A 288,358-nucleotide genomic window follows, 5' to 3' on the forward strand; every position below is an offset into this window, starting at 1 on the left:
TGCTCATGAACCTCAACACACGGGACTGCAGCATTCCAAGCCTTCCTCAGCTGAAGTCAACTAGATCTACTGGCTTCTTTGTTGTGTGTTTCTGTGTGAGGCTGCCTCAGCTTTTTTGGCCATTTACCTAATGCCTCTGCTCTCGCTTGCTTTTCACTACCTCTGTGTGCTGTACAAATTGTGAGCACTTGTGCTCTTGTCCTTTCCTCAGGAGGACAGAAAGAAGGATCTACTGGAATCTTGCTGGGATTTAGCCACTCAGATTTTTTTAAATGTCAGCTTTGTGAAATGCATTTGGTGCGGGTAGTGGGACACACAACCCCAAGGGATGTAGCAGTCTGCATGAGGTATAGCAGCTCAGCAGAGCCTGTGGGCCAGCCAGCCAGTATGTAAAACTGGATGAGCACCAGTGATTCCAGTCTTGTAAGAGGTAATAAGCAACATCCGTGGAGTGTGCTGCTGCCTAATCATCCTGCCAAGGAAAACTGTTTCAGCCAAAAACATCAGTGAAGACATTTGGGACTGAAGGCACCATGGAACTCTCTGCACATCCGCTCAGCATATGCTAAATGCAGGCAGCAGAGAGAGCTGAATGAGGGACTTTGAAAGTACTGTATGCCTCAAACCTCTCTTACAAATTCATTTAATTCACTAAAGAAATTATACATCTTCATGTCATTTTACCTCAGGACTGTGAATTTGTTTAGAGGGATAAATGCTTTCTTGCCACCAAAGAGCAAGATTTCATTAAACTGTCTCTATTTTGGAAAAAGCAAGCAGTGACCCCAATCTCTGCAGTACCTGGCAGCCAGTAATAGCTGTATCATGATCAGTATCTGCCCTCTAGTAGCAATTTTTCACAGACTGATGTCGAACACATGCAGGAGTAAAAAAAGAAATAAATCTGCTGCTGAGCAATGCTGCCACTGAACTGACTCGTGCCTATGAGGCGGTGAGGACACTGGGTGTTCTGAGAGCACAACTCTGATCCCAGTGTTTTACTCCTTAAGCCCAAGGGTTGGGTAATTGATGGTGTTGCCAAAGAAGGTTAAGGTTTTATTTATCTTGTGGCAGGTAAAATGAGGTGAAATGAGCACATGTGCTGTTAAACAGGGGAACAAACATGTCTATTCTATACAAAGAGGGACCAAAAAAAAAAAAAAGGCTTCTAAGGATGACAGTTAAAACTATCCACTAGTTTCATGGTGATGCTAAGAGAACAAGAAGACTTCCCAGTCCGACAAGCAGGGCACCAACCCCTGCTTCTGCTGCTAGCTGTGGGATCCCACTGAGCACAGAAGTGAGCAGCACGTGGCAATCCACATTAGCATGACAGCAAAGCAATGGAGAGAATAGCTTTTTCCTAGCTCCTCCTAGAGTGGTAACAGTTTCTGCTTGGTTTTTGGAGTAGTCTGCTTGGTTTGGAATGCAGGACAGTTAGATAAGCAAACACCTGATTTATTTAGCCATTCACTTATTTAACAACATGGTAAACTATTAAGCAATAAGGAAATTTTCCTTAAAACAGGAAATCCATTCGTCTAGTTGAAGTAGATGTTTCTGTTAAATATAGAAAAAGACTTGCACTAATCTAAATTCAACTAAATGTAAATCTCCACAATGCAAAAAAGGAATAGGTGGGTACTAGTAACAATGAATAAAAAGGACAGGAAAATGGAGAAATCCAATGGCAGTTGGCATCAACAGATGTGCCAAAAGCTCCCTTATATGACAAAATGACTGTCTCATGAAATATTAGCAACTATCCAAAACCGGGAAAGTGTGAAAATCTTGTTGCTGTATAATTTATCTAAGACACTTCTGCCAATTATAGACTTGCTGTGAGGAAGAGAGACATTGGTAATCATGACAGCGACTGTTCGAGTGTCATGTGAATATTCTCGGGCGATTATTCAAATCAATCATTTCTCGTCCATGTAGGAAAGATTCATCACTCTTAGTACCTTGTGTCACTCAACAACTGAATTGATGGTGCTCTGCTATCTGTGGTGTTCTGTAGTCTGCTTGTTGAAGGTGACAGCACTGTCACGTATTTTAACTGCTGAGGTGAAGAACTGTCCAGCAGAAAGTAGGAGAGCATGGGCCCAGAATCCATGAGAAACATTACACAGGTTGTAAGAGACCAGTTCCCTTCTGCACTGAGCAACGTCCCACCCAGAGGCATTTTTGGAAGTGGCAGGAACAATGCTGGCTGTTGCCACTGTGGCAGGGCATGAGAGGGCTCTAGATGCAGGGGGAATGCAATCCATTTAATCACTTTTCTTCTACACAGGATGTTTATGAGACCTGTTAGACATGTCTTGTCATTACACATCCTCCAACTTCAGTGCCTGGCATCCCTGTTCATTGAGAATGACTCCCATATTTGATGATGTTCTTGCCTCTTTCTTTTCCAGCCCTGTGTGCTCTGACCTCCCCTCTCACACCTGCTGTTCTGCATAAAGAGAGCCTCCTGTCACCACAACTTATTTCATTTTCCCACCCTTCCTTGCAGGAATTCCTCAAACAGAGGGCTGTGTCCTGCTTCCATGAGAATTACTGTTGGTAAGAGACATGACTGAAAATGTGCAATGTCTCTGTGTATTCACTAAACTGTGACTACATAAATTTTGGTCTTTGACTTGGCTTGATACATCTAGTCTTACCTTACCTTTCGTATATCGTTAGTTATAATTTATCAATTCCCTTTTTTGTTTTTGATTAATATGCCCCATCTATTCCTTCTGCCTCTCCCTGTAAACTATGCATGTATAAAGGCTGATTCCAGCCCATTGTCACAAGGGGATGCATTAAAGCTGCAGATCTGCCTTTGCAAAGCTTTAAGCACCTGATTTTGTAAATTGAATAAAATACCATCTACATGTTACTGCTATAAGTACCTAGTATCAACTGGGTTTCAGTACCACAGGGCTCCCCTGCTTCTGTTTGAGAAACAAAACTAACACCAGCAAATGGTAACATGAAAAAGAATTTGTTCTTTAATAAAATAACAAAACAAAGTCTTCACAGAGGAATCGTTTCCTTTTTTTCTACATGTAAGTGTTTGTAACAAAATAAAAGAGCGTTTAACTCTTCAGGCTGGTGATAACAAATAAAGATGTGGTTCACCTCGACTTTCACACACTCTGTCTCTCTTTTCAAAGAGCTTCTTTCCTTTATTCATGAGCTCTTCGGGGACAGGATTTTTAACAGTTCTTTGTGTCAACTTGTGGTTAGCAGAATATTTGCTTTCCTTTTTTTTTTTAAGTGTGTGTTGTGGCTCCCAAGTATCCATCTGTAACTCTCTGAAAAATATCTGGTAGCTTGCGGCTAGAATATATTTTGGGATGCCTAGTTTATCACTGGTTAGCTTGGATGCTGAAGTTTAAACTGACACCTGAAATTCACCAAGATGAGCAGTCCTTTGGAGATCCTCTCTTCAGCCATGTCTTCCAAGTCACCTTGCTGAAATCCTGAGAGATTATTGTCATTACTACTGAGGGAGGGATTTTTTTTCTTTTTTTTTTTTTTTTAAGACTGCTTATGTCACAGGTCATCCTCACTCCCTGGATCCCTTCTGCACCTGTAATGAGATATGATGCCTTTCGTTCACATAAGGTTTTGGCAGTGCATATCCTGTTTTAGGAAGTGGTTTTACAGGAAAGGAATCAGTTTTATGTGTTACACCTCCAAAGGAAAAGTGTCAGGTCTGGACATAGAAGATAACTATCCCTGCTTCACTTGATGGTTGAACAGTCCACCCTCTTGCTCTCTAAAGTGTCTGCTTTTTGTAAGATGTGAGCTTTGCCCCAGTGTAGCATAGCCTAACTTTCGTCACCTTCATTTAATGACACACAGATATGAAACAAGGAGGCATTATACCTCCTCCCAAGACTGCAGCTTGAGAGCCGTGTCCATCCTGCAGAACAATGGGCAACATCAAGCCTAATGCTAAGAAATCCTTGCTTTGCACCCCAGTCTTCCTTCAGGACAATTGCTTTCATTTTCAGCAATTTGTTTTTGTATGCATGCACAACCATTGTAGTTTCAAATCTGAGTGGGGATGACATACAATGATTCCTCTACTCCATAAACCGCACTGCCCACTACCGGGGGAAGTGGTCGTCATTCCACCCTTCTCCCACTGCAGAGGAGCCTGGACTAGCTGGCTCCTGCCTGAAAAGGTTCAGATCTTTCTTCTCAGTGAGAGCAAATGCTCTCTTTATCTTTTCCTCTGAGGGCCAGACTGTGACAGAGAATGGAAACTGGTTGTCCTGCTTTTCAGGATGATCCTGTTCCAGGCCAGCCAGAAGGCAATGCCAACTACCAATCCTTGTGTGGCATTGTTTTCAAGTGGGAATGTTTGGTCTCAGTGAATTTTCTCACAACTTAACTAGAACCTTGCCCTCCTTGACAGCAGCCCTAGGTACCAGAGAAGTGAATTGGAAGAGCCAGGCCAGGTAATAAACCTGGCTCCTTTGCTGGATTCTGTCTGCCCCAGGAAGTATGTTCCTATGAGCTCAGTTTTTACCTAGCACAGCAAAATAAATGAAATCAAGGCAAAGAATAATGCTCCACTTGTCTGGGAACAAAGGGCCTCAAGGATGTAACATGAATTCAGCATCTGTCTATTTGCTGGAGAATTTATACATAGGATGGAAAAGAACTCTCCAGGGCGAGAGCAACACAGGTGGTCTTTTTTCCCCTTCCCTTTTCCTTTTCCTTTTCCTTTTCCTTTTCCTTTTCCTTTTTTCCTTTTCCTTTTCCTTTTTTTCTTTTCCTTTTCTTATAATGGAAAACATATAGCATTTGCCTGTGTATTTGAGCAGGGAGTTTGGCTCCTTCCATTCATATCACAGCAAGACAGAGCATCTCTCAGACAGGATCATTTCCTTGCTCTTTCAAAGCACCACTGTCTGTGAGCATGCCCCAGCTCTCCCCTCATGTGCCTTGTGCTGACAGAAAAATCATCTCCATCTGAAGCTGCTCCATCTCCCTGCAGCTACAGCCCCCTGTGAGCTGCGACTGCCTTCCCCCTGCTCCCTCACTTACAGATGACACATCCCATCTCATTTATATTATTAAAATTATTTCCACGGGGTCGCCTTCTGCTTCACGCCCAAAATGATAGAGAAAATTAAGCTCTTTCTCTTGTGACACTTGGATTTAAATTGTAGATTTTAAATCTGTCCTCGCTTCTCGATCCTTTAATTTTCCACAGGCAGCGCCACTGCAGCGGCAGCTCCTAGTGACTACATTAGACGTTGAAAAAAAAGAAATCACAGGCGCATCGACTCATATGATGTTATGATGAGTGAGGTGGATAATAACAAACATGCAATACTCCAGTCACCCACTGGGTCTCTCTCCATTTTCTTCACAGAAAACCTAAACAACCTGCTGTGTGGAGTATGAAAAAGGTCGTATCAAAAGAACATCTGCACGTTAGCGTAGTGATTAGCTTGTAGAGTAGCACCCAGTGGTGAAAGAGCTTTTACCTTCCTTTCCACACACAGAAATGTGTCAAATGAAGGGGTGCTTACACTGAAGTCAGACCCGATGTCTGTTGTGACTTCTCAAGCATTTAATCAAAAATATTTCCATGCAGGTGAATTTGGCAGAAGGCATTGGGCTGTTTAAGGTAAAGTGCTGGACTTTTTTAGGAAGTGTAATTACAAATACTGTTTCACAGGCAGAAATGCTGCCAGGAATGAGTAATTCTTGGTATGGGATGCAGACAATACAGTAAATATGCAAACCAATACTTTGGAAATTGTGTCTTTCACTTAAGCTTGATTTAAATGTGTGAATTCTTTGCAGCTTTCTGGTATTTACTAGTCTTTACCATTGTCTTTCTTTATTACAGGTCTGAAAGAAGCTGCTGCCATATGGAGAGCTGGAGCAGCCAAGAGTTATATTCACCAGCAATGCACTATTCAGAGCAATTAGAAGCTGCCAGTCCTCATGGTACCAGACCAAAGCTAACCTTTGTAGCAGCACTATTAGCTTTTCTTGCTTCTTTATCCAAGTCAGATGGTGTTGGCACTCTCTTGTGAAGAACACTGGGTCAGATGGTCTGAGGAGTTACTCCTGATGGCAGTTCCTGTGCTAACTCAGATGTACCTGCATCCACAATTACATTCAGTTTAGGGGACAGAATAATCCTCTGCATTTTTTCACTGTGTGCAGCACCCCTCTGATGGGTCTTACCTGAATACTGGAGCAGGGATGGAAGAATGGAGGAGCTTTTGCTTTTTCTTTGGGCAAATGACTCAGCTATTCCACAGAGAAGGCTACACAGTAAAAATTAATCCAACTCTTTCGTAGTGGCTAGTGACTAAATACACAACTGTTTAAAGAAGCACCAGGCTATCTGTTCAGCCTTCCTTGCAGCATATCCTTCTAGCCACAGCATACTCCAGAATGTGGCTGGGGAGTGAGATGGGTCAGAGACACTGGGAAGATGAAAGCTATTGGATTAGCATTTTTGTCTTAGGGCTGTAATAGAAATCATTAGTAAGCAAAGCCCAGGCGTGAAAATCACATTGTAGCTTGAAGATGACGTCCAATTTTGAGCTGAAATTCACTCCCTTTAGCGGTCTCAAGGCCAAAGTATGCACAGAGACTCTGTAAGTCCTATTTTCAGGGTGTTAGCAGCACATAGATCCCTCTGCTGGTTCTTCTGTACATGAATGAGTTGGATCCAGAGCACAAGCACAAGCTCAAGTCAGAGCACTGCTGTAGGCATGTTTGAAGACAACTTTACCAGTTCCAAAATCAAAGATTAAAAGAAAATCTGACCAAAGGAGTGCCGACACATTCTGAAAACTTAGAAATGAAAGGGATCTGGGGTCTTTTAATAAACTATTATAAAAGTAAAACGGCAAAATACTACTCTTCTGCATGGAAACCTCAAGGCATGTTCCCAACTTTGAATCTAACTTGTAGACTGTATTCCTCTTCTATTTCCTTTTACAAGACTCAGTGATATTCTGCCTCGTAAAGAAGGTCCATGCAAACTCCTCTGAGCTGTAAACATCTGATTCTGCTGATGGGGCTCTTATGGCAAATTTTTGCTACAGAACTTTTCTTCAAACAGAGAACAGATGTGATGTGTGATTGTGATAGTTATAGTCCAAGCCCTTCAGCTGTGACTTTGGTTCTGTGATCACTAACTCCTGTAGAATTACCCACCAAAGTGGCTTTAGTTCTCTAGTCATCACACAATCTACTCAAGAACAGTCTTCATGCAGAATAAGGAATGGAATAAGGAACGACAGGCAGCACTCAGACCAGGCAGCCTCAGACAATAATGCCCCCTGCTGATATTTGAGCAATTCCAGGGGAAAGAGATGGCTCAGAGAGCTGGCAATGGCATCAAGACTGATAAAAGCAGCAAGAACACGTGTGAGGAGTGCAGACAGGCAGCTTGGAAGCTGCAGGAGAACCAGGAGCACAGCTCGCAATGTGATGTTTGCAGACACACATCAATGTCAATATTACATACAGCCCATGGTCACCTCACTTGGGGGGAAACTGAGACAAGATGGCAGTGACATGACTGAAGGTGTAAGCATGTATGGGTAGGCAAATTACTTCCTTTCTAGTTAGGGTTTCTGTAATGCCTGAGTCCTCTTACCAGCCCAGCAGTTATAATCCTTTACAGCCAAGCGCTGACAGCAATTTCATTTCCTTCTATGAACCACTACTTGTAACAGCTTTACTGAAATTTGGTGTGGAAACTTGGGTTGCTCTGCGTTATGTTCCATTATTACATATTGAGCAGCTGTTTTCAGAGCTTCCAAGGGAAACCATTATATATTTTATACTGAGTATCCATAGCCTAGGAGTTACAAACTTGTATTTTTAAAATTAAAATAAAGCTCAGATATTTGAGCAAAAAGACTGCTGCTTAGTTTCTTCATCTTCCCAGGAACAAAGCCAGCCATTCTGTTACATCCACAGAGAGCCGGCCTTGGCTCGGAAGAGCACTCCTGTAAACTTCCTGTGAGGTGCCATGACTCTGTGGCTCAGTGGAAGTTGCTGTACTTCCACCCACATACCTTCAGCAAGCCTTAAATTGTCCTAGGAGCCACATCTGTGCAAAAATTACAAGGATGAGTATGTAATATGCTTGCCACGCGTATCCATGGTCTAGGGGGGAAGAACAGCCTCCTCAGCCACAGAAAAGCTGTTTGCTCTCTGGTGATCAGGGCGAGGCATTTCAGCCAATATAGTCCTGTGAACTGGGAGCCTCAGGGCAAGAGACAGGACCTGGCTCTGATGCTATCCTTAGGCGAGTTACTTCCTACTGTAAACACAGCCCAGGTTTCCAAACAGCTTCTTCCTGCCCATAGACTTTTTAGAGAGTCAAGGTAGCTTGCTGCTAAGTTTGCTGTGGCAGCCTGTCAGGATCAGACAAAGACAGCATTTGCAAAAATAACAAGACACCCTAAGAAATCTGAAAACTGAGGTTGGATTTTACTATTACCACTACCCAAAAACCACTGTGTATTAGTGTGCCCTTGGGAATACATTCAGATAGTGAAATCCAGTTTCCTTATCGTGTGCAGAAAACACTGTGAAGTTAAAACCCTCAGTGGCTTCTTAAGCTTTTATCACTGGATTTATGTCAGCAAAATAGCATGGAAAGTGTATTCACGTGGTTATTATGCACCACTCTGATCAGGCCACATGAAGTTGTATCTGGCACCTTGCATGCAAAGGAAATCTGCTTCTGATGGAAACTAATGCATGGTTAATTTGCTACATTAGCATGTGATAATTAGTACGCAGGGCTTATGATGTATTACAACTACATCTTAGTATGCATGCATGCAAATAGACACATAATACATCAGTGTGTTAAATGCAGGGATCTCTGGGACAGAAGGTGATATAAACAAATCTAAGCAGAAGTTTTGGACACAGTATGAGGGCTGCATAATGAGTGCCTCAATTTACAGACCAATAACATATTTTATATTCCTCTGCACACCCTGAACAGTGTGCATATATTAAATCTCTAATCTGTCTACTTTCATATTTGCAAATATATTAGGACTTTCTGTGGTTCTTTCTTTTTAAAATGCACAGTCCAGGGTCACTTAAATAGTTGCAGCTTGAAGATGAACACTGTGGCTGTGTCAGAGCAGGACATCTCATCACTCAGTTTTGTGCATCTGTAACCATGGTGACTTTGTGGCTGCAGCTTTCCCCAGACTTGGTGTAACCTGGGGTGGATAAAGGCATGCTTCTCCAACTGGTGCGGATGTCACGTACAGCATCTCTTAGGATACATTTTTAATTACCATGTTCTCTTAATTACTCTTTCTGATTTCCCTGGTGAATTGCCTTTCTCGAGTTTCAGTGACTCACTGTGAAACCAATTGATATCTTTGCTGTCTTCCGTCAGGAAAATTCATCCCAGACCTCTGCACCGTCTCAAGGACAACACTTGTCTGAAAAGCAATGCAACCTAGAGCTTTATGCTTGTGGCTACCAACCAAACGTGGTGTTTACAAACAGATTTCCTTCCCTCAGCTGCTAGCCTTGCCAAAGCTCACTGGAGAACGTGGCTGTCCTGTCCAAAGTGGCCTTTGAGGGCAGCCCTGCTTTGGCTGCAGGCTGGCTGAGATCAAGGTGGGCTCCACCGTAATGTCTCCTCTCAGAGAGGTGCAAGAACTGCAAGACAGTGACTCCAGGAGAAGTGCAAAGGCTCTCATCCCCCCCTCGTCCATTTGGTCCCCTCCACAGCTGTCATGCACTCTGGAGATAGACTCATAGGCCTGTGGGACATGGTGCCATAGAAAAGCTGTCTTGGTGTTCAGGGGGGAAATCTCTGGGCTGCCCAGAACATGTATCCGACTCACTGGGAGCTACAGGCAGGAGTCTGTAAGTCTGCAGTGTGTAAATCTCACTAGCCCATGCTGAGAGGGGGCTTAGCCAGCTGGAGGTGTCCACTGTCACCACAATCTTTTTAGATTGCTCTGCTACAGCACAGTGTGCTGGGACCAAACAACTCTGGATTTAGCCTTTTATTTGACAAGGTACATAGGTAAGAGCTGTAATTTATCCCTTTTGAGCAATCACTTGTCCTGGTGTGTTAAAGCCACCCCTGGGCAGAGGTCCAGGCAGCACAAGCCCTGCACCCCGGGCAGGTGACACAGACCATACACACATTTTACAGCCCCACAGCATGGGACCAAGCAGCTGGCGAGGGGCAATGCCACACTGTAGGGGTGTTTTTCTCCCAGTGTACCTGGGGGGCTTGTCTTCAACTTGGCCTTCATGAACTGCACCGTAGATTAATCAGCATTTAACAGAGCACCCGTGTATTCTTCCACCTAAACTGCACTAAACACAAGCAGGAGCTGCACTATTTCTTTTTTCTACCTGAGCACAGATCTTCTTTTCATGAAGTCATCCTTAGCTGAGCCATCTCTGTAAGTAGCTGAGCCGTTGAGGTGCATTATTTATCACCGTCAGATGTTTAGCACACGAACCCGAGCAGCAGGCGGCCATGGATCACCTTCTGGCTCGGATGGGATGGGGGGATTTATGGTGCAAAGCTGTGCCACGGGAAGAACACACAGTACTTGTTAATTAAGGACAAGCAGCTGAAGGCCAGTACTGCCGCATTTCTGACAGAGGGCAGCATTGAGTTTCTTATCATATAAAATAAAACCCCAACAAAACGCTTCTTGGCTCTCCAGTGATTGCGCAGTTCAGAAAGAAGAAAAGCTTCTCACTCACATTTTTCAAAAAAACTGTGCTATCAACTGGCTTTTAACTAAAATTTCCTTTTAAAGCTGGCTATTTTTTGAGACCGTTTTGGCAGAGGGAGGGCAGGGTTGGGGTTGTTTGCTCACAGCTTCATGGAACATGCTGCTTTCTGGTCTGCCCCTTGCCAGACCTTTTCTGCTTCTCCTCTACCCATGGCCATGAAAGTCACCAGAACTAGATACTACCTGGGCAGCCTTGTAAGGGAAACATGTCCTGGAACACCCAGCTACTGTTCGCCTGTTTGAGGGGCCTGTGGAAAGAAAGGAGCTAGGGGTAGTCAGAAATCATCTGGGAGCCACCAGCTCCTGCTGCAGACAGCAGTTTCATGAACCAGCTTTGGACTTGAATCCCTTTCTCACTAAAAGTCTCTGTTCCCTCCTGAGTTTTAATAAGACCAGAGAGCTGTGAGGGCATCCCCACAGCTGCAGCAGGAGGCGATGCTGCTGAATGACACCCTGGGCAAAGGGCTGGACTCAGAAAGATTTGAAGGGAGGATTCAGCTAGTGCAGTGTTTACAGACACTCTCTCTCTCTGTTTCCTGTTAGAAACACATCTTTTTTCCCTGCCAGCAAGGAATTAATTAATTTAATTCCAATGTAATTTATGATTAGAAGCAGTCATTGATGTGGGAATTTACAGAAAAGTCTGTATCTAACCTTCTACTGTTCCCAGCCTGTGACATCTCTGGGCTCTGTCTGCACCTCCGTTTGTAATTGAAAGGAGGCAATTCCTATATGAAATTGCTAGAAGAGTGGGTGCACCATGAACTTGGGCGGACAATTGGAAAGTTGCCCACTTAGGAGACATTTTCCAGTAAATGTGGATGTTTCCCAAAAACAGTGGGTGTGAGAGTGTGTGTGTTATCTGCTCCAATACTGCCTCCCTGTAGGCATTTTCATTATAAGTTTGGGAGAGAACTGCTGCATATTCCATCTTTGCCCTGTCTCATTGATATTCATTCATTCTCTAGTGGGCTTAATGTTGCTGTCTGCACAGGGGAAAAAATTAAAATAACAAGACAAGGAAATAATAGAAGAAGGAGGTGATTCTTTTTAAAACTTTTCTTGTGAGTGAAGACAAGGATTTATTCGTCCCGAGCCTTTGTTCTGGGAGCCCTCAGCACAGCAGTTGTCAGAGCAGGTTGCAGGAACAAGGTATTCAAATGCCTCAGAATACATCTATAAATCATGTCACCACTTTTCTCTGCAGGAGCCAAAGAGTAGGAGGGAAGAGAGATGAGAACAGCGAACAGATCAAACAAGCAACCTTTGGAGGAGACATCAGACCCACCATGATCCTTGGTGTGATGTGAGCATCTTTGAGGCTTCCTGTAGGTAGTTTTATTTGTCTAAAATAGGATGGACTCTAACCAAATATTTATGTGTCTCTCCAGTGGCTTTCAAAATATTGGAAGTTCTTTGCTCATGTGGACTGAAAGTCTTCAAAGGAGCTCAAGTCCTCTTTACTTGCAAGATGATATGAGAACCTATGTCACATGTCTGCTTTTAGAAATACTTCTTGCAGTACAGCCAAGGCAGGCTGCTGGATACTGTCCAGCTGTCCCGGCAGGCAGAAGTTGTGCAACCCCTCCAGGGCAAAGGATATTTGGACAATGAAAGGGAAATGAGGATATTCCTGCCTCGCTCAGCCCTGATTGCCTTAGGAAGGGTGCAAATGTCTGCACAGCTTTACCTGGAGGTCAAACAGGACCTGATCAGGCCAGGGTCTGCGGAGGGAAGCTCAGCTAAGTGGTCAGGTCTCACAGGCTGAGTATGAGGGTCCTGGGGCCACTCGGTGCTCCTCTGCCATAGGCTGGGGCCAGGCAGTGGGGTTGCTCCCCAGCCCTGGTACCCTTCATGCCACACAGCCAGACACCCCAACGTGGGCACTGCTGACTGTCTGTGGAGCTGGTGGCCAGTCACCATGGGGGGAGAGGCTGCTGTGCCCCCCTTCTGACTCCTTGTGCCCATTGTTCCCTTCCATCCCCTGCACATTGCCAGTTACTGTCTTTCTGCTGTAATCTCTGCCAGATCTCACTCCATGTCTGGTCACTCCTTGTGGCCTGAGCTGTGTCACTGCCTGCTATTGCTGTCCCTTTGATCACTGCCCACCCCAAGAGACCTTGGGCAATTGTGTGCTCAGAGCAGCATAACATTTTAGCTGTAGCTGCCAATATTTTGCCTATTCTTTAAGGGGTCTTTGGGTGAAATTATTGCAGGTCTGCTGCTTTCACCTATGGATGGCAGTATTTGTAAAGAGGGGTTCAGGACAGGCTTTATGGGTCTGGTTTTATGGGCTTTTAGGTTCTGTGCTTCATTTGTGCCTTCACCTCCCCTGTCTGTCTTTCTGCATGTCTGGGATGTGGAGTGACAAGTTGTTGAAGTTCACGTTAGCCACACCATCTCTTTATGTGCCTTAACTACTCCAGCTCAAGACTAATTTAGGACAGCTTAAATTTGAACCTGCTTATATTTGCACCTAGAAGGAGAGCAGATTACCCACATTTATCTCATGAGCTGTGCAGGAATGGAGAGATCAGAGGCACCAAGAGTTCAACCAAGTATAAAACTGTCCATGGCACTACCATGCTGCTGTCTGTCAGATGCATGAGGACCAAGCTTTGCAGAGACCAAACCCAGCAACTTTGTTTATCTTCTGTGCAAATCCAGAATACTACTGGTTATCTTAACCTTAACCTACTACATTTTAAACTTTGGGTGGAAAGAAACCTTCTAAAGGTGGCAAATGCTTGCAGTTTTGTTGGCAACATCCTTTAATGACCTGCAGCATTCCAGATGTAGGTCATGTTTACTACATCAAATGCTAGCAAACAGCAACAATACAATTTCGCAGAATAAATGACAAATTTTAAGCAGCAAAAATGCTGCCTTTTGAGCTTCTGTTGTAGATTAAGCATCTTTTAAGCCCCAAACAGACAAAAAATTAGGCTTTCCTTTTTCACACCTCACCTCAAGATGACTGAAGCATTTATTGAGTGCTTGTAACATACTGTGTGGTTGTAGTAGCAAGCAAAGCAAACTGGGCCACAGAAGAGCTGTAACGTCAGAGGAAAGCACAACAGCACCATTGAGCAGATGATTTCATGCCTGGAAGAACAACCCTCAAAATTCACACTTGGACAACATGGATGCTGTGCACAGTCCAGTCCAGTGCCAGGGTTAAGGGTAGGGTACAAACCTTTAGCAGACAGCAAATCACCATTTTGTATATGAGCTGCCTCCACACTAAGGTGGGGAAAGCCTTGAAAGTTCCTGCACTGGCTAGCCTGGGCATGTGGCTGTGTGTTTTATCCTGCCTGGCATCCTGGTAGGTGCCAGCAGGAAAATGCAGAAGGGCATTAAGCCAGTTTCCTGAGAACATGGCACTGCTTCACCCCGCACCCCAGGGCTGCTGTGCCACTGCTTCACCCTGCAGCCAACAACAGCGATCACCTTCAGTGCGACAATGCCAGCTTTGCTTCTGCAGATATGTCCCTCACATGCTCTGGGGTGCAGGACTTTGCCTCTGCAACCTGCTGGAATGGGTGTGCCAGCATAACTGGGAGATACAGGATGGCTTAATGCAGTGGAAATGATGGGAAAGAAGAAGGAAAAATCTTCTGAGGGGGAACATCTGTTCTCTTTGCCATTAGCTACAAGTGGTACTTTTTTAATTATTGAGATGCTGGAACTGGCAGAGGTTGTGAATTGACTAGGTAATTATTTAGAAGAGCCCCAATTGCTGGCAAGGATTCCCATGTAGTCATTTTCTAACTGGATAGAGGGAGAAATAAACTCTTCAAGTATTTATTATTATTACAGCCTGTCAATTATGAAGATTTATTCATTCCTGGTGAGCTACCTTGAGACTTGGCTTTATCACTTCACTGCTGCTGCCACAACACTATTATATATGTGAAAATGTGAAGGTGAGGCATGCTTTTTGAAGTTAGACACAATTCATCTTCCTGAGTTTTGACAGCTCCCCACCATGTACAAGATAACACTGTCTAACACACCAACCATGGCATTACAGCCTGCTTTTCTCAGGTTTGATTCAGCACAGCTTCTTAGCTCACACACTGTAGCATCTTTAAGCAAGTTGAAAGTGCAATGAGATCCAGTCTTAGTGTTTTCCACAGCTATCTAGACTGCTGTATAAAACACCCTGGTCCATTGGGCTCATGTGCTGCTGAGGTCATGTTTAAGCCCATTGAAATTGGGATTTCAGTTGGTAAATTCCCCATCTTTCAAGTCAGCCAGATCCCGAATTTAGGGCAGGTTGACCAAAATCTTTAGGAAATGTGGGGATATTGGTGTCTTATTCCGTGTAGCTCATTTAAGTCTGTTCATGGATGCAATAGAGGCTCAGCACAAAGCTATTGTTTTCTGGTCCAAGAAAGAAGTTGCTTATGATGTAATTTCCCTCAGGATTTGTGTCCTTTCCATTCCCCTTCATTTTCTGTCCTTTTCCTTTCCTTTCCCTCCTTTTCCCTTTCCTTTTCCCTTTCGCTTTCCCTTTGCCTTTTCCTTTGCTTTTTTTTTTTTTTTTTTTTTTTTTTTTTTTTTTTTTTTTTTTTTAATGAGAGCACCAGTCTTTTATGGTTTTGTTGAGTGAGGGGCAGGTTTATTGGGACAGAATTAAGGAGATAAGAGAATGGGAGCCCCCCTTGTTCAGATCTCAGCTGGAAAGGCTATGCCTTAGGAAAACCTTCCCCATCTCTTCCTTCCCGGCTCCCTGTCTGCCTGCACAGCTGCCTGTCACACTGCTTGCACTGCCCACCAGGGTGCACGTTCTCTGGCTGGTAGGTGACTCCAAAATTTGCTTTCACAGGCTTTATTTTGGGAGCCATCTGAAAAACATGGACTGTCTGTGAGGATTTGAAGCCCTGCTGCCATGTGTGCTGTAGCCAGGATACAGAGGGTGCCAGCAGTGAGCCTCGAATGGGTGAGATCCCTTCAGTCCCACCCCAAATCGAGGGTCAAGGTCCTGAGCAGGGGACTTGCCATAAAAATGCTCTTTGCAGTCTCATCCCAAGCAACTGTGACAATCTGGGGCCATCTGCATATTTGCCACCTCACTGCTCACCTCTTTTCCAGATCATTAAGGCATGCATTAAACACCACCGGCCTTCGGAACAAATTTGCCAGTCAGTCCCACAGCTAGCTGGGAAAATGATCCCAGCTCCTTATTTTCAGCTTCCATGTCTGTTTTTGCTATGCTTTCCCTCGCGCGATGGGGCAATTTCCCAGTCATGGTTATGCAAGGTGTGTTAGTCAGGATCCCTCACATCCTGTGCACAATCACGGCTGGAATTTCTACATGAGCCTTTGGGGAGGAGCAGGTGCTGCTGCTGTGCTTGCCAGCTTCCCAGTCGTGCTGCAAGGTCTTTGCTGTCTGTGTCAAGGTTGTGCCATGCAACTCTTCCAGAGGCATGGGAGAGGCATTTGGGGAAGTTTCTTCTATTGCTGCTGGTCTGGTCTGCTCTGCGGCTTTTTGCAGGAAGCTGGGCTACACCTGCAACCTGGGATAGGCAGAACCTGTAAAGAAAAAATATCAACAGCAGAACCAGAGTTACTGCCAGGCCGGGCAATTAGATTTATTTATACAAACATGCCTCCCCAATGTAGTATTTGATTCCCTGGCACATGTCCATTTTTCTTCCTCCTCTCTTCTCAGAACATTGTGGGGCCATGAGTTTCCCAGCCTTTTCCTCTGGCTGGTCACCAGCCCTGCTGCTGGGTCAATACAAGCACAATGCCTTCATGCAGCACCCCCAGGGGGGCAGATGTGCCATGGGGGTCTGCACTCTGCACACCATGCTTCCCCCTACCTGCCAGTTTTGGGGAGCTGCTCTTGAGCTCACTGTAAGGGACAGGTAGCTCATTAAACTGCTTGCTGTGCTCTGCAGCATTCCCACTTGGCAAGGTCATCACTGCCACCTCGAGCCTTTCCTCCCACCTGAGGGCGGGGTGGGGGGGAGCCTGTCAGGAGACCTTCATGTGTGCTAAACCATGCTTGCTGAAAATACACCATGGGATAGAGCCCTGAGAAGGCAAAACAGCCTGGAGCCAGCCTCAGAGTATAACTTCCCTGTCCACTAACCATTTTAAAGAGAGGCCCACAACCCCAGTCAGATGGTTGGTACCTGAGCACATGGGATGGATGGCAACCGCATCCTTTGCTGCCTTCCCTGGTTGCCACTGCAGAGACCTGTCAGCTCCGTGGTTGGCTGGGGCATCATCCCAGATCTCAGCCATGAGCCTGGACATGGGCAAAGCACAATCCTTTCTTTCCAGCATCCAGCCTCTCAGAAGAGACAGCATTAGAGGGGACAGGCAGCAAGAAAAACCATCACCAGCTCTGGGATCTCTTGGGGTGGTGGGGAGTGCAGAGCCCTGGCTGCAGATCTCTGCCGGACGGGGGATGTTTGCAGCCCCGGGGTGTCAAGGTTCGGAGGATTCTCCAGCCCAGCTGGGCTGCATTTTTTTGGATGCACCGAATGGAAAATATTAGCCTGTAGACAAAACAGACGCTGTGAGGAGGAGCACGGGGTGGTATGCCCGCTGCAGGAGCCAGGGCTGGAGCAGCAAGCTCCCCACATGGCCAAGCTATTTCAGCTATGGGCTGCTGGGGAGCAAGGCTGGAATATCGCCATCCTCAACCATCCTCAACCATCCCATGCTGGGAATAGCTTTCACTGCTGCAAGTCACCTGGGCACGCTCCATGGAAAAGTTTTTTTTCAAGCGGGTGAAAAGTCCTCTTTGCCTTCCCACCACCTGCTGAGGATGCTGGGGAAGGGTTCAGTGTTCATCTGCCTGTGTCCCCAGAGATAATGGAGAGCTATCCCAGCAGCTGGCCTCCGAGTCTAAAAATGGTTCTCTTCTATAACAAACATCCCACTTGTCTTTGGCAGGTAGTAACTATGAAGCAGGAGGTCTAACACACAAGCAGGAGAGGGCTCATCTCTCCATGTGATAAATATAGAGCTGGAACCTGCATCACACTGGAGGTGACCTAGAGTAGCCCCACAGACACACATAGGGGAAAATACCAACTCTGGACCTGCACCTCAGGTCAATTTTCCATAGTGCTTTTTGTCTCCTATTTTAAATAAATCCAGAATTCATTAATTCAGAGCCTCTCTTTTTCTGTACCATCTGCTTGTGGGCCAGCATTGCTGAGAGTACCTGGAGTCAGCTCTCCTGCCACCTGCTCCCGCTGGGTTTTCCTCCTCTAGCAAAGCTTTAACCTTTGGTTTGCAGCCTGCTCAAATGTGGTTCATTATTAATTGGCTGGAAAAGTGAGGCCACTGCAATGGAGACTTCTCCTCCCTTCCACCCGTCTCCTTGCATGACCCAGCCTGGTCAAGCAGGACAGGCAAAGCATGTCTCTGAGCTCAGCCAAGGAGGATTGCAAAGGAGGACCACACTGCATGGCATCCTGCAGCTCCTGTGTCCAATGTCCTCTGCAAATCCCCATCTGGATGCCAGAACTGGTGGAGGGTCCTCAGGAGGAGGTACTGAAGTAGGGACAGCCTTATTGCTACCTTGCAAGGCAGCACAGCCTTCCTAATGCTCTGGTTTTACCAAGCTAGGCTCTGTCTTGCTCCCTTGCTGGCCCGTCCATGTTCAGGCCAAAAGAGACCATCACCATAATCTGGTTTTATCTTCTCACAACTCAGCTGTAAATCTTCACCCAGTGATTTCTGCACTGAGATCACGAGCGCTGCCAGAGGTATCACCTGGCTTTTCAGAGGTCGAGACCTGATTCAAAGACTTTGAACATCATTACAAAATTTTTTGGAATCTCTTCAAAAGGCTATTAATACTCCCTGTGACTTGTTCAGATGGGAAACACAGCTTTCTGTCCACCCATCCTGACACAGGGCATGGCAGGCTGCGTGCATGGCCCTGGTGGATACACACCAGCCCCCATGAGAGGCTACACACCTCCAACACAGCACTAGTGTGCAACATAAAGAAAACGGCAACCCCCCCCAGAAGATGAGATCAGGATGTTTCCATCCTGGTCCTTTTGGGAAGGGGGAAAGCAGCAGCGCACCATGTGAAATCACAGCCCAGCTGGTGGGGCTGCCAGGTAGGTACTTGTGGTACAGTGCTCCAAGGGTCCCTCTCCTAACCTGGGGCCAAGTCCCCACAATGTGGTTTGCCTGCACAGCCAACACCCTGGCTGCTGGTGACACAGCCCTGCTGGGGGACCAGGGGCTGGGGCAAAATCTCCACAGCTCTCCAGGAAGCACTGGCCATCCAAAACAAACTTAAAACCCAAGCTTTCCAGCTGGCCTTCTTTTTGTAGTCCTGGAGAGAACTTTAGGGTACAAAAAAACAATCCCAAAGACCTAAAAATAACCCTGGACTTCTTCAAGAGGGCAGTAGTATTTTGAGATACGTAGAATGTTATCGAGCACTGAGACCTCCTGCTAAAAGTGCAGAGGAGATGAAAGCCCCTTAATTCCTTTTCTCTTGTCACCTGAGCTGACCTTCAGGCCTGGGAGTGCTTTTATTCGAGCACATTCCAGGACTCAGGCAGTGGCCTCGTGCTTCATGTCCTGCTTGACTGGGACAAGGACATGTATTTGTCATTGATGTTCTCTGCTCCTTCTGCGTCAGAGAGCTCTGCTTTGTTTCTCTTCCCAAGACTAGCCAGGGAATATACAAGCAATGTTTAAACAAGCAATGGAGATATTATTTTATTGAAATTATAAAAAAAATAAATTAAAGGACCCATTTGTTTTATAAACCTGAAGGTTCTGGCTTAGGCCCTCTGACAGCATCCTCTCAGCACAAAGCAAACCAAGAAGAAACATGACAACAAGATATATTAGCAGCTTGAACACTCTGCTCAGTTTAAATCTATGTGTTATTGCAGGTCTAAAATGTTATTTCTGTTGAATATACAAAACCTCTTCTTACAGATTTACTTCTTCACTCCTCGCAAGCTTGCCTTCAACAGCAGGTTTTTGTGCTTTGTCTCTGGAGTCCAGAGCTCACTCATCCCATTAGGGCTGATATTGCCATGCTTTGCTCAGCTGAGTGCACCCAATGTTTTTGCCAGTTGCCTGCTGCTGCTCCAACCCTATTTCAAATGCCCATTTCAGGAAGACAAACCTGCTTGCCTGGGCTGCAGCAAAAAGAATAGGCTCTTCTGAACTGGGGGAATGCATAACTATCCCTTCTTTTATGCTAGTAACTTTAAAAGGCATTAAAATAGAAGACTTTCAGGGCAGAAAAATCCCCATCACCAGGCTACAGATGCTGCAGAAGGTGTTTTCATTATAAGCAAAGGATGTCTGGAAACAGATATTCCTTTTAACAAATACTCCAGTCACTGTCTTGAGAAAAATTGGGTCTGTCATCTGCTCTGCTCACCTGTGAATGTTCATTGACTCCAAATTCAGAGTTTCTTAGATCATTATATTGTCTACAATGGGGTTGCTGCCTGCAGAGAGCTGTGGATCCCTGACCCCTGCACACACACACACACACACACACACACACACACACACAGAGACACACACAGACATGCGCACACACACACTCTCACTCTCTCATGACAACTATCTTTATGGCCACAAAATCCCATGAAAACAGATGGTGCTGTAGTAAAACTATGATAAACAGAGTGATTTACATACATAGGCAACTCCAGCTCTCATTAAGAATAAATTAAGTAAAGAGACCCAAGATGCAAGCAGCTTACCAGCTCCAGCTCCAGGCACTCCCAGCACTGTTAATGCCTGAGTCTGGGATGCTGCAGTCCCAGGTAATGATTAAGCCTGGGAACTCCAGACTTGCATTTCATATCTAATTTGAGATGGAGTGTGCATCCAGAGCTTCAATCTGAGCCCACCTTCAACAGAAAGGAAAAGATGCTTTACTTAGATGTTAAGATTTTAAAGTTGAAGCTGCCCCATGGTGCAGATGTTCCTCCCTTCAAGGCTGGAGCCCAGCACTTCTTGGCATGCTTCAAGCACAGCTGCCTTGCCAGGAGCCCCCAAGCCTCCCATGTGCTCAATGAAGTTGGTAAGGACAAATCTATCCCCTTTCACCTTCTCTTTGGCCATGGCCTCCATGCAGGACTAGCCCAATTATCCAGAATGGGTTGGCCAGTGATGAGCCCAGCATTCCCAGTCCCCTCCCAGGGGAGGTTCCGAGGGGTCTGAGTCAAGGACAAGCGTGACAGCAGGGATGGTGTGACCACACAGGAGCACACCCAAGCCCACCTCCCCTGTGGACTGGGGAGGGAGGAATAAGCAATCTTTGTGCCTCCTCTGCTTGCTAGGAGTGTGCATGGCCCCTCCAGCAGCTCCCACTGCCCTTGGCTCTGCCAGCCTGGACACGAGCCAACAGCTGGAGCAGACAGCCGAGCTCTGGGCAAGGGCTATGCAGGGCTGCACCTTTACCTCTGCAAAGGGATTTTGAGATGGTGGGCTCAGCCAGCCCTTGGCCAGACACAGCTGCTGTACCTGGAAAGGTAAAGGGCAAAGCCCAGAGATTCACTGGTCTGTCTCTGCTCCTCAGGGCTCCCCCAGGGCTTGCCAAGGCAGCATGCCTCTCCTTGTGACCCCTTACGTGTTCTGCGGGACTTGCTTTGTGAGAAAGAGGGGGAGGAAGGATGGAAATCCAAGATGAAGCACAATTAAAGCCACTGGGAACCTGAGGAGCCAGCTGGTCCCCAAGCAAGCACCCTCAGGGACCTCCCCCAGGGAGCAGGCTCCAGGGGTTCTTGCAGCAGACTCTCTGGGTAGCCTCTTCCCACACAGTACAGCCTGCCTTGCCTTGCCTTTCTTAACGCTTTAATTTTCAGGATTTTCACCTGTGTGGTTTAGTTTTTGTTCACAGTGTGTTCCCATATGGTTTAATTTGCACCTCCAAAATTAAAACAAGATTCCTTGCTGTTAGGGGGCAGCAGGTCTGAACACCAAACCACGAAATTTTCTATTTTTCTGTCCCAATGAGCTTAGTCAAGCTCAGGGCTCCTTGTAGCCCTGGTGTTCTTTAGCCCAGTGCTACAGGAATGGGGAGCTGTGGCAATGCCAGAAAATTTTCATGAAAGATTTTTTTATGTATCATCAAGCTGCACAATTAAATGGCATTGAAAGGTGCCAGATGAGGAACTCTGAAATTTGCATTTAATTTGGTGTGTGGTTGAGTTTTTTAAAATCCACCATTAATCACTGCTCATGATACTTACAAGGAGAAAAATACTTCTTTGCAAAACTGAAGCTATTGTACTCCTGAAGTGGGGAAAAAAGGGTGAGAGCAAGTCAGGAATCCTGTGACAAATGTGTGCAGCATATTCTGGAATATCACTGGAAGGCTGCAGCCTCCATGTGCAGCATGGATGGAGATACACTCAGAGCTCCCTGAAGCATGTGGCTCAGGGGAGACCTTTCCCACTGGGCTGGTGGGCTGGGTACTCTGGGTTCCTTCAGCTCCTGCCCTTTCGATGTCTGATTCCAAGAGGAAAAGCTGGCCGAGGTGATTCACTTGGCAGGAATGTCAATACAGCACATCAGGCTGCAGGGAGAGAAAGCAGACATCCTGGGCAGCCTGCCCCTGCCAGCTCCTGCCCAGCAGCCAGGATGTCCAGGGAGGGCATGAGGAAAGCACAAGCATGCAATGAATCCGTCCCATGGAAATTCCATCCAGTGGCTGACGAACATCACCTGCTTGAGATGACATCCTTGAGTTCAGTGGCCCTTGAAGGATTTTAGTTACTTAAATTTGTAAAGCTGCTTTCTGACCCTAAACAAATCTCCCAACACCTACACCATCCTGTGCCAACAACCTCAAATGGCAGTGAAGTGCTGAAACACTGTTTCCTCCCACTTCTTTTAAACATGTTACCTAATAAATTTACATTATGATTTCGAGTCTGGTGAGAAGGAATGGGAGTTTCTTTCTGCTTCCCTTTCTCTCATGGACCTCCCGCATGCTCACCCTTGCCCTGCAGCCATCTCACTTCCAGTCTATCCAGCCCATCCTCCCACAGAAACGGTTCCTTATTTCTGTCTGCCTTTTTTCCCCCAGCAGTGCAGCATTAGCCATGTTGATCTACCTGAGGCATCTCACAAAGAATCAGTGGAGGTACAGGTAGAAGAGGCACATCATTGGGATCATCTGTCTGAGGTCATCTTGTCAGTGTGGCATCATCAGTGTGGCAAGCACATTTCTCTCTCAGGATTTTTATAAAGGTGCACAGAGAGAAGTGAAAGAGAAAACAATTTCTATTTCTGCTCCTTGTTTTTCTCTTGTGGAATGTGTTTGGAGAATTGTTTACCTAGAGCGAATGCCTGGTTGGATCACGGTGGATTGTTTGGGCCTGATGGCCAATCAGATCTACCTGTGTCTGGACTCGAGAACAGGGTCACGAGTTGTGAGTTAGTTAGATATGATAGTTAGAGAGAGTAGCATGTAGTTTTTAGTATCCTCTTTTATATAGTATATTAATGTATCATAGCATAATTATAATAAAGAAATCATTTAGCCTTCTGAAATAAGTCAGACATCATCATTCTTCCCATTGGGTTCGCTGACATCTACAACACACAGCATTGCCTTTTACATGGAAAATTTCACCATTGTCCCTGGCAGCTCCAGACCATTTGATTTCAGCTCCTGGCATGATGGCAGGGATCACTTGGTCCATCTTGGAAAGTAGCACAAATGAAGAAGGTATGACATGACTGCCTCAGTTTCTCAGTCTTTGTCCCAGAGTACCCAGAAAGCAAACACAGAGCCCACGCTAGAGGAGGCTCAGGAACAACCACTGAGGAAATGTCTTCACATCCTGAGCAAAGAATGCCTCTCTCAGGCAGATAAAACCAGCTGGAGGGGGTGGATGAATCTCTTCCCTCTCAGGAAGAGCAGAGGGAGAACTCTCCTGCTGGGCAATCCCTTCCTCTTTTGCCTTGCTGTTCCTGAGCTCATGAGCATCTTACAATTTTCTTTAATTACTGCCTTTACCTCCTGCCTTATTAAACCAGGCAGGCTGGCAATATTCCATATGTTTTCATATTTGCCTGGTTTTAACTGTGGACCAGCTGTGAGGTTGCACTGAGGACCAAACCCAGTCACAATCTATCCAATATCCCTCTGTGTCTGCCAATGTTAGGGACCAACCTTGTTCAGTTTTCTCTGCTGCAGGTTGTGTTCCAGGCCTGACAACGTCCCACCTCTCATGATTTCATGCCCTTTCTGTCTGTTCAGTTGATGGGGAGCTGAACAAAACCAGTAAAAAGGAGGCTATGGCAAAATTTGCACTGACATTTGCTGGCATTATTCTTGTTTTCTGGCAACTTGAATGTGGAATGTGTCTGATATTTATCAGAGAAAAAAAAAGTCACATCCTTTCTCTTCCTCCTGATATATATTAAAAAAAATAGAAAGGGAGTCTGGAAGCTTTTAAAAGCCTATGTTCTTCCACCAAAGACAGTCACAGATGCCTAAATGCTTAAGCACAGATGCACAGCATGCACCCCAAGGAGATTACCCTTCAGGAGATCCTTCCTCATGCTGGATTACATCTAAATGATGCAATGTGATTCTAGTCTTTGCAGCCTCACGCTTGAAGTCCTGGCCATGTTTGTACCACCATGGGCCTTTTACACCCCCACAGTCCCCTGTGGGAAAATAACAAGAGTGGAGGGCTGCATGTTCCCCTGTCCTTGGTCAGTCCTGCCTGCTGGTGTTCTCCTGTAATGAAAAATATCACATCAGCAACATCTTTTTGGGTGGAAAAACCCGGCCTGAACACTTGCCCCTCTTTGTCTGTTAGGTGTCTTTTCCCCTTTTTATCTCAATTTGTGTCCTGTTGCATGGCACTTTGGTGGAAAGGTCTATGGACAAGACCAGTGTGAACCACAGCTATGGTTTCTGTTAATGCAGATACGTGGATGTAAAGCTGTGAGCCTGCATGCTTTCATGTGTAAATATGCATATATGCCAATCTGTGAGCTGATCAGAGTATTGCCCCTGTGTATTTATCATTTATTATAATGCATGGCATTAAAAAGGATAGCACAGTAGATGTAATATGTAATGCAAATGCCATATGCAAATAATTTACTTAGTGTCACAGCAAGAGCAACAGAAGACCAGGAATCCGACTCTCAGCAGGTCTGTGGGGTTTGCATTTCACATTACATCCTCACTCCATTTGCTAGGATGGCACGAGGAAAATAGCTGTCAGTAATACTTTGCGTGGCAGCGGATGCAACATGCAGAGCTGCGAGCAGCCTGATGCAGTACCTTTTATTACCCAGATTAAGGATGGCAGGCAATTTACTTGCTAAAGGCCAACAGCAAATAATCTTTTCCCTGTGAAATGAATTTAGGCAGCTTGAGGTGGGGCCAGAAAGCAATTAAGTATATTATTAAAGCAGGGCAGGAGATTGTAATCATACATATGTATATTACGTACTTACATATAGAGAGAGGCAAATAAGTCTGCAGCCACCTTTGGAACCAATATATTCAAGTTTGAAATGCAGTAAGGCTGGAAATTAAGTGCTTATCTTCTTCTGTTAATGTGTAATCTTCCCCTTTAATCAGCTGCATTAATTATTCCATCACACTGAGTTTTTACAATTCTGAAAAGCAGAAAAGTTAATTTTGTTGTGGTTCGTGGCTTTTGAGAATTACCTGGGGCAGAGCACAGCAGGGATGAAGCCAGGCTGGCTGCTGACTGCCTCCCTGCCCTTGCAGGCACCCTGCTAACAGGGTCCTCACCTCCCGCTCCAGGCTGAGCCCTCCTGCCCGCTGGGGCATCTGGTGACAGAGGGATACTCTGCTCTGGATGCTGTCTGTCGTCAAGGAGACAAAGTATCCAGATTAGCAGGCCGAGCGATAATGTGATGGACATTCAGTGAAATACATGCAGCTTTCAAGAAAAAGTAATCAGAAATCTTCCACGGGAAGACAGGGATTTTGTCTCCCTTACTTAAAAGGTCTCATTTATCCAGTACAAACAGAAAACAGGGTTTGCTTTTGGCTGTAACGAAGATGCAGACTGAGACATGCTACTTACATACAGAATGTTAATAAATACATGATGGGAGGATATTTTTCCTCTGTCATAAGGGCAGCAGCCACAAAAAAAGCCTGATTAAGTATGCTCCATTTATAACATCTGATTGCAAAAGGCAATCCCTGCTTGCTGAGGACGTGGCAGTCACGGGCACAAACCACAAGCTGAGCAAAAGGTCATCAGGACTTGGGGCAAGGGGTACCACATCTCCTCCAGGGGTGCACCTCAAAAATCTTCCAACTCCACTTCCACAGGGGCAGAGTGAGCACGTTACACTTTGGAAAAGGAGGGTAAAACAGGGATCTCCAAAGCATTATTTTCCCTCGTGGAATAGCTGAAGGCAGCTGATATCTGAAGGTAGACATTGCTCTGCTGAGATCTCTTCACTGCTCCGAGACGTCAGCACTTCCACTGAGCCCATATTGCTGCTGCTGTCGCAGGCAACGCAGCAGGGCTGAGCGTCCACTGCCAGACACATGTATAAAACTGCTGCAGCACTAATTAAAAAGTGGATTTCTTTCTTCTGGGGCTGTAAAAAATAGTGTTATAAACTGAGGTCAACACAGGAAAACCAAGTCTCTCTCTTTACCCACTTCCCCTTTAGACAGAAAGATTGATGTGTCCCTACACTGAGCACACACCCCACATACTGATTTTGATAAAATTACAATTTTCTTTGTTTAAGCAAAGTGTGCTGATATTATTAAAACATCCCAGATCCATTGTGTTATTGAAAACCTTTCAGTTAACCCAAAAGTCAGTTGAAAAGTGAATTTTAATTTCAGAACATATTTTCAAATTTGTCATTTACTTTGGGATTAGGAGTGTAATAAAATAAGGAAACTGCAGGAACAGAAATTATCCTGGTAATTTTTATATTTACTGACATGACTCTCACATTAACTGCTTCAGGGTTTTATTGCAGGACAGGGTTAAATTCAAACTAATGAAGTGAGGCCAATATACAGGCCAGATAATGCAACAGCTGGCACAGTGCTCTAAGAACTAAAGGAGGTCACTAAAAATGATGCCAGCTCACAGTGGTTTATATAAAATGTACTTTGTCAAACTAACCAGCCGCCTTTGATGAGATGATAAATTTTGCTGAAAGCGATAAAATGCTTTGGAACTTGGTACTGTGTGACATTGGCTTAGAAACCAGGATGGCATGAAATCCATGTGTCAATATTAAATGAAATTAAGCAACTACAAGCTGCTTAATGTCCATATCATAAAGTAAATTGTAAGTAAGAATCCCCTTGTGTGCATTGTGTGCAGGCCATTTTGGGGATCATGTATTTTGTGTCCATTACAGCTAATATTTTTGATAACTACTTAGAAGAAAACCACTACTGATGATGCTTGTGAGTGACACAGACCTTGGGGGATAATAGCAATACCACAGAAAGGACAGCACAGATCAGCATCACCTCAGCCTGAGCAAAAATCACTCAGCCGAGCAGAGCCAAACATAAACCCATGAATCTGAGGGCCAGAAGATGTTGATGAGGCAGGTGACCCATGCCCACATCCAGCTTGTGAGCTGAACTACTCCAGTAAGAGCCCTATTACGATTTAATATTGCAGAAGATCCTGGCAGAGCCCCACAGGCGTATGCATCAGCTAGCCTTGACCATCTCAACATTTGGATGCCTCCTGAGTTCCTCCTCCTGTTTGTTGATTTGCCTGTTACTCTGTTAAAGGCACCTCGTCGTTGCCAGGCTCTCTTCAGTCCTGGTTTTGAGGCACTGCACTCTCTGCAGAGGTAGGACTGCAATTACATTCCACCTCGACTCGTGGCCTCCCAGCAGGCTTCCTGCATTCAGCCTGCCCCTCGGGGACAAGGGACACTGTCCCTTGCTTGGCTCATCCCTGGGGACCTCTGGACTGCTGCTGACCTGGGATCTCTGGAGGACATTCTTACAGGCTCAAAACATCCTTCTTTCAAACATGACAAATAAATCTTTGCCTTAATAGCCTCACATTTTGTGCCATCTTTTGTGCCACATTTTGTGCCATGTCCTCTCAGGATGTTATATGCCACATAAAACGCGAGAGGTCATTAAAGTTGAAGTGAGAAACTAATTAGCCCATATTTACGCTGAGGGATGCAAATAAATTGTGTTATTCAAATATCAGGCATGCCTTTTTAAATATTGGCTAATATTCTAGCAGAATCCTCAGGTTATAGAGATCACAGAAGTTGCTTAATTTACAACAAGCACCCAAATACATGACTACATTGGGGTAACACCAACACCAGATGAGAGATGATCCTAATACCACCTGCAGAGCTGCACTGAAGGCATTGCTACAGGGACTCTTACAGCTGCTGCCTCTCACAGGGGAAACAAAGAGCTGTGGACCCTTCCCCATGAGCCCATCAGCTCTGGCCTCAGAAGCTACAAGGTGCTAACATATGTTGCAACCAAAATATATCCCCTATATCCTCAAGGCAACCAATTACCAAAGCAGAGGAAGGATATTTAATCTGTTGTCCAGTAAAAGCTGAGCGCCTGCTGCTTCCCTCTGTTTGCGGCTTTTATTGGGATCTCTGCTATGCTCAGCTCCTATTTTCATGAAACTTGTGGGAACTTAATATCTTTGTGCCTTTTGTTCCTCTGTCAGATTTGTCTGAGGGCAGCAGGGAATGCAAAAGGAGCAAGCAAGTGATTGCATAGCTGTATTTCCTTATGAAATAGGCTAAAAATAACAGTGACCTTTACAAGCTCTATTTTTCCATGGTTTGGAGCAGAGTTGTGAAATTTGGCAGGTGCAAGAGACCTTTGGGGTGTGCCTTCTGCTGTTCCTGTGAAAATCTTCTCAAAATTGGGCTAGGTATAAGCCTTTGGAAAACAAGACCATATGTTAAGAATACGGTTCAGAGGCATGTAAGAACTTGAGCAATTCAGAGGAATTCCCCCATAATTTCACCCTCCCCAAGTCTCATGCTACTTTCCTACTCTGTGCCACTGTCTGGCTCTGGGGTCTCCACCTGGATATCCCCAAGACTCAGAATGAATACTGGGGTGGAAAGCAGGGGCACAGTTTCTTCAGAACGCCATGTTCTCACCCTGCTAACAAACACAGGTTAAAAGGATGCTCAGAGCAACCATGGGGACAAGGAGGGAAGGGACAAGGACATGGAGCAGATGGTGGATCAAGGTGGTCCTGAGTCACCACATGCTGCAAAAGACAGAGCCAGTGGACAGCCTCTCAAACCCATTCCTGCTTGGAGAAGGAGAACTTGCCCCTGAGTGTGCTTTCTGACAAAAGCTGTGTAGAAGCTGCATGCATTAATCTCTGGCATGCACGTGTGTGAGTAAAGGATCCCAATTACGTGGTGGTGTGACACACACGGCCATGTGGAGGGAAGGTCTCAGTCTGAGATCTGACTGCGCAGCCACAACGAGGAAGAGAATGTTTGGCTTCATAATAGATTAGTCATTTGCTTGTAGTTTAAATAAGCCTCTGAGAAATTGTCTTGACGCTGTTTTCTGGCTGGACTGGTAAGAGTGGCTTTGAGCCGTGTCCGTGGAATATCTGCCTCACTGAGGCAGAACCGGAGGGGCGAGCAGTGACAGAAGGCGGTTTGATGACTCTTGCCTGAGTGAAGGACGCTTCCACAGACAGCAAACAAGAGCTTTTTTTACTCCTAATTTACACAAGCTTGCTTTAGGGGAAGGCGATTTTGAAGCAGAGGATGAGCTTTGAGGTCCTTCATCCCTACAGGATCCAGCCTGTTTTTCCCCTGGCACTGCATGGCCCTGTTCTGACCTGCACAGGCCACACTGGGAGGTGGGATGAGGCAGAGGAGTGCATGGAAGAAGAGTCACCAAGTGACCAAGTGTAGCCAGGCAGATCAGTCCATCTGGAACAGATTGATATGGGCACACCTGATCCCTAAGGGACCTAGGAAAGCTTGTCACAGCCACCAACACCAGGGGTGACTATGGAGGTTGCAGGTGGCAGGCACACAGTGATGGAAAGAAAATTAATGAGGAATTGAATGAGAATTGGGATTGCTTGGGCAGAAAAGAATAAAATTGAACTAAAACATAGGGGAGAGACAAGATGGGAAAATAGAAAATACTATATTCAGCAGTGGCTATCAAATAAGATTCCTGTCCTATGCACCCATGATGGCAAGAATCACTTAGAAAATATAGATTTTTAGTAACATGCACTCAATTACATTAGTAATTAAAGTCTGTGTATTGTAGGGACTGTTCAATTAAAATTGCACTACCTGTCCTTCTTAACAGCTCCTAATTTCTGAGGGGCTGACTTTGTGATGTTGCTCTGCCACTGCTATTTTCTTGACTGAATTCTAATCCTTCAAGAGCAGTGTGGTGCCAGTTGACACCTGTTGGAGACGTCTACACACAAACCAGTACAGAAATCACAAAGGGAGAGAGAGCTGGAGCAAGTGTTCAAAGGAGGCATTAGCAAAAGGGGCGGCTGTCCTTGTGCAATGCCTTCGCTGCATTCCCCATGCCCCTGTCCCAAAAATGCCCACTTGTGGGCAAAATGCTGCTTGAGCCTGGAGTGACTCTGGGGGGATGTCGTGAGCTGCATGTTTTGCCAACATTACTGGCAGTGGGTTAAGGACTTGCTTTTGCACATTGCCTGGTCAAGCTTGGGAGTACCCTGGCATGGGGAAGCAAGAGACTTGTGACACCCTCGGCCCCACTGCTGATGCCACCAGAGCCCATCTGTCAGAGCCCTGGCTGTTAGCAGGATATCAGAGCTGACTATCCTTAGTGAGCAGAGGGAGACTTTGCTTTTGAGATTAAGGCTGGCCCTGTGGTGCAGGCAGGTGCCTGCATTTGGGTGTTTGAGCCCTGGCTGTAATGTGGGCATGGGACAAGCCTGGCAGACCTGACACAGCAGCTCTCTTCATCACATGGTGTGTCCTGGTGCAGTGGTCCTGCTGAGCTGATGGCTTGGGCTGAGTGAGGACTCCATGCAGAGCCCCATGGGGACAAGTCCTTATCTCCTGGGTCCTGTGCTGAGGCCTTCACTGCTCAATGCATGGAGTCATGGCACTGTCATGTATCAGACACCCATCTCTCCATGCCCCATTTCAGATTGCAGATTGCATCCTAGTAAAAGGGCTGTTTGATAAAGGACTCTCCATCCTATTTGTGATAATCCAAAGTCCTTTTCCTCTTGTTCATGGCTGTGTAACAGCCCTAATGGCAAATGCATCAGCTGCTTATTCTGGAGAGAAGTCCTGGCAAGGCTGAATGCAAATTTACGTAAGCCACATGGCACACAAGTTTTCCAGAGAACACTGGCAGAGCCACACTGATTTTCAGAAATAACTATTCTTTTAATAGCTGATGGACAGGTTCATTAGGTACCTATTTTTAACAAGATGAAATAGATTCTGAATAACTGAAGTGACCAACATGTCAGTCCTGAGCAGACAAAACTCGGATGCAGTTGCTGGGGATTTTTCCCATATCAAAATGTGGCAAAGGCTGTAGTAATTGGCTCTTGTGGTGCTGAGGACCCCCAGTTAGATACTTTGTTTTCTTCCTGGTGATGAGTGAGGAATTGCCCACTGATCACAAAAAATATAAAACAATCACATTCTCCCCAGAATTTTCTTAGCTAAACTTCTTTATTACATACCCCCGTTAATTAAAAAAAAAAAAATGGAGTTGGCTCGGATGAGAGTTCTGCTGCCACCTTGGCACAGTTCAGCTCTCTTTTTTGAGAAAATGCTGTGAATATTTCATGGTTGATTGTCAGCAAAATTTACCTGGGCAGGTGTTAACACTGAGGACAATTTATTTTGTATATATGTATGGAATTGATTTTGGTTAGGAGTCTAATGAATTTTTAAGCAGATGGCAGACTGGGCAGTGTAACAGGAGGAAAAACCAGGCAGATACAACTCTAATCTTGTTATGCAGGTTATATCTACTGGAGACCACCTGTGTCTCTGGGTCTGCAATATCCCCTTGGATTCAGAATGGCAAGGGAAGAACCACCGAAGTCTGGTGCTCTGAAGCCAGGGGCTTATAGTCTTATAGTAGACACAGTTTTAGATGCTTGCCATATTACTGCCAGTATGAACTGGGCCCAGCAGATCTGGGGAGATGCTACATTGATTTTGCTGGGGTCTTCAGTGAGAATAAGGTTGGATCATCAATCACCATCCCCTCTGACCATGTGCTGTGCCAAACAAACCTTTTCTGATGCTTAATGACTTGCAGCCCAAAGAGCAGGCTAGTATTTTAACAGATGTAGACTTGCCTCTTTCACCAATCCCCTTATAGGAAGGGTTCATTGGAAGGTTAATAGGATGCTGAGAAGACAGACTGATTAAAATTAAATTAATCCAAATTAAATTAGGGGAAAGTCAAGTAACCCAGTCAATTCATAAGAATTCATAGGAAAAGTATTAAAAAGAAGCAGTTCAGACTGTAAGGAAACAAAGGATCTGGACCCGAGAGTGTTCTTGCCTAGGCATCACCCAGATGGATTAGGTTGAGGAGTTTGCACGGCTTGTAAGACCAGTCTCAGGAGCAGCCAGGAACACGCTGTGCTTGCTCATCATCCCTGCAGTACACCCAGCTGGCTCTGGGACAGCCTGCGGACTTCCCAGGGGACAGCGTGGCTGGGAGGACCTGGTGGTGGGACCTGTGACACACCCACGCAGGAGGTCACAGCCTCTGCCCTGCAGCGTCCCTCCCGTCCCCTCCCGTCCCTCCCGTCCCGTCCCGTCCCGTCCCGTCCCGTTCCCTCCCGTCCCGTCCCGTCCCGTCCCGTTCCGTCCCTCCCGTCCCGTCCCTCCCGTCCCGTCCCGTCCCGTCCCGCGGGCTGAGCGCACAGCAGGTGCGTGTCGGGAAGCAGGGCAGCACGGAGCCAGCAGGGATCCTCGCCTTCATCTGCGCTGCCCCAGCAGCGTGACCGCTTCCACACATAGCATCTGTGGCACAGGAGGTTTGCAAGGTCTGCAACGACCCGCGAGCAGTTTCGAGAAAGCACTTAGCACAGGGAAGGGTGTTTTAAAGTAATAGTAATAACCATCAAGTGGGCTACGCTCATCTCTAATGATATTAAAGCTATTTCATAAAAAAACAAAGCTCTCTACAGATATATCTATGTTATCCACTCTCCCAACACATCCTCCAGGAATTCAGATGGTTATCTGCTTTCACATGCAACAAGGCAAGCTTCTTTTTCCCATCATGTTAGGAGAGAAACTGTTTCAGAAACAAAGAATCACAAAATATTCACTATCCTAAAGAGCACAGAGCCACGGTTATCCTGCAGTTCAATATGTAACATCCCTAATATAACATGTGCCTAATTTTCTTTTAATTTCAAAGTATCTGTATAGCATTTGTCTTTGGATTTTTGCATTTTTTTTTTTTGTTTTGTTCTTACTCTATGAACTAAGAGAGGCTCTTTAAACTCCACAGTGTGCAATATCTCCTTCTAAGGAGGCAATCATCTCATCACAAGATGAAACAATGTGTATGTAAATGTACATTGATACATAAAAACTGAAATAAGGCATTAACATCTACATTTTGATGCACTAATTTGGGCCTAGTTATGTTGACACAGATGGAGTGAATTACTGGAGGAGAAAAAGCACATCTGTTAAATGTTATTGTTTAATTAAGCCATTAGCAACTGAAAGACAAGGGCCTTTAAATTATAGTATTTTATATTTATCCCAGCCCGTGGTAGATGTATGGCTCCTTTAGCACTTGGGGTGTGCTGTAATCTTTAAAGCAATCAGCATAACAACCTCTCTGTGAAAGGGACCAAGAAGGGTCCCTCTCTCTGCCTTGCAGATGGGGAGGTGAGCTGTTTGGCGCAGGGAATTCGGGCAAAGCACTGTGGGCTGGGGTTAACATTGTGACACTGACCTGCTTTGTTACCCTGCGTGGCAGAGCCTCACAGGGCCTCTAAGGAAACCATCATCTGGGGATGAGCATCCCTGAAACCTCTGGTCATTGCTCAGTGAGGGCTTTGCGCCCTGGCATTCATGTTCACCCAACTGTGGAGTTTTGGGCATAGGGAATTTTCTACCTGAGTGCCAAGCTCTGTGTTCACAGCCAAAGAAATCGGCAATAATCCTTTATTACAGCCACAGGCTCTCTCTGGAAATCTTATTCTCCTGTTCAATTTTACAGGGAATAAATTTCCTAGCTGGAGTGAAATTTCTACCTGTGAGAGGGAAGAAAATGTCTCTGTGAGACACCTTACCAGTGGACTTCCTATGATACAGAGGGGAAGAAGTCTCATCTTGTGTTTCAAAAAGCCTTCAAATTCACCTGGGAAGGATCCACTGCCACTCCAAGGATGCAGGGTCAGTCATGAGAACGTGTCCTGCAGACTGTCCCACTGAACACCTGCCCCCTTCTTTAACTCACATTTACTGTGGAAATAGAATATTACAGAGGTCTAGAGAGCTTAGAGATGTTAAGCATCTAGAAGCAGTGCAAAACCAGACATCCATAAAGAACAAAGGCACCCTTTTAGCAGTTTTAGGGTGGAAGAGGTGAGCACCATCATCCTTATCTTTGCCCAGGCACTGAAGCTCCCTAGGTTCTGCTGCTCAGCAATGCCTAGTAGCTGTCGTGATGGGAAAGCAATAGGGCCATGAGCAGTCCCCATAAATTGTTTATTTAATTTTTCTGTGCCATTTACACCATCACTGCTAGGAAAGTGACATGTGATAAATAGAAATAAGAAATGCTTTCAGCTTTAAAAATAGAAATGTTTTTCACTTTAGCTGCTGCAGGAGGAAGGCCTGAGTCTGCTATCACTTGTGCTGGCATAAAACAAAATTAGCTACACTGAAATGAATGGAATTACATCTATCAAAAACTGCACAAGGGGCAGCAGAACTGACCTCTTTTCTTTTAAACTCCTTCCTGCTCAATACTATATGAACATCTGTTATATTTGATGCAGTAATCTTTTAGAGCTGACTCCTGCCCCCCACATCAGAGCTGATGTCGTTCAGGAACTAACATGGATACAGCTCAGAGTGAAAAATCAGCCTTGGTGAAGGCCCACGCAATATGGGAAGCAATACTGGGCCAGCACAGAGCAGTGTAAGTGCCACCACAGAGGGCCAGCATTTGCTTTTCCTAAACTAGAAAATACCAAAGCACAGCACAGTCACTGGCATCAGGGAGGGTGCTCATGGGGCCCTCCAAGAAGAAACACTGAGGGACTCCTGATGGTGCCCATTCAGCTGTCCTTGTTCAGAGCCATTGACTTTGGCCAGGCATGACCAAGCCTCTGTGGGACCTAAGGAGGTTGGCAGAACACATGGAAACTTCCTGAGGGATGTGCCAGGGAAACGTGACAGCCTATCCCTCCTAATGAAAGCAGTGGCTCAAAGACAATGAATCCCTTCTCCCAGGGAGCTGGATCCCAGTGCTCTACTGTCTGAGGTGGCAGCAATTTGAAAACTAACCAGAAGCCTTGCTGCTATCCCAGAGTACTGTATTAAATAATTGAAAAATGAATAATTAAATTAAAAGAGGATTATTTCCTACAGGCAGGCAGAAAATTGCTGCCTGCAGGACAAAGGATGATGGCAACACTTTGTTTTCAGCAGTTCTCAGCAGTCAGGAGTGAGGTGATGTAAATAACATCCACAGTGGGCAGGAAGAGCCCCCCTGAGTCACATTGGGTTTTTGGCTCACAGTTTATCCCTAAATTGTCTATCACCAAGTGCAAGATTAGTGATTTCTAAAGAACAAGGAAGCAAATCAGGAAATACAAGACATTCCCTTTTCCAAGAATTTAAATAGATGTTGGGGCATCTATTTACGTAGAGGCACCTGAGGGATTTGCACAGATCAGTCCCGTTGACTCACAGTGAGCTGCTACACATATTTATAGGATACATTCCTATGTTTAGTCATCTACATTTATTTTATTGCTGGATATGAGGAGACGTGCATGTGTGCTTTGTTCTAGTACTTTATAAGAGCAGTATAATGGCACTATTATATTTTTCCCTTAGATGTATATATCTGTTTGAACAGACGACACATTGTAAGAGTCTGTATTTCTCATGAACTATAATTAAACATGAACAACACTCCACATAGGATAACAATACTGTAATATACTTGCTCTCCTCACAAAAATTTAAACAAGTCGACATGCTGAGTGAAAAATGATCCTACATTTATGCAGAATTATTTTCTCTGAGTAGCTACAAGCCCTTGGAACACTGATACCCTGACTGTAGGCACTACAGCAGGGTCTGAACATGACCTGGGGGGGAATAAGTTGTCCTCTTCAACCATCCACCTTCCCAGCACCTCAAGCTCTCCTCAACCAGCCCTTACATCCCTTCATGGTCCCACTTCATTCTTTGTGCCTTTTGCATCTGGAAGCCCTGTTTTTATCCTGTGTGTAAGGTTCCTTCGGACAGCCCTCCTAAACCCCTCCTTAAACTCATATTTGTCCAGTGAAGCAATTTCTTCACTCACCACAGCAGCATTGGCTATAAAAGGTCACGGTATTTTTCCAAGAGCTGTGACATTTTCCTTAAGCCCATCTTCTTGTCTCTATCTATCCAGAAACTTTATAGCCCCCAACATGGTGGTCATAGCTGTGACTGAGCTGTCACAAACCAGATGGCTGTGAAGGTGCCATGGGATTCAGAAACACACATGCAGCATCAGGAAGGATAAGGCTTCAACCCTGTTAGTTGCCCTTCCTCCCTCCCTAGCAGATCCATACTCATCACCACATCACGTGTATAGCTGGAAACTGTGACCCAGTGCAGGAGGCCCAGGGTTTCCACAGCAGATTTCTCATTCTCCACCCCCTGTGCCAAAGCAGATGGGCAGAGGAAGCTCAGCAAGTAAACAGCATGCTTGACACTATGGAGCGGTGCTGCAGCAGAACAATTTCTGAATGCCAACCCAGGGCCCCAGTCCCAAAACCAGCCCCTTCCTTCCTTCCTTCCTTCCTCTACAGAGACAATGTCTGCAGGCTGCATTGTACACCAAGACATCTTTTGTGAGAAGTGGCTTTTGAACATGGGATCAATGCTGGAGCCCAGAGCCAACGAGGCCAAAGCAGAGGAGAGGCAGGGATGAGGGCCCCTCTGGCCATGCAGACAGCGCCATTGCCCTCCTCTCACAAAGGTCCAGCAAAACAAGGCCAGCTCTCAGCACTGAAGGGGTGCAGAACACCACAGCAGCTTCTCCCTCCATCTCAAACCATGAATAGCAGCGCAGTGGAGGCTGGTGGAGGGGATATTTCAGTACATGCCTTTTCATTTGAACACCCTTGCCTTTGGTAAATGAATCTCCAGTCCCTTCAGAAATGGCTTTGTGGTGACACATTCCAGGGCCTGTCATTATCCATCCAAGACTAACATTCACACACACAGGAGTTGAAAGCTGGTATTCACACAGTACTCAGCATCAACACTCCTCTCTCTGCCTATGCAGCTATTCCCTTGTCTCAGCCTGTCTAATAGCCACAGGAACACAGTTGGGGATGTTCCCTTCTGTCCTGAAGCCCTCGCAGCTAAACCAGTGGAAAACATCTTTGTCCTGCTCAACTCCAGTCCCATGTCCCTCCACGACTCCAGCGGGGGCTAAAACTGCCGGAGGGATACTCTAATCCCAGCCATCTGGCAGGGGTCCCTGGGGGACAGTGCTCCAGCTCCAGACTGTCAACATGCTGCCAGATGAGTGCTCCCTGCTGCTGGAACAACTCCCAGCCAACCGGCTGCCTCCGGCCTCCAGCCTCCAGCCTCTCCTTCACACAAGTGCAGAAGAAAGAGCTGGTTTGGGGATGAGGGAGGAGGGAATTGATCTTGGACCCTCCAGAGAGGCAATAATTTTCTCTTGCTCATCAGGAGACACTAAAAAACAGTTTTTGTGAAGGCGTGTCAGCCCCTGTGGTTTAATGCCAGCACTGGCTCTTTGCATCTTCAAAGCTCTTTACCATCGGCTGGTTGTGGTCTCCTCTCAGGAACCACCAGGCAGATGTGCTGGGACCAGTGGCACCATGCAGGGCCTGTCCCCCTCCCAAATGACTCAGGCCCCGCAAGGTACCTTCACAAGGCAGGCAGAGTCAGTGTTACTCCCCCTGACAGATGGGAAAAATGAGAGGAGGTGCAATGGCAAGAGTTGCCCGGGGCCTTCCTGCGAACGTGTGCTGTGAATGCCTGAATTACTCAGCCCTGCACTCCAGACAGTCAGCTCAAACTGCCTCTGGTTGTCTCTGCTGCAAACCACTTATAAAAGCATCAGTGCCTCAGCTCTGGGTCAAGCCAAGGCCCCATCTACCCCTGTATCCCATCTCTGATGAAAGGCTTGGCTGGGCACTGACAGAAAGGCTTTGCCAACAAGACTGGTACAGAGCATCTCCCTCCCAGTGTGCATTGAAAAATGAGTGACTCCTTTCCATCCCCATCACCTCTCGTAATGATTAAAGCATTGAATCATGCTTTTGGCTTACAGAGCTTGCATTGTGCAGGTCTGTTTGAATTGAAGAAAAGAAACGCTTTGATGATCTTAATCAGAACTTCCCTCTAAACACACCTTTCCGTCCTCGCCATGGCAGGAGCAAACAGAGCACTCTGCTACCCAAGAGCTCACGTCCAAAACATGCTTCCAGCCCCAAAGGTCACCAGAAATGGAGGACAAAAAATGTAACCCTGCTCTCTGGTTGTTAGCCAGACCAAACAACAGATTCCTCTCCAGTACAGAGAGGAAGAAGGTTTCTAATAGACAGTGGGGCATCAGTGGGAGATCAGTGCATTTCAGCCTGGTTCCAAAGCAACTGAGGTGGAGAGGAGGTTTTTGGTGCGGTCCAGATGAGGTCCTTGGGAAGCACGTCAACAGCATGACTGGGTGTCTGGATCCAAGACCTAAACCATGTCATAAGAGCACACAGCAACACTTCAGGCAGGAGCTGAAGAAGAGAGAGTCATTCACCATATGCTTTTGATCCTCCCTTTTACCTTGTGAAGATGTTTTATATATTTTGCATCAGAAGTAAAATTTACCCAAGGAATGTAATAAACAGCGTTGCCTCGAAGACTGCGCACAAACTTTACACTACTGGCAGATTAAAAAGTCATCTGCTCCCTAGCGATTTCCTCCTGCACGTACCAAAGAAGTCCAAGTGTGGATAAATTTAACACAGATGATTCTCATTTTTTGCTTCTGGAAAATGTTGCCCTGGCAGATCATGGAGTCAAGCTATGCATCTGTCACTCCCTCCAGTCAAGTCCTTGGGAATCTATATTTATAGTCCTACGCTTTGTACAGTTACTGTCCATGCCAAAGCCTGCTGCAGTCAATGGAAATCTTGGGAGAAAAAGCACTAGAAATTTTTTATAAAAGCACAGTTTTAATGAGAGTATGTTAAAATGTTAGAAAATGTAAAAAATTTTCAAAAATATTTTTTAAACACTTCAAAGAAAAACCTATCCAGGCACTAGATCCTGAAATGAGCTGTGGATGTGTGCTTGTGAAAATGCTCAGGACAGGAAGACTACCTGAGCCCAGCATCTTGCTTGCCATGCACAGTACCTTGTGCTCCTTTGGCACATCAGCCTCTGAACTGGGTCAGAGGGAGTTTTGCATAGCTGACTCAGGTGAACTCCAATTCCACTTTAGTCTATCTTTCTGTTGAATAAATGCCATTCTACAACTTCATTATTTGTTGTTACCAATCATCAGCAGGTTTTTTCATCAATAAAAGTGGGGAGATTTTTCTCACTTTTGAAGTTTGCTGAGAAACAACACTGTTTCCTACAAGAATTTTTGGATGGGCACCATCTCCCTCTGGGACTCCACTGCAAAATATTGGCACTTTTTTGTGTGACTGCATCAGTGTCAATATATTTTCTGTCTTGGTCTCTTTCAGCTTTTACCAGGTTTTACAACCCCCTTGAAATCTGGTCTACAAGAGCCTAGAATGTCTGATCTATAGGTCAGAGATACAAAAGGCAACACACATACATGAAGGGGACACACATATAGAGCAACACATGACCAGAAAACTTCAGGGTGATAAATGGATGAGCAAAAAATATGCATCACAACTTCAAAATCCTGTAGCCACTGAAGTAAGTAATAAGAAGTCCTATAAGCAACTCCAAAATAACAGCTTTTCCAGCTTAGGCAACCAAGTCGCAAAGTAAAATAAAATGCTGACCAGAAGCATTTGTAGGTAGCACAAACACTCTAAGACTTCTCTGGTAAACTTGGCTTTTCAAGGTTGAAAAAGGCTTATACCAACCTTTTCTGAGCCTTGCACAGCTGGCAGAGGCCTCTCAGCTGAAAGGATCTGGCAAGGCTGAAGCCAGTTTTAGCATCTCTTGGCAACAGAGCATCATCAAGCCAAATGTTTTCCAGTGGTCTCACATTCACATGTATTATAGTGTCATCTACAGCAAATCCATGATTGAGGATATATAAAAGAAAACATTGATACAGTTGCCCATGGGTTCCCCATGCAGCATCTGTAGCACCAAATTTCCCGTGCAGATGCCCCACTTTCAATATTTAGGCACTTCTGTGCTGAAAGAGCAAAGTCAGAGGTGATCCAGGCCCCATTCCTGCCTGCATGCTGCCCACATGAGTATTGTTTGATTTAGCTTATCTACTGCCAGGGCATATTTTGGATGTGAAGACCCATAGGGCAGCATCCTTAGGGAAGACTGAGCTCGGCTGTAAAAATACTTATGGCTCAGCTTGTTCTTCTGCACGTTGCTTCTGCTCACCATAGACTTGTTTGGATTCTCAAAATCTTGCCTGGGGAGCTGCTGTGTGCAAAAGGCAGTGGGAAAAAAAGCTCCCAAGCATTTCCCAGACAGTGCTGTCAGGTGGTTATCTCTGTACAGTACAATTTTCATGGTGCTGCATAGCCAAGGACAGAAGGGCTTACAAGGTCCAAAATTAGGGGCTCCTTTGCCAAGGACATCCATTAAACCTCACCTAGGAAGTGTTCTCACCACACATGTAGCCAGTCCATTCTGCCCAAAATTGTGAAATAGGTAGAACAATTTACTTTTACTCTGCATCTTCTGGTTTTTACAGCAAGAATCTTCATCCACAATGTGGGAATCCCAGGCATAATTTCCTCCCCTAAGAAAGTAGGAATTTATGTGTCCTAGATACATGCTGTGACTACCGAATAAGAGGTTCTATCCTGGGGAGGTGCTCCATGCCCAAAATAAAACAGGGACACTTGGCAAGAAACAAGAAGATTTGGTGGGGAAACAGAAGCTGTCAAGGGAAATTCTGCTGCTGCAACAGAAGTGGAGAGGAAGAGGCTGTAGGACAACAGAGGCCATCGAGCAAGGTCACTGCTAACTTCAGCAGTCTGGGTCAGGGTCCAAATTCTTAGCTTCCCATCTCACCTGAATTCTGTATTTTTAGAAATTTCCTTATAACTTCATGTAACTTCTCTTCCTTTTCAGGAGGCTGATGGTCCTATTACCTGCTCCTTTTCTGTTCCATGCAACCATGAGAGCTATTTAATGTCTTTCACAGTGTCTGATGATAGTGAGTGGCTTTTTCATGCCTTGCGCAATTATCCTGCTACATGCTCAGGAAATGCATGTCTCAGGATTCCAGGAACGTCTGTTTCCAGGACTTACCTGTTGTTTTTATAATATGCAAATATCTGTTAGCTGGTTTTGTAACTTGGTGAAGTTACGAGCCAGTGAAATTAGAGAGTGGATGGCTTTACACTACGGAAACCCAAAGCAGAGCTCCAGCATGTGTAAATCAGTGTAGCTCCTCTGAGTCAGATGGAGCTGGGTCAATTTGTTCTAAGTGAGGAGCTCTTGTAACTGGAGACATAGCTCCCAAATGGCCTGTAATAAGACACCTTCCTGCTTTTTCTCTCTTCAAGTGTGCTAGCACTGCATCCTTGCAGACGATTGCATGTTATGCCACGTGCTGGCCCTTCGAATACAGCAACAGGCACTGATGTTTATCACATGCATTGCATGAGGTGAGAGGGAAACAACCACAGCAAGAACTTGGCACTGTTTTAGTCTCATCTGAGCCTTGCTTTGGATACTGGGAGTGTTCCAGAGGCTCTGTCTGCCCGCTTTGTGTGGGCATGAACGGCAGCCTTTGATTCCCGGGTGGCACCGGTTCCTGCCCTTTGCTGTGGCTTTAAGACACAAGGGCATTGTAAGTGCCTGGCTGCAGTTCTTAAGAATACCAGCACTTTGGGCTCTTGGAGCAGCTGCATCCTTATCCCCGGCATCTGAAAACCACTTGTATTATTAAAGTGGCAGATTTCAGAACTGGCATTTCCCCACAACCATAGGTATTTAAAAAATTTAGCAAAACGAAATGGCATGCTAGGATGGTTCTTATGGGTCCTGCGTAACACTTAGGCAGGAGACAAAAAAATCCCAGAGCTGGCTCTATGTAAGATGAGCTTTGGATGTGATTCTTCCTCTCTCTCTGGCAGGATACAGCCACTGTGCTAACAAAAACATGAAGACTTTTCCAGAAACATTGCTCTTGAAACTTTTCATGGCCTTGTACACAAAATGCTGCAAGACTCATAACCTATTTAAGGTTGGTGATGCAGGGTGCGAAATAGTTGTCCCCAGGAAGCGGCTGGCTGATGAAAGTTTCACTGGTGTGAATAACCAGCACAATTACAGGGAAAGACAGCTGTCTTGAACAAACTGTTAATGGGACACTGAGCCTTTAACTGCTAGATCAAAGCGCAAATGTGTCCCAGAGCAGCACTGACTCACGTTATTTGATGTCCTATGGGAAACACGCTGGTAAGGCTCATTCCAGCTCCTTAACTCATCAGAATCATTGAAACTGAAGTTGAAACCTCTGACAAACTGATACGCTTCTGTAGGTCCTATAATTGTATCCACACCTTTGGAAACCTAACGTTACTTGTCTCTGCCACAAGAGCCACCACTGCCACTCACACAGACTGTGTCAATTTTTGGCCAAGAACAGAAACAGCATTAAAATGAAAATCCCATTTTAGCACTCATGTCAATTATTTATTCATGAATGCTGATTTATTCATCAAGATGTCTGCCTTCAGCTGTGATTTAACAGCTTTGCTAAACATGGGTTTCATTTAAGTAACAAGGAACTTCACTCTGGTCCTTCATCTATCTAATAAGGGCCAGCAGGGGTCCTTATTTAATAAGGACTGCAAATGGACCGATCTGAATTCTGGCTTTAATAGACAAAATTAATAGCAAAGATTAATTTCCTCCACTGTAGGAATGAGCATTAGGATGAGCATTATGAGGAAGTCAAACTAAATGATTGTAATTTCTAAGCCGTAATATCTATTTAGGTAGTCATTTTGCAATAACAAACAATTACATCTATGCAAAAGGCAGATAATGAATTGGAAAAGGAAGTGTTCTGTGGACCTTTCTGTGCCATAAATGTCTATCACCTGGTCGCCCGAGACTGTGTGGAACCAGAGTCAAGGAGCCCAGTTGGCTCTCCCAGTTCTATATTTTTACTGAATATAAAGTAATTAATTTATTTATCAGAGAAGATAGATTACAGGTATCCTAAATTAAGATAAAAAGTAAAATATTTTCTACATTTACCCAACCATGAATTACCAGGAGTTTTTATTACATGGAGTGATAGCCACATGCTGCATGAAGGCTCTCTGTAATGCTGGATATGGTGCAGCAAGTCTGAATTGTGATATGAATTCTTAGTCTAAGAAAATTCACTCTGTGAAATGGAGAGTTCTGACACAGTGCTGTTCTTGCACACTTGAGCGGGCTCAGTAAGGGTATTTGACACAAATGGTACAGAGAGCAGTCAATGTACCTAGAAAGTTGATCACGACCTAATAGGAAACAAAAAGCAGTGAGGTTATCTGATTGTGATCAAGTCACCGTGAGCCTGAGCTCCAGTAAAAGTACAGCTTTAGCCCATGGTAATTACAACTCTCCAGTAATGTTCTGCTTCTCAGCTGCAGTGTTCTAGGGGCTGAGTGTGGCTCACATCACAAGCAAGACTGTGCCCATGCCACCTTTTACTAACACTGCTGAGCTGAAGGACAAAATGACCAGCTCCAGCTCTGACACAGCCTCCCTCCTGTCATCCACTGTTCCCTCACATCTCCTGGTGTGGTGTTGCCAGGCTCCCCCAATAAAGGCACAAGACTAATCAGTTTAAATGGTCCCAAAGGAGTTGTGAAGTGCCCAGAGAACCAACTGAGCATGCAGAGTAGCTGGGTAGAGAGGATCTGGGAGGTAACAAGAAACCACAGGCAGTGACCTCTTAAGCCAGCCAAAAGACCTGCACCCATCTAGCTTGTCAAAAAACCTGTAGCTCTGTCACATAGAAATGTGAAAATACCCAAAACCACATACTGCTCTACTTTCCCCTCTCTGAATGTTGTTTTTTAACAAATATTTCTACAAGCCTGGGGGAATGACATTGGGATGAAACAAAGTATGTACTGGCAGTGAATGTGCACCATGGTTTGCTATATGCTTGCCTGACTTTTTAAGTGCCAATGTTTTTCTTCTTAATTTTTTTTTCTTCAAAGCCTGGCATACTATCATGACAGCTTTACAGTGAGACTCTAGTCCAATATGCTGACATCAACTAACAAGGCATAGCAACAACCCAGCCCTTTCACATACTTTACGAGTACAATGTGTTAGTGTTAAGCAATATTTGAAGAAATACTAGGCAAAATAGTTCCCAGGAAGACCTGCATTCTGACTTTATGCAGGCAAAGAAATATATGACAGAAATGGTAAATCCTAATGACATTGCTGATGGCCCACCTAGTCAGGGAGGAGTTGTAAGACTCAAGTGCAAGCAACAATAAGCACCATAACAGGGCAAGAGGTTTGCTTATTTGGCCTCTAGTGAAGATAAAGAGGTTAAAAAAGAAAAGCCCTGCTAATAATAACAACAACTTCTATTACAAAGGGCTGAGGTGTACAGTATAGTCTTCTAGAACCACACTAAAGCCCAAAAGTGTGGCATGTTGACACTATCAAAAGTCTGCATGTTTCACAAAGAAAACAACATTTAATCTCTAAAAATGGACAGATAAAAGGTTCAGAAAAATCTCTACAGACATACAGTCCATCACTACTTTACAATGTTCAGGTCTTTTGCAATGCACTCAGCTTCCCCCACTCCCCTTTGCCTTATTCAAGGATGGAAATGTTCTGCTGGCTTGTGTGCTGTAGCAGCTGCTCCTCTTGACATTTCTGCTGCAGGCTTGGATACAGACCCTGAGAATTAGTTCTAATGAAATAGCTAATATAACCCTTCCTCTCATTTCCCAATATTTCATGTGAATCAGAAATTCTAATTTAGGCAATCATTTATCTGAGAACTCTTCCTAGGTTAGTGGAGATTCAAAAATAGTTTGAAACAGCAACAACAAAACCAAGGGCGTTTCAGGCTTTAATTTTTTTCCAACAACTTCTGTGGCTTATTAGAAGAAAGTAGATGCTATTTCTACCAAGTATCCTGTAAGGAAATTCAGTCTATTAGTTATTGGCACCCACTCTTTAGATGGGTGCTCAGGTGAATAGAATAAGATACAGAAAGCTAATAATAGAATCATAGAACATCCTGAGTGGTACAGGACCCATAAAAATCATTGAGTCCAACTGCTGGCCCTGCACGGGACACCCCAAGAGTCACCACGTGCCTGTCCAAATGCTTCTTGAGCTCTGTCAGGCTTGACCTGTGATCTGCTCATCTCTCGTGACCACTTCTGTGGGGAGCCTGTTCCAGTGCCCTACCACCCTCTGGGTGAAAAGGTTTTTTTTTAATATTCAACCTAAACCCTCCCCTGACGCAACTTCATGCCACTGGTCACAACAGAGGAGAGATCAGTGTCTGCCCCTCCTCTTCCCCTCACAAGGAAATTGCAACTGCAATGAGGTCTCCCCTCAGTCTCCTCTTCTCCAGGCTGAACAAACTAAGTGGCCTCATCCACCTCTCATACGTCTTCTCTAGGTCCATCACCATCTTTGTAGCTCTACTTTGGACACTCTGTAATAGCTTTATATCTTTTTTATATTGCAGTGCCCAAAACTTGCACACAATATTCGAGGTGAGACCACACCACTTCAGAGCAGAGCGGGCCAATCACCTCCCTCAACCAGCTAAGTTCTGGTGCTGAGAATATGTGGACATGACACAATAAGAGAGCATGATTTTGCCCCACAGGGTGCATTTGTAGCTCAAAAAGTACAAGGGTGAAAGTGTCTTTACAGAAATTATTAATGTTGCGTTTCAGTGACAGAACATCCAAGATACAATTCATGATAAAGGGGCTTTGTCTTGCCAGGCCATTTCTCCAATGGGGCTGCAGGAGCTGCTCATTAGGAGTGTTTCAATCACCACCAGTGATATGAAGACTGTAAAGAAAGCCTCCATTCGTTCCCATCACACTGCAAATACACAGCCCATGCAAACATTTGGTTTTTTTTCCAAGATCCACTGCAAATGCTGGCTAAAAAAATAATCAGCATCACACTGAGCAAATTTGAAAAAATAAGAAGAAAGCGGAGTGTCAGTCAATGAGACCTGGGAGCAGAGATATCTATCTTGAATTACCCTTTCTGTGCTTCTGTCCATTACTTGAAGAAATGTGGGACACCTGGGAAGCAGGAATTGCAAATGCAGTCAGTTACCCTCTCAGCTGTGACAGATTTAGTTTGAGTTCTGCTTGTATTGCTCAATAATTTCTTTAGGGAAAGGTGTATCGCAGGAACAATTCATTGAAAAAAATGGTAATTAATTTACATATGCACTCTATCTCAGCAGTAGAAAATGTTTGTTCTTGGCACTAGAAAGAGACAAGAGTCTCCTCATCCGAAGTCGCTTTACAGCTCCATTAATCAACTTGCGTTTGTTCCAACAGAGAATGTGCTTACTTCAAGTCCTTTGTCTCATGCCTGCATACATTTCCATGCCCTGACTCCTGCATAGTCTCCAGGAAACTCCTCAGAGCAGGCAAATTTCTTCATGCAGCTCACAGAGGCACTCAACCATGCTGCTTGGCCAGCTCCATCAATATCATTATGCAGCACACCGATACTGCTTTTTATGCATGTGTGTTTTTCGGATTCCAGGAACGGCTTTACCATCATTAACCAACTCAACAGAGTATGTAACCTATGGTGAATATATCTCAACAAATGCCACCCTGGTGGAAGCTTACTGCTGGAGTGCCATGCACCTGTTTCCAAGGTTACGTTTTTATCAGCCTGTTTCTGTATGCTGATGTCTTGTACCCACACATCAGAACAGGGCCTAGGAACATGCCTGCCCTGGAGATGCACTGGGTTAGTATAATTCAGGAGTCCCAGCAGTGAATTCCCACTGGGAATCCCCCAAATCTAAGTGAGGTACAACCTGTTGATCATACAGCCTCCCCTCCAAACACTCTCTCTGTCAGCTTCCTCCCTGAAACCTGCATTTCCCTCAAGATCTAGTATTGATTCCTCAGACTCAGCCCAGAGATTATAAATATCCTCAATCTCCCAAGTTCCAGTTAGCGTTTTGTGACAAAACCTGAGGAAATTCAGCAACACAGCTAACTTTTACACAGCATCCTAAAACAGCTCATTAAAAGCAAACAAGAGAGCTCCCCAAACCCTAAGCCCTTTCTGAAATGCAGCTTCCCTCCATCTAATTGTGCCCCACTTCAGAAGTCCTTGTGGCAAGAAAGGCAAACAAGCAGCTCAAGGGGCACACTCAAAGCTTTAGCTTTCTTTCTTGTGTATCTCCTTCAGACTTCACCCAGGAGACCTTTTAAACCCTCTTTTATCACCTCTTTAACATTGCAGAGTTGCTGGAAAGTTGCCAGTGCTCCTGAACGAAAGGGTACTAGTTTGTATTCAGAGAGAATGTAGTCAATGGAACAAAACCCATTATGCCATCCAGAAGCAGCACCAATCCAAAAAGTCTTCACATTTGGGAGTATCAGGAGACACCGCAGCTGAAAACCCTTCAGTATATGCATAAGGGCTTGCCTGTCATCTTAGATTTTAGGGATCAGCCTCCAAGTAGATACACAATTTCCTGTCCCTATTCCTGATCAGCAATCACTGATGAAATCTCTTCTGAATTTTGGCCAAGAGAAAAACAATAGGCTGCTTGAGAACTTCAGCTGAGGTGTGAGTTACTGTGCTTCCTCTGCTTAGCCAAATCCTGGGAGAGGGCTGGGGGAGTATAATCAGAATTCAGTGTATGTGCTGAAAATAAAGATGCATATCTTCTTTTTCCTTCATCCCAACTTACTTTTTTATCCCACTGGTGAGGATGGAGCTATGGAGATACCACTGCAACTATCAGCTGAAGTTAAGAGATCAGTTCTGACAGCAGCACAGAGTATGTCATGAATGAATGCATCTTATGAATGCATCGACCCTGAAGTCACTAACTCACTTTAAAAATTTTGTTGTTCTCTTTAAATGTCAAGTTTCACTCTGTTGGACACCAACAATTATATGATCCCACAAACTAGTCAGAGCTTGGGCTAGAAAACATGTGGCATGAAGGTGCACCTGCATTAGGAAAAGGTTCTTTACCCAGAGGGTGGTCTGTCACTGGAATAAACTTCCCAGTGAACCAAGCTTGCCAGAATTTGGGGAGGGTCTGAAAGATGCTCTCAGTCATACAGTTAGTTTTAGGTAGTACTATGAGGAACAGGGAGGTAGATTCTATGATCCCTATGGATCCCATCCATCTGGAGACATTCTATGGTTCTATGATACTGTATCAGACAATCAATAAACAGGGTCTCCCCAGCAGCTTCAGAAGTAGAAGAAACTTCAAAAATGGCAAGAGGGTAAATGAAGTAACGAAACATAACATCTGTTTCTCTAATATTAGCTTTGTTTTTTGTGAGACTTGCCACAAAAATAAAGGCATGAAGTAAAACAGGTAGATTACCTATAAGTAAAATCCTTTAAATTGAGAAAGATGGGTTTTTTGAGAAATAGAAAATAAAGATGCTTTGTGCTTTGAGAATCCTGAAAGATGATACTACTAAATAAACCAACTATAGACTATGAAGATAACTTGTTATTATATTGTTTCAGTAAATATGTTTGCCCATTCTCTTTCAAATCTAGCTGTAAAGGATTTTTTAAAAATGCAATCAACACATATTTCATTGTACTAATACGCTAGCAGAATGCCTCTCAGTTTTACCATTAATTTCCCATAGTTAGAACAAAAATCTGAATTTGTAACTGTCTGAAGTGACTGCCTATTTTTGACATATACGTCTTTCTTAGTCAGCTGGTGCAAACCAGTCATCATGGAAATCTGAAATTCATTGCAGAACAAGATATTGTACACTGCGGGGAATGTTCCATGACTAACAAGGGATAATTTCTTAAATCTGAATTTATTTTCAAAATGAAGTGGCTTTTGACTTCTTCTTTTAAGTTTGGGAATGAACACTGTATTGGAGTGTGTATCTCCTGTGTGTACCACTTGAAACTGCAGAGATGCAACAGCTTGCCTGTGGAGATCGAAACCAAAGGTCAGTTTGCCTAATGTTGGGATGTGGGCCAGGCCTTCTCTATGTTTTTCTCTCTCTCCCAATATCACTCTTGTATCAGTGCCAGGAATTAGGATATTAATCTTCTCTAGGTAAACATCAGTTTATAAAACAGAGAATATAACTGCACAGAAGCAGCTATGATACGCCTTGGGTTTAGTGAATACCTCCTAATTGAGCTTCAGTGAAAGCGGCAGTTCTGGCATTATTTTTATTCACCTTGTGGAAAATTATTGGAGCATATTTCATATAATTAGGATCAAGAATGGATTTGGCATCACTTCCAGCAAATGCCCCTGAACACTAATCTGGTTTATTTGGCACCACTGATGAAGCTTCTCTTGTGGGGAATACAATGACAACAATTAACCTGGCAATACAGAACAGAAATGGGAAGTGGGAAATTGTCTTGTCTTTTATCCACATACAGGGTGAAGTCTGGCCTCGTTCAGCAACAAAGCAGTGTCTTGAATTTATTTTCTTCTTTTGTTTTTTTTTTTCCTCCCATCTTGAGATGTCTTAAGGTATCTTCTATTTTTCCCCATCTATCTGAAAAAAATCTACGTTTTTCATTCTCTTCAAGAGGATCCCAAAAAACAGACCTATTGAAAGTGTTTGTAGCTCAATGTATTGGATAGAAATGGGTGTTGTTGAATGTCCAAAAGTATCTTTCTAGAATTAGTCCAATATTGACTTTCAACAGCTGCCAGTTCAGAGCAAGAAATCAATAGCAGGATTTGGGCAAGGTCTTTAGGTTACTGCACCAGGATGTACTTATGTACTTAAAAAAAAAAAAAAATTGCATATGATCCATACATACTCCAGTTTTTAGTGAGTTCTGTTGGTTCCTTCTCAGTGAGTGTTCTGGCCAACTCAAAAAAAACACTTTTTTTCTCTTCTTTATTCACTCGTTATGAATTCGGCGCTGAAAATACATTTTAAGATTTCCAGGTCAGGTAAAATGACAATTCATCCATCTGTAGCTTTCTTTTCCTTTGATCTAGTCTTCAGGCTAGAGGCCACAGTGAAGCTTGGGAAAACTAGTCCTCCAAAGTTTGTTTTCAGGGAGAATGTTTAGAAGAAGACACTTCACTAGAAGCAGGACAAAGAGATTAAGTATTAACCTGGGATCTTAAATACAGCAAAGCTTGAGAGACTAAGGGAGATTTACAGACACAGGGAAACATGACAAAAAAGAGGAAGAATAGAGTGATTTGGTTCAGCTGCTGAGCCAGCTGAGAAAGGGATGAGAAGAACTCTGAGGGCAGGAGTGAAAGAGGAGGATCTTGTGTACTCAGGGAACTTTAGACTTAACCCCAAAGAACACCATAAAGCAGTGACAAAATTTAAACAAAGAAATATATAGAGTTGCTTACTGGCATTATGCTGGGTTTGTTTTTTTCCCTGGAGCAGTATATTTCTTTTACCAGATATAAGACGTAAGAACACAATAAATTTCTTGCCCAGACTCATATTCTGTCCCTGATCATGGCATTAGGAAACACCATCCAGGCAAGCATGCTTATTTTATTTAGAAATAGTCAGAAAACCTGCCTGTTTTCCCTGGTGGCTGAAAAGGTGAGATGAGAACTCTCGAGCACTTGCGGCTCTGGGGCTTAGGGCAGGAGCTTGCTTAAGCTGCTGAACAGCACAAGAAGAGCAGCTGTGGGGCTGGGACATATGATTTCTACATAGAGTCCCAATTCTTTTACTGGAAAGACAGGAAGAGCCTATGGTCAAGCAGTGTGTGAGAGAGACTGAGGAACAGTCAAGTGCTGTGATGTGCTCCTGTGTAGAGCACCTGAGGAACCTCCTGTAAGCTCAGTGTAGTGGGGTCAAGGTGCAAAACCCTGGTGAGAGCCATACTAGTGTTTTTGGCAAGCAGCTGGAGATTGCAGGATTGCATTTCAGTCATATTTTAAAAAATCTTTACAAACACAAGAGATCTGGGGAATGCTGTCAGGTCTAGCCCCATCATTTCTGAAAGTCTCAAAAAACAGAGGAGACTCACAGCCTGTCCTGATCATTAACAGCCCCCTCCCCACAGCCCCCAAACAGCCTCAAGCAAATGTCAGAACTGAGAGCTCCTCACAGAAAGTGTCCTTCTATTATCCTGAACTGCAATCTGTGCTCTATCCTCTTCTTTGACAGCAGAAAGGGCGTGCAGTAAATCCTGTGCAAGCTGTTCACATCAAAACCAGCAGATGATCTTGTAAAATTGCTACTCCTGGTAAAATACCTTGCTTAGTAAGAGAGCAGCTGCATACAGCTCCTGTGTTGACTGCAGATGTAGCCCAAAGATGAGAGAGTTGCTGCAATTTAGCCATGAAGCAACAAGTAACTGACTTGCAATAGGCAAGGTCTAGTATGGGTAAAAAACAAAACGTAACAACATCCCAGGCAGACAAAAATGAGAAACTTCCTGGAAAATGCTGATTTGTGATGTGCAAGAGGAACACAGCTCCGTGCGCAAACCAAGGAATGGCAGGCACACATGTTCCATGAGAAGTGGAAATGACTATTTTTCCTAGGCAAATAATTCGCTTTTGCCAGGTAATTAATTTTTGCCAAGCCATTTCATCATGAACTTGGTCCTCCAGCAATAATCTGTGAGGTTTTCAACACCTCACCAGCCTTGTTGTCAGGTGAGCCAGAGAAAAGGGACTGGTTTACTGCCAACACAGCTGAACTACCACAGCCTATTTTCCCTATTCTGTCCCTCACAAAAAAATAATTTACAAAGCAGAGGGCAGGACAAATAACACTGTACACAGGTGATCTGATCCTTGCTCTGGAAATGCCTGGTATGGGAGGAGTGGCAAATCTCCCAGGCCAGACCTCCCAGCTGGCACCATCATCAGGGGACTGAGCAGTGCCCTGCAACTGTGGCTGGTCCCTGTCCCATGTTGTGTGTGTCCCCTGGTTTTATTCATGCTGCTGCTTTTGGAAAGTGATACACACTGTAGTGCTGCCCCAGACCTTACCCTGTGCATGAGATATTCTGGCTCACTTTTCAGCAGTTTTTGTTAAAAAAAAAATATTTTTATGCACATAGCATTGCATTCCATTTTTAAATTTAGAGGCTCTTAAATCCATCCTTAACTCAAAAGTCTTGGACAGCCACTGTCTGGCACCTCAGTCTAAAAGCTCTGGTCTGAATCTTTTGTGTCCTCTCTTGTGCCAGACATTGCACAGCCCCCTAAACAGTGATGGATAATGAACTAATTGCATGTACTTCAATATCAAATTTCATGAACAGAAAATGGGATGTCACCCTTGACAATGAATTTTCTTCTTTCCTCTTCTAAAAATCTGTGTAATAACAATTAGCACAGCTTAAATGTATACGGTACATTTTCACCGGGTTTGGACACAAATATATTTACTTCACACTACACCAGAATTAGCAAAATAGCAATGTTCCTTGTCAGCACAAGGAGAAGTGAAAGATAATAAATCATTGACTTGTAAACTGCATCCAAGAATCAATAAAATGTAAATGGCTACAACACAGAAGGTAGAAATACATTAAATATGAATGATAAGAAAGAGTAATAAGACTGGAAAAGGATAAGGCTGTGTATTTCTTTACATGGACAGAAGCAATGGAGAATATTTCTTGACTGGTAAAAGGAGAGAAGTTATTTTAAAACAAAATGGTATCTGACCATGTAACTCTGTCCACTACCCTTCTAATGGAGATAGAATATATCATACGAGTGTCAACAAACTTCTACAAACTTTACACATCACTGATTACAAATGAAAATGTAATGCTGCCTACACATGTTCTGGCTCTTATCTCTCCTCTAGGGGAAAGCATTAAATTCTCAGCCTGCCATGGAAAATGTAGCATTCAGACATCTGTGACCAGTATGTGTAAAGAAGAGAAGATAAGGTGCATATCAAGCCTACATCTGTGACAGGGGTCCCAGAGCCTCTAGAGACAGATGAATGAGCACATATGAAGACTGACTGAAAATCTCCTAATTAAACCTTTACTTTCCCCAGAAACATTTGCTCTCTGTGGAGTATTTTCTGTTTTGAAAGAAAAGCTCACTGAAAAGATTTTGGCCAGCATCAATATCCAGTGTTTATATACACACACACGCACACACTTTTCTTTTAAGAAATAAATAGCCTACTCTTGAGCAAAGATACTCTGTATGCTTTAAAGACTCCCCGGAGAAAGTTCAGCCTGCTCGCCTACTGTGCAAGGTAAGACGTAAGCTGTTAATGGTTGCAGGATGACACTAGACATATGGGCTGTGAGACAGATTTGGATCTTTGAAGAATAACTGGTTCTGAACAATAGGAGATAAATAAATGAGAACAAAGCCATGGGTAAGATACTTGGATGAACAGTAGCCTGCCAGTCAGAGCCAGTCATTAGCCCATATTGGCAGTGTAGGTGAGATGAATAAGGTAGAGCTTCAACTTCAAACTTCTAGACAAGGCTCTTGAGTTTTACAGCTGTAACTACAAGAGCTTTGTATGGTCAGCAATTAATCTATTGCTTTAGAAATTTAAGAATAAAAAATGCAAATGCACCTTTCATGTGTTGATTACTTAGGTATGTACAAAACCATGAACAGTGGCAGTAATTAAATATCTCCTGGGTGCCTTTGAACACCACAGGAGGGCACAGGCAAGGTTCTCTAGGAAACCAGAGATGCACTCCAAAGCATGTGCAAGTTTGGCCAGCTGACAGTCACCCAGTTGTGCTCTGAACATCACTGCTAGAAGGTATGTGATTCAACTCTGGAGTCTGGAAGGACTAATTGTGGAAAGCCTAGAGGAGGTTGGGATAGATTTATTCCTGGTTGCATAAATATTCAGACCTCTAAAAGAAAGAAAAGGCTGATTGCTAGCTATCCAAAATGAGGGGGAGAGAAGGGTGAATAACACCTTTAATTAATCTAAATATTGATCTTAGTCCCAGACTCTGCTGGCCTAAATTCTACCTAAATCCTTGTGCCTACTGTTTTTTATTGGCTGGGACCCCAAAGGCTTCAGAGTAATTATTCCAGAGATGTGAGTAAGGCTTAGACCCCAGAGCCGCCAGTGCTCAACACTTTAGTACTCAGATTTATGTGGAATCTGGTCCTGGCAAAAGTGGGATTCAATAGGGATCCAATGTACCTCCAAGGTGCTTATGAGGGAAGATGTCTGCAGACCCAATGCTTGATATCGTCTCTTCCAACTTCTAGACAAAACATCAATTTAGCATCTCTTGTGAAATACAGTATAGCACCACTCCTAAGCCTTGTTCTCTTTCTGCATCCCAGCACCTCCAATTTCTCATTGGGTTTGCTCAGAAGAGAGCTAAGGCCATAAGTACAGGTGACCCACAGGGAGAATGTGAAGAGAAGAAGCAAAAAACTTTTGCCCTCCTTGGCCAGACGATTCCTAATGCTTTGCAAATCCTTCATCTCTTACTACTAGAAGACCTTTATACAAGGGCAGAACAGTGGAATTTCTCATACTTCTATGGAAAACATGACATGACTGAATTTCTTTCCAGTTGCATTTCTCTGACTCCCTTAGAACAAGCCCCTGTATCTACCAAAGGCTGGATAGCAGTCACAGAGATTTCAAAATCAGCGAGTCCTTCCCAATGATCTGTGGATCAAATATCCTTAATATTAGATATTTGATGATTGGGATGTTTGGAGCGGAAAGGGTCTGACACACATGAACATTCTTACAAAGCTTTCCATGGATTGAAGGAGCAGTGCTGTTCCCCAGCTCCCCTGCCCTGGTGTGACATAGAGCAGACAGGTGTGGCTGTAACTCCAGCACAAGTAATAAATACATTTAGCAGCTAGATTAGCATAATTGCTTGCCTAGTCAGCTAGCATGCAAAGTGCACAAACAAGTATCATAACAGTTTTATTACATGTACCAGCTTGCATTTCCTTGAGACGTGATAAAACAAACAGATCAGTAGTTTTAGATCAAGCACCTAAAAAATGCAATGAGTAATTTAGAACAAATGTTAAGAAAATTGTGTCTTTAAGAAATTTTCTCCAAGCTCTGCCCCAGTTATACTGTATCAATGTGAATGATACAATGACAAAATGTATTGCCAGTCGCAAAAGCTTACATTTAGGTAGCTTTTTGTTCCATTATGAAATATGTTTTGTTTTGTTCCATTATGAAATATACTTCACTGCAGTCATTTATACTCTTCAGTGTGAAAGGTGTGCTTCGATCTGGAAAGATTTTGAATGGGTGATTGCTTGAGAAATGTCCCCACCCTTTTCTTCGTTCAAACAACAGATAAGGAATGTGCCTCTTATTTCTCAAGTAGAATATTTAGTTCTTGCTGATAATGCACAGTGCCTTTTGAAGACCTTGAATATCAGTGACTTAAAACTGTTCTAAATAAATTTCTAACAGCCCACTATAATTTCACAAGTATTACATGAGCTAGCTAACAAGTTTGTTAGTCAAAACAAATAAGCTAAAACATCTTTGGGGTTACACCAAGATGCACTCAGCTGTTAAATGAAGTAAAATCAGCTGTTGGAGTTTGTTCCTTTTACAAATGGCCCATTGTGTGTATTTCAGGGAACAGTGGGAGCTGTGAGCAAGACATGAATGAAGTAGTCTGTCAAATCCTCCGTTTGATCTATAATAATGGGGTTGTATTGACATGAGAATAAAATACAGCAAAGCATATGTTCACTGTGAGTAATACAGACTCATTTATACATTACAGGAGTATTAAATAAATAGTCTTTATCATTTTCTAAAATAGTCCTACAATGAATGTGGTTATAATGCCATGGGACAAATTCTGCTTCACAGGCAGTAATCAAACAGAAAAAATAATAACCCTGGCTTTTTTTTCTACTTCTGTTTCCAGTCCTTAGACCGGTGGAGGGACTTGAAACAGCATACATTCTCCTGTTGTGGGTCTAAAGAAAAGTTAATCATGGTCTTCCTCTGGAACAGAGTGCAAAAACAACAGTGGCTTCATGACATAACTTGCTCAGTTTCAGTCCTCAAAGAATCTGGTCCCTTAAATTATCAGTCAGATGTTGGTAGGAATGGGCTGGGTAAGGACTTCAAGAGAACATTGGACACAGTTTTAGAGATGTCAGCAACAAATCCAACTCAGCTGTAAAACAGTTATTGTGGGAACCCAGAGAAATACATGCATTTATCATGAAGACTGGCAATGCTTCCACATGAATGTTCTAATTAGGAATCATGACATCCTATTTCTTTTTTTAATACCCTAGTTGTAAATGGACAACAAATGTTATTTACCAGCGAATGAGCAAGAGAATGTCATTGTTTAAACATGGAAATGGAATTTCAAGTTCTGCATTTAATTATGTTTGGGGTTGCTTTTCATTTGGAGCTAGACCTGAAGATTTTAAAAAATGTGGTCCAATATTGTTTCTCTTTGTAAAATGGGAAGCATGTTAATGAACACATCCAAGCTGACTTTAACAGCATGAAAATTGTCTAAAACACAGTAAATCTCCTAGTTGTTCAAATAATCATGCATTGTATGAGCATGGTTATTTTGCGTTGTGGTTCTAAGCACTACATTATGTGACAGCTCTTACAAAGCAGAAGTTTCTGAAGTCTCATTTTTATTCCTTTTCTTTCCTTTTTTTTCAGTGAAAATGGCTCTCTATTTATCTCTCACAGAGACCTCAATTTGTGCACCTATTCAGTGTCAGAAGCAAAGTCATTATAAGAAAACTGTTTGTTTGGGTTTTTTTCTTCATTTCCAGCCTGAATTGAGAAATTCTAAACATTTGCCAGAAATTTTGTAAATCAGAAATCTGAGAAATTAAACACATAACATTCTTCTCAGACCACCTAGAGAAAAGGAAGGCTAAGAAGAGAAAGGAAGACTGATTGAAAGTAAAAAAAAAAAAAAAAAAATCAAAACCAGAAGGAAATAGAAGGACTGCTTACTGAGCTCTAAGGCATAGGCCACAGTGAAGCTGAGGTGTAGATGGATACAATTTTTCCAGCTCTGGTAGCAAAGCCCAGGCCAAGGCTGGAGCTGTGAATTCTTTGGGAATGTAGAGCTTCAGTCTGCTAAACCTGGAAAGCTGCTCTGTCCATCAGTCTTCATTCCAGGGTGTGACTTTAACCACACAGCTTTAACCATTGGCCTTTACTATATTGGCAAAGGTCATTTTGATGACATTTGTTGAGTGTTGAGAGCAGATGTGTAAGTATTTAGTACTGCATTCATCAGAATTAAAAAAATAAATCAAACAAAACTCCCTAACCCCAAACCCTTTGTTGACGTGAATTTTTGAAATGTTTCATTTCAAAATGAAAATGTTGTACTTGTGAAAATGGCAACACTATCCTTTTTAGATGAACGTCAGTTATTCCAAAGAAACACATTTTGCTGTGTAAAAAATTATTACTGCTGTTCCATGACTACAATTGCCCTCAAAGGTGCAATTCTCAAGCTTTCTATCCAAGAAATTGCTTATTTTTAAATCCATGGCATTATATGGTTGTACAGGTCTTCATCTATAAGTCTGCACATCGCATCTTGTTATTTCCTACAGTGCACTGGAAGCAATTAAGTTTAAATCAGGGGATGTACTACTAAGGATCCTTCTGCAGGTAACGTGTGTTTGAACATAGCTGTAAGTAAGCAACAATTATAATACTGCAAAAAGCTTTTAAATATTTGCTTTTTAGGACATGATGGTCCTGTTTCATCCATTAAAGAGGCAGGGTGGAATATAGGTCATATCCTAGCCATTAGCACTTACACTTCAGAAGTAAACAACCGGGGTTAAGTAATCTGTCACATGATCAGAATTCTAATTTTGATTTTAATGCAATAATTGTGTGCTTTTTCCCTGCAGCAGTGCACATATGGCTGCTTTTCTGCACTTTCTATCACATTTAGGGTATCCAAGCCCCTTATTTCATAGAGAATTTGAAAGAATTCTTTCTGCTATTCATACCTGTCCTTCCTCATCCCAGGTCAATGCTGCTTTCTTTATTATTCTATCCTGGCAAGGTAATAAGGGGTTTTGGTAATCCAGTGCAGACAAAGTCTTCCCCAGCCAGCGTGACACCTGCACAAGGAAACCTGGCACTTTGTCCCACACAAAGGCCTTTCAACCTTTCCCAGAACAGAGAAGGACAGGCAGTACTCCTGAGTTAGGCTCCTGACTAATATAAAGAAACATGTTGGCGCTAAGGGATTTTTTTTTCTACAACTGACTCACTTTTTCCTATCCTGGCTCTTCTAGAAGAGTTACTAGGAATCCCTAAATAACTTGGGCCGAGCCCAAAACCATAAGTGAAAAAGAATGCAAGGCACCAGCCCTAGAACCACTCCTAACTTTACTATGTTTAATTAGTTTATCACTTAGAACACTAATGGCATGTCCACAGACTTTGTGCCTCTACCTTTCCTTCCAGATGGACACATTTTTATCCTTTCAGAATAAGGCATTATGAATCCATGTCATACTTTACTTCATTCATCATTTCTATGCCTGATGTTCTTTTAATGTCCTGCTCCTTTCTGAGTGAAGCAGGAGCTTTTGAACTGTGTCACCAGCTCATCAGAACAAGATGTGGGACAAAGGTATCATAGGAAGGGCACAGTTTCTGCACTGTTTCTCTGCGAGTCAGGACCCACAGAGGTGGCATGCTGGGTCTCAGCCTGATATTTTTGTACTCCTTGCCTAAGTCAGCTTGGGCCACATCCCAATTTTCCTATCAGTACAAGGGTCCCCTGTATCACTGTCCCTGCTATTTGTGTCACCAGGAGGGATTAATTGCTTTGACTAAAAAGCAAATGAGGAGTTAGGGGATACAAAATGTGCTTTCTTCACAGCGGGCAGCAACTCTAATTGCCCTTGGCACCAGTAGGAAACACTTTTCTCCACCCATCGAAGGAAGCACACACCTTCTTCCTCTGCCGCACTAGAGCACCCATGGCCTTGCTCTGTGTTTCCTCCTCTATAGTACAGGCTGTGGGTGGGTGTTTGTGCCCCTTTTCCTTCCTAGGAGAAGGAGGGAGAGACCTTTTGGAAGGCCTGCAGTAGAGGCCTTGTAGAGCAACTATGTGGTGGTGGAAAAGCACAGTATTCCAGATGCAGTCTGAGTGCCAAATAGAGGATGGTAACTGCTTCCTCCCTCTCCTTGCTGTGCTCCTGCTGACACAGCTCAGGGTGCTGTTAACCTTCAAGGCTTGAGGTTACCCAGTTGTCCCCCAGGACTCCAGGCCCTTATCTGCAGAGCTGTACCCTGCACGGAGTTAGTCTGTCCCAGACACTGTTTGTCCTGGTTGAATTCCATGAGGTTCTTGTCATACCATTCCTTCAGCCTGAGTCCCTCTGAGTGGCAGCTCTACTCTTGACCATATTGGCTCTCCCACTAATTTGCCGTCATCCACAAACTTGCTGAAAGGGTACTCTGTCACCCCCTCTAGGCATTCCTACAGACATTAAACAGGTCAGGTCCCAGGACAGATACCTACAGTACTTGACTTCTTACTGGCCTCCAAAGAGAGTGCAGCCTCTGTGTCCTATCATCCAGTTTTTTTACCCATGTGGTTGTCCATCTATCTAGCCCACAATGTGTAAATTTCGATACAAGACAGCAGACAGTGTCAAAATCATTGAGAAAGTCAAGGTACATAACATCCTCTGCTCTTCCTCATCTACAAATCCAGTCATTTTACTATAGAAGGCTATCAGGTTGGTGAGGCACACTGGCTGTTCCCAGTCACCTCCTCCTTGCTGTGTTCAGAAAAGTGATCCAAGAGGACATGGATTTCCACCGCAGTGAGGCTGAGCAGCTAGCAGTCTGCCTTTGGGCTTTTTTCCAAGAGTCATTGGAGAACATTCCAGTGGCTGTGGAAACTCCAGTCTCCACTGTCCTTCAAAGATAAAAGCACAGTCTTGCAGTGAAACCAGACGGTTTGGATACAGCTCTGTTGATCCCATGAATGTTTATGGGTCAAATTCTCCCATGTAATCCCTGAATTGATCCTCACCCAGTTGCTGGCAATTCTCTTCCATGAATTCTAAGCACAGAGATCTTGGAGACCTTGATGATAAGCCTGAGGCAACAGTGGCTCTGGGTGCCACAATCTCATCTGTTTCCATTGCCAGATCATTTGTCCCATTCAGGAACAAGACCACGTTTCCTGTTTTCAGTCTTTGACTCTTGAAGTTGTGGCAGAAGCTCTTCTTGTTGCCCTTGGGATCATTTGCAAATCTTAAATACAGCTTTGACCTCAGAAAAGATTTGATTTCTATGCATATTTCCAGCAGTTTCTTAATCAGCCCAGAAACCTGAGTTACCTCCCCTGATCATGGAAATGTACAGATCTGAATGTCCTCCATGAGCTGCAGCATAAATTGTACTCTTCTATATCTGTCCAAAGGCAGCTGCTTTGTTCTGCTTTGTCATAGAAACTGTTAATAATTTAATAATGAAAGGGAACTAATGAGGCCTATGGATTTGAGCCTCATGCTCCGATTATCCAATATCTAATGAAGTGTGAATTTTGACTGAAGCTTTTTCCACCCTGAGGGGAAAAAGCCACTCTCATCCATGCGGATTCTCCCGTGACTAATGAAGGGTGAGCTCACACTGCAGCTTTTGCTATACAGGGAGTACAGGTAAGGTTACTGTTTGCTGCATAGGCCTAGTTTCATGACATTTATGAAAACATGTAATTCTGAAAATATCTACCCCTTTAATTCAGATTTGACCAGTGAGTTTGGGAATTACTAGGGAGAACGGACATACTCACAAAGGCTGGTCCAAAGTCATTATTTAAGCCTCAAGCATTTTGAAACATCCCAACATTTTCTTGCACTACTTTGCATTTCAAATACATCTCATTGGAAAGGTGCAAAATAATTTACATTAAATATTAGCCTAATTTTTGAAACAGGTGAACCATAATGATTAATCTTTTAAAGAACATATCCTTTCTCAAATCCTGTAGACTAACAATTTCACACAGTGTTTATACACTCCAGACTTTTGACAGACTTTCTGTATCTTATCAAAAACAAGATTATTTCCAATGTCAGCCAGTAGGTATTCTGTAAAAAACAATATAATCTACCATTTTCTTCCTGTAGTAGATTATGCTTGTATTTAGCAAGGAGGAATGTCATCTGGTCTGATTTGGATGCATGTATGCCATGAGCAATCCCTCAAACAGATGCATGAGGCTGTTGCTGTCACCTTCCCTAGACAAATACATTCAGGCTAATGACTGACAGGTGAGGTGTGTTTTGCTGTGGCACAGCTATCATATATTAGCTGTCCTGTTTTATAACTGACATGGGGACCGAGGCACAGTGCTTTTATTGCAGAGTAAACCAGGCGAGGCCAACCAAAAGCAGCAGCACAGGGCCAACCTCCCCCAGCAACCTCACTGAAGCTCGAGTGATTTTACAGGCATGTAGTTATCACATTCATTAAGTTTTCACTGTCAAAAAACCCTCACAAGATCAAAACAAGGCCGTGTGCCACTGAAGACAAAGCTCAGTGTAAGTGACTGTATAGGTGATAGGAGATTTACATTACCTTGTCGGGGGATGGTATTGGTCTCACCCCAGAAGTATGTGATGTGATCTAGTGTAAACAGTGATAAAGCTGCCTGAAAACAGGCAATTCCATCCCACCAGAGACTTTCAGACTCCTTCCAGTCCCTGTTGTCTCCACTTAAATGCAGCATGTATTCTTGACCTTCTTGGTCTCACACATACTCATCTACAAAGACTCATCCCATTAAATAAAAGAGCTGTTGTATTGCACAACCGATCCTAAATACAGTATCTCAAAATAGCTATGTTGCAGGTGAGAAATTTCTTTTTTTTCCCCAGTAAATGTATCCTTTCCCACCCACCTGTTCTCACACGTAAGCAAACATACAGAAAAGTTGAGTATGCCTGAGTGCAATATCCTGTGTGGCAGTGCAATAGATGATAATGTGATTTCTAGCTGATATAAAAAAGTCCTTTATGCCAAAATATTTTGCTAAGGAAGACTTAGTGGCACTGAACTGAATCATGATTTGGTCTTTGTGAGATGTGCCTTCTTCAACATGCCAATGAAAACCAAATAGAAATACGTAATTATTATTAACTAGAGACGGAATCTAGATTTAAGTTTTACAACACAATAAGCATGAGGCATCAGCTGACCACAGCAGGCTCAGAAATCCAAGTGGTGCGTATCACACACTTGTGCAAACTCAGATTTGAGAAATCAGTGATAATCAGGCAGACACAGGTGATGGGCTGGTTATTGCAATCTCCTACTTCAAATCCATCTTGTAAATTCAGCAATCAGTTGTGTTTTATTGGTGCCTGAATGGTGTAAGAGTGGAGAATCAAGCCTGATTGGAGAGTAGAGAATTTAGGCCATGGAATGGTCTAAATTATGAACAAATAATGAAATTCTCATTCTTGTAGGAGGCAGGGCTCAGACTAAACATAACATGAAACCTTCATGTATTTTCTACTTTATTTCCCTTTTGAAACCTTAAAAAATACAGAATCATTATGTGCTTTTTATTACGTATGATCACACTATTTCAGTTTAGTCATTCCTTGAACTGTATTTTCTGGCTTAGTGTATTCACAAAGACTGGTTTCAAGCTAAGAAATTCCAGGTTAATTCAATAGCCTCTGCTGTATATAAGCTATTAACAAAAGAATGATATCTAAATTTTGTAATAGCATGGGAAAAAATGAAAAGCAATTCTCAAAGATTTTCTTAAAATTAGGCTTAGCTATATAATGAGGTTTTGTATTCTCTCTCCATATATCTTGATTGGCCATTTCTATTTGAAAAAAAAAAAAAAAAAAAAAACACCAGGGCACTTTTCAAAGTGACACTTTCAAGTCTTTTAATTCCCTGGCTATTCAAAGATTTTCCTTCCTTGATCTTCAGAGGAAATTCTTACATTATTTCTGATGCTCCGAGCAACCGCTTTGCTCATCCCTTCAGCCGGGTACGTGTGCAGAGAAACTCTGCTCTGCCAGGTGTATGTGTGCCGGGAAACACTGAAGCCCCTGCCAGGCTCGTTCCTCACCCCGTTTTCTCCTACTAGCTTCCGTACCATCCTTTCCTTGCACTTTCCCTGCTTCCAGATGACCTCCACCATGCATCGCACTCCCACCCTTACCACCACAGGGGAATCCAACAGCAGCGTGACTCGCTGCCCTCACACCATCGCTTCCCAGGCCAGCTGCCCAGAGCACAAGGGGCACCGAGGCCTGCTCGGGAAGGTGGAGGAGTCACCGTTCCTGGAGGTGTTTAAGGAAAAACTGGACGTGGCTCTCAGCGGTTAACACGGTGGTGTTCGGTCACGGGCCGGACTCGATGATCTCAGAAGTCTATTCTAATCTAATTGATTCTGTGATCGTTGTAGTCTCATTTATACTCTATTATTTCTACCCAGGAATCACAGACGTGGCCCTTTCACGACTTTAAGCAGCCCTCCAGCCCAGCGTCCCCTCCAGAAGGACAGGGGGCCGCCAACTCACCGCCACGCAGGTGGCGGACGCGCGGGCTTCACCCTCTCCTCAGACCTTCAGCATATCGCCCGCCGTTCTTTTTCCCATGTCTGAGGGGAATTGCTCAGGACCTCCATGAAACCCAGGGCGGACGGGACGGGACGGGACGGGACGGAACCGGGCGGTCCCGCTGCCCTCCGCTCCCCTCAGGCGCCGCGGCCGCTGCCCGCAGCCTGTCCTGTCCCCCACCGCCGCCATTGGCCCCCGCCGCGACTGCGCTTGGCGCGCGGCCTCCCCGCCCCTCCCCTCCCCTCCCGCCGCGCGGCGCAGGCGCGGCTGCGCGCGGGCGAGCGTCGGCCCCGCCCCGCCCCTCGCGGCCCCGCGCGAGCCGCGGCCGTTGTTGTCAGTCGCGGCTCGGAGGCGCAGCCGGAGCCGCCGGGTCCCGTCCGAGCGCAGCGCGGGCGAGGGGCGCGACCCGCCGCAGCCCCGCCGACCTTCCCCGCTGGGCTCTCGGACCCTCTCCGTCTCCTCCTCTGTCCCTCGTTCCCTCCCCGCTGAGCTCCCCGCCGCCGCTCCCGAGGGCAGTCGCAGCGGACGCTGCCCATGCAGGGGGCGGCGCGGGGCGCGGCGCCCCGAGGAGACGCCGCCGCTGCCGCCGCTGCGGGCAGTAAGTTGCCGGCGGGGTTGGGCCTCGTTCGGCTCGGGCTGGGCCGGTGGGGTGTGGTGGGTTCCTTCCTCCCCCTCCCGGAGCCGGCGGAGCCCAATGGCGGCCTCGGCCCAGGGGGAGGAGGAGGCGGTGAGGGGACGTTTCCCGGCCGCCACCGAAGGTCGGTGTGTCGGTGCTGGCGGGGCTGGAGAGAAGGGCTTGGGGAAGGGAGGGGAGAAGCCGTCGTTCCTGCGGGCACGGCGGACTCCCGGGATGCGGGTGTTCATGCGGGGTCGGCGGCGTCCCAGAATGCGGGTGCTCCTGCGGGGACGATGGGCTCCCCGGACGCGGGTGTTCCTGCGGGGACAGCGGGCTCCCGGGATGCAGGTGTTCCTGCAGGGACGGCGGGCTGCGGGAACCTGCCGTGGCCCCGGCGCGGCGGAGTGTCCGTGCGGCACGGCCCCGTGTGCCCGCGGTGACACCCGGCCCCGCGCGTGTGACCGGAGTGACACCGGTCCCTCCGCCACTCCCCCGCTGCTGCTGCCCGCGCCGGCTGCGCCGCGTCTCTTCTGTTGCCGGGAAGGGAAAAAAAAAATAAACAAGTGAAGCTGGAGCCCCGCGGTCCGGCCGCGGGTGCGTTTTAGGGGAATGACGGTGCATCTCGCCCCTCGGAATCCGGTGCGTAGCCAACAGGTTTGCCTTCGTCTCCTTGTGCCCAGGGCTGGAGCGTGCCCCTCCTGACAGAGGCTGGAAGTATCCCTCGTTCTTTGTCAGTACGTGCCGTGCTGCTGTCAGCACACTTAGTACGTTGAATTCACTGCCTAGAGATTAGTATAGAAATTGGTAGAATAACCAGCAAGGTCCTGCATAGAGGTCTTTGTGCTTATTGTCAGGTGACTTTTGGCACCCAGGTGCTTAAATTAGTGGAAAATGACTTTTAAAGATAGTTGATGTGCAGTCCTGGTAATAGTTGAAGGGCAGATATGCGTGGTTGGTTTTATTTGTTTTATTTAGGTTGGTTTTTGTTTTTGTTTTGTTTTTTTTTTTTGTAAGTAGACTGAGTAAAGTGTTGGAGAATATCCACTAGGGCAAAACCCCCTATATTTAAAATCCCTATAACGAGAGGATGGTTGGTGACAAAAGTGACCTATTTTCAGACTGGATATTTTTATTGGTAGGAGATGCTAGTGTACCTGTGAAGGAGAAACCTTTATGTGGGATACATGCTTTGGGTTTTTGCTTATTCACAGATAGTTTCTTATTGATCATCTCACTTCCAAGAGCTTGTTATGAATAGATGAGGGCAAAGCAGTCATTTCTTTGGTGGTACCATTACAGTTACTGGAGCAGCTGAAGCGTACTGTATGATTTTCACCCATCTAGCATGAATGAAGTGCATGCAAATATGCTTACGCCTGCCCTCTGTAGTGCAGTCACTACTTAGTCATATCTGCTGCTTTTTTGGAGTTGTTTATTATGGATATATTTGGATCTTCAGGCTCTGGGGAAGGACCAGTTTATCGAATCTCTGCAAAGTGAAATCTGTATAGAAGTGTTTACTAGCAAATGTTTATTGTGTTACAGTTAAGCCTTTCTTTCAAGGCATGCACCATTAGGAACTGGGTTAAGGAAGCCTGGGACTTTTTTGGCAGATATATCACAGAAAGTGGGAAATTGGCTCGTGGTTGTTTTTGTACTATTGCTGATCCTTCGAAGGAAACTGAAACAAATACGAACTAACAATCATTGCCAAACAATGCAATCAAATTTTACCTTGTGAAACATGTCAAAATGTTTACTTAGACTAATGTCTGCCCCTTTGACTTCTAGTGCATACAACATCCAGATTAGAGGACTTAGTAATAAGAACTAAGGAGAAGAAAGTCCAGTCTTGTCTCTTAATTTTCCTGAATATCCTAAATGCCTTTTTTCAAGTGATTGGAAAGAGAAGCTTACCTGACTGCTGGAGCTTTGCCTGGTAGGCAAGGTGGCCTCTAACACAACACATTCATATAGCTCTTTTATGAGGATCTTTATGATCCACACTTGAGGCTTTCATGAAAAACAGGGAAAAGGGAGAATTGTATCTTATGTGTACTTACTGTGTTATGGTTTTTGTTTTCATTTTATGCAATTGAGAAGCAGGAAAATACAGTTTGAGTGCTGGACACCCTACAGGTTACTGCTGTTCCTTGAATCATTGTGCTATGAGAACTGATACTGCCATGTGGTGTAGGTGGCTGCACTGTAATAAATAGTCTACTTTCTGATTATTTTAAAGAAATAGCATGTTAAGGGTGTGCATGCTGATATGCTACTGCAGATATTCTTTACTTGCAGTAGTCATCTTGTGCACTGTTCTGACCAACTTGGTCTCTTCTAACTGCTTTTGAATCATACTTGAATGATTCTTTTGCCGTCTACACCTTCAGTGTATCATTGTCCCTTTTATCCCACTGGCAACTGTAATGCCTAAGTAGCACCTTTGTCTCGCTTGGCCTGCCTTGCTTTCAAGGGCACAGTATCCTGGTGCAGCTACTTTTTTTCCTCACAATGTATCTCTTGTGAAATAATGCACTTCCTTTTTTGGATTCTCCAAATTTCACTGAAATGCTGTAGCTGTAAAACTTATTGGTGAACTTCTGTCCATTCCTACTTAATAGTGTTTATGATTATGTCTTAAAATAAGAAACCAATGAGATGGGGTTCAGATCAAGGATATAGGGCTGAGCTGCAGTTTATGATGAATGTAGTAATATTAAATTGTATCAGCTCTTACCTTTAGTACCCTCTGAGGTTCTGCCCATCTTCTGTATCACATTATTTTCAAGCACTTAACTGAAATGCTGCAGCTGCTACAAGAATGTAAAGTACCTGTTGTTTTAATACACATAACAGTATTATGTAAGAGCTTAAGAGGATTTGAAAAAAATGTATATTCCCTTACAATTCTAGGATAACTCACCCTGGCAGAGTTCTAGTACACATAAGTTGATTGAGTCACCAATGTTAAGAACTTAATGAGAAATAATTATACTTGCAAAGTGCAAAACAGAGCATGTTCACTTTCTGAAAAGCTGAATCCCTCTGTTATAGTGATCTTCTACAACAGTGCTGGGACACAAATGTTACACTGTATTTGACAGACTATTTTCTTTCTTTATGTATCATTGTGGGTTTTTCTGCAGCAGTCTCCTGTCTGGTTACTGGCTGGTCTTTACTTGAGAGATGATAACCTAGGCTTCTTTATAATCTTAGTTCATGTTAAAGTGTGGCAAATTTCATGTGTCTGGCTGTTCCTGACTAATTTAGGATGCAGTGAATGAGAATAAGGTATTGGAACTGAATGACTATTGCTTCGAGTCAATCTATTTATCAGGATTTAAGCAGTTGGTATCTTAGATGGAAAACACCAGTCTCATAGTGGCAACTTAAGTCAATTCAGTACTAGAATTTTATGTTACCAGATTTATTGCTAAACAAACAAAACTACATGATATTTGACCTTAAAGATATTAAGAAATTTAATAGAAATTATTATTGTTTGTAATAGGTACAAAGAGTATGCACACATATTTGCATCTGAACACTTGTGTTTGAGATGGTGTGTGATGCTTTCATCTCCCTTGATATGGGAAGAAAATAATGTTTGTGGTTCTGAATTTGCGCAACAAAGATGTAGGTGTTAAAACAGGGCTAACATAGAAATGTTATGCCACACTGAAGTGTTCATTGATTCTTGGCAGAATGTTTAGAGCTCATCTTAATGGTCTTAGCTGCACTGCCTGGCATGACAAAATTATGTGGTAATGTTAATAAATAGAAATTTGAAAAAGGTGAAACAATTCTGAGACTTCATGAACATGGAATAAATAATGCAGCTTTTCTGAAGGAGTTTAGTTAGGTGGACAAATCTCAGTTATCTGCTTTCTGCAAAGTTTCTGCATTAAGTTTCCTGGCTCTAAAGATTTAGCGTGCTGTTTAAAAGATGGTGATACCATGATGAATCACCTGATATGCAAAATATTTCTTCATCAGTTCATGTTCCTAGTTATTTTGGGAGAAGAAAAAAGAAGAAAAAAAAAAAAGATGGGATTCAGAATATTAAAAGTCTTCAAAAATCTACTTGGATACTGTTTATCAGGCTTGGAAAAGTATAATTTTGGGCTAGGGAGTCCAACTACCATGAGTTATCTCTGTTGCTTATGCAATTGCTCTCTGAAATACCGGATCTGGATTGGTTAAATGTATGAATGTCTGTAACTAAGATATCTAAGCTAATTTTTTGTAGTTGGGGAAAAATTTTTCTGCTGATGGGAACTGCAAAACATGGCATTATCAGCTGAAATTAATTTTTCTATATATTATGACATCACAGGGTCTGAACAAAGTTTTACAACTGATTTACAGATACTGAAAGAAAGTGCTAGCAGATATCACAAAACTTGGAGCAAGTCCTTTTAAAAGACGTTATCACACACTGCTGTGCAGAAGATAATTTATGAGATGTGGCTATTTAGGAGGATCTGGGGTTTTTTAATGCAATAATACTGCAGGAACAGCTTCAGCGCTTAAGTGCTGTATTGATGAAGCCTCTGGTATGTAAACAGGGTAGTGTCTCTCTTGCTTTTTTTCATTAAAAATGAAAGGCCACATGCTGGCTTTCAAGAGAAGGCTTAAGAGGAGAACAGATAAAACATGAGATTATTGCTTTTGGAGCTGTGTCTGGTGTGAGGACTTTAAATAGTGTAAAGCTGTTGCTGAGTTCTTAAATCTGTAGGGCAGCTTGTATTTGTCTTGTGTAATACCTTCTCTTAGAAATGGAAAGTACCTTGTGAACTGCGGGGAATTATCAGCAAGGTTGTGAAAGTACTTTGAGCTTTTAACATATTTCACAATTGGAACCAGTGCCAGTAACTACCGATGATGGGTTTGTCAGTGGCTCATAGTTCCATCAGTCTTAGTGCATCTGTCCTCTTAATAGCTTTGGAGTCCAGTGTATAATCATAATCTTGCTGTTACTGCTACAGTCTTACTGTTGCTTTGGAGTCTGTACATCAGCGTAGTCTCTGTTTTTTCTCATTCACCTGCTTGGAAAGAAAAAGGAAATAGATATTCTTGAGTTTTAAAGTGGAGGCCTTGAAGGACTGATTCAGATCCAGTGGCTTCTTTAAGTTGTCTGTATTGAGGGTGATTTTCACAGATATCAACTATCAGGTGGAGTTTCTACAACACAGTTCTCAAATCTTAGTTTGCTCTTTGCCAGTCTCCTGCAGACCACTTAGCTTAGCTGTGTGAAAGAGGAAAGTTTAAATTGTCTATGCTTGATGGTACTGCACTAATCTTCAAGAAAATAGATGGTAGACAGCAATCTGTAGGCCTGAAAGTTTGAGAATTCCTTATCTAAGAAATAAATGTGGTTTTTTAATTGATGATATCCAGGTCATGCATTGTATCTTTCACATTTTCTTTTCCTCATGCATTGGATCTACCTCAAAGTGTCTTGCTCTTATAAGTCAGGTCATGCAGGCTCTCATAGTTTTCTGTTACAAAATGTTGTTAGTAACTTTTTTCTTCTCAAATCTATAATAGTACTGCCCTTCCCAGCCTCCAACATTTTGTTGGTCCAGGAGCAATGTTTTACCAAGTTTATTGACTTGCCAAATATTTCTGCTGCTGGCTGTTCACTGAATAATGGGCCTAAGAATTGAAGAATTCTTGTTGGCATTTTACTTTACTTCAATACTAAGAAGAGTGAAGTCTAGACATCAGTAGCTCTAATGCCTGTAATACATTCTAAAATGATGAAATGCATTTCATTAGAGATTTTCCAAATGTTTAGAATGGCAAAACTTCATCAGCAATTGGTACCTCTTGTATCTTTTCCGAGCAAAATTCTACAGACTGTTTAAAACTAGGGAGTATAGTTAAGTGTTGCAGGTTAATTCTTCTTTTTATGTTTGTAACACAGCATTACTTGATAACTCTTCATCAGGATCTTCATCATTTTAGAGGTATTCAGTGCTGAACAGTAGAGAGGTTTGCTGATATATCTTGTCATTTCAGTAACACAGTATGGACTGGATATGGACACTAATGCCTAACAGGAAAGAAGTGCATGTACACCTTGAAAAAAATTTCCTGTAGTGTTTTATTGTGGAACTCACTGGGAACAGGATAGGATTTGTCATCAGTGAAAGGGAAGATATGTGTGTATGCTATGGTGCAGTCACGTAAAGTGGAAAATAAAGCTTTAGAGGGCATTGCGTATATAAGGGCTGAGTTGTAACACACCTGTCTCTGAACTGTGTCTTCCTCTGCCCCCCCGAAATGCTGCATGTACAAAATGTTTGGCTGTAGGGTGAGTGTAGATTGCCATGATTTCTTTAAGTACCTTTGAATGGTATTGTGAAGGCCATAGAAAGGTGGAGGAGGAAGGGCTATGCTGGATCATGACACCTGTATGCAAACAGAAGAATACACTTTCCTGGGATCCTGACTCCCATATTGAGTCTTGAATACTCAAGAAATACTGGGTACTAGGAGCTTAAGAAGTTTGAAATATGCTGGAGGAGTTACGTAATGATAAGTTTTCAGGGCATGTGATATGCATTTAATGTATGTTGTTCTTCATGTGTCACTCTTGCAATGCCTTTTACCTGCTTCTAGTGCGTTGGTGCTCCCTTATACCAGAAGAAAGGTGATAAAAATTCTTCTGGGGAAGTGAAGGTGTAACAGTGCAAGTAGTGGGTCATACAGTAACAAGACAAACTGTTTTTAAAGGTTCATAGATTACCCTGTAAAGATACCTTACATCAGGATAGCAGATAAAAATAGTGAGGAAATATTGGAAAAAATATGAAAAATTATATTTGCAGTTTATTTACTGAGTTAATATGTTCTTCAGTTTGCTCTCAGATTCCGATGATTTGTACAAATTCTTTTCAGAGTGAAAAAAATTGCTTCTGAATCTCTCTATTCCGTGTATGTCAAATTTTGGATTTAGTGTTTCTAGGAACACAATCAACATAAGTCTTACCCTCAACATATAATTATGCAGTAAATAAATAATTGATAGAGATGCTGTTACTTATCTGAGACAAAAGAGAGCAAAAGGAGAAGAGGGGTAAAACTTCAGTGTGTCTGGTGGATGTGTATAATGTGTGCATCCTCTGAACTATTCATTCTAAACTCCTGTTACAGAAAATGTAAGTATGTGCTTTTACAAAATGATTCATCTGATCTCTTTGGCTATCTGCTTTAGGGCAGGATTTGTTTTATCACAGAGTCTTATCTGTGGTGACTGAATTTCCATTTATTGTGAAGGGAGACAGGAATGGTTAACTGTGGACGGACAAGTCCCAGTGAAGATTACTTCAGCTTTTATGTCTGTTAGACTGATGATGCAGGGAAGTCTCTGCATTGATAGTTTTTCAACATTTTGTTTAAATGGGACCATGAAGCTTCATTTTCTAAAGTAAGATGAACTAGGCTGGTCTTACATGCAGTGTGTAATCTAATGAAATTTTTTTAATAGGGTGAATTGCTTAAAGAAAAACTAGTGTCTCTGAAACATGCTTCCTTTTCTAAACAGATATATTCATCCATCTTTTAGAGATGGTTGAATCACAATACTGTTGCTAAGCTTCTTAATAGGATGCATGTGATATTACAAAACAGCTCCTACAGATCTCCATTAGGGGCTGTTTGCAGTGTTTTGTGGGATAGGTATATGAGCTGTGGAAAGAAGGATCTGTTCTGAATTTATTTACTGGTAAATGTCTACATTGCATAAAAAAAGTGTCAGAGGCGTAGCTGAGTTCTGGTATAATTAGGGAAAAATGCATTTTTAGAACCATAATTAGCTGCATGCATTAAACGCTGCTAATGGTTAGTTAACTCACAACTATAAAAACCAAACTAATGCTGAAAAGTAATGCTAAAAAATGAACTTAGCAGGACTTTAACATAATGTGAATGAAAAGACAGGTAAATATTTTCTGTGATATAACTGTCTCTTAAATGCTTTTTCGCAGGCTGTAATTTGGCTTGCTGCTAAAATGTGGCTGGTGGAAATTTTGCTTATTGTCTGCTTTAGTCTGTAGTTCCTTCACTTGGGAAAATGTTCAAGAGGTCACATTGTAAACTGGATCACCAAAATGATCCATCATTAAAAATAATTCTGTTTTGGAGGGTCATGGCAAAACTAGAGGCTTGTGTGGTTTCATCTATAGTCAACCCCAGACGTTTTACTGTTGTAACCAAGGAGACATCAACAAAGGGTCTTAAAGAGGCTCCAGCTTGAAATAGTGGATCCTTAAGTACTGTCAAAATTCTACTTTCTTACTCTTAAGAGAATCTGAGAAAAAGAAACTGCTCTGAAATGTACTGGTGTGACAACTGCTCTTCTTTAGATAGAATATTTAATTTTGTAATTAAGGCTTGTATCTCTATACACTATGACATTTTTGCATCCACTTCCTACTGCTGAACAATTCTAAACTTCTGTGTTTTCAAACCATGTGTTGCATATCTTCCATTTCTGTAAACTCATATCCTATTGATTATTCTCTGATATATTTCTCCATGGCTTATACATAACTGGTTTTTGCTGGAATTCTGTAGACAGGTTGATTTTTATGTGTTTTCTGTGATTTAGAGTTAAATCACTTGTTGAGCTTGTACAATGATGGTTGAGAATGTGCCAAGTGAACAAAGTAATCTTTCCTTACTGCTAAATGTTGCAGTTAAATTCAGACAAGCTGTCTTAATTTATGTGTTCCATTTTTCCTTTAATTTCTTTAATCTAGAAGCAGTTAGGGGTCAGATTAGGATGCTGTGGAGACAGCAGTACTATAAAGCATGTTTGTGTAGGAGTTTTGTTATTGTTATTGTTGTTGGGTTTTTTTAAATGCTGGCAATCCCTTCAGGAGTGAGACTCTGGAGTTGCACAGCCATATGGGGCACAGCTGATTAATATATCCCCTCCTGCTTCATGCAGGCTAAGATTAGGTGGTTTATGTGTATACATGGACTATTTTTCATTAGTTTTCATTTTGTGGTTAGGTCAGTATGATGGAACATTATGCAGCTATAAAGTAAAGTTTTGCTTGAAAACATTGTCAGTGTGCAGTAGTCCTCAAATTGGCCTAAGAAAGTAGAATAGAATAAACCAGAAAATGTGTAGAGGAGGATGAGAGGAATGCTAAAGCCTGTGGAATAACGTCTGCAAAAGGATTTATAGACTAGGGTTAGAACAAAAATGAGCTGAAGCTAGGAAGGGAGGAAACAAATTCTGTGAGTTGCTTCAGGCAAGGTAAATGGAGTATGATAGTTCTTGTTTTGGAACAGACGGTGAATGAGAAGATGCACAAATTGTCAAGAGATTAAAAACAAACAAGAGGAAGTGGTTCTTCTTACAGCACATAGTTAAATTATTCAGCTCCGCTGCAGTATGTTCTTGATGCTAAAAATTCACATGCGTTAATAAAGCACCTGCCCAGTTTCACAGGGAGGGGTGGGGTAGAATACATCAAGTGCTATTAAACACAAACCCACTGCTTTCAGATGTAAAGAAGTTTTTGAATCTCTGAAAGATAAGGAGAGTTTTATTGTTTATTGTTGTATTTGCCACTGTATTATGTTGTTCCCTATGCATTATGTAATAGTTTCTACCAGGTAGGAGAGTGGGCATTTAGTTTAACGTAGCACGCTTTAATTCAATTTTGTGCTTTTTTGAATAAGGATGGGATGGTGTTACATGGGAATGGTAGGGGAAGCTCTGTAAGATGAGCAGTTTATGGAGTGTTGGGAAGCAGATATGCCAACCATCTTCTAGTGGAGTGGCTTTTGAAAGAGCATGTGAAGCATAGTGCTTAGTTGCAGAATAAAAGGGTGCATACATCAACACAAAACCCAGTGAAGTTTGTTGAAGCTTGATGACTGTCTTTAAAGAAACATAAAACCTGAAACCTCAGTGTTTATATTGTTTGTTATTGTATTAATGCTTGTTGTACTTAACCCTGTTCCTTGTCTAGGTTACGAAGTTTTGGAAGCTAATTGATTTCATTAAAATTTTACAGGCGTGGAGGTCTCAAACTGAATTCTATGGGTTTTGTGGAAGCAGACAGCTGGATAGCGAAGAGGTTATACCATGGCTTCAACTAAGAGAAGCAGTAAGGTGAGCTTGATAACATCACAGAATCCTCATAGGACCCCCAACCTTGTAATTGAATTCATATGAAACCAGGTTCATTAGTTTCTCTGTCTGTGAAATAACTTGTTTAGCAGGGAGTGTTTTTAATCTAATGCTTACATTTCAACTTGAGAATAACTAATGTAAGGGGCTGTTTGGTTGCCAGCTTCCTTTTCAAAGATTTTCTTTTTGAAGTTCAGTTTTGAAACTGAAAATATATTCTAAAGAGCTGTTTTTTCTGTATTTTAGAGTTGGCAATGAGCCATCGAATTTTCATATTTCTACCGACTTAGCACTCAAAGTTGGAGAAATGGTTAGCTTTTTGATAGCTACAGTTTTTTATTGAAACCCCAATCGAAGTTAACAATGCAGGAAAATGTTGTGGGAGGTTTTGTATATGGAAAAAAAAAAAAAAACAAGACAGTGGGATGTAAGACCTTCAAAACCAGCTTTGAATATGAATATTTTATAAGTTCGGTCTGATTTGCTTAAATGGCAAATACCTGGTAAGCAGGAATTCACTACACAAAAGCTGAACTCCTGAATCTTCTCTGCTTCTTTCCCACTCTTCTTCTCCCTTTTCTTCACTCATTCCCAGGCCTGATGAACATATGCAGTCTACCTCCAAACTTTTTATCACCAGTTCGTATAACTTCAGTCAAAATATTTAACAAAACATGTTATTTGCCACTGAGTACATCCACAGTTTCATTTCAGCCTTCAAAGATTTGTTCACTTGCTGTAATTACAGTATTGATTGATAACGCTCAAGCTAATTAGAGTAACAAAATTAAGTATTTTATGTCACTCTGAGCTTTACTAAACAGTAAGCTGCTAAAAAGGAGGAGGTAAAAGTCATAAGTCATGCCATTAGAACTTTGTATTAGAGCTGTTTCATGCGCAATATGAAGGGATGTGCCAAAAAAAGATGTATTAGGTATGTTCCTCTTGATGATATTCTGTGCTGCCCAGCTGTTTTATAGTGTATCTGGAAAAGTTACAGATTTCAGCTTTGCCAATTTTAACAGTCTTTTATAACACCGATTTCTTCAAGTGCTGCTTGAAAGGTTTCTGACTCAAGTCAATGAAGGCCACTGAATTTGTGACAAATTTTTATTATTGCAATGCTGAAACTCATTTTCTTCAAGCATACTGATAATGTGATGTCAGAAATCTGCAAGTTAGCACAGCCTGCCTTATTAAATCCTTTGCAAAAATTTCTGAAGATTATTTCATAAATAATCTGTAGTAATGTGCTGATGTAACTTGAGGTAATTACAGGATAATAATGTTGCTTACTTTTATACAAGTATATAATCTTGTTTCTTTATTTTTAGGTATGCTTGGCAATGATTACGGACTATTTATTTGCATCAGATACACTTATATGAAAATACCACGTTTCCAAAGAGATTAAATATTATTTCGTCTTCTGAAACAGAATGGCAGGCTTCAAACGAGGATATGATGGAAAAATTGCAGGATTGTATGACTTGGATAAAACTTTGGGCAGAGGCCATTTTGCTGTGGTCAAACTTGCTCGGCATGTCTTTACAGGTGAAAAAGTAGCAGTAAAAGTCATTGACAAGACCAAACTGGACACTCTCGCCACTGGACATCTCTTTCAAGAAGTCAGGTGCATGAAATTAGTGCAGCATCCCAACATTGTGCGGCTGTACGAAGTAATTGACACCCAGACAAAGCTTTATCTCATCTTAGAGCTAGGGGATGGTGGAGATATGTTTGATTACATCATGAAACATGAAGAAGGTCTCAATGAGGATCTGGCAAAAAAATACTTTGCTCAAATAGTTCATGCTATATCCTACTGCCATAAACTGCATGTAGTTCATAGAGACTTAAAACCAGAGAATGTGGTTTTCTTTGAAAAACAAGGACTTGTGAAATTGACTGATTTTGGCTTCAGCAACAAATTTCAGCCTGGAAAGAAGCTCACTACAAGCTGTGGATCTCTTGCCTATTCTGCTCCTGAAATTTTACTTGGGGATGAATATGATGCACCAGCAGTGGGTAGGTATATCTGCTTTGAATTCAACCAGTAATCTGTAAACATAAATACCATGATCTTGTATCTCTCCATTCTGTTTCAAGATAATGCCAAATATGGAAGGCAGCTAATTGGCAAGAAATAATATAACCTAGATGAACTGTGGATGAGGTCCTGCTGGAGCAGCTCTGTTTGAAGGAGATACTCAAACATTCTCAAAAAGGCTTAGAAGTACTTCTTGTATGAAATGATGCAATTGTATACATTGTAATTATTTTAAAATTAACGATAATGTGGATGCAATAGGTATATTTATAAATACTCAGAACGCATCTTCAGGAAAAGTTGCCTGTTTCAAATTTATTTTTAACATGACCCCACACTCCCTTGCACCCAATCACAAGTGATTTTCTTTGCTCAATTTAGCCAGGTAAGAATAGCATTGTGGGGCCGGGCAGCTTATATGTTCTGCTGCAAGGTGGTAGGAAGCCATGTGTACCAAGTACTGACTCAGCTATCAAAGGAGGAGACAGGGAGTTAAGTTAAAGAAAGCTTCAACTCCCTCTATCCCACCTCTGCCCTTTCATTGTCTGAGAACCAAAAGGATGAGTTCCCAGTTGCTCCTGATTGTGTAAAAGGTAAAAGAATAGTAATGTGTAAATGAATCTTCATGTTTCTAGCTGCGAAGTGGAGTGTACAGGGTGGGCTGCTACATGTAATTCTCTTACTGTCTCTCTTAGGTCTGCTGCTTATTGTAGTAGAAGTAATTGAAAGTCTTTTTAGAATAGCTGTAAACATTGATGGGGTCACTGAATATTGTCACTGAATATTGTCACTGAAGCTGTAGTCAACAGATTGCTTAAATCTGTTAGTTGAGGTACAACTCACTTCCCCAACAGGTGTAGGTACATATAATTGCAAATAGTGCTTCAAAATTAGCTTTTGGTAGTCAACATGCCTCTTGTTCTTGCATGGGTGTTAATAGCACCCATTAGGACACTGTACATGGCTCTGTGTGTTTTGTTATGTTTTATAGTAGTGACTGTAGTGATGGTTTAAATTAAGACAGAGTTGTCCAGGTTTTTGCTAATTTAACTGAGGTGAACAATCAGCTAATTTTGTGTGCTGACAGGCACATTGTTGAACTACAATTCTTGCATTATTTTTAAGTCTAAATATTTTTAGCTATTAGGTAAAATATTAAGGTTCTTTGCCTAAACCTTTGAAAAACACTTTGTGGCTTCTATCTTTGAATAGGTATTGTACTCTGTGTTTTCCAGACTTGAAAGTACTTTCCCGAGTGTGCTATAATTAGGAATTTTGGATCTCTGTTATTTCTGGGTTTGCAAATCGATGTTGATGGTACAGTATTACTTTACAAATTGATTTCTATTTAGAGTCAGATGATTCAGATGAGTTGGTTCTGGTTTTATTAGTGCCAAACTAGAGCTCCTAACTTCTGCGTTTTTCTGTGTTCTCTTATCTCCTTTTGAGAATTTCCTGAAGCATGAGTGTAACTGATAGCAGTGGCTTTCAAAACTAGATGGAAAAGTGCATTTGTTAATTATTCTGTACAATGCCTTATGTGAATTACTTCTTGAAAAATTGAATAGCAGTCAAATTTTGGAGGATGAGCAAAAAATTATGTTTTTATATTGCTGCCCAGTTGAAGATGCTTGGGAAAAAGCAGTGTGTGGAGATTAATGGGGGAAGGGGAATTAGGAGTATTATGACCAAATGGTCCAAATTGAATTATATAGTTAACAAAGCATGCTTTGGACCTCTTAATGATGAATGTAATAATGTTTGTTAGAGGACTTTGTAAACAATTAGGGAGGTAAACTTCTGAATAGTGCTAAAAGAAAATTTTTGAATGGATTTATAGAGGGGAGGTCTGGTTAATATATTGATGTGAACAGTAGAAAAAATAGGAAAAAATAAAATTCTTTTAACTAGTGTCTCAAGATGCCAATTATCTTCTATTTCTGAGAATATTTAAATACACCTCAGTAGTTAGTTCTTGCTTACTTATTCCCTAGTATGCTGTCTCAACTACTGGATACTTAAAACTTCTATCCTAGTTGAGCAATTGCAGTGCTTGTATCCTAACAAGCACTGCAATGGCAAGTGGCATATTTTTCATCACTTTGTAATGCACTATGAAATCTCTCTGAAGTACTGTCAGTTACCAGAGTAAAAATACCAAAATTTGCTATAAGATTCCAATAAGATGAAGACCTTGAAGGGTCTGGATTTTCCTTTTCTAACTATGGGTAAAAAGGTAAGATATGCTACACAAATTTTCTAAATATGATTTATGTATTTTAAGTACAGACATCATGGGGGGAAAAAAATAGGGCCTTCTTTAAAGCCCTCTTTCCCCCAAAAGAAATCTTAAACATAAGTATAGGAAATCTATCACTAAAATTGTGATTATGTAACTGAGAAATGAGCTACTGCAAACCTTTCTTAAACTTGAAAGATAAACGTTCATGCTAGGATGAGGTTGTATTTGTAAACTAGGAGTATGTATAAATTCAGAAGTAGACATTTTCAAGAAAGAAATTTCATTAGTTACGTTGCAATGCGAGTAATGTGCAAGGTATGCACGCATGTATAGCTTGAAATAGTGGTGGAGTGCTGTGAACTCATTCAGCTGTCGGCTGAATGGGGCTATTAATATTGCAGTAATAGTGACTGACAATGACAAAGATTCTTCCACCAGTTTGGATGAAATTACATTACAGCTGAACCAATCTAAAAACTTACTCCTTAGTAAAAGGAGGTCATGCTTTCCCCAGTGCAATGACGTGGTCATGCCCCCTTGTGAGCATCTGACCACTTGAAATCCAGCTTAGTTTACTAAAATGACAAATTGAAATGGATTCCCCTGCTTAGACTCTGTGCATATTAAGGTACCTTTGCATTCATTGTGTTTATAAAACCCCACACCTGTTTTTATTTATGCAAAATTGTTGCAAAAATTATTGGAAGAAAAATTGATTAGGGTGTATGATGGGTTTTATTTTGTCCAAAGAGTTTGCCACAAATGTGGCTTTTTGGATCTCTTATGAATAATATTAGAATGAGTATATAAAGGAAGATAATTTACATTTTCTTTCAACAAACAACTGGAATATTTAGGGCAAGTCTTTATTAAGTTATATGCTTAATAATGATAATAGAAAAGCTTGCTTTTTGAAAACAACAGTTTCAGCTAGTTGAGGGATTAATCTGCCCTTTGTGATGTCACTTGAAAGTTTGCACACTTGAAAAGAGCCTAGTTAATTTGGGTCTCTCGTTTCCTTTTGTGTGTAAAGCTGTAGCTATAGTGATGCAAGAGGAATATTGGGCACTGATCATATGTTCCCAGGGCTTGTCAAAAAACTGATCAAGTTAGATAATGAGAAGTTCTGTTGCTTGTAATTTTCCATGGTGTTTTCATACTTAATTAAATTTTGTTCCAATCAGAGGAAAGTGAGAGGACTGTTGTTGGACATAAAGTTCATTTCCTAAGTCAGTGGACATGCTACTTTAGATCAGAGTTCTGTCTAGAGCAGTTGTGTGATACCATGACCTCCATCAGTATTTAAAAGTTGATAACTACAGATGAGAAAGAACAGTGTGCCTCTGGTGCTTTTGCTCTACCAGCATCAACAGAAATTGGATCATTAAATAAACAGGAATTGCCTCTTTCCTAGGTGATAAAATTTAGCTGGAGTTTTTCAGATTAGTTGATTCTTTCAGAGGAGGGCAGGTTCTATTTTAACTGCCTGCCATCTCTGCAAAGTGTGAAGTGCTGTGTAGGCTACGGTAACACTGGAAGACACAGACACTTGTGATAGGTTCATGTTATTGTAGATGGGTATTGTGCAAATGCATGGAAACATTTGCAGAGTAAATTCATTCTTCTGGGGATGAAAAATGGGCAAATTCAGATTGTAGCATTGGGATTTTGTATATTTAGCACAATTGAGCGCTGGCCTTGAGAAAAGTACTGTAATACACAAATAACATTTTAGTTACCATCACAGTTACTTATCATTGCAGTTTGTCATCACAGCAACACAAAGAGAATGGTGGCAAGATGTTCCTCATAAAAGACATGACTAACAAGAATATTGTGGTTACTGTAGCTTAGTGCTACTCAACTGGTACTATGTAGTCCAAATCCAACTTTCTGCTGCCCTGGAAGTTGCAGGTAACTTCTCCTGCTTTAGTAGTTAGATAGGGGCTTGCACAACTCAGACCTGGATATCTTCTGTCAATATGGTAAAACTATGTATTCATTACCTAGTCATATGTTTTTGATTACAGAAGGAAACAGAGGCCTTGTTATACATACACCCTGCTTTCCTGAGATGATGATACACTGCCTTTAGACCCACCTTGTGTCTGTTGGAATGAACCCAAATTATTTTCTTTTCTTTTTGCATCAAGACTTTGCAAGGGCTTTTTACTTTATTAAAGTGTTGTGGGAGTGTGCTTAGTGTTTCAAAGCTTCAGCCATGTTCACAGGGTGCTTGAGCATAGCCAGCTAGCCCCAGTGACCCTGTCTGGCCTGTGTTGAGCTAGTTTGGATATTCCTGGGTGTGTATAACACTTTATTCTCAAACTGAATGACTAATGTAAACCTGTGCCCAGTGGCTATGTACAGTAACCTTTTGCACTAAAAAAAACACTGAATATAAGATTTGACTGACTGGTATTAAAAAAACAAGGTTGTAAGATACTTGCAGATCATAAACAATATTGAATAACTGAGCATACCTGGCAGCATTTTAGAGTTTCAGTATGCTCAAAATCAGATTATAGCCAAGTTCTCAGAAATGAGAAGCATTTCTCTGCTTGTTTTGAAAATCTCCCTTTTTATTGTTGTATTTCAGGACTTCAGACCATTTATACTTAGATTATGGAATGAGCTTGAGGCTGGAAGGGTGCTGAAAGTGTGATACTTGGCTGCTTCCAGTATATGCCTCCCCTTTTGTTTTGCTTGCATCAGTGCAGAGCTACCCCTTCTCCTGTGCTGCACTCTGCTGTGTGGCAGGCCACTTGATGAACTGACTTTTATCAGCTAACTTGACAGAAAACTGTTAGAAAGTCAAAAACTGACAGGAAACCTGCTCTCTGCAGGCTTAACTTCTGCCAGGTTAGCAGAGCTGTTTGTTCCCTTAGGGTTAAGTGGAAGAGGTGGTGCACAGTAAATGAAGGGAAGGAATATGGAGCTTGGAGTAGAGCTCTGGAGGAGAGTAGTCGGACCTGTCTCTTGAGTTAGCACGTTTAGGTAATATCAGCTCTGCCTGGCTCACTTACTTTCCAACTTCTGTGTAAGAGAAACACTTTTTACTGAAATTCATCATTATTGCCAGTGTATTTTTAGGAGAATTGTACACTCTAATTCTTGGCTTCAAATGTTTTTGAAGCAAAACAGAAGGAATTGATGTGAGTACTATAGGTGTATTTTTCTCCTGCTGTCTTCTCTAGTGTACTGGTGTTAGTGGCTGTGCTTTTCTGCCTTCACCTTGCTTTGCTGTGTATCTCATGTTGCTGAAAAACCTGAGTCAAATCAGAAATTAACTTTTTATACTTTTTAGAAGGGGCAAATGGAAGGAATTGGTTGTAGAACACTTTCAGAAAGTCAGAGTCTTGAGGATAACGAAGTATTTATATTCTGTGGCAAATTGCATGCAAATAATGAAGTTTATTTTTAATGAAATGGGAGTTCAGTTTTCATGCAGTATGCTATCCTTTGGTTCTTTTTTTTTTCCCTCAATCTAATTATTGTACTGACTAGAAACTTATTTTTAGTGCTTAAAATTGAGGATGTTACATTGCAAGTATTGGAGCCATGCATTCAGAAGTGAAGCTTTGATGTGATGGGGCTGCAGTGAACAATGGGAATCTGTGATCCTGATAACTTCTCAGTAAATCTGAGCAAGCTTAATATTTTTGGAGTTTAATTTATGTTCTGTTCTGGATTACTTTATGCAGAAATTTCCATGCATTCACCAGTAAACTGCTGGGTGAAGCAAAGAATCATTTATCCAATGAAACTACAGAGAAGAAGCTGTCAGTTACTGCCATATCAGCTAAACTGTAAATTAAATACAGGGATACAGTCATGTTGCTGTGTTCATGGGAGAACTGTTTTCATAGCATTTCAAGCTGCTGTTGTGGAGCAAGGTTTCATTATGATGAATACATCTCCACAGCCAGGAAGCTTAATTTCATGTATCTTTCAAACAAGTACTCAGATTAATTATTTCCAGCCCATGGCTGACTAATTTGGCAACACAGATCTGGTGGGACCGAAATCAGTGGTGTACTGCCTAGTTATAAACCAGATACCCAAGTTTTGCATTCACGTGTAAAACTGTGTTCAGATGTTAATTTTTTCCAAATAAAGTAAAAATTATGTGTTATACAGCTAAAATGTGTAGGAAAAGATAGTCCTTCCAAAATCATGAAGAATTTTTTAAGATACCAGAAGCAAATTATCTTTATATACCAAAAAAACCCCCAAAGTCATTGCAGTGAAGGATGTGCAATAGCTGTATGTGCTATATTGACTTCGATTTGGGTTTTATTCTGGCTAATTATTTTCTGGAGTAGTAGTATTGGAATTCATGCAGAAAATGTTGGTTTAGTTTGTTTTTTTAAATATAGATTCAGTAACTTTTTGGGTCTAAAAAACATATCAAAGGAGATAGAATACATTTTTAAATGCAGAACTGATGATTTGGAGTAAAACAGGCAGTTTTGGAATAAAGGAGCAGCATGTGTTCAGTAAGACCTTTCAATGATTGTGTTTTCTGTTCAAATACCCTTACTAAAACTTGAGATGCATTAGTAACTAAAAAAAAAAAAAAAAAAAAAACCCACCTGTTTTTATTTTAGTGGTTTTACTCAACCAGCAAAACCCATGCTATGGACTTCAGGGAAAAATCATGAAGTCATAGAACAATTTGAGTTGAAAGGAACCTTAAAGACCTTGTATTCCCAACTCTCTGCTGTGGGCAGGGAACCTCTCACTAGACCAATTTGCTCAAAGCCCCATCCAGGCTGGCCTTGAACACTGACAGCAAATGGGGCATCCATAACTCCTCTGGACAGCCTGTCCCTCCCCACCTTGACAGTGAGGAATTTCTTCCAAATACCCAATGTAAACTTGTCCTCTCTGTTTAAAGCCATCAGCCTTTGTTCTGTCACTCCATGCCCATGTGAAAAGTCCCTCTCCAGCTCTCTTATCTCCCTAGAACCTTCTCTTTTCCAGGCTAAACTACTCCAACTCTCTCAGCCTGTCTCCACAGGAGTGGTGCTCCAGACCTCTGATCTTCCACTGCAGCAGCTCCATGTCCTCCTTATGTTGGGGCTTCCAGAGTACAAGTACTAATTGCCAGACTGAATGAAAATAGGAATCACTTCTGAAGAGAAGACTTAGTTACTGATGATTGTGTCTTAGTCAAGTGAAATAACGTAGAACAGACTGTTTCACCAAACAGATAAGCCAATTAGGGAAATAATTTGCGAAATGCCATTTGCCATTCTGTTTTTTGGAGGGATAGGAAAGGAAAAGATTTCCCTTAATTCTCTTGTCTGCTACGTGTACTAATAATAATACTGATGGGATTTTTAGTGCTTTAAAACAAAGAAGAAACCCCATTCTGTTAATTTAAAAAATGTTAGCCTTGATTGTGGATGTTTTCCTCAGCCTTCAGCTAGGGAAAAATAAATGCCATTTTACAAAGACAAAAAAAGTTGAGTTAACAGATGGTAGCATCTCTGAGAACTGTAGAGGTCAGTATATGAGTCTATTCAAAGCATTTTTCATTAAAAATTAAAGCATGAAAAAATGGTTAAATCAGCTAAAAACTGAGTATCTATGAAGAAGTAATCCTTATTCTTTAATCTTACACTTGAAATTTTACTGGTCCAGTTTGAGCATATTCCAGATTTGTCAGTAGTCTGCACATGGCAGTGTAAAAATACTTGTGATATACAGAAATGCTGAAATCTTTTTTCACAAGTATTCTCTACCTTCTTGCTACTGACCTGTTATGCAAGGGATGCAGCTTTTTAAGATTCTTAGCTTATACAGGAGTGGAAATACTTCTCTTACTCTCTTTTAGAAGCACAAGTATATCAAGCACCATTCAAATGATTCAGTGGTATAATACCAGCTTTTATCTTTTGTACTGTTGTATATAATGTTTTATCACTATTTTTAGTAGAAGTGTCATTTTCTACAGTATTTCACCTGTCATTTGAATTTTTACTCTTAAACTGTGTTTTGGTTCTTCAGACAATTATGTGAAGCTGTGCTATACTTTGAGTATTCATTCCGTTCCCTCAGCCTATTCTGTGAACAGGTTCTTGAATTCTAACTTGTAACAAGCATGCTTGCCACTATCCTCGTGAGCTACCAGCCTGTACCTGCTCCTGAACCCATCACAGTTCCACCCTTCAGTCCACATGAAGTAGTTCACAAGGGGTTTTTGTGTCTTGAGCTCAAAAGAGCAGTCTGCAGGTCTCCAGGTGCTCCCTAGCCCTGAACATGCCCAGAGTGCAGAGATACTGATGATTTTACACATATTTTTTCCTATTTAGCTTTGCATACAAGAACTAAGTATTGAAGTGCTGGTGTGTTGAATCTCTTCCAAGGCTTGTATTCAGCAGGTTTCTATGGATTGGGCTTTCTTCATGAAATCTGTTCTGAAGAGGTAGCAGCAGCAGCAGGGGGAACATTCTTCAGTGCCATAACACAGTGGTTAGAGTAACTGCCCATAATCCTGGAATTTGGGGTCCGTTTCCACCCTTCATTTATCCACAGTCTGTCTGTTGATACCGCTGTAGGGGCAAAATAAACATGTAAACACTTCTGTCATCTCCATAAAAGTGGGTTTGTTTCCTTTTACCTTAAGTGGCTCCTAGTAGAAAATAACTATAATATTCAGCTGTTACAGTAGATAATGTGAAATGTATAAAACCTGGCTAAATTTACTCAATATTACAAGTCACTTTTGAAGAAAGAGACTTTCTCTAGAAACATACATCTTATCAGCTGAGCAATGTACACTGTAAACTGTTGCGCAGTTCTAAATTTAAGTTAGGAGGAAAAACATCAACCCTTTTCCCATCAAGGTCTGAAATAAACAACTTCAGTAAGTAGACTCAAATTTACATTATGTATGTAAATGCAAATTTGTCTATTTCAAAATGAGTATGGATTTTTAATTGCTTAAAATCACAAGCTGATATAGCATATATAAAGTGTGACAAATGTCTGACTTCAGAGGAACAGTAGAAATTTGAGGGTAAATGATGGTGTCACTTAAGTTGTAACTTACTGAAATACTAAGTACTTGTTTTAGGAGTAAATCACAAACTTCAGAAAGCAGTAAGTGACTAATGAAATGGTGAAGCAGATGAATATGAATAGCCTTTGTGCAGTGTGCACACTTGAACGTGACAGATGTTTGACCACCCTGTGTTTGACAGGCGTAGCACAGACAGCTAATGTTGTAATTTGGTTTCTATGGCAGTGACTTCATATTATGTAAGGAAGTTGCATATACACAGCCCTGGTTGTCATGGTTCATGGTTCTTTTCTGATAATTTAATGACTTAGAAAACAAAAAAATATATTCTCTACTGCAGCTAGTTACTACTGCTTTTATTCTTATTTTATTCTTTGTCATTGCAATGACAGTTTCAAGTTAGCCAATTTAAAGGCTAAATTGTATCTTGAGATCTTCACAGGACTTTTTCTTGAAAGAGACCTTGATTTTGGCTAGTGCAGAATAGAACTGTTCCTTCCTTTACTATAATAACTTGAAGTTTTGCAGGTGATAAAGAATGCTAAATGCACGCAGCATGTTGGGCCTAATTTCTGCTTTTCCATCAGTTTTCTAAAGAGCAAATTAGATGACCCTTGAAGGACAGAAATAAGCAGTTTCCATGAAGCCTTCATCTGCTAATTGCTAGTTACTAAGAGCAGGAAAAGAACTTGAAATTGTGAAAAATAAATTATTGTTTGAATCTGCATTTTAAAGGTGGTCTCTGTAACCCTTCTCTTCCTTGTGTTGCTTCAGTTAAGGGTCTCAAATCTAGAAGTGGCACTGACGCTGATTATGACAGGACAAAGCTCTGGTAATGAACACTGTTGTGTATGGCTTTGTGTATTGCTTGGGGAAGTAATAAAATTTGGTAAATATACATTATAATAAAGTAACCTCTGATTATCCTTTACTAACTTCTCTGAGATAACCGTACTTAAAGATCCTGCATCTTTCAGCTAGATTACACTATTCTGGAATAGAAGAATTCTCCAAAATGAACTGTGATTATTACATTAAATGGGTTAAGAAAAATTGTATATTTACAGAACAAAGCCATATATTTAAGTGTTTTTGCAGCGTATTTTCAAATTTTTGAATTTGACTGAAAAATAAGCACCTGTGTTAACAAGAGACTCGTTAAAGTGGCATTGCATCAGTCATCTGGTTGGTTGGCTTTAGGTGCATGAGAATGTAGTCTGGTTAAGCTGTGGCACAGAAAAGGGACAAGGAATCAACCCCTTGTTTGGGGAGTTTGCATATGAAGGGGCAGGACAAAACTCTTGAATGTGTTCTCTTAGTATACCTGCAGATACCCAAATGCTTGGCTCTGCTTCCAGAAGTGAGAGGCTTCCTATAATATGGTGTTGCAGGGCTTGTGAAGATGTTGCTAAGATGACATCTGTCTTGTGACATAATAGGGTCTGCACTAAGGCTCCCAGTGATTTTTCAGTGTTCCATGTGGACTAGACTTTCTCAGGCACGCTCTCTTCTTGCTTCCTGGTTATGAGTAGACTTTTAAGTTTTGCTGAGGGTGCTCAGCTTTGTCCATGACACTGCAAGCTGAGTCATTTTAGTCACCTTGGCTGTAGGTGCAATGAAGTTGATCTTTTGACAGCTGCAGCTGTAAAAATAGACTGAGAATAAAACCCATGTAATTGTTTCTGTCCAGTGCTACTTCTTGGTCACATCAGAATAAACATCTGCTATGCTGGCAGGGTAACAAAATACACATTTGTCAAAGAAGTATAATAGGAAGCTTTGCTTGTAGTATATAAGAGTGAAGTAAAGTGTAGTAGTTGCTGCTCTAGTGCTCTTCACTGAGAGGTTAAGAATTTCTATGTAATATGCCAAGGTTAAATGGTATTTAGCACTATTTTTAGTTTCTAAAAAAACTTTTTTTCTGCATACACATTATGTTCTTTTAGGATATACTTTGTGCATTAAACAGAATTAGTGATATAATGAAATACAGTAGCAGTTCAGTGCCTGATTTGTATTTCATTATTACCCAGTTTTTATTCTATTTTCATACAGCTGTGTTAAAATTATTTCATTTTACTATTTGGAGCTCTTCTTATCTGGAGAGACCTATGGGTACAGAGTACAAAATACAGTAACTAGTGAAAGAAAAAATATACAAAATTCTCTGTTATGTGCTGGCTAATCAATAATTACTGCTTTATTTATCAGAACATAAAGGTTGATGTCTAATGGACATTGCATTAAGACAAGCAATAGTGGTTTGGGGGTTTACTTTGCATTTAGACAATCAGCTGGATTTTGCTTCTAAAAAGTGTTTTTTATTTTCTATTTTTATGAAATAAATGTGCATACATGTTTAAATAACTTTTGGAAAACTAAAACAGTACCTGTTATTACACATATCCTTTCAAATTAAAACACAGCAAAGTGTATGCATAGCCCAGAGAAGAAGCCACGTGTGTAAAATAGAAAATAAATTAGGAGTCTATGTTGTAATGGAAAATACTTAATAATACATTCAGTATCAGCTCAGTGCAGTTGAAACTTCAAGGTCTGGTAGAGTTTCCTGTATATGGCGATTTCAAGGAATTTTAATTCTTGTCTTTGATTGCTGTCCTTTTCTCAGGAATGTCTTACTGTTTTTAAGCTTGATTTCTTACACTGCTTTTTCTTTCTGTATAAACTTTTTATATGCTTATTTTAGCTAACATTTTAATTAGATTGCTCCCCTCCCCAACATTTTTTCTCTTGACTTAAATTTAGCCCATATATATTGTTTTATTATAGCAAATATAGTTTGTCTGTAATAATGACTACTATGTGGACTCTTGTAAAATACTTAATGGTAAATGGACACATGAAGCATTCTATTCTGTTGTGGGGAAGTATTGAACAGAATACTAAGATAGATCAAATCATAACACAGATCTTAGGCAAAGTTCAAAATCTAGGAAGGACATTGATTGCCAAAAGATGACTGGTCACAGAAATGTATAAATTCACCTGTCTTCTGTGTTTGCAAAAACTTCATGTAATCTGTTGTGTGATGGGAGATAGATAATACACCAAAACTTTTTGGCTGCATGGAAACTAAACAAGCAGAAAGACAACACTTAACTTTACAAAACTAAAGGTGGACCTTTTAGTGAAACTGCCTCCCTGTCTTTTGAGGGCTTTTAAAGTCCTGCATTCCTAAACATTGCCTTTCTGGGATCAAGCTGTCAAAGTACTGAAGTACTTATTAAATCTATAAACATGGTGATGGTTGTGCTGAATTTGCAGGTATGCATGATATGGTGTACCAGCCTCAAAATGCTGAGTACCTACAGGATTGAGGCTCTAGTGAGCATAGCAGAAATCCAATCATTGTCTGAGTTTAATAGTTAACACTTAGAACAAATTAGAGCTCTAAAGAAAATTACCATGTAGTGTTTCTATTCCCCTGTCAGCTAAACCATAGGAAGAATAGGTCATAACTAGCAGAATGAGTAACTGTTCTTGGGATGAATCTGTGTGATTTACTTTATTAAATAAAATTGTAGCCATCCTTCAGCATGAAATGCACATTGAGTATTTTGAATGGGCAAGATGCAGTTGAGTAGATAGCTTATGTGGATCCCTCTTGCAAGTCCTTCCAGGAAAAAGCTGGTGTGCTCTGTGTCCCAGATCACTGCCAGCTGCTCTCCCCTCTTTCCTTGGGAGGTGCCTGCCCGATCATTTCTTAGCTGTTTGGTTTTACTGGGTACAGATCCGTAACATGTTAAGGGTTTAAGACCCAAAATTGCTGCTGAAATTCCCCGAGCATGGAGTTGCAGATGAAGTTTAAGATCATGGAGATTTTATTAAGCATATATTGGAGCGAGTTATTTATTTTTCTGCAGTATGATGCCTTTCTTAATATTTATGTTTCCTTTACGGAATGCAGTGACACTCATGAAATATTTTCTTTTAGGCAGGCTCTTAATAAAGATTTGAACTAAATATTAACTATTGCACTAAGTAGAAACCAGCTACAGGGCTTCATGCCCCAAAGTACTTCTTTTTCATCTTTTGGTATGCCATTCCACTGGGAAGCAAGAGAGTTGTTAAATGTTTATTTTACACAAGCAGGAATTAGAAGGAAATAAGAAGACTCCCAGAATGCAGTAGAAATCACTGTTAATTGTTATGTTTGGATATGTAAAAAAAACCAACAAACCAGCACCCAAACCCACTACTCCACACTTTGTAGTATCATTGGTATAAGAAGCTGGTTTTATATAAACTAATTTAGTTACTATTGGAGGTGCCAAGTTTTAAAGCAACATAACACCACTGAATGAAAAACATAGCAAAATCAGTCTTATTGAAATAAGTGACTTTCTTTGTAATTTCTTACCTGATTGAGTCAGGTGGGGGTTGGCATCTTTCTCCAGGTAGCAGCTGAGAGAACAAGAGGACACAGTCTAAAGCTGCACCAAGGAAAATTTAAGTTGGATGTTTGGAAAAAGTTTTTTACTGAAGAAAGAGTGATAAAGTACAGGAATGGTCTGTCAGGGGAGGTGGTGGAGTGACCATCCCTGGATGTGTTTAAGAAAAGATCGGATGTGGCACTCAGTGCCATGGTTTAGTCAGGGCATGGGTTGGACTCGATGACCTTGAAGGTCTCTTCCAACCCAGTGATTCTGTGATTCTGAGAACCATGTAAACAATACAGAGAACAGTTTATGCAAGTCCTTGAGAAAGGAATGTGCTTTGAATCCAAATCTCTTGAATAACCTGTGCCTACTTGTTATCAAAAGGGTAATAAATTCTTGCCTTCTAAGTGACCAGATTATTTTCAGCTTTATCTAACGCTGCTGTCAAAAGTGTTAATGCATCTCAAGCTGTTATGCATCCTTGAAGTAATGAATTCTGGGATTTTTTCCCCTTCAAAAAACTGTAAAAGCTGTCAAGCAATGGAACTACTGTATTTTGTACTCAGTGGAATTGCAATTTCTGTAAGTAATGCTCATAATGAAGAGTGCAATAATCACCCCAATATGCATTTTAAGACTATTTCATTGGTTGGATGGTAATTATGTCTGTATCCTCAACAGTTTGGGTTTTTTAAATATGTACATTATATTTGCAGATATATGGAGTTTGGGGGTCATCCTCTTCATGTTAGTCTGTGGACAACCACCATTCCAAGAAGCAAATGACAGTGAAACTCTGACTATGATAATGGACTGCAAATACACGGTGCCACCTCATGTGTCCAAAGAATGTAAAGAGTAAGTAGAGTACTAAACAACTTGGAAGCATTCACAGAAGTGGATTTGCATTATTTTTGGGAGTTCCCCATACTGTATTATCAATGTGTAGAATATTCCTTGATACTCTTCCTTTTATGTGTCTCAATTGTCATGCATTTTATAAGAATTGAAGAAATTACTCAGTACCAATTGGCTTTGGCCAACTCTTTCGCTGGACAGATTACCATGTGGTGTTGAGATTATTCTGTCACATGGCTTAGGAATGTAGTGCTGCTTACCAATTTCTGTCCAAACAACAAGTTTCCAAAACCTGTCACACAGCAAGTTTTGCTCATCTCCTACTGAAACTACAAATCCAGATTATCATCCTAGGCTATCAGTGGAGAAAAATATTTGGTCTGGAAATACCATATCCACGTAGGAGTCATGATTCCTTTTGAGGTTTTTTTATGCAGTGGTCACTGGAGCCTTTTTATTGACATGTTCCAGTATTTCCCATGTTTCCCTATTGGTTAATGACCTTTGGGCCTTTAAATGTATCTCCCAGTTGCATCATTTAGACTATTTTAAAATGTTTGTCTGGGTTCTTGAATCTGCAGTAGAATATCTTTTAATTTTCAGTACAGAGAACCAGCTGCCTTTACAAATGCTTGAAAAATGCAATTGATTCAGTCAAAAAAAACTAGAGCAGCATCTAGAATTCTGTTACTTGCCAAAGAATAAAGTTTGTTATAGCTGTGGTCATGATGCCCATTCCTTTCTTTACCTGTCAACTGTGCAGTCCAGGAGTCTAACGCTTAAATGGTGAACAGCATCCGGCCTGCATCAGCAACAGTGTGGCCACAGGACCAGGACAGTGATCCCCTGTGCTCAGCACTGGTGAGGGCACATCCTGAGCCCTGTGTTCAGTTTTTGAGCTCTCAAGGAAGACATTGAGGTGATGGATTGTGTCCAGAGAAGGGCAGTGAAGCTGGGGAGCAGCTGAGGGAGATGGGGTTGTTTAGCCCCAGGGTTGTTAGAGGCTCAGGGGATACCTTACCGCTCTCTACAACCACCTGAAAAGATGTTGTAGCCAGGGTGGGTCAGTCTCTTCTCCTAGGTAATAAGCAATAGGATGAGGAAATGACCTCAAGGCTAAGATTGGATATTAGGAAAAATTTCTTGTCAAGCCTTAGAACAGGCTGCCCAGGGAAGTGGTAGAATCACCGTGCCTTGAGGTGATGATGATTCAAAATCAGTGTAGATGTGGCACTTAGATGGTTTAGTGGTGAGCATGGTAGTGCTATTTTAGTGGTTGGACCTGATGCTCTCAGTAGTCTTTTCCAACCTTAATGATTCTGTAATTCTGTGCCATAGCTGGTGTTCTTGTCTTGTCATTAGGACCCTCCAGTAACATGGAAAAGCTGCTCTGAGCTTAAAGAGCTTCACATACAGGAAGAGGTTTAAAGTACAATACAGGAAGAGGTTTAAGAGGAAGCTCTTATCAGTGAATTGTATCAAATCAATCTCTTGAGAGGCTGCATGGTGAGGCCAGGAAACTTTGCAGCCTTTTGCTTAATAGTCTTGCTAACACTGATTTGCTTACATGTCCAGATCTGCTTTCTTTATACAAAGCAGAACAGTTACCCAGTTACACAGCCAGTTACCCAGGTCCTCTATAGGTTAGGTTTTCTTGGGGAAAAGACTCTGGGAATATCTGCTTGAAGTGAAAGCATTTGTGAATTGAGATGCATAAACAAGCTTCAAGCAGGACACACATGTAATGAACTTGTGCTGTTTTACTACAGGCAGTATCATTTTTAAAAAAGTCAAATTAATATGGAGTTTGTTCTCTTTCTGTCAAAATATTAACAAAAGCAAAGAAACTCAAGGCTCCCGTGTCTCACCCTTGCCTTTCCTCTTGGTAAGGGTAGAGACCAAAGCTAATAAAAAGAAACGTGACTTTTTTTTTTTACTGTAGAATTTTTTAAGAAGTTTGGATTAACCTCCATTTCTTAAATCCATACATCATCTCACACAGGAAAAAAAAGGCAAACAACAAAGACAAAAAAACTTTAAAAAATTGTGTGATTAACTTTGTGCCTTGTGTGTGGCCTTGCAGTCATAAGTTGCATGGTGTAGTATAGTTAGTGGAAGAAAAAGCACTATATGGGAACTGGAGAACATGTTGGAGCAATAAAGTTTCTTTGTAACCTTGGCAACAAAACCATATATCCCTATTTGTTCAACAAAGCCAAAAATACCTCCCCCAAGAATCTTCCATGTATAGGAAGTGAACAGAGATGTGCTGTGCTAATGGAGTCTTCTTTCTCTCTTTACTTGGGGAATTCATGAACTCTTTCCAGCATTTGTAAAATCTCAGTATCAACTCATTAGTAGATTTGTCACTATATCATCCCAGAGAGTGTATTGGTCTGTTTAGGTTTTTTTATATGTGAGTAGAACAAATCACAGTTTTTTCAAGGATACTGAAGACTCAAATGTCTGATAGTTACTTCAGAATAAAATATTTCTGTTTATCTTGCCATTCCATATACTTGTTCATAGCAGCAATAATAAAAAGTTCACCTTTCTGTTACTTTACTGAATAGCTGATAGGCCACTTGTGACCTGTAAAACCTACTAAAATCAAATAAATTAGAAAAATCAGATGAATTAGATATCTAAGTGTGGTAAATGAAAACTGCAGTGTTTATGATATTTATCGTTTTAATAAACTGTTTAATAGTATTTGTAATGTCTTTGAGACTAAACAGTTTCCCATCACATTGTTTACTATGACACTTCAGAAGATCTGCGTGACCTGACAGCAGAAAATGTTTTCCTAATGTTGCTCTTACAACAACTGCTTCTTTAAACATGTGTGTGCATTTTTGTTTAGATTTATTTTTTATTCACAGTCTAATTACACGGATGTTGCAGAGAGACCCGAAGCGAAGGGCATCTTTGGAAGAGATTGAAAACCACGCATGGCTCCAAGGAGTTGATCCATCTCCTGCAACCAAGTATAATATTCCTCTTGTGTCATACAAAAATCTGTCTGAGGAGGAGCACAACAGTATAATACAGCGCATGGTTCTTGGGGACATCGCAGACAGAGACACCATAGTGGAGTAAGTTGGCACCGTTGTAGATGTAATTTGTTTTGTGCACCTCTTGTTTTTGATTCAAGAACATCATAAGAACCTTGGGCACTTTGGTGTTTAAATATCAGGGCATTCAGTTAATAAATTATTGCAGTCTTGCTCTGTGACAGGATATTGTGGGATCAGAAGTACTTAAGTATACTCAAATTTAGGAAAAACTTCAAGAAAATGTGTTGGAACAGTGTTTTGATTCCTGCAGTAGCTGTCTTGAGTAAACTTAAATGCTTTGGAATCCATGCTTGTTCTTCATCTCTCATGCATATTTGAAGGTGACAAATTCTAGAATTTTTCCCTTAGCACATTTCCAGTGTACCTAAATCTTTGTTAATTGAAATATTATTCCATTTACCTATGTAATTCCTAATAGTCATTGTCACTGAGGAAGCTTGCCAGAAAGCTACATAGATTCTTCTAATAGATTAAAACTGCCAAATTTCTAAAATATTCCCCAAATTAAAAGAGATCTTAAATACTTTTTCCTTTTTTTATGTGTTCAGCTGTTAAAAACTGTTGATAGGGAAGGGAAAGCAGCAGTCTCACTTCTTAAGCATTTAGCTGTGTAACAGGGTCAGCCTGTCTGTTACAATGTCTGAGTGACACTTACTGGTTTATGAACTTATTTTTACCATAAACTCAATGTGGCAGCCATAAAATAATGAAAGTTTTCTTCCATTTGTTGCATAACTGAATATTGGTACTTTGTGGTTGCATGTGCTAGTGGGAGAGCCCATCATTGGTGCAGAACATTAATAAAAAACAGTTATCATTTAAAGAATGTAAAATAAAAAATAATTTCTTACTTTTTTTGGGATGATATTCTAAGGATGTTTCCTTCCAACTATTGTTGAAATTTCTAGACTTGTTGGCTCTTTATTTTTAATAAAATTAAGGCATACTTGTCAAAAGATCAGAAATGGGCAGTCCTGCTTTCAAGCACTCTTCCTGTTATGGGAAGCACAGCAAGCTGCAAGATGCATGTCCAATTGTTAGAAACCACTGATGGATGGGTTATTTTATGTTTTGTACTTTCCTCAGGGCATTGGAGACTAACAAATACAATCACATCACTGCTACTTACTTCTTACTAGCTGAAAGGATCCTGCGAGAAAAACAAGAGAAGGAAATTCAGACCAGATCTGCAAGTCCCAGCAATATCAAAGCTCAGTTCAGGTGAGAATTTAGGAATCTTAAGTGGCTGGGTGGGGTTTGGTTGGTTTGTTTGTTTTTTAAATTGTCTTAATGAGAGTATTAAATTTCTCAAGTACTGCTTTCTTGAAAACAGTAAAATACTTACTCATTGCAAATTTTAAATGCCTTCAAAGGGCTGTGGACACTTCAGAAACCGTTCAGAAATCAGTTGCACATAATATTTTCAATTTTCCTACCCTTCTCAGGAAATGACAAGGCAATTAGAAGTCTGTACCTACAGAGGCAAGCTTTCACACCCCCTAGAAAAGGGCTTGTTCATTGACCTTCAGCTCCTCATACAAATGATGTTATGTAATATCCCTGGAGAAAAATTAGTTGCATAATCCATAAACCTGCTGATATGGGATTAGTTATAAATGAGAAATCACTCTAGATTTGACCTGTAGGTTATGTTCTTTTTCATGTCAGTTGCTGTGCCTGTTGTCTAAGAAAAATTATTTACCATTTCAATTAGTCACTTAAATATATTGCAGTAAATTGGTTTTGTTTGACAAAAGCACGAATTTAAAAAACCTAATAGTAAGGGTTCATGAGATTTTCCAGGCTTCAGCTTGTGACCCAGTAAAACTAAAAGGGGGGAATTGGGCTTCTGGCATCTAGTTGGTATTGCTGTGTTCAGCCAGTTCATTTACTCTGCAACCAGTTACCAAAGCATCCCACATATTCAGTTACAGCAGAATACACTTAAACCCACCAAAACCAACCAACCAGAACACCCAACCCAAAAGGCAAATAGTATAGTTTCCACTTGCACATAGATATTGGATGATTCAAGTTTTGAGCAGTTATTTTTCTTAAACATTGTGTTTTTTCTTTCCTGAATTAAGTGGTAAATTATCACTAGGGATCTGCTGGTATTGGATAAAATATTTGTTGGCCCATCTTGACAATTGTTCCAGTGAAGATGGAGGAGGTACTGAGGCATTTTCATTAACTTTCATCCTGTAACCTCCAGTCTTTTCAAAAGTTGCCTATTTAGATAAAATACTGGTAATTGTTACTAGCAATAATAATTGTTAGTATTTAATTTATTAATGAGAAAAGAATACTAAATGCTTGTGCTGATGTTTAGCACTGCTAACTCCAGCAACACCTTCAGTGTTGTTTATCTGTATGATTTAGAGAAAAAGACAAAATAACTTGTTCATTCCAAAAGTTTCTCTGTGCAATTTTCATGCAAGGTCATATGTGAAATCATTTAATAGGAGTAAGAGTTGGCATGTCTTTCTGGTGCATAGTCATAGTTTTCCTTGGCCCAGTTGATAAAAGTAAGGTACTACTACCTCAAGTTAAGTGTAAAAAAATGGACACTTGCTACAGATTAAGGACACACATTTGGGAAAATAGGTTAAAGTCTCCATTTGTTGTCATCTTGGATTTAGGCTTGAGATTTTAGAGGCATCTCTTCTGAATACTGTTCTGTCTCCCTGAATTGTGAGTTGATGCTCCATGAATGTTACAGTGTTTTCAGTGTCTTTGTCATCCCCAGGTGGGACTGCACCCTGCACTGTCTGCACCTAATCATCATTCACTCAGGGGTCATTGACGTAGGAAATAGATCTTAGGTGATTGCAGGTATTTCAGAAGGGTTACTGCTGCAGGCATCTAAGGGTTGCCTACAGAACCTCAATGGTCTGGAGCTTGGTGTTAGAGAGCTCACCTCTCTTCAAGGGTGATACTGCAACTTTGACTCAGCAGTTCTCTCATGATGGATCATCCCCTCATTTTTATGTCAGCTTCTTTGAAAAAAGAAATCCCATCAAATATTCCTAATACTAAGTATTACTTATAAAACAAATTACTCTAGAGGAAGACCTGGAGTTCACCTTTAAATGGAAATTCTAAAACTATAAAGTTGGCTTTTGAATTGTTTGGGGCTTTTTTATCAGTGTCACTCTTGAATTAAAGAGCAGCTCTACTTGTATAAGAAACTGGAACAAAAAGTTCAATGAATCTAAATTTTTAATATGAATTTGTAAAGTTGGAGTAGCTGTAGCCTGCCCTATGAATTTTCTTAACAAGGACATCTGCACAAACTTGGGAACCTTTGCTCTTATATTCCCAGTAGCTGTTCTTTGCCTCCATGATGGTTCTAAATTCCAAGTGTTTCTATAATATGACCTTATGGAAAAGACAACACAATAATGCATTACTTTGATTCTGAGACCTCAAAATATTTAAAAAAAATTAACTTATTTCCAACCTGGAGCTTCTTTTTTGTCCATCTCTCCCCTCAGGCCCACTGGGAATAAAGGGAGAGGCAGAAGGGAAGGGAGGCAAACATGGGCTGCTATGAGAGATAAACATACTGTAGTGAGGAGGTTTATTGCCTGGCAACTACAGTACTGTAAGATACTATATTTGCTCTTTATTGTGACAACTACAGAACTCTTCCTATTTTTGCTGACAAACCAGTCTGTTCTTTTAGCATGGCAAGTTCCTGAAAGATTGAGATCTTCATTTTCTGTCATGTCTGTAGTTACGTTTCTAGCATATTTAAGTCCTGTTTGTTAATTACAGGCAATTTTGTTTAAAATACACAGCAGAGCAAAAGTCATCAGCAAACTGGGTCAGTGTTTCCCAGCATTTCTGGAGACAGCTGGGGCCTGAGGCAGGGTGCCAGTATGAAACCAAGGAAGACCACAGCCCAGGCTTCACTTCTTGTCTGCGCAGCTTGACTCAGAGCTGCTGGTTTTGTTGCCTCGCTTCAGGTAGAGCTCCCCACTGGAGAGAGGCTGGTGAGGGCCACCAGCAGCTCCCAGTGAGACAGGCAGGAGCCTGCATGGCTCCATGCAGGGAATGCACCACACACAGGCTTAGGCGGTCTGTGAGCAGCCAGGCCCTACTGTTAGAAGGTCCTGGGTTAGAGGTCAGAAGTATCTGGCACTGTTGGTTGGGCAAAAGCGATGCAAGTGCTTCAAAGTAAAGTCTGCAGCAAGGCTGGGTGAGTTTATTGCTGGTTTCATTTCAGCTCAAAGTTTGTACAATTGTGGAGACAACCTGCCGTAGACCAGTATCTCACACTTCAGGGTCCTTTTCTGTGCAGCCTTCGGCAAATGCAGTCCTACCACAGCAAAGAGGTGTTTGAGCCTTCCCTCTTTCTTCAGCTTGACTTCCTGACATGGCAGAGAGCAGGAAACGGATGTAATTCTTGTGTTGTTGTATGCAGCCTGTCAGGCAGATACCTGGGGTCACAGTCTGTGTGAAATGTTCTCTGCTGTCCTCCTCCTCTTGCTTCTAAACTGGGCTGTGAGGCCACACAGCCCTTTCTTTTGGCACACACAAAATACGGTTAGGAATGTCTTGTAATATGCTGTCCATATGTGACCAGAGGTCTCTAGTACAGCTTTTCATGCAGTAGCAAGAGTATTTTTGTTATGTAAAGTTAAGAGATTGGCAAACATTTTAGAATGAAACACAAGAAATGTGGGGCTTACGCTGAGTGAAGAAGTCAAAGAATTGTTCAGTGTTAACATATTGGTCTGTAGATGTTGGTTTTTTGGATTAGGCTATTAAAATAGAGTAAAGACTGACAGTCTTTGTTCTTAAGTTTATTCTGTGTGCATTACTGGAATATTACAATACGTGTTAAGATTTAAAGTTAAATACAAACCATTAGAAAGTAACTTAAGGTACTGGAGATAAGACATCAGCTGCCTACTTGTAAAACTGATGGACACTCATGTTACTTTCATTTTGATTTGAGCTAATGCTATTACAGTCATACATTTTCAGCTTGGATTTACAGTTTATTCAAGTGTCATATTCATAAGCAGCTTGAGTTCTCAATTCATGTAGTTGTATCATTCCGGATTCCCAGCTAAGGACAAATAAATGTATGATCTCAGTTTGCATGTGTTTAAAATTGAAGGGAATTTTGCAGAATAGAGCTTGGTGAGAATGAGAGACTGTTTCATCTGACTCACCTTTTCAGTCTCACTCATGTTAATTCTAACCTAAATTTTATATTAAGACTATTGGGGAAAAAACCCCAGAAGCTTCAGATTACAAGTAGTTTGCAATACTGTCTTAAGTTGTGCTTGAATAGGCTTGTACCTTCCTCTAGGTACTGGTGATTCTGTACCAATCTCAGATTTTTTTTTAAGACATCATTATTTCAAGTTTTTTTTATTGCTTAATTCGTTTTCCGAGACCAGTGAAATCTTCAATTTTGATTTGACAGTAACCAAACAAACAACCAACTAATTTCTAAACTGTGTTCTTGTATAGATGGTGTTCCTTTCAAATAGCAGCATTTCTAATGGAATGCACATTCTCAGACAACACTTTGTGTTCAGCCACTCAGTACTGATACTTACGGACATGCCACTCAGCAGCCCAGTTTGTGTGTCAGTACTTGTGCGTCTCTGGTGCAGATGTTACACTTCCTTGTAAGTTCTGAAATGCTTGCTGTGATGTAACTTCCTGTTTATCTTTAATTTTTTATGCAGGCAGTCGTGGCCAACAAAAATTGATGTCCCCCAGGATCTGGAGGATGACCTTACAGCAACCCCTCTCTCCCACGCCACTGTTCCTCAGTCTTCACCAGCTCGCACAGCTGAGAACGTTCTCAACGGGCACCGGAGCAAGGCCCTTGGGGATTCCACAAAGAAGGAAGAGATCCCTGAACTGGCTGGGCCAGCACTTTCAGCAGTTCCGTCGGTGAGCTTAAAACCCACTACCAGTGGCCGGAAGTGCTTGTTCAGAGTAGAAGAAGATGAAGAGGAGGATGAGGAAGATAAAAAACCTATTTCTCTTTCTACTCAAGTTGTTCTGCGTCGTAAGCCTTCGGTTACAAATCGTCTTACTTCGAGAAAGAGTGCACCAGTCCTCAACCAGATCTTCGAGGAGGGCGAGTCAGATGATGAATTTGACATGGACGAGAACTTGCCCCCAAAGCTCAGCAGGTTAAAGATGAACATCGCCTCACCCAGCACTGTGCACAAACGCTACCACCGGAGGAAAAGCCAGGGACGGGGCTCCAGCTGCAGCAGCTCCGAAACCAGCGATGACGACTCGGAAAGTAGGAGGCGTCTGGACAAGGACAGCGGGTTTACTTACTCCTGGCACAGACGGGATAGTAGCGAAGGGCCACCTGGCAGCCAGGGAGATGGTGGTGGACAAAGCAAACCAAGCAACGGAAACGGAGGGGTGGACAAAACGAGCCCAGGTGATAACAACAAAGGTGGGGGAAGTCCCTCCGGTAGCTCTGGTGGGAGCACCAACACCACCTCGGGTTCCACTCGGAGATGTGCTGGACCTGGAAACTCGATGCAGCTGTCATCCAGAAGTGCAGGGGAACTGGTTGAAAGCCTGAAGCTAATGAGCCTTTGTCTAGGTTCACAGATTCACGGCAGCACGAAATACATTATTGATCCTCAAAATAATCTGTCCTTTTCCAGTGTAAAAGTACAGGAGAAATCAACGTGGAAAATGTGTATAAGCTCCAGCGGAAGTGCAAACCAGGCTTCATCACTGGGTAGCCTAAAATTTTTTTCTGACCAAATGTCAGACACAACAAATGAATTGGAACGGCTAAAGAACAGGAACTTGAAAAACAATGTGCTACAACTACCTCTCTGTGAAAAGATAACTGTGAATATTCAGCGGAACCCAAAGGAGGGGCTGCTGTGTACCTCCAGTCAAACCAGTTGCTGTCATGTCATTTGACAATGACCTGACTTGAACAGCTCGATTTGCTTGACAGAGTCATTCTTCCTGGTCAGAGCTGTGAACACCTTGTCACGGACCCCCTTTTGTTGTCTTAAGATTTTTAAGTGGGCCTAGAGCAGTTATTTATTATACTTTAATTTTGTGTTTGCTTGATGGTATGACAATGCATGGTCTTTGCATGCTGCTAGCAGATATGTTTTTCTTTTTCAACACAACAGAATATTTTATTGTGTAATTTTTACATTTATAATTTTACTATGGAAGATCTGGATTAAATTAAAATAAAGATCTGGATCCTAATGTAAATGAAGCACTTAGAAGTTTCATGTTCTGCACTTAAACTAGAAAGAGAAGCTTTTGTTTGCCTATGAAATGTTAATTCTTGTTCTGACCTTCTGTGAAAACTAAAATATGTGATATGTGGCATACTTCTATGTGTCTGAAACAGAACCAAAGCAATAATGTTTTGATGCTGAAAACTCTTGAGGGAGCTTTCAGATGTTCCAAGGCTTGTACAAAGCAAAGATGCACTGAAAATTAGTGATCTTGAAATATGATTTTAAACCCACACCTATTTGTCTTAAGCTATGATATAGATGAAGTTGTGGCTCAGAAATCAAACTGAAAAGATCTTGTTTTGCTAGAGGCAGTTTTCTTTAAAAAAAAAAAAAAAGGCAAGTAGATTTGTAAGGCAGCTTTCTCCCATAGAAATATGTTAATATTACAAGCAGACAATCTTTTTTAATATAACAAAGGTAAATTATTAAGTCTACTTCTGAGTTTTTACATGCTAACTGAAAATAAAGTATTTGTATGAATTACTTTTGTTAGAAGTATATCATGACACTTAGTATTTTAGGTTTCTACCTTGTAAACCCTCTCTGCTGTTCTCGCCTCCCCTCCCTGAGATTCCAGAAGGCAATAAGGGATGGAAAACCTTTAGGTAATTGGATTCACACTGAAATTGTCATTTACAGTTTTGTTATTATTACTCTTTTTAGTACTTAAAATACTACTGTTCCCCACATGTGCATCACTTATTTTCCCTCAGTAATACACCTGTTCATAAAGTTCATTTAAAGTAGCCTGTAGGAAAGTGTTTCTTTCACAGCTCTGAGCCTTCCTGTCAGGCTTCCCATTGCCATGGCAAGGTCTTGATTTAGAGTATATCTGTACAAAACGATACTTTTGACCAGATGAATTTAACTTTGTGGAATTTTATTATCTAGAATAAAATATATTGCAGATTCCTAGTTTTGGGAAGGGCAAGAATGTTTTATTTTTTCATGCTGTGCACTGGGTCTTCTAAGCAATGCTAGTGAAACTGGGGGTACTATGTAGCAGCGCCCTGGGCAGATCCTGGGTGTCCCAGAGGAGTTTGACACTGTTGAGCATCTTGTAATGCTTTCAGAATGGTCAATACAGCGTGTTTTGTGTCTGCTGTGGAGCCAGCAGAGCACCAAAGAACGGCTGGGTCAGCATGGCCACAGCTCACAACAGCTCTTGTGATTCCTGCAAGACTTCAGAGAGTCTGAGGTGCGTGGGGTGTCCTTCCTGGTGAGCTGAGCCGGGGGCTCTGCTTCTGGAACAAGGCAAAGGAGAAGTGTTCTGCTTCTTTCAGTTTTAATCTCTAGTTGCAGTTTAGTTAAAAGCTACAAACATAGATGTGTGGGTGAAGCCATAGAACATAATTGCTTGAATTTTTTGAGCAGGGATCTTACCAAGGGCCAGAAACGAGATGTGTGGTTCACAGACAGTGAGCGTAACATCCACGTAGGAGACAAGTTTATAAAGGGCATTGGCAATAAACTTTATTTGTTGCAGCTTTTTTCCAAGTATTGTAAATACTCTTTCCTGATATGTACAGCCTTGGAATGGCACCTTTTAACTAACCCTGGGTGTATTTTGTTTCCAATGTTTTTATATACAACTGTATATATGGTGCTCACTTTAGAACAGCAGTGTTGACCATTTATGCTGCATAGTTGTATTATAGCCTTATAGTTGTGTGTGGCTGGTTGGACCTCTGGGTGTACAGATGTGTACAGATGTGTTAGTCTGAGTGCTGTCCTCCCCACCTCTGTTGATAGGTGAATGATTGTGCATGTGGTGTATGTCGTGTTATGTCGTCATGTAAAAGGAAGGGCGAGAATAACCACTACATTAAGATAATATTGGACCAAACTATTTAGAGCAAGTAAACAGTTTCTTGTACCCCTTAACGTGTCTTTAAGAGTTGCATATAGTTACAGTAGTGTATAAAATAAATATTGTGGAAAAACAGTTAGTCTTGTATTTTTCTGTATGTGTGTATATAAAAATATATAAAAAATAATGTACCTCTAGCAATTTAATCTGTATTTAAGATGTGACAATCTTGACACAGAATTTTAAGAGTAGCAGTCTAAATAAGCAGAATTAATGAACAGAAGTATAAAAATTTCTCACCAAGAAAGAATCCATGTGTGTTAAGAGGGTACAGAAATATCAACTGATCTTATTGCTTCTGGCAATGTTTGGCTTTTTCATTGTACAAACATTCACGGTGTGCGACAGAAATGAAAATCCAGTTAATAAAAGTGATATCCTGATTGATGCATAACCGATGACTTGCATGTGGATGGGGTTTGTGTCTCCTGGTGTTTGGTGTGAGGGCAGCACAGGCTTCAGGCTGGTCCCTGTGCTGCAGCATCTGGGAACAGCAAGGGGCCTGGCCTTGCGAGAGCCTGGCTTGGTGTGTGGATGGGCGTCCATTTGTGAACTTCCAGTTACTCTCTTACAGTGATCAAATGCGTTCCTTTGGGCTTAACAGTTGTCACAGTCATCATCTGCTGAGTTTTTTTCTCTCAAGGCTGATGGAGCTGTTCCTCAGGCAGAACTCCAGACCATGGTTCTTTATAATGTGAAGTGGGGAATAGTAAAAACAGGGGAGGGCAGCAGCACTCTGCCCCACCAGCACATGCTGCAGTGAGGTGCACGGGGCTGTCTGGGAGTGGGCTGGCTTCTGGCATCTTGTCCCTCAGAGATGTCTGTGGCTGGAGCAGCTCAGCACAACACTGCAGTGATTTAACTGCTTCTGGAGCACAAACTGGTTAGCCAGGGCAAGAACAAGGGCACGGAACAGGTTCTGTGAATATGTGGCATTAAGTGACCATTGCTTTAGGCTGGGGCACTTGTGCAGAGCTGTACCTGTGGGCTTGTGCAGCTGGGACCTTGCCCTGTCTGAGGAGCTTCCCAGCTCTGGTCACTGCAGAGCGGGGTGGAGGTGGTAGCAGGAAAGGAGTGGCCGAGGAGTTTGCAGAGCTGTGACTGTGACTGAGACAGGAAAGGCGTAACACATTATGAAGTGCAAGGCCAAGCAGTAACATCTCAGTAGCTGAAAGGTGCAGGTCAGATATTTCTCATGTCAGATTTTTTAAAGGACTTTTTCATTAGCAAATAAAGGGAAATCCCAAAGCAGCTGTCTGGCAATAAACAGGGGCAAGCTGGAATGTCCCCAAACATCAGAGACAACCCAGCCACCCCATTAGCCTTTCCCATGGTTAAGCTTATGTGAATGAATTAGAACTGATTTGTTTGTCGTTAATTCCAAATTATGACTTCCTGTCAATAAAAGGTGTTTGAGCAGTAACACCTTGACATGATTGTACTTGGGAAAGTGTAGCAATGACTCACGTGTTGAGTTGCTGACTGCATGCAGGCAGCCAGGCCCCCTCACATCCATACAGTGTTTAGAGAGACTGCTGGATTGCCCTTCTCCAGAGCAGCGTCTCTGCAGTTGTCTTGGCCTGCTCGCTCCCTGAACCAGAGCCTCTGGCTATTTATTTCTTTTTTAAAATTGTAATTGTAAGATGACTCAGTTTGGCCTATCTGCTTGTATTACAAATGACATCAATTTCTGGAAGTCAAGAACCCTGTATTAGTGACAGAGTAAAGTCTTATTACATAGGGGTAAAGAATGAGATGCCCTCTATTTTCTGATGTGATGGAAGAATAATGTTGTAAGAAAAATGCAAGTATAGGGCCTGAGAAGCACGGAGAGGTAACACAGACTTCTTCAGGCTCTCGGATGATTCATGTCAGATCTCAGGAATTCATTTCAGCAAGCCCTTGTGTAACATCTTCCTCTTTCCTCCCTCTCACTGCTCTCTCTTGAGAAATACAGAGCAGGGGAGGCAGGATCTGGTTGTCTCTCTGGGCAGTTGTGTGCCACATGCCCTCAGCCTGGGACAGGCCCAGCGCTGTCCTCATGATGCCAGTGATGACAGAGGCCATCACCACAGTGCTTTGCATCAAGCACTGGGGTGCAGAGAGAGCCTCCCTCCTCTCTCAGCACCAGTCTCCAGGGCTGGCACTGGCACTCGCCCCTCCAGCTCCTGGGTGAGGCATGGCAGAGCTTTCCTGAAGAAAGCACATCACAGTGGTAGGCATTGTTCCCAGTGGCTTTGCTTACATGAATAAGGAAGTAAACTCAAATTTCTCTGAATGAGATTCAAGATCAATTCCCTCAGGCCCAGGTAGGCTAAAATATCCATAACTGCTTGCCTGCTTACAGAGGAACCTTTCCATGTAATGAATGTTTTCCTCTTCTCTTCTCCTCAGTAGGTATCCTGAGTCAGCAGATCCCTCTGGGCCACACAATTAGACCTGCACTCACAAGGTACCTGATGAGAGAACTCTTGGATCACCAGCAAGTGGTTTATGAGTGCCCTTCTTAAGAACAGCTTTCTTGGATTGTTATTGTTGCTGCTAAGGAGATTTGTAAAATCCAAGTCTTAACAGATACGGGCTACTCCCACACAGTCATCTTCCCAAACAGGATGCTCCAACCTCATCCTTGTTTTTGTTTCTTTTTTTTTCTATCCTGAAGCTTAAGACCAGAGATAAACTTATTTTATGGCTTAGATTCAGGCACTGGCAGAGCTGCCACACACCCCTGTCTGGTGGCCTGCACTCCTGCAGGGTCCAGAGCCAGGGCTGTCTAGAGGAGTGCGGCTCTCTCAGCTGGGTAAGGGACCCTGCCATGGACCTGGGAACAGACACTGAGATTCCATACCCTGTGAATGGCAGCTACTGATGAGTATCTTATTCTTTCTGATATTTTCACCTGACAACTGATTTTGGTCAGTGAGTTTCATCCCTGGCATCCCACAATTTTTACAAGTGCACCTATGGCAGAAATGAAACAACACATTCAGGAGCACAGACAGAAACAGTTTTTTCTCTCAAATGAGAAATGAAAATAGATGAATGTATAAAAAACCCAAAAGACAAAACCCAGTACACCAGACCGTATGAAATACAGGAACCCCTCCCCAGTGAAAGGACAAAGAGATGCCTACAGAGGAATAGGAGCTAAATTTCAGTTCAGTGACAAAATACTACTTGGCACTAAGAGGGAATATTTCTCAGCAGGTTAAAGTGTGTGTTTTAGGACAGAAACAGTCTCTCTCGTGACCATGTAGCATCTGTGATGCTAAAACAAGAGTTTTCCCAGTATGTGGAACAAACTTAAATCCCTATAAAACAAAGGAGTCCCATACTTCTCACTTACACCATGGAAGGTCAGAATTCCTCCATACCTCCTTACTTTAGGTGGAGAAGGTACCTAAGAACAGTATTATCCCTGTTTCTAGATAAGGAAACTAAGCAGAAGTGAAGGGATTTGCCCAAGGCGAAGGCAACAGTAACTGAAGTCACTGGGTACTTACACCTCACTAGAAATTTTCCTGTTAATCTACAGAAAACAAATGGATCCCACAAAGAAAACCACAAAGTCAGTTTTGCAGAAGGTGACTTACTTGTTTCACATGATCACAGTTGACAGATGACTTGATTCCTTTTCTAGCCCATCTTAGAAAGTTATTCCAGACACCTGATACAGCTGATCAGCAAAACACATCAACTTCATGATCCCAGACCACCATCAATTAGCAGACCAGCAAATCCCTTTAAAATGGCTGCAAGTATGTTCACAAGAACACACTCCAACAGAACTCATCCCATGCATTTTTCTTCTCTGGAACTGCTCACTCAAAAACACCGACCAGGCAGTTAAACTTGAAGAAACATAAACAACTTCAGATCAAAGTGGGCAGGAGACTGCAAAGATGGGGAGAACACACTGGAGAACACACTGGTCCCCTCCCAAAAAACATATGGTTTTGGGATCTCTACAGCACTACAGGAAGTAGTCTGCTTTCCTCAGAGATCCTCAGGGCAGAGCATGTGCAACCACAGCCCTGCCACTGCTTCAGAACAGGCTGTGAAAGCAGCAGCCTGTGAGATACCCCTGAAACAGCAGCAGTGTGGGGGACTAACAGTGGGAGAAGCAAGAACTGAGTAGCCATAGCACAGGTTTGCCTCTCTTCCCAGGGGAACAGTCATTTCTTACTGGGTCACACCTGCAGAGCCTGAGAAATCCTAATTTTTAGTTCCAGACAAAATATATTATTTTGGCTTAGTTATATTACTCTGCTGTGGGAGCCCTGTGGCAGAAATCTGAAATGTGCAAAGTAGGCAAGTACCTTAATTATGGCAGCAGCAGATTTTTGCGAACAAAATTCCAGCAAGTACCACATACAGTTACATCTACTGAAACTCAACATCACAGCAGCCAAAAATAAACTGTCTCAAGGTCACAGGAGCAAACACTGTAGATTTTGTCCTATTACTGTCAGAAAACAATGAAACATTAGGACACCTACCTTTTTGTGAAATGCAAGGAAAACTAAATCAGATATTCACTACAAACACAAGTACTGGTGTATCAAGTTTAATTGATCTGTTTACTGTTAGTTCATTTAACCAGAAGATCCATTCATACAATACTGCAGTTCAGAATCCAGGAGAGTGATACCAAAAGCCAATATAAATTAGAAAATAAATATGCTTCATAAGTCACTGATCAGCAATTTCTTTCCTACTAAGTTTTTTCTACCTAGCTTTTGAAAATATTTTAGCTGGGACCTGTTTAGAGAACTAGCAAACAGGAGTATATAAGACATACTCTATAAATATTTATGTTCAATTATTTCTCAGATCACATAATGAAATACATTGTTGTTCGCTATGAAACGTATAACATACTTAAATTAATTTGCTGTGGACAAGCAGTAACTAATAAGCAAATCTTTGAACTAACAGAGGATTGATTAGCTATTGTAATGAAGGAACAAAAGGGGCAGTAACCATAAAGGGAGAGTAAATTAAATAAAAGTCTGCTTTATTTTCCCCCTTTAGAAAGTTGCAGCTGAAAATTCTAGTTAGCTTCTGGATGCTTCCTCACAGGATCTGTTTTCAATCACTCAAAGCACAGGGAGTCTGGCAGGTTTTATCCAGACCTGGCATAAGCTGGAGTGCTTTATTTGGTGTTACCTTCATAAGCAATTGCACATGAGAAACAAAGAGAGCAGGAGAAAATACAGTTTTTTACAGTGTCAGGCAAAGATTATTTACCAAGTTTCATACAAGCAGGTGCCACCTACTCAGTAGATGGTGGAGGGTTCACTCCGAGCGCCACACACGACCACAGACGCTGGCTCCGCCTCACATGTGACCGCCTTAGTCACCCTCATTCCTCCGTGTTTACTCCTTCAGCGACTCCGCCGCCAGCTTCATTTGCTGCCAGAGGAGAGAAGAACGGAGAGAGACGCTGAGTCCAGCGGCAGCAGGAGGAATTAACAAACCAGCCGGAGCCCAACGCAGGACACTCCAGAATCCAACTGACTAATAAAACCACACCAAACAAAGAGCTTGAGCATTTAAAAACAAAAACCACCAGCCTGTCATGCCTGATTTTCACAAAATTCACGGTTTTAACAGAGGCATTGCTTTTGTCCACCAAAACACTCATCAAATGGCAATGCAATTAGTATGTTAATTAGTTATTTTTGTGATGGATAATGCCTTATGTGAAAGTCATTTAGCCCTAAATATTTAGGCTTTTAAGCTGATCTCAAAAGGTCAATGAACTGACAAGCTGCTGCCCCCACTACCCATTGCAACAATCTGTTAACTGTTATTCAGTATTTCTTTTGTTGTGGTTGAATTGAATAAAAAAATCCTGTGATACAGGAAGGAGGTAGCAGACTGCTATGGTGATACATGTTATTTCCAATCCTGTTGATAACCAGTTTTGTTTTCATTATCCTAGGATGTAACCAGAGACATGTCACCATGTGAAACCAGGATAACAATCCCAGGTGATGAAAATATCTGCTGAGTAAGAGAAAACAGAGCCACTCTCTGAAGCTTCTTGTTAAAGAGAATGTTTCATAACGCAGAACTTACAGAGGCAACAAGAAAGAGTTTAAACTGTGCTGAAGGCATCTCTCACACATCACCTGGGGGTTGTCAGCCAAGGGCCCAGCAATGGCTGGAAGGAAGAAACCACCCGGATATACCAAAAAATAGAGTGACTGAAGCCCTCCGAAGACAAAAGACAGAGACAACAGTCACAGGAAGGAGACAGAGGGAGACCAGCCCAAAGGACAGGCTGAGGAGCTGAGGCAAGGAGATGCACAGCACTGCTGGAATTCACTCATGCCCAGCATCACTGCCTCCTTGGAGGCAACTTGGCAGAGAAGGAAACGAAAAGACTGGAAATGAAAAAATGTGAGTGATCATACGAAGAAACAATTTATGCAGCTTTCAACTCCTAAGCCGCTGTGTGGGTACTGTGTCATTCCCCCAGTGGAGGATGGACGTGTGCTACTGAGCTGAAGTTCTTTAACATTTGTATTTGATCGCATAGAAATGGCCCATGACGTATGACCTATTAGAAAGAGAAGTATCTAATAATGCTGTAACAAAACTGGAAAAGATGAAGCTGCAAATAAAGTGTACACTATCATTCAATTTCTATCCCACAACATGAGATACAATGATGTCAGATGCTTCAACACAGCACCTTCTACCTTTTCTTTTCTGCTAGGCACTGCTAGTCTGGGCCTGAACCTATTCCAAAACACTACTCTGCATGCTAAAACACATCTACAACAACTTTTCTTTACCATTTTTATCTGTATTTCCATGCCATCTATAAGTGAAGTAAAATTAGTTTGTGATACAAATATTTAAATGCTTCTCCATAGCAACAGTGCAGGGAAAAAAGCCACAGCTAAAAGCTGGAATACAGATAGAGTCCCTCTTCTACATCCTGATTTACTTATTTAAATAAATGTCTGAATAAACTATAGCATCTTTAATTAAAGCAACTTTTCCTCCTATTGCAAAAACACAGACATGGAAGACAGCACCTTCATTCAGTTCCTGATCCATCAAATACAAACATTTTCTTATTTCAGAATGATTTTCTTAAATTCTGAGTGCTGGTGTAATTATATAGGGATCGATGAGGAATGCAGAAGACTGGAAAGGTATTTTTATTCTCTGATCTCTGCAGGGCTTGCCAAAGTCTGGAAAAAAACCAAGCACGAGTGCTAATGATGACTAAATGTAATCTGTCCAAAAACTCTGTACAAGCTGGACCACTCTCATTTATTTTTGAAGGCCCTCCTAATTTTAACTGAGCTAATCTTAAACGAGGATTGTCTTCTGCTGGCAATCTTATGCTATGATATTTAAAATACATGATATGAACAAACAAATATCCCAGCTTCTTGAGCAGGCCAGTGAGTAGAAAAACCTCTTAAAATAGCTTCACATGCTGCCGTGGCACACAAGGCCTGGGCAAAATCAGTCCAAATGCAGTCATACACATATTTCAGGAAATGGATCATAAGCCACGTGAGAACCCCAAGAGCTGTGTATTTAATTTCTTCTTTATAGTTTCTAATACCAAAATGTATTTGGCGGTACCTGGCAGCAGCAGGCTCCCCCAGGAGCTATCACTTGGGCAAGCAACATGTGGTGGCACCTTTAAACAAAGAAATTCTTTGCCCAGTTCAGGCTGAAGAATTAAAAAAATTTCTTTCTTTTTTACTGTGAAAGTAAATGTTCCTGCTCAATGGGAAAATATTTCTCTAAGACAATATATGGGATAGGGAGTGTATTTTTAAATTTTTATTGCTGAGAAAGGGAACTAATGAGGTACCTTTTAAGATCACTTTTCCCTTCACAGCCCCAACAGGTTCACTGGGAAACCTGTGGGGCTGAGTTAACTCTCTTCCCTCAAAAAGACATTTCTTTGTAAGCTTTAAGAAGTATTTTAAATATATGGAAAAGAGATATTAAAAAGGTCTTGATCTACTTGTTAAACCTACTAGATACATAATGACAAAAACCACTCATTTGAGGGGTATTAAAAGCCTCTGTGAACTAATCAGAGGCACAGCTCAGAAATGAGTTGGCTCAAAAAGCCATTCTTCATTTATTATCAGCTGAGAGTTACTAGTGAAAGGTTTATACTTAATGCTGTTTTATGCAGCACCCTTAGCAACAGCAGCCTATGCATGAAATACATGAGTGAAATGTGTTTAAACTAGTATTAATTTTAGTGGGGCTACAGTGTTGTTTATCCTAAAATTCTACTATTAGGAAATGCTCTAAATATTTATCTGCTGTAATTAAATAAATTTGCTATTTCCATTTTATTAAGTTTAAATTTCCTTGTAAAGCACATGTAATATAATTAGACAGTACTTCCAGGAGAAATAGCAAAAACCCTTTAATGTGGTTTACAAATAGGCTTTACCAATTACTTAGATTTGCCTAGATTTCAACATTAAATTTTCTGAAAGAACTTTATGAAAACAGAACAGATACTTTTACACCACAAACAGAGCTGCATACCCAGCATGGAAATCAGGCTACTTCCTTCGTGGGCTCACTCACAACCAGAAACACCAACTTCAGTGTACAGGGTATGGCTGTGGTAGTTCTCCAGTTAGAGGGGCTATGGAAGTCTAAACATGTGATTTAGTGCTGCCAACAATACCAAATTACAAAATTAAATAGCTAAAACCATGAAATAACAGAAATACACAGCAGCACCAGAGCTCTCAACTACAGCAAAACCCCAGGAGCTGCCAAGGGATTTACCAGAGCAATGCCAGGGCTCTGTTCAAGCCACAGGCTCGCTGGAAATGCAGGATGTTTCCATGTGGCACGAGGAGGACCATGGCCCACCTTGTCTTCCAAGCCCTGTGCCCAGGGCCGAGGAGTTGCTTTGCCCCTCTCTGCACAGCAGGGCTGCTTTGGGCCAGGTCCCAGCACGTGGCTTCCTTCTGGCCCTGGGCTGAGAGGCAGGAGCTGCCAATCCATCTGTGACCTTCCTTCTGCACCAGAGGAGGACAGAGGGAACCCAGCATTCCTGCTGCCCCAGTGCTGCTTCTGCACACACTCAGAACCTAATCAAACACTCTCACCTTTCCTTTATGGTTTCTGTGGGACAGCCAACATTTAACAGGCACTAACAGCCTTTGTCGGTTTAATGTTGATTTACTGCCCTTGCTGAGCTCTGTGTCAGATGCTTACAACACTGTTATTTTCCAGTTATGCCCAGACCTGGTAAGTCAGCCTCTAACTACTCTTAATTTTACCACTGTGTGTGTTAATGCCAACTGACAATTCAACCACAACCTGAGGAAAACAATTTAAAAATAGAAAGCATATAAAAGTGAAAGCCAAACAAACCAGCATCTATTGACTCACTGGTTTGGTGCTTTTCCACAGTTATACCCAATGTACACACAAGTTCATACATGTGAAGAACAGACTTCTAAACAGTTTATACTACATATAAGAATATATGAAAGCAGATGTTTTTTATCAGCATCCCCATCTTCTGGATTTCCTGTATACACCATGTGGAACAGTTCATAAGCAGTTAGAAAGAGCAGTGGTACATGGTATCTTTCCCACTTTCTAGCATTAATTATAATATGAAAACATGACAGATATATATTAAATTCTTATTTTGTAATGGTGTCCAATCACAACAATAGTAGTTTCTTGGCTCTTGAGCTGTCTCAAGAACTGTATCAGTTTAATCTGTAAGTATCAACCGGTTACAGAAGAGGCAAATTAACACCCACTTCAAAACTCAGTAAGCCTCTTCCACATGTAGTATTTTATTTGGTGTAAAGGTTTAAAAGCTTATTTAATGGAAATTTGTTCTCACCGATTATAATGGTGTAAGGTTATGGTAACTTCATGCCTAGAATCACAGATCTTCCCTCAAGGCTTTTTGTCTATGGCACTGAACACTCTGCAGGGAACAGTGCTTCAGGACTCCAGGCTTGGGGTTACTTCTAAGTTGCATTTCTGACTCTGACCACTTTTCCAGCAACATGTTTGTTTCCTTAGCTGGAGATGGTAACTGATGCTTCTTGACAGAAGTAATAATCAGTCCCTGTACTAGTACACTCCTGTTTATAAATCCCAGGACCACACAGCCACGATGTAACACTGAATGCTTATTTTCAGTTAAGTCATCCTGCACAACCCCTCATTCTTCTTGAAGGCTATTGATTTCCAGAATACAGTTTCTCCCCTACTTCAGTAGTATGATAAAAGACTTGTAGGAACAATTTCACAACTTCCTCATTTCCCAGAGTCAAGACCAATGGCCCTGTGATGCTGCAACCCAGTAGAAACAACCCTCTATAAAGGAAACCCACACATGAGCATTAAACAGTCAAAATGCAGATTTTTTTTATAAAAAAGAAAGAAGCATTTTATACTGAAGATAACAAACAAAAAAATCCTGAATTGTCACTCTCACAAGGACTGTGAGCAATTACAGTAATTTAAATTTTTGAGAAATATTTACTAATCTCCTTACTTCTAGGTTACACCTGAAAGACTGTACCTAGTTTTGGGCCCTCCAGTATAAGAAGGATACTGATCAACTCTGCCAAGCCTACCTGTGGAATCCAAGATGGGCAGGGAGGTGATGCACATGCCCTGAGACACCTGCCAATATTTACAAGGAGGTTAGCAAGAAGATGGAATCAGGGTATTGGCCAGGGTGCACAGCCAGGGAACAAAAAATGAAGTGGTCATTAAAAAATAAGACAAGAAAGACTCAACAGAAAACATTTCACTACAAGCATAACTAAGCACTGCAGCAGGGGCCCAGGGAGGTTTTGGAGTCCCTGTCTGTAAAGCACTTGACAGGAAACCCTAGCCTCCCCCAGCCCTGGGGTCTAAATTTGGTGCCAGTCCTATCCTGAGCAGGAAGTAGGACTACCTACCTTCCGAGGTCTCAAGATGAGAGATTTTTTACAGTTGTTTCTACAGGAATTGTGACAGGACATTTGCCTGGACTCCACAGACCCAGAGTGGGGATATGCTACAAGAAATAGAAAGTAATGGGAAAGAACAACAAAAAAAAAATCTCTTCTTTCCTTTCTTGTGTGCCTAATTCAAAATAAAATACCAAGTACAAAGCCAGTGTTAATGAAACAATAGGTTGGCAAAATTAGTAAGTGCAGAGTCAGGAAAACTTGCAGAATCACATAATTTGTGCCTTGGAGTACTGTACTTGATTAACAGCACTGTGAGGAATAGCAGTCAAAGCAACCCCATTTGTAGTACATTTTTTCCCAAGATTTTTTTCCTGATCTACTTCAGATTGTCTCTGATTTAAATTGCAAAGTATTAATTAATACTCATTACAATATTCTTACAGTATTAGTCACCCTTTGCTGAACCTTATTTTAGTTCAGTAGACAGTACAAAAATGAAGAATAGTGGAAGTCACACAAGACAGTCTAACAGTATTTTCTTCAGAATATAGCTTATGCATTCTGTCCCTCAAAATATTTACATTGTTTTTGTCCTCATGCAGCTCATATTTCATAACTTTTTTTTCACCATAACTGGCCAAATAGTTGCCAAGTGACAGATAAATACTATGTTAAACAGCATCTGAATGCCTGATGAGGAGCGTGTGCCGAAACCACCCTCACAGGATGGTAACCCAGCCCAAGGGATGCTCTCCCCTTTAGCTCATGCAATTACCTCTCCCCCAATCAGCAGCTGGTCAATAGATTTTGGAGTCAGAGACTATCGACTGGCTATGAAAGCAACGATGCAAAAACGTGCAATGTGACGTGACCGTGGTGACATCTCAAAGGGGAGGGATGGACTGTGCAGTCCCGCACACATTTTGTTAGTTCTGTGCCCTGGGTCATACAGACATCACAATGGTTTAAGGGTGCAGTTGGCCCCTAGGTTAACAGCACATCAACGATGCTTTAATGGTTTCAGGGTGAGCAATGATTCAATTCCTTTTCTCAGGGGTTTTGGAGGATGGTAATTACCTGCTTGCTCTTACTAGCTACCATCAGGAGAAAATGAGTAAAACAAACTATTCTGCCTCTCTGAAGTTTAACAAGCTTCTTCACTGAGCAGGGTGTCCCTAAGCAGGCACATACCCTTTGGAAGAGAAATACTCAGCACTTGGAGAGTTTAATGAGCCTTCTGGACACAAATTCCTAATATATGCATATGGCTGACACTGAAGCTTAACTGCAGACATAGCTGTGTTAGCTTTACACCAACTGTAATCTCCTTCCCTGGAGATACTCAAAAGCCATCTGGACAGAGTCCTAAGCAGCATGCTCTGGGGGTCTCTGCTTGAGCAGGGAAGTTGGACTAGCTGGTCTCCAGAGGTTTCTTCCAACTGACCCATTCTGTGGTTCTGTGACAGCAGGAAAAGCCTGGCTAACAAGCAGGCTGCTCAACATGCCCTAATTTACCACTTAAGCTCACATGCCTTGCACTCTCTCTGCTTCATGATCGAGGAGGCACAGCTGAAAGCAGTCAAACAGCCTCTGAGGGAACGCCGGCAGTGGTGGTGAAGGGCTTGAAGGCAGTCGGTGGCACTGCAGGGGGACAGCGAGAGTCCTTCCTCCTCACACTGTTTGAGTGGCCAAGTGCTTGGGTGATGGAAAAAATGCATAGCTCACTACAGCTTCTGCAGAAGATACGTTTCAGACAAAGCTGTGCTTCAATTTTTTCCAGCTTAAAGCTGGAAGGAACCTGCTGGGTTACAGACACAAACCTCCCTTGAGTGCATAAACCCATGTCGCAGAGCTTTAGCCAGGGGAGACCACACAGCTTTGATTCCGGTGTTGCACAGGCCAAAACCCACAGTTCTTGCCAACATCCTTTAGCAAATCTATTGTACAAAAGGCAAGAGACCAGTTTAAACTATTTAATGCCACAAAATGAGCAGAGGAAAAACTCAAAGAGCATGAACATGTCTCCTAGTAATCCATGCAACAGCAGGGAACAGACTGTGTGAAAAACAGAGACAGTCTCTCAAAATGAATTATGTTCAACTCTCAAAAGACAAAAAAAAAAAATATTCCACTACTTTCTAGACACAAAGCTAGTCATCCCTGGAACCCATGCACATAAACCCCAACATCTAAGCACTACTAAAGTCCTACCCACCCTCTGCTCTGCCAGTGGACACGAAGGCATGACTAGCCCCAGCCCAAGCCCAGCTGGTTTAAGTTTTACCCTGGGCTCACATTTCTCTCCAAATTTCCTAATTTGTGGAGTCATAAAGAGCCCAACTCAAATAAAACAAATAAGAAGAGAGGCAGTTTACTCCTCTATGTAGGACATTCCCTGGGTAATCCAGATCAGCCTCCAGATATGAAACTAAGAACCCAACTTCAGACACTATTTTTGGAAATTACCATCTGTGACATAAATCTGACATAAATAAGCAGAAAGATTTGCAGGGGGCATGGCTGTCCTCTGTCCTGCTACCACACAGCAGTCACAACACTGCAAGTACAAAATTTCCATTTCTTTGTGCAGGCAAGAAACTTCAGCCTCACAAATACAATAGAAAATGCCAGAGAAATCAAATGTCTGAAAAATATAATTAGAAAATTTTATAGTATATCTGAAGTAAAAACTACATGTTAAGAAATCAGACTTCAACGCTAGGCAGACACATAGGAAAAGAAACCATTCTTGTGAAGGGAGTTCTTTCCGAGAAGGAATTTGCCTCTTTATCTGTTGTATCAGAATGAAAAGTAAGTTTAATTCTAAAGTAACTGTTATCAGACTATTAAAAAAAATTTATATAGTAAAGTAGGAAAAACTAGTCAATGTTTAGATTATTTGGTATTAGGCAAGGAGTGTAAGGCCAGCAATGAAGGGACCTGCCAGGCAATCTTATTTGTTTTCCTCCCCTGCAGAAGCTCTCCTGACCCAAGCATGTGTTATTACAATATAATTTTGAGTAATATTTTCATTCTTGCTTTTCTCTTCAAAGACAAGTTCTCTTCTACTTCCTATGAGGGCTTTGCAATTGCCTAGTTACAGCCTAGTGAAAAATAATCAACACAGAGCCAGTAAACAATTTCTAGTTACAGTAATTTTATAAATATTCTGAAGCAATCAACTCTGTGAATGTTAAAGTGTGTCAAATAGGTCTTTAAATATTTACAAAATGTCAGTGGCACCACTGACAGAATTTCTTCCTTCACCAGAGATACCTGTGAAAAGGCAAATTCTCTCCTGCCACATTCCCAGTTCCTTGGGAAGACTATGCACCCGAAGAAAGAAATAAATTGTTTTCCCTTTAACACTGGGCCAAACATAACTATCAACTGATTACAGGCTATTGATTTGGTCTTAGATCAATATTTAAGTTGGTATGTGTCTGATCAGATAAAGTCAGTTACTCAAATTAGTTCCTGTGGATTTATGGTTTGGTCTGGATCAGGAAGTTCTTGAACAAAGCACAGGCAGAGGAAGGGGAGATAAATGTTATTCCTGCTTTTCATCGCATCCTAGACATCTGCATGTGGCCACTTTAGAGGTTTTGGAACCATTATGCAAATATACACAAAGGACACAAAACGTGTCCTTACTAAATGTGCCATTTTCATTGAAGGGGCACAACTGGACACAGAGCATTACTCTCACTGTACTACAAAAGACTGTCTAATAAGAAGGTAGGAGAGTAAAAGGTTGGTTTGGTAGTTTATAATTGCATTTCTTCAAAATGAGTAAAGTTGTGACAGCTGACATAGTCCTAAATTATAGGTATGGTAATATTTACAAATTTATAATCTTTATGAATTGCCCTGCTTAAGCCTGTTGCAATTTTGAACAACCTAGCAAAGGGTAAAGGTCTGGTTTTTATGAAAGCAATGGCAAAGTTATCTTTTACTTCAGTGAAACCAGACTTTCTCACTTTCTTTTTATATGCTTCCACTATTAGGAGTGAACAAAAATGCTTTTTCCCTTTTTCCAACACATTAGTGTGAAGAAAACCTCTTTGCTGTAGGCTGCTCACCAACTTTTATTTTGAAGCGACAAAGTGCTCTGCCTCCACAGACCCCTGTTCAGAGCTTCCTGCACTGTATCAGAGACCCTCACAAAATTCTGTGCCTTTCTGCCTCTAATACCTTCAGCAATTTCTTTGCAAAGATTTATGAAATTCTTTTGCAATAAAGAGCAAATTAAAGCTGTGTAAAAGCTACTGTTTTCAGTCTGAAGAGAGATGATATTTTAAGCAGCTCTGTAACAGAAAGACAAACAACGACCTGTAGATATGTTGAATATTAGCATTTATTCTCTTTCTGAGATCTCCTTTAGTGCCTTTGAACAGCCTATGCTGTGTAACTGAGAAACTACAGAAATAGATTTTGGGATAAGGTTTAAATTGAAAAAAAAATGGATGAATGATTTCTGACTATTTCATTCTATTATTTTCATGCCTTGCCAACCCTATAATCCCAGTTCCTTTCTGTTAATTTAAATTTTGTGCAATACAATACATAAAGGCAGAGTACATGTATTATATAAAATACAGCTACATTTGTAAGAATTTCTTTTAGTTAGATTGTGGTTTTTAAGTTTAGAACTTAGTGTTCAAATTTTTACCTTCTAAACAAAACCTGAATGATTACAAAAAAGGTCATGTATATGGCAATTATTCTTCTACTTTGTCAACATGAACCTTGTGTCTATGCAGGCCTTTCATGCACAGAGTAAGTCAATTTTCATATGCCTTGGTAACATTCCTCCGTATTTTTTCTGCTTTTTAATTTTCTTAAAGTATTTTTGCTTTATTAAAGCATTTTACTCCCTTTCCTTATTTATTCTTTGTGGATTCCCCACTGTTCTACTGTCCTGGCTGTACCCTCTCCCTTATATTTTCACTTTCAATTCCTTCAAAAAGAGAAATCTTTTCCTTCTGCCTGTAAATTCACAGGTAGGTAAGGGTCATATTTGCTGGCAGAAAAGACTGCCAAGAAGACTGGCCCTGTGTTGCATTCCAGAGGCTGTCAGCTTCCTGGTGGGAAGAGAGCCCCACTCCTCCTCCCTCTCCCATTATCCTGCTCTGCTTTTCAGGAGCAGTGGGAACCAAAGGAAGGACAAAGTACTGCCAGCACAGCCCTGCTTTGGGGCTCTGTTCTGAGGGGCTGGATAAAGCCAGACAATAAACTGAAGCCTAGAAATGAATGTGTGGAACAGATATATACAGCGCCAGTCCAGCTGCTGTTCTAGACTGACCTCCTTCTTTTGCTTCAATGGAAATCAGAGCTAATGGTGCCAGCTTCAGCATGCACCGGGGTATTAACTATTGTGATTCATGTTAAATTGCCACACTAATTTAATTCTATCAGACCTCAAGGCTTGGCTTTGGAATGTTTTTTATACATTGCAAAGTGCTTTTACTGGATATCCTGGGTCACCAGTACCATCACACTCCTATTCCTCAACTTTAATCTATCACAAAAAATGTATTATCTAGCATACAACACAAACATCTAAAGTAATTTCTCTTCAACATATTAGTGCTAGCACATCAAAACTGTCCAACTGCTAGAGAAACACCGTACAACATTACCATTTGTGGGAAAATATGTTGTCTTGTAAATTTTATAGTAGGACTTTTATAAAATAAGTTGTTACATCTGTCAAACCAACCATATTTTAAAAAACATGCCAGTAAGTGCTGTGAAAAGACTCTAAATAAAAGCTGAAAACATCATATGATTTTGCATCAGTAAAGTGAGTCAATATTATCCAGTGAGTCACCTAGCTAATTCACAGCAAATTTCTGTGATGGTATAAGATGGAACGTGAACACACATTTTCAGAGATCCTTCAGGGCAAATCAAATATACAAGCTCGGGCAGGACAAATAATTGCAAAATATTAACAAGCTGCAGAAATCCATTTTCTGCACTTTGCACTTGGTAATCTGTCAGTGCTCACATGCTCCTGCTTCATTCTTGGCACTGGAAACAATCAGAAAGACACACCATTACAGGACCAAGAGAACTGCAGGAACCATGGCCATTAGTTACACCCTTGTCTAAAACAGTAACATTACAAAACCACAGCAAAAGATTTCTCCAAAAAATTAAAGCAAATATCTCTTATGTATTAAAATGACAGCAACATAATTTCCCCTACTAATAGGAAATTACAATAATTATTAGTGGTGTAAGGAAATACAGCAAAGGCTGTGGTTTACAGTAAGCCAGTGTAAGAATGCATCTACCAAGGACCTGAATAGAATCACACACACTCATTCTCCTTCTCTGTACCTGCATACTGCATCTATTTATCTATCTAAAAAATAAAGAAAATGCATTCATAAAGAAGACTTTAACAGTTTGTATTTAAAATGGCATTATCCACAATATTAATGGGAGGCTGTTAGGTTTTGGTTTCCATGTGTTGGTTTTTGCTGCCCTGAAAATTCTCCTCCCAATGCCTTCCTTATTTGTAACTGTGAAATTTGGGAACTAGCCAATACTGCTACCATAATGTTATAGGGAATTCACACTTCACTCCAGAAAAGGAGTTTTTCAGCAGGCAGTACATACTAAACACTAATTAGCATTGAGCACTAATTAAAAATACGCATTATATTGTTACTCAGTATTACTCTGTATGAATCTCATATAACTAACCTTCAAGTAATTATATTAGAATTTTGCCTTCCTATTAACTTTTGATCAAAGAAACCTATCCCACTGAAATTGCCATCTGCTGAACCTGCTTCTTGACTTTGTTTCATCTTTCTGTGACATGGGAATAATCACCAATACTATTGGGAAAAGAATATATAAATAATACCTTAAATAAGTTTTCTCTCTTCTGAAATCTGCAGGGGTTTGACTAAAAAGAAGAAAAGAGGGTTTTGTCCTGTGTTAGTGAATGGCTGAATCTTCTTTCATGATTTCTGCTGATCAGTGAAAAAATAGAAAATACAGCTCAGAATCACTATCGTCCTTATAAATGCTCTTACATTAAATACTTATGTAACAAACTGGAAGATTCACAGTGGCATTAAAAAATAATCTTGTTTGTGAAGCAGCTATGAAAATCCTCCCTATTGATGAGATAAGCTTACTTACAGCAATTAAGGAACTGCTCCCATTAATTGTTGCTGCCAACACTTTCATATACTTCTCATGGAAACAGGACAGATCACTACCAGAGAAGAAGTTATTGGATAAACTAATTAATGATTTGGCCTGGTAATTTCAGCATCACCATGTTAAAAACAAGTAAGGGAAGCTCTGGGTGTGTCCCACCCGCAGGTGTCTTCTTGCCACATGTGAATCTAAATTAGGCACTTAAGAGTTTCTCAACTGGCAAACCAGTTAAATTCTGGGTTTACTCAACAGTACTGCCACCAACCCAAACGTCTTTCATTTAATTAGGAATTTACCTTACTACTGGTTACCAAATGTTAGCTACAATGTGTTAACAGCAGACCTTTCCATCTCCCCAAAGAGGAAAAAGACAGACCGATTAATTTGATAGAATTTCTCCAGTCAGAAAAAGGAAGGACCAAGAGTAACAAGAACCTTATCTACTCAGAAGATTTACTACTCTTTTATATATAAAAAGTAATCTTACCTTTTGAAAAAATCCACCAGCTCAAGAAGATGCTGGTAACAGCCCCCATCCCTTTCACAGAAACAGATCTCCTTAGTTATTCAATTTATTTCAAACTATTCAAACACAGAACTTCTCTTCAACAAATATCCAGCAATCCCTGCTGTGTTATGAGCAGTCCTGCTCTTCCAATAGCATGTCAAATTGTCCTCAAATATCTAAGGCTGTGTTGCTGCCTAAACTTTTTCAAGTCTTTTTTTTTCCTTCCTAGGTAACCAAAGCAACACACAAGGCAGAATTGTAGAAAGCGTCTGAAACTTGCATGGGCAAGCAGGTGGTGACCTGTACCTGCAGCACAGATACCCAAAAAGACCTCTGGGGCAGGAACTTAACACTTGTGCATTTTTATACAGAGCTAAGGCAACTGAAGTCTTAATGCGCTTAAGCCCTCTAAGTGCTACAACTACATAAACTCTGCAGAATAAACAGTTACCTAACACACAATTCTTTTGTCTCAGAGTCTGACCTGAATATTAAAAACCTGGGTTTGGTGATCCATTGTAGCAGATGCATCATACCCTACATGAAGATTAGCAAAATAATTACAAAAACTTTAAAAATTCTTTCACTTTTTCCTATTTATTTCCTATCAAAAGCTATGGAGTTGCTATGCCTGCACATATTTGCTAAACCTGCAAAATATTTTCTCTGCACTTAAATATAAACTTTTAACATGTCTTTGAAGAAACTCTAATTGGTCAGATCTCTGAAAGTTTGATTACCCAATCTGGATATGAGAACAATATTGCTCAAAATGGAAGGAGCCTTAAAGATCACCTAGTTCCAATCCACCTGCCATGGGCAGGGATACCTTTCATTAGACCAGGTTGCTCAGGGACTCATCCAACCTGGCCTTTACTTTCAGGGATGGGGTAACCACATTTTCTCTGGGCAATCTGTTCCAGGGCCTCATCATCCTCACAGTACAGAATTTCTTCCTAATACCTAATTTAAACCTACTCTCTCAGTTTGAAACTATTACCTCTTGTCCTATCACTACATGCCCATGTAAACATTCTCCCTCCATCTTTCCTTTAGGCTCCTTTCAGGTACTGGAAGGCCACAATTAGGTCATCCAGAGCCTTCTTTTTTCCAGCATGAAAACAGCACTTGCTCAGGTATCAAAAACTGGTTTTCATCTTTGAAAAGTCATTGCTTTATCGTATTTATCATATTTGCTGCTTTTTCCTGGGGTTTTAGAGTTGTTGGCTTTTTCCTTCCTTTTTTTTTTTCTCCTAGAAAGAGATTAATTACTCTCCTCACCTCTCCATCCTTTCTGCTAAGCTGCCCCATTAATTAATTCCAGAGTTTTATCTGGGAGATAGTCCTTTCTGGCTTGTATTTTTCTTTCATAATAAGCCAACACCCTACCCAAACATTCAGTGTCTGACAAGATAAAAATTTCTGGCCCAACAAGACACGTTTTAAATGTTGCTTCTTCTGCTCTGAGGGACCAAGGAGAGGTCACAGAAAGGCAGCAGACTCTTGAGTTGAGAAGTGCACTATTGCAGTATATATTGCTCTGGGACAGCTTTGCTCTGAGATAACAGAGTAGACAGACCAAGCTATGGCTCAATTCTCTACACACATTCCACATTCTTTTGACTTTTGGAAGTCTTGTAATTTATTCTACATGAAACAAAAACTGAGACAGTAGAGAAAAAAACCCTCTTGGAATATGAATAATACTATTATCATCAGAGGAAACAGATAAAAAAATATTCTCATATGAAAATAAGGTAATCAGACAAAAAAATCATAGATTGGCTCCTACACAGCCTTAACAAAGATTCAAGAACTAAAGCACTCTCACAAAAAAAAAAAAAAGGTCAGTGGTGCCGGTAAATGAGGAAGAAAAAGCAACCAACCACTCCAAAGCCAAACAAGGCAACTAAACTAATAAACTTCAGATTCTCCAAATGCTTCCCAGAAAAGTAAATCTTTCTGTTTTCAATCTATTTCAGAGGCTATATAGCCATAAGTAGTGCACATTGCTCCTATAATAGAGTGAATAACCTAGCAAATGACAGAGGCACAATTGCTCTGAAATGATAGCTGAAGTTTTACTTGTTGTCAATAGAAAATAAAGGAAAAAGAAAAATAGTATTACAGTACCTTAACTTCTAAAATGTTCTATTTGATTCAATTCTGCTTTTTCATTTAATTTTCATTTATTTTACTTAAACTTTAAAATATAATGTAGCTTTAAAAAGTATCTGTCTGAATTCAGTTCTTTTGGCAGATATTTTCCTTCTGGCTTCTCTAATCCGTTTTATATGAGCTGGCATCTTAAAAAGCATGCTTTAGTATGCAGAGCCTAACAGTACTGCTGAACCCTCCTGACAGCCTGCTTCTCAGAAGCAAAAAAGACATTATCTCCCCAAAAGACCTGCTCTAAACAGTGTTCTTTCCTGCACACGAGCTACCTGCCACCCCATGCCCTGTTACTTGTTATTCATAGAGCTGCACATCAAAGAGAACCAATCCTGAGAGCACAAACAGGAAAACTTACTGTTTTGGTTAAGCACACAGCTATTTATATCATAGTGTGTTGCTTTCCATGTACATAAATGAATTTGTTTTATATGTAAATTCCCTCAGAATATTGGAGAATTCAGTCTCTTATTAAATAAACACAAAGCAGCAATATAATATTGCTTCTATAAGAGAGCAACACTGAGACTGACACAGGCAATGATGTATAGATGCTTGTCTATAGAAAGCTGCAGTACGTGTCCCACGATTTCAGAAAGTTCTTAGCAGAATGTTATACTGAGCTGACAAAAATGTACAATGTCAGTCACCTCAATTTAATACTTATTTCAGGAAGAGAAGGTTAAAGGAACTCCATTCTTGTCTGCTTGCTAAATTACCCCGAATACATTTTAGTACTTTATAATCTGTTACATACAACATTCAGTATCCTACTCTCTGTATGAGTAATAAAAAATGTTATTTTCAGCTTGTCAAAAGAAGTATTTCAGTTTTTACAGCACAGTGTGTAATGAATTAATTACACACTAGGTAATTAGAGTCTAAAATATTCACCATGCTAACTTAAAAGGATGCTGAATACTACTTAAAGACTGACATGGTCTTTGACCCCAACCAGCTTTCTTTGAACACAAAACCTCTCAAATTTCTCAAATGTCAAGCCTTGCTGCTTTTCCACAGAAGTGTATGAGAATTCAAATGAAGCAGATATCCTGTCTTTATGATGCTCTGCAGAACAATGAAAGAAGAGGCAGTGCTTGTCTGTTGGCTGTTACAGACATTCAGATTAAAAACTCCCTACATTCTTCGTAAGCCCATCAGGCCTTATTTGCCCCACTTAACGTGCTCTCTATTTTGCTTGCATATTGAAAACCTCCTCATGTTGCTGTGACTAACTTTCTTATATTAATTTTTCTCTGTTTAATCACTTCATAATTCAACCATTTCACAGTTCAGCTGTTGTTTCAATGGGATGGTCTCTAACAGATTTGTTGGCAGTCTGAACTACATGTAGGTTCTGGCCAGAATGGCATTTTCCACAATCTTGTGCAAGAAACAAATTTGATTTAAGGAGAAAATGCAATAATAATGAATCAATTTCCAGTGTTCTAAGATGCATAATCCTACTCAGAGTTACTCAGTTCTGTAAATATCTGCCTTCTTGAGTTTTTGTGCACACACTAAATCTCCTCTCCCAGGAAGACTAACACATGCCATCCACACACAGTTTCCTACTGTGGGTGCATATTCATAACAAAGTGCAGAATGAATACGTTGTTGCTTATCCAGTACCTGAAGAGTTTATGTATGCTGTGTCCCCTTATGCTAAACTGAAAGGACTTGGAAGTAGGTAAATGATAGATTTGCATATCAACAAAACACTTCTGACAACTCCAGCTATTAATGGGTAGCTTCCCTTCCTCCCTTCAATGCCTGTCCACATGATCATGCACACTGTCTCTGATTCAAAGCACTATCCTCCCACATATTCACAGTTGATTAGGAGGTAGATTTGAGAGTCTTTCAGCTGCACAGCTGACACAGGACCGCCAAGAACAGCTTTGCTTCTGGATGTCTCTGGAAAAGGGCAGAGTTTGGTAATGGCAGCAAACAAGGGGGTTACTTTTTGGATGTCAAGTGTACAGAATTTCCCATGAGCTCAGCACTAATTCAAACACAGGTGTAGGTGGGTAAGTAAATGCAGGCAAGTATCTCATGGCAAACTCTGATGACTTGTTACCCTGTTAGTCTCCTTAGAGACAGGCTTATATTGAGTATAATTAGTCTGAATAACCAAAACATCAGAGTTAAATTAAAAAAAAAAAAATTCTGAAGCTGAAGTGTTCAAAGTACATGGTCATCCAAATTGTAATAGGACAAGCAACATAATCACATACCTTGAACTGACAGCATGCATTACTACAGAATAATTATTAAATAATAACTCTAAAATTCAAGTAAGTCACTGAATTTCAGTGGTGGCCAACTGCCTCTTAAAATCTGCAGTTTTCACAGTGACAGTATGTCTCTTAAAACCACCTGAGTCAGATGTCTAAAGGGCCAGGGCCATGTAGCACGAGATCACAAAGTAACTTTCCACCTTTCTAGTGAATTTGGCCACCAGCCAATTACAACAGAAGTCATAACTTTGCAGAGGTCTCAACGATGCCAAGTGTCTCTTCACCTTATGAAAATCAGTAGCTGTGAATGAAAGGAAATCCAAACCTAGAGCCTATCACTGAAAACAGAATTGTAGCTCAGAGTAACTGCCACTGGTTTAATGAGGACACGTGCACAGCTGCCTATAGGCTCAGGAAAGACACGACATAAATCCTGAGGAAATCAGGCTTCATTAGTTCTGCCGCCTACAAGGATGTTGCAACGGGAGAACATGCAAATGGAAAAGTTTATTGTACAAGAAATCAGTCCAATCTCCTTCACAGTATCTGTCCCTGTACAGTCTTGATAAAATACAGTCTTGATTTTCATTCCCTTCCCTGTTTACACCCTGCATTTATCAGAATTCTGCCATTTTCACTAGTCTCTCAGCATACAGGTACCAATTTTTTAAATTTCTTCTTACTTTTATCTACAAAAGACTGTAAAACTCTATGTCCAAAATACCTTTTAGCCTTTTTTTGTCTCTAAATCAAAGTTATTGTTCTATTTGAGAGACTAAGCAGGTGAAAAGAAATTTTATAATATTTTTAAAGAATCAAATTAATGCAAGCATGACAGAAGGAAACTGTCAACTGCAACAAATATCAGAATAACTACAACTTATTGCTTTGATAAACTTGAAAACACTCATAGTTTATAGAAATGTAGCTCTCAAAGGAGCCAGGAGAATAATATCTGCCATGGCAACCAAACAGAGCAGTCTTCTGGCACTTTCTGAATGAGCATTTAGGAGGAGATTAATTCAATACTCTGCATGATGAAAGGGCTCTTGAGATCCATAACTGTCTCCCACAAATTACCCTTATTGTACAACTGGATGTTTAGAACAGATTGCACATTATCTATATTGAACTAGAGCTTTCACAGCAAATTTATATGAAACAGATTAAGCCCACATGATGTGTCACACTATTTTTCACCCACTCATTTCAGGGCATTTATAAAAATGGGCATTTTATTAAATGGATCATTGCAGTTTTCCAGGATTTATTTTTAAGCTTATTTATATTTAGAAGTACTGTAAAGCCTTTTTACTATGAAACTTTGAAATTTCTGAAACACATAAAAGCATAAAAAATTACTACAGAATTTACAGGCTGGTATGTAAATGGATGGCAGAAAGTCTGCCACGTAACCGAGCATTATCGTCTTCGTTGTGCATTTCACACTGTTTTGAACTTACAGTAAATTCAAGTGATGACATACCTCAATAAATAATTATGTCTTCCTATTTTTACATATATGAAACCATATTTTTCAGCAAACACAGCACCTGATGAGCACCGGACAGCTCAATGAAAGCAAGTGTCTTATAGAACACATTTTAGAAGAGTGTGTTAAACCTCTACCTGCTTCATCAGAATCTAAATTACTATGGAATCTTTCATCCCAGGACAAAAGTGATTTGGTATTTTGTTTACTGATTTCCTTATATTGTATGCAATCATACTGTACAACATAAAAACCAGAAGAAACCTGGAGTAAAACAAGATCGAGAGTGCAAGCACATTTATAAAAGATTGTAGGAGAGAAGAGCCAGTCACTCTTAGGAAAGAGGAAATATGTATTTTCTCTTCTGAGGCTACTGAAAACTCTTCACTGTAGCCCAGCAATGCTCAAGATGAAGTATTTCACCTGCTGGATTAAATGAAGAGCTTCCAGTTGTTTGCAGTTATGAGTAACACCTGGATTGCACAAACTGTTCTGGAGGATGCACACCCAAAAAGTAATCTTAGCCAGTCTGATGAGAGCTACTTGAGATTGAAGATTATAAATAGCTTTGATTCAGTTTTGTATCTGGCAACTGCAATGAATGAAAGGTGAACTTTTCAAAAAATTTCTAAAGGCCACACATAATTTGTAGTGACAGACAGTGGAAATTAGATACTTAATCCATCAGCATTTCTGAAAATCTTACTTTGGCTTTGATTACATTATCATACATTATTTCTGAAAAACCCCTATTTCTTTACAAGGAGGAATACATTAGGCAGGCAACAAGAAAAACAAAAAAGTAGTGAGTATAATTACAATTTTGAAGATCCAAGACTTATGTAGAGCTACCATTTATTTGCAAATGAGACAATTCTGAATCTACATCACTTTGTACTCTGTACTGTATGTGAAGGAACTGAGTATCCTGAATAATAAACACCATGTAAATCAAGGAACAGCAGTTGGGTTCTAAGCAGAGAAAAACAAGTATTTACCTTGCTGTTAAACAGTGAAAGTAAAAATATATTTAGGTGAAGCAACCTCACTCACTGAACATCCTGTAACTTAAACTGAGCTAAGAACATTGGGTGGAATAAAGATCCAGGGCAGAAGGAGCAAAGCTGTGGTTTGCCAAGTTCCCTTCAATTTACTACTTCTCACTTCAGTCCCATTTTACAATCATTATATCATTGACAAACTTTCAGTCCTCACTTTTGTACTGATAATTAATGCTGTTATAAGTTTCAGAAGGTCTTTAAAAATATTAGGCATTTTAAGTAAGAGGCTCTCAAACCTAATGGAGTTGGGCTGATTATTCCAGATAAAGACTTTCACTTTTCTTGACTCTTTTAAAAATCAATGAAGTGAAACAGATTTGTACATTTCACCATTTAAACTCTACAGGAAAGCTACACAGGTTTTAATATACCCGTATTTTAAAAAACAGTTGATGTTTTGCAAACCAGTATAATGATACCGCTCCCAGAAGCATATCTGTTGATTAACAAACCTCCAAAACAAATCTTTCCCGCATAAATAGAATTAAATGTGTTACAGTTTCAAGTCAATGTATTTCCAAGGAATTAGAAACAGTAATTTGAAAATTGTCTCGACGGATTTGCAGAAGTACTTACATCATGGAGTAAATTTCTTCTCCCCAATACTACTGCCTCAAGATCATTATTTTCCAAAGCTCCTCTTCACAAACAAGCTAGACAAATCTACAAAATGTGGTAAGAATTTGAATTTGCAACTCATGAAAGAAAATATGTAACCAGAGCGCAAAGAATCATTCACAGATATGAACCTACCCCAAAACCAAATTTCTCTGTCTCCATGTCAGCTGAATCTGAGGCTTTATGCCTGCACTCTTCTCTCCCTCTCTTTCATAAAAAACCCCAACCACAAATGTCGCAGGTAAAATTATCTTTCTGATCTGTGCCTTTAAATTTTCACCATTCTCTTCAGCCTACTGTCCCTTCACATGAAACCAAATTCTTCTGACTTTTGGAAGCTTTGTCATCTATTCTGCATCCACTTGCTCCATTCTGACACAAAGAACTTAACTATTCTCATGGCTGTGCCAAAAAGTAATTTCTTGCTAGCATGCTTTTCCCTCAATATCATTGTTCATTCATGAGGCCACACAGGTATGGAAAAGCTCTGTATGAGCATTCAGAAAAAGTATCCTGAAAAAACACTTTTAATGTATAAAGAACATTTCAGAGAACTCTGATCAGGCACTTAGTAGTCATTTATCATGAACATGTTTTCCTGGGGGGACTAAGAGCTTTTTATTAGATCTGATTAGATCTGCCAAAATGCCTGATTGGGTTTTTTTTTTTACCATGTCCTCCAGAACCTATTTTTGCGATAGTTCTAATATTGTAGCTTAATGGAATAGAAAGTGTTACCTAATCTTAGCTATAGATATCACTACTTGTCTCCTGTAATTGTTACATGAGAAACTGGAAATGCAGCATGACCTGTAACATATTTAGAGTATAGTATTGGGAAGGGAATATATTTTGTAGGAGTGAGTTATATTCATGACTGAGTAAAGACATAATGAGAGCTGTACTTCACATTAGGAAAGTTTTATAGTTCCAGATATTCTGAATGAATGTAAATTTAAATTTAGTAAGATGTGTTCTAAAGGCAACCTTGTCATTTAAACACCTTTTGAGTCCTTATGAACAGGGCTGACTGTTGCCTTGGAAACAAACACTGCTCTAGTGTGTTCATTTCAAGGGATTCAGTCAATTTGAAGTCAAATTTCCAACTGCTAATTTTATAGACAGTGCAGGTGCAAAAGTTTTTAAGATCAGAACAGATACAGTTTGTGATGCTGTTCCCTGACAACAGGGTATATTTATTTATTTTGCACTGCCCTTGGGAAATGATGACATTCTTGCATAACACTCTCTAGGAAACTCAATTGTATACTGTCCCTCTGCATAAGAGGGTGATTATGATAATGGAGGAAACAAACCTGAAAGTAAAAATGCAAAAGCCTTCAGGCATAAACAAATGTATAATTTGGTCCTTGTGTTCTTTAAACTGATCTAGGATATTTATGAAAAAAAAAAAGAACAACAAGATAACAAGGAAAAAAACACCCAATGCTCTACTTCTATGGATACATTTTTTTTCTATGTATCTATGTTTAGAAAAAGTATTTGTAAAAATGAGGACTAACATTTAAAAAGACATCCCATTCATCATTTCAGTGAAGCCATTTTGTTTAAATGAAGCACAAAAAAAAGGACAGGAAGAGACATTACCAAGCAGGACCTTTGATAGGGAATGACACTTAAATTTTCTGAAGCTCAAATTCAGTCTTGTATAAATGGGCCCCATTATTCACCCTCAAGTAAATAATGACATACCTAATTTTGTCCCTTACTTGGTCAACATATAAACACTCAATTTTCAAACTGGATTTAAATTATGAGCCAAGTTCTTAGCTAGTTTCTACCCATGAAATTATCAACACTTCACCCTGAAGGAGACTTGTCCCATGATGCTCCATGTACAGTTAACAGAGAGGGGTAGGTTCCTTCATAGATTGCTCATAACTCAGAGTGAGATTCCTCTTCTGAGGAACCTCTTTCTCTATTTTCTTCAAGATATGGAGGAGACTGGCATTTATAAAGCAATTTTTCCTAGTATGTATAATATTCAGTGCAGGTAATTTAGTAATCCTAGTTATGACAGCAAAATGCCAGTACTACAGAAATACCTCCAGTCAGCTATAGGGGTTTAATGCTGTTAAAAATACTTTTTTTCCTCCATGCACAAGGCCCCTTAACTTCTATTATCTCCCACTGTCAGAAAGTTACAAAGCACATCCCCAGGACATTCATTCATCAATCCAGTTTGCAGAAACTATTGTTTCCACTCAGCTGTAAAAGAATCACTCATTTGCCCATCTTATATCTGCATTCTCCATTCCTGCTGGTGAAATTCAACCACACTCTTCTTCAGTATTCCAGGATTTAATATATCTAAAAATTTCTCATGTCTAGCCTTGCCTTTCTAATCAAACTGCAGAACCCCTATCTAAAAGGCTGATGAAAATGGAAGTCATTTTACAAGAGAAGAAACAGTTCATACAGAAAAAAAATTTATTTTCACATAAGCATATGCAGTATAGGAGCCACAGACAGCACATACACCCAAAGGGGAAAAAATCCCCAAACCTTAAAAAAACCCTGAAATAAGAAATAAAATTTAAATGAAGCAGCTACTGAATGATTCAGCATTTAAAAATTGCCTTGGACAAGTTGATTCAGTATTACCAAAAAACAGTTGTAAGGGTGTATGGTTAGGTACAGACTCAGAGGCCCATGACAGTGTATAAACATGTGCATATATGCACAGGACTTAATACACTGACGTGTATTAGGAAAATAAAAATCTACTTCTAATAGAATAAGAGAACTCACAGTTAACATACATTTCAACATGATAATGAAGGCAGGAATTGCTCATTGTTTTTTCTAATGTGGAGAGAACAAAATTGCTTGATTTTGGTATCAATGCAAAGCTAAAAAGCAAATGAAGGAACAAGATCTAAATGTGCCATGTGCAACTACCTTTCCTGTCACTCCTCCACCTTCCTCAACTTTCAATTTCAGGTTTCAGTATTCAAGTTTTTTTGCACCAGGCTTTCTTTGGAAACCATCACATTCTGTTACCACTGAAATGAAGGCCTTCAAGAACTGAGTATTTTGAGTGTTATAACAAAAATGTGTGCATAATGAGGGTAAATTAAATGCCATTTAATCTATTTGAGAGTCTGGGAGATACTGTTTAAATACTGAATATTGTGATGAGTGAACTGAACAATTCAGAATAGATTCTTTTCTTCCATAGTTCTTTGTTTGTGTCCTTATAAAATTAATGTAAACAAACTGCCTAGCAGAGCAAAGCTGCCATGGGTACTTAAATGACTTTTTCCAGCTTGTTTCTTTCCCTGGATTAATTCCATTGTCACTTTGTGTAGAGCTGTGGAACACTCATAGTGGCAAATAAATGATGTTTACAAAATACTCACTGTACAGGGACTTTAAAATGCCTAACAGCTGATTAGAATCCAGGGTGAACTGCAATGAGGCAAGGAGTGTAGTTACGAAATCAGGTTCAGGAAACTCACTGCATGACAACCTAACAATCTCTCCCATGGAGACAAGAAATATTAAGATAAGTAAAACAGAGAAATGTGAAAGTGGGAAGATTAGTAGAGTCTATACACCAAAATGAATAATGACAAAAACCCTTTCGGAACAAAATACAATGAACAGAATATAAAAAGCAGGTACAAAATTTGAGAGAATAAATTTGAGAGAGGAAGGGGAGGAGACTATTTTTATACCTAACAATTCTGTAAACCACATTTATTTCATACTCAAGGACACTTTGTCAGATAAGGATAACCATCCGGCTGCAGACTGACGTACAGAGCTAACTTGTTTGCCCCTTGTTTACCTAAAGACTCAATGCTAAAAAACCCACTATTTTACCTTAACTGGTTCTTTAAGTTATATTGTATGGATTTGGTGCTGATACACTTGACACCCACGATTGTTGTGGACAGCCAGTCCTGAAATCCCAACTGGAGAAGAAACAACCAGCTCCCCATTTCTTTATAGATAAAAAAATCCAGTAAGATATAAACTCTGCTGTGGCAAAAAATTACAGTGCAGCATGATGAACACAGGCTATACATACTGCATATACATACTTACCTCCACATGTAAATAATTGTATTGTATAATTGTATTACATAAAAACTACCTACAGAGATCTTGCTCCCAGTGGCTAGTGAGTTGCACGTGGACAGGATGTTTGTGTGAAATGTTCTACTTAAACAGAACAGGAACTGCAGTATGGCTTCATGGGGCAATCTTCCTGGACATGCGAAATAAGGACAGAGAACTTCCTCAAGGAAAAGACAAAAAACTCAGTTTGCACTAACAATGCAAAAAGCATTTATTCACAAACTAGACACTGAGATCTCAGCAACTATGAGGTGACAAAATGTTTTTCATGGCACTGAAGAAGGAAAACAGGCTTCAGTAACTTCTGCCAAATGTCTCTTTATAGAGTTCACGGAAAGCTGAGATTACTGTAGACCAGCCAACAGACTGGAATAACAGAAAGCTTTCTGCAGGAGGCTGTGGGGGGAAGGTCTGACATACAGCTGAAGTGCCCCTCACTCTGGCAGTGAATTGCACCAACAGCACTGTAACATGCCAGAGGCAGCAATGCTGGGTATGAACACAGAACCCAACTGCAGTTCTGAGAAGCACCATCAGGCAGAAGAGGTAACTGGGCTACAGGCTGGACTCGTGTATTAGCAGTCTCTACTAAAAAATGTGCACAGTTTAGTTCAATGATGGTCAAGTAGAGAGGCTTCAGCTTAATGGTGACTATCCCACAACCAAAGCAAACTGTTTCTGGACAGAGTGAAATTAATACTGCTCCTGTTTTGTTTGAACAGTGACCATTACAGCACGCTGTCAGCATTTGGCCTCTGGACATGTGATCTGTGTTCCACAACATCTGGATGAGAAGAAGCTCCTTGCAAACACTCCATGCCATCTGCACGAAAGTATTGTGGTGCCTTTTCTACCTCCAAGCGAGTTTTTGAAAGGAGACTGAAGGATGAAAAAGAATACTCCTTTGCAAAGCTGAATTCAATTTCCCAAAAACTTAAGAATGTCTTATAGAGTTCTCATCTGTTATCTGTTACAGTTACTACAGTGATTTCAACCATTTAACCTGTAATATAAATTAAATCTGGCACGCTGTCAGGAAGGAGCTGTAGCTATCTCACCGAAGCATGAAGAATTGAGCTCTTACTGCTACTATTAAAATGTGCTGCAGAGGGTGGAAAAGGTTCATCATCAAGCACCTTTCGATCTTGATCTTAAACTGTAATGGATTAAAGAAATCTCAGCAGATATTCCCCCATGAGAAATATCCATGCTTCTATTTGCAGGAGAACTGCAAAGTTAAATCTGCAGATCATTTTACTAGCAATAACAAAATAACTAGCAAAAAAATTGCTGAGCTGCAATTCTTTTTTGCAAATGCAAAGAAATACTTATTCAGACTGCATATAAAGAGCAGGCCCTTCCTGCTGGGCCTAAAAACTCCCCACCACTTCATAGTATTGAAACATATTCCACTGCAATACAAGTTGCTGTATGTGATTTGCTCTTTTATATGATACTCAGTTAAAAAAAAATTTAATTTCTCATGAACACTCAATTCTGTTCTTCTTACAAATCACTGTATTACTTTTGAATACTTTAATATGTGTGTCTCATGCAATCATGCTGCCACTGCTGCAGAAATAACAGAGATGCCCATTTTCCAAGAGTGCTGCGTGTGTTTCCAGGCTGGTGGCGGTGAGTTTTGGAAGAGCAGCCGGTGACCTGGAGAATTGGGGAGCTCTTATGTAATATGCTTATACACTTTACATAACTTTCATATATTGTGACAGCCAAACCATCTCCCAGATATTTGACTATCTGACAGCTCTCCCTCTCTAAGTCTCTCACTATCTGGCATTCAAAGAGACATTTTAAAGAACTCCTAACAATCCTCCCTCACTTCCCCCGCCTGCCGAGCTCCCCAGATTACAGACACTAATGGCATCATGCTAGCCACCAGCAGGAACAGATGAGGTCTCTATTTTTTGGACATTTTCACATATATCCCCTGCCAGTAAACCTAACTTTAGAAAAATCACATTTTGCACACTACAGCCATGGTTCCACAGCAGGAGAAACCTGTGTTTTTACAAGTGCCTTTTCTTCTCAGTCCTCAGTAATTTAATCTCTAGCTGAGTGGATGGCAAACATTAACCAAGGGCATTCACTGGGGAGGAAGGGAACAAAAATTTGTTGTGTAGTAAGTAGTATTTAACTCAAATATTTAACAAAGCTACAACTTCTGAACATATCCTACGAAAAAAAATAGTTCTTACCAACTGATATCTGAGATCTCTGCTGATATCAATGAAAATAACAAGGCATTTTCAAGAAAATTACCTCTATTTGCCTTTTTTAGCACAGTTACACAATACACAATGCATTTTTTTCCATGTTGGTTTATAATGATTGCAGAAAACATTTGCTTGCAGAAAACATTATTTGTGAAATAAAGTCTTTCCAGAAACTCTAGGTATAAATAACGAACTCCTACATTCTTGGTCAACAAAAAGTTTAACTCCTAGCACATTGTTGTAGCCTAGCAGCCTCATTTTGCACCAGTATTATAATGACACTGGCAGAATAGAAAAAGCAGAGATGCTATTGCAAGTATGAAACAACCATCTTACTTTTTAAGTGCCAGCTCTAAGGAAGTAGAACCGCTCTGGTTTTCTTGCCCTTGAAGTTGGGACCTTAATTGTGAGATACCCTCTCTTTAACCTTGTAAACAAAAATGGAACGCAGAATCTGAATTTAAAAAGCAGCATTTAGCAGTACCAAGCTTAGAAACACAGTCAGAGGATACAAGATAATTTGACCTAAAAAAGCTAAGAGGCTTTGGGCATTAAAGCAGACTCTCAAATGTTTATCTTAGCGCAACAGTTTTGCCCTCATAGCTACCCAGTACGATTAATGTTTGCTGGAAAATATTATGCACAATACCTAAGTAGAAAGACAGTAACTTTTAAATGCATGTCCTCCAGGGAAAGCAGTTGCCTGTAGTCAGCTGAACTTTTCAAACCCTGCTTATTGTGACTATAAAGATGCCTTTAAGAAAATAAATTAAGTAAATCAGTAGTTACAAAGGAAAGATGTAACTCAAGTGGTAGACAGAAAGCAGAGGCTGCTGGAATTCAGCTACACATTATGGAGGTGCTGGCCAGAACTCCTGAAGCAAAATGTCCCCCTAGAACTACACGAGATCCCAAACAGTAGAAAGATTCAACCCCTGTATTTTTAAGTACTCCTTGCATGAAACAAATTCTACTTCACATAACTGCCTCTCATAAGAAAGGTAATTACTAATGGAATGTTTAATTTTTAATTAAAATTTTCAGATGCACAATTATATAAGAGTCACACATGTAAATAACCCAATATGTTCATGAATACATACCTATTCCTCAGCAGTGCAATATTTTCTTCTTCCATTAAGTTAACAAAGTTTGAGAGACTGGACTTTTAAGTGTCCTAGTCCAAAGTGACAGAAATTACCTCCGCTATTTTAAGAAAATAAACAGCATCATGGAACTGTTATGTTGTGGTGTACCTGCCAAGCATACTTCAAAAACACAACAGGTCATGAGATCAATCAAGTTGTGATAACTTGTCTAATTACAACTACCAAACTGGCAGTGTTCAAGACTTTTCATGTTTTGGCAGATGAAGCTATTTTCCATGAAAAATGAACAGGGAAGTACTCTTAGCATCTAATACCTCCACTCAGGTGGCAAGAACAGATTAGGTAACTCAATTCAGGTACTGTAATGGGGTGGAAGAAAAGAAACTACAGCAATCTTGCCAACTTGAATTTTCCCAAATTTGGTAATCTGTCTGGCTTTCATTGTGTTAGCAAAATGTTAATCTGGCCTCCAAGAAAGAGGACTGTTTGTACCAATGCACATTATTTGACCATCTATACACAAACAAAGGAAAAAAGGAGTCAGCTAAAGCCCTGAAGCATGTGATTTGATTATACTAATTGTCTTAAAGCATATTTGTAAGTATCATTAACAAGCTGAAAGTAAATCAGACCATCATATTTTCCAAAAAGCCTATAAAATAAAGTTACAGAACCTCAAAATGATGTATTACAGAAGCCAAAATTACCTCCATGACAATCTGGCCAAATACCTCTTCTCATATGTAAAAGCTAAAGACTTTTTCCCACCAAACCCAATTGAAATATATTAAAACATCTGCAGATAATCATCCTCGATCCTTGGCACCAAGAATAATGAATTGTGGCATCGCTTGCTGAAGGATACTATAGACTCTAAAGCCAAAACTGGTTCAAAATGGAACAGAAGGCTACCATGGAAGAAAGAATAACTGAAGACTACTAAATACAAAGATACTGCATCTGTCTTAGAAAAATCAAGAGCTAGAAATGTCTGGAAATTGGGAGAGTTTTAGGAGGAAGAACACCACCTAACTGCCACATTTCGCTGCTCTTTTCTAGACATTTATTTGTGGATACTGGTAGAGATGACATACTATCTTAGATAAAAGTTCTTTTTGTCCCTCATACACTTGTTTTCTAGTCTGGACCAACATCCACCTATTTTTGCTTCTTTTATGTAACACTTACTTCAGACACTGGGCCACATGACCTTTTCATCAAGAAGTCAAAAAGGTCTCCCACTACACTTCCACGCACTAGCAAATACATACCTACATAACTTACATAATGACATTTCTCACCCTTTCCTTGACAAGCTATATAAATTGCCCCTAAATAATTCCCCTTGTATTATGGCAGCAAAGGTTACAAACTGCTGGTTCAGGCTGTCACATAATTTATGACAATCACTTGTACATGTATTAAAAAGAACTGCTGATACTGGAAAAAAAGGCTTATAAATGTCCCTGAGGTAGACAGAGACTTCTCATTCACATCTTAAATGTGCATTAGCTGGAAAAAGTATCAGAGCTTAATCTCGGCAAACTTTCTTATTATCCTCTCCTGCACACTTGTATGCCATCATAGCTCTTTTCTGATTCCCTAATCATATAGGCCCATTAAGAAATGCCAAAACCAAGTTCCTTTGATAATACAAGTGCTACCAATCTCCTCGTAAGGAAACAAGTCAGTTGCAGGAAATGAAGAAAAAATTATTTAAGACATTATAGCAAAATTCCTCATATGGTGGATACAGCGAGTTTTAAAAAACAGGTACTGACACAGAACACATAATTAATTGCTCATTATCTATGAACAAGTGGGTGGTGTCTATTCTGATAGAACAGAGATACCATCAGACATAATTATTTTTCAGCTGACATGGATGAGCATATGTAGAGTTTGCATAAGCCTTCTAATACAATGGAGTTAAAACAAATAAAACCACCTTTGTTGGACCAAGCTGCTTCATATCCATCTGTTCACTTGGAAGGTTTTCCTCAGCACATATTTGACTACGTTCAAATTTTTGAATTGTCACAAATTTTGAGAAGCAGCAAAAAGGACAAGTAGACAAAACTGGGTTGCCAAATAATATGCATAAATTACAAGACTATAAATGAAATATGAATTGATAATTTGTTCTAGGAAATTACGAGTGGCAGAAAAACCCCAAGCCAAAATTCAAATGTTGCCATATGTTATCCAGCATGTGGGAACTCAGTGACTCCAAGGGAATGGTAATCTAAGAGTCAGTCACTTGCACTACCTGCCAGGCAGGTGTCCCCTAACATACACCTCAAGAGACAGGCATTCAAAGATTGAAACCTCCTGCAGTGCAGTCTTTGCCTAGTTTTGGAGAAGGAAGAGCAACCATTCCATCCATCCTGAACTCCAACTAGATGAGAGGGTGAGGGAGAGGAAAGTTAATGCTTTAAGGCAGGTTTATAGGAAAAAAAAATCATCTTAGTGGATATTACTGATACAGAGCAGTATTTGGGAGAACTACTGCACAAATTGTCACTGCGTGTGTGACAGGAATCCAAGCCATGTGGGATAGAGGTCACTCAGTGACAGTCAAAGGAGTGATCTTTGCAGTAAGAGATCCCTGATGAGATTAAAGCCGAAGCCATAGCTGTAGCAGAAAGTATAAGGAAAGATGTTCCTGAGCATGGATTCAGTAAGGGACAGAGCAGTGTGACAGTAGCTTCTCCTCTCACTTTGCAACACAGTCCTTGTCTGTACCAAGGGATTTTGGTGTCTCTTGTGAATTAAGTGAAATGTTCTGTATTTATATACACTGGTGACACTGTTTATACCTAGTTTGCCTGTACATACCCATGATTATAAAATAACCTGTGGCCTGCCCATTAAAATAATGCATCTAACTTACAGGTTCAGGTCAACACCACAGATTGAAAATTAGAGAAAATAATACACAATGGAGACAAATACCAATTTTTACTTTTTTTAAATCACCCTCTCAACACATTTTCAACTACACCATCTCTTTAGATGCTGGGAAAAGGTACAGAATTAGATATTTGAAAGTGCCAGAAGTAGCCGTCCACGAAACCACCTTTACAAAGTTCTCTGTGATAAAAGTGTGAAAAACATTTGCACAAGGACTACTCTAACACATGAAAAGCATGTGCTACAGTTCTGTATATATAACACAATAAAGTATTAGTACACGCTATTGAATTTAAACAAAATGTACACACATTAGCTACTTTTTTTTTCTTTTTATGCTATCCAGACAAGCAATTAACATCTCATTTTGGAATAAAAATTAATCAATATGGCAAGAACGTGACTATTTGCCACGAGTTTTACTGAAATGGCATATATATATCAGAGTGCTATTTCTCATACTACAGAAAGTGACAGCATTCAAGGCAGCACCAGGAGGCATAGATTTTTTCAAAATCAAAAATGAACAAAAGCCCAGTGGCTGTGTAGGCAACATAGCCTAGTGAAGACTTGTTCTTAGAATCACCATAATCAGGCTGCGCAGCATGTGCAAAGACTCAATTGTGGTACAAGTGTCATCACTAGCAACATGATTCATTCAATTTTTTTCCTCTTTTTCAGGAATTCAGTGGGTTCCTGCTCTTTGGTCTACAGTTACATCTCAGAAAGAACTCTTCTTATAGACAGGATGTATTTTTTATCATCAAATTCTATTCAGTCCTGTAAGGACAATCCCATTATCAAAGCATGGTAAAAGTGTAACCTGGTGGGATTCTTTTCTTTTGAAGGAATTTTAACATGACAAGAGATTTAATTTTTACTTCTCACTCTAGTTCTTCACCTTCTCAGTAACAGGTACAACCATATTTAGGAGTCTGTAACTACAGACACATGAATGCCCTGTAATAGGCTGTTACCAGAGTTCTGATATCAAATATCACTGTGCACTTTACCCTCATTTGGTTGGGAAGTGGAACAGCCTCTTGCCTTGCATTCAAACTAGTACACACATAATTGGGATCCCCACTGGGTTCTAAAACTATGAAAGCTTCATGTAGCTGCAGCAGTCTTACAGTAAGAACAATTTTAACCTAGTTTTTATCCTATCCCCTTACTCTAGGTTACCTTGTTGAGATCACATCTTGTCAGTGACCTGGGACATCAGGCAAAACGAGTACTGAACTGACCGATGTTCATTACACCACCAGGCTCTAGGTGAGGATTTGAAAAAAAGGTAAAATGGATTATCTTTCCAAAGAGACTGAGCTGTTATGGAAACATAAGGCGATGCACAATTTTACACCTAGCAACAGCCACAGAGAACAAATAGGTTGCTGTAAAAGAAAGTTACACCTGCTGGAAAGTTGGTGTGTTATTTGTTTCTATTCCCATTAAGAGTGTGCAAAAGTATCATCTACCATCTCACTATGCCTATTAAAAAGTTTATATTTATACTGTTAGCTCTCAAGGGTCCCATAGTAAAATGTTTAACTTATTCCCAGCCAGATAGACTTGTTGTCATCTCACCTTCAGCTGAAAAGTAACAAATGGGGAGACACAAATCTCCTTCCCAAACTTGAATTTAGTTTTCTTCAAGGAGCACAATTTATTTTTGTTTTGCTAACACTTTTCCATTGAAAGAAATTTTCATTAACATATTCTCAAGCAAGCTCCAGGATTAAAGGAATTCATGTTTAAAATACCCTGTCAAAACTATGTTTGAGCCCAGTCTGTTCTATGACTGGGTGCAAGTCTTTCTATGCTTAAAAAAACTGCTATGAAAATATAATGAATCTTACTTGCATTATATCCTGCTGCTACCAAACATATGCAAATGTTATATTGACATGTCTGAAAGTATTCTTCCTATTCAACAAGGAAAAAATTGAATTTGTGAAGTTGAAGTAATATGTTTGCCCTCTTAAAAAAACCTACAGCAACCAACAATTAGCAATGGTTTTATTTTAACATCAGCTGTGAGTTATATCTGATTACACAAACCTGTAGAGCCTATGAAAAAAAGTCCAGCCGCATATTTCTTCAGAAAGAAATGAGGCTTTTAAAAAAATGTATTTTTTCAAACAATACTATTTTCAAGGAGTATTTGGTGGGAGGGTGGTATCAAAACATATGCAAGTGGTCTATTTACTCACATTCTGTTTTAACTTAAATTCAATAATTGAGCTCAAGTTTCTTCAGTCTTTTCTACAAGCTCTTTTGCAAATTTTAGATTATTTGAATGAAATGTTTTCATGTCAGCTACTTGCCTGTCCTCCTGTCTGACTGTAGCCTTTTGTTTGTTCAGCATTGCCAGCAAGCATGGAACAAGCTTCAGCGGTGTTTTGAGGGCAGTCCTGAAACTACAGGCCTCTCTAAATTCTGGTAATTATAGCATTAAATAAGGCAGACAGCCACGGAGTTTGCTTCAGACTCACAAAAAACTGTCTTCAGTTCCCATTTTGCATGACAAATAAACAGGATGTTAGGAACTAATGACTGATGCTCTTCCAATGTCAGACAGTTAAAAACAAAGATCCTGTTCTCTTCCTTCCTCCACAAAAAGAGAAGGGTCCTTTCTGAGGCTCACTGCTAAGTCAAGCAGCTCTTGGCCCATCACCTCCACAGTCACATTTTGAGACATATGATATGCTAGTACATAGAATATCTCTGCAACAAAAACACCTTGAAGAGGTGCAAGGAGAATGCACAAATGTCACACAGTACAGAAGACCCTTAAGTTAGCAATACTTCTGTTTTGATCTGAGCTAAAGAATGTTGTTCTCAGAGAGGCTACACACTCTAACAGGCCAGCACAGTGTATTCCTTCTGGAAAGGATGTGATTAGTGCTAGTGGGTACTATTCCCAGGGGAAATGGCAAGGTTCAGCAATTGCAGTCAGAAACCAGAAAGCTTTGCTGTTATTAAAGCTGTTGCAGCGTAGCGAATTGCAATGATAAGGCACTGAAATTACTTGAATCAGAATGTTTTCACTGAGAGAACAGCAACTTCACATACCAAAATACCTGCAGAGGGAGGGATGAAGGGTTTAAACTTTCCATATGACTGCACCTAGGTGAACACCAGACACCAGTTTTTTTCTGTCAATGTCTCACTATCCTTTTCTAAAAGAAGTTTGTTAACACACTGTCATGTTTTAAAGAAGCCTCTGGTCAGTGATGATGATGATGATGCAGAGATCAGTCACAGCACTCCTAATTTCCTGCATTTCCTTGAGAGGGAACTGAGATGCAAGAACCATTTTCAGGAAACGGATGACATTGCTGGAGAAATCCTAGTGAATGCTGCACCTACTGTTTCTTAAAAAAACTTGTTATTCTGCTGGAAATCATTAGCAAGGAACAGTACTGACTTACAGACACCTGGATATCACTCTAAAGCAACTGAAGCAATTGTTCATGGATATCCAGACTATACCACTGCCACTAAGCAATTGCATATGGATGGTACAACTGCCAAGGGAGATACTGTATGAAAGAGCAAAAGGTCTTAACTGCATTGCTTTATCACCCTCTGAGCAGAAATACACCAGGGAGGATAAAGGAGGCATCTTTTCATGGCTGGTGTTCACTAAGCCTGACCCTTTTCATTACTGCCAGTTGAGGAAGGGTGACAGCTGTCAATCAGCTGACTGGGCCCTTTACTCATGAGCCTGTTATCTGTCTGGAGTTGCTTTCTGGTGGAATATTTACAGATGGACACCAGATACCTAACAGATGGACTCACTTCTTCAGAGGAAGCAATGAAAGGCTTCACGTATCAGAAGGAAAAGGCATTCCTGTTAAATGGAATGCATGACAAATATGCCCACTGATGGCTAGAACACTAAGGAAGGAATCAAGAGCACATGGATGATAGGATATTTATAGATTAGGTCTCCTTGGAGGTAAGGGATGGGGATGAAACTGAGAAGGAATGCACAGAGCAAAAAACCGTTTGTATCTGCATTTCTGCTCCAGCTTAAGGACAGTTTTTGTCCTCTATAGTTACTCTGAAAAAGCCAATTCTTGCATGATAATGTATTTCTCTACTGTCGCCATCAGGGCTATGTATCTTGCTCAGAGACTGGTGGAGGAGATGCCATAAGGAAAAACATTTTTACCTGCCTTATGTAATTCAGATGTTTTAATGCAAAAGTACACAAAACCCAAGCATTTTCTTATCAATGAGCTTGTGTTTTCAGTATTGATGCTGTGTAAGTAGTTGCATTTTGAGAAAAGATAGGCATTCCCCATCAATGTCAATCAGTGTTAACACTCCATCCTTCCTTGAAAAATATCTACTAGTTATACATCATCTTAGAATTGATACTATCTGTACTTCATGATCAGAAAATAATTGCATGAATAATTTTTTTTCCGGTTGGGCTATCTTTTGCCTGGGCCTAGTTTCAATGCAGAAAAAAAGGTATAAATTTGATGTTTGCCTCAGCTGGAAGAAGATAATACTTATACCAGAAAACATGACTGTATAATCTAGTCCATAAAATTAAAATTATGCTGTTTCATCTGTGGTTGTCTTGTGTTTCTGGAATTTAGATCTTTTATAAAGATATATGGCTGACCCAACTCCAACCATGAGGGCTTTTTGTCTATTCATTAAGCTTTGATCTATCCAGAAGCTGAAGTATTTATTAGTGAAACTTTACTGTCACTGCCCTAAAAATGCTAGACAGTGACCTCACACAAGTTTTACATCATTATTTCTATGTACCATGTATGCAGTGGCAATTCCTGAACCACTGAAGAATTAACTGACTGTTCCCATGCTGCCTGCAGGCACATCTATACTTAGGCTTCCCTAAAACAGGAACTAGAACAAAGAGCATGGCATGCTTCTGTGCTTGTAGCAAGTACAGGCACCAGAGCAGAGTACTGCAAAGATCCAAGCAGAGTCTTGGGCACCTCACTCCACTTTACCAACTGGCTACTTCTCCAGGAAGGATCCTGATGCTCACCAGAAAAGGGCCCATCACCCAGGCAATACCCATTTCTAGTTGCCCATTATCCAGGCTTCCTTCCAGGCAACAAAGAACCTGACAACACTTTAGGGAATGCGAAAGGAGTCGCTCCTGCACCTCTTCCAAGAATCTTGATCTATAATCTCTTTAGTCCTCTACAATAAAGTTCATGTTAATTTCTTTTCTGCCCCAGGTCCCCCCCAAAATAGAGTCCAACCAGCCTCCTCTATCATTCTTTACATTGAAGGATACCAGGAAAATTTGAAGCAAAATCTACAGCTGTAGCACATCCCCCAATCTGGATTCAGAAAGATTAACACTGTCTTGAGTTACCTTAACAAACTTTGTTATGATACTAGAACTATCATAACAAAGTATTTCTCAAATCACATTATTCAACTCATTCAACAGTCTACCCCTTTTCAACAGTCTTAACTTAACAAACTATGTAAAGAAATATTTCAAAGAAACATTTCAGGAGTTTCTAAAAACCTTTCCTAAAGTTTGAGAACTTCAAAACAAGACTGACATTACAATATAAAACTACTTCCTTTTTTTTTTTAAATGGCCTTTTTCACCCTTCATAGAAGGGTTTTTTTAACAAGCTCTAATTATGACTATTCATCTCTATTAGAGAAAGGAGACACTCTATTCTCTAAAATCCGTTTCAAATAGACACTCAAGTCTACAAATGGATTTGAACACAGAATAGTTACAGTCCCACTGCACCATGTTAAAAAGCAATTAGCTTAGCATTAATGAAAATGTAAAAGTACTCCCACTGCCTGAAGTTAAGGATCCCAAACATAATCAATACAACTGTTCAGAGCAGCTGTATCAGGAGATCTTCTCTCTATGCACTGTATACAGAGACTAATAATCTGTTTTGGTATCTCAGAGGTTTACAGTGTGGCATTGCTAATGCCCTTCTAATAGCTACATCCCAAGACAGCAGTACTCCAAAAGATTATATGGTAAAACACAATGGAATGCATGTCTGGATAGTATCAAGAAAGGAATGTGATGCATACTTGCACAGAAGTATTCAAACCAGTTTCTCCCTAATACTCGATCCCACAACATATTTACCCCAGATATTTATGCCTGTTGTTTAAAATACATGTTTTGGGGGATTTTGTTCTTATTTTTTGCTTGAAAGTAAGTTATTCAGCATAAATTACCATACTGACTCTTAGTAAAAAGAGGAAGAAATAGAAAATGTGCTCCTGAAAGAAATGTTTTGGTATCTTTTTGCAGTAGTACAGTTCTGCAGTGCCAATGTACTACTTTTAAATGCAGATATTTTTCACTCAAAAAACAGTAAAGGACAAGGAAAAAAGTCCAAATGTCTACATGTCTGTGGCATACATATACAGTATCAATAAGAGGAAATCTAAAAAGGTGATGGCTTATACTTGTGCTTAAACTACTTATCAAGACACTTGAAACTCAGCCAATACTTTTCCTAGATTCTTTAGGAAGTCTGAAAGCATAGGTGAGAACTAGGCCAGGCTCCTGTTTTTTGCTGAAATTCAGACTAACTTTTTGCTACTGAATTAATGAAGCAACCCTGAAAAACTGGGAATCAGGCCCATATTATTGTAGGAAAACACAGATACTAGGATAGGAGAGGAAGACCTAACTGCTGGCATGCACACTCATATTGAAAGAGACTCTGTATATATTCCAGCTGGAGCATTGTGACCAAAGGTGACTATATTCACTTGACCTTAACATTCCAGTGGGTGACCTAGTTTTTCCTTTCTATAAAATGAAAACAGAGAAAGAACAGCTGAAATAGAAATGTAGTCCTTTTAATATTATCTAAATATCCCACAAGATTCCTGGCCAGCTCCTGGTAACTTCACATCAACCTACTAGAGAAAAGCAAAACAAAACTACCAGGCATTAGATATGACTGTAATTTGGATTTTGTTTGTTATGGCTGATTAAGAAAGACGGCACCGACCTCAATAGTAGATGTTCTAGTATCACACAAAACTGTGGGATTCAAACTACAAAAGGCAGTGTATTGTTTATAGACTCAGTTTGTTCAGAATCAAGAGAACATTTTCTCACATGCAGCTACAGTAGATGCTTTAAAAAGTAACCTTCCATTTCACACACATAATAAATAGTATAGAGGAGTTTACACATGTGCATGTCGAGCACACAAAGAACTTGTTCATGTAAAACCATGCTCTGAAGTGTGAAAATATCTCAAATAATAATAAATAGGAAAACCAGTCTCTGCAGCTCAGTGTTGGAGTTTTTATTTAGTTTGTTTCCTGATATGTAAGATAGCTTGGAAATCCCATCTAGCATTGTGCAGCCAAACTCCTAAAGAATGCCACATTGCAAAACCAGCTCTGTAGGATCTCTGTATCCTACTGAAGCTAATCCCATGCAACTCTTCATGTCTTGTGATCTCCACCACTGACTCTATGGAATAATTGGTTAAAACAGAAATTTTCAGTAAAACAATCTAGTTCCTTATTTTCCTAAATTGCTTTGGAATGTTAAGTATATTGTAGAACATACATTTTTACACAATAAAATGAGACTACAGTATGGACAGTAAAATAAGGCAACATTACTATTTCTTCACATGTATATACTTCTCAACACAATTATTTCAAACATGTTCAGACTGTTTACAATTTCTGATTAATACTAGAGCCAAGTTAACTGTTTACTTGTGATGGTATTTCAGAAATGAAATAAATTCTGGGGTTGTAATAACAAACACCTCCAGGAGATGAAATGAGGTTTCATAGAGCTCAATGTCCTTTAAAAGTGACAATATAAATAAAGTATGTTTGCGCACACAAGGACAACAGACATTATAAGGAGCTACATTACCAGTCACACCAAGAATTTCAAGCTGTCTGAAAGAGCACATCATTTTCCTGGTGTGGATTTGCATATGTTGGTGGGTTGAAAGGACAGACAAATACATCAAAGCTCTCTGCTCCACTTAAGTAATGATGGATTAAGAGAAAATGAAGCTGACTCTGAAATGCTCTTACCTGTTGTTTGAGAGCCTCTAAAGATTCAAATTCCAATTTGGCGAGTTTCATCTGGATATCTCTTGGTTTATCAGGAATTACAAATGCCATGATAAACTTTATTGCTAGTAGCAAGTGCTGTGAAAAAAAAGGAAAAAGAGAAATGTTGTTTTATAGAGTTTGAATCATGGAGAAAGCAGCATAATATTCCTAAATTTTAGTAATAGAGGTATAAACAATGATTTCTTGTGATACGTACAACCACATTAGAACTCAGCTACTCCATATTTTTTGTTTGTAGTCATTCACAATTTGAATTTAAACACAGGTAGTCTGCCTTATTTTCACAGTAATCCCATTTTCACTGTATACTATAACATTCTAACTGATTTTTGTATTTGTGATTCCAGATAAAACAATATCTTTTAAAACGTATTATTGGTGTATAGGAATTTAATATAATATATACTGCACCCAGTATCTACAGTTTCAGAGTGCATTTTTTCATGTACAAAAATATATATATACACAAATACATATCAGATGAAATTATAACAGCATACATATGTGCATGTTATGACACAAATTAAACAAGCTATCGTAAAAGATATGAACAAACACAGAACTTTGGTGTTGGAATTAGAGAAGTTACTAAAATGCAAAATGAGAGCATCAGAAGAGAGCAAAACTAAGTAAAATATAATCCTTAAAGAAGTGGCACACTCATGAACAGAAACTTCTCTGGAAATGGAGAAACATTCCATGTGTAAGATGTCAAATTAGTCATAATTTATTGCAAAACTTTATAATCTTATTTAAGAGAAAACAGTCATGAAGTTCTGTTCAACCTAGTCACTGAGCAGCCTCTAAATTTCACTTAAATATGCACTATCTCACAAAACACAAATGGCAAACCGTCAAGGCAGTAAGTTTTGTTTCTTCATTTATGCCAACTACAATCTAAATAATAAATCCTCTTCTATCAAGGCCTGAGCTGACAGTATGCTGTGTATTTGTAAATAGGAACTTGCTCCTAGCTGAGAACACTCTGACCAAGATAAGGCAACACTCAAATATAAGTGCTTAACTGCAAGCACATGCTTACACTGCCGTGATACTCATGGAGGTGCTTAAATTTGGGTAGCACATCCAAACTGCTTCCCGAATTCCCCTGATTTTTTAAATACAAAATGAAGCAGAGCAGTGCTCCTCTCTGAAATACCATTTTGTTGATCTTGATGGACTTGGGCACATGAATAACAACACAACAGACCAAAAATCCCTCAGATTCTGGTATTACACAAGCAAGAAGTTAACAAAAGCACTACAGACTTCACAGGAGCTTTGGTGAAACTCCAAACAAGCTAATATATAAGAGTTAAAGTAAAAAGTATGATTATGGTAACAAGAGAACAATGACAAAGAGCCATATATTAAAATATTTCTTAAAATGTATTGCAGAAACATGGTAGATCTAACAAACAAACATTACAAGGAATATTACCTTCTTTAAAGAGGTGAAAGGAAGGCTGAAAATTGATATAATGAACAAAGGCTAAAAGTTTAATGAACCAACTAGCATTGATTTCTGTGTAATGCAATGGTTAATACCACATTATTAAAAAAATTATGTCAACAGTACAACATTCTCTTCCTCATTTAGATTTCCTTTTCCCCCTCTAGTTAACACTGTCTGCTACTAAGAAACTTTTCTTCCAAAAAAAATATCATAGCAAATAATGTTGGTTTATGCTGGAAACACACAGCAATAAAACTTGTATCAGAGACAGCTTTGGAGGAATCTCTTAAATGGAAAAGAGGAAAAATGTTGAAGACAATAATTGAATAATTGTACAAGACAAACAATACTCCTGTGCAGAACAGAGTCATAAGTAATCACAGGCTGACAGGGAATACCTAATCCACAGACAGAATTTCAGTATGTAAATGTAAAAATAAAGAGAACAAATTGGGAGTTACTCAAAACTAAATAACACAATTGGGCTGAAATTTTATGCTCAAGGCAGAATTAACAAAAATTGAGGCATTTGCAGAAGGATATTTATTTGAAAAGTTACAACGAACAGTTAAAAAGAGACTCAGCATCACACAATGTCACTTCTAGATGCTTAAAGTCCTCTGCACTGGGCTTCATCTCACATTACTCAACAAAAAAAAAGTATTTTTGAAATTGTATTAAGGAGTGAAAAATCAAGGTTTGCAACTGTAATTATTCAAGCACTGCTTCTTGAGGAGTTTTAAAAAGATAAACCAAGTGAGTAACTTTACACAGAGACTTCAAAGTAGTTCCAAATTCAAACAGCTTTTAAGAAAATACAAAAAATAATTTCAAGGAAATGTAAATAATATTATGGAGGACAGAGACTGACTAAGTTTTTCCCATGTTTAATACAGGTGAGGAAGGAATAGAAGAGACATTTAGGGAAAGCAGAGCAAAGCTCAACAAAAACACTGCAGTTAATCCTGGAGAACATAGTATATTTTCAAATAAATTTAGAAGAGCAACATGTTTTAAATTGCTTCACTATGTAATGACTTTCATTGCAGTATTAACTAACTAGCTGCTTGTCAGAAATTAGTTTTCATGCTAGCACAACTCAGCCAACAAACACAAGGATACAGTCTTAGACACAAAGGCAGAACCTCTGACTCATCTTCAAGCTAGAGAGGGATGAGAAGTTAGAGTACAGATGTGGGAAGTCACTACTTTTACCTGCCCCACTGTCATGTCTTTCCTAGGCATCCACTAAGAGCCATTGTTAAAAAAAAAAAAAATTACAGGGTTAGGTAAACCTTTGGTTTACTCCTCTGAATGGCTTTTTAATGTTCTTTTCCCTCCCATGAAAACAAAGCTTTACCAGTCATAAAGTGCCCCCCCCTTTGGGACATGTTCCTGTGTGCAAGACCTGTGACTTTGGAAAACACATTGGACTTAAAAGACTGCAAATTGAGCTCAAGCCCACTTCATAACTCCCATGAACCTGAAAAAAGCCATCAAATAAACAGCCTCCCTTGGATAACTTTTCCAGCTGTTCATATTTGCAAATTTAGAACAGTATTAATAAAACTGTCAAGGTAGAAATTATGAATCTGGGTTATGTGATGCACGAAACCTCTTGAAAATAAATGGATCTATTTTATTAACAGTTTATATTTCATTTTGAAACTGTAACTTGACAAAGAAAATATAAGTAGTTATTGAAGAGAAATGGAAGGAAAAAGTAGGGAGTCAAGTAGTTAAGTTCATTATATCAGTCACATCCCCATACTGATTTCATAATTTTGTTTAGTAAAACTCCTGCAAGTCAGATCCACAAAAAGCAGACATCTGCTTTCAAAAAAGTAATGTCCAAGGAGTAAAGTATAAATCACCAGAAGAAAACAAGTTTTACTTTGATTACATTAACACTAGTATGAATATGTTATAAAACCAAAATACTAAAGTTTATCCAAATTTGCTACACTAGTGTAAATGTATTTGTTCAATATTAAAAATTTCTTCATAGAGCTGGTTTTGGTTTAGGGCTTTTTTTGTTTGGGTTTGGTTTTTTTAATGAAATCAGGTTGCAAACCCAACAATTGTTTCTATCTGCAACCATTAAAAAGCAGTGTTGTTTCCAAGAACATGCCTTTCATGACTACAAGAGGACTATTCCACTGCGAGTAAAACCCGGGGTAACACTCCCACAAGCTGTAAATTCTCCAATGGCAACAGCAAAGCCCCCTCTTATTTTGCAGTGTGCCAAGTGAGCACACAAACAGCACTGAACCTCTTCCCCCTGATAAATGCAGTGCCATCAGACTCTTGTGGTCCCGTGCCAGGTGCTTGGCAAGCCAGAAGAACTATTCTGTTCTGCAAAGCCACCGACAAGAGCAGAAGCAGCAGCTGTGTTTTGCAGCAGTGTGTCCACAACCTCTTCTAAAACAGAAATTGCCAATTACGGTTAAATTCCTGAAATTATGAACAGCTAATTTGATTTCTATTGTGGTTTTACCACAGCAATTCCTGACAAAATCTACTCAACTGAAGAAAAATAAAAGAACACAAGTAGTAGCTAGCTGTGTTGCTGGATAGCTGATAAAGTGCATGCCAAACCAGCTTGGGGAGACATTAATACAATTTTGCATCAAAAGCCTATTTTATAATCTACTATTTATAGAAACTTTCAATTAAAATCAGAACTCTGGAGCTAGACTAGCCTAGAACAAGTCGATACTCTGAAGCAAGGTGGTCTCTGGTTACTAACTCTGCACAAGTGAAGGTCCTACTCAAAAGCCAACACCTCAGAATGACACCTCACTCGGAACCTCTGTCCTCTGTTGGCCTTTGCCAAAGGAAAGCATCACTGCAGAATCATGTTGTTGTCAGAGCAGAAGGCAGGGAGATCATTAGCTTCCTTGGCTAGAACTCCAGATCACAGTATTCTGACATTAAAATAAGCTAAGTTCAAACACTAAGAACAGGCCAAAAAAAAAAAAAAAAAAAAAAAAAAAAAACCTCCAAAAAACCACCAAAACAAATTCTGTCTTTTAGTGGCAACAGTTTTTACTTTTGTGGGTCTTGCATCTTTCTGAGAGGAGCAAGAAAAACATGAGGAAAGTGAAAAGTAATTCTGTCAAGGGAGCAATACAGGCAAAGAAAAATTTTCATAAAGTTCAGGAAGTTAATTAAATTAAACTGTCTTTAATAGATATCAATTAATTTATGAGCAAACATTTCTGCAATATATATAAGAAGAAAGCATGACAAACCTTCCTTCCCTCCTATAGACCGAACTGGCTTCAATAAAGAGTCTTGCTAATGGCACAGAATTATCACAGCTGAGGGACTTTAAAAAAGGGCCTTTCTTCTGCTACTCCGATAAATGCTGCTTTTAAAATCACATATTCCATGTATTATTATAGACCTTTTCTTTCAAAATTTCATTTTATCTACAAACATGCCCAAAATCCTGGGGAAGAAGGGGGAGAAATGACAAAAAAGTTACTACATGTTGGGTCTAGTTCATGGCTTCTTCACCTTTCCCATTAATCTTCTCTTCCACAAACATCCACATGCATACACTCACAATCCTAACACCTGCCACAATCTGTAAGCTCCATCCACCCTATTTATTTATTTATTCCCAAAGCAGCATAACTCATTTCTCCCTCATTTCAGCCTCCTCCCTGCTGAAACTCCAGGGAAACACTAGGACTGAAGTGCAGCCTCCTCGCCTCAGATCCAATGCCTCTTGCCACCCCAGCACAGTGAAATGTGTCCCCATTCTCAACTGGAGTATGCTCAGTACAGGTGAAAAGTTCATGCACGTACACCTGATGTGCTTCTTTAAGACACTACAAAGCACATAAACCAGAGATGTTTCAGAAACTTGTATCTTTACCAAGCTGGGACAGTTTTCTAATAGGAGTATCCCAAAGCACATTCTTTAGATCAGAGTGAAACTTCTGTCAGCTTATGCACTGCTACCTCAGAGCACAGATACAATGCCTCAACATAACAACAATCTCATTTTTATATATTTATAAATAGCCTATATTTATTTCTTTACCTACAGATCTTCTACTTTCACAAAAGGTGGAAGGCATTTATTTTAAATACAAAATCTCAAAGCTCCAAACTTAAAAGAACCTGTCCAGCAGGGAGAGTTTCAACCTGGCCCATTAAAGTGTGGCTGAGGTAGAGGCAAATGAGCAGAAGCTTATTACAAAATGTGTCGGGCAGAGTGAGCAGACGGCATTATCCGGTCCATTTATCATCTGTAACAGAACATCCGTTTCCTCCCCTCACATCCTGAGCACAAACACACAAAGGCTGCCCAAGGAAACGTGGCAGCTCCATTTCTGCCAGAACGTTTCACAGACTGTCAGAAGGGAAGGAGCAGATCACCCATCTTCTGTTGACCGTACCAGCACATTTGAAACCTAGACTCACTCATCAGAGTACTTAAGCTTATGTTTAGTTTTAAGCGTATCTATGATTATACTTCAGTTCAGAAAAACATTTAAGCCTGAAAATGCCCAAGCCATTTGCTGAATCTGAATCTTAAAACTGAATGGCTGAATCACAATGTTTTTTTTTTTTTTTCCTGGAGGTGGCTGAATGCAACATGTATTAAATTAATGAGTTTGAAAGGAAAAATGCCAGCTTGCATGGTGTCTCCTTGCATTTATACTTCTGAAATTATTTTAGGTAGTGCAGAAATCCTGGTCTATATTTTTACTACCAATCCACTGTAAAACATCACAAGTAGAAATCTTGCTGAAAAAGATATCAGGTTTTAATATGTAGTTCTGAAGTAAAAAGTATTAAAGTGCATCATGAAAATCTGAGTTAATTTTAGTGGCTCTGGCCTCTAGAAGCACTGAAACACACCTCTTTCCAGATAAGTCTGTCTTATGCCTTAAAACTAATTAATTGGTTTCTCTCAGAAGAAGTAAATTTATTCTGAATATGACAATTGCTTCATATACTATCAAAATGGAAAAAAAATAAGGAAGACATTTCCAGACCAGCACTGCTAAGCAAGAGACTAACATATAAGACAACAAGATTTTTTTTTTTTTAATAAACAAAAAAAGAAAAAGTCAAGATAATCTCTAAGGAAACAGATTCTGTGCTCATGTTTCCAGGAAGCAACTGCAGAAGCAATGAGTTAAGCAAAGCAAAAAATAAAATACTGCAAACATCATCTCCTAGTGAGGAAGCTGGTCTTTTCTGCCCTTACATATTTTTGTACTCTCCTTCTGTTTTCAAAAAGATTTCTACAAGACTGCTTGGAAAGCAAGCATAGCAAGCCAGTCCTATTTTTGCTCTTGGAAAGCCCTAGAAAGTATTTAAACCAGATATAAATTAAAACATGTCAAATAAACAAATATTTATTTAATCAGGGAAAGTCAAATAAATAAATATTCCATCAAAAGATATACTAATAAACTCAAAAGCACAAGTACTCTGGTCAGTATCTGTGACTATTCTTCTGTCTTATGGCATCATTATGCTTTCTAGTAATTCAATATTTTTTTTAAAAAACAAATTTTCTCATTATTTATAACTTATTTTTACTAGTGTTTAAAGCACAGCTGTTACATATCATATTCAGCCAGTAATGAACTGAAGCATCATCTGGTTTTATTAGACTTTTTGACAAGATTTAGAAGCCCAACTGTTCTCTGTAATTTTCTCCAACAATAATAATTAAGATGTGAGGCAGCCCAAAATCTATAGAAATTTTGTCAACAACTTACCCGGCACTGGAAAAAACCCACTAGTTCATTACTTCTCACCATCTACATATCTGTTCAAGGCTTTTACAGATTTTTTACACTGGAATTTTAAGACTACCTTTAGATTACTTCTTCAAGACTGAAGTATGAAAAAAAGAGGGCCAAGTGCTAGTGGAGAGGGTGTTTTATACCAAGCTATACATACATACTCAAGCACCATTTCCCCCTCTCTCCAGGGAAATTACCGGGTTTTTTTTTGTATCTATCACTACACATTAAGGATTCAGCAGGTCCTAGAAATACCTGCTGATAGAAAAAATTCTAAATAAAAGATCTTCTGGTATCAATCTTCCACACAGATTCCTAACTGACTGCAGCTTGGGGAAAAACAGTTGACCTAATAGTCTTATTGTATAAACACAGCATATTCTGTGACACAAAATATTTTATGATACAGCACACTTGCAACACTGTCTGTATAAAAGCCTCTATAAAACTCCAGCATACACAAATGAGTGTTTCAGACATGTTACAGGAACAAGATTTTTCTCACATCCATTTAATCCTGCAGTCAATTCAGAAGACATGAAAAAAATCACTGTAGTGCAAATTTGTCTTGGAGGTTGTAAGTATCTGCTAATGGTTAATTTTGCAGTAACTCAACAGTCTTCAAACTAGCATGATAATACACCCATCTCTGTGTTACCATTAGGTAATCCTGAAATGTTTTGGCACAATGCTTATCTCAATTTATGGCCAGCATTTAATAGGAACTGGGAGGAGAGTTGCCAAAAGCCAAATTAGCTAATGCTGAATGTAATGAACAGCAGAGCTTTGATCATGCTCTGAAATAAATTCTAAATGAAAAGTGGAAAGAAGGATGCCCATGGAATTAAAATTGACAGTATGATTAATACAAGCCATAAGAAGGTGCCTCTTAGCTGATTGCTAATGTTACATATTGGCTTCCATTCTGACAGGTATAGTTTACTGTCAAAATGCCCTAATGTTGCACATCAAAGAAGGGAGGAAAAATTGCCATTGTCTATTAATCTGCAAAACTTCTACTTCTTTCCACATTTAAGTCATACATTTTTCTCTGTGAAAAGAGATACAAGGAAATTATGGTATGAGTCACTGAACTTATGCATTGTAAGAAATTCTATTCAACAGGGCTCAAAAATTCCTCCTTGGTTACCAGACAAGATGACCTGTGATTAGCAAGGAGATATGAAGCAATGTTTTTGCCAGGGTTTTAAAACTACTGTTAATTCAGTGATAAACAGATTTTGTAACCTACTGCAAATATCACAGATTTTAGGAACTCTTTGTTTCTGCTTCAACCAAACCTCACTTTTCATAGGGCAAGCTGAAGTGAGCAGATATAAAACTTCCAAGTGAGCTGTGGACAGATTCAGCAAAGATACCAAAATGTACACATATGAAAGCAAATCCACTATACTTCAACAAGCCTTACAGATGGTTTTCCCAAAACTGTGGGGTGATTCTGGAGACTGAAAGACAATTAGAATTATCTTTTTTTTTTTCCAGTTTGAAAACTGGTGATGAATTGGTGATGGAAAAGGTGATGTTGCATCTATATTAGAATTTAAACTATTTCAAACATTGAAATTTATGTTCTGTCACCTTGACAGCAAGAAACAAAAATGGTAACTGGTGTATAGTTTATGAGTGAAGTCTCAGCAAGTCATTGTTTAAGATGATACACATTTTATCTTTTAACTTTAACTGTGAATAACAAGTTCTCCCACTAGATGCACTGCATTATATTTACAACTATTTGCTTATTTCTCTCACAACTCCCTGGCTTTAGTCTTAGGATGCTTTCAAAGCTGATTCACAAGAACATTCATCCTAGTGAAAAATCTCTTTGCCTCACAACACCAAGATAAATAAAGAACCATAACTGAATAAACACATTTTAAATAAAACATAGTGTTTCACCACACTGCCAATGCATCTTCACTGAATGAGTCAAGATTTTAGTGTAATGCACAGCTTTCTTCCTACTGTATTGCATTCACCCTGTTCTAAGTGGTTTCCTTTGCTCTACTTCTGTTTGAAGTTGTAAGTAAATTCCGTAGGACATGGCACATTTTTTAATCTGGACCAAAACGTGACTCATGCAATGTTAAATAATAAACAAAATGTCACAGGCATGACTCATCAGAGAATAAACCAACAGTACTGCAATATATCACACTCAAATATGCAGATTAATTGTAGTCTCTATTCCTGTGCAACTTTAATTAAAAAAAAATAATAGAATTTATAGTCCAATAAAACTAGCTAATCTGAAACAATTGTGTAGAGAAAAATCACAACTGACTGTTTTTCATATTGGGAACTCATCACCTGCATTTCTTCCTGTAAAAACTAAGGGGGTTTTTTGTCAGAACTATGCAAAGTCAAATAATCCTTTGCTTTTCTACAAAGGTCAGGAGGAAAGCTTTCCATTCAGCTGGAGTATTTTATTAAACATTGCAGCAGGTGTTTCAATATGCTGCCAACTCCTAAAAAGCTTTCACTAAAACGGTACCTTAAAAAAAATAAAGACCTGTACATCCTCCTCAAGCCCTCTTTATCTGTCTTTTTTCTGGATGGGTATTCATAAAATTGCATGCCATTTTCTCTGTTTTGGAACACCATTACCTGCCCTAGCTATAAAAAGAGTTCTTCATCAAAGCTGCTGGAAGCTAGACATGCAATTCTCACATCAGCTTTTATGGCCATGGCAGATCCCTGCAACAGAGTACAGCCCAGAGCTTAGCCTTAGCTGCTAACCTGCTTCAGCTTCTTGGGAACATAACTGGTTTGTTCAAGCTCACAAAAAGAGAATCTTTAACTGTGTGCCAAATTCACTTTTGAGACAAAATCCTACAGTTAATGCTGAACTTTTTGTGTCATATGCAAGTAATGGAGTTTTGCAGCAATAACACACCTCCTCACTTCATGCACTCATGTAAAAGCAGCCTAAGGAACACTTCCAGAACTGCTCATGTCTTTAAGGAATGCAAAGCCCTTGGAAATGTGTATTCTTCACAAGAGAGGAAGAACAAGCCATGCTCTACACAGTGGCACTCAGTGCTTCTGTCAAGTCCTTCTGTCAGTTGAGAATGTGAATCCCAACACAAAGATTACAAAGCAGTAATTCCTAGACACTGGGATACACACAGCTCCATCAATGCAGTACTGTTTTCCAAAAATATCAGCATAACCCAACACTTACAGCTTGACAAATTCAGTGGGCATTTGTGACATCTCAAAAACTCCACATTTGAAACAGAAGAAGTTGTCAGTTGAACTCTGATGTATAAGGAGAAAGGAATACCAGCAAATATGATAATACATCAACAAATACCTTTACTTACTCATTTAAGAGTTTTTTTTCTGAGACTTGGTAGTTTGGCCTTTGGAATTACAGTTAGAACAGAAAACCAACAGATTAATCTCAATGGTGTAAGAGTTTTGACAACATGTAGTGAGCACAATTTCTCATCTCCCTACAAATAGCAAGCCTAAAAAAATTCTAAAAGTGCTCTATTTACAGATTCAATTAGAATTTTAAGACCATTTGGAGAAAGACTTAACTTGCAGCAAGGGCTCAGCATCACTTTGTTTCTATGAAACATTATCATACAGGAATAATCAGCCATAAAAACCTGCAGGTGACTCGTTCCATAGCAGAAATGATCGCAGCTGAGAAGGACATTTTCAATTTAAAATGAAGTAGTAATTTTGAACATGGCTCTGAAATATACCTCAAGAATCTCAAATTGGTAACACTCAGATGTCAAACAAGATCCTGGACCTTAATAACTAAAATTGAACAGGTCCTTGTGTAATTATAACAATGCATGCATGCAAAGACAGGTGGAAAACTGAGACACTTCATGAACCAATCTCAACAGAACTGACCCAGGCTGTCTTGAGATTCTGAACAGTCCAGGGACTAAAGGAAGAAATCACCTCTATCTGTGATTTTAGAAGGCCTGCTACTAATATTTCAAAGAGGTAACATGATACTAAAAAGAACAGTATCTCAGCTTCAAAACTCATCCTGAGAATGAGAGAAAGCTGTGAAGAGACATTACCTCACTACGAGAGTAACTTCTGTCAGCAGTGACTTGGGCTTGCTGTGAACCAGGTTGATGGTGTTACAGAAGTATGTATCCCACACACTTTGAGTTTTGAACCAGGGTCTGCACACAGAGACTGATGAAAAGTAGGTATTTGCTTCCTGAATCTGGGGACCATTTGTAATTACTAATTTGCCTTATGACTACACTGAAAAGTAATACACTTTCTTCCCTTAAGAGTTAAGAAAACGCTGGAAAGGAAAGAATTCTACAGTGCCTTTCCCTTTGCTTGTAGATGAAGCAAGTTACTGCTCCTTTTTTGTGCTAAGTGTGGGTAAGCAGAAGAGTTCTTCAGGACAAATGAGAGAAGCATACAGAAAAAGGCAAAAGCATGTGAGTGTACAGTACTGAGCAAAGCTGGTGCATGAGGGCAAGACTTGCTGCAAACACAGCATGCCTTGGAATGGACTGTGATGCCTCAGTACTCTGCCAGCTTCGCTGCCCCCAAACAGCAATGTAAGCCAATTTACCATCTCTAGACCCTGCTGTCTCCAAAAGGGACAAGATGACTCCTGGGGTGCAGAGACACGTGCTCATCTCTAAAAATAGGCAGTCCTAGTAAATTAATGCAATTAATGTCTTCAAAAGAAACACGATTATAGAAGTGAAAACACTGAAGGATCACAACATTTCAAATCTTTCCTCCAAACAGACTCCCTCAACAGTCACATGAATCTGAACTACAAAAAAACCAACAGCACTGTGAACTGGCAGAACATGAACAAAATTTTCACTTTGTTAAGATCCTGCCTTTTTCTCTTAGAAGTTCTTTAAGAGCTGATACTTGAGAGTAGAAATCTCTAAAACCTCCTGGCCTAGATTTTATCTTTTTTTTCCCCTTTTTATATCCTTGACCAAATGTTGTTTGTTAATCTAAACACACACATCCTTGTGTACAAAAGAAGTCTTCCCAATATACTCAAAAAGGTTAAAAAAATACAATGGGCGAACTTGTCCAGGAATGCTTGAGAGGTCTGGCAGTACTTGATATATGGGGTTTTGTGGCATAACAATTAAGGAATTATCTTCTAACTTAGTAAATTGTTACACAAAGCAAAAGGTTAAAGTCATGTCAGATAACAAAGAGGCTCGTAAATCAGTTTGGCTATTTACATTTTTTTCCTAACATCTCATCAAACATTTTTACTCAGAGAAGAAATATGTCTCAAATACAGGAAAAAAATTTCTCAGTCAAGCAGTATTCGAAAGTAAGACCTTCTAGCATGACAAAAATAATTATGAGAATAAAACTGAGTATATTTTTCCTTCATACCAGGGGAATATTACCACTCTTTGATAATACTGAATGGTTTTGGGTTAGATAAAATGACATCACAGTATATAGCAATTTAAAATCCACTTTTATGATGACACACTTAAGCACTACAGATGCCAAGTTCTCTCAAGCCAGAAATAGTATCTTTACTAGTCAGCAGACTAGTTCACTAGACCTTGCTCACTTTCAATGGGAACAAGCATATTACCCTCACATCTGAAAAGTATCTAGATTGTTTTCAGAATTTACAGAGATGTCAGAAGCAAAAGAGAAAAGTTCCAAACACTGTACTGCTTCTACTTTTGTTTTACAAGACCATGAAGGCAATGATTTCTTTAAATTTTTCTTTATTGCACACCAGATCATTTTAAATTAGTTACTATGTTTCAAACACTATATCACTGAACACATAGCATATGTATATCACTCTATTTTATCCTGGCCCAGACTTTTAGAAATTTGAGTTTTCTATTGTTGTTTTATGGGAAAGGGATTCTTTTGTTTTGAGTAATTTTGCATCTTTCCACGTTGCATTTACTCATTTTTGCTTAACTTCTCTCCCACAGACAAACAGCATTAGGTCATACAGTTCAAAACAAAAACATTTTAGGATCATTAATGTCCAGGATGCTTCTGAAGATATAAGCCATTCTTCAGAATCATTACTCTTCCAAGATGAATAATTAGACTTTGAAACCAGGTAAATGGCAAAAGTATTTTTGTCAAATTACCTTGCCTGAAGTGAATATAAAACACGCTTTAGAATTCTAAAATATCATTTCTAAAGGAAAGAATGCCATTGCAGAAAAGGTTTACTTAATTATCCTGTAACACTGAAAGAGAAACAAGAAGATACAGTTGTATTGATTGGCAAGGTGCTTTGTTACCCTGTTCTGTCAGAGGTTAAGTCCTTGATCTCATTAAGGACATGCTTGGTTGTTAGTAAGGGTAATTTTTCTGACAATGCTTTGCTTTTGAGGACACAGATTTAATTTATTTCGGTTGGGTTAAAAGTTCACCTCTCCATTTCTTTCCCTTCTTTTTATTCCCTATCATGCCACCAATCTTGTCTTCACATGGCCAATTCAATTTTCTGTCCTTTGATTATTTTTTTAAAGCTTAAATATATACAGCTGACCTTTATTTTAATTTAAATTCTCCTTCATACTTTTAGTATGTTGTCAAACTTGTTATCTCCAAGTAAACTTGCTGCTGCACAGTAAAAGTAGTCTTTTTTGCCCCATCAGCAACAGGATATGTTTAATAGGATGAATTCCAGGGCTTCTCTGATCAATCTATAATTCACACTGCCATTTTGCAACATATTGCCTTTAGAAATGTACTCTAATACTCTTCTTGTGGCCCAAAGCTCCTGAGATGCTATGCCTCAGGAACCTTCAGTTCTGTATTGGCTATTAACAGTGAGGATATAACCATCACAGACTTAAAATGACACTCCTGTGTAATCCAAAGACTGATGCACAAGACCCATAGTTTGCATTCAACACAGCAATCCTGGCCTATTCCAAACAGTGTATGGTAACAGTTTAGTATCTAGGTTTACTGCAAGAATGGTAGAGATTCAATCATTAAGGAACTGCTATAAATAGAAAACCTATGGTGATGGCTCACATGTTGTTTTCAAGTGTTATGCATCTTCTCTTTCTAGATATTTGTATAGCAACAGCATTTTTAAAAAACATTCATTTAAAACCATACAGCTTTCTGAATATATAATGCTGTTTGTAACATTATACATAGAGCTGTTTTTCAGAATGCATACTCATCTCTCTTAAATGCAGAAAAACAATAGATACAGCCATTATTTGCTTCATATATAATACAAATTTTCTTGACATAAAACACTTACATACAGTTTCTGAAAGTAAGTCTGATTAGACTGTATCACTGGGAAAAAACTGGTATTAAGATCAGGGATCCCTTGCATTTTTCTATAAGGTAATAAGGAGTTGCAAAATCCAATTTTGCCAATAAAAACTTCCAACTGAATAGAAATTATTAAAAAGCACAATGCTAATCAAGCTTTTAGGCTTGTTTTAATGTTCGCTCTTTTCCCTTGCTATGAGACTTATGTTCAATAGCTCACAACTAACATGTTAGAAATGCCAACCAGGTCTGCTATCTAAAATGCACATGCTGTAACTCTCAGTCAATAATAGGTCTAGGAGACATGACAACAGGCATGCACTCCCTCTAGTGCATCATATTTCTTCCTTGCATGCACTTAGATGCTTCCCCAGTGCACAATCTATTCTTCAATAACCTGTATGAACTTCTGTTACAACCTTCTGAATAATAGATCTACTTTACACAAAGTAAAGTTACTTTATGAATTTTGCTTTTATGTATTCACCTGCAAAGTAAAAATTCACTTTTTATCTGAAAGTGCTTACAACTGAGCAACGCTTCATCAGGAAAACAAGGTTTTTAAATTGACTAAAAACATTTTCAAGAACACTAGCTTTGTTTTTATCTTGAATGACTGCCAACACAGCTTCCAATCATGAGGGAGTAGACTTGCGCTCCCTTGCTCCCTTACTCTGCTTAAGACTAAATAGTGCAAATAGCCTTTGCCATTTGTAGTCCGTCAGCAAAGCATTCCCTCAGCGCAGAGGAAAGCCAGCTGGGAGCAGCAGCCTTCTCCCTCAGCACACACAGCAGGCAGGGGTGGGCCATGTGCTGCATGAGGATGGGTGGGAGCATAAAGGCAGCATGACTGACATAAAATTCCTAATCAGGTTCTAGGCAAGGCCATTTTAATTCGGTCCAGCTAGATACCTGCACATTCCTCAGTCCCACCCACTCCATGAACACTGATGACTCAGTCTGAGCTCCTGCTCCAAACACCACCAGTTTTGATCAATGACAAAACAAGGAAGAAGGCACAGATTTATGATTAAAAAGGAAAGATTAGTGCTGAATGGTGAAGCACAAGCTCATCTTTCTTGCTCCTTCTTAAAACTTGAACACTAATAGCAATTTTTCCTTTTTCCTGCAGAACTCATTTAGCTATGAAGCTCACATGACAAAAAGCCCTGTGTGCCTCATAGCAGAGAGGCAGAGCAAGACTAAAAGTGGAACAAACACGTCTTCCTCCACAGATTAGAGTAACAAATATTATTAAGTCAGACAATAGCTCTGGAAATGAAAAATGAAAAGCAATCCCCTATCACCACATACCTCAGAGCATGAGCTGGAGATCACATGCTGAAAACCAGTTTCCGAGAAAGTGTCAGCTTGCTCTATTTTTGTTGGCATAACCAGCAGTGCTCTAGTTCTGAAAATCAGGTCAATGCTACTTTTGTACCTACATGCAGTTGTTTGAAATCAGACACCTGTATTTTATGAGTTCTGTCTTACTATACAATATTAATGGTTTGTCCGAGTACTTGAATCACTGAAACAGACAAGCACTAATAATAATTACCCTGAAATTAAAGACTAGACATGCAAAGTTGGATCAAGACTACTTTGTTGAGCAGAAGTAAATTAAAACCATGTATGAGATTTTCTTTCATCTAAGTTTAATTATCTAATAAATCAAGCGTAACCAAAGCTAGCAGGTTCCACATCCCCAGATGGCATATTGTTCCATTCCAAATGAAGGCAGGAGTGACTCTCTGCAGGTGTGTCTATACATTCCCCTTGCCCAGACAGTAGTCTAGGCAACTGGCTTTAGACCGATACTAGCTTTCACGTTGTTAAAGGTTAAGAGAGACTTTCCAATTTGTAGGATTTTAAGAGTAAATGCCATAAAAACCTCACCAGTTGAACTCAGAGGGAAATAAGCACAACTGTGCTTGAGTATACTCCAAACCATTTTTATGCAAAAAAGTCACGTTGTAACATTAAAAACAGTGTAACTTATGAAATATTAAGGTACAGATCCTAGTCTGTTGTGATTATTGAAGCTAACTACTAAAGTAGTTATCTTGCTTATGTTGTGAAGTGTGTACTTAATAGCTTCATTTACATGAACGGGTACAGGGAGAGGTCTCACATTTTACAATGCTGATCTCTCCAGGGCTTCCATACAGTGTTAATGTAACAAGTAACAAGTTCAGTATTTTAATAAGAAAAAGACTTCAGAAAACCTTTAACCTATAAATGAAATACAGAATATTAGAGAAAATTTTGTGAACTACTTTTGCATAGGTAAAGGATGTTAAGACTACAATACTGGGTAATATTTTAGAAAATGTCTTGTATATGCTTTGATGTGTTCAGTCTCAACTATTTTTAAATTACTGTAATGTGCTTACACTGGATTATCAGGAGATAAACATTTTTCTAAATTTCTGACTTCTGCTGGAAAAAAAACCCAAACACACAAAGCTACATCTTCATGAACTCATTATCTGGGACATCCCAAACATTTGTACATGCACATCAAAAGAATATCAGAAAAGATGCATTGTTTTCAAGCTTCTGGAATGAAATTATAATACACTTCATGTGCAATAAAATTACTGAATTAATTTCTCTTCACAAAACTAAAGATCACTTCAGCTTTCTGGGTCTCTCTCATCATCATCCAGCTGTGCAGGTTTCTCTAATGCTTAGGAAATAAACATAGAATTGTTTAGCTTGGAGAAGATCTCTAAGATCAAGTCCAGCTGTTAACCCAGCCCAGCAAAGTTCATCACTAAGCTGTGCCCTACACATCACATCTACATTTTTATGACTAAATACCTCCAAGGATGATAATTCAACTACGTCCCTGGGCAACCTGTTCCAATGCTTAACAACCCATTCAGTGAAGAAATTTTTCCTCATATCCAACCCAAATCGCCCCTGGAGCAACTTGAGGTCATTTCCTCTTTCTACTGCTTGTTACTGGGGAGAAGACAGACACTTGCTACAATCTCCTTTCAGGCAGTTGTAGAGAGTAAGAAGGTTCCCTCTGAGCCTCTTTTTCTCTAGGCTTAACAATCCCAGCTCCACAGCCACCCCTCACACAGTCCTCACTCAGCTCACGTTCCAGACCCTTCACCAGCTTTGTTGCCCTTCCGTGGACTCACTCCAGCACTTCAATGTTCTTTCTGTCCCAAAACTGAACACAGGATTTGAGGTGCAGCCCTACCAGTACCGACTACAGAGGAACAATCACTGCCCTGGTCCTGCTGGCCACACTATGGCTGATACAGGCCAGGATGCCATTGGCCTTCTTGGCCAGCTGGGCACACTGCTGGTTAATGTTCAGCAGCTGTTGACCACACTCTCAACAGTTTCTTTTCTTGCTGAAAAGTGAACTTTCATCACACCAGCCTGTCTCCCATCAGAAAACATTTAACCTTGGTTTTACTGGTGCAGCAGCCCCGCATTTACAAGGCTGAAGAAACTCACTCAAATTACAGGCAAACCAACAAAGAAAAGCCTACCTTCCAGAACAAGACCCAGATAACAAGAAATTAATTCTAATTAAAAACAATGAAGAAACAAAGGCAACTGGGGTAAAATAAGCATTCTGATATTCCTAAGTAGGTGCTCAAAGATAATTCTTTTGTCAGATGTAGTCCAGGAATTCCAGATCAAAATAGGTAACTTGTAGTACCCCCACACACGTCCAACTATTCTCCCTATTCTATGAATTCCCAGTGCAGATTAGTACAGTCAAATGTGCTTTTAAGTGACACATTAAATTAGCAGTCTCATACCTTTTGAGAAAACTTAGGTCCATGTACTGGTAAAGCCCTCTAGCCATTAGTATTTCCATTTTAGTATTTCCCATCAACAAGTCAAATGCAAACATTTTAAGCTTCATTAGTCTTCAGCAATCCCAAATGCCAGTTTCTTGATTACCTACTGGGCTGTTGCATACTAGTCCATGTCTTAAGCTGGAAGAGGGATTACAGTATTATAAAATCACTTAGAACTTGCACCATAAACTGAACTATTCATACCATCTGTTACAAAAGACCGAATTGTTCTCCCTGCTGAAAAAAAGATTGAGGTTAATCTGCTTTCTCAGTGCTGTGCAGCGAATCTGAAAAGCAGGGTACACTAAAATGCTGAAATCTATACTTGCCCATTTCATGACAATTCTATATTATCTTTTCAACAACCTGGATGCACAGCTACCCCAGCACATCAGTCTCATGTCCTAAAAATTCTAGGACTATTCTACTTCTTGAGGCTGCAAATGACTTTTTTTTCTTTTTTTAACATTTGCATATTATTAGCTATAACATTATTACTTCATGCCCAGATAGTTCAGCTGGAGAATCCAGCCTCTGCATGAAATGTTTAAGACAGTTATTTCAAGTGTCTCAGGTCAATAAGCCAATACTACTGCACTCTTGTAAATGAGGCCAGGATTTCTCATGAGGTTTTACCAATAACTTCAGAAATATTAAATTATTCCTTTCATCCTCTTTGTCTTACCTAACACCACAGATCCCATTAAAAAAAAAAGTTCATTGTGTTCTAGGAGACTTTATGCAAATAAAACTCTGAGCACAGATTCAGCTGGAAAATGAAACTCCTACCTACACTGCCATCTTATTGTTTGCAGAACAGAACAATTAGAATTTAGAAATAAATTAATTTTCATGGCAAAATTAAAAACAGAAAGCTCATTATACAAAGAATAAACCAGCTTTAAACAGGTGTATTTTATTTTCTCATTTAATAATTTTCTTATGCAAGTATTTTTACTGTATGTTTAGGCCAAATTTTTCTTCCATCACAGTTCACTTTCTAATGATGACTGAACACTGGTCATGAACACTGGATTCACCTTCTTGCAAGAAAGTGTCATATTAGAGCTCAAACAAAATATCTAAAAATACAGAACCAAATATAGGAGAACAGAATGAAAATAACAGGTGAAAATGTTTCCTACATTCAAGTGCAATGCAGAGAAGAAATTCCTTTTGAGTAGTTCCAGGCAGGTGCTGTGGTGGCAAATACTATGATGAAAGAGGAAAAGAAGCATCTTACAGACAAAGGAGAAACAGTCTGGGCTCAAGCCCACTTTTCCATTTCCACAAGATTTGGTAATACTACACATACTTGGCTTCCATAACAAGAGCTCTTAAGCTAGTTGTATGATATGACAAAGTTATTTATCATTTATAATGTAAGATGCCTGGTGAAGAAAATTTGCAAATAAGAGGGAAAAAATCTAAAGATTTCATTGGTCAGAAGAGTTCAAGGAAAAAAATCTGCAATTCTGCACTAAATTATAAGAGGAAAAAAAAGCTTTATGGTTTTTAACGAATGAAGAAATAAATTCTAGTTAAGTTACTTTAAGACTTCGGTGCGTGTTTTTGATATGATGGGAAAAAAAAATTCAATAGCTCTTTTAATTACAGGAAGAGAAAAAAAAGCAAAGTAAAGCTTAGTGAAGTAAACCTCTCATTTTCTCACATGTGCACAGTCCCCAACAGATACATTATTTAAGAGCTATACGGCCTACCATTTGAAAACCAGATGTAACCTTACCCATGTCACAGACACATACAAACAATTCTACCAAGACTCCAGTGCAAGCTTCAAAGATAGAAGTATCCAGAAGGCATCGCTTCTGAGAAAGTACAAAGTTACTTTAAAATCTTGCTCTTTACTGTGGCTGCATATTCAGTTTGTCTCACAGAGGAACATGCACACAGCATCAGGTGATGATAAAATCTAGAGCTGTAATGCTGTTTACAGTGACTATACATGAATCAAACCATAGCTTTATCCAAGTGTGACAGAATTCCTATGAGATAGAAGGAGCTCAGTGAACCATCACACTCTTCTAATGAGTAAACACCTTTCTTTCTCTCCTAATCTCTACAATAAACACCAATCAGTAATTCTAGGCTCTCCTCTTCACTCAGTATGACACCTAATTCTGAAAAGATAAACGTGATTATTTTGACAGAAAAAAGATGATGCAAAACAAATGACTAACATCAGCCTTCCTGCAGAATCAAGCTAGAATGTTCCCATTTTGTAAACAAAAGCTTTTCTCCAGTCTAAACTCACAACTGGTTACATACCAATCTTCTAACATATAAACCTTGAAAAATAAATTTGTTTTTATCCATCACACTTACGTAGTTTTGAGAAAACACTACTGAAGGCTAAAAAAAAGTAAATTATCTGGGTATACACAAATGCAGACTGTAACTGTGGAGACTTAACACTCCTTCTGGTTTACCAGAATTATAGTGCAACATTCTGTCTTATTCACTCTGCTGGTTGTGAAGTATTTTAATATCATGGTTTCATGAAGTTTAAAAAAAAAGAGAAAATACTTTAAATTCAACGATGCTTACAAGACTACAGTACTGAACTGTTTGCTCTAAAAGGTCCTTTACTTATTAAACTTCTAGGACAATGCTGATGAGCAGATCAAGAACCTGTCTGTAACAAAATATATCAGATTTTAGTAATAATGTACCAATCACATTATCCCCATTAAAAAAATTTGAGTTTTCCAAGATTGAAGTTACTGTAAAATCTGATAGAAACCAACTTTCTCCTACTGCAGCAGTATAGCAAAAGCTTTGGAAAAAAAAAATCAAACATGCTCAGTATACAGAACTAGGCTCTAGTATTTCATTTCTTTGAAAAACTCTTTTAAGCTCTCACTCACAAAATATTTGAAGCATTAACTTGACATTTGGATACAGCTATAAAACTTAATTATATCCCAGTCGCTGAGACACTGTCAGTGTTTGATGGTAAACAAGAATCTAGAAGACTTTGTTACGTGGTACATCCCCTTTAATGATAAAGCTAAACATGTTCCCTCAGTAGTGACAATTCTTAATTGAAAAAAGAACATTAGGACAGTGAAGAAATTTCTTAACCCAGCTACACAAGTCACTGTAACATGGTTACCACAGCACTTATAAAGTCTAAGTATTTTTCCCTTCCTTAAAAAAAAAAAAATAAAGAAAGATGTCAGGGAGGGTGGAAGAATATATTTTACTCAGGTTATTTGACTGTGCATTACAGAATGAATAATTTTGTCTATTGCTTATTGTAATGTTGAGTTATTCCTCCAGTGAAATTAATGCTTTTTGGTGAAAGGTCTTTTCCTATTTAAATTCTGTCTAGTGAATTCAGAAAGATTTTTCATCCTTCTCTAGAGGACCTGATAACAGAGGCTTTTTTTTTTTCCCCCTACTGTCCTGGGGTGACTTTATGATGCTCATATCCCCATTCATCTGTTTAGCCCAGAAATAAGTTTTGCACCTTTAAGACTGGTTCTGAGAGTAAAGAGGGAGAAGAAGAAGTGTGGAGTTTGTTTCCAGAACTGCACTCACTCCTGCACATTCCTGCTCCTGGACTGTGTTGTCTGCAGAATGGATAGCAAGAGAGAGCTCTCCTTTGCTTTTAGATAGTTTTTGGCTAGCTGAGGCAGAGAAGTTCCCTAGACCGTGGTTTTTCTTGGAACTGTTTAAACCTGCTCTGGACTGAACACCCAGAAGAGCTCACACCTGTGGCCCTTTGGTGCTGGTCTGGGTCGTGGCATTTCCAGCGCCGAAGGGACTGATAACAGACTGAGTGAGCCGAGCTGCAGCCCATGAAGGGGACTTTCTGAGTTTGTCATCTCTTCAGATTGGCAGGAGGTTTTATTGTTTAATAGTGTTCTCTTTTTTTGTGTGTGTGTGCTGGTCAATGCTTTGCCTGTTAAATAAACAGCTTTTTTCTGCTTTTCTCCAAGGAAATCTTTTCCCAAACCAGTTGGGAGAGGGGCCGCTTGAATCTGCTTTCTAGAGGAACCCCTTTAGAGCTTTTCTCCCAAATTTGCCGTAAACCAGAACACCTACTTATTTTAGAAATTGCGGGTGTTTATGATATATCACCAAAAGAAAAGCCACAAAAGCAAACTCTTAAAAAATATCACACAAGTTAGAACTACATAACATAGCTGGAAACTGCTTCAATCCCTTTGACCTTGTGTTCACACTAGAGGAAATAAAAACAAATAAAACCCCCTCTGTGCTCAAGCAACTCCATCCAAGTAACATCCTATGGAAAACAAAATAGCTTTGGATCATTTAGGATAAAATGAACAGGCTCATCTGAACTAAGTAAAAACCGGAGATTCATCTTTAAACCTGTGGTTTTTTCAGGAGTTAGTGAGAAGTCATTATGGCACAAGCTCACAGCACAGAAGTGAGGTACCTCCCATCCACCAGTACTGATTCAGCTGGTTTGCAACCAGTCTACACCTTTCAGTACGGGGCAGTGAGCAAATTCATACCAGTGGCACCATCCAGGAAATGGATAATCAGCAAGAAAGACAGGAATCCTGGACTCCAAAGACTGCCTAATACCGCAAATCAACATGGACAGATGTGAAGACCAAAAGCCTCATTATTCTGCATGCTATTTTTTGTAATTCATTTCCTATCTCATTGCTTCCACTTCTGTTACAGGATTAATTAAAGCCTAGGACAGGGCCTTTTCTGAAGCAATGGTAGCACTTTTTCCTTCCTTGTATTAGGTAAGATGCCTTACCACCTTTGCATCATTTTCCTCTAAAGAAGTCACTGTCTTCCCTGATCTGGAAGCTCACAAATAAATCATTGCTTGTCTCAGGCTATTTAAACTGTCAGTATTTCACTCCAGCAGAAATTGAAAGTATAATCTCTACTAGACATGATACATACCATCATCATTTATTTGTTCTATATCACAAAAATTACAATTTAGCAAAGCCAAACAAAAATTAATATCCCATCAATGGGGGAAATGAGGATTTTTTTTTAATTTAATGACACTTACATTTTATGTTTTTGGTTTTTCAAAATCTTCAGAGAAGGGAAGCACTGATGAATCTGAAGTCAGGGACCAGTGACTCATGGCTAGCACTCAGGAGATCAGGCGTTCTGATTAAGTGTGGGAAATGCTTAATTCATAGTCCAAACACCACTGACTGCTCATCAGCCTACTCACCTAAAATACTGCCCTGCAGGACAGATCCACTTTCCAGTTCATTAACTAAGAAGTTCTGTATTTCAAAGACAGGAAAGAAGGTTAAAAAAACCCCAAAGAAATAGTCTAAGATATCTTTCCTAACTATAAAAATACCTTATGTTAACACACATATACTCATCCTTCCAATGTGTTGTGTTTGAAATGTAGTCCCAAACTACATCTGAAGGCTTTTTGTCACACTTGATCTTTGAAATCAGTAATACCTGTACATGCACAACAGTCCCCTGATATTTTTGGCAGCAGAATGAAAACCTTTATATTTGATAAAATCAAGTTCAAATTTATAGATTTTCATGGAAGTGAAACCATACAAATGGATTATTGAGGCCATAAAAGTATTACACTCTCTTTATGAAAGATATTATTATTTTAAACCAATTCAAAAGCTAATGACACAATCTGCTGGAACAGCATTGAGTGGAAAAAGGGACTGGGATTTGATCATAGAAGACACGGAAAAAGGAGCTTTTATTCCACTGGAGAATTACATTAGAATAATTATCATGTGCTTACCAGAAAAGCAAAATATTCCTCAGAAGACTTAGTACCTACAGTCTCCTTTTACTTCATTTTGTTGTGGTGGAGAGGTAAATATACATACTAGGATTTTCTGAAAATAAACCCTTGACATGCTATTAACAGAAAATAGTCTTTATTAATTAAGAGATTAAGTGTTATTTACTAAGAGTTACAGATGTTTCATGACACAAGTCTTACAACATTAAAGAGGGCAGAACAAACCACTACAGAAATGCATGTATGGAATATAATCTTATGAGTTCTTTTGGAATTTATTTGGGTATACAGGCATCAGTCACCTGCAACTATTTTAGAAGTTCATATTTCAAAACACTGTTTCAGTTTTACTTCCCTTCCCATGCGCAGTATTAATGCTATGGGGACTTTTTTTCTTTTCAAAGTGCTTTAGGCTGGCATCAGAAAGTACTTTAAATTTTAAGAGTGCTTCCTGTGCATCTCTGTCTAGCATGTCTAAGAGGAAATACTGTCAATCAATTCTGACTAGCAGCTGTACAGGTCATAAAAGCAGCTGCATAACCAAACAGTGTGGACAGCCTTTGTATCCAAAAGATAATGCAGTGCATGTTTGGAAACAACAAAGCAAGAGATTTGTGTTCAAAATCACAGCTGAAGTATGTAGAAACACCTACATACTTTAATCTTGGAAAAACATTTAGGACACTGAATATCTCTCTCTACCTTCATAAAGACAAAAGAAGCCTGGTACCATTGGGAATGACTGCCTGTTTTGTTTTGCTGCTCCAGTAGTTATAAATGCCACATCTCAGGCACTGCTGCTGCTGCTTTGTTGCTGTGAAGTGACAGCTGAGAAAAACGATGATGCTAGAGATATGTGTTATGAATATACAAATAGGTGAGAGACAACTGATTCCCACAGACAGGAGTCTAGACATTTCATTTAGTTAAGTGCTGCTCCCTTTCCTTAAATCCAGCAACCCACCAAATGTACAGTCTTACCAAATACCTCATACAATGTGCCTCTGGAACTCTACTGGTAAATAATGGTGCAGACATTACTACAGCCTGAACACACCTGACAGCTTCAGCAGCAGCATTGATATCACTGTCATAAAAGAGAATAGTTCAAGGTTCCTGAGCCTACTGAGATGCTGAATAGTCACCTCCAGACAGTCCTGCTTTGTGTGCACAGAATAAATTGAACTATTGACAATGAGATATTTGTTGTCTTTCTAACAAGAAATCCTGGTGAAAAAATGTAGTGAAAGAGAAAACATAACTACCATACAATATATAAAGAGTAACTTCCTTGAGAAGTTGCACATTAGTTCTAAAATACTATGTAAGAGCTTCTGAACAATGCTGAAATGTAACAGGCATTTGGAGTTTGGCTGTGTTGATACATATACCTGCTACCCTGACATGCAACAAAAGAAAAGAGTTTAAGCTATGTAAGAGAGAGGAAAAAAAATCCTTTTTTTTTCCTTCTTTTAAACACAATTCAAAGCCAATCTCCAATTAAACCTGTGTATTACCAACTCACTTATTTAATTCATACCCAAAGGATATGGCTTCATATCCATAAAAAATGTATTTTTCTATTGTGTTGACATTGAACTAAACTGAAAAAAAAATACTCATGTAACTGAAATAGAAATAGAGTATCAAAAGGATGTTCACAGCATCAATGCACCATTCTGGCAGTTAGACAGTGATAAAATCTAGAATGGTTTGGCCTTTTTGATTCCTTTCTGGAGTTTCAGGGTAAGTTCTCCCTCCCACATATCCCAGTACAGTTGTTTCAATTGCTCTTAAGAAAATAAAAGGATCTCAACGATGGATAAATTTAAGCTTACAATTTCCAGCCGTTTCAGGTTTTGTTATATTTCTATGGACTTTCTAATAATTCACTTCAATACCAATGTAGTCTTCTTTTTAGCATCTTTCCAAGTTAATAAAAAGCACAAAATTACAAAACTAAAAATGCTATGGCTTAAACAATGGCATATTAGAAGTGAAATCAAGGACTTGCCAACAGTACACCACATTCAATAATGTCATCAGGAGTTTTTAAGTCCTACCCCCATTGGAGAGCACGGTTATAGTATACTTAGAATAGTAAACTTGGTACGGCCATCACAGTAGCAAGTAGCTACAGGTAACAAAGAATCCCACCCAGTCTCAGAGCCCCCTTGCCTGCAAGCTTGTGAATGCCAAAAGGAACAATAAGAAGACTGTTTCTATTATGGTGTTCTCTATTATTAGGCCAGGTCTTGTTTCTGCAACAGAAACCTTTTCTTTTCATGTATTTATAACCACAACTAAGTTTCCTGAATATCTTCATTCCTGAGTAGAGTGATTGTTTTCATGACACGCTGTGCTAACTAGGAAAGATCAGAAGGAATGTGTATACAAACAGAAGTACCCCAAGAAGAATCTGATATACAGAAAAAGAGCACAACACAGAAGGTTTACACCATCACCACCTGGTTTATGCTTCAGTCAAAAGTTCTTGTCACCACTAACAACCAACAATTAATGCCAATCAACTTTCATCAGTATAAAACTGTTTCTTGAAAACACTATATAAAACTTGGTTGATAAACAATTTTGATGTAGAATACTTAGAGCATCTGAAAACATGTGACTTGAATTACAGAAAGTTTTGATTAAACAGCATCATATAAATTAAAAAGGCTTTAAAATGAGACATATGATAGAGCTCAAGTGTACCATCTTAGTACGGTTGCACCTTTTCTGCAGCGGCACATGAGCCATCTCAAAACACAGTACTTGTTGATCAGAATATTCAGATCTTGATAATTTGGAAGAAAAGTAAAATAATTTCAGAAAAAAACCCGGTGGTGCCTAAGAAACAATAAATTCTGAAGAAACCAAGGTGCTGATGCAGGGATACCACATCTCTTCACTGACCATGTACAACCAAGACAAACTTTCAGAACAACCAAGTGAAAGGCTGTACCTACAAATGGCTACAAGGGTCAGGTGACAGAATGGGGGAATCACTGTCCTCAGAAGCAGTAACTCAAAATAAGAGATCTGAATACTGACTAATAATAATTTGGATATTATTACTTGGACAGCATGGAAGTATTGTACTAAATGTGGTAAACAAAGGAATCTGGAGACAACACAAAGCAAAATTACTTTGTCTCTGATACTGATGAGACCAGTAGTGGAAAAGCAAAGCAAATGTAGCTTTCCCACCCCAAGAGCAATATTTTAAAAATGGGAAATGCTCACAGAAAAAAACCCAACATATTGGAGGTTTTTTGACTGAAGAATCACAATGACAGAGTAAAGAAGCCTTTATTTACCAATAAGAAAATTAAAGGGTAATTTCATTAAAGTATACAAGTGAGACATCAAAGGGAATAGAAGGGTCCTAAATTTAGGGAGGCAATGAAGGACGAGAAACTGAAGATGATCAAATGTAAAACAGGTGATTCTTCTTTTCTTAAATGGTACAATTTATGCTTGAAAGTAGATACTAAGGATCACCATTTTTGCAACTTAAGAAAGCATAATTTTCGTCAATTGGTTTTGGGGTTTTGGGATTTTTTAAAAGAGAATGTACTACGAGATCAAATTTTTAAGAGACGAGAACTGAAAATATAATGGAATGCGTGTCAATGTTAAGAAAACTTGAGGGTTTTTCCAGCTTTAAAACCTGGCATGTTTAGAAATGTTCAATACAAATAAAGTACTACTACCCGAACTATACTTTTTTCTGTGCATAAAGTGTTCTATGCAAAACACCCATTTTCAAAACTTATGTGCAGTACTTTCACAAGTGCAAATGTCATTTGGAAATCTTTGTAGTTTTACTGTAATAGCAAAGGAACGTTCTTTCCTTTGACAAGCTGAAAGTGCCTCAACAGATCAGCACATTGGTACTAACTAAAGAATCACCAAATGTATAAAGTCTGTGTTCTCTTTACTTCAAAGTAAAGCATAAAAAAAGGCAAGATATAAGAATAATAACATAATAAACTCTTAGAAATCAGACTGCTTATGTTTCAAAAGACATAAATCACCTAATTAACACTAAAATAAATTGTCTTTTTTCTGACATGAGCAGTGAGAACAGACTGAAAATTATGGCAGCAGAAATGAACCACTGGGATAAGAACAGAATGAACAATCAAGCCAAGAATTCAAAGGCTCTCCTCGTAAATTACTCCAAAATAAGTTTAGCATTTCACTTATGTTTTGTATCAATTTTTCAGTAAGATACAGGACCTAGAAATCCTGTTATCACAAAAGAAGCCTAATGATGCAGAATTTTATTTGCTGTTTAGAGAAGAAAAACAGCTGGCCCTGTGTTGCACCAATCTGTGGAAAGTCAGTTCTTCAAAGGAACAGCATTTTCAGTCAAATTTCTAGAATGTTGTAGGGCCAAACATTTATTTTGAAGTAGTAGCTCCTGAGTAATGGAAGTGGTGGGATATTTTGGTCATCCATTTTTGCTTCTCCTTATCACCTTCTAAAAGGAACCAAGCTTTTCAATGTATTTGAAAAGTCAGACTTCAAAGAAAGGACATCAAATCTGCAGAGAGCACTCACACAGAAGATGAAACACTTCCTATAATGATCTGTGAACTTGAGTATAGGTAAGCCCACCTTTGCTTCAAGGGCTCAGTGCAAAGACAAAGCAACAAAGGAAGACAAATTGATCAAACCATTTAAGATTATGTCAATCTCCAGCAGATATCATATAGCCCTTGTAAAATGCAGTTACCTTGGAGAGACTTAGAAAATGGCCTAAATTAAAATTCTACTAGTTCATATAACATTAATATACATTTTAAGAAATAAATAAATGAAGGACTGCTGATATGGGATTTAAGGCAGTTAACACAAGATACGAATTAATTTATCATATAGCTTTACCCTGTTAATAGGTTGCTGTATAATAAATATTTAGTTGTACCCTGAAGTAATTTTAACAAGCCAAGGGATTCAGCACTTCTTAACATTCTTCTTAACTTCAGTTAGTAAAATATAGAATAAAGGAACTTTCCAAGGAGGAGGAAAATGTGAGTGGATAGGCACCTCTCATGTGGATATGCACCAGTGATGCTCTAAAAGGCATGAGATTAACACTACATCCTTTCTTTTGTCAGTTCCAAAATTATGTGATATTTTAATCTCATTCTAGGATTAGCTCAAAAGCAGATCAAGCTAGCTGCCTAGGAGACCTGAGAAGAAATATAATGGAAATTTAACTAGTTCCCTACTTTGGAATGAGAACAACTCATGAGACACACACAAATATGTTTCAATATGCAATCAGAATGGAAAAAAAAACAAAAGTGAAAAGGGAACTCCCTACAAGAATTCAGGTGGCATTCCAAGCAGCTACAGTATGTGAAGATATTTTATTTTTAACTCTAGTAACCTGACCCCATTTTCATAGAGGGAAGATTCTGACAGCAATCAAAAACAGGAAATAAAGCTTATGTGAATGAAAATGGTAATCTGCTGCTTCCATGAACAACTTATTTTGTAGACAGAAATTTTTTATTAAAGACTTGGAATTTGCATAAAGCCATTAAGGAGCCTCCTTAAAATGCCTATGAGAAATTGAGCTATCTTTTCCTTTTGGAAGTGGGGGATAACTTGGAATAATTCATTCAGGTCTATACTGAAAATGGCATTACACAACTCTAAAAGGATTGCCATATCTACTTTGAAAACAAGAAAGTAACAAGCAACAACCTTCACTGGAGTAAATAATTACCACCAGAACAGTTTTAGCCTTTCTCTTCCATTCTTCTTCGTTTAGTGGAAGAAGAATAATTCAAAAAGCATTAAGTATTTGATACATGAAGTATCACAGTATCCCTATGAGGTAAGTAGAGACAATTGCCCAGAGAATTAAGATACAGAGGTAAGTCTCTCACCCTGGGAACCACAGACTGCTGCATTTTCAGGTTCATGGCATTCTGTGCGAGTCCTCATCCCTACTTCACTCATTACTCAAGAACAGTTTTATGGAATAAATCAGTCATAGAAACAACACTGTAAAAGGAGACACGCACTAGATGATTTAACATCTGGAACACTTCAATCCTGGGAGATACTTTTATTGCACAATTCCAGAGGTTGGCCCATGTAATCATTAGGCACTGTTTAAACAGACTAGCAGCATTCCCTTTACATATGGATTAGAACTCAGTCTTCATTTTCTTATACAGCTTAAGAAGTTGTAGACACTCTAGTTTTTTTTCTTGCAAGTATTATCCATTTATTCATTAATTATATCCTTGAACAATTTTAGTTTGTATTAGTACAATTTCATAAAATGCAACTATTAGCAATGTAGGAAATTAATCTAATGCATGCATAAATTACTTGATGCAGATTCCAAACAGTTTACCCAGGACTATCTAGATCATAAAGATACACTGAAGTGACAGAACATTAAGACCCTTTGGTATTTTCTGTTCTATTTCCTTTCAAGAAACCAGCAATCTCCAAATGTGGATGAGGAATTGCTTGTGTTTAGATATGCAAGAACTTTTTATTAATTATTTTCTCTTGGCTAATTCAACTACTGTCTACACTGTAGTGCATCTGTGGGCCATATAATGATCTTGGTCTGGACCTTTTTAGTCCAGTCCTTTCTAGTAACCATTTATCCTCTCTTTTCAGCCATGAACCTATGTATGGGTTTCCTAAGGGAAAAAAAAAAAAAGGAATTGCTGCCTTTCAGCAACCCCCATAACCAACATAAGCTATTATACTCTACTAGCTAGCTACCAAAGTCTAGGAGAAAGGAGAATACATGTAAGGGTATTTAATTTAGCTATTCAGTTGTATTTTAAATGCCACTTAGCACTGCAAAGTTGTACAGAAATTAAAATGTGTACATCTCAACAGTCTAATCTGTATTTGTGAAATCAAACTAGACCCTTTTTTTCTGCTGAAGGACCCTGTTTTCATGTAGGATAATCCATACATTTGTCCACATTCCCTATTCTTTTGCTAAAACTTCCCATGAAACCTTAGCTGTATCTTCCTATGGGTAACTTCCTTAAATTCACAGGTAACAATAAATAAATAGTAACACAGATGCCTGACATAGATGATTCCGTATATAACCTTGACTTATTTCCTTTTCCAAATTTCTTACCTATGCTCTATCTTTAAACAAACTTTTTTTAGACTGAAATAGGTATGAACTCACTGTAAGCAGCACCATGCAGAAATGCTGAGTATATGTAATTCTTACTGCAATTCTGGGTGATAAAATGATTACCATCTCTCAGGCACAAGCCCTAGGTACAGCAACACAAGAACAGGGATATCCATGCATGTTCACTCAGTGCACTCATTTTAATCCCCAGAAGCTGATAAATTTAGAATGGGAAAAGCTATTTAAAAGTCAGTTTTTCAACTGCTAAAGATAATAATTGAAATTTTATTTTTGTGTTCATGGGACAGATACTTGGATCTTTGCAAAAACTGAGAGGCTCAAGGCTGATCTACTTTTGAAAGCAGAGCATGGTCCATTTAAAAAATCCATTAAGTTCTTGTCACAGTCATTAGCCACTTTTTCCTAGCAAAATAAGATCCATTTGTAAATTATAAATTTGGTAAAGGAGTAACATTAAAGTGGGTAAATGCACTTGATTCTATTGACTTTTTATTAAAATCATCTAAATTTCTACTAAGCTCCCACACAGCCTTACAGTATAATCACAAATTTAAATTGTCCTCTTTCTATCTTTAGCCAGGAGAGGTGATAAGAATTTTAAAAACAAAAAGAAGATAATCTTCTTGAACAGGATGATGCAATCATACTTAACTGTAAAATAACCATGCAGCTCTTAATAAGGCATAAGTTAGCTCTTATGCCAAATTATTTTGTATTTTAGTAAGTGTTGTAGGGTATTTAGATAAGAATATTGAATCTTTTGACCTAAAGCTATAGATACATATCTCGCAGTAATTCTTCTCTTGAATTAATGCACAGGCAGTTAAACCAAACAGTGAAGACAAAACTCAGGTGAAGTCCATCAAAGCATCATTCCAACATACAAAATGAGGTTTAAATTGTGTTTGTCACTACTGAGACTCAAGTTTTACTGCTGTTTTGGTAAAAAAGTTAAACTAAAAAATTCTCATCTGTCAGTTCAGCAGTTTCCTAATAGTTGAAATCAACCAAATACATAATAAAGGTACAAAAGTTCCAGGCTGTCAGTGCAGCCTGTGTTACATAAGCAGCATATAAACACTTCCACAACTTAAAATAATCAAATATTTTAATATCGTTAACTTCCTCTCTGGCTAGTTCCTTTTTCAAAACAAAACCCCAAATACGGAAATTAAAATGTTATTGTTCTGTTTAGAAAGAAAAGAAACAATGAACTAATAAATCTGCAACTTTTTATTCCTGAAAACTACTACTATTTGACAGGTAACCAGCAGAGTGAGTGATTTTAAGAGAGTGGCCCCTACATTGTTCACAAAATAGACTCCAAACAATTCATTTTGTTCTCTGTTCCTCCAAATATCACATAAGAGTCTTGCCTGACATCCTGCACACATTTACTTCAGCACTTCAGCAACAAATGTCATGAATGCATCATTCAGATCTTAGTGTTTAGCTTCCAAGGGAAAAAGGCAGTACAGTTCTCAAGCAAAAAAAAAAAAAAAATCCAATAAAGTTCTGGAACAAAAATCATCTGAAAAAGTCATGCATCTATGAAGTTGAGCTTTTAAGATGTACCATATGAGTAGTATGAATTATGCCATACTTGTAAATAGGTGGAAAGTCTGAACAATAGTATATTTGTCAAAAGAAAAAAAAATGATTGCACCCTAAAGCAGTAGGTGATGCCACACTGTAAGGCCTTGTTTCTTTTCACTATTCACCATGAACAGCATAAGCTACCACACCAAAAGCTCATTCTCCTTTATTTTTCACTAGACACTCAGCCACATAACTACCAGGTCCCTCGTTGTAACACTCCTATGCAGAGTAGAGCAAGTGTAACCAGAAGAATTAAATGCTAGGAAAGCAGTATATAAACTCTGTCTCTGTGGATTTAATGAAGGCAAGGGACTTTGGCCTTTCTGGACACTGAGAAGGAACAGAAAGGCATGAAGCATTTATTCCAACAGCCTGGGAAAACACTGTTTAATCTGAAGGAGAGAGTTTTGTTCCTTTGAATAAATTCAGATAAAGTCTGAGGGCTAAGACATATAAGTACAGAGAAATAGCCATAAAAACAAAAGCAGCACTCACTTGGACAACTAGGGAGGAAGGGAAGTAAGGCAGGATTTGAAGTCCAACTTCACCATGAAAGGAAGGAAAGAACACACAACTTCAATAAAAATCATGAAACAACATTAGAGGGAGTAATTATTGTAAATAGAGTTCTGGTAAGAACAGAAGCATGAAATTAATTTTAGGCTGTCTGCAATGTAGGGAGCAATTTTTCAGTTAGAAACTTTCATTTTCTATATGAAAGCACCATAAATTGCTATATAACATTTTCACCTACCCTAAAAAAATGTACTTTAGGCAGCTGAATAAGAGGTTAAAGATTTCTTCTGGAATTAATGTCTGTGTATTTCTATGAGTGCAAGTTTTAGCAGTATCAGTTGACTTTCCAGGCTTTGCAGAAGGTCATCATGTCTCTGGCTAAAGAATATTTTATAGCACTCTCTTCAGCCCAAGCAAAAGCTTAGCAACACACCACTCTCTTCACTGCATGCCCAAGAAAGCCATGAGTATTTTCCAACCTCACCCTACATTACACATTATAGAGACTGCGGGATCAGGTACAGGAGAAATGACCAAGCATTCTAAAAGGCAGTTCATTTTTTCTAATACGATTTACATGTGGAGTTTTCCTTTCAAAACCAAACCAAAACTCCTCATTAACTCACATGGTTTATGCTGCTGGAAGCAGCAAGAGAAAATTGCAGGAACATAATTTATTGCAAAGTAATACCTGAAGATTAACAACTCCGCTGTAACATTCATCATCTCCTTCCATGTCCTTTCAGATATAAGCTACCAAACATGGCCACACTAAGCATCTGCCCAGTCTGTTTAGGTCAGGTTTTCTTAATCACTATCTACTATTTTTGGAAGTTTCTCCTTCCCTAAGATCATTGTCAAACTACAGGAGAAATATATACTGTTAGGTAGACAACTGACACTATTTAGCACAATTTAATGCTTTCAGACATTTACACCAGTCACCTCTTTTTAAATAAAAACTTCAATATGTACAAGGGAACTATGCTATCACATGTAACCATAATGTTTTGTTTTTTGTTGCTGAATATTCCTTCAGATAGACAAGTGGGAGAGACCACCAGAGGTTTTCCAAAGAGTAATTTGTAACTGTGCAAATCACTATTTGCATAATTTAAAAAAACTTTTTAGCATCCATTCCCTTATGCACAAAAACATACTAAAAGAAGCAGTCAATGCATAGTCCCATCCACATAATGATGCAATACAGAACACTTTGAGCAACGGCTCTAAGCACTTTGAGCAGCTTTTGTGACAACCTAATCTTGAATTAGCCCCTTTGACTTCTTGAACACGGTAGACAACAACTGCCAAGTTTGTCATTGACAATAAACAGCAACAGAGCCACACCAACAAAGTTCAAAAGTCAAGAAAAAGATATCAGAGACTGAGAAAATGACTTGGAACTGTGTTTTTGAGATCTCAGGAGGAGCCTCACACATTTTGAGGAATTCAGAGCTACATATAAGAAAATGCAAACTCCGCAACTTTTCAGAAAGATTTCCTACCCAATGCTTCTGCACAGCATCCTACTCAGATTCTACCATCTCCAAGCAACCCCAGTCTTTCCCCAGAGAGCCTAAATTCTCTTCTGTCTTCAGATGCATTTCACTGTGCACAGTATGCTTCTTCCCTTGTCATCAGGCACTTTACACCAATGCTTAGGCTTTCTCAAACCCATAGTGCTCCAGTTTTTGCTCAATTCAACAGTCTGGGGAAAGGCAGCTGCTCCTGCAGCACAGTGGTGATTCCCCTGGCTTCTTGTCTTTCCCTCCGTTTGTTCCTCTTTTGACTGCTTCTGCTCACTGAAACAGGTGTAGCTTTTTCACTGTGACTGCACAACTCTCCATGAAAAAACCTCACCTGGCCCTGCCTAGGACAACGCACACTGAAGAAGTTAGCGCTGACAGCAGCATCAGACTGCAGATCATCCAGAAAACTTGTGGAGAAGCTCTGCCCTCACCTTCTGGGTCTCCTCAGACTAGCCCTTCTTCCCTCACTCTGCCCCTTTGATAGTGGTTTCAAAACCGAAAAATATGAAAGCTGCTTTTAGGAGGTTATGAAAATAAATGCTATTGTGTTACTGAGAACAGAGCACAGAAACATCCAACATCCTGTCTCTGGAAGGAGATGCAGAAGAAAAGACGTGGATAACGGTAATTTCCCACAGCATTCCTTTAAGCAAACTGCTTCTTCAGGACCACTCATACCAGAGTTTGTGTCTGTATCTTAGGCTTAGTCCTTCCATTCATTAAACATTTTGAAAAACTTAATTGAAAACACATCAATTATTCCTTGCAGCCTGATTACTGTGCATCACTGCTAGAAGGAAACTGACCAAATAAACTGTTTAGATCAAAATGGTTTTTTTAACCCTAAAATTTGCTCTATACATAAAGTGCATCCCTGATTGTCGTATTCATCCTAACAGCATCTTAAAAACCCCAAAAATAGTAACAACTATTAGCAGCTACTTCTAAAGAACTCTGACAGCACTGATGAAACCTAGCAACTCTTGTTTCATCATTAGGTTCCTTTAAAAATAGATGGACTTGCACAACCATGATTTTGTTCTGAAAGTATTTTCTAGATGTTAAGATAAGAAGAGCAAACCGTGCTTTAATAAATAAATACACTAAATCTGAACTGCAGAGGAAGCTAAATTAACCCCACTGGGGTTCCCATCTCTGTTGTTTTGCCAGTTTTTTGTTTGCTTGCATATGATATAAATATTGAAACATTTGGCTCAAAGTACTCCTGAGTATACACAGGAGACTTGCAGAGCCAGTTCAGTGTCAAGCAGAGGAAAAGGAGAGCAAATGACATCCTGTCTGCTTATGTAATTTTTTTCCAAAGTTTGCTTCCCACAGTTGGGATTTAAAATAGTATCTTAGCTGCATTATAAAAGCAGAGTATTATAAGTTCACAAAAACTTTATTGTTTACCACAAGATGAATGTGCAACAGATAATTAGAAGAAATAAATTAATTGCCCTGTACCAAATCTAAATCCATCATTACACATTTTCCCACATACTTTTAACTCAAAAGGAGAAAACATGCCTGCAAATGGAAAATGAAACAGAATACTGGTCTTTGTCAGACCATTTATTTGGGCTTAGGCAATTTCCCCAACTGCTGAGATAATACCACAACGTGTGCAGGATCACTACATACTTCAACCCAGGTTTAAATCATTTTTCTTCACTTAAAATGCATTACTGGTTCAAAGGATCAGTAGCTTAGTTTTACTGTACTGCAAGCCAGTTTGCCTTTGTAACGGTGAAACGGGTCTTCTTCTGTGTATAGTATTTTAAAAGTTGTCAGTATGGAGTGAGAAATGTGTTAGTTCTCATATGACTCTTATTTCAAGTCATTACAGACTCATTCTTCTCCATCGAGAAAAATCATTATTTTGCTTATTCTGGCATCACACCTATGTTATCACTGATCATAAAGAGCTGTTTAAGCTATTATAAGTCAACTTTCATTGAGTTTATTTCCCACAGCCCAAACATCCTGTCACTGCGGAAACATCTGTGGGCAGGAATGCAAATTATCTATTATATCTAAGGAGGCACAAAAGGAAAAAGTGTAATAATCTGCCTTTGTTTTTCAAAAATTCTACAGCTAAAGTATTTCTGAAAACTGATTTCACAGTTCTGCAAGACTGAAACAGTTTGGGGTTGTTTCATGCCATTATTTTCTCATTTTAATGTGTTCCATAAAACCCTCCAAAAGTTGTCAGAATTCAAATACATTTAACAACTGAATGCTGAGCTGGTCTAAAATCCCCATCTCCCAAACAATACCAAGGAACTTCTGAAGCCCACCAAGCTCCTGAATACTTTTAAAATGCTAACACAGACAGAATTTAAAGCTCTATGATAAACAAGCAGAAACTGTTTTGAGTTCTGAGTACCTTGGTAAATCAGCAGGGAGGAAGGTCAATTTCCAAAACCATGGAATGCATATTATAAATGTTTAGAGCCTGCCTAATCCAGAAGTGACACCAATATGAGATAACATGCGCATTCATATTACTAGGGTTACTTCAGTATAATTCCTAGCCAATGTTTTTATTTCTAGTACAAGAACAGATCAGGTTGCTTTGAAGGCCTGTTAGAATTTTAGTTCATGTAGCATAATGATATAATTATATCAACCAAATAATTTTGTACCATTTTAACTTCCTTTAGGCTGAAACTCAAACATAACCAAAAAACCAAAAAAAAATCCTAAACAAAAACAAACAAATAACTAAAAAAACCCCAACAACACACACAAAACCTCAAACAAAAAAACTCCCTCACAAAACAACAACAAAAACAAACACCTGAACAGGTCATCCAAAATAAAAATAAGACAGCTATCTCAAGTTTTGAGGTAGTGGCAGTTCTCTAGTAAAACTTTCTGTCTCTCATTTCAATACTCTTCTCGGAGTACGCGTAACACTTTGATTTATTCAAGCTATTTAAAAAGAAGCATGGTAACAAACTTAATCCTACAAAGCTGCTTTCACTTAACTATATAGTCTTACACATCCTGCATTTCCAAGTTATTTTGGAGAAAGAGCTATGAGGTAACTATCTGCAAGGAAAAATAACTCTCAACTGACCGAAGATTACAAACAATCCTGCGCAGTGTAACACCATAAGCAAAGATAATTATGTTGTATTCCTGGATGTACAAACTGTAACATAAACCCAAGTCACTATCTTGTTAATACATATTCCAGCTATCTGATGTGGACCACAGTTATAAGTATATACAGCTAATTAGGAATATCCAAAGGTATTCCAGGAAGAAGTCAGAGATACTCATTCAGGAGAAATAATTGAAGAACAATTGCTACAACAAATTAACATACATCAAAATACATTAAATAAAACAACAGGTTTTTTTATATTAGAACATATTAGAAATTAGTATATGAAATAACAGACAAAAGCTTCAAATGCTTGTTAACTTAATTTGAATTATCCACTTTAGTACCCTCAAAAAGAACATGCTTCCAACTTTTTCTTTCAACCCTGTTGTTGAGAAGATGTTCTGTATTTGTAGAGGCAAACACCACTCAGAACAAGTGCAGTAGTGGATGTGCATTGTTCACTTCGAAAATTTCAGACACAGAAAAATCTATTGAGTAAATATTTATAAAATAAAAAATATAAAGATACAATTTAAAAAATCCTTCCAGTTTCTATTCTAGGGAGATAACTCACACATGGACTATACAATTATCTTTCCCACTATAAACTCCATTTTCATAATTAGCTCTGTCCCATAAAGTGGCTCCTTAAACCCACTTGCTATATTTTCACTTTGCTAATAGGCTGTAAACATACTACCTCTCCTTTTTATTAACCTGGCTAATTAACCATCAGCTTGGAAATATATACATCTGCCTTACAGATTTTTTTTTTTTGTGATTTAAACTAACATTAGTATGCTACTTCAGAATAATACCAAAGCTATGCAACCAAAGTAAGAGTTTTAACATAATGCTCACAATTTTAAATGGGAAATCAAAGATTATCAGTTTGGGAAAAAACAGGTTGAAAAACCATTCTTATACAAAACTGTGCAAACTTTTTTCCCTCTTTTTGTTCACCTGAAACACAACCTATCTGCTTAGGACCTTTCATGAACAGATTTCTATCAATCAATATCATCCTGATACTGAAAGTGGAACTCCAGAATGCTTTAGTGACTGTATATTCATTTGACCCAATATTTCAAGTATTTGCATCGAACACACGGAAGTTTCAATTCAAAGCTATGATCAAACTGCATCTTTAATAAATACATTGTCAAAGTGCCACACACGAAGATCTGATGCAAAGTTACGAAATAACAGTACATTTGAAAAGGCATTGTAATAAATTATTTCCATGCGACGGCAAACTTCAACTCTGAGGATTAATCTAGAAGACACATCAAATTCATTATCCTGCTTATGCCCAGCTACTCCCAGTCATTAATATCATGCAAATTACCTGGACCATGCACTGCATATGCCTCACTGGATGGTAACTATACATTTTCCATGCATTTAGGCATTCTAGCCTTCTCCAACTTTTTCTTATAGCAGTTTCCTAAGAATATATGGAAATATTTTTCAGCTAGTTATTCTGAGACAACCTTTACAGAATTTGAAGGCCACTGACCCCTGATACATTTCAAATTAGATATGCAAATACACGTGACTTACAATGACTCCTTTTGACTGATATGTATAGAGGAGTACTCTTGCAGTAGATTAGCAGGGAAGTTGCCTCTTACAAAGGAGTGGAAAAACCTGAGAGGAAACATGCTGTGAGATCCAGAAAAACAGAAATCTGCCTACAGACTTCTTGCTGGGGGAAGTGAGCCAGAGCTACAAGTCAATAATGTCAATCACACTGGGCAGGGGCTCTCTTCTATGAAAGAAGACAGTTTTTAGCTCAAGAAAACGGATCACATCCCAAATAAGACATTTATACTTGTCCCATTATCTAAGTTAGATAAATAAGGAATTTCAATTCCTCATTTTCCTTCCACCAGTACATGGACTATTGCTCAGCTCTAGTAAAAACAACCCCATCCCTTAACTTCTGTTTCCTAACTTGCAAATACTGAAATTTAATTTTGGTTTAAACCAATTTTAAGAATACATTATCATGTATCAATTGATTATTTTTGTATAAAAAACAGATGCCCTTACAGTGAACATTCTCCTCTGCAAGCACACAAGGAAGCATATAGCAATTAATTATCAAAATTTGTGATTATCCTATCACAAATGTTTGATTTTTCTTCTCTTTCAGATGCACTCTAGTAGATTTGAGGTATTTGCAGCTAATATTCTAAAATAAACCAGTTTCATCAAGAGACAGGGCAATTCACCAGGAAATAAAAACATCATGCAGGGACCAGGCAAATCAGTACCTTCATTTACAATGTGTGAATCCTTCAAGCAGGAAAACCAATTATCAGGTAAAAATAGATCTGCTCACAGCCAGAATGGCCTCAAGCTCACTGGGGGCTTGAATGTGCATTGACCAAAAAAACCTCAAAAAAAACCTCAAAAAAACACACACGCACACAGAGCAGCAGAAAAGTTTATATAAAGTTAGGAAAGCACACATTTGGAAATGGTTGCCAATGCTCTTTGGTAGACAGCAGAAGGCAGTAACAATGGGATGAAAAAGCATAAATACAAAAAACCCAAAGGTTTCTTTAAACAAAGAAACATGCCCCTCACATCTCAGACACAAAGTTTTCAAAGAATGTCCAGCATTCACAGCATCCAATGGTAAAAAGACTTCTCCTATGCAAAACAAAGGCAGTGTTCTGCTACATGTCTTCATAGACAGAGCTGAAACCTAGATTCAAATATGCACCAACACAGAGATTCAAAACCTGAAAACACTTCAAAGATTTCCAGAAGGCAGAGGATGAAGGCTTATGCTATTAAGGGAACATGGCAGAACAGGAGATAGGTCTGGACACAATTTTAATTTGGAATGTATACTTACAATTGGCTAATAGATAGAAAACTGTCAGTATAGTAAGTTTTAACCCTCAAGGTCTTGCAAAACTGTATACTCATTAAGAGACACAAATCACTAGCACTAAATCAGCCCTGAATTACACTTAGAATTAAATCTTGGCATTCACATTTACAATATTGAGTTCATTCTATTTTTTGTTACTAATGTTTATACTAGAAGTAGTAAAAAATTATAAACTATCCACAGCATGGAATTAATTTAGTTGTGTAAATTATAGTGTGTATCTGGAGATACTTAGCTAGTTAATATCTCTTTTTTTTGTAACCTCCATTTGTATTTGTCTCCTGCTCTGAAATAGATCTGTAGGCATTGAGATAACCTCTCCCTATGTTTATCTAGTTTCAGCAGCTTTTCTTAAAACCCTGCACACCCTCTGCCAACGTGCAACCATGTAATCCTCACTGAAGGGCTGATTTTGGTCCTGCTTTGTAGTTTTTCTAAAGACACAGGTAGTGCTTCACCTCCAGTGGCAATGATCATTTATTTGTATTTTCTTAGAGTGAGATGGACTTCAATGATACTAAATTTCAGTAGTTTTGCTGGGCATTAAGATTTCACATTTTACTGAGATTAAACAACTAATTGCTTTTTTTTTTTATTTTTAATAAATTCCAGTTGTCTAAAACAAGGTTTAGACATACCACCTAGCCCTGCACCCTGTATTGACACACTTGCTTCTCTTCCCTTTAATAATTTACAGAGCCTCTTCCAAACCAGATTAGATGCTCTTCCTGCATAGCTACTGACAGTGAAATCATGAATAGGTAACACATTCAATATATTCTGGTCCTCAAATTATAAGCACATTCCTTTTAAGACATTTTAAACATGTCTCAGAAGAACTTGCGTTTTACAAAATTACTGAAGTATTTAATACAATGAAAATACTGTCACTCTTTTTATCCAGATATCTAGTGCCAACAAAAACATGAAGGGATGGAGGATTACTGTTCTTTATGCCTTGTACTAGTATTCAGACTGTTTTTCCTTCTAAGAAAAACACAACAAAACTTTCTATTTAAAGTCAGAAAATTTATAAGTCAGTTTTTGTAATCACAGTAACTTGAGAATTTTAAGAATTCCTGCTCTTGGAATATATTAAAAACATAGACATAATTCTCCCTGAGCTAAGTCTAAGAGAAGTGGCATCAACAACGAATCACACTGCGAATGAGCCAGCCCTGCATTGATTGGCTCCAGAGACAATTCTACAGCTGCCACAGCAACAAGCAGAGGAGCCAGCCAAAAGACCAGAAAAGAAACCCAAAAGCAGGTCAAGGCTTGCAAGCCAGAACTTGGCATCTGGGTCTTACAGCTGTCAGGGATACTTATGAGAGAAGTCACTGTTGTCTACAGATTTTGGAAACAGTTGGGGAACAGGAAGAGGAAAAAGAAAAAAAGCAAATCTATCTACCGTTATTACGAGCCAAGCTACAGCGGAAACCTGATACATGCCACCACTTGTTCTGTGGCCACAGAATTTGTGATACCAAACCACTACACCAATGAGAAAAGTATTACCTGCACAGAAATACAGTTTTGTAGCAATGTGGAACATTAGACTTCCAAGAGATTTTTCTTCTGGAAAAGAATCATCAGTGAACAAGATGGACATAAAAAAATAGACAGCTACTCCTTTTTATGTGTGTATTTCAAAACACAAAATTTTGCCTTCATTTTTTTTTAAGGGGGACAACCTGTCAAATTTTTCTTTAAACTCTCTATTGTCTAACTACTTCCAGCACGAGCTCCAATATGTAATCAACTGTTTCGTTGCCAAGTTGTATGCACTTTTTATTAAAAAAATAAGAAAGAAAAAACAACAAACAAAGAAAACAAAAAACCACAGTTTATCTGAAGATTTCTGAGAAAATATGAAGCTGCACTGTCTTAATTAGGGATTCCATACTACCTAATGACAGACATAAAACTTGGAATGACAACTGCAAATTTCAAGAATCACTAAATAGAATTTGCAGTATCTAAACAAAAGGAGAGACTCAGACCAAGAACTCTAGTTTTGCAAAAATTAATTTAAGTGCATATGCAGGCAAAAATCCAAAGCTAGTGGCAGTTTTTGGGAAAGCTGTCTCCACAGATTCTGTACTGACAAGCCAAGCAACTGCCAAGCAATGTTTCAAAACAAAAGAGAGACTCTTGGAAAGTGCCAAAAGAGATGTTATATTCTGCCATTACAACTCATGCTTTATGAAAAGGAAAGAGAGGACACTTGTACTGGGATTCTCATTGGCACTGTGAATCAGGAACATTCCGTACTAAGCAGATTCCCAGGGAAACACGCACGCTAGCATGGACCGCAAAAATGAAGAAATGTTCAGCTGTGATGAAAATCAAAATAAAAGTAGAAAAAAAGACAATGCAACTTATGTCCAAAAAATGTATAGTTCTGTTAGAGGTGCTTTAATCAGAAGTCAAATGAACAGCAAAACTCTTAAAACACACAATTTGACAGGATATTTGAATTTATTTTCTCCAATCTATTATTCCTTCTGATCAGCCTCTATGTTAAATTGCAGATTGAAATACTATCTCTTATTTCATTTCCTGAGTTTAGAAAAACTAGCTAGTTCATTATATTCTTGAGTTTGTAGTCTGATATCCAGCCCCTGAACGTCACACTTCCATCTGTTTTTCTTGGACTATATGAAGCATCAGAAAGCTGTCTCAAGGCACCCTTCTCCAGAACAATCTTCACTGTTATACAAATAAGCCCTCTAGTGGTAAAACGACTGCGAGACGCACCACATTCAGAGTTTCTGTGCACCATGCCCACTCCAGGATAAAAATCTTACTCTTAAAATACCTCCTAACTAAAGGTGAGCCACTAATAGTCTCTCTACAACCTCTTCTGAAAAGCTATTCATTGAAGATGACAAACTTTATCTTGGGCATGAGTCGTAGCTTTGTTACTGAATACAGAGATAAAAACATAATTATTAAGACAGAAAAGAACTGTCAAAGGTACAGAACAAATTTAGCATAATGTCACAGAACTCCCCAGATTTTATGATTAAGAAGTATGCCAATACAGAAATAATGAACTCCACCATACACTAGCACTTAACTAAGCCCTTTGATTACCAAAATCATGAGTGAATGCTTGCGTTCTTTTCATTCTAAGCTACTGTATTTCCTTTCCCTTCCCTAAGAATATTTATTCTCTAGTTCTGATACTAGTCAGTGACCTGGTAACAAAAACCACTGCCAACACTGACCTATGTTTGTGGCAGTGATTTGCATTATAACTGGCCAAACATTGCCAATGCATCAGATACTTTATCTGAAGCAACTCAGCTTCACACACTGCCGGACTTAACACTGTCAAAAATTCCTAAATATTATGCTAACATTTCATAAGAGAAGACTTAACATGCTATCTAGTTTTAAAATAAAACAGTTATATTTTATATTAGGAAGCATGGGCAAAAACCTCCTATCCACATACTTCTCCTCTAACACAGCAATTCAACAAATTGTTATTACATGAAAAGGAATCTAAAGGGACAGCGATTCTATACTGGCATATATTTCCACATATTCAGCAGTACTAATGAAACAGAATTATCTGTGTGGCCAGATCAGAGCTTGCACTATGTTTTTAATGACTCAAGAGCTCAGTGACAGTACCATGGTGTGTTTGCAACACCACTGCAGGGATAATGAAGGAGACTCTGCTGGGAGAGGTCATTAATCACCTTCCACAAAACACTGCCTGCTTAAGAACACCTCAGACCCCCTTTCTGTTCCAAGTAGAGGTGAGCTTAGGGAATCATGGTGCACCATCAGTTCACGGAACAGACTCCTATCTTTTCTCACTTGACAAGCCTGCAGCCTATCAGGTAGAATTCAAATGGAAGACTTTTTTGGAAGTGCAAGTGCCAGCAAAACTCTACCAACACAACAACAAATTAATTTTTTGGCCTCCATTTAAACCTTTCTTGTGCGATTTCTGCCTATCATGCATATGTCCTGATATAACAGTAAATGGTTATAATTCAAAGAACAGTGGCAGAGGATGAATCTCATATTCTGTTGCAGCTTGACAGATAGAAACTCAGTAATAATATATATTTCTGAATTCCTTGCAAAACCATTCACAAATGAAACTATAGTGCAAAGATGCATAAACTTGAAATGCAGGTTCAGAAGCAACAATAAAAGTAAAATGTAACTACTCTGACGAGACTGATAGCAGTTTTATCACTTTCAAAATACTCCAAATAACTGAATAGGAAAACACACAAATGACTGGAAGATAAAGCCCTCCAATAGTAACTGTTGGCAAGTCTTAGGCTGGAATGTCTATTCTGTGGGGGGCCTACAAAGATCTGCAACAGATTAGATTCCAGTTCAACAGTTTCACTAACAATTTTAGTGATTAAACAGGAAAATTTGCTTAAGAAGTGCATATGATACCAAGCAAGGAGAAATCCAAGTGCTCTGATGAGCATGATTAGAATTCAGCAATCTAGAAAAACTGGACAGTCCTACTAAAGAGAAAAACTGAGGAAACAGTCCCAATGAACAACACAACGTAGCTACGCATTAAAAGATGTGTAGCACTAATTCAGGAAAAAAGTAATATTCAGTACAAGGTTACTGCAGAAAAGACAAAAAACCTTTTGACATGCTAAAAAGAGTATCACATACAACATAAGATGTACCTGAACATTTTTTATATTCAGAAATATGTGCACATGTAGCTTATTTCAGGTATCATCATTTTAAAAGTAGAGACGAATGTGGTAAAAACAAAATAAAGTGTTTTGCAATAACTGATCTGTGAGGAGAAGTTTAAAGACATAAGCTCATGTGATTCAGAAAACAGCAGTTGGAAAGTGATCATGAAAGGAACAGTGACTAAATACTTTTCTACCCTAAAAGTATTAACCAGCTTAACTTGTACTTGGGAGATTTTGGTTAAAAATTCGTGAATCACAAGAAGAGAGAGCTCATAAATAGGTTACTTTGCAAGGCTCAAAGCCCTCATGTCAGCAATCTCGCACTTTTTAAGTCTGGTCAAGATTGCATGATCTGGATTCAGAGCAGCTGAAGAAAAGTTAGATACACCGAACTTAAGGCAGGGTCTACAAAACACTTTAAATCTTCATTCCCCAATCAGCCAGGCTGGCAGAGCTGTTACATGGTACTGCAGCTCCTCCACCTTCAAACCGCCATCCTCAATTTCTCCTGATGAAAAATGGGGCAAACAGCAGCAGAGGGAGAATGATGCACACCCGAGCCCTGTCCTGCCAAAGTGAAGCTTTTTCTGAGTTACACACTGAAACACTAGGTAGCCCTCTCAGGCCCTGAATGGTTTTGACACTGGTTTTCCAAATGCAGCTAAATTCTGTAATATAAAGCATATTAGAAAGGTATTGATGGCAAAGGTGCAGTTTATAGCTACAGATGGCAGTAGGCCTAAGGAATCTAACATGCATTGACCTCTAAGTCTTGACTTTTTGCCAAAATATTGAAGCTACCATTGTGTGCTATACAATGCATACACATGCATAAGGACATTTTTGTACCAGCAGAATTCATCAGTATAATTGTACAAGGGCAGTATCTTGAGGCAATGCACTAAGAGAAAATGACAAAAGAGGAGGCATCTTTTGTTTGAAACAGAGTCAACAAAGTTTTAAGACTTCCCCTAAACTCTTAAAAGAATCCATAATACAGCTTTTTTTACATATTAGCCACAATTACTCTGTGGGATGAAAAGAAGCATCTGTCTTTTTCTGTGGATTCCAAGACTATATCGTATCACTCACTAAATCTCTGCAGCTCAGATGTCTTCAGAGGGAAGCTGAGCAAAGCAAGATGCAGGTGCCATTATTAATGCAATGTGACATTGAAAAGGAAACTGGATTTCCTCCTCCTTTTTGTTCCGTTTCTGGTAGAAAGGCAATTCTTACATTTAGCTTCCCTAGCAAAGAATTTGAGAAATATATCATACAGCTGTATATATATACTCAAGCTGTATATAATCCTACACTTCAGCTTCAGAAGACACTTTACAACACAGAGCTTTTGGTCCCTTGCTTCAGAAATTCTTTTGTATTTAAACTGCGTGACTATAGATACTATCAATCTCAGAGTTTAATCTACATGGAGAGTGGGAAGGAAGAGCAAGTTGCCAGCACTGTTATTCACCCACCATCAGGAACAATTAGGAAGGGAGGGGAAGGGACATGAAAAGCAGGCTTAAAACGCAGTGCATTTGAAGCTTCTTATTTTAAAGATTTATACCAAAATAAAATTATTAAAATATTGTAACAGAGCATCCATATGAGGAAGTGCACCCCTAATATTTCTTCTTCAGCATTACTGTTAACTTCTCTGGCTAGCTGAGGTCTTGGTATAACCATCACAGCCCCTGAGGTTGCTTGGAAAGCCTGATCAATTTGAAAGACTCATAAAAAGAGAACAACAAAACGATACAAGGCTCTACCCATATACAGCAAATTCAGAACTTGCAATTCCAGCCACACCAATACAATACCATCCCGTTGGCACAGAACTGCAGTCTCACAGGAAATTACCAGTCTGTTTTGTGCTACATGTAGCTGCCAAGATAAACACTAAAATAACTACAAATCCTAAAGAGGCAGATCCACTCATTCCTGCTGACATACCCACAGTCAGTTTTATTTGGCCATGACAGGACCTTCCAGTTCATGCAGCTATTAGCATAATGGTACTAGTTTCCCTTTTCCACCTGCTGTCTCCTTGGGGAGGAATATGGCTACATCCCATCCTCACTACCAGCTGTGCTCTTGACTCTTAAAGGACAGGCTGCAGTCAGAATGTAGAAGTCATTACAGTCTATTCTAATTACAGAGAGTGAAACAGAAACAGGAGCACTGACAGGAATAGTCTATAATCTGTTTTGTGGATTCCTTTGTTCACATGTAAGGAGTTCACCCTCAAATCATGCTTATATATGCATTTTATGTTTTTAAAAATAATGTAATACACTTTCTACAGAATTCATTTGTTAAACTGTCATCAAGACCACTGGAAAGATGTCACACTAATACCCATCACGTTTCTCCTACTTCGTCCTGCAATTCCTAAAATTGCACATGAAGTGAAGCAGGACTGCCAAATGGAACCAATGTTAGTGTGGACTGATACTTCCATGTGTTTTCAACATATTATAGTTCAAGATGTATTCATAATTTTTCCTGTGACAAATCACTCTTGGTATATCATCTTTTTTTCTTAAACAAAGCCTCTTAGAAGGCTAGAAGAACAAAAAAAGTATTTGGTTTCAATAACTTTACTTGCTAAGCTGTAAGAGTAAAAATCTAAACATTTCCTGTAATAAACTGTTTTTTCCAATTTCCTTGGATTCTAAAACAAGTTTGTCTCAGATTTTTCAGTGGTTATGAACTTCTAAAAAATACAAAATATGCTGAGATGCAGATTAACTGTAGTATCACAAACTATACTTCAAGTTTAATAAAAGATACCCTAATATTTGACATTGGTTTATCCATAATCCATTTACCAGGCACATATGCACACACTTTTCATCATACAACAAATCCTCTGACTAAAACTAATCTTGATCAAACATAATATGGTTTATGAATTCTCAGCAGCATCTATCTGTATCTCCTTTGTGTAATTCATTGTAGAGATTTAGCTGATTATAGGCAAGCATGCTGAATCTCCCTTGATTTCAAAAGGACTGTTCGTGGCATAAAAAAAGCAGGACACACCTCACAGCTTGCACACTGCCACAATACATGAAAAATCCTTTTGAAAATTACATATCATTCCACTAATTTCTTCTCATCAGAGGAGAGAAAATCTGAATTGACACCTTCTTCCACTGTAAGATAAAAATTCAGGGCACAGGGCACAAATGCAGTAATTAAGTCCCAGTTCTTCTGACATTTACTTTCTAGCATGACTCATGACCACCTTCAGCCTGTGTTTTCAGAAAGACTATTAAAAACCCCCAACAAACTCTCTGCTACAGCCTTTCATTCCAGTACTTCATTTTCTTGAACAATTTGAGTTCCAAAATCAGTTTTCATCTAAGTGTGCCAGGTGGCATTTAAAAAACAAAACAAAGGAAATGGAAAAAAAATTCATAAACCCAGATTTTACAAAGCACATGATGCTTCAGAGCTTTTTTCAAAAAAGGGTTGGGAGGGTAAAAACTATAGCCACAAATTACACTCATTTTTAAATAAAATACTATAGAATTCATGCTGCAAGCTTCCAATAAATGACTACTAATTATGTTTACAACACTGAGCAGGTATGTAAAGAAGTCAACAACATGAGTACCAAAGCTGACCCAGAAGGTTTAACACTCCAAACAAGAATGTTGGAAGTTATTGCAAAGAATTTTAGTACAGGAAAGGTGAATTCTTCTGCAATTTTCTAACTAGGAAACATGTGAACAACAATATTATATTATTAAGACTCTTTCTGTAAAGAGGTTTTTATATCTAATCAACAATACAGAGGCTCCAACATGTTTGGCTTTATCCTGCTATTTATAGTCAGTTTTACTGATTTCTGATTCTCCATCTCTTTTCCAGCTGCAGCTGCAAACATTTTCTACCCTACCTGCTCAGAGCCACTGATTTTCACTCTTAATCACTGGAGGATACAAATGACAAAGTGTATTTATTGTCCAGTGCTGCACACAGTTTAAAAACCAAACAAACCAACCAAAACATACCATGTTAGACAAAGAAATCATAAAAATATTTTCCTGGACACAGGAAAACATTGCAGTCCCTAAAAAAGGAACACTCCTAGTAAGTACAATACAAAGTAACACTATTGCAAACTGCATCAGAGATAAACGGATATACAGTGGAGCCCTATAGCTCTACCTATTCACAGATTCCTAGGAAAAGCCATTATTCAGGCTTGTGCTGACAGCTACAGGTAGCGCATTTGCAGAGAATTATTTAAATAATTTAAGAGAATAAACTAATACATTATTTACAAAACAATTCAGCTTCATGAAATGCTAAGCTGGTCTTGAAATGGTCGCTAAGCAAAAAGGCTTTGAATGTTCATACTCTGTCTTGTCATTAAACAATTACTAATCCTAATCAAGTGGAAAGTAAACAATTAATATTAATAGGTATTAACTTGGCTTTTGTCTGGATGTTCAAGTTCCAACTGCCAGCAAGGAAGTGTATTCAGCATATTCAGGGTTGAGCTGGAAATATTTACATATTAAAGGAAACTTCTTTGTGGGAAATATTAAACTAAGTGGGTTTTAAGAGATCTGAAAGTCTGATTCTTTAAAATGTCTTGTAATTGTCTGCAAAGATCTGTTCTCTATTCATCCTCCCTTTTGAAGTTTTGTCATTCTGGCATCCTTCCACAATCCCAGAAGAAACAGGAAAAAATATTCTTACTCTGTCTTGTCCTGCTGTTCTTCCAGGCTGACACTTCTGAAGCCCTTATTACCATAGTTAAGAAATGTGCTCTCTTCCTAAAGTACCTCCCCGATCCAACCTTCCTAATAGGAATACAGCAGTATCTAGCAGATAATGGTAATTCACAAGGAATGGCACCGTCTCAGACACATCCATTTCTGATTCCTACTGAAGGAACACTGAAGTACCCTTCTGGAAAGTTCAGATCTTTTTAGCTAACTAGAACTTGACACCTTTGTGGCTCCCCGTTTCTACCATCACCCAGCTGACAGCAAGAAGAGAGTATTACCTTTTTGCTATCATTGTTTCTACTGAGACACCTACAAGGTTTTCTCACAGTGAGAAGGCTTCCTGTGCTCTTAACCTTCACTATAATGTCACAACCACACTCACAAAATCCAACTTAAAAATTAAAAATGCTTCTCAGACAGAAAAGACAATTGAAAAAAAAGCACAGAGAAAACCTATGAAAATTCAGAGTAGAACCAATACACATGGTAATTAGCTATGATGCCAAGAGTATATCAACATTAGCTGCTTAAGTAGCATTTTAATAGAGGATAATTCAAATTCTTTTGAAAAAGTAGGTACACCATTGTATAAAAGCATTGCACACTTTCACAGGCAGCTCTGGCCAGATCATTTTCATTTATTAGACAGGTTACACTGCAAATCACCAGATTCTGGGAATTAATTTTGAAAGGGCGTGACTATATAGTTGGCTGTACTAATTTACTCTTCCCTTGGCCTCTGCTGCAGAAAGGATCCTGGCCTAGAAAAACCCCTGACCTGATCTAGCTCAGCCATCCTTTGCACATCGTCTTCTTTAAAGATAAAAATCACATTCTGAATTAGGTCAGCAAGGAATGAATATTACTGTCAAAATGCTCTAGTTGGGGCAGACACAGTAGTAAAATACATTAACACATTCCAGCTATCAGGGTTGAAAAACCTGATGCAGTAACTTGATTTCTTGCTGTCCTACACATAAGTGCCCATTTATTCAACACATTCCAGTGTTTGTACACAGTTTGAAGAGCACAATTCATTGTGATTGTTTTTCAATTTCAAACATAGCAAACTGAGAACCTGAAAATGGAAGGGTTTGAGTAAAGAACAGAAAATAAAGAGAAATGAAAGAAAATTAGTCACAAAGAGAAATAACTGTTTTAAGCTCTGAGACTTTCAAAAATCCGTTGGACTATTTAAGCATAGATGTTAACAAGCTTGTTCATTTCTATACTAGCAGAAAGCTAGAGATCAAACTTGTTTAGGTCTTCAAATTTTTTAGCATTTGTTTTCATTCTGACACACTTTTGGCATTAAGCTTTATTATTCAAAGTGACCAAAAAATCAGCACTAAATCAGAATTAGTATCTCAAAAGAACCAGTAGATGGCAATAAAAAGATCTGTGATAAATTCTGATTTTGCAAATAAATATAATCTGTAGAAATGTACAACCAGAGAAACTGGAATTTTTTAAATCTCATTGATATGGTTCTAGGAGGCTTCTTGAAGCAGCTACGATTTGTAAAATTTTATACAGACAAATCCATGAATCTTTCCCCACATCTGGAGAAAAAAAAAAAAACAACCCTGAGAACAACCTTTAACTCAGAAGAATAACTTACCTGAATTTTTCTTCACTTTATATTAAAACTAAAGCTACGATTTCAAGATGCTTTTGCAAACTAATATGAATATTAAATGCACTGATATTTGACTTTATTTTTACTCTTAAAATATTGCCAAACAGTAAAATAAGCAACTAGCAGAATTTGTTAAGTCTTTAGGCACAGTCTTTATGTAAGTCTTTATAGCTTTAGAAGCTTTCATTAAGTCTCACACCGAGGCTATTCAGCAACTACTGGAAATCTTTGCCAGAGTTTCAGCTCGAAGTTAAAATATCAAACTATTTTTCTGTCTCACAATTTCAATTCTAGGAATAAACTGCAGTGGCTTACCTGTCTAGCAGAAAATAAAAAAAAAAAAAAATCAAACTCCTATTTTGCATTGTATTAAAACATACATATTAGATTTTTAAAGGAGGGCTTTTAGATATGATTTCTATATATATATATATTAATTAAATGTTTGCAGCTGAGGTACAGGTATTCTAGAACAGAACAATATGTTAATTGAAATCACTAGTGCTTTGTATTACTCTTTTTTAATATTCAGCATCAGTAATGCCGCATTTTTCAATTTTCCTGTGTTTTTCCATTTTCACCATGTCCAAGCATAAATAAGTCTTGGCTAGGATGTCTGTTTCACTGAAATAAAATACTTGATGAATTAAATCACCAAGTATTTTCCAAAAAACAAACCTTAAAGCTGTCAGTAAGGTTTTCACCTTACCACAAAACATTTTTGAAAAACAGATTTATATTTAACCCCCTAATTAGTATTTTCTCATTATAAGTAAATAATCAATTATTTTTTCATATGCATTTAACTATTAGGAAGAAAATGAAACCACACATCAAGTATTTCCCACTATGTACTCTACCTTACAGTTATATCTAAAAACTGACAAACTACTCAGGTTATAAATGTAGTATATATGCATACATGTCAGTATGGAAAAAAACGCATTACCACAAAAAAGAATTAACACATGGAAAGAGATACCTCAAGACTGCTGTCAAAAAAAAAAATTCAGCAATAAGAAAGTTAAAAGAGTTGCCTAACACTCCCAGAAATTATTTTATCTGATTAAAGAGCAAATACATTGAAGACAAATAAAGAATACACACTGCAATTAGCAGAAAGACCTAAGAGGATAAGCATAAATTAAAAGCACTTTTTTTTAAGTGGCACTGACAATTTGGAAAGCAGAGACTGAAAATTTGGAGGGGGTGTGTTGGAAAGCCATGTACAGGGTTGAAAAACCTGACATATGAGCACAGGTTGAAGAAACTCAGTTTGTTACATTTAGATAAGAGAAGACTTGGATGGGTGGGTAAGATCTAATCACTGTCTTCCAGCGCCTAACAGGTAGTTTTCAAGAAGACAGGGGTACCCTCTTCACAAAGTTGCACAGTGAAAGAACAAGAGGTCATGAACTACCAAATTGCACCAGAGAAGTTTTTTTTCTACCCATAAGAAAAAAGCCCTGTTATTTGCCATAAGAACAATTAAACAGTGGACCAGGCTGCCCAGAGAAGTGGTTGACTTTCCCTCACTGGTAGTGCTCAAGTCTTAGCTTATCTTGATAAAGACACTGAGAACTTAACCCAGGGTCCTGCTTTCAGCAGAAGGTTTGGGCACATAATCTCCAAGAGTCCCTTCCACCTACACTGCTCTTTAACTCCATATGTGAAACTCTGCAGCTCCTATATCCTACGTTGGGTTCTGGCAATAAGACAGAAATAATTTAGCAAAAACACCACTGTATGCACTGCTGTTATGCTCCAACCTTTGCACTTCTGTAACTCCATCAGTATCAAAGGATTTATACATGTATGTATACTGATGCAGCCTGTTTTTCTGCATTTTTTCCCAGTTCCTTTTCTACTAAAGTTGGCCCTTACATAAATGTATATTTAGCATATGTTCTAAACCCCAAACTCTTGAGTTCTACATGAACAAAGCTATTTGCTCCACACATGCAGCACACTACACCATGCAGGACCATGCCTCACTTCCACTGGCCAGAATGGAGTAAAGTACATTACTGCCAGGAAATAATTCAACTGTTTTGTAAAAAAAAAAAAAAAAAAATTACCCAGCTTTACCAGGAGAACACAAACTGCACTGAAATCTGTTGCAAAATATGAAAACAAATTTAAAGAAAAGAAAAAGGGGAAATTACTTTAATTTTGACAACAATCCACCTAATTTTGCTTTTGCTCAGAAAGTGGATGGAAAAGAACTTCAACTGTATTCAGGATACAATGTTGACTGATTTTCAAGTTTGTGGAGAATGCAAAGTATGATGATGCCTAGAAGTAGATGATAAATATACCTTGTCATCCACTACAAGTCAAAATGTTTGACTCTGGTAGTTTTTCCCAGTTTCTCTGGCACACCATTCCAGAAACAACTGTCAAGCTTACCACTGAGCTGAGTGTAGGGACCACTACATCAAGATTGTTCAGCAGAAGCTTGTGGCAAGCACATGTGCTTATCACAGAAGCTCAAAGAGCTTCTGATCTACATGAGGAGACCTTTGATGAAAAAATACACTTAATGAAATGGAATTCTAAAGAAAAGTTGTATACCAGGCAACTCTCAATTACTTTGACTTTCAATCAGCTTTATTGACACACTATGATTCCTGCTTTCCAGCCTTTTATAAACAGACCATCAGCTCCTTCTCACTCAGAAAAACCAAAGCTTAAGAAAGGATTATTTCCTTTATTCTACTCCATACTTCTTACATAACTGATTTTTCAATACAGGTTTTTCTACGATGCTGATAAAGATCTATGTCCTTATAGAGGACACCATGAAATTAAATCAACACAGACCAACTGTTTAAGCCATGTTTACTACAAATACACCACCCATGTCTCTATGCAAAGGTCCTCATTTTAATCTACAGCACATCTGATTACATTCTTCCCAAAATCTTGTTTCTAGATGGTAATGTCAGATTTTATATTACCATTATCAAGAAGGTTTTTCATTACTACTGAGTATTTCCAAGCTAATTCGCAAATCCCTCATGTGACGTAGAACATCCAGGCTAAGTGCACTTCTGCAAAAAACCTTTCCATTAGTTTACTACACTTCAGAGCTGGATACAGGAGTTCTTTTGGAAGCTAGGACACATTAATGAGGAGCTGTACCTCACAGCTACTGCTTCAAAACACCACTACTGACATACTGTTAGAAGGAAAAATGACTCTGTAAGAGCTGTACTTAAGAGTAGAACTGATTTCTTGAACTCAGCTCTTAGAGTAGTCCCGACACTTATTTAATTCACATTCCTTAAATTTATCAGAGTCCACATTAAAAAGAAACAGTCATCAGGAACAAAACTCTTTGACAAAAATTTTTGCTAGAAAAAATTTAAAAAGCACTGCAGAATTAAAGTTACAGTTGTTTTAACCTACCTCCCTAACTATGCACCAAGTTTCTTCAGAGTTCTTTCTTTTTTTTTTTTGTGGTTCAAATCAGTGTAGGCAGTCAGAAGTGATCTGGAACAGTTTCATGCAAGCACAGATGCGTGCTTGGAATGTCCTACTTTGCACCTGAATTCACACCAGAATTACGTGTCTATGGTGAAGTCTGAATAACTAAACACACAATGCTATACAACTGTTTTAAAATTATGTTAATAAGGATTTATTGTTTCCTGCTTTAAGGGCATTCAGCTACTTCTTTTTGTTTGAAAACTGCACTGGCTGCACTCAGTTAGCATCCATCCATAAGTAAAAGAGGGGAGTTTCATCATTCTGCTTCTGGTTCAAATCACGTTGCCATGGAAGCAGATGTTGAATTGATGAAAATAGGTCAACTGTTCAAAAAAAATCACTAGCTTAATACTTTAAAAATTATTATTATATTTTATTATTTTAATGTTTGCCAGTATTTTCAAATTGGTAATATTTTATTCTGTGGTATTCTAATTAACATTTACTTCACTCACACAATACATATTCCCACCAAAAATGCAGATAGTATCAGAGTTAAGAGTTGTTAATGGGAAAAAAATATTTTGCATAAATCAGCAGGGGCTGGGTACAGAATGCTTACAAGAATATCACACACAGTTCTTTGTTACTTCAGTAGTGTGATGTTAAATGTTGCCATATAAACTGTTTCCATTTGAAGAGGATTAGTATTATTATTAAAAAGCACTAGCATTTTTTTAAAAAGAAAACAAAAAAAATCAACATTGCTAATACCTATGTTTGGCTTTGACAGCAACAGTGCTTTTCCGTTTATTTTGCATCAAACAGATATAGAAATACTCAACTGAAGTCTCAGTTACTAAAAACTTACTAAAATACTTAAAGATAGCTAAGATTTAAGTAGGTTAACCCATCAATAGAACACGTGAAAATACACATAGCCAACTCAAAGAAATTTTTCTCTTAACATTTTCAAACTGCCTGCCAAGATGCTGTCAAAATAGCACAAACACACAGTAAAATGTTCATCTTCACCTGCAGTAAACATCAGAAAATAGCTCACCTGCATCATGTTTTTCTGAATCTCTGCTAGGTGATCTAAAACACTTTTCTATCAACACTCTGACACATCTGAATTTCTTTCTGCCTTGACATTGACATACTTTAGATGCATCAGGTATGTCCTAGAAGTTTAATGCAATATATTCTGTTCCTGAATACTTCTTTACAACTAAAAGGCAGAGTTTAATCATAAATAAAGGCGCATGGGAATACTGCCAGTACATGAGATTTGTGCTCCTTTCATAGTTCAGAGATCTTTCTGTAGATTAAGTGATATTTAAAGTAAAAAGGCTCAGTGGTGCAGAAGTCCTGCAAATTTAATCCAGCACAAATCTACCACAGCACTGCTGGGTCTCCCACACACCGCTGCTCCTGCCCTGCTCCCTAGTGAACAGGGTCTGACAACTTCTCCCACACCAATTCCCTGATCTGTTTCATCATGCACCAGGTAAAAGAAAGTCCCAGTGCAACAGATAAGATGGGAGTAAATACACAGGAAGCAAAAGCAAAAACATCCCCATCTCTTGAAGCTGACATAAATCTATACTGCTGCTGTTCATAGACCCACAGCATCCAGTAATCCTCTTTTCTTCGAACCTTTTGTAATCAATGTTTTAACCTGAAATATGTACAACAGAACTGATTTTAAAAAAATCTGTAACAAAGAACACGTTTAACTGTCAACACAACTGAAACAATTTTCAACAGAAATAAAATTTATGTTTGATGTGCTCATGTTCATATAGTTTTTTAAAAATAAATTTCTGCATAAAATGTGTTTCACTTTGGAGAACACTTTTTGACTTTAGAAAGCTCAAAATTTGTGTTATTAAACTTTTTGCAATATTGTACGACCTGAACTATTCTCCATCTCTTTATAAACTAAAACAAACCAACAAAAAAACCCCAAACCCTACACCTGTGAAGATATTAAAAACTGTTTAAAATGTACTGAAAGAATGGCCTTAAGGAGACTACGGAAGTCTTACATTTCGTATTCAGTATTTTTGGAACTGTTTATAACCAACCAACAACATTCCAAAAAAATCACATGACTCATTATGCTCCAGAAACATATTGTAAGGCTCACATGTTGGTCTTGTATCTCTCTGTTTTGTCAGACAATAAACAGCTGGTAATAACAGAAAAACAACCTCCCAAAAAAAATCAGACCAGCATATTTAAAATCAGGCATAGTGGATACTTCTGATTAAAACTTTTTTAATAGATCTTTTCTGACCACTGCATTATGGCTTGTTGTTTGGTTGTTTTGGATTTTTTTAATTAAGCAGAATAATTAGAGAAAACTTGACTTTTCTTTAACCTAATTAATACCTTTAATTTCTTCTGGCTGGTCCAGCATTAGCCTCCAACAGTCCCTTCATACAATGATAATTGTAGATTGGTGGTTTTCACCAAAATTGTTTCTATATATAAGACAACATTTTCCCCTCTCCCCCCCTCAGTACTAATTTACCTTTTCCATCCAAACTTTCTTCCCTTTGTTTTCTGAATCTCCCTTTCCACAGCATTTATAGGTAATTTGAGATACAATGCTAAGGAGTTCCAAGAGCTACCTAATTATTATGCTGCAGTTCCTGTTCCCAAAAGGGTTGCACATAAACAGAATTTAAATTTAGAGAAAAATGCTGCTATTTTCCTTTGGTCTACCAAGAAACAGAGGTCTGCCTAGAGATCAAATAGCCAGCTTCACATTTAAACAGAGAAAAGACTAACACGCAACAGGCAAAGGCAAAACCAGCCCCATCTCTGAGCTGTCAGAAATCCATACTGCTTACATCCAGTTGTCACAGTATTACCTCTCTAGGTATGTTGTCCAGTAATGAGCTGTATCATTACATTTGACTTGCTAAATTAGTTTTATATTAAAACTACACCTCACTGAGGTTAACGTAAATGTCAATATGTGCATAATAGAAGAGCGCATCAGGCTGCCTGTAGATGCAAATTTCAGCAAACCAATTGACATGATTCATATTTACAGCTAACTGCAAACCTTAAGGCTTGGAAAATAAAACTCAAAGCAAGCTCATAATTCATTGCAAACACTTAATAGCTGTAAAATGAACAAAAAATAAATATATGATCCTGATGCACCTCTGTAAGGTGATGCACTTTTGTAACTACACATACAAAATCCAGACCTTTTGCCATGAGAAAAGTAATGCAGTTTCTAAAATAGAATAATGGAAAGTCAAGGTAATGCAATATAAGAAAGCCCTCAAGGAAAGAATTATAAGGGCAAAGTCCTGCAACATCAGTTCTGTAAAATACCCACATTCATCCCTCCATGTTTGAAAAGGAATGACACTGATGTGCTTACCACATGGAATTAGGAGAAGATTAAACCCAAATGCTGTTACAAGCACAAATATTTACAGTCATGACACATAGTTGTTTCAGATAAGCCCTGTAGGATACATCCATAAAGATTATGTAGGAAGTCTTTTTAAGATATGCTGGGGTCACAACCCAAGCAGAGAAATAAACAGTTCACAGAAATGTGATTATTTTGCTTCTTGAAATAGCACTACTAAATAGTTGAAGTACATGAAGCAACAAATCCATGGTATCTTGGGAATGCTTGGGAAAGTATGGTGACAGCATTCACAGTAAATGAAAACACAGAAGAGAAAGAAATCAAAAAGAAAGACTTTGAAACACTTCTTTGATAGGGAAATCTTTATTTCCTACAAACATAAGATGTGAGGTAAAGTCTAATTCCTCCTATCATTTCCACTGATTGTGTTATTTGCTGCAACATGCATTTTTTGAAGGCAGACTTACCTCTACCAATGCCACAGTCAGAACAAGGTCCATTTTTGAGTCTGGGAAAAGGGCGTCCACTTCTGGAGACATTCCAATCAGTATACAATTAGTTACAACGGATATTACACTCATAGTTTCAAAGGCCAACTGAAATAAAAATATATTTACAGTTATGACCATTACCTCTAGCTTACTTGTCCCCAAATTGCTCTGCATGATACCACTCTCTTCATTAAAGCCTCAGAAGACCTATTAGTTTAACTTGTTTTCTGTCATCTTTTGAATTCTGTGGCATAGGACTTGTTTGGCAAGCAGTCCAGACCTCATCAGGTTGACAAGACCACAAGAAGGGTGCAACCTGAACACATTTAAGAGTAAGCACTCATCTGCAGTTGTACGCCCAAACAAATTTATTTTGGGATAAAGGAAAAAGTGCAAAATTCCAAGAGGAACTAGGAGTCCTAACACTGGTTTTGGAGGTTCTGTCTGAATGTTAAGAGGAAAAGGTAAGAATGGTTCAGAAAGACTTTTTAAAATCACAACCACTTGAGATTTGTTGAAAGATTTACATTTAAACACATGCAATAGGACAAGTCTAAGAAGCTCTTGCCTATAGAGCTGCCACAAAATGTCTGAAAATACGACTTAACCATTACATTTGCAATATAATGGTTACTTATTCCAAGGTCTTGTCTGGAATGAGAAAGACTGATACAGAATTGTAGTGACTGTCACAATGAATTAGCAGAAATAACTTTCTCCTTGACAAGAAGCTAGTAACTCAGCTCACTGGATAAAATAGTTCCAGTATTCCTTTAAGAGAAATCTTTCAGCAAATGCTCTCATTTCCCATATGAGATGGATGACTCGAAAATTTAATTATTATTTTTAATTCACAAATTAATTTCTGCTATTATTTAAAAACAACACTGTAAAACGAAATTACTGTATTGTAGCAATGTAATATTTTTTCAGCCCACTCCCTTGATTGAAACAAACTATTCTAGCAAAAAAAACAAATGCTATTAATACACCTGCAGCTATACTTGAGACTTATGACCACAGCCTGATTATTCTGGTAGTTACACAATTGATCAATGCAGCTATATGCCATTAAGATGTTGGCAGCATAGATATGGACTGAGAAAGTACATCCCATGTTAAAATGCAATCAGAATGTCAATTCACACATTTGAATGACATATTAAAAGACTTCACCTCTAAGTCCACTTCATTAATATCTACATTTGTGTCTAATGAACATTGCTCAGAATCCTTGGTTTGCATGTTTTTATTTTATGTTCTACTTGAGGTTTCAGGATTTCATTTTGCACCTCTAACTTGCTTCATTTGATAATATTTACAGCCTCTCCAAACTGAATAATCCATTAGCTCACTGTGCCCTTTACCTCCATTACATAACATTAGAAAACCTATTAAATAAAACTAGAATATGGCTCATCCCCTAGAAAGGTCTCCCAACCTTATCAGACTCCCTTATCAAGCACTGCTGTTATGGAATGCTAAAGCTTCCGGGTACAATTTAGTCACTCCAGAAAACTCTGGTCAGGATCAGGTCACTGATGCAGCACACTCAACAGGCCCCAAAACAGCTGGTGGCAGCATGACTGCATGGGCAAACAACTGAGGACAGAAAATGCTTAACCCAGTACTATTACCATGAAATTGTTTAGATAGACTACAGTGTTCAGGCTGTGCAGAAAGTTCCAGCTCCTGCTCACAGATTCGGGTTATTTTCAAATTACTCAGCTTGAGCACCAGTAACCATGGGTGCATAGGCCACAAGCCTGGCTTAGGAATCCAGGCTTAGGAATACTTACCTATTCTTCCATTTCTTTTGAAACCCCTGCTGAGCTCCACACTTCTAAGACAGCATCAGAAGTTAGCATTTCTAAAATACACTGGCTATAAAGAATACTGGGCAGTGGCTGGAAGCTTTGCTTTGTTGAAGTTGCAACAGAAGTACAATACATACACAAGAACTAAAGAAAAGATCTGCTTTCTTTTCCAAGGCAGCTGAAAGGCATGTGGTTAAAAACCCCATCAAAATATCACTGGGAGATACAGTTGGAGAGATGATATTCCAGGGCATAGAAGAGAACAAAGTACCTACTGAACTTTGAAGTGGCTCATGGGACAAACACAAAGCTTTCATACTGTTGCTGAATCCTCTTTTAAACAATTGAATAGGAAAAAGAAGACACAAAAATTACCTGCCAAACACCAATATTTGCTGTGGGTTCTGCAAATGGACGCTTGTAAACTCGGCACATCTTTAAGGCATCAGAGTATATCTCTGTGATATTGTTTAACACTGCAAAAACAGCTGCCAGTGGATAAACACATGAGAAAAGACTCACATAGCCAAACTGTAGGAACAACTCCAAGTAATCATCAAAAGTACCCTGAAAAACAGAGGAAATATAAGAACAACTTTAACCTACAAAAAACCTGTGACGAAACACAGAAATTGTACTACAGTTGTAAACACGCTTCCTCATCCCAAATCAGTTGTTTGAAATGACTGCTGATAGTAGACAAGAAGAATTTTTAAAAAATCCAATTAATTTGGAATTATTCCATCACTAAAACTTATAAGGAGACGCCCAGGTTTTTCCTTTTGCCTAATGCATTTTCTGCAAGTCACACTTCCTATCCTTATTACATGAAGTAACTACACATTCAACCTATGCAGGTTTCTGAGCATCTCAGTTAAACAGTAACAGAAGGAACAGTGAGGAACAGAAAAACAGCACCATGCATTTAAACTGACAGAACATCCTCCAGAGAGCACTGTGGCAATAAAAGTCCTAGCATTTCAGACTGTCCATGAAAGACCTAACCAGAACGGTAGACTGGTAGATATGCAAATATTTTCTGGTATTTCTGCTTGCTTTTTTCAAAATGGGTAGGACAGATTTAGTGGCCCACTTGAAGATTGCAATCTACAAGGCAGCACTGACATCTGTAAAGAACAATTAGTGCTAACAAAAAACCCTATTTAACAAATTCCAATAGGTCTATCCCCTGCTCTTTAAACCAAGAATGTGGGTACTTAAATGCTCATTAAGTACTCACATGCAGGTGATCATACATTTATTTGTATATTAGTTTTGTAGTATTAATAACAGTTTGCTATGATTGCAGCAATTTTGTTATGAAAGAACAAAACAAACCCCTTCTAAAGAAAAAGTGTTCATAAACAAAGGATGGTGAAATACCACAAAGAAGTTACAGTGGGATCTAGGTATCTGATATTTACATAGTGACATGCTTGTCCTCTCTCTCAAAACTGAAATCATGAAGACTTGACAGAAACTGAAATCACTGCAAGAACCACATGAAAATGGTTTTGGCTCCATGCATCAGACACATGGTTATCTACTCTTTTTTGCCCATCACAGCTGTTAAACTGACTGCCCTCTCCAACACCTAGTGCTTTTTTCTCCTAGGAAACAGAGAGAGGCAGTAGAAGTCTACAAGCTCACAAATCAACATGGGGTACTCATTTATTTTATTTCTCACTTGAGCTCGTTTTGAAGCTCCACAGTATAGTCCAGTTCCACAAGCCAATCTGCAGGCCAGACCACGAATAGCTACCTAACTTGTAAAGCCATTAAGATTTTTTCCTCAGAAACATTTTGTACAAATTCTATATTTTACTAAGGTCTTCTTTAGGGACATTTGCAGGAACATCCACTGGAATGGCAGCCACATATCTGCTACTGCTACCATGTTCTCAGACAATCACTGCAGGCAGAGAGAGAGCTTTCCTTTGTGCTCCTCCTTCTGGTAACTGCACAGTATTCCCACTGCTTCCGTACGCTTCTCATTTCCTTGCCCAATACCTATTGGCTTTTCAAATAGCAGAGTATGAAGTAAGTAAGTATTTATTTTTCTCCTACTCAGTTTATGAAACTTTGTGTAGGAAAACAGGAGTCTGAGACGATGTCAAAGAAATTTGTAACTGTGCCATTGGCAGCCACAACATCAGCTACAGCATCAAGGAAACAAAAACAAGGAATAAATTAAGGGAAAAAATTAACTAGAGCAGTGAAGCAGAAATTAGAAAAATAATAATTAAAAAGTTATTGCAGGATGTTTTTACATCTTAAATAGGGCTGGATATTTGAAAAGTGAGAATGAGGACAAAAAGAATAGAGAATTAAATGCTGAAGAACATGCGAAAGAAGAAATCAAAACAAAAGAGCCTGAAACACAGAATTCTGTCAAGACTCCTCAGTTACTAAACAGTCAAATGCTTCCCCCTTGTGACAGTTTTAATTTTAGAAATATTCTTGCCTGCTGACAGCTCACTGCTTGCAAACAAATCAGCAGTCTAATATCGTTTATTCACAAGCACAGCAAAACAATAATCTTTAGACTGAATATAAAATGAAGGCTTTGAGTACACAGCATTTAGAATTGAAACTGAGGCTAGCAGTGGACACATCCAAGGCAAAGTCCTAACTCTGTACAACTGACCTCTTAGGTACCCGTGAAAAACTATTCAGGGTACAACAGTACAACAGGTGCAGATTCATTTGATCCAGCTCTGCAGAAGAAGCACTGGGCAATGTGACTCAGAGACACCACACTGGTTTTGTATGTGACAGCTGAGAATCAGGAGTCAGCTCAGGTCTAAGAGGCAGAGCTTATTTGGTCAGGCCTGATGCTGACACACAGCTCTGGGAGCTGTGCTGGCCAACGTGCAAGTGCAGTGCTAGACTGTGCTGATTTACCAGCTCAGACACTAATGCAGGGACTTCTGCTGTGCTCTGCACTGCAAGACAGGTTGTCTAATTCTATCTCCCTCCAACCTTCACACAGGAACACATTTGTACAGTTTCTAAATTGTAAAGGTGATAGTTCTTTCTCCTTTTCCCATTTCATGGCATTTAATGCAGGAAGAATGTGATATGGTGTTATTACCAAATTTCTATGTACCTTTATTACCAAATTTCAATTTCATGTACCTTTTACATGAAAGGTACACTATCTACATGTACTTCTTATTCTGTAAAAGCAAAAATCATACAGTATTAAGACTCTTGTGACTGTGCTGGCAGCATCTGATCAAGCTGTCAGCCATTCTGTGAGGCCTTAACACACACACCAACATCCAGTGTGTAAATTCCTTTAGAATTTCAAGTAATGAATTGCATGGAATCTGCTAAATACAATTAAAAATTATATTGAGTAGGAGGTGGTCAAGAACAGAATCAAGAAGACAATGAATACCAAAGCTGTGTTTTTGAGAGGCAAGAGCATCCAGCAGGAATATTGTTTTGAAGAGTTAGTTTCTTCTGTCCTCCGTTTCTGGCCCCATCCAGATAAAGTGCTCTCTCAGTCTCTAGTTTAACTGACCATTTAAACTAGTACCACTGCAAAATCAAACCAACACAGGAATAATTTCTCTCTTCCCTGTGCCAGCCTACTCATCCTGGTAGTCTTTGGGTTACTCTTTGCGATTAAGGGCATATTACACAAATAATTCTTTCCAGTGATATGGGGTTAGGTAGCTCCAGATAGAGCTGTTCATGCCTTTCCCTTCATTCTGGTGTCACTAGGGTCCTGCACTGTATCCACTTCTTGATCCAGGATAACACATAGCTGCATAAACAGCTACCAGCAAAGCTGATGAAGCTGGAAATAAGCTGCCATGCCAGAAAGCCAAAAATATTCTTGTTTGCCTTGGCTGATGCCTCTGTCAACTACAGCCCAGAAAAGTTTTAACTCTTTTAAGCACTACAACAACATACCAAATAGGTTCCCATTTCTTTCTCCATGTTGACCTGTTCAGCTAATGACAGGTCCATATCAGTTTTCTTGGAGCACATGCGTTTCTTCATCCTCCTGTTGTATCTCTTCTGGAGCCAGTAAGGAAGCAAGGATTCTGCAAATTGGTTGAGGATCTGCGAAGTTATCAGCAAAGTGGCCAAGCTCTTCAGTTAAAAAAAAAATAAATAAATAAAAAATAATACAATTGTGATGAATCTATGATCATTTGCAATTCTGTGAGCTCAAGTAACACTAAGTTACTATACTACAAAAAAAAGGCCAGCCTAACAAACCTAGAAATAGCATACAAAAAGTGTAGATGATCTAGTTCCCATCCTTTGCTGTGTGCTGAAAAGGACTAATTAGGAGGTAGCAGTCTAAATATTTTGTGTATCTGGTTGTATCTTGAAAACAGTACACCAAGTACAACGAAGGGTAATGCATATTTAATATATGCCAGTGACACTCACAGAACTAAAGACAGAATTTTGTTTTCTATGCCTTTCATTTCTTGATTTTACCTGAAAGTAGAGAAAATGGCACAAATGTTATGTCTGGTATAGGAATATAAAGTGTTTTGTTAGAGATCACTTCAGAGTAACAGAGGTCTTGAGCTGAAGTTCTTGTTGTACTGCTCATTATGTTTAGAGCAAAAATATTTTCCTTATACCAAATTTTCATTCGAGTGTGAAAGTTGATTTAAAATACCAACTACGAATTATCTTTGCTTTTATTTATTCTCAGATCCTCACTGTAGTCAAACTTAATCACGACCCTATCCTCAAGAGTCTCTCATTAAGAACACTACAGAGAAGAACATCTTCTAACATGAAAGGAAATAGAGAGGAAATGAAAATTTCCCGTTCTAATCTGTGTGAGAGAATAATCAAATTTATTTGAAAACAGTTCCTCATTTATACAGAGAGAAAGAATTACTTTACTCTGCTATGATTCTGCAATAATGTTAGGGGAACTGCAACATGGAAGCTGGATTTCTAAGAAAATATAGGTGAAATATATTAATTTCCAAGTATATGTTTCAAAAGAACTATTGAAGTCTGTTTTTATCAATCCTGTACTTTCCTAGACTCACCAACATTCTTAAGATGTTCTTGGTACTCACCTGCCTCAAAAGCTTCATATCAAACAACACAAAGGCAATGTAGAAGAGAGATGCAAAACAATTTAAGAAGTTGAACTGCAAATAAAAATATTTGGTTTTAGTACTCGAGCAAAAGTTTAAATGCAGAATATCATCTAACTTAACAGCTGCCTTGACTAAATGGCTTCCATGAAGATGTAAACTGCCCATCAAAATTTTCTTTACCATTTTTAAAGACTATGTCAGAAGAAACACATTTTCAATATTGGTCTTACTCAGTTTTTCACTTAACAAGCTTAATGCTCACCTAAAGCAAAGTGTACAGAGAGAGCTACAACTGAATTACGAAATGTGGACATTAGAAACACATCACCTTCTACTTACATTTTTTTGGCAATTTCTCCAGATAACATTAGAAAAGGTATATATTGATCTCTATTTAGAGCAGTGACTTTTTTAAAAAGAGATACTTGGTCAAAATATACATGTTGGGTGATATGCTCCTCAATCTCTAAAAATGTTCCTTTATATATGCTAGCCACAGCTGATGCTCAATCACTTCAAAAGGTTTTATGGCCAAGAGAAATATTCCCTACTTCTAAAATGAGACCTACTGACAGTAATCAAATTCTGAAGTTTTCTACTTGCTGTAAGTGCTGCAGCTCCTGTTTTGGAACTTTTTGCCAATACAGATAATATTGGGAATGCAGAGAGCCATTCACAGACTGAAAATGAAAACTGGGGTAAACTTACACTTAACAGTTCATAACTTTTAAAATCATTTTATATAAATACCCTATGGGTAAAAAGAAATGTTTTTAAGTCTTATGAGAAAGGCTACAGGAGGAGATAAAGCTGTAAGTGATAGCTACAAGAGTTTTAGATCCAGAGGTTACCAGTAACAGATGGGCAACACCAATATTTAACACAAAAAAGCCCCAAAACAAAACAAACAAACCCCAAATAAACACACACACACATACAAAAACAAGGTGAAGGAAATAAAGAAGGAACTCTAAGGAAACTGAGGAAATAAAAAAGGAAGAAACTTTTTTCCTTTTCAAAAAGGAATCAAGAAGATTGGATAAATGGAATAGATCCATGTATGCTATGAACTACACAGGAGTAGACAGACAGACAGACAGGCATTTTCATCTTCCCCAACATGGTTTACCATAAAATCGTGCAAAAAATAGTTCTTAGTTGAAGACAGGACCACACCAATTAACAGAAACTTATATACACAGCATCCTCATGAACTAACAGTTCAATGCAAATAAAAAGCCAACTCTCCACTATAAAGAAGGCATCTAAAATAGTCTACCAGTTACTGCAACCATAACAGAAATGTTGTTTACTCTGATATTTGTGCTACTATTTGGCCTTGAGCAAAACTGCAGGTCACTGTGGTAATGCTAGGAAAGCACTAATAAAATACAGGACAAGCTGTCTTTTTAATAATCCTAAAAGCTGCTTATATGACATACTCACCACTAAAACCTTCAGAATTAAATGATTCTGATATGAAGATTCCAGCCTGTGATTTTCTAAAATACCAACGAAATTATTAATTAGTAAACAGCAGAAGCTCCTACCATGTACTACACATTGCTATCCAAAGAGTGAACAGACACTTTTAGTCCAAATGAAAATTACTTATCTAATAGTTTATATTATTCCAACACTTCATGGTAGAAATAATTTATACTATACCAATCCCTCACTTAATTGATGAAGCTAATCTGATCAACAGTATTGATCACCCATATTTTTGACTACAACTCCAGTATTTTTTCTACCAAAAAAGTTTCTTCTTTTTTCTGTTTCTTACCCTGAAGAGCTATTTTACAAATGAAAAAACATCCATTGCTCTTAAGACTTAACAAAATGTGTCCAGTTATTGATTGCTCTTTGGCTGAAAACTCATGGGAATATATAATGAAAAGTAAAAATATCAATTTTGATTCAAAACCAGTAAATGCTCACAGAAATAGTCCCATCTCTCTCCAAAAAATTTAGATAAGACCCTGCACTCTGAAGCAAGACTAGAGTATGTGAAGTTCAACAGATGCATTACTCATTCTAAACTGAGATTTTCAGTTCATTGAAGATAAACTGTCAGAACCTGATGTATCAGGAAATCCCCTCTAAGAGGAATCACGAACCTGATTTACTAGAGGGGAGAAAATGGAAGTGGATATGAGATTTTCAATTTTTTTCTGCTCTTTGTTACATTGTACCTTTAAAGCCCTGAGTAAGCAGTAACTGGGAAGGCAGCACACCAGCATGTGTTGTGTCAACAAGGCTGAAAGGAGACACCATCACCTACGGACCTTGCTCAGGACAAAACAGCAGAGCTCTGCTCTGACAGGAGCATCAAGTTAGGCCTGGCACATGAAAATGTACTCAAGTGACTGCAATTTTTACTCTTAGCTTTCACTACACAATCAGCTTTCATGATAAATGGGTGTAAGAGGGGTGCTTAAAATACCCCAGATTGTTTCCCATGCTTTGTCACTTTAGCTGTTGAAGTCAGATATTATCTGAAAATATGCCAGGTGGGAGAGAAGATAGGAGAGCCAGATGAGCTTTTCAGCTTATTCAGAGCATGGCAGCAGAAACATATTGGATAGCACAGAAAAGGCACAAGCTGTCAGTGTAGCAGGTTACATAAATACTGCCTCTGCTGAATATGAAACATCAGCTTAAACCCAAAAAAGTCTGGATTAAAAAACCCCTTGAGTTGCCTGTTAAAGACCTTTTATTCTATCAGATCAACATAACTGGGTACTTCACAGAAATGCCTTTTTTCGCAGTACAGTAAAAACAATGAAACAAAACAGCCAACTGAGCCCTTGATATGAATTTTGAAATCATTATTTAAATAAAAGCCTTGAACAGTTATAAACAAAGAAATTGCTTGCTTTTACTCTCATGGATGTCAGGTTGAATTTGCTGAGCAAATCATTTTGGAAGGCATAACCAACCCCCACTTCAACACCTGCTTTTATTCTGTCTTCTGCATCAACCTCCCCTTTGCTTTATCTTCCTTCTGTTAATTTTCTGGGTCTCCAGCTTTAGTAATCTGGATTCTGTCCTGCAAATCAATGCCATATGGAGCTACATGAAGCAGTTAATTCTCCATTAGCTTGACCTATTAGCTTTGTCTGAAAGTGACTTCACATGTCTGTAGAAGTGCTAAAATTCAAAATAAACACCAGCATTTCACTGTCCTTATGTTAGGCTGCAAAACACAAGGCTCAATCTGTTAAATAAATCACACACATGGGAGGAAAAAAAGGTAACCTATTTTAACATTCCTCCTCTTCTGAGGGTGCCCAGAGAAACACATTTTGATTGGGATGTGGAATCCCGGTCTTTATTATATATGTACCATACATAAACACTCATGTGCCCTTTAGAGTGGACTTAGATTTGGTCCCATTATCTCAGTGCCTCTGCCCTCTGCACTGATGTATAGTAAATGAAAGCACAGTAAGCAAACCCAGGTTGTGGGATCAACTTGCCAGGACAAATCCTTCCTTCCATCCATGCACCTCTGAGCTCTTATCCCCATGCTCTCCCCCCACCCCTTTTACCAGCACTATGGCTGACGCAGCCAGACAAAGAGCTAAATCAGAGAGGGGAAACTTCTGCACCAAAGGCAGAGAGAGGCTGAGGAGAAAGGCAGGATCACCCCTTCTGATGGCATGTCAGACTCAGACCAAATTAAACCAAATATGAAACTGCAATCTCAGAACACTCAACATATAAGAAGTTAAAAGGGCCATCTCTTTTACCCCACAGCAAGAACCTACTTTGGGAAATCTCTTTAGCATTCTGTTGAACAAGAGCTCACAGTAATGTATTCTACAAAGAAACAAATTCTAAGTATGTGGGATTCTAACTTGAAAGAAGACGAATGAACAACTTTCTTACCCCATGATGTTAAGAATTCAGCAGCATACCGATAGATACGGTTCATAATTTCAATCACAACGGCGTAGATGATACTGGGCACGTACAGCATCAAACTGCTGAAGTTAGACTCATTCTCCTTGTGATAATCCAGAGCCCACTGCTCCAAGTCAAAGTAAATCATCATCACGTACAGTGAGAAGTAGAGGCAAATGCACACAAATGGTAAGGACACCAGGTAAATCCGTAACTGTCTCTTAAAACTTGAGTACACCGGCTCCTCCCTCCCAGTGACAGGATTGATCCCCAGCACGCCGTGGAAGCCTGGTCTTGGCTCTTCAAACTGTCGTTTCATCAGCAGCGTGCCCCAGCGGTATGTCAGGATGGCACAGATCCGCTTCCACACCTCCAGTATCACAGTGGACCACAGCAGATTGAATGTGGCAAACATCACGTATTTGTCATAGTCTTCCCACGCAAACATGTAATAAGGGATCCCAATGACAGCCATTGGAATCAAAGCAAATGTGAAGTATTCTAAGAAGCCAAAGTAGAGAGCAATGGTTTCGCCAAAGTAGCAGCGTATGTCATCTGCAGAAAGAAATGGATCAGCTATGACTACACCTAACAGACATGTCAGTACAATATCAAACTTGACCTTACATGAACTTACAACTTTTCATTGGCCAGAATTTTTTTTCTAAATAACACAATGAATATTGTTGTTTTTTTCTTTCTTCCTTCACCCTTATTACACAAAGTCAGATGGTTATCTGAATTATTTTTTTCAATGTTACATATATACCCACATAAATATACCATTCTGATGGCAAGGAAGTCAAACAGATATCCAGAGAAAGGGAAAAAAAAAAAAAAAAAAGAAAAAATCCAACCAAAGAGAAAACACTATCATTCTTGAAGACAGAATTGATCAATGAATGGCATGGAAGACATTTGATGTAATAAAACCATTTTAACAGCAAGTGACACCCAGCTTCTTGAAATTCCCGCTGCCATATGTACTCCTGGGAAACAAATTTGTTTCAGCTTGCTCAGAGACAAAAAAGGCTAGTTGTGCTTTGACAACCCTCAAGGAACTAAAGGAATAGATGGACAGATGTATCAAAATCTTAAATCTTAAACACATCAGATAAGAGTACTCAGGTTGAGATACTCTCTTCAGCAGACAACTCGTATATGAAATACATACTTACTGTACTCACTAAGTTTGTCTGCTCAGGTGCTACAGAGACTTAAAAAGTGCACTAGTAATGGCTACATTTCATGACAGATGTATTACCTCCAAGAAGACATATCACTTATCTTACTAATAAAAAAATAGGATTATTATTCATATAATCTAGAAATTATTAGATACAGAAATGCCTACCAAACAGAGCCATAGAAGCATGACCTCTGAATTGACACTGTAAATACACTGCCACAGTGCATTACCTCTGTAATAAACTGCCACAAAAAACATCATATGCAATACCAGAATATTCTTATGGCTTACAAAACACTACAACAGAAATTTACAATTGTCAACCAGATAAAAGTCTCTGAAAGCAAGAAGGAAAGGTAAACAGACAGAAGGATCAGCACTCTAACACCCCAGTCAATCAAAAATTCATTAACAAATACATTCAAGTGTAGGTCATTAGCATCATTTCACACTCCAACATGAAAGATATCCCTAAATTAGTACAACTTAACAGGCTCCTAGGATTTGCTTCAAAATTTTGTATGGATTCAGTGTCAGTCCAAAAAAAAAAAAAAAAACAAAAAAAAAAAAAAAAAAAAACAAAACAAAAAAAAAACACAACAAAACAAAACAAAACCTTTTCTCACATAAACAAAAGACCAGCACACCATAAGGCTCCTAACACAATACTCTGGAGGCAGGCATTATCGAGCCAGATCTTTAACATCCTGCAGCTCAGGAAAGAACCTCAAACAACTGCAAGACCCGGACACTTGTAATTAGGCAAGCTCCCAAATGCTTATTTTCTTATTTTTAAATAAAGCTTACAGTTTTAGAGTTTAGAATTTAACTTTCCACAATTCCAGACTAAAAATTATATTCATTTTAATATTATTCTGAAATATACTCAAGTGTCTAAAATATACTCAAGTGATGCTGGCATGCAGCAACATACAGTCTTCATTCAGACATTGCATTTAAAACAAACAGTTGTAAATACACTTTTGACACATCTACAATACAAAAAAAGCTTTGGGAGTTCCAGACATGTGGAAGCTTGTCAAGAGTCAGTTTGAAAAAACAGTCTTGGCTTGGACTGTTCCTGCTTTACTGATGGGTAGGGAGAATTTGGGATGTGCAGAATGCTGTTACATGGAAACTCACAGACTACAGACTCTGGCACCACCAATTCTGCAAGTCTAAAATCATTTCAGCAGGTCACACAGGAAACACTAAAAGGGGAAAAACTTGTGCAAATGGTAAAAGAGCAGTGGTCTAATTTCACAACTCCACTGCATGACCACAATGCAAAGGCTGTTTACATACCTAAAGGCTGATAACCAACTTTCACTCGGCCATACCAGCTGTGACAAAGCTTTTTCAACTCTTCTCTGTCATGCAGAGGGAAAATTTGAACAAGAATACCACTGGTCAATAATCTTCTCACTAGAAAAGAAAAAACGGATACCTAGCACTCCTTCAAAGGACAGTGAAGTTGACATAAGTAAACAGGTTATGTTGTGCATTTAGCAAGCCTAAAGTTCCTTTGAAACAGATCTAGCACTCGAATCCTAAAAAAATTGTCTCATGTTAATTAAAAAATTAGAGAGTAGTTATACCTATTCCTGCAAATACTGTGCTGTTTACTGGAAGACAAAGAGCAACCCTTTTACATATAATAACTACTCCATAGCTTTGCAATATAACCAGATGCAGCTTCAATAGCAAAAAGTGCTACAGGTCAGGACTGAAATGCCACATGTAGCTTTGCAGGGACAGCCACAAAGCCATCATTGTACTAATTTTGAGAAAGATACAAAAAACCCTTTGAATTACCAGTTTACACTAATTCATAAATTGCATCACATCTTCATTGCAAACAAACTACATATTCCACAATTTGTATTTAGCTTAGTTATGAAAAGCAATACTACCTGTGTGGATAAACAATGAACAAACTGCTCTGAAGTTACAACCATAGAGAAAATAAAATATATTAAAAAACAGGGAGGCACTGAAGTGTGACAGTGTTTTACTATTTCCCATCATCATCTGCTTCACACAACTAGAAAAATACCTTGGCTATATTAAAAAAATACAAATGTAAGCCATCTGACATCTATATTTATTTACATTTCTTGAACACAGATCTCCTTCTCTGATGATCAACACTAAAGAATAAAGATTCTGCTAATAAAAGCACATAGAATTATTAAGAGATATTCTCCTAAGAATCTGTAGCATCTGTCAACAAACTACTTTCAGCTACCATAAAAACAGCACCAGCTCTCATTGCTTCTTTCTCCCATGAAAAGGAAAAGCTCTTGAAGCAATGAGGAAGACCAGTGAAACCAAATAAATAAAACTTCCTATTATGAAATTTATAACTCAGGAGCACTGGTACCCATTCCAGTATTTTTATACAGAGAGAATCCAAGTACATAATCATGTAACTTAAATAAAAAATACTTTTGGTACTAATTGAAAATAACGGATAACACCAACATGAGCAAAAGCTACCCAGCTGAAGAGAACATAAGGCCAGAGCCTCAGCCTCACAGAACGACTCAGGATGGACAGCCCTCTGGGAGTAATCCACCTTCCTGCTCAAGGTAGGTGTGGCTTAAATAGGGCTTGCCTAGCAAGGATTTACAAGTCTCCCAGGACAGTTACCAACAGTCTCTAAATCCCTGATCAAATGTTTGATTACACTGTTGAGAAAAATACTTTCTTGTTACCTATTCAGAATTTCTCTTTTTGTATTGTGCATCCATTGCCTTTTGTCCTATTACTGAAGCAGTGAAAAAACAAATTTGATTAAAAATGGTGGGATTTGAACATCTGAAGAATTTCTCTTCATTACAGGAAAACTGACTTTTTTTTCACCATGAACACTATCCTGCCTCAACTCAGTGAGTTAGAGGCAACAAACCACATTACTTACCAATTGATTTTCCTGGGTACAGTTTTGCCTGAGGATATCCAGGGATCATTTTTTCATCTTTGGCTCTCAAATTTTCAAGTTCATGTTTGATGATGTACTGACATTCTGCCATTGTAAGGAAATTGTGATTGTCATCTAAATAAAAAGGAAGGTTGTATGAAATGGTGCAGCACACAACCCTGACAGCAAACAACTACAAAAAATTACCAGAATTGGGGAAAAAAAATACAGCAGCAAACCTATGTCAACCCCATAAACTTATCACCATGGAAACAAGTGTTAGATTTTCTTGACATAAAAACAATTTTCCCCCACTTAAGAATAAGAAACTATAGGGATTGCCCTAAATACACTAAGGAAGAAGTTAAAATATCAACAAAACTCTAATACAAAGAATAACAGTATATTATATTTTAACTGGGCAACCGGAAATACTACCGAGACAACACAGACTGCAGGGCTTCTTTTCTAGGTGACAATTTCTCTGATTGCACCTGGACAAAACTAAAATTACATTTGTGTTTTTAAAAAGAAAAAATACCAGGAGATACAGCCAATAATATATTTGCAGCAGTTGGAAATCCATCTAATCCCAGAGATTCTGTTAGCAGTGGAATTTGTGACAGATTTGCATTAATAATGTAAAGGCACGAAAGAAATGGAAGTGGCACTTTTGCAACTGACAACTCTTTTGAAGGCTTCCTAATTTCAGGAAAGCAATGTCACAAAACTGAAGGCACTGGAACAGCTATTGCACAGCAGTGGTATTGAGCAAAACTGCCACTGAACAACAAAACTTAAAAATTGTTTCAGACAGACCCAAGAACCTTTATATCGAAAATGTGGTGAAAGGCATCACTCAAACAGACACATTAAAAGCATTAGCAATACTAAGCTGGAACTCCAGCATTTACCTGCAGAGTAAAAAAAAAAAGAGTTCTGCTACTGTAGGGGTGTTAAATACCTTATAAGCAGCACATTTAAAAGGAAATGTTCCTGTGTTGGCACCCCCACAAAAAAAAAGAGAAAAAGGAATGATTCCACTAATCAGGCCCAAATCCCACTGAATGTGTCTATAGTATTAATTACTGTTTGTTTGATGTGTACATGTAACAGAGAAAAAAAGCTTTTATTTTTCCAGCTTATTTTAAGATCATAAGCCTCAAAACTGGCTCACAGAAATTAAATTCCTACATTAATTCATAACGCGGATTGATAATCATAAAATCATGTTTAGCAGCTATTTTTCTTGTCTTATTTTCCAAGCAAATCTTTCATACAAGTAAGAGACTATTTGGAGCATAGAAAAGCATGAAGGAAAAGACAAGCAAAAAATTAAAGCCATGTGAAAGAAACCAAAATTCATTATATGACTTGAATTTCCATAGTTAAAAACAAGTATTTTGTTTTTCATGGCTTGGTCTTCCACTTGCTCTTCACAGTTACCATTCCAAGGAATAGTAAGACTGTAAAAGATTTAGCAGTGTAATTGCTTATAATCTTTTGTCACCACTTTGCAATGACAAAGATTCCTACAATTGCTTACCTGCAAAATGTTTGAAAGTCTTTCTACTGCTGTATGTAAAAGTTCTCATCGAGTTATCACTGCATTCCTTCACCAAACCTACACTTTCGGCTCCCAGCAACAGCCTTAAGTGGGAAGCTCCAACTAGATAAATATTTTGAACTCCATTTTCCGTAACCAGTGGTTTAATCAGTAGCTGTGCACCTTTAAAGTAAAGAAGGGTAAAATAAGCAAGAAAATACATTAAAATTATGTCTAAAAGCCCTAGCATTTCAGCATCCAATGTATTGGCCCAAGCTAACAGGACTGCCGAAAATGTCTCTTAAGGGCACAAAGAGTTAAGGTTTCAACAGTACTTGACATAAGTTGTTCAGAATCTTGAAGGGTCACCCCCTGATTTAGCCCTGTTTCTGTTGAAGCACTCTCAACAATGAACTGGAACAATGGGGACTGTTTTGATCTATTCCCCTAAGGTTCACACTATAAAGGCAAGAAGTGTTTCTGCAAACAATCCCACTGGTTTTAAGGAGACTAGATTTTTGAAGCAGAAACAACCCTAACTTACCTAAAAGAGGCCTAAAAGCAAGTTTGTATTCACAAACCCATCGGCCAAAGAAATATTACTGACCATAAGCTGTAAGCTGCAACAGCCACAAATAATGACTTTTTTAAAAAAAAAGTTTAAAAAAAAGTCCAAGGAATTACAAATAAATTAGCCTAACTTCAATTCCCAGAAGCATACCAAAATGAGCAATGAAATATTGCATTTTTAAGACCCTTCATGCTAACAAAAAATACAAATAAAAACCAACAGGAAGTTATCAAGATTAAATTGCTTTCTGCTAGCTTAATTTTGTTCTACAACATAGTACAAAGGCTTATGGACAGGATGTGAAGTGTCTTCATTTAGGCAAGGCTTACTACGTTTCTGTAAGCAACAGGAGAAATATGTCTAGACAATTGCTATAAAAACTGTAATCAAAACTACATTGAAACATAGGTTATCAGGGCTTCAGTGCAAAAAATGGAAGAATTCTAGAGTTCAATTGGCATTTGACCTTAAGCCAATGTTTTCATTAATAACAGAGTTAAGTGGGTTTAAAAAACACAAAACGAGATTGGCAAGCAATCATTTTACCACAAATTTCCTGAAAACTAATTGTATGTCTTCATACTATGGTGACAGCCAATTTGATTTCAAAGTGCTACAGAAAATCATACTATACTCACCTCCATTTGCCTTTTTGTCCACTATTCGTTTAGTGAACCATTCTATGGTTTCTTCTTTGGTGCCCTTTGCAAGTTCAATTACTACCAGGGGCCTGAAGTTAGACTCAACAGTATCCAAGAAAGACCAGCTTTCCACCATCTCTTTCGCTTTCCCCGCCATCTTGTGAGAGCTTGCTAAGTACAAAATCAAAATAAAATGTAAGTGCTAAAAAAACAGCTGGTACAAATCCAAAACAAGCAAAACTTTACTGTAGTGAGTTACACAAGCTTGTGCTTATCAAAGGCATAGGTGTGCACTTTAATGCACTTACTACTACCAGGTTGAGTAACCTCTGCAGTTGTCAAGATGCTACTGATCTCCCATGGCATTTAAGTCCTACTCTCTAGGTAGGAAAAGTGTTGTTGTTATGTACAGCAAAGCAGTACTGAAAGGAAAGCAAATAAATTAAATCAATAAGGTGAAACTATCCTCAAAAACAACAGCCTGCAATTTCTGACAGTGTATGTGTCAGCAAATGAAAACATTAACAGAAACTTAGTCAGGTATTTAAAAATCAATAAGCTTCGCGTGGTATGAGTATGCAAACACATTATAAGGAAGAACCTTCTCAGTTAATCTTGTGAAGCTTTAACAATACTGAGGAAATTTACAACCATCTTTGGTGTGAGTAAGACCTATCATACTGACAGGCAAATTACACTCAAAGCACTTAATTGACTTTCTGGAACCCATATACCAAGTGTTCTGTGACAAAGTCCAGCTGTAAAGCACTGACAGCACAACTTTATGTGTAAATACTCCAAATGATCTAAGCAGGCCTTGATAGATTCGCAGACCCAGGCTGGAAAAGGCCATCAAGATTGAATCCAACCATTAATGCAGAACTTCCAAGTCCACCACTAAACAAGGTCGCTAAGAGCCACATTTGCAGAGCTTTTAAATACCTTCAGGGATGGCGACTCAACCATTTCCCTGGACAGCCTGTTTCAATGCTTGGCAACCCTTTCCATGATGAAATTTTTCACAGAATTGTAATGGCACAGCTTGAAGCCATTTTCTCTTGTTTTATCACTTGTTACTTGGCAGACTCCCACCCTGCAACAACCTCTTTTCAGGTAGCTGTAGAGAGTGAGAAGGTCTCCTCTGAGCCTTCTTTTCTTCAGGCTGAACAACCCCAGGCGCTTCTCTTTGTCTTATTAACAGATTTTGTATAAATTATTCTACAGAGATCATTGTATCATCCTTCATAAAGCAACTTAGAGATGTTGATATAAAACAAATCTGTTAACTAACCTACTCTGTTAAAAAAAGAAAAGTTAAAAAACCCAAACAAAAAACCTAGGACAGATTTAATTTACTAAATTTAAAAGGGAGGGGAAGGTTTGGTGATTTTGGTTTGGGGTATTTTTTTTATATTATCTTGATTGAAGAAGGGAATTTACCCACTGCCTTTAAGCAGTTTCCCCACTCCTGTTAAAATACTTAATTTCTAAGGAAGTTGCTTTAAGGATGCAGTTTAGCTTTTATGACCATTATACTTCTGTGATTCAAGGACAAATCAGTCTCCAGTATTTCATATAAATTATCCTACAAAATACAGTGATACTGTAAACATATGCATACCATAATAAACAAGTCTATTTAACTTGTCAATTTCAACTTGCAGAAAAAAGCTTTCAAGCTAAATTTCAATGGGGTTTTTGGTTAGTTTCACTTGCCTTTTCACAGGCACACAAATCTGCAACATACAGGTAGATCTACATCTCTGAACCCAAGTATTCATGTCTTTAAAAAAATGCACTGGATTAATAAAGATTTTTAATTTCAGATGTGTATCTGTATAAACAGAATGAACTAGACAGAGAAGAACATAATCAGGGATGAGGCACTGTAACTGAGCTTGTCAGTGACTAACTACACTGTCTTGACAAGTCACTGCACCTTAATACATCACTACCCATAATCAGGGGTTTGCAGGGGTTTGCTAAAATTACGCCTGACACATTGTGTATATTGCCATTTCTAAAGAATTCAAAGAATGAAAAGCACTAGATAATTGGTTAAGAATATCACTTCGCAGAACACTTATCTCTTAAAAACAGCCTTTTTAATAAACAGTGTGCTACTCAGTGAATTCAGCTCCTATAGTTTATTCAGAATCATCATCCTTGGCATGGTGCCTGTAAGACTCACAGAATCATCACAGAATCAAAGAATGGTTTCATCTGAGGGTACTTTAAAGATCACCTAGTTCCAATTCCCTTGCCGCGTGAAGGAACACCTTCCACTACACCAGGCTGCTCAGAGCCACATTCAACCCGGCCTTGAACAATGCCAGGGATGGGTCACCCAGAGCTTCTCTGGGTAATCTGTTCTAGTGCCTCACCAACCTCACAGTAAAGAATTTCTTCCTAATATCTAACCGAAAACCACTCTCTTTCAGTTTATTTCAGGCTTATTACTACTGAAAACTGCAACAGAGCTGAGGTACTCTTCCACATCGTGCCTGTGTGATTCCCAAATTTATTTTCCTAACAGGTTGTCCAACGCCCAGCACAGACCCTACGGGAGGTAATTTGGGAGGTAATTTGGGAGGTTATTTGGCCTCTCCATTCATCCTACACACTGCGTAACCAGTGACCGATCCAGAAGTACAGGAAACAACCTAAGAAGGCCCTCGAACCCTCGAGCTCCCGCTCTCACGGAGTGCCCGAGTGGCGGTCACAATTAATCAGGCTGGAAAAGACCTCTGGGACCATCGGCTCCAACCCATGACCAAGGATCACCTTGTCAGCTCAGGGCAGAGGGAGCTGCAGCCCCTTCCCAGGGCGTGTGGGTGCGGAGCGGGTCAGAGCCAGGCTCACCGCCCTGCCTCCACCCGCTCGGCGGCCCCGGGAGCCGCCACGTCCGGGCCGTGCCCGCTCTAAGGCGGCCCATCACGGCTACTTCCTACTGCCAGGCTGCGCCTCGCTCTCCTTTTTTAGGAACGCAAATACCGGGCAGGAGAGCAGCCCGGCCAGTGACTCACGCCCTGCCCCCGGCCCGGCCGCGCTCGCCGGCGGCCGCCGCCCTGCACCGCTCCGCGCTCCGCCCGCAGCCCACCGCGGCCGCCAGCACCACCCCGAGCGCTGCCGGGGCGGCGGGGGAAGCGCCGGGGGTGTCACGGCTGCCCAGGCTCGGCACTGGCTCCGCGCCGCGGCGGGGTGGGCGGGAAAGGTGGAGGCTCCTCCCCTGGCGGCGGCGCAGGCAGCGAGAGCCCCTTCCCGCTGAGCGCCGGCCGCCCACTCCCCACTCACCGCCGGTGCCGGCTCCACATCCGCAGGGCAGGGCGGGGCTGAGGCGGGCGGCGGCCGCAGGCACCGAGCGCTGCCAGGACGGGCGCCGGGCCGGCCCAGCGTGACACCGGCCCAGGGTTCACCGCCCGCCGCTGCCGCCGGCCACGCCCCTCGCCGTGGCCCGGCCCGGCCCGGCCCATGTCTGCCCGCCCGCCCGTTCTGCGGCCTTTCAAAATGCTCCAGTGTCGGCGTTTTTAAAATGCTCCGGTGTCAGTGTTTCAGCAACGCTCGTATGGACCGCCAGCTCTCACTTCATCCTCTTGTTTATTTCCACATTTTGCTGCCTGTGCTGCCTCCTGTCCCAGAATCACAGAATCAATTAGGTTGGAAAAGACTTCTAAGACCCTCGAGTCCAACCTATGACTGAACAGCACTGTGTCAACCAGACCATGGCACCGAGTGCCTTGTCCAGTCTTTCCTTAAACACCTCCAGGGGACCACACCACCTCCTTGGACAGTCCATTACAATATTTATTCATCCTTTCTGTGAAAAAAATTCCTCCTGATGTCCAGCCTAAACTTCCCCTGGCACAGCTTGAGACTATGTTCCTCTTGTCCTGCACTGGTTTCCTGGGACAAGAAAGCAACCCTCACCTGGCTACACCCTCCTTTCAGTGGTTGTAGAGAGTGATAAGGTCACTCCTGAGCCTCCTTTTCTCCAGGCTAAACAACCCCAGCTCTCTCAAACAGGGCTCATAAGACTTGTGCTGCAGACTTCACCAGCTCAGCTGCCCTTCTCTGCACACACTCCAGCACCTCAATGTCCTTCCTGAATTGAGGGGTCCAGAACCGGACACAGCACTCAAGGTGTGGCCTCGCCTGTGTTAAGTACAGGGGGACAATCAGCTCCCCAGTCCTGCTGGTCACACTTTTCCTGATAGATATCAGGATGCCATTGGCCTTCCTCACCACCTGGGCACACTGCTGGCTCATGTCCTTCTCTAGTCATGGCCCAAACCTCCTCCTGGAGCTTGAGTTATAAACATCCTGCACTTCGGCTGGGTCAGTTACTTTTCCAAACATTGTTTTGTACAGGAAAAGAGAACATTTTTTCATTTTGATACCAAGACTTCTGTTGAGAATATAGTTCCAAGCATCCATTTGTAGCTAGGAAGTGAGAAGTGTGACTGTAAAGCAGTGGTGGTAGGCAAAGGATGTTGCCAGCAGAATATGCTCCCCTGCAAGGCTTGGAGAAGACTTTTCAGCATATTTTGAAATAAATAGAGATATTTGTATGTAATTTTGTGATGAAATTTTGATTTATAGCCAATGAAGCAGTGAGGGTCTAGGGCACCATGGAGAATGGGGATATGTGAATACTTGAAATTTAGGTACTAGAGACTGCAGTGGAGAGTAGAAAACAAACGCTGTCTGTATCAGATAGCTTGGGCAGAATGTCAGACTTTACTCAAACTGTGTTTCAGTCTTCTCCAGCTTCCAGTGGCCTCACCACAGAGTTATTAATCTCTGAGCGTCAACTACTGTGAAAACCCTCACTTCCTGGAGAAGTAGCATGGCAGCAACAGAGAGGTGGGTTTAACAAAAAGGAGGGTTTAGACCTTATTCTTGTATTTTGCATGTTGGATGTGTCCAGTTATGATGCATCTCACGAATATCCACAATGTCTTCATGGGCCTTGGGCCTCTAGCCTCCTTGGCCTGACATCTTCAGTCTTCTAGTAGTTCACAAACAATTCTTTTAAAACTATCTCTGACACCTCCTACATTTATGTGTTTTCAGTGGGGATTTGATATTATCCACTTACTTTGGCCCATGCAAATAGTCATTTAAAATCAATCTCTTTTCTGCTATTAAATTAATTTTTCTATTGGACAAGGTCATCTTATGGCAATATTGCTTGATGAGACTGTCACATTTCCTCAGTGTCGTGTATCCACTAGGTGTCACATTCTTGCTATGCAATGAATTCTTTACTGTTACACTCTCAGTTTCTCTTGAGAAAGTTCACATTTTGCTAGCCAGGCATAACAGCACATAATGCTGTATTCACAGAAGAAAAATAGGATTCATAAGTAGATGGTGGATGTGTCTACAAAGTAATCTACACATACAGTGCTGGCACAGTGGAAACAGTCTCACCATGATGGCGAAAGTAAATTACTTTCTGCCAATCACAGTGTTGTAGAGGCTAGGAATTTGCTTTTAAGAGGATTAGCCAATTTAAAGATGAATCAGGTATTCCCATCCTAAATTGCAAACTGCACTAGTACTATAGCTAAATATAAATCCCAAGCTTGTATCTGTTGGGGACTGTAGTCCAGTCTTGTGATTCTGCTAGCTGATTATAGCATTTTCATGGTCTGTCTCTGTCAGGCACCCTGCAGACTGCAGACATAGTACAATGGATGAGCTGTGGTAAGGCAGGAAGAAAAAGGGGAAAAAAAGAGACACAAAAAAAGACTCCATGAAAATTTCAAGTGCAGAGGATTTATTTTTATTCTGTGGTTAACTCTCTTCTCCCTGGACTAATGACTACCACAGTACTTAACTAAATCAAGAACCCATTAACTTACCATGAAGTGAAACTGGCTTTTACATCTGGTTGAAACTTTGACCATATTTTGGGTATAGTTCAATGGCTAGCTGAGCCCATCCAGCATCTCACTGTCACTAAAAGCGTGAGATTTCACTCCCAGTCCACCATTACAATTTTCTTCTCCCTGTACCCACATTGTCAGACATAAGGCTCTGCCCCACACTTAAACCAACATTGGCATTCACCAGATCCATCTCTGAGTCCATTCAATTTACCAGCTCCATGGAAAACCACCCCCTTTTGGTTTGTTTTACTTTGTTCTCTTTCAGTGATTTAAATAAACTCAGATAAAGGTTAAAGAGCTGGCACAAAGAAAGCACTTTCCTATACAGCAATCCTCATTAATTCAAATGCATGTAGATGTATGTATGGTATGACAACCATGCTTCACATTGTCACATAATGAGATTAATATTGACTCTTATCTGAAGTAATATATAATAGCAATCATTCTTGTAAGATTTACCTTTATGGTTTTGAGCCATACTGGAAAGGCTGTGTTATCATAAAAGTAAGGAGCAACTAACAGCAAAACATCCTTTTCATTCACAAGCTAATGACATATTAGTTTGAGTGTAAAATGGATTATGAGATACCTAAAGTTTAAGGCTAACATTAAATTACCTAATTATGTTATTAATAACAATTGCATTAAAATTTTAGTAATTAAATTTCAATTAATGTGTTTGTCAGAGTAAGATACAGCAACATTTTACCAATTTTCAATGACATTTTTTGTCAGATAATACAGGATCTTTCCAAGTATAATAAGCATTATTAAATTGCATTTCTGCAAATGGAGGGTAAGTTATTTTTTAAGTCACACTTGGCACAATTTTTACATTCTGACAGGACTTTTCATATAAATGTGTTCAGGCATTACAAGTATTGTTTGTGTCAAACTATGAAAGCTTTGATTCATTAAGACTGAGCAACAAAGCTGATTGATTGTAATCTGTAAGGTACAAGGAAGACACATCTCTTCCATTTCACATTGTGTCTGATTAGAAACATTTAGTTTTAACTTAGGTATCTATTTTGAAATTAGATCATCAGGGAACAAAAATCCCTGTCCTGTCAAACAAAATGGAAACAACATAAAAAGAGGAGGATCAGCCTGCCTAAGCCAGGAAGAAGTGAGAGAAACCACTCTCAAATTATTACCAAGGAGGAGCAAAATAAAAGATAAAACACGCGTAAGATGTTATTCATCACTTATATGTGAAGAAAAATAAATTTAAAGTTACCAAGGCAAGCAGCATAAAATAAATTTAAAGTTATCAAGGCAATCATCATAGGGCAGTCATTTCCCTGTAGACTTTGCACTGGTCAGGCTGCACCTCAAGTCCTGTGTCCAGTTCTAAGCCCCTCACTCCAAGGAAGACATTGAGATGCTGGAGCAAGTCCAGAGAATGGCAGTGAAGCTGGTGCAAGGACGAGATCACAAGTAGTATGAGGAGCAGCTGAGGGATCAGGGATTGTTTAGCCTGGAGAAAAGGAGACTCAGAGGAGACTTTATCACTCTGCAACCACCTGAAAGGAGTGTGTAGCAAGGTGGGGATTGGCCTTTTCTCCCAGGCAACCAGTAGGACAAGAGGAAATGACCTCAAGTTGCACCAGGGAAGGTTTAGATTGGGTATGAGGAAAAATGTATTCACTGAAAGGGTTGTCAAGGCTTGGAACAGACTGCCCAGGGAAGTGGTTAAGTAACCATCCCTGGAGGTCTTTAAAAGCCACGTAGATATGACACCTGGGGACATGGCTTAGTGATGGACTTTGCATTGCTGGGTTAACAGTTGGACTCAATGATCTTAGAGGTCCTTTCCAACCTAAATGATTCTATGTTTATTGCCTCAGTATTAGAGTAGTCTGCACATCTGGGCAACGATGAGGGAGATCCAGCAAGCCAAGTAATCTTTGTGTTTTGGGAAAGGGAATAAAGTCAGTAACTTTACTGTACATGAAGCACTGTTTCAAAATTTCATCACAGAACTTTGAAAACAATGCATCCTTTCTGATTTTCTTTTGAGATGTGTCAATGTTTAGTATGCCCCAAATGGCGAGCTTGAATCTTGGCTTACAGAGCCTCTCCGAATTTGTGAAAAAATATATGAATTCATGTAGAAACTTCACAATTAGGGGTCCAGTTAACATCACTGTGATAGTGTCAGGAGAAAAAAGGTTGAATTTTGCTGCATTTAGACAAATTGAGCCATGAGGCAACGGAGGTTACAGTGCTTCTGATTAATTTATATGGCCTTCTGTTTCTACTAGCTATCCCTTAATTCCTAAAAGAATCTCATTTACTAGACTTCACCATCCATCTGCTGTGGAATAGCATCCTATATCCTATGATCATTGGTCTATTCAGAAGTAACTCATCACTGGAATTTTCAATACATTCAGTTGGATTGCCTCCATTCAGTGACTGGCATACAACACCTTTTTTTCCTCATATCTGGAGACTTCATCTATTGTAAAGGCTGCATGTAGCATGTCCTGCAAAAAGAGGAAAAAAAAAAGGAAAAAAAAAAGCTGTGCATTTGTATATTTAAATTTTAAGGTAATTTTCCTTCTTTGCATATTTTGTATTATAGAGAATGGTGTCTGTCATTCCACCTGGGCAGAACATACTTGGTTTATCTGTTAGTGCATGGCTAGAAACAGTACTGCACAGTCAATTGGTTAATTACTATGATTTACTGGATAACATAATTTAACACATTCTAACAAAACGTGCAGTCTGGATTCATGGGTAGCCATGATGCCATGCCTGGGGCTGTGCCTCAAAGAGGCAGTCCCTGACTATACTATCTGATGCAGCCCTGCAGCCTTTTGTGTTTTTCAAATACCTGTTTTAATAATATGTCTGCCTGGATTTAGGAACTGAATGAAGATTATTCTGAAAAGCTGAAAGAGCTTGAACAAGGTTTGGGCACGTCAAGTTCAAGGATTTGTTATTCAGCAGAAGTCCTTCCAGCTACTACCTTCAAAGTAACGCTCACTGAAGATAACGACATGAGAAATCCCCTTCCGGTCCTATGCCGAGGGCTCTGAATTATGAATGGGAATTGCTGTAGGAGGGCTGAAGAAGTTAATGATTCCAGTTGTCTTTCACCTCTTGTGCCTGAATTCAGCTGTTGGACAACCACATCATGAGGCTTTAAGGCAAAACAAAAACAGAGAGAAGGAACACCATCAGCCATTTCAAATGACAGCAGATATGTACATGGTGGTTTTGATCATGCTTTGTGAACTATTTAATGTGTTCATACAGACAACTTCACGAGGTTATCTATATTATTTGTAAAAGCCACACCTCTATATAATCCATTTTACTCTAATTTTTAAGTAACTTGAAGCATAACTTGGGAACCGGTGTTTAATGGAGCTCTTGATTATGATGAGTTTTGTAGGTTTTCTAGCTGATTCTTCACAGTGTCACAAATTGATTTTTCTAGGGAAATACATTCACTTATATAGTTAGGCAGGGGCTGTAGCACTGGCAGACTGCTGGCAAAGCAATTGTAGATTTGACAGCTGTCCAACAGTTTTAAATCTAAAGACACTGAAATGTTTTCCATTCTTGCAATATACATGTTGCACTGTAAGATACATTTCCAAGTCTGCATATAATTTCTTTGTTTAACTGCTATCCCCTAGTATGAATTGTTCACCTGTTTATTATACTGTTCTCACCATTACTTGGAAAATGATAAAACTATTAAACTACAAAACTAAAGATATCCAACTGCTAGTAATTGCTATTTCTAAGGGCCCAAACTTGTCATTACTATTGATGTCAGTCTAGTTTTACATACTACATCTACATACTCAGATTCATATCTTCACCTTCATTTTCAGGTGACCCCAGTTTCATGCATACAGGTGTTTACTCATCAAAGACTTTCAAACAGAAATAAAAAGTGCAGGCCTTGAATAAATCACTCTTAATTTTTTGATCAAAATATAAATGTGATAATTGGACTTCACGAAATTATGGCCCTTGCCCCCTTAGAAACCAACAACACCAAGAAAAGAATATTGAACTAAGGAAAATAGCACCATTTGAAATATTCAGTGAAACATTTTAGCAATCACTGAAGTAAGACTAGCTATTAAAGAAAAATGGGATGAGTCAAAGAGAAAGCCTTTTGCTGCCATCTCTTCTACAGTGTACTGACGAGAAAAGTACTGACAGAACTAGGAGGTGAGCATATGCTATTGTTAACTGACTGCATGTGCTGATCTAGTTCAGAGTGTACTTTTGGTATCCAGCTAGTTCCTTGAATGCAAAGTCAGGTACAGTTTTTCAACATCTGCGTTCACGTGGGTCCCAGTGCTGTCATCAAATGTTCAGAGCACAGAGTAATAAAGATTTATGATATCTTCTGACAGTTTGAGGGAACACAAGGCACTCAAAGTGAATCTGAAAAAATGTTTAACCTGACTTGCCTGCTATAGTCATACATTCAAAAATGCCAGATACAAAATATTTGTAATGTTAAAGATATTTTATAAAAATTCCAACTAATTAGAGACTAGTATATTATCTTTCTTAGTATCAAGTGTTTCACTTAAAATCTAGTACTATGAGTCTGTACAAAAAACCCTTGATTTTTATCAAGGTTTTTGCACTTCTTTTTTATTTCTGTAGTCTATAATTCTATAATCTGATTTGAAGCACACTCAGATATAGCAAACCTAATTTTAGGAAGAATTTATTTCAGTAAAAATCATCTCCAATCAGCAATTAGAAATGCAATGTAGTAGAAAACAGAAATTCTATTTCTGTTCTCCACTCCTTCTGAAGCAGATGTCTAGTGTTTGCCAAGAGGGAACGGCAGAAGAGTGTAGTATTTGCCCTGTTTTAAGTTGCAGAAGGGAGTGCTCCCTTGCACTGGTACTACAGTGAAATAATCTAAGCAAAACATTGAATTAAAGAATTCTCCATTCATAATGTCAAATGTCAACTACAAGTCAAAAAAGATGAACAATTAATGTTGCCCTTAAAAATCTTTTGCCTGGGGGATCTGAAGTCATGTACTAAAAACAGAGAATGGAATGCAAGTTCCATTTGGGGTTTCTTCTTTTCTCAGGAAAAATAATGTTTTACTTTGGCATTACTTTATATAACCAGGAGTCTGTGTTCACTTCAGATTTAATGGGGGTGTCAGATGTCTGGGTACAGACAATCTCAGCCAGTCCAGCCTAGGTGTGAGTGGGTGTATTTAAAGCTGTATGTGAGTCACAGCGAGTCTCACTAGTACTGCATGTAAGGCCCGAGAACTCATGGGAACATAAAGCTTGATATGTTACTGCAGTACTGGGGTGCATGGAGGCTCTACACAAAGTCAGCAGATGAAGGCTTCTCTCTTCTGTGTAGGGCCGTGCATTGCAGGTGCACGCCCTGGCCATACCTGAGCTGTGTGGCAAGAAAAGGCTGCCCTGGAGGCTCAGAAGGTAGGCAGGCCCCCGGGCAGGCACACACAACATGTGGAGCAGCAGTGCAGGCAGAGATGGACCTTTCTTAGAGACAGCCACAGCTTCTTCCCAGGTGCCTGCGACTGGTGGCTCTGAGAGAAGCTTCAGTGTTACACTCACAGCACCAGTTCCCTGCACTACTACAGGGAACGATCTGGTGAAGGCCAGTGTGGAGGTGTGGGAGGATTCATCCATTGCTTTATGAAATCCACACCTGCAGCAGCATGATTCTTTCTCACTTAACTCTGAGAGAACCTGACTGCTCTTCCAGACACTCTGGAAATGTGGGGAAATACTGAGTGACTGTCAACGCCCATTTATGTTGTCACTCTTAAGTTGACATCTTGCTAACAGAAGTAAGAGTAAGCAGGGCTGGTTCTGTCCCCCAGCTGAGCCAGCTTGTCTGAACTGAAATTCCACCTCCAGGCTAAGTGAGGTGGTTTCAGGTGTCCACAAGCAGTCACCATGCCAGTGTAAGTGCACAAGTAACATGTGCAATCCCTCAGGCATCCCCTCATGCACTTATAAAGGACTGGTGGTAAGGGTTGAAAAGCTGCCCTTAGGAGTATTTACCAATATGTTCAGAGAGATGGTTTTCCACATGTCAGGTAGGCAGGACCTGCAGAATTGAGGATCTTTGTATGTCTGGAAATATGGATCTGTGCAACAACTCGTAGGACAGGCTGTTCTGGGCCAGTTCCAGCTTAATATGGTTGTGTACTCAGAAATGGATAAGAATTTGTGCAGCTGCAGAGCTTTACCAATTCATGGAAGTTGCAAACTCACACTAACCTAGGTTTGAAGCATCTAAAACATCTGATCTAAAAGATTCTGGACATTTAATGTTCTTAGGAGCAGGGTGATTGGTAGATGGCAGAATTAAGATGGGTACTGGCAATATTAGATGGTGTCAGTAACAGTATCCCACACTGGAGGTCCTGGTCCACTTGGCAGCACTGACCTAGCATGCTGGAATACTATAGATATCAGCATCATCTATCCAGAAGAAAGACATCTTGTGAATATACTTGGATTTTGCATATCCTTTACTTAGACACCTGTTAATAAGCAATACTGACTTACCAGATACATTGGATTTTTTTCCTTGATCATTTAGCAAAGTAATCAAATATACATCCCTCTCTGATGTTTTAAAGGAGGACCTTAAATTCAAAGATGAAAGATGTTTTGCCTTTCTGGACAGTATTTCTGCCCATTTAGTTAAATAGCCTGGCAGGAGACTTCAATATACTCATGGAACTTTGTTGTTATGACTGAAGTAATGTTGTATGATAAATACCAAGAAAAATAATATGCTTAAATTTCCCAAAAATGTTAATATTGATTTAAAAATACAGAGCTCTTATAGTAAGATGTAATATCATTGGCACAATACAATTTAAATTATTTTTATGGAGATTTTGCAGCTTACTTTACACATCACTATCTTTCTTGATTATGTTATGTAGATCTGCAATTGTTGGGGTTTTTTTTAATTTGTTTGTCATGGGATAATTACATTTAATTATTGTTTTATTCACTGTGATATCATTCATTTTCTGAGGGATACAGTGGGTAATAAAAGTACTTCACCAATTTGGGGGTTTTTAATTTCAAAAGCCATAAACATTTGTTATTTTAAATGTCCATGTTTGGTATAGGACAAATTCAACATCATTTGAATATATTTGAATCAGGAGGAAAATTGTAAAAAAATTGTAGTTCCTTAATAGACCAGAAGAAACAATACCTTAGCCTTTAACTGACCTTTACTAAAGCTTCTTTCATACTAAATACCAAAATCAAATAAAAATTGAATCCAGGTAATGTATCCAGTACTGTACTCTGTATAGTGTGGAGTCTGTTCTTACATAGCTCACACATGCATGATTTTTTAACGTGATTTATTTGTTTTGACTCCACTAAGTTCAGCCCATGTAACTGAAGTATGAATGTTTATATTTTCAGGGCTGCACATCAGTGCTCCGACACATCTAGGTGAGGAATCGGTTCCCCAGATAGGTTCCTCCACACTGCTGTTACCTGAAGGAGTGTCAGCTGAAGCTCCCCGGACGACCTTTCAGCTGCCACTCACAGAGATTATCTGCATGATCTAGTGCCACTTGACACACCCTTGGGTATCAAAGATATCTGCAGAGGGCTGGCAGAGACACCACAGGACTGAAGACAGACCTGCACCATTCTGAAGCAACAGTGGGAGTACAGGAGATACACCACACAGCAGTGAAAATGGTATTAGACAGATATGTTTAAGCAGCTTATTTAGGTTGTCGCTTCTCTAGCTAGGTGGGCATTTTATCTGTCTTCCCAAGAGACTTCTGCATCAGCCTCAAAAGCCAACAGTTCTCTACACAAGAAGTTACCCATCAAGGACATGACTGCATACATTTTTCTCACTTTGATTAGCAAGCAGAAGCATTATTTTTTTTTTCTTTCGTACAGCCTACAGTAACACCTTCATACATACATCTTTCTATTATTCCTCCAGCAGTACAAACCATAATCAAACTTTGGGTGTGCCCACAAAGAAAATACACAATATTAAATAAACACTCACATCAGTGTGATTACTTAGCCACACACCAGAAAGCACATGGAATGTTTTGACAAGAGTAAACTTCAAAAGTATCCCCTTTCTTCTCAGAATTGTTCTACATGACCAAACACCCTACACAACAAAATCAAGATATGCCTGTAGCATAGGGAGGTAAATGTGTGCTATGTTTAATCCAATTAGCATAGCTACAAGTTGCTGCAGTGTAGATGCAGCAGCATAGGTCAGACATTATATACATTTATACATTATATAAATCAGAATACAAGCCATACAAAAATCTAGCAACATGCTCTGAACCTTCTCTTTGTTTTCTTGGGTTTCCAGTAAGCAGTGACCAAAGGATTGAGATGTGATTTGTCTCTGGCCACTATCTTCAATGCCAATCAAGAGACACCTCCCATTGCCTACTCCCTTATCTACAGTTTTGTCTCCTCAGTCTTCAACAGCACTCCATTCCACTATTATTTTTTTTCCTGATGATTTTTTTTCATCTATACCATGATTCACAGGATGCTCCTAATTCTTGTATTTTGAGTTTTGTGAGTGCTTGCTTCTTGTTTACCTTTCCACACCATCCATTGCTTTAAAGATTTTTCTTCTACTGCTTTCCATCAACACTCTTCTAGGTAAAGAATTCGAAACTATTTATCTTCTCCACACATGAGAGAATAACATAGTAGTTATTCTTTAACTCTGAAAGTCTCTGCCACCCTTCCTTCAACTTCCTCTTGTCCTAGGCTACCTTTTTCAGAGTGGCATAAGCAAAACTCCATACAGGAGTAAGAATACTTCAGTCACAATTAAAATCCTTGATTTATTCCTTCTGTATACTTACTTTCCTTATCCCATGACTAAAACAGAAGAATTCATGTAAGGTGTTCCAGGAAATTACTTGCAGCCACAGCACTACAAAAATGAAACTGAATCTCTCTCTGTTTATTTCTAAATATTAGTATTCTCATAAGTTACACAGTGATTTGCCTTTACTTGGTATAATTGTGCCATTTTGGAACTGACTGTAAAGAAATGCAATAGTAAGTTGTTCTATGTTACACAGGGTATATTATACCTAAACCCACAGATCTACAATCAAAGACAAAAGTTCTGCTGAAACCAAGGTGCCAGGCAAACCAACTATACACTTAGAAACCTGAAAAATATTCAGTAACAATCCATTTGTATTGCCCAAAGCACAGGAAAAAAAAAAAGCAAGATTAAACCAAGTGTCTCATGTAGAAGAGAAAAGCGTATCCAAGCAACAACACTAAGACTCAAAAGAAATAGGTCATGTGAAGAGAAGCACTAAATTTAGTAATCAAATGTATATTCGGCAGAAAAGATAAAGAAGCTTTAGAGAAATAATGTAAAGAAAAACAAAATAAATTAAGAGATTTCTGAAGCTGGGAGACACATGAGACAAAAAATGTGCACTTGGTTGCAACTGTGTAACTGAAAAGAAATTCCATGATAGTTAGCTGAGTTAAATTTGTAAACATGAAATAACTCAGAGCAGATTTTGGTACAGTATTTTATTTTTGGTCAGTTTTACCCCAGAAGCTGATAAGAGTTCTAGTTCTTTGAGTACAAAAGTACAATGGTAGAACTTTTACTGACATCACAGGGTCTTGCAGGCAGCCACTATGATTTGCTTTTCCTTGTAATTAGGTCGGTGACAGAGCTCTCCTCCATTACATAGAATCTCACACATGACTTAATGAAAAGGTGTGACCACAGCTGCTGTTGGCATCCCATCTGAGCCTAGTCAGTTCAGCTGAAGAACTTGCTCACCAAGGAGCTTACCTGGAGGTGTGACAGCTAGCTGTCTTGAGCCACAGATGTGGTAACACTGAAAGAATCATTCTGTTCCACAACTCGTTACCAAAAAAACTTGTACTCTCTTTCTCCTTGATGGATTTCTACTCCATTTCAGAGACTGTCTTGTTAAATCCTTGAACACTCATGGATGGTATTAGGGGAGTTTCTTCCACTTCAGATGCACCAGCTTTTCTTCCACTCTTAAATTGCAGGTTTTCTCACCTTTGGATAAGGTCTGAACTCCATGGGAACACCCTGCCCAACACAAAGGAAGATGATGCAGCTGTGATAGTAGCTGCAGGACAACTAAATTAGGACCTCAGGAAGAACGCAGAAACTCACAGCATCCAGTAAAGGAAAGGGCTGACTCAGTAGCAGCAGAACCACTTGTCCTTTCCTCATATTTAACTCCAGACTCAGCAGAAGCTGTGCTCTGAGGGTGTTTACTTCCCACAGCATTAGTTCAGCACCATTCTGCTGCTGTGGGAAGCAGCATTTTTAAAGCCAGCCCTTTCCTGAGGTCCTGCAGGAAATACCAGTGGAAGAAAGAGTACACTTCTCTCAGAAACGATAGCATATTTTCATTCAGAAGGTTAAGAAACCAACAAGCAAATGCAGTATATATGCTGCTATATACTGCAGCAATTTGAACATTATGATTACAGAAATATGTATTTCATTATTAATATAAATTCATCCTGTAGACTTGCTGTCTTTGGGAGTAGCCATTGACTTTGCTCTGTGGGCACTGCTGAAAGTAGTGGGCACAACAGGATTATCTAATGATGCTAAATTTAACTTTATTTATCAGTAACTGCCATAGCAAAAAATACTGTCTGAAATCCAGACAAGCATGGCAAGTCTGGAGTGGGAACTAAGATATGTGCTATAAAGGGTAGCACTGTGGTTTGAATGTGAATGCAAAGGCTGAGTATATTTAGGAAGGACAGTGCATATCTGTCTGTCATCAGCATCCAGTACACAAACAGAAAAAAAGCCATGGAGAGCAAGAGAAGCAGCAGTTACATGCCTCCGAGAGAAAGCTGAAAGAACAAACTGCAAGCAGATCTTATGCTATGTGTAGTTTGATTCTTTCTCTTTCCAAGGAAATAGGACTTTGTGGACATTTTTTGTAAATTAAAACAGTGCACCATAGAAACAACTGGGTTCTCTGTCACAGCATTCCCTATTTAAAAAAGAAAAAAAAAAAAATCATAAGGCTGAATCTGGCCAGCAAGAGAGGCTACAAAGTGTGAGTGTGGCGGGGGGGGGGAGAAGTACTTGAAACTGAGCTTAAGCAGTTACTCTACTCATCTTGACATTGCCTTACAAAAGTGATCTTTATGTTGAAAAGGCCAAACTCCAAGGAGAAAAGTATTTTTCACTCTACTACAACTTACTATTGCCATTTTCTACGAGCTGGAATGAGTACAAATAACAACTATTTCTTTTTTGCCTTATTGAACCCTAATATTTTATTATCAAAAGAGAATATTTTATTATCAAAAAGGGACATTTTCTCTCAAAAGAAGAAACAGCTATAACAAAACAAGTTGACTGACTTTAAATACTGCTTTCAGTGTTCTCTTCACACACACAAAGCAGAAGATTTTACTAGTAAAGTTAATTATTCTTTAATCATGTTGTAAACATAAATAACTGGGACCTAACAGGGACGAAAACTCTGAGCTTTTTTGATTAATCTGATTGAAAACACTTATTGTATTTCAAGTATAGAGGTATCAAAATAATATTTTAAACAAAAAAGCCTGCAATGAGAACTTAATTCACAATAGAAAGGATTGGAAATTCTCAGGTTCAGAGTTTACCAGATACCAAGTACAATACCCATAGGAGGCTTCCTGTATTTACTCATGGCAGATGCTTGGAGAGTGTGACCAGTTTAGTATTACAACATATGCTTTAGGGGTCAAAAGAAAAGAAAAGAAAAGAAAAAGAGATGTGGTTTTACGTACAAAGAAAACTCCAAAACATTGCACAAGTTTTTATTTACAACCAACAGGGTGAAGATGAGATCAAGATTACACCAGAGAAGTTGCACTGTGTTTCATAGGTAAATTAATTTAACTAGGAGCAGGATTGTGAGGAGGATTTTTTGGTTTGAAATCTTCCACTAGTATCAGATGGAGTGACATGTGCTCCAGGTCATCAGACGGGACAATGGGTGTACTGGTGGACAGGATCCACTTCTTACCAAAGCCTGTAGTGACAGGAAAAGGGGCAACATTTTCAAACATTAAACCAGAAGATTTATAGTTGGTATAAGCATGAACTTTCTTATGATGAGAGTAATGAGATATTGGAACAGGTTGCCCAGAGAAACTGAGGATGCCCCATCTCTAGGGGTGCTCAAGTTCAGGTTGACAGGGCTGTGAGTAACCTGGTCTAGTGGAAGGTGTCCCTACTCAATGCAGTGGGATTGGACTAGACAACCTTTAAAGCTCCCTTCTAACCCTTCTGTGGTTCTATGATTCTATGACATTAAAAACAATCAAAACAGAGGGCTGAAGGGTCCTCAGAAAGTCATATTAACAGCCTCACTATACTTAACTAAATTTCTGATTATGAAGGAGATGCACACAGTCTGTTCTTAAAGTGACAATGACAGACTATGATCATACCACTGGCTACTTTTTTCCAGTACTCTACTCTTCAAAAACATTTTTCCTAATGTTTAAGCTAAAATATCAGGTTGCAATTTCTGCTCCTGGTGGACATAGAAAAGAAGTTATTCCCATTTCATCAGTAACTTCTCATAGACTTGCTGACTGTTGTCATTCTCCTACTCTTACTCTTCCCTAATTAACCAATCTGAAATAATTTGCTATTATCTCTGGGTCCCTTGACATTCTGGTTGCTCTTTAGGTGGTCCACATAATTCTTTATGTGCGGCATTCAAAACTAGCTTTAAAACTGTTAAGCAAAGCAAAATTCCTTGCCAGGCCTTGCAAACTCTAATCCTCGTAATACATCCTAGCAGAATGCTTATCTTTTTTTTGCAATAACAAGCCATGGTTGACTCACACCCAGTCTGTGACCACTCAAAGCCTGAGTTACTATTGTACAGAATTTCTACCTAATCAGTTTGTCCTACCAGCTGATTATTCCTGCCTAGGGTTGCATCTGTTTTGGCTGAAGAACTTTCCATTTTTTTCATATTTCTAACTGAAGATTTTTTATTTTGTTCTGCCCTCCAGCATACCTATTCCCTCCCAGCCTGATACATATTTCAATTTGATAAGCATTTTCCCTTTTTTAAGAATGCATCCATGTCACCAGATTCTGAACCTGTGCAATCCAACTTGATACACATTTCCATTTTGATAGAAAACAACTCTGTAATTCTGGTTTTCCAACAAGTGTTGTACACATCTAGCTGCAGATCAACATGGAACACACATTATTAACCAACACGGAACACACATTCCATATGGGAAACACATAAAAATTTCCCTGAAAATCAAGACATATTGAATCTAGAGCTCTTCTCTAGACATAAGGTATGTCATGTGGTTGTAAGGGCAATTGGATTTTTGAGATGTGAGTTCGTGTTTCCAGTTACTCATCCCTATATTATTTTTCAGGAATGTATAAATATATTTTTCACTATTTTTCTAGGAAAATTAATTTGCTTAATAATGTCATACCTGTTTTTTTTCCTTCCTCTCTCCACCAGGTTTGTCACTTTACAGCCTCCCTCTATCCCACCTAGCATCCATAACTTCTTAAATATGTTGATTACTGACACTAGGAATCTGTTAGCAAGAGCTTTAAATACTCTAGAACATAGTTAAAGAAAGAATTCAGGTCAATTTGAAAATACGTGGCTTAAGCATTCTACACTTTTCTTAACTGAAAATGCACCTCACTAATGCATTTGTTTCATTTTTTTACTACCTTAGATAGTGAAATCTAGAAGGTACTGCATTCCTGACACCTTTTAGTCTTCTCACTTCACAATTAGAGTACACTTTCTATTTCACACAATTAATGAGCTTCTGGAGTGATGTGGGGGTTTTATTTCACTCGCTAGTTGCATTTCATCTCATGCTTGTCTTTCTGATTTTGTTCTCACATGCTTCTGCTGTACTTTTATTCTCAGCCCTAACAACCATCATAAAAGCTAACTTACTTTCTCCTGTCCTGTAGGTTTGTCTCTCCAGTTTGAGTGATTTAACCAAGCTGATTTCTTAACTCATTGAAAACTGCCTTCCTGACTCCTGCGGGGTTCATGTTGATCATACTCCTGGTTCTGGTCCTTCAGATCACTAATCTCTCCCCACTCTACCATGTCATTTGCAGTCTCAACTAATGCTTATCCTGACCTTTTCAGCTACTTCCTTCTTTCTGGCTGTAACCAAAACTCGAATAGCTTTACTGCTCTGTGCAGACTTCTCCAAAAAAATCTGGAAGGCTCAGTTGTCTCCAGCCTTGTGTTCACGTAGGTATTGACAGGTGAGGGAGAGGAAACAAAAAGGTTGTGGCACAGGGACACTGCTTAAATTACACGCCCTGTCTCATGCAGCAAATATCTCATTGTCATGGGTTCTTCACAAGGGACCATGTATGACCCAGACAGACACAGTCACAGCACCCTTTCACCCACCTGAAAACATGAGACCTTGTCTCTCCCCAGCCACTCCTGTGTCTAGGAGGGAATTTTAGGTTAGTCACATGTGAGTAATGAACTCCAGAATAGTCAAGCATGACAAGATGGAAGTTCTGCCTAGCAACACAGCCTGTCACAGCCTCAGCTGCTGAATATACTGATATATTAATAAATATGTACCAAGCCCCCTCTTGGCAGTTCACTCACTCCTTGAACTCGGCCTTCTCGTAGCTGACTCTTGCACACAGTTACTCAACTTTCTACTGCAACTGCCATGGGCACGTTTTCAAAATGTTGCCTACAGGGCAGATAGAGGCTATGAATGCAAACCCACTCTGAGATGGTGTGAACAGCAGCTCAGTCAGGACTGCTCTGTTCTTTACTCCTATCCCATGACCATGGTGAAGAAACCATCAAAATTTTTCTTACAATTCTATTCAACTATACCTCTTTTGTTCAAGTGCCAAAATTCACAGAGACTCTGGTTTGCCCCAAACATTCAGTCCAGGACTCTCCCCTTACAGTTGTGGCCACTGTATCATCGATTTCCCAGTTCACAGACATCCTGCTCCCACAGTGGGATCAGACATGAGTCTTGGAAGGGGCACAAGAAAGCTTGCCCTCCTGCACAGCAAGGATGTGAAAGGACAAGAGGCTGAGACAGACTGCTTTCCCATGCAGGGCAGGCCTTGGGAACAAGGAACATAGTGAAGCATTAGCCTTGCTTCAAGGAGGGCCTCTCATGTCACCAACATCCCTCACAGCTTCTAGGAGTTTGGGAATTTGTACAAATAGCCTCCTTAAGCTCACCATAGGCAGACGTTGGTTGGAAGATGTTGGCAAAGTGAATGTGAAGAAAGATCTACTGATCTCCATCAGTATTTGAACAATTCTTGGTCAACCTTTACTCATTTAAAACTCTGCCTATGCCCACATATGTCTAGGAAACAGGCTAACATGGAGCAGACACACTAGGAACACAACAAGCATATTGCCACTGGTCTCAAACTGCCACTCCAGTTTGGAGGGGAGCACGGAGACAGAGTCCACAAAGCAATATGACAGATCTGAAGTTGAACAAGCTGCGCAGGGCTGCCGTGGCCCTGTAGACAACTGGCGTCTGAGAGGGCCCAACAGTATGGGTCTCCAGACTCCACTGAAAACTGACACAGTTAGGACTTTTTGTTTCTTCAATGACTTAGCCAAGACTGAAACATCCTGCTGCCATAGTACTGAGGTCCAGGATCAGGCAGAAGCAGCTCAGTTAATGCTAGGATTCCTCCCACACCTCTGTAACACAAAGAGCCCTCCCCAGAGAAACACAGACAACAGGACTCTGGGCAGAGTTCCTTATTTACATCTCCAGTCTTCCAGTGCTATTTGGGCTTCTGCTTAGGCTTAGGCACAGCTAACTCCAACTCCTGCACCTCCAGTTCCCGAGGCAGCTGACAAACAGCCTTCTCTCCTTCAGGAGCACAGCAGAGGAAGTCAGACCTCCAGTGACAGCGATGCATGGACAGGACATCCCAGAGGCATTCTGCAACAGCTCCAAGGTCCTCTTGCCATCACAAACAGCTTCATTTACAGAAACCAATCCATTTTATTGTACTTTCTCTCTGCTATTCTGAGGCCTCACAAAATGTCAAAATAAGAGCAAATGACCTTACTTTCATATAAACATGTTTAAACAGTCTTAGTCTGTAATACTTGGCCAAGTCAACCCCTTCTGCAGTTTGTTGGTCAGACTGATTTTAGCAAGCTGCAAACTGCAACTGATGCAGTTTGGAGAAGTAGCTTATTAATGGCTAACATACCACTTATTAAATAGAATGGTACTAAACTAATTCAATAATGAGGGCCAGTTACAAGCCTCACTAATCATCAATGCAGAAAAGTGAGAGATTAAACAGTAGCAGGAACCATTCTCTTTGAGACATTTTCAGTGTCCAGAAATTTTTCTGAAATACAAAAATGCAAAAATTCATCTGAACTATTTGCTGCTCATTATAATACAGCTGTCCTTCATTCATTGACATTCCACTGCAACATTAGCCAACGGATGACCAACTCTCTTCTACCAGCATTATCACAGTCATTTCTTCATGCACAGAAATACAGCTGATTTATTTACATAATTAAATCAGCTCTGAAGAAACTAAGTCATTCCTCAGTAAAAGAAAGAAGGACTGCTAAGTGGGAGCGGGCTGCTTGTACAATTATACTCTTAAACAAGCGTAACCAATTAGTTTTCAGGTGAGCACCACTGAATTAAAATCACAGAGATAATTGTGTCTGAACACTTGCACATTCCATGAGTAGGATGTAAATCTCATTTGTGAGGTTTTAAATTTACTATTCCATTGAAATTAGAAAGAAATAAAATCATAGCATTCAGAGCTATTGTTTCAGGCTGTTTGCAAATTCTAGCGACCATCTTTGCAAACCTTTGCCAGGGATCATATAGTTCTACACACACTGATAGTCATTTTTCTAGCAAATACAATTTTTTCAGAGCAATAATAAAAATAAATACACTCTCCTGAGAAAAGTATCAGATTGCCAAGCCATTGTGACACAGCCAAACAAACTTTAGCTGAGATTGTGTAATCTCAACAACCACTGTTGTCAAATTGCAGAATGGTTTTAGCTGAGAATTATTTCAGCTATTACCAAATTCACCTTATACTTTTTATCAAAGGATTTCAGAAACCAAAAGAAACAGTAATCATCATTCCATCTGTTTTTCTAAAAACAGCTTTAGAGCTCAGTGACAAAATTCAGAAGAAACGCAAGACTTAAAATCTTCTTGCCACTCCTTCCACTTGCTGCACTTTGCTGCTTTGTTTCAATTAACGTTTGTTGATTGCCCAATACAAATGCAGTTCTTATGCTGCTGAACAATAACACAACCAATATTATGAGGCCAAATGCTGTCTAAAACAAGAACACTCCAGTATTCTCCTCCCCATAGGCACGGCTGCACTTGAGTCTATCAAAACACTTGAAAATGACAATCACAATAGGTATTCTACTTTGAATCGTCTTAGGGACAGTTAATACTTAAATTGCATCCAGAACTCCTAATTTGCTTCTTATAAATGTAATATACATTACATTTATATGTAATGTAAAAACAAACATTACAACCTGGAACACCTGGTGCTGGCTAGCCCTGCTGCCCTCTTTGCAGGCGTTGCTGAGCAAGTTGGCCAAAGATGTCTGTGGAGGATCTGACGCTTTAGTTTGTGTCCTGCTCCCTCTCCTGCTTTACTTGTCAGCTACGTGCTGGCACGGGGGCTTTGCCACCTCTCCAATGCCACTGCCTGGTGTTGTGTCCCCCCTGTGCGCCCCTCGGTGAGAACACGGTGGGGTAGATATGCACAATACGCCCAGTGTGTACGGTGTGTACCCAGTTATGTCTGCACAGTGTACAGTGTGCACAGCACAGCCTACACACACACACACGCACCGTGGGCCCCGCGCTCCCGGGGCAGAGCCGCCGCCCCTCTGCGCGCCCGGGAAGCCGCGGCCCTTCTGCACGGGCGTCATCTGTGCCGCCATCCCGGGATCAGGAGCCAACCAACGGGAGCCTCGGCCCAGCCACGGCGCTGGCGGGCGGCTGGGGAGCGCCCGGGGCCCGCTCCCGTTGTGGGGCACCGTGCCCAGCGCCCGCCCCACGCCCACTCACACCCCGGGGCCCGCCCGCGGCGCTCGGGAGAGTGGGTGGTTCCGCGGGCATGACGCGGGCGGCGGGCGGGCAGGAGGGAGGGAGTAAGAGAGGGAGGAGCGCGTGATGGCCGGTGCCGCCGCCGTCGCGCTGTCCCTCGCTGCGCTGCCGGCCACCGCCACCGCCGCCCCTCCGCCGCTGTCAGCTGCCGACCACCGCGCCGCCGCCATGGCCGAGGAGGAGGCTCCTAGCGAAGGGTGAGTGGAGCGGCCGCGGAATAACCCCTGTCCTCTCCGCGGGTGTCCAGGACGGCGGCAGGAAGCCTTTCGTGGCTCCAGGGCCGTGTCGTGCCGCCACGGGTGCTGCTCGCCCGTCTGCCCGCGGCGGCGACCGGCCCTTGTGCCGGGGGCTGCGTGGGCTCCCCCCTCCCCGAGCGCCCTCCGGGCCCCGCGCTCCGCTCCGGCCCTGCCGCGCTCCGGCATCGCCGCTCGGGCGCTCCCCGGAGTGTGGGCACGCTGCCTGCCATGTTTTCCTGCCGCGCAGCCCGCCTTCCTGCCATGGCTTCCCGCCTTCTGGCACGGGCAGGCTCCCGGCAGGGTTTGCCGCCGGCTCCCTGCAAGCCCCGTGTCCCCCAGCTGCTTCCCTTTCTGCAGTGGAGCTCCGCCGTGGCTGGCCGGCTGTTGTCATTGCACACCTTCCTGCAGGCGTGTCCTTTTCTGCCGCTTGGCTTTGGCCTATGTACGCGCTCCAGCTGTCATCCACCCTTGCCTTTGCGCCACAGAGGTCACACGGCTGTATGCAGTGCTGGCCCGTGCTCCTGTGTGCCTCTGCGGCTTTATGCGTGCATACAGATACCCCGTCTTCTCGTTCCATCCATTCTATATTTTCACTTTGATGTAGAGCAGACAGTACACTTGTCAGCCTCTCTGTGTCATCATTCTATACTTTATATAAGTGGGAGATGAGAGCACATGTATAAATTATAAGCACAGACCGCTGCTCTAACTTTTCCAGTACTGTGTGCTATCCCTGCTAACTTTTTCTTTTCTTTCACTGTGCCAAGGTATTCACATCTACTGAAATAACTCCTATGGCATAAGTTACCCTGACCCTATTCTTAACATGTGTCTCTAATACTTGTTTTTAACTACTTACACCCTTGATATATTACTTTATTATGGCTAATAATCATTCTTCTGCCTGAAATTACATAGTTCCTCACTATATCTTTTGTGTGTGTACATTCAAATGGTTGTATACCAGTTACTAATCAATGATCTGTTCAATTCGCATGTTCTTTACTCAAGTATGCCTTCTTAATGTATGCTTTATTTTTTGTTACACTTAAACTTCCATTGCAGACCAGTTTTTATACCCTTTAATTGCCCCCAAGTATGTTGTCTGCCCCTGTAGAATAATACAGTCATCGTATCTCTGAGTTTGTTTACCAAACGTACTTAATGTATCTGCTGGTCACTTACCTCACAGTTTGTTCCATCATATTTTATGGTTCTAATCCAAACAGTGCTCTATCAGAATATATCTAGCTCTACTTTAGTCATACATATGCTTTATTCCTTCTGTCAGATGTGTAAATATGCTTTATATGCATTGTTTACATTAATTTTTCCTCTTTCTCTATGCTTTAAATATTAGGTGGTATGTCCCATTACTGATTGCTTAGTCCTCAGAAACTAATTTCTTGCCTTTTCTTCTACATCTCCCTTCTTGCATAACTAAGTCTTGTGTTATTTTGAGAAATCAGGCTTAAAATTCTTCAGCTATTTGCATGAAAATCATGCCATGCATTCATGACTTCTTAATTAAATATATTGCCATTTTCATGTTGTCATGTTACATGTCTGTTTTGTTATCTTTCAAAACTACCCCCATCCTCAATCTTGTTCTTTTTTTAGTCCTTTTTCCAGCTTGGGATTTTGGTATTTCATTTTCATATTTTCCTGCTCCGTCAGCTCAATCTGACCAGATCTGGACTATCACTCTTTTCCAAATTCCCTGTTATGCCATTATCACCATATGTACACAGCATTCTCATTTCAAATGCAAACTCCAAAAGGTTCCCTTTCAAAGCGCTATGCAGTTTTGTCTACTCTGTAACTCTGCACTCTCCTCCCTTCCTCAAACTTAAAATAGCTTCCCAGAATCTTCACCTCCACACAACCTCTGCAACATTACCCACTTGAAACTACAAACCCTTCTTGGTTCTGTGTTCTTCCTGACCCCTTCACGGTCTTAAATACAAGTAGTTTGTAAAGCTTCTTGTTGCTGGTTTACAGGTTTTCTAAGTACAAGTCTTAAAATAGCTCTGGCTCAGCCTGTTTTGTTTGTGTGTTCATTCAGCGCATTAGCCTGAACTGCATTAGCTGTCTGGTTTGATCACACAGAGTGCTGAGTGCTGCTGAGACAGTGCCAAGCACCTTCAACTTGAGTTGCCTTTCAGGATTGCAGGATCGTAACACTCGGTTGATCTGGACATAGGGTTAGGCTGAATTTTCAAGAGGATTGCTGCAAGTTTCTCGTGTGGTTTACACAACTGGGTGGCTTTTAAGGGGTGTTGGTTTTCAGAACTTCTCAACGATTAGACATTGATGTGGTATTTTTCAGAGTAAGCCTCCCAATTCACTAAAGACTTCTAAAAACAAAATATCATCATCCTTTTCCATGGATTCAAAAAGTGCATTTGTGTTAAAATATTAGTGCTTTTATTGGTTAGTTTCTAGCAATAATTAAAATTAGCATTTGTTCATGTTTTGAAGTCAAGCAATGCTCAGTACCCAGGGGAGGTTTATAAACAAGAGAAATATGTTAAATGATTTTTCATTTAGAATGCTGTGGCAGTGATAGGAAGTTACAATATACTATCAAACCCCTAGATTAAATTACTAGTGACAGGTGCACACAAAGAATAAATGCAAAGTTCATCTGCTTTGAAAACAATAGTGTGACTCAACTTGTTAAGCAACACACTTGCTTTGTTGCAATTTGGTAACTGTGCAAAGCATGGTGAAAACAGAATAATAGTGGTTCAGTTACTTTCTGGAAGATCTCAGCTGAAAAATATTCATGAAAACTATTCATGGCCCTGTCCTAACTTTGAATTAGAAGATTAACTAAACAAATGTTTTAGCAGTCACAGTGCCAGTGATTGCTTGGTTAGCATGTCACCTGCTAGTGATTTCCAAACATGTTTACAGCCTTGGACCTCCTCTGTGTAGGTTTTAGATGGAGACTTCTGCTTGTGAGGCTGGCAGCCTGGTGAGAGCCTTTTGCCAGTATTGAATTCACTTATTCACGGTGGATGCAGCAAGACTGCTTATGGCTTGTAGTATAACTAGGAAGAACAGCTACTATATGTATGTATACATACAGCAAAAGGTCCCCAAACTGCAATACTGGTTTTTTTTTTCCCTCTGAGATAAGTGGAATGGTTTTCTTTAAAACAAAACTTTAAGGCATCTGCAGTTACAAGCCCACATCAAATTGTTTGTAAGTGGCCTTTAGTCTCACAAAATAGTGGCTTGGAGTAAAGGTAAAGACATACACTCTAACACCAGTGTTCACAGTTATTTTTGTGTTATCCTTCAAGCTTGTTAGTATTACAGAATTCAATTTTGAAGTGAGCTGTTTGATTAATAAAAGAGGAATAGTTTACTAGGCTTGATAGAGCTTGTGTCTTCTCCTTGGTAGGATGGTTCACAGTGTTACAGCATGAATGGACACTCTCAACTCAGAATTCTTGCCTGATTTTTTTGCTGGTTACATGATCTAGGTTTTAAAGCAAACTGAGTGGGTAGGCTGCTGAAAGCAGGGTCCTGCTTACTTTTCTTCTTTCTTGTAGTGCAGGTGACTGAACGCAGGTTTGGTAGCTACAATTTGCATTTTTAAAGAGTGAGATGTAAGTGCGGTGTGGAAACGATGTGGAAAAAGGTTAAAGGTAATTTCCTTCCTCTTTTTTGATTTTGTCTTTTTGGCTGACAGGGTTGTGTCAGTCACAGCTTCAATACTTAAAGCCTTTTGTGTTATATACATGAACTGATCAGAAGGTATTTGTATGAGCAGGTTTTCAGGCATTTATGGGATTATTTCTAATGTTTTCTGGTGCTTGTATGAATTTGGGGAGGGAAGGTCTGTGTTCATCAAGATCTCTCATTTCTCCTTACGCAGACTAAAGGGAGAGTGGGAAAGATGGCAAAATGTAACAGGGGCTATCTTCTCATTCTGGTAGCAGAAGAAAGATGCTCATAACCCCACTTTCCAAGTATCAAACAAAGACACTTCTTCAGAAGTTGCCGGGGTAGAAGTGAGGGGAGGGGAGGGTCTTAGCCCTAGTGGAAATGGGGCTAAGCTACGTGACAAGTGAAGCCATAACTCTAGAGGTTCAATCGGCTGTGGGGCTGCTATAGTGCTGGTGACTATTGGTCATTGGAGTACACAATTTTTAGCCAGTATTGTATGTATTTAGGTATATGAAAAGTTGTTTTAGAGCCTGCTGGGGGATGATAGGCCCAGTCAGAGACCTTCCTCTTTCAAAGGGACAGTGTTTGTGTGCTGGAGGTTCTCTGACTGTTTTGAACTTCTGTGGGAGACTCTGAACAACTCTCCCAGCTGACAAACTATTAAAAAGTCTCTTCTTTTATATAGTGGTTTATTAAGATTTCTTGCTGAGGAAATTTTGATGCTTGTGTTTCATAACTTCTGAGTATTTACTTGCAATTCTGACATTCTTTTGGGATAGTTTTTTTGTACATGGTTTGTATTGACAGTCAGGGAGAAGAGGGCATGAGAGGAAAGGTGAGTGTCTGCATTTATATTGGCTCAGAAAGATCCAGATGAGAAGCTGAGCAGCAGGAGAGAGGTCAGTGGAGAAGAGAGATCTGTGAGTCAGTAAAGCTGTGTAAGGGAATGAGGTCGATCTGGAATAAGGTTAAGAGGGTAGAAGGAGGATTTTAAGTGGCAGCAAGAACACATGGTGACATGGTGAGGAATGGCAGAGAAGGAAGGTGCTCTGAGTGTGTTGTACTAGAAATCTCAAGATGGTAGGAGACTATGGAAGGGGAAGACACAAGCATTAAAAAATGCATTCTCTAAAAGAAGATATAAGAGCGCCTGTTGCCATTGAGAAGTCTGCTCATATAGTGAAGTGAGGGAGAGAAGGGTGTGGCAAATGGCAAAATACAGAAATGGGGTGGGTTAGAGCTCTAACAGACCACTGTAGAATTTTTTTTTCTTGGTTATATTTAGTAATTTGGTGTCATACTGACACCAAAAGCTTCTTAATTACATCTTTACCTTTCCATAAGGGAACTTTTGATGTGATGACTTTTTAGACCCATTTAACTTCTTAACTATTTTAAGACTACTTGCACTTCCTTGACATCTAAAGCATTTGTGGTGTAAGCATGTAGAAAAAATAGTCTGTTGTCAAAAAGGTTGTGCACCTCTTAGGTTTTCCAGAAAATGGAATGGGGATAGGTAGTCCAAAATGTTGAATACCAGTTCTTGCATTTTGACATCTTTGTCACCTTAGGTGATTATGATAAAGGAACACAGAAGGATCATAGAAGCTGCTCTAATGAGTTGCAGTGAAACAACCCTCATTGTGTACTTTAATACTTGATTGATCAGTGCAAGTATTGATACTTGTGTACAAGTGGGGTTTGTGTATAGCATGTTTGGAGTTGAGGGAAGTGATCATATGCTTTAGGTAGTCTTATATCTGTGTTCTTATATGGGCCCTTATGGAAAAATGAAAATATTCACTTCCTAATGTTGTGATCTAAATTGTGCACGATAGACAATGGAATTTTACCAAAAGAGAAGGAGGGTAGACTGTGGGTGGGCAGTGGTGTGGGTTAGTGAGGGGTGCCTGTTGCATGTGTGCTTTGCTCTTGTCCAGTTTGATGGAATTTGGGAACAGGCTGAAATGTGGGCTGCTGGCATGGTAGGTATGAGAAGGCTGACAAGGATTAAGCAAGGTTGAAGTCATGCAATATCTGAAGGGCAGCAGGAGTACATCAGTTGATGTATGAATAAAATAAAAGCAGTACAAAGTTGAATAACATCTGAGGGGCACCAAGAGGAAATTTTCATTTCCTTAATTTTAGTTATGTTTTTCTTCACAAATTCTTACTGCAATATGCAGTGTGTTGTTTGTAAAAACACGTGAAATGTGTGGCATTGCCTTGTTGTATCGGACATGAGTTTACTGTGGAGGGGGCAGAGGTAGGACCTCTGTGGTACCTAACCCATGGTCTCTGTCACAAGTTTGAGGAGTTTTAGTGGAGCTGTGCAGCTTCCCTCTTGCTTCTCCTCTGCACCTTTATCTCTGAATTCTGTGTTATGCCATACTTGGTATGTAGTTGCTAATATGTTTTTTCTTTGTTTTTTTTTTAAAGCTTTTAAATAAGAACGTGAAACTGAGTTGGGTGTTTTCACAGCTTCTTTGTAAGAAGTATGAGCACTGCAGGTTGCAGGCTTGGGTAACACTCCATGGGTAAACTTCATTCTTGTGGAACATACTGAAAAAGCACTTGCCCTGAAATGGACACCTTTGGGTATAGCTAGAAAGTGGGTGGAAGAAATTATAAAAGCATAGAAAAAAGGATACATATGGTTTAAAAAAAAATGGCAGTGCTGACAGACTCAAGAAAGGGGGAGGGGGCTGCAATAGTGAAGTTGTACTGCAAGATGTACCTGTGTCTGAGGCCTGACATGGGAGGGAGCAGAATTCTAGGTCCTCTCCACTTCTTGAATGATCAGGTTGCTCAAATGACTTAAAATAGTCACAGTAAACTTGAATATCTCTAAAATAGCCAGAAAATCTCATAGGTTATGGATTCACATTCATGAGGTACATTTTCAAGTTAATTTCGCTAAGTGATAGTTAATTTTGATAAAAACAGTAATAAAACTTGCTTCTGAATTTTTATATTGATTCTGATGTTGAATGTTCTGAACACAGAGTTCAAGATGCAGTAAATACATGAGGAATGCATTGTTTTCACCTCTACCCTAATGTAGAGCAATATTCTGCAATAACCTATCATGGGTTTTGTGTTGGAATGGGGCTGATGTATGTTACACTTCCTAGAAATATTATGCAGAGGTTTTCAAAACATTCTGTTTTAACATTACTGAAGTATCCAAGAGTTTCACAACATCTAATTGCATGGAACATCTTGGCTCAAAACTCATCTAAACAGAACTTTATGGGCAGGGTTATAATGTCATCTGGGAAAAAAAAAATTGTTACCCTTTTTTAACCTGTTGACAGTGATTTCATCCATTTTTTTTGTCTCCTCATGAAAATGGTAAACAGACATTTCTTAAAGCAAAGAGTTTTTTTTGTTCCCATACTATATTCCTGATACTTGCTTCTGGGTCTTGCCTCTTTAGTATGCACTTCAAGGTCTTTCCTTGAGGATTTTAAGTCTGTTCATGCAATGAAAGTAAAATGTGGAATGTTTTTCTTCTCCGCATTTTAGTCTGCAATTGCCAGAAGTGTTTTGTCCTAGGAACCTCTCATTCAAATTGTTGTGGATGCTACATCTGACTTCTATTGTGATAGAAGTGCAGAAGCTTTGTCCCTGGATGTACAGCCTTCACAACAACAGTTACTGTGTATGCCTGAATGAGTCTGACTATATTCACTGTTCTCTGAAGACATAAGCATGAAAGAACATGCTGCACTTTAGGGACAGGAATGAAGGACTTCAAGGACTCCTAAAATTGCTTATGCTCTTAAGGTTCTCATGAAATCATATCCTGAGCCTTGCTGCAGAAACATCCCTGCCTAGTTAAATGTGGACTTGATGTCATGATTTTGTTTCTGTCTGTCAGTGGCAGCTCTGACTTTAAAGCTTGGTGTCCTCCACCTTGACTCACAGTCTTTCCACCTTGGTAGTTCATAGGTCTGCTGGTTAACTTTCTGGCTTTTCTGTAGCTGGGTTAAACCATAATTATCTGGTTTAAAATAATTTTTTGTGCCTTTTTCATGCCTGAATTTCACAGATCTGGCACAAAGAACAGCCACAAGATGGACCTTGGCTATAGTGATTACTAAAATATTTTTCTTTTCATATTAGGGGTTTTTGCCATGGTGGTGTTGCTGGTAACCCTTAATAAAGAAGGATCGATTCTTGCCATAATCAGTCATGTAAACAGCACCCAGTATTCTCATATTGCAGGCTATTAAATTAACTAAATGGGAAAGGAAAAGTTCATGGTAACTCAATTCTGTCATGGATAGAAATGAGCCTGTTACTTTTCTCTGACATTTTGACACAGAAAGTTCTGTTTGACTTTGTCATCCTTGACTGTTTCTTTTGCTTTTTATTGTTTCGGGTTATTACCCATAAACTTGAAATTTAGTAACCAAATATAGAATTTGCTCTGAAAACTTAGTGGTGTTGATGGTGGAAGAAACCATCCTATGTACTCTTAAGCTTTGTGTAGACTACTGCTGATGCTGAGGAAAATGCAGAAAGCATGCAGTAAAAAGGAGATAATGAAAATTATAAAAGGGTATCTGTAGTTACTTCACTTAAGCATTCATCCTGTGTTAACTGTAAAGTGTTTATAGAGCATTATAGTAAAACAGTTTTATTTTTCAGATTGACACTTTGCCATAAATTTGATATACTGACCTCTTTAGCAGTTATGAATAACAGATGCTTCTGTTCATTCTTCCTTTTTTGCCCATTCTTAGTATTACTGTAACAAGTGAAAGAGCTGAATGAGTTGTGAGAAGTAACATGGTGTTTTTATGGGATGAGGTTTTTTTAAGACCTTAGAAGAGTGAACTTCATGTTGGTTATATTTAGATTTCAACATATTGGTAATCTCAAATTCCTTTGCTAGCACAATACTGCAAAAATACTTTATGCATAAACAAGAGGGTAGAATCTGAGCTGTCTTTTCGATAGTTTACCTTTGCTTTTTTTCTGTTACAGTGTAAGAGTCTCTTAAATGGGAGCTAGCTCGAATTGCTGGGTGCTTATAGTTGCATTGTCAGCTGAAAGACCCTGAAAATCCTAATGCCATTCCTCTTGGTGCTGGGCAGATACAGCACCAAATCCTCTTCATTAATTTGTTTTTCTTTCCTTACTTCTAAATGGCTGAAATTAATTCTGAGAGTCAGGAGAGGAGGGGGTTAGGGTTTTTGAGAGATCAACTTCATTCTAAGAAGATTTAAGGGTAAATGGTAAAGCTTGAAGTAGTTTACCAATGAGTTCACTCAGTGTTTCAGCTTTTTGAGTTTTTGAGCTTGCTCCCTAGCTAAAATCTTGTTAGTTTGCAATATTGTCTGCAAAAATTCATTTACAAATATTAAATACATTTGTTTCCTGAGTGCAAGAAAACAGATGTGCAGCTCTGTTGCTGTGGCATTCAGTTACTTTCCCATAATCCTTCCTTTGCAAGTTATTGTGTATTTGTTGTATAACCTGAGCACTGGCTTCCTTACTGATGTAATTTTGAAGTTCAAATAATTTTGTGACAGGAAAATATGTTCTCCACACTCCTGTCACTGCTGCATGGTTTTTGGTCTGTTCTGGGAGTTTTGATTACCATACTAACATCAAAATTCTTAGTGAGAAGCTGATTTTATATTCAACACTTTAGAAAGGATTTTGCTTGTCCAGTCTTGGTGGGTGAGAAATTTTTGGCAGGTGATCATGTAGCAAATGGTATTGTATTAGTTTACTCTGGTTTGGTGTAGTTCTGTTACCTTTTTGTAATCTGTTTGCAAACCCCAGGTTTTTTGGTTTGCTGTTCTGCAGAGACTTTCCACAGGTCAGGACAGCTAGGTCTGCAATGCTGGTGTATGTGGGGAGATGCCTCCATTGAATGATTTCAAGCTTACTACATCTGTAAGTTGTGCATTCGTATAACTCCAATGTAGGTAAATCATATGCTCGAAAAGTGAGAGAATGAGCTCCATTTCTGTACATTTATATCTCCTAGATAGAGTTATAAGCAATTTCTGCTGAATATTATATGGTAGAGCTTCCATTTTTTAAATCCACACTACAAGCCAGATATCAAATAGACTGTTCAGCTGTTTCAGTACATACCTCATTATTGGAATATATGTTTTCAATTCTTCAGTATCTAAGTTTTCACAACCTTTTTTGAGTATGTCAAATTTGTAACTGGCTGCAGATCCATTAATTGTGTTGCATGGAGTCAATTCTCACCAAGCCGAATAGGGTTAATGGAGCTGACAGAAAGCTCCAAAACTGGTGGTACAAGCAATTTGCCACATTCTTCATTTGGTTTGATCTGAGTAGTGGAGGTGAATGGATGGGACAGGCTCACTGTACCTCTGCCTCTATTTGATTCTCAGTTCTTTTGAAAGTTACCCTCAGGCAATTCAAGTGGTGCTGACAGTAAGATCTTGATTCAAATTAACATTCAAGCAGCTAAGGACAAGCAGTATTATCCTGAGCTACACATAACACAATGTTAATTCACTCAGTAAGTGTCAAAATACAGAAATAATTATTTATTGTTACCCTTTCTTATGCTTGCAACCAGGGTCTCAGAGCACTTGCTCCAACCAGCCAATGTGTTAGATCCTGTGTGGTGGTTTGGCCCCTGCACGTGGTGGTTGCAGCTCCACTTTGTCAGATTATTGTGTGTGTATCCCTTTTGTTTGCATTATTTATTACTGTATTTAATCATCAATATAGGCGTCTGATAGTCCCCACTAATCATCTAGTCTCACACTAATGATCTTGACTTTCATTAAGGTCATTCAGTGGGTGTCTCTCCAGGGCTTTCCCTTACCTTCTGGTCTCCTTCCCTAGATGTGTTAAAAGAAGTGTCTGGAGGTCTGTCAGCAAAGAGGGTGACTTCTTCGAATGCTTGGCAGGCCCGCAGCCCCCTCACCCCACCTGCTAGCCTCTGATTTTTCCAGCCTCTGTTACTCCAGACGTTTTCAGACGGATGTGAAGAATGTAACTAACCCCAAATTGAAGATGCAAGGAATCACCCTCTGCAATGCTTTGCCCTGCTGCTGGTTATTGATTATTTCAGCATGCATGTGCACGCTGGTTTGTGTTACTACATGGCCACAAACATACACAGGTTAAATTCTGGTGTGTAACACCTGTAAGTGCATTTGGTAAAAAATTACAAAAATGCAGGCTGCCGGTAGATTTATTTCCCACTTTCTGAAATAGCAAACAGCTGAGGCCCGTGGACCTCCTAACTCCTCAAAATACAAGATTCTGCTCTTGACTTTTTACAAAAAGACAGGTGGGAACAGAGTGTAAGGGAAGTGGTGGGTGATGAGAGCAGTGTGGGGTCTGCCTCTTCTGGCAGTGGGTAGCTCACCTACAAAGTGGAACTACTGCTGGAATCTTTAGTTTTCTTTCATAACTCATCTCCATTGCTGGTGTGCACACTGTTTTGAAAGGTCTATTGCTTCATTTTTGACATTATGTAGCACTTACAGCTTTATATCACAGAAATAAAAGTGACAGACCATGTAAGCAATGGACGTTCCTGTGTGCATTTAGAAGACACATTTAGCACATATGTACAAAAGAAATGATACAACTATAGCCTTCCAAAGTTATCAGAAAAAATATTCAAATAGATTAAATAAATGTTTGTTCTTCAAGTGTGGAAAACATCTAGCAATGTGGTAAATCTTTTTTGGAATGAGGCAAACAAAGGATTAAGTCTTGACTATAGGTAACTAAATATTTTCTTCCTAAAATAGTATTTCTAGAAGATGCTCACTTTTTTTGCCTGAGAGCCTTCACTACTTAATCTTTTTAGTTCAGCAAGTACAACAGGACAGAATTGCAAACATAGTTTTAATTTTAAAGCTTCAGCTTGCTGACTGTATTCATCAAACTATACATGTATGCAATGCCTCTTCTGAATTAAAATCTAAGTATTTGTAAACAGTTCTTGTAAGTAACAAAAGAAGGAGTGGGCAACTTTACCATTCTGATACATTTTCCTAAATAATTTTCCTAAGTATCCAGGTGCCTCCCTAGGACTAGGAAATACAATTCTGGGACTGTTATCTGTAGATGTCACTTCTATTTCATTGTGGCCATATCCCTGCACTGTTTTCTTGTTGGCATGTTGCAGCTTTACATTTCTGTGAATAAATAAATAAGATCTTTAAAGTATTTTCTTTGCTGATTTAGTGGTTTTGCTGAGAAGAAACAGTACACAGAGTTTCAGCTTAGGGGAAATAGTGACTGGTTTTGTTTCTGACCCAAGAGTTAAGAATGAAAATGCCTAGTTGAGCATGTAACTAACAGAAAGCTTGACTCAGAAGAGTGGTGACCTAGTTGTAGTTTAATAATTTACCAGAGGAATTCATTGCACTGGACATAATTAGCATTATTGTTAAACTCGGATTTCACGGTTACTTGCAGGTGAAATTACTTTTGGCTTGTCCCAGCTTTAACTTCTTAAAGATAAATAAATATAATAAATAACATAAATATTTTTAAATAAATGCATAGTTTAATGTGGAAGCAGAATACTTGGATTCCCATTTTCCTATAAGGTGCTAAATTCCTTAATTTCTTGGATAGCATGAGCACATGGCATGGAAGGACGTACAACCACCTGTTCCCAGCTCCTCAGTTAAAATGATAAAAATTCCCATGGTTCCTCCTTATAATAATTCCAGTGATGTGGTGGGTCAGGAAGGTTATTTACAGAACAGCCAGATATCAGTGTAGAGGAGTAAATAATACTGAATAGCAGTGGGCCTGAGTGATTGGATGATTAATCTGTTCTGGTCAGATATGGTTTGGGGCTTTTTTTTCTTAAATGTCCTCTCACAGGTTTCTGTGAACCTGAAAAATGGTGCTTGCAGTTGCATTGTGCATTCCCAGAAAACTGTCTGTGTCATATCATAAACTTAAGGAGCTATGCAGCTGTAGTAGGTCAGTCCCTTAGAATGTGTGGAGAAGATGCTTTGAGTAAAGAACTTGTGGGGCCTGATCTTTGATTTATTACTGATGTGTTGTGCACACTGAAAAACTGGACGTTAGTAATCTAATAGTCTTTCAGCATTAGTTGTTGTATGACTAATACTCTCAGTGTTCAGTCCTGAAAATTGTGTAACTAACTGAAAAGCAGTTCAGTGTAGAAAAAGAGTGCTAGAGAGAGTTGATTTGGTGACTGACATCCTCTTCCCTGTGAGAAATGGTCCTGCAGTGGCAGCTTTGCACTGGTAGTCTAAGCCACTTCAATGCCAGATGAGAGATGGAAAAATAAGATTCTGTCTTAAAAACGAGGGGCAAATTAGCACCCAGGAAGAGCAGTACCAAATTGCAGCACTGGGCTAGGCAGTGCTGCCAGCTGAGTCATTCCCCTGCTCTCATGGTCAAGCTGGCAGTACCAAGATAGTAACTGACAGCTGGAAAAGCAGCTTCTTTTGAGGGAATTGCTGGGTTTTTTTCCTCTGGGACTTTGTTTCTAAGTTCATAATTAAAGTCCTAGGTTTTTTCCTTGGTAGGATAAACCTGCTTATTTTTCACTTTTTAAATTTAGAGTAATAATCAGTTCAGGTTAGGCTGGTGAGGGCAGAGCTTACTGCTTTTTTGGAAGTAATAGGTTCATGCAAGGTTATGCATGTGCAGGCAGACTTCCAAAGGAACTTGAGAGGAGACTGGAAACTCCAGTGATTGTTGCATATCTTGCCAAGCTTGTTGGGTTGATGCGAGGGTTCGTGTCTCCAGATCAGTATGCTGTGATAGGAGGACATAGTGGAAAAACTGCTCACCCTTTAAAGAATGCCCCTGTTTGTGATGCCACTTTTTATAAAGTCAGGAAAAAATGATTTCCCTCCCACTGCAAAAATAGTGTTCTTTACACGGTCTGCTTAATATGGGCTGTCTTATGAAGAGCAGCAAAAGAAAGGTCTTCAAAGAATCAGTGCCAAAAGTTACCATGCTGCTCAAGACATTTTTATTCTGTATTGCTGTTGTAGGTTCGGATGGTTATTCAGCTGGCTTCCTGCCTGGTGTCCCACATCACTGCTACACCTTAAAGAGGCTGAGGACAAAATGCTAAAATGTAAGTCTTTGGTTTTTGTAAGTTTCAAATATATAACTATATTTTTTTATAAATTAACATTAAATATAATAAGAGAAGTTTTTCAGTATGTTTTTTACACTGTGATGAAATAAACAGGTTTAAAATTACATTTTTATTTTTCACTTATGTAGATATTTGATTAGAAGCTATCTCCTTTGAAAGTAGCCCCTATTTAAAACAGTGGTTTCAATAGTTTGTACTTTATATTTTGTCAGATGTGTCTAGCAACCCAATTTTTCCCCTTTTTTCTCCAGGTATTGCAAGTATATACAATAAACGATACGTGTATATATCTAATGGAAATAAAATATGGACACTGACATTCTCTCCAGACCTTTCAAATAAAACTCCACTTGTTCTCCTGCATGGGTTTGGAGGAGGTGTTGGACTGTGGGCTCTCAACTTTGAAGACCTCTGTGAGAACAGGACCGTTCATGCTTTCGACCTCTTGGGATTTGGACGTAGCAGTAGACCACACTTTGACACTGATGCTCGGGAAGCAGAAAATCAGTTTGTGGAATCCATAGAAGAATGGAGAAAGGAGTTGGGGCTAGAAAAAATGATTTTGCTTGGACACAACTTAGGTGGATTCCTGGCTGCTGCTTACTCCTTAAAATATCCATCAAGGTATGTGAAAATAAAGGGATTCCTTTTCTGTATTTGACTATTGATTTTAAATAGATTTTATTTCATCAAGCTCTTTATAGATAATATTTATGTAGATGACTGTAATGCTTTAAAGAAATTATACAGAATTCTAAGACTAATGTATTAATTGTGTGGTTTGTTTCCAGGTGAAGGAAGTAGGTAGATATGGTAAACGTGATTTTCTGTATACTTTTCTGTACCTCTTCAGTTTAGTAACCCCTTGCCATGTTACATGGTGAAATAGCAGTGAATATATTTATGGGTGAATGTTTTTGTCTAAAAGATTGTTTTGTGAAGGGAAAATAGGCCTGTTTCTGCCAAACTTCCCACTCTTATGGATAACATTGAAACTTCTGAATATAATTCCTCTAGGTAATTTATGCCTATATGCCAGCAGTCAGCCTGGTGCCAGCAGAATGATGTAAAAATTATTTTAGTGACTCTTTGATTTAAATTGTCTGTATGCCATTTCATATTTCTTTGTAAGACAACCCATCTGCAGCAGTTCTCTAATTATATCATCAGCATTTTCTGCACCATGTTTTGTCCAACAGTTAATACATTGTTTTCCCCTTAAAGTAGTAATTTGTTTCTTTTATGTATCTGGTTATAAGTCCCTTTATAACTGACCTAGGATCTCACCAACCGAGGCAATTCTGTATCAAAAAATGGCAGTGCTTTTTGTTGGGATACATTTAGTGGTCTCCTATGAAAAACTGAATATTAACTCTCCACATCATATAGTAAATTCTTTATTTAGTAAATTTTACTAAACATATCTTATTCTTTTCTATTCGTGTCAAGTTTTACTGTTTCTTTTTTTTTTCACTTGGATATATTTGAAGTAATTTCATGCATTGTTTTTCCCTAAAACACTTTGCCTTTTTCTTTCTAAATGGACAACAATTAGCACAAGTGGCTGGAAATGTGTGAAAGTAGATGTGTTTCTAAATCCAGAACTGCAATAAAGATACAAACCTATTATCCTTTTAAACCAACTTCTAGCTAACTGTAGTTAGCTTTTTGTAAGGATCACTTCTAATTTCTTTACCTCTTTTTCCAAAGTATCTATAAATGGCACTGTCCTAACCCTTTGGGATGAGATATTGGTTTTGCCCACTGTTGACTTACATCAAAAGTGGTGCTTTATTTTTATGCCTCACTATGCTTAAGTTGGGGTTAATTAATATGGCAATGATTCAGTTTGTGTCTCACATTACTAATGTTTCTCTGAAATTAAACTAAGACCACCAAAATAACAAATTGACTGTTAGGGTCTTAGAGGAGCATTGAATCAAGTGATAAATATAGCACAGCTTTCAGCCAGGTTATCTAAAAATGCATTAGAGGCTTAAGGGATTCTGGATACATATTGTTAGGAAAGTAGATCTGTTTCTCCAAGCATAGATGATCCGTTAATTTGCTACACTGTACCAGAGTCCATGGAAAATCCGAGGCTACTAATCCAAGAAGATTCCCATTTAGCTTATTGCCAACTTGAAGTGGGCCGTGATTTTCAAATAGCGCAATTTGCGGACATTTACTTTGGAAGTGATTCTCATGGTCAACTTCCCATTATCCTGGATTATGTTTTAGGCTTGTTTACCAAAAGGAGAAATGCCAAACAGGAATGAAAGTATTAAGAGAGGAAACATGAAACAAAGGATACTTTATTAATTTGTTTGCCATATTATACTTAATGCCATAGTTTGTGCAGAGTGTGTGGCTGTCCTGAATGGCTCCTCATGGCTTGTTCTGCTGTGCCTCTGATCTCTCCTGCTTGGTTTGTACAGTTAGATTCTACCCTGTCCTCTCTTACTGTTGCTGTTAGCTGCAGGGTGCCAGTATGCTCATATCTGAGCCAACAATCAAGAAATGTCTTTGTGATGTTAATCCTTTCCAACCCTTCATTCCAAGCACAGTTTTTTGGTTTCCCAACTGATCATAACCTAGAAATAACTTTTGAGATCACTTCTAGCATCATTTTAGGCACTATGAACTCTTCTGTGTTAATATATGATCTCACGGATTTAATAGGGAAGGAAGTAATGAAGGAAAAAGTAAAGTTAAAAAGGTAAAAAGTTAAAGATAAAAATATAAACACCATAGATGGATTTAGGTTAGATAAGACTTTTAGGATCTAGTCCAAATGTTCACCCAGCACTTCCAAGTGCACCACTAAACCCATGTTCTTAAGCACTGCATTCACACATCTAAATACCTTCAAAGATGGGTACTCAATCATTTCCTTGGGCATAGCATCATAAAATGGTATAGGTGGGAAGGGACCCTAAGGGATTATCTGGTTCCAACCCCCCTGCCATGGGCAGGGACACATCCCACTAGACCAGATAGAACAAGACAGCCCATTCCAATTTCTTCCTTTCAGTGAAGAAATTTTTCCTAATATTCAATCTAAACCTCCTTGAGGCCATTTTCTCATGTCCTATTGCTTGCTACTTGGGACAAGAGACCAACCCCCATGTTGCTACAACCTCCTGGCAGGTAGTTGTAGAGAACGATAATGAGGAAGCTGAAAAGGAAAATCATCTTAAAATGGAAAACTACAGTTAAGCATCACTTTTTCCCAGAAATTGCCACAATCTAGGACTTGTAAGAGTAGGTGTTATTATGGAATTAAATAGAAAAGGGACAATTAAAGGGAAAGGGACAATTCTAATCTACCAGGATGAATTAGAATTTTGCTTGAGGGGGACCCACAGCACGAAATGATCAATAGTTGCATGTGCTGGAGACTCCTAGAATGCTCTCTGTACTGATATTCCTTTGAGTAATAATTTTACAAATTGCCTCTCTGATGTTTTCTTTCATGACCCAAAATCAATAAATTTGGAAGACCACTGCTAGTTTTACTCTGCCTTTTTCAGTTCAAATTTTACATTGATGATTTTTCAGTTAAATTGTGTCTCTTCTTTGAACAGAGATCTTAGACTTCTAGAAACTTCACTTTAATGATACAGATGCAATTATCCTCGTTTCTGTCAAATTAAACTGCTCCTGCAAATAACATTGACTGAGCATTTAGATTAGGCTATTTTTAAAAACAGAAACAAGACTATCTCTCAAATGTTTGCGATGGTGGGTATCTGTAATATACTGAGTTTCTCTTTGTGACACATTCTTCCATGTTTCTGGTTCATACATATGATTAGGTGCAATTCACTCTCTAATTAGTAATTGAAATCAAAACGGTTGATGAGTCAGAAACTAGGTAATAAGCCTCTGTGATAGAAGTGACTAAAGTAGGCTGTATGTATATATCTGTAAAACAGATAGCACGTTTTCATCATGCTCAGTTAAAGAAAAGCTACTGTACTTTAAACCGCTGAACCTTTTTTGCCAACAGGGTCAAGCATCTTATCTTAGTGGAGCCATGGGGTTTTCCAGAGAGGCCTGACAATGCTGAACATGAAAGACCAATTCCAATCTGGATCAAAGCACTAGGAGCTATATTGAGTCCATTTAATCCATTAGCTGGGCTAAGAATAGCAGGACCCTTTGGTGAGTTTTAGCTACTCTTAAATACCATTTCTGTTTTGGTTAAACATAAACATGAAGCAGACAACGCATTATGATAAGCTTTTTTGCAAGGCTGTATCATCCATGGAAGAAAGAGTTGGAGGAGAAAGTGGGAGAGGTTGAAGAAAGTTTGAACTCTTTAGGAAAGAAGGCAAACTCTTGCTATTAGAAGCACTAGTGTGATAGTCTGCAGCAAGCTACACTGTACATATGTACATATGATCTGTACAGGCTTCAGTTATAGTGAGGTGGATTATGCAGGTGTCTGTTGGGGAGCCCTGACAAAGAGGCATGAATGTGAAAGGTTTTTTTCTGGTTGCCTCTGGTCACAGTCCATTTAGCTTCCCTTCTAATTCCAGTTTGATGAGCAAATGGGATTTCCAAATTCCCTTAACATTAGAAGCCAGTCTGTCATAAATGCAAGAATCTTTGGCCTGAGTTTAGAGAAGTTGAAACTGGGTTCTTTCGATTAGCCATTTTCTTACTATAGGATCTTGGAGGCCTCATTGGTGTCCTGCATTATGGTGGCAGTTCATATTTCCATTTCTTCAACAGCACTAATGGAATGGTAGATAAACTCTATATGCTAATACTAGGGCTAGGTAGGGCTGACCAAAAATACTGGGATTTTAGTTCATGTGGGGAATGGGGAGAAGAGTGTAATGAAATCTAAAAGTCATTATAGCTATTCCTTCTAGAGAAGAAAGAGGTTATCTATCTGTTACTCTCTGTGCTACTGAATTATCTTCTGGAGAGGCTTGGAAAAATATATCCTTCAGATCCCTCACAAATATAATTAACTAACCTCTTCTTCATTTTCGGTATTCAGTCTGAAGATAAACTCGTGAGATTTCTAGGCATTGTTTACATTTAAACCACATCTGTTTCCTAAATCTACTTCTATAGAATATATATTTCAATATGCTACATATGCTGATTTGTTTCTTTTCAATAGTTTGACAAGTGTAGTTTTTCAGACAAGCAACGTGTTTTGTACAAACAGATTTTTTTAAAAGTAAAATGCTAATTTGGTTAACAAAACAACCTGGAAAATATTGAGTGACATGCACTGATTTAATGTGTTCTATCCAATAACAAGAGCATGCATAAATCAATCCACATGGGAAAATTCAAAGCTGAAACTGTCTTCCTTAGCAATAAGTGAAGTGCTGCAGAAGCAGACTCTGTCGTGGCAAGGTGTCCCCACACCTCGCCTTGCTTATAGGATGCTGTGGAGGGCAATGCCTTTAAAAATTTTTTCATCTGTTCCTCACTGCACTGGTAAAAAAGTTTTTCCATCACCAACTTAAGTTCTTGACAGGTGAAACCTAGTTCTTGGAGAAGGGTAGGTCTAAACACTGTGCTGCAAGTAGACATCAGACCTAGCCTGATGAAGGCACTGAACTGAACCCTGTTTGAACTGAACTGTTTGAACTTTACTCTAAAGCCAGTTGTTCTTATTCAAAGGTATGAGTTCAAATGTGAGCCAAGTTCATTGGGATATCATAGTAGTACCACATGGATATTTAATCAGACCCACAGGCGAATACTTAAAACTGGAATCCAGAGATATTTTTTTCTTTGAGTGGTTTCCAGGTAGTTGATTTGCATGTTTTCCTTCACTTAACTGGAGCAGTCATCCAGGAGTTTCACGGTTTGGTGCTTAGGTTGGATTTCTGAATTCCATTCCTAGAGCTGGATGCCTGAAAATTCCTCACGACAACAGAAATGTCAGTGTGACCACACCCTTTTTGTGGAAATCTGTGTCTTCAGTGTTAGAATTTCTTACAGTATTTTCATAGACACTGTGGAAAACATCAGCCAAACAATTCAGAATTTCTTCAATAAATACTACAACAGTGGTTTACAGTCTGATTTCATTCCAAAATTTGTTCCAAGGTGCCTTGAATCCTTGTTTCATTCTCTCCTGTAAATTCCCAGGGGAAAAATGTTTTGGAATTGGACCCACAGTAAAAGCACTTATCAAAACAGAAAGGGAATTCTAAAATTTGGTAACACTTCTTGCCACGACCTCTCTGCTGATAGCAGGGCAAGGCACAGAATTAGTCTCTTTTTCCCAAGTACTCTTATTCCAAGCCAGCTGAGCTCACTTGTGTTAAAAAAACCCAAACACACAGGAAAAGAAGTCCAGCAATTGTACTCTATGTAGAGAAAACAGAGGAAAGCCAATTGCCAGATTTTTACAAGATCTTCATTGCTTTGGGAATTAAATCACTGTTTCATAAGGGAATTATTTTCTCTTGCACTGTATTAGTTTTCTAAATCTGTTTAAAGCATGTGTAAGGGCATGTTGCAATAATCTTCAGGTTACGAAAACATAGATCACTGTGACAAGGTCTACATAAATAATACCAGGCCTTTGCCCAGGACTGGGTGGGAAGAAGTGACATCATCATAATTGCATAGATCATCAACAGTATGAAGTTCCTACAGTCTGGAAAAGAGGAAACATAACTATGAGTAGTCACACTTAGCTCAATGTCCACATGGAGACCAGTGATGAGTATCGTTCCTCACAGATCACTGTTGGGATTGGCTGTTAGCATCTTTGTCAGTAACACGGGCAGGAGGATCGAATGTGTCTGCAGCAAGTCTGCTGATGGCACCAAGCTGTGTGGACAACAAGCTGCAGGGGAGGGATGCCAGCCACAGGCTTGAGAGGTGGGCCCATGCCAACCTCATGAAGTTCAACAAGGCTGTGTGCAAGGTTCTGAACCTGGGTCAGGGCAATCCTGACAACTTCTGAACAGAGATTAGATTGAGAGCAGCCCTGAAGAGAAGGACCTGGGGTGTTGATTGATGAGAAGCCCAAAATGACCCAGCAATGTGTACTTGCAACCCAGAAAGCCAGCTACATCCTGGGCTGCATCAAAAGCAGTGTGGCCAGTAGATTGAGGGAAGTGATTCTCCTCCTCTACTCTGTTCTCATAAGACCCTATGTGGAATACTGCATCCAGCTCTGGGGCCCCAATATAAGAATGCTGGAGGCATTCCCCTTGGAGATAGTCAAGAGGAGGGATATGAAGATGATCAGTGAGCTGGAGCACCTCTCCTAGGAAGACAAGCTGAAAGAGTTAGAATTCAGAAGAGAAGGCTTTGGGGACACTGTGTAGGAGCCTTCCAGTACCTACAGGGGGCCTACAAGAGAGCTGGAGAGCAACTTTTTACAGGGGTCTGTAGTGATGGGACAGGGGTAATGACTTCAAGTGGAAAAGTTTAGATCAGATATTAGGGATGACTAATAGTCTTAAACTAAGATTAGCCTTGTGGCGAGGCTCTTGTCCCAAAGATCCATCTGGTCAATGTATAAGAGGCTTCTTCCTTAGAGAAATTATTCAGAAAAGACTCTTAAATTTAGAAGGTCTGAACTGGCCCCTGAAAAGACTCACTTGTCTTCTGGCTTGTCAGGAGAGCATAAGGACAATGGTTTTCAGCATTAAATCTCTTCATTTATACCAGTAATTGTGCCTTATGTTAAGATTTCTACACCTGTTTTTCATCATGGACTTCTTTCAGTCACACACTAGTTAGATGAACTAGCTTCAGAAGCAGACTGTTCTGTAAGAGGAGAAGACAGACTTAAGCAAGAAAACACCCCAGCTTTTTCAACAGTGCCTTCTGGTCCTGGAAAATGTAGTGCATTTAACCTACCCAGTGCTGCCAGAACAAGGAGAACGTATTGGTATCATGTGAGACTAAACTGGTGACAAAAAGACACTGCTTAGCCCTTTGGCTGGTCCCCATTGTAGGTTTCTTGTCTTGCTGTAGTGACCCTACTCAAACATTCCCTATGTGTATTTGGTGAGGGGGGCAGCATACAATTCTTTACAGTATTTATATTTAATTTCTGTTAAGTGTAATTCCATTATGTTTCCCTAAGACATGCAAATGGTAAAACCAAATACAGGTTTAGAAGCCACAAGTTTCAAGGGGATGTGTTCTCAGGGCTCTAATGAAAAGCATTAGGCAATCTGATAAAGTAATTTATACACATTCCCATTCTAATAGTGTTTCCTGTTTTAACAGGATTAAGCCTTGTTCAACGTTTAAGACCAGATTTCAAAAGAAAATATTCATCAATGTTTGATGATAACACTGTGGCTGAATATATCTATCACTGCAATGTACAGTCACCCAGGTGAGTATGAATTTCCCAGTGTATGGTTTGAAGTCTGTTGTTCGTTTACTGAGTTCCTGCTACTCCCTCCAATGGCCATGGCAGCAGTGTGCATGCTATTTTTTTTTAATGGTGGCATTTATTAGATTCAAGAAAAAGGTACCATTGCACTTTTTCTGAATTCCAGATACTGATAAATATAAAAAGTATCCTAATTCTATATTTTTTCTCAATTTGTGTTAATTCTGTGAGAGTTCGGGCATTTCATTTAATTAAATAATTGTTGGAGAATTTTAATGTGTGAAGAATTTCTTTAAAAATAAGGCATTTCATTCTTTTAAGTGCTACACTCAGTCATGCAAAAACATGGGCTCTTCCTGTTGCAAATTATATGTAAACTTTGGAACTTACTTTTCTTAATTGTGAAATATCCCAACGTCGTGTACTGTATTCTACCAAAAGGCATGGATACTCTATTTTAGATAAAAAGCAGGTCCAATGGCAATTGAAATTGTTTTTACCCTTTTGAACGCCTTGAAGTGGTGAAACAGCTTTCAAGAACATGACGATTCCTTATGGATGGGCAAAAAGGCCAATGCTGCAACGGATTTCACAAATGGATCGAGACATTCCTATCACAGTGGTCTATGGAGCACGTTCATGTATAGATGGCAATTCTGGCAGCACTATCCAGTCTCTGAGACCAAATTCCTATGTGAAGACAATAGTAAGTTTGACTTCTAAAGCAGTTGTTTGTTTTTTGTGTGGATTTAAGTCATATCTACATGGCCAGGTTGGATGGGGCCCTGAGCAACCTGGTCTGTGCGGAGGTGTCCCTGCCCAAGCAGGGGGGGGTGGAACTAGATGAGCTTTAAGGTTCTTTCCAACCCAAACTATTCTATGACTCTGTTTTTTCTATGACTCTGTTTTTTCATACCAGCTGTGGAAATGGTATCACTTTTGATCTAGTGCCTGGGGTAATAAGTTCTGTTTTCTGTAACAGAGAGAAAGAAAACAAATGTTACATCAGAGGAAACCTGGACAAAAGTGTTGAGTCCCCAGGCTAAGAACAAAACTTACTGTAGCACTAGAAGCCAAACTAGATCTGTGAGCAAGGTGGTGCTTTGTTTTGTTCTACAGCCTGCTAATAGAAGTAGGTATTGTGGTCACTGTGTTTCAAACCACACCAGTGCTGCTGTTTCCATGTATATATATAAGACAGTAGGGAGGCTCGCACAAACTCTCTTCATCTGTCTATGTAATGCATTTGTTCCTCTGATAAGAGAGTGGTTTGTACCTGGTGCTTAGGATCTTGTGAGCATCTTTCTTTAACTCATTAAAAAAATACTTAGTGTTGTCTTACTACCGAAGACATTTTTGTTTCGAGGTATGATATTGTCATTTAAAAAGCGTGTACTTAGACCTTGATATGGATGTGCACACTACATATTTCGTCGTTGATTTCTATAAAAGCAAACTAATTTAAAAGTATTCCTCACACATTTTCACATCAGTTAACTGTGATAATTGAATATGCATACATGTTAAAATGCTGTGAGGTGATAAAATGTTTGAACACACCAGCCGTGATGTTGCTGATGTCTGGAACTATCTGGACAGAAGTGTACAATATGTAATGTTGATCGTATACTATAATAAGTCACCCACATGAAATTTTATAACTTGATACAGCTGAATTTAGAGCTGGAACTCAGAGAAAAGACATTGTTATCCAGCTGTTTCAAGAGCGTATCAACTGTATCTGTATCAGCTGTGATAAAGAGCACAGATACATTTAATAAATGTTGACATCCAGACTGAAATTGTCACTTAACTGCTTAACCAGAGAGAGAGGGAGTTGTAACAGAAAGTCGCTGTTAAAAATTGTATAATATATTGCTGGGATAAGCTTATACCATGCAAGGAGATTTTTTCCACTCTGGTCAGGGACTTTTAGAAGGGACTGTGGAAAATGGTATTGTATTCCAGGTTAAAATTTTGCCAAGCCACATACAGGTTCTAAAAGGTAAATTGGAGTGTTAAAATTGCAGGCATGCTCAAAAACCCATAGGAGGGCAAGGGCTCTAATGAGACCAAGATTGGGACTGGCAGTGCCATGCATGGTAAAATGCACAGAGATTCTGTGGTTTTGTTACATGCATTTATTCCTAAGTAATTTTTACTTTGAATCTCTGGGAGTTTTTAACACAGTAACAGCTATACTTGTAGGAGATTTGGTTAGAGACTTAAGAGAGGGTGTTTTAAGGAGGGGAGGGGAAAATAGGTTTTTTTTAAAGATTAGTTTTGGATTGACTGTAAAATAGAAAACAGGTCAAATACCTTTGCTGTATACAGTAGTGACAGTTTACTTTGTAGCATTTTTACAGAGAATAACAAATTCTAGAAATAGCCTATTTGAGTGGAGAGTGAAGGGAATCAAGATGCATCAGAAATTTGATATGCAAGGCGTATATATCTGCTAAATTTGATGTGCAGTGGCTTGTTCACACTTCTGTGGTGGGGTTTTTTTTCAACAAGGTGAGCAGTTGCATAAGCAGTAGTTTTGCTTTCTTTTCCTGTGTAGGAAAGTTTCTTTACAAGGAAAGAATATTTTGGTACTTCTTATGTTTAGAGTGTTTTTTAGGTTGTATTATGCCAACTCTTAGGTAATGTGTAAAAGCCAGGTTCTTCACCTGTCCCAGTATTTATTTGTTTATTACATTTTTGTGATATTGACATGCTTCTTCACCTTTATCCTCCAGGCTATCCTCGGTGCAGGTCATTACGTGTACGCTGATCAGCCTGAAGACTTCAACAAGAAAGTGAAAGACATCTGTGACTCTGTGGACTGAATGTCCTCTGCTCTTTAGAAAGTCATACCGTAGATAGCATTTAATGGCAATACTCTAGGAAATCACTAAAGAATGCAGAGCTAATGGAACAGGCTCTGTTTGCACACTGTTTCTTTTAAGAAGCCATTTGCACACTTAAACCACTGAGTGCCTATTTTTGGGGGGAATGAAGAGGTTTGAAGCTAACTTTGTACAGCTTTTTTTTTTTTTTTTTAATTGTCCTGTCAGGTACAAAATTACATGTAACTTTTGAAACTGGAATTTTCTTCAAAATTTAATTGAACTTTGCACATTTTGAACTCTCTAAAAATGCTGAATTCTCCAACATGGAGAACTGTATCAATAGATATTCAATGTACAAAATGCAATTTGGTTTCTTTATGAACGTTTGTACTTTTTAGCTGATGTTTCATAGCCAGAATATGAAACTGCATATGTATTTTATTTTTGGAACCCAGAACTTCATATACAATATTCTAAGAGGGTTTGTTTTTTAATTCGACTGGTAACAGCTTATGAAACTGATTTTGGGAAAGGGATGGGGCCAAAATAATGAGCAATGTCTGTCATTGAAATATGTTTGTTAGTTTATAAGAAATTGAGGCTCGATATTGGGAAATCCATCTTCTGTTGGATTTTATTTCCATTTATTTCAAAGCATCCTTTTCCATCTGTGCAACTTTTACAGAAGACTTAGTTTGTAAGAGTCGATGATGTCACCAGCACTCATGCTTCCATAAATATTTTGATGTACAGATTTCTGTGATTTAAAATACAGAAGAAGGCTTGTTAGTTACTCCACCTATTTATAACACTTTACTGCAAGATTTGTTACTAGTCTAAACCTAACATTTGTGAGTAAACTGATAAGATTTTGATTAGGCCTAGGAGATATCCACCTGGATAGTGAGCCTATTTCCCATTTTCTTTCAGTTGAAAGCCTAGTCCATATTTTAGTGAATTCGAGCTGAAGGAGAGGCAGAGGCAGAATATTGATGTTCTCTAATTGGGAACTACAACAGCTTAATGTATTTTATTTAACATTCAGCCTCCTTATAGGAAGGATTATTATTGGAATGAACAATACCACTGTAATGAATTACAATTACATGTTTTGGAGATTCTCTATATATTATAATTGAGTATTTCAATATCAGAGATAGTCCAGTCTCTGCTACTTTTTGAATTATAGTTTGATGTACTTCACATGCCTAGTAAATTATATTAAGAAAAATACTTTGTCACTTTAAAGCCAAATAATGTGGTGGTTTGTTTTTTAACAAGTTTACATAAAACTATTGATCTGTTTTTGAATATTCAATTGACTACTGAAGAGTCCTTGATACTTTTATGCAAAGAGAATTTGAATTAATGATAGCACCATCTTAAAGCTTGATTTATGTGCATTTTTTTTCTCAAATTAAGGAATCCTTGCACATATTTATGATGTGGAAGGCAAAGATACCTAAAATATTCAGGAGATAATGTGATTATGTTCCCTTACTGAACGAGATATTTATCTATACGGTGCTATGTAAACATCAAACAGTTTTTGTGACTGCCGTGACTGGTAGCACTTCATATCTAGCAAGATAAATATTTTAATTAAAAATAAGTATTGAATTAAATTACTTTTTCAATTAGCAGATGCCAGAACTGTAAAACAAAATTTTGGGTTATTTGCTAAATCTTGAAAATGGAAAATCAGAATTACCAATTATCAATTCCATTTTTTAATATAAGCTATAAATTATCAGTCATGCCACCATTTAGATGGATGCCTTCAGCATGTTGGTTATTTTTCACCCTTTTCAGTGTCTTATTTTGTATTTATCAACTGTTTTAGTTGTGCATAAAAACCTAATGCAAAAATAAATTTTGACTCTCCTACAAATAATTAAAGGTGAAACAAATTACTGGGATTTTGTGATAGCACTTACTGATGGGAATTGTAGATTCCACATCGAAAGTTGGAAGTAGGGATAAAACTTGCACACTGGATGTGACTATTGTTTTAAATATACCTTGCTTTTTCAGCTTATTGTACTAATAAGACTTATTGCTTATGTTTTGCACAATCAAAATTATTAAATGTTATATTTTATTAATGTTAAGACATTATATTGCTTTTTTTTTTAATTGTGTGCAATTAAGCCCTGGAAATCAAGAGTTATTGGTAGGTTGAGGTAAATTATCCAAAATACAGTAAAAATACATTAATGCTTATTCTCAAATGTCTCAATGTTCTTAGGTTTCCTTGTATTTAACTGAAGCTGGCGAGCGTTTGTCAACAAGTAGCTGCAAGCTGAGAATGTTGTTTGTATGTATAAGGAAAAGGATTCTGTGTTATCTTCCAGGAAGTATTAGATGCTACTGTGAAGGTCAAGATGGAATTCTGAATGTCCTACTGTGTGCAACATAATCTGATCAAATTGCTTTAATAAATGTCATAGGAGGTGCTGAACAGAAAATGAATGGCTGAAAAGACTTGGGTGCTAGACCTTTTGTGAGCAATTACTGCCTGGAAATAATCTCAGTTTCTCCAGAAGTTCTGTTTCAGTGCAGTGACCAGTTGCTTAAATGTACTGTGGTGAGCACTGAATGCTGATGATGCTATTTTTATTACAGCACTATAAAATAAGACAAGAATAACAGACATAAAGGCACCCAAAAGATCTATCCCATTCTAACATCAAAATGAAGATAGCTGTGTACCAGAGGCTAGAGCATAACAAAAAGAATCCAAAATATTAATAAAAATCCAAGAGAAACTGCCTAAATCTCCAGGACACACTCTTCCTGAAGTTATTGTGATAAAATTTATTTAAAGTAACTTAGTAATATTTTGTTTGCCATGGCTGAGTTCATCTTGTTACTTATTGAACACTGCCAGATTAGATTTTAGTTGTGAAAAACTGATTTTCAGAAAACTTGTTGATAAGACTCTATAATAAAATATTCGCAACTATCACAAGGAAGTCCCTGTTTGTATCTGATTGTGAAATGGAAGTGGAAAATGTGAATTCATACGTGTTGATCTTGGAAAAATGGGTCCAAGCTAGAGAAATGTCATCATCTAGTTTCACTTGGATTAAATCAATGCTGGCCTTTCATTTTAAAAGTTATCTTTTTAAGGTTGCTGCAACTGTTTGTTCTGAACTGGTGTGCCAGTCTGTGCATGAAATGCTTTTTGTGGTCATTGTGGTTCTTTAAATTCCCAGTCCTTCCCAATCCCAGTTACTCAGCTTTTTCAGTGGGATGAAAACAAGACTAAATGCAATAAAAACAACTGGAATTAATGTATGGGCAGACATTTTCAGGAATGCCTGTTTTGTTAGCATTCATTACAATGTGAGCCTGCAGAATCTTAAGGCTCACAGTCAAGTGCTTTTAAATGGGTAATTTCTTGGTGCTCCTTGGCATATCTGTAATTTTGTTAGGTTCTATTGGCCATTTGACCATCAACCCATCCTGCAGTCTTTGAGCATGGCAGCACAGCCATGTTGCCTTGAAGCATTCATGGAGGGATTTATGTTTTGTAGGAAATACAAGTGAAACTCATGGAAGGATGAGGCACTACAGGAGCTGAAGAGAGACACATTTTAGTGGGACTGGTAAGATCAGAACAGGACACAGGTGTATGCAGCAACTGCCTTCTGGTGTTAGTGGAAGCAGATGGAAATGGAGGGAGCCTTCAGGTTTTCAGGCAGGTGATGTGCAGACCAGTGCGGAGAGCAGAGGCACATGGTTGGAATGACAGCACAGGGAACAGTAAGAGCTAGAAAAAAGTGAGGCAGCTACAAACAGCAAAATTCAGCTGAAGAGCTTTGAGGTGAGAACATTCAAGAGCCAGCTCTGGAGAAGGATAAGAGAAATGGTGAGGGAAAGGTTTGGGGTGTCTAGTGTGCAAATAACACAGTTTACCAAGGTAAAGAGGACACCTGCAGTACCAGCTGGAGGGTAGTCTGGTTGGCAAAGCTTGGATCTACACTATATGGGGTACTTTAAAGTTTTGGTATCCCTCCTTTGACTAAATCTTGTCCTTGGAATGCAAGTGCTTTTTCCCAAGCTGGACACCATTCTCTCAGACTGGTACTTGACAGGAACCTTAAAGAATTGCCCCTCATGCAGCACTCAAGAAATCATGAGAAACTGAATTTCACAAATCAGAAGTGAGCTGATGGCAAAGCATGTGATAGGGGGTCACTGAGGTGAGATGAAAAATCAAGATGTACAACAAGACTTGTCACTAAAGATCATAAATTCATCTTTTACAAGAGGGGTGGCTCTGTTCCAGTTTGCCTCGTTGCTTTTGATCACAGGGATATCCTACCTTAAGGTTCGGATGTGGGTAGTAGAATGTAGAAGTATAAAATATGGAAATATTTGCCACATACACTTTAAAAATCAAAAGCACAAGTAGCAGGAATGTACTGAAGACATTTTTAGATGTACATAATTTGCATTAGTAATTAGCAGCAAGATGAAAGCGGTGACATCGCTACAAGTTAGGTGTTTGCTTGCATTTTATGCTTCACTTGCAGAGGAAAGCTAGAAACTGAAACAGTTAGTTTTGGAAAGCAGGTCAGGGCTATAAAATGGAGTGTGACCCCAAATGCATGCTAAGGAGTAGATGTGCTTTGAAAATTAACTACTGCAAAAGCAGGATCTCCATATATTTACAGGTCTATTTCTGCACTCTCGAATTCACCTTCTTGATGTGTAAATGACTGGAGCTGTCAATGGAGCGAGGTGTGGCTGTCACTTCCTTTGTAGTGTTGTGATATTTAAATGCTTGCCTGATACCCACCTGCCTTTCTGCTTTGACTTTATTTAAGGATTCTCACACTCAGTCAGAGTTCAGACCTAAAATGGAGGCTAAAGAGCTCAGTCCATGCAAATCCCCCAGCTAGAGACTCCCTCTGAAAAAGAGATTATTACTCATGTCTACCCAAGGTTCATGTTCTTCTTGGTGTCTGCCAGGAGTGAGATTGCTTGTCCTGCTGGACATGAGCCCCTGTGTTCAGTCATGTGCCATGGCCAGTTCTGCCTCATGAGTACCCCCAGCAGATGCTTTGGTAAGTACAGAGTTAAGGAAAATAACCTGCAAGCCCAGTGGAAGGAAGAGTCTGGTAGTGGGGTCATGCATGGGGGAGGAAAGACCAGCACATGGTGATTCCTGAGAGTGGTGGGATGGTGAGCCCCATCCAGCACTTGACCCTGGTTTGTTTCCCAGCTTGCAGGGCCTGAGCACCATGCTGTTGTTGGATTTTCTTGCTGCGCACCCCCAGCTCACAATTTATTTCCTTGTGTCCAGCTCCCTGAGCTGCAGGATGAAGCCTTTGAGCCTCTTGAACATCTTAAACACCTCTGTTCATGCATTCCACCAGCAGTGAGCCTGCTCACAGCTGAAGCCACTATGGCTGTTTCTGCAAAGGAACTTGGCAGAACAATAAATAGTTAGTGCAGGTAAGACACAGAGAAAAGTGAGAAACCAGCTGGCTTGTCCCCGGGCACTGACTCTTTCCTAGCTTTCAGCCCCTCCCTGTGCTCAGCAAGAGACCTGCCCATGCAGGAGGTTCCCCAGTCGGGCACACATCTTCCTGGCCAAAAGTTGTAGAATCACAGAATCACAGAATGGGTTGGGTTGTAATAAACTACTAAGATTATCTACTTCCAACCCTGAAAGCTGCATCCAATCTGAATTACCTTCATGGAGATCTCCCGTGCCTCAGCCCCCATGCCAATGGATAACTCTTCTGCACAGGCAGGATTGGGCTGCACTGGGAGTTTGTGCATCACCCTGAAGCGGCTTCTAGGCTGTGTGACACCTGCCATAGTTCCTGACAGCAAAGCCTGCCTGAGTACATTAGTTAGGGCCATGCTTTGTTCACAGAAAGCAAGAATTCAGGTGTGTCATGGGCCGTTGTCATCAAAATGATGCATAAACTATTTTGGAGGTGTTTTGAATACAGGAAGATTTCAGCAGCAGTTTGGGAGACAGCAGCTGCTAAGCACACAGTAGTGTTTACCTGTTGTAGAATGGCTATAGATTTGTTTTATAAGGGTTCTAAAAATAGTTTTTGCTAAAATGCTGGAGGGTTAGTGAAAAAATTAATGCATGTATTTTTATCCCAGCAATATCTGGAAACAGATGAAAATCCAGCCAGGTGAGTGAATCCAGCCTCTCATCAAGTCACATCTTTAATTGATAGGCAAATTATTACAACAATATTTCCCCTGGCTCCTTCAGTGCAAGCCAGCTCTCAGCTGAGGCTGCACATCCCTACCACCCCAGTATCTTCATGCCTGCACTGTTGGCCTCGTGGACAAGGATGGCAGGAGCAGGGAGGGAGGGGGAGACTGTCCTCTCCTTTCCCCCATCGGCCGGGAAGCTGAGGCTCTCCTGTGCTCCATCAATTCTCCGCAAACCCCACTAGAGGGGACACGGCGCTCCCAAACCGCCCCGGCACTTCCTCCGGGCTCCTGCTTCTGCACGGCGCTGCTTTTAAAGAAAGAGCTGCTCTGCAATTTCTTCTTCTACGCTTGGCAGATTGATACCTAAAGGCATGGGGCAGGGCTGGAATAGGGATTCCAGCCGTTTGGTTCACGCCTGTTATATGGGAAAGGGCAGGTTGTGGAAGGGGTGAGTGTGATGCCATCCCATTAATGTAGATCCCTGTAGTACCGCATCTTTGTTTTATTTATTCTAATGCCTTTTCACAAGGCAGAAATTAAATCCACAAAGAAAGACTAAACGTTGGAAAGAGGAGGGGGAACACAAATGAACCTCCTCTATTATTACAGACGAGCCCCAGAATGAGAATAAATGGTGATAAGAGGAAAAAATAGCTGCGACAGAATTATTAAATAAGGGGCAACTTTTAAAGTGGCTCCAGTCTGGCTTCTAATTTTGTTCCTGTAATTTGATTGTGGGTTTAAATGGGACTGCTTAGACATTAGATACTCCATCTGCAAGCAGCAGCAGGTAAGCAGTGCAGGGGTATGTGCCAGGGCTGGGCGGGTGCTCGCCCTGCCCGCGGCGGAGAGGGACGGAGGGCGGGGAGGAGCTCCCTTCCTGCCAGCCATTCCGCCGCAGGCAGGCGCTGAGACCCCCAGAAGTGGGCTGAGTGGGACACGGGCCACGGACCCCACAGGAACCCCCTTCTCTGCCAGCCTCGCCCCTCGCTCCGGGAGATGCAGGAGCACCTGGCTGGCCGTGCCCTGGGAAAACCCTCTAGGAACACACAGTGAAGGTACGGCTACAGAAGCCTGTTAGGGGCTGGCACCAGCACAAGGGTACCTCCAGCCTCCATTGCATGTCGCCTGCCGCCACTGCATGTCACTGTTAGGACAGAGCGACCCAGACTGAGGTTTGTGCAGCTCTGGTGGGGACAGACCCCGCTATCCCCGGGTGCAGCACTCTGAGGAGATGGGCTGTGGGAATGCAACAGCCAGGGCCTGTTGCCCTGAGGTGAAAGCAGGCAAAAAACTGAGTGTACCCTGCAAAAATAGGTTGTCACCAAAGTGCCACAAATGAGTAGTCTGAATTAAGTTTCTTGAAAAGAGTGGGGCTTTTTGTGAGACAGGCACCAAAGTGGAACCTGGTGTGGATAACTGGGGACAGGGGAGTAGGAAATGTTCTTCCTACTGGTCATTCCCAGTCAGCCCAGTTCCTCCCTGGGGCAACTGAGGCTGCAGCAGCTCCTGCTGAGGGGAAGGGACAGTTCACCAGATCTTAATGGTAGGGTGGGGGACCGTGGGAGCTGGGGCAAGGTGAGATTCCTTCCATCAGGTGCCCCACTCAGGATGGTGATCAGCCCATAGCAGGGAGCAGGATCATGGGGCTGGCCGGGATGCCAAGGGGTGCTGGGGCAAACCTGTGAGGCTGAAAGTTCACCCCATAGTTTAGAGGATTTATGGCCACAGCCATGGTAGAGCCCATATGGGCATTGTGCTACCGGGCACTTGCATTCCCAGTCTGGGTGCTGATGGTGCAAGAAAAGGTGACACCTTGGCCCATGCCATTCTGCTTGTCTGCATTCCTGTCTCCAGCTGGAGGTGGGATTAGGGTGACAGACTGCATGAGGGATGACCGTGTGTCTGCCTCAGAAGCACCTACTACAAAAACAGGGCATGATTCACAGTTCAAGGGGAAAACTGTGCCAGGCCTCAGTCATCAGGGGACATGGCTGTAAGTAAAGCAGAGGCTCTTGCCCTTTGTGGTCCTCAGCCCCCTGTGCTTCTGGACATATAACAACACTCTCTGGAAGCAGGGATATATGCTGAGAGGGGAAGGAAAAACACCTGCAGTAATGTCACCTCTTTGTTTGATGGGACATACACAAGGAGAGGTGACATTGCTGCAGCCAGGAGTGCACTTATGACACAGGCTCATGGTGGGCAGCAGTGTCACCATATGCAAAGCCTTGTTTAATCTACCCAATGCCTATATTCATCACCATGTGTGCCACCTGCAGCTAGAAAAAAGCATTATAGTGTCCCAGTGGCATTTGAGGAGATCACCTCGGAGATGTCCATGGCACCCTATGACTCCTTGGACCAACCATATCAGCACTTGTTATATCATCTCCCTGTCCTGCTGCAATCTGCTCTCCATAGTCTGTTACCAATGAACCCAAGTGCCTGGCCCAGACCTTGTGGCCATGTCATATCTCTCTGTTGCTCCTGAGGGACTCAATGTTGGGACAGGAACAATTTAGCAGCCCAGCACTTCCTGCAATACTGAATTTCTTAGGGCACCTCTCAGATTGAAATCCTCTAAAACACTCAGCTGCTTGGCAGATCCCCCCCAGCACACTTGCACAGGCTGTTTGTCTCAACAGGATATTAAAAAGAAGAGGTTATAAAAGCAAGGCGTGATATGAGGCGAGGCTTAGCTCGCAGCATCAACATTTATATCCTCTCTGCAGCTCATGTTCAGCAAGCAGGAAACATCTGCAGCCCTCACTGCCCCCTCCTCATGCCCTCCCGGGCTGCCACACTCCCCCTGGGGGCTCTGGTGCTGCGATGGCAGTCGAGTACACAGGTCCCACTGGGTTGCTTTCTCATGGGGGACCAGGAAGCCTGTTCCAGCTCTGCCTGGGGCAGCCAGCCCTGCCTGTGTTATGTTGCCTGCCTGTGGTCCTTCCTGCAGCATGGACTGTAGTCCTGTGCTGTGGGTGGCTTCTCCTCGGCACAAACACCTTGCTTAAACATTGCTGCTTATCTTCAACCTCATCTGCTTTTGCTCTTGGCTGGATTTCCTGGTGGCACCCTGGACCTGGCTCACCACGCCGGGGGCTGTCAGTGATCTCCAGATCCGACCCTGCCACAGCAAATCCCCTTCACTGGCCAAGTCATGTTTACTCAGTTTCCCAAAACTCCTGAAGAAAATTCCCCTTTGCTATTTGATTCACACCAGCTCCACATCTGGGAGCTGGGCAAATGGTGTTTCCCACGACATTATCAGGGAAAGAAGAAAAGATCAGGCATCACATCCTGCTGGGCCCCAGGAACTGGAGGTGCCCTAGCCAGGACAGGGTGCAGAGGGTGAAGCAGTGAGCAGTCACACAGGGCTATCCACTGTGACATGAAATGGCATCTCTCAATTTTGATATCAAAATAGCTGGCCACATTTTCTCAATGTGTGCAGAGACAAGTTAAGATAGCTTCCTGTCCAGATCCCAGTGATCAGGAACACATGCAAGAGAGATTTCTCTCTGTCATGGCTACCCTCTCTCATAATTGTTTATTCCTTTTTGCCCCTAGCCCCACAGTCATTTTTCTCCTTCTTCCTCCCTTCTGGTTTTACAGTCACTGGATAGACAGGCTCACAGGCTATTTTTAGGTTTCTAAATTACTTTTCAGATCTATTCTAAATTTGTCTCCCAATAATCTGAAATCTTGACATTGCAGGGGCGAGAATCAAGTCTGAATAAGGGGAAAAAGTTTAAGGTCTGTCTTACCGGGCTAGACCCCTTTGCCGTGGCAGTCTCTTGGTCTTCCTTCTCCTCATCCCTCACCTGTCCCACAACGTTTACCCTGACCATCCTGACAGGGGCAAAGAGTGGTTATTCCCACCAAAGCAGCGTCCAGGACCAGGGATGCTCTGGGGAGTGGGGGAACAGAGGAGCCCGTGGACAGAGGGGGATGGAGGCAGTACCCCAGGGTCATGCTTTACCTGGGTGCAAAGCAGGGAGCCAGGTGCTTAGCTGGGTTTGCAGCTGCAGTGCATTGAACTCCCATGTTTTTTTTTTTTTGTACCTGCAGAGCTTCCTGTGGGGCCGGGGGGAAGGGGGGGGGGGGGGGAGGGGAGAGGAGAGGAAAAGTAATATTTTTGAAAATTAACCAGGAAAACAGGTATTCTTGAAGAAGGTGACGCTGCAAGCACAAGGCAAAGCTAGGAAAAGGAGGCAGGAATCCTGCTGCGCGATTGCTGCGGGTTGCTCTTATGCAGAGCTACAAAATAGGAAAACTTTAAAATATTCCTTCGGGGCTGGGCACCCTTTGAGCTGCTGCCAGCTCCTCCCTGCAGTGCCTAAAGGATAAAGCTTTTGTCCTCACTTCTAAGTGTTCCACGCCCTGCAAACAGCAGACCCCCAAACCCTCAATAATTGCCCTTTTTACAAACCTCGAGCAAAGGATTTTATCTCGTGGCCTCAGATGGATGAAACCTCTGGCTGTCGGGACAAGGCTGCGTTCCCGACACCCCGAGCCAAGAAGCTTTGAGGGCTAAATGCTCTTAAAAATAAACTATTTCTTCCTCCGTCGTTCCTGACAGCCAGTTCCTAGGCAAACCAGCAGGATGATGCGCTGGGCTGGGGGGAAGGGGAGGGAAGGAGAGGGAAGGAGAAAAGGAGGGAAGGAGTTAACCTTCTTCCCATGGTAAAGCACTGAGGCTGCTTGCCAGTTTTCGGAAAAGCTGCAAGTCATTCTGCCAGGACGAGGAGGAGGTTTTGAAGTCTCTGGGATGTTCTCAGGAAAGTGCCGCAGTACGAGCCCAGCTGAGCTGGCATGACAGGCGGGGAGGGGACTTACCCGAGACGGGAAGTGCGGGAAGAAACCCCAAGCAGGAGCATCCTGGCAGGATGCAAAAATGCTGTTGTCTTCAGATTTCCTTCCTAACCTTCCCCTCTCCTTTGGCCCTCATCCTTCACGTGTCCCAGCCCCAGTGTTCCAGACACCTCCACGCAGAGTTGTAATTTGGGGAGTGAGATGGTGCTGCAAGCCCAAGACAGGGGTGGGAGCAGCCACCGCAACCCTGGTTCCCTGGAGCGCTGGAAAGTAATGGATACCCTCTGGTTGTAGGAGAGGTCTGCCAGGGCTTCTCCGAGCACTGCCTCCCTATCCTGAAGGGAATAGCTGTGCCTGCCCCCACTCTTTCCCCCAAGCCCTAAAGATCCCCCTAGCCCTAAAGATCCCCCAAGTATTCCTGCACTAGTTTCTGGGAGAAATGTGCTGGAGTTGATGGAACGTAAAGGGGCATCTTGGGAGGAAAAATGTTTTCTGGAAAAAATAAGAGTCCACGGTGCATTATACTTGGAGAAAAGTAACCCACCAAGGTAAAATGTCATCAGCAAAATACAAGGGGTCCTCTCAGGCACATCTCGGTGGTGTCTCAGCACAGTGGCTGCACTGAGCATGTGGTGAATGCCCAGAAAGGTGAAGATAGATTAGGCAGAAGAAAATAAAACCCCACTGAGTGATGCCACTTTGGAGCCCAAATTAGCAGATTTGAGAAGCAGAGGTGGCAGGATGGAGCAGCAATGAAAGGCCACTGAACTGCAGAGTTCCTCTTTTGGGGAAAAATATCCCACTCACAGATGGATCCCACCTTGATTTTGTTGCTTGGCAGCATAAAACCCATTTGATTAAAGGCATGTAAAACCACCAGTGTAATTTCCTGGCTTATATTTTTACATTTATTACATCCAGCACAACCCAGTCTTTTGAGGGAAGCTTTGGTCAATTAAGATTAGCTGTCATTCCGCATTTATTACCATCATTTATGAATTCTTCTCATTGCCAACAGGCAGAAGGAGAAGATGGTGCACAAAATAAATAAATAATTGAGGGAGAAGCTCATCAGGTCCCTGATTTCTATCCCCCTGTCATCTCTGGCAAAGCTCTGTTCTATGAGTCAGCTCAGGCGGGCTCTGGAAAACCATCACTGTTTCAGCGCTGCTATTAACCCGCACACAGATTCTCCTGATGGCACTGGGGATGAGTCAGGGGGGCATAAGCAAGGGCTGCCTGCCAGCTGGGGTGCCACTGCCCCTAACCCATAGAGGTCCCAAAGGCACTGAGCCTGTACTGTACTGGGCATTGCTGGAAGGAGGGGATTGGTCTCGAGGGACCACCAGGCTGACCTGGCATGGTTTCTGGCTGTGGCTGCTCACAGTGGGACTGAAGCCTATGCCTCGTGCTCCAGATGGGTGGGAAGGAGGTTGGGATGTTGGCACAGCACCCTCATTGCACAGCTTCTGCCTGGCACGGGGAGAGTGGAACTCCAAGACACCCAGCATACAGGGACGGGTGTGGCGCTTCTCAGCCCCAGACTGTGTAGGGGCTGCACTAAAAAAGGGCCAAATTGAGAGAAAACATGGGAAATATTTCAGATATATGTACCTAAATGGGCAGTCCTAAAGGCCCTGTGCTCGTGGGAGTGAGTCAAAACCTCCTTTGTCTATTTACACCTTTAGTCCCTGCCTTGCTTGTGCAATTGCATAATAACAGGATGACCTTGAGAGAGAAAAACTAGCAGCTCCAGGATGTTGGTTCAGATGATGAGAGCTTGTGTAACACTGTATTTCTGGCAGGCTGTCACTCCAAAAATGTATGTCCCTAATCAAAGGTAGATTTAAAAAAAACACAAAAAAACCCAGCTTTTCCCCTCTGCTACCACAACACTATTTTTAAGGCACAGGCTGTTAGCAGCACATTGTTGGCTGAGGGGTTAAATCCTCATGTCTTTTACATTGTGTGATGTGCACCTATCATTTCTGCATAGATCTAGAGTGAAGATGGAATAGCTCATTACTCATCAGTGACAAACAAAAAGTACCATGAATCAAACTAATGGTTATGGGGGGAAAAAGGAAGATGATTTGGCTCCCATTGTTCAATGTCTTTCTTATCTTTCAGGAGCACCAAGGAGCAAATAAAACCCTGGTTTGTGCAGAGCACCTTCCCCTAGTGAGAGGAAGTAACCCACGCACTAAACCACAAGTCCTCTGCACAGTTAATAATTAGAGAATCTGCTGAAAGCAAAAGAAAACAAACATTGATTAATATGGTACCTAGGGGGAAGATTAGGGACAGGTTATGGTTCTTAGACAATGGGTTTTGCAAAACTCACAAAGGTGGTGCTGGTCAGGGTGAAGATGCAAAGATTCATTATCAGCACACCTTATCTGGTAAGGCCCTACCTGGGCTGCCAAGGCTCCTCACTGCCTGTTTGTAAAGTGTTGCTGCAGCCCACCTGAGTACAGCTTCCTCAAAGAACAAGTAAAACACAGACAAAAAGGTAAAAGGGGCCCAGCCTGGAGGCCATAGGCCAAAGATCACTTGGCACCCTGCACCTGGGCTGGGGCAAACTCCACAGCGAATACAGGCCTGGGTGTGAACAAAGATGATGCTGAGGAGAACTTGATGGTGCTGGTGGATGAAAGGCTGGACGTGACCCAAAATATGTGCTCGAAAGCCCAGAAAACCAACTGCATTTTGGGCTGCATCAAAAGCAGCA

General features: G+C 39.8%; 3 protein-coding genes and 2 long non-coding RNA genes across 8 annotated transcripts; 4 read left to right on the top strand and 1 right to left on the bottom strand.

The window, feature by feature from the left end:
- Positions 1 to 4,773: 4,773 nt before the first annotated feature.
- Positions 4,774 to 7,425, top strand: LOC137482969 (uncharacterized). The gene is made up of 3 exons (XR_011004297.1): positions 4,774 to 4,918; positions 5,384 to 5,608; positions 5,867 to 7,425. It is a non-coding gene; the product is annotated as an uncharacterized lncRNA (long non-coding RNA).
- A 56,872-nt stretch (positions 7,426 to 64,297) lies between these two features.
- Positions 64,298 to 103,919, top strand: SNRK (SNF related kinase). The gene is made up of 7 exons (XM_068205706.1): positions 64,298 to 64,561; positions 74,623 to 74,720; positions 76,073 to 76,766; positions 91,177 to 91,318; positions 94,201 to 94,413; positions 95,482 to 95,616; positions 100,107 to 103,919. Exons 3-7 carry the CDS (start codon positions 76,178 to 76,180, stop codon positions 101,323 to 101,325), a joined length of 2,298 nt encoding a protein of 765 aa, XP_068061807.1. The 5' UTR covers positions 64,298 to 64,561; positions 74,623 to 74,720; positions 76,073 to 76,177; the 3' UTR covers positions 101,326 to 103,919.
- Positions 103,920 to 108,552: 4,633 nt separating this feature from the next.
- On the bottom strand, positions 108,553 to 228,692 carry ANO10 (anoctamin 10). Of its 4 annotated transcripts, none has more exons than XM_068205720.1 (13): positions 228,567 to 228,692; positions 225,270 to 225,443; positions 224,061 to 224,243; positions 222,515 to 222,649; positions 220,897 to 221,016; positions 218,388 to 218,957; positions 215,940 to 215,995; positions 214,470 to 214,544; positions 213,328 to 213,510; positions 209,779 to 209,970; positions 207,563 to 207,691; positions 148,189 to 148,305; positions 108,553 to 108,951 (listed from the first exon to the last, which is right to left on the bottom strand). In XM_068205720.1, the coding sequence occupies exons 2-13, from the start codon at positions 225,427 to 225,429 to the stop codon at positions 108,916 to 108,918; spliced, it is 1,956 nt and encodes a 651-aa protein (XP_068061821.1). In that variant the 5' UTR covers positions 225,430 to 225,443; positions 228,567 to 228,692; the 3' UTR covers positions 108,553 to 108,915. The 4 variants fall into 4 exon arrangements, with proteins under 4 accessions (XP_068061821.1, XP_068061831.1, XP_068061836.1 ...); XM_068205730.1 differs by lacking the exon at positions 228,567 to 228,692 and adding an exon at positions 226,713 to 226,837; XM_068205735.1 differs by lacking the exon at positions 108,553 to 108,951 and adding an exon at positions 110,700 to 110,747.
- Positions 207,718 to 218,814, top strand: LOC137483041 (uncharacterized). The gene is made up of 2 exons (XR_011004328.1): positions 207,718 to 208,050; positions 218,256 to 218,814. It is a non-coding gene; the product is annotated as an uncharacterized lncRNA (long non-coding RNA).
- Positions 228,693 to 249,432: 20,740 nt separating the features above from the next.
- On the top strand, positions 249,433 to 274,773 carry ABHD5 (abhydrolase domain containing 5, lysophosphatidic acid acyltransferase). Its single transcript, XM_068205818.1, has 7 exons — positions 249,433 to 249,593; positions 263,327 to 263,412; positions 263,688 to 264,060; positions 267,449 to 267,603; positions 271,669 to 271,780; positions 272,300 to 272,486; positions 274,522 to 274,773. The coding sequence occupies exons 1-7, from the start codon at positions 249,463 to 249,465 to the stop codon at positions 274,609 to 274,611; spliced, it is 1,134 nt and encodes a 377-aa protein (XP_068061919.1). The 5' UTR covers positions 249,433 to 249,462; the 3' UTR covers positions 274,612 to 274,773.
- Positions 274,774 to 288,358: the final 13,585 nt, after the last annotated feature.

Source organism: Anomalospiza imberbis, chromosome 1 (genome assembly GCF_031753505.1).
Source record: "Anomalospiza imberbis isolate Cuckoo-Finch-1a 21T00152 chromosome 1, ASM3175350v1, whole genome shotgun sequence".
Classification (NCBI taxonomy): Eukaryota; Metazoa; Chordata; class Aves; order Passeriformes; family Viduidae; genus Anomalospiza; species Anomalospiza imberbis.

Excerpts from the sequence above, each read along its gene's own strand:
- SNRK (XM_068205706.1), top strand. The coding sequence starts at position 76,178 with ATGGCAGGCTTCAAACGAGGATATGATGGAAAAATTGCAGGATTGTAT. Across the intron at positions 76,767-91,176 it reads ATATGATGCACCAGCAGTGG|ATATATGGAGTTTGGGGGTC; the intron begins GTAGGTATATCT and ends TTATATTTGCAG. Across the intron at positions 95,617-100,106 it reads AATATCAAAGCTCAGTTCAG|GCAGTCGTGGCCAACAAAAA; the intron begins GTGAGAATTTAG and ends TTTTTTATGCAG.
- ABHD5 (XM_068205818.1), top strand. The coding sequence starts at position 249,463 with ATGGCCGGTGCCGCCGCCGTCGCGCTGTCCCTCGCTGCGCTGCCGGCC. Across the intron at positions 249,594-263,326 it reads GAGGAGGCTCCTAGCGAAGG|GTTCGGATGGTTATTCAGCT; the intron begins GTGAGTGGAGCG and ends TTGCTGTTGTAG. Across the intron at positions 263,413-263,687 it reads TGAGGACAAAATGCTAAAAT|GTATTGCAAGTATATACAAT; the intron begins GTAAGTCTTTGG and ends TTTTTTCTCCAG.
- ANO10 (XM_068205720.1), bottom strand. The coding sequence starts at position 225,429 with ATGGCGGGGAAAGCGAAAGAGATGGTGGAAAGCTGGTCTTTCTTGGAT. Across the intron at positions 215,996-218,387 it reads TGAATTCTTAACATCATGGG|AAAATCACAGGCTGGAATCT; the intron begins GTAAGAAAGTTG and ends TTGGTATTTTAG. Across the intron at positions 148,306-207,562 it reads TGACTGTGGCATTGGTAGAG|CACTTGCTACTAGCAATAAA; the intron begins GTAAGTCTGCCT and ends TTTTTTTCACAG.